This window comes from Ochotona princeps, chromosome 2 (assembly GCF_030435755.1).
Source record: "Ochotona princeps isolate mOchPri1 chromosome 2, mOchPri1.hap1, whole genome shotgun sequence".
NCBI classification, from domain to species: domain Eukaryota; kingdom Metazoa; phylum Chordata; class Mammalia; order Lagomorpha; family Ochotonidae; genus Ochotona; species Ochotona princeps.
This window is the reverse complement of record NC_080833.1, coordinates 162,387,385-162,631,177: the sequence shown is the minus strand read 5'-3', so window position 1 is coordinate 162,631,177 and position 243,793 is coordinate 162,387,385. Positions and strand designations below refer to the sequence as shown.

General features: G+C 41.7%; 1 protein-coding gene across 1 annotated transcript; it reads right to left on the bottom strand.

The window, feature by feature from the left end:
- Positions 1–7,260: 7,260 nt before the first annotated feature.
- PAPPA2 (pappalysin 2) lies at positions 7,261–237,848 on the bottom strand. The gene is made up of 22 exons (XM_058660702.1): positions 236,552–237,848; positions 208,038–209,109; positions 158,135–158,280; positions 143,296–143,589; positions 142,019–142,211; positions 138,550–138,671; positions 132,737–133,226; positions 129,524–129,652; positions 124,856–124,947; positions 121,341–121,534; positions 119,333–119,479; positions 103,199–103,334; positions 102,799–103,015; positions 83,101–83,272; positions 78,961–79,138; positions 77,027–77,240; positions 60,450–60,618; positions 58,856–58,991; positions 57,196–57,305; positions 47,240–47,311; positions 9,510–9,608; positions 7,261–7,372 (listed from the first exon to the last, which is right to left on the bottom strand). Exons 1-22 carry the CDS (start codon positions 237,429–237,431, stop codon positions 7,298–7,300), a joined length of 5,337 nt encoding a protein of 1,778 aa, XP_058516685.1. The 5' UTR covers positions 237,432–237,848; the 3' UTR covers positions 7,261–7,297.
- Between the last annotated feature and the right edge of the window lie 5,945 nt (positions 237,849–243,793).

Below are 243,793 nucleotides of genomic sequence, written 5' to 3'. Positions count from 1 at the left end.
ACAAAAGATCTCTCTCTCTCTCCTTCTCTTTGTAAATCTGCCTTTCCACTAAAAAAAAAAACACTGTTCGAAGCACATTTTAAAAAAAGATTTATTGTATTTTTATTGTAAAGTCAGACACACAGAGAAGAGGAGAGATAGTGAGGAAGATCCCCATCCAATGATTCACTCCCAAGTGGCCACAATGGCCAGTGCTGCACTGATCCAAAGCCAGGAGCCAGGAAATTCCTGCAGGTCTCCCACGTGGGTGCAGTGTCCCAAGGCTCTGAGCCATCCTCGACTGCTTTCCCAGGCCACAAGTAGGCAGCTGGATGGGAAGCGGGGCCACAGGGATTAGAACCGGCGCCCACATGGGATCATGGTGTGTTCAAGGAGGACTCTAGCAGCGCTGGGCCCTGTTTAAAGCACATTTTAACAGAAAGTAGAATGACTCCTGTGCCTAATATCTCAGAATAATGTTCTGCAATATGATAGCCACTAGCTACATGTGGCTATTTAACTTCGGAATTAAGTAACATTTTAAACTCAGTTCTTCAATTGCCTTTGTCACTCTCCCAAAGCTAGCTTACAACGTTTGTTTGTTTGTTTGTTTGTTTGTTGTTTGTTTTTGTGCAGCCACACTGGACTATGCAGATACAGATAAACTCTACCACCTTGGGCAGTGTTGTTCTGTAAACTCGAAGTTCAGTTTAAGGTAACCAGCACTTCACATAGCTATTCTGCCAGCTTGCCAATATTGTTTTCCAACTTCCCCCCTTAGCTTTTTTCCTTTTGCTCAGTGCTAGCTTTACCAACGTTGCGTTACAAATCCACTTTTCTTCTCTGTGAGTCAGTGGGCTAGAACACCTCTTGGCAACCAAATCACTTTGAGTCTCCGTCTGTTTTCACTGTCTGGAGAATGTAACTAGTGATGTTGCACATCTCAGGCAACGCTTCAGAAGTATGGGATTCGAGAGCTTGGTGGGCCTGTAGAAGACATATAAGGGTGATTCCATTCTCTTCTCCAGTATCAGACTTCTTGAGAGGATAGCCTCTACTCGTCGCCTTCATGCCTTAGCCCTAGTGTCACATTTCTTAGTGTCTGTGTTTTGCATAGGGAGAGATTTAGGAAATGGAGGGTAGAGAGGTCTGCTGTCTAGATGACTGACCTAGTCACTGTTGGGACAAACTCATATTTTTATTCTTGCCAATCATCTTGCTGCTGCCCATTGATTACAGGTGACCCACAGACACTGTAAATTGACCTGCATATTCATTGATGTCTCCAGCCTGCTGTAGGTAAAATGGATAAGACATGCAGCCTGCTGGGTTCAGAAGCACTGTTTTCCAGTGTAGAGACTGCTTTTTTTAAACTGGAGGAATTCTTTTACATGCCATTCTAGTAGTTATCAATTCACTACCAACAAAGTTATTAATTCTAAGTCCTTTGTGCACCAACATAAACTTGGCTAACTGTTATTCAGAAAGCATGTTGAATCACACATGTTCAACTGTGGTAGGGGAAAATTCTCTAATTTTAATAGTCTTTGTGAAATTTAAACATGATGTATAAAAGAATAATCTTTTTTTTTAAATTTCAAATAAACTACCTTCAGAGAATAGTGACCCAATGAAAAGAAAAGATAAATTGATTCAACATGACTGGAGATCATTAACTCAACACTCTCTTTTTATTTATTTACTTTTTTGCATAAAATAAATAGCTTTTAGGCTGACAAAGGCAAAGAAGAGGAAGCTTCTCCACATCAAATTATCCTTAGAAGAAAATTTGATTTGAAGAACATTAGCAAATTGCAGTTACTCTGAATTATCTTTCAGAGTTTACAAATGTTTTTATTATACTCATTTGGGATGTTAACTAGATTTGATTTGCAGATTTCTTTCAAGAATTTTCACTGCCATTGGCAAATCAATTCTTACCAATGATGAGCAGTGTAACCTTAACGTCTGGCTTCAGGATCAGGGAAACAACACAAAGGTTGTCGCAAGGAACTAAAGATAGGAAAGGATGTAGCCCCGAATATACGACCACCATACCAAAATCTGACCAAAAAATGCACGTACCAAGCTCAGGTAGGTTCACTTGATAGCAGGTTTGAGACTAACCAACTACTCTTCAATCAGTCTTCATCAGGCCATTATGGGACACACAATGTTCATCAGCCACCTCCCACGCTTGAGTCAGCTACTGAGGCTCCCCTTCCTCCCCTAGTCCACCCTGCCTGACCAACAAGTTAGTCTAGAATCAACAGTCTTCCCGGGGGTCATACAGGACAATATGCCCACAAGGGCCTGCTCCAGAGAGGCCTTGGAGCTAATGCTCAGCGCAAAGCATCATTATTACCTTTTCCACTTCATCCCAAATCCCTTATCTTCTGGATATCCTGAATCCAAGGGCTGGTGGTGACTCACCATGTCATTTAAGTTTGTCAGTCAATGGAAACCAGAGCTCCCAAGTCTCTGTCCAGGATTTTCCCTGGGGATGCTATTAGGCAGATGGTAATCTTGCCAGATGTTGCCGTCCAGCTGGCCTAACTGGCAAGTGCAAGGGCATCTGCTTATACTCAGAGCCTGGCATGAGAAGACAGCCCTACAAGGGTTTTCAGTTTTCCTGTTGTTTGCCATCACAGCAAGCAGACAAAGAAGTGGAACTGGCTACTAAGAAAGTCACAAGGAAATCGCCGAGCACCTTCAATCATCAACAGATAAAATGACCTTGAGCTTTCCCATTGCAACTGGTCCAGCCACACTTTGGGGCCCAACAGGCTGAATAGTGTGTAGTAGAAAACATGTTCTATTTGAGAAGGCCAACTTGCATTCCTATCCTAATCTGAACCTAAGCATGTGAACTTACACATTCTAATAAAGTTACTGACATTTGGTTTCTTCATTTGTAAAATAGAAAAGTCTAAAACAAAACTTTTCTTGCTCTGCCTAGCCCATATTTTGTTATATAGCATATTAGATCATTTCGTAAACCACAAAGAAAATGGCAGGCAATATTCTTATTATTTTCAAATACTCGTGTCTACTCTACAACCTCCTTTTGAAGCTCCAAGTTCACATTTCCAATTATCCTTCAGATCTTCCCAAAAGATTCACAAGGGTGCTAAGATACACACTGTGTCCTTTGAGCAGCTAGTTGGCTCCTCACATGGTCAGAGAATGTGGTAGGTTTGTTCCTGCTGCAGAAGCCTCCTCCAGGGTGCCAAACATTGCTTGATAATAAATGGCATTGCCAACTACTTATGTTTCTGGCCCTCATCATCTTTCGACATTGTGTTTCTAATGTGCTTGTCTCTTCTGTCAGCGATGACAGCATTTACATGTTGTGTAGGCTTAATGCAAAGACAGTGTCCTCAACATTTCTCTACATCTCCCCCATTCAATTGATTACCACTTTTCTTTTCCTTCTTGTATTTCAGAGTCCCATAGGACCTAGCTTTAGTCCTCGGACCTTAAGGGACCCTGTTTATCATATCAGTGCTTGGTACTTTCATCTGTGAACTGAAACTATATTGTGAACAGGTATGTTATAAGCATTGAATGAGACTGTTTCCCAAAGTCACATTTTGTGTTAGCTTAGTTCTACCTTCCAGCTAACCTAAACATCTCACCGGTGTCTAACAATGCCCATTTCTTCCCATTCCTACCGTCACATCTTCAACATCATTTTTCACTTTGCCTGGTGCTTGTCTTCCCACCCTCCCCCTTTATCTACCCATCAAATAATATGCCATCCTCACCAAGTGCTACCGACCTTCAGCATGTGAGAGTGTTGCCCATATCCTTTGAACTCTAAAGGCTTTGTTTCACAACTGACGATGTCTTAACATTAATACAAAAGACTCTACTTTTGTGTAAGGAATCTCGACTTTTGGACTTCTTATGTTTACCTTCCTTACACATTCTATGTCACCAAAAGAAATGCTAGCTAATCAATTAACCAATCGCCAGGGCCTGGACCTAGTACAAGGCAGTGAAAATTGATTAATCATGATGGGATCATTTAACAACAAAATAAGACACCAAAGACACTTCACATTTCATGTGCTGATTTTTTAATGAACATCTTATAATCTTACAAAATAATTGGCTGTAGCTGTTTTACGGTACAATACAGTAGATCAGCTCCCTTCACTATGATTTCAACCACACTGATGCACTCAATAGTGATCGCACAGAAGAGAGGAAGTGCCAAGTCCAACACCTTGCAATGGAGGAAAGGGAAGGAGGGAATGAGAGACTCAAGGAGACCTCTTCACTTTTTTCCTTGCTCATATCAGCCCATTTTCGTGTTTCATCTTGTCTCTCTGATTGAAGGCTATTATGCTATTTCCTAGGATAAGCAGCTTTGGATCACCTGGACACCAGAACCACCAGCTACTGTGAAAAAAGGAAACAGAAGTGACAGTAAAAGGGGGCAGACTGAAGCGTCTCTGTGAGAGGCCCTCGATGACTCTACGCATGATGAGCAGCACATCACAGATCACCGCGGGAAGTGAGCATGCGTGGATACTCTCAGATCTGTGACCATGGGATCTTGGTCCTGTGGAATTCCCAGTGGCCTGAATTATTTACCAGTCACGGGTTACACTAGATCCAAAGGACAAGGTCTGGGAGAACCTGCCAGAGCTGTGTCAGCCTCAGCACTTTTCTCACATCACCTTTTTTTTTTTTTTTTTGTCCAAGGGTGGTAGTGAATTGCAGATGCTTTCAACAGAAGACAAAGTATTTTTAAGGGCTAGGCAGCATGGCCTAGTGGCTAAGGTCCTCGCCTTGATCCCATATGGCCGCTGGTTCTAATCCCGGCAGCTCCACTTCCTCTCTAGCTCTCCTCCTCTCAGTATATCTGACTTTGTAATAAAAATAAAACAAATCTTTTAAAAAAAAACCAAAGTATTTTTAAACCAAGCATGCTATAGAAATGCTCTCACTGCTGCCCCCATGAGGAGACTGGCAGAGGCACACGGTAATGTAAAACCATGAGCCTGTGTTTTCAGTCTCTGAACTCAGTGATGGTGAGGCCTTGGGTAGTTAATTTGTCTCGGTCTCAGCAACGCAAGAATGTCCAAGGCAGGTTTTAGATCTTTGAAGATTTCAAAGAATCTGGACATGTTTTTCAAGAAAACAATTTTAAAATGTATGTTTTGAATCTTGTAAAATAGAGAATCTCAACATTTGCTCTGTGCTTACCATATTGAAGCCATCAAAACCCCAGAAATAGTATTTATTGCCCTCCTGGGATCAATAAATATGATTTCGGACAATGGATGATGTCTAGGGTGCAATTTCTCTGGAAATACAGAGAACAAGATTTATTTGCATGGGCAAAATCTGCTTTTTTCTTTTCCCAATGGCTTTGCTGCCATCATTCCATATACTTACAAAGACTCACATATTGCCTTATCTTCATTATTTACCATCCCACAATATTGTTCGTTCCTATATGATCGTAGAATTTTGGTGATAAATGAACATCATTTCCTCTTTCTGTTGGCAGAGCTGTTTTGAAGAGCAAAAAGACTGACCAAACAAGATGATATGAACAGGCTGTAGTTTTGCTCTAACTTTTGCCCATTCTTGGCTTCTGTGGGAGAAGAGACTGAGAAGAATACACACCAAGCCCTTACTAAGATGATAAGACTTGCCTGTTGAACAAAGACTGGATTCCCACTGCCTCTGCCCCATTCTAATCCATAACTGTTTTGAGAAAATGCAACTGCAAAACTGCAGTGAGCCTGGGATGTAAGGAAAGGCACGGTTAATGTAGCCATTCGCATGCAGTCTTCTTAATCCACTGAATAAGAAAGAAGAATAAAGAAAATGAAATGAACCCTACCTAGCTGAAATTCTTCTTTCTTCCCACAGAGTGTCACCCTTGCTCCATGTGTTTCTACACTTTGCTCAAATTGAAATCTGTGGGTCACAGATTTTATACACCATGCTTGAGTAGAATTTATCTCAGACTCTGTGTTGCTCAAAGAATCTACTAGGGCATTCTTTGTAGATCTGGAACAAGCAACGAGCCTCTTTGCTTCATTGCATTATCTTGCCATTGGCCCTGATTTAACTCTGACATCTCTTCACTTCATGTTTTCTTGATTCTGACATTCTAGCTTGCTCTCTTCTCACTTCTCATCTTACGCCTAACCACTTCCATGGTGATGTGGCTGTCATTGATGGTCAGGCCTGAACATTCTGACAAGAAAAGAGATCAGAGCCAAAGCAGGAGAAGTGGGTGAGTTCCAGTGATGCTGGTGATGACAGAATGAACCTTAACAAGCTTGCTGACTGACTGCTTAGCTGAAAGCCCCATGTGGAACAGGCACATATGAAAATGAACAAAAATCCTGGGTCATATGAATTCCATCCGAAAGTTCTGAGAATTGCAGAGTTAGTAAAACCATTTTGGACAGATATTCAAAAACTGTAATCTAAAGCTATACTCATAAACAGGTACTCACATCTAATCTTGCATGCCTGTTAGTGTTATCACCTCCATCCTCAAAACTTTTCAAATGGACAAGCTTCCAGTTCAAATAACATGGTTAGCTGACATGCTAGTATTCAGACTTTCTTTTTCTTTCTCCTCCCCTCTCTCTCCTTCTCCATTTCTCATTCATCTTGCCAACCCCCATCAGTGGAAAGCTGGTAGAAGAAATTGTCTTTCTGCCCCCCAAAGCCTCAGCATTCCTTTTGGACCTGAACTTCATAGCAGCATGTGTGGAACAATGGATACTTTTTAGCTTAGTAAACAGCATAAAATATAATATATAATATATTTATATAATTATGTTTAAATACGTATAAAGAATTAGTAACTAACCTCATTATGTAGGGGAGATTACACAAAAGAAAGGCGAAGAGCCAGTTTAGAGTAAGTGAGCCCTGAAAGATGACAATCCAGAAAGGGGGATTAGCACAGTGTCCCTGGCAACTGCTTTTCTAGCATTTGAGTTTTGGTTTACAAGTTGGAAGGAGATAAGTAGCTGGCAGTGTACAGAACGAGGAATAGAACGAGGGTTGAGGCTGAGGTGAGAATATACACGGCAGAGGAGGGTTCTTATCTGTCTAGCCTATTTCCTCCTTCTGCTTTAAATCAATTGCCTTTTTAAAGAAATATTTGCCTGTAACCTCTTCCCTGTTTGGACTCCTGGGTGGACTGGTTGGAACTCAGAAACACTCTGGCATTTTGTTTGTGAGATTCTTCTCACTGTCCCTCCTTGGTTTCATGACCTTTGTTTCCTGCTGTGGCAGCCTCCAGGGACGTGGAAGGAGGGGCTTCATGCCACAGTTACTGGTTTTCTTCTGCCTTGGGGTCTCGGCAGGTGCACTCATCCTGGTCACAGTCAGCAGCAAATGGAATGACCTAGGGGGACGAGAGAGAAGTGCGAAGGACATTACTTCTGTGCCAGTTTTCAATCACCTTTCGCTTTGGCTTCTTGGTCCCTCAGGAAGTGTAAGGCTAGATGTTAGTTATCCCTGCAATGAACACGCAGGTCTCTCACACACCACAGTGCTGTCGGTGAGGTCATCCTTCTTGACTTTACATTTTTCTTTATAAAGTGGTGAGGGCAACAGAAACCAGAGGGTGCTTGTGTGGTTTCAATCAGGCGGTTAAAAATCACGTATGTGTTGTCAGGCACCGTTGCTATTACTTCTAGCATTTACATCAATGTCTAAGACTATTGCTGCTCTCTGTTTTTGTTGCTGCTGCTCTCTTTATGAAATCTTTGTAAAATAGAGAGGTCAACGTTTGCATTGTCTCTTTACAGGCTAGGAAAGCTGAGGTATCTTAGCTCAGGGTAATGACTGCTGCAAGGAAAACCAATATTTACAAGTCTGCAAAGAGTGTATAGATTATGTGTATGAATGAAAAAAAAATCATGTGTGGATCTTAAAAACGTTTTTGTACCAAAATAAGCTTATCTTTTAATCCCACTGTCTGGAAATTTGTTTGAAGCACTCTCATATACACTAGTTGTGTAACCTCTACTCCTCAGGATTCTTGGGCAGTAAGATCAATGTTGACATGATAAACACAAGGTTTTGCCTTTCTTAAGCCAGGAAATACTCTGACTTGGTGAGACATTGCATCTTCCCGCCATTGTATGTGACTGTACTGCCTCACTTTTGTGAAATCATCCCTCTCCCATGCCAGAAAATGATCCAGCAATAAAAGGTGCTCTCTCTTCTGTGTGTACTTGTGCCAACACACAAGCATCACCATTTTGTGCCTGTAGCTATTGCTCTACCAGGGCAAAGAGTTTACCCTTTGGGCACTGATAGTCACATGAGATATAAATAAACAAGCCTGTCACGTACATCACCAGTTCAAGTGCACTGAAGCCATGGGCTTGGTTACTGTGCAAGCCGACTGGAGACCGGGTGGGGTTGTTCAGGAAAATTTTCAGAATACTTGCATGTTTGAAGTAAAACAGAATTCAGGAGTCCTTGAAGGGCTGACGCGATTGTTATGTATGTGGGCCACAGGCATAAAAATCCACTAAAGAAAAATCCTAGTTTTGTAGAAAATGAGATGCGGATCACGACAGCATGCTTTCTTCCTAACCGACCCTGCCTTCCTTTGTAGAGAAGGGATCTTTGGCTAGTGACTTTCACAAGCGAGAGAAGAAACTAGCTGGCTTGATTTCTGATCTGTTGTCCAAGCGCTTGATCTGTTTCTCTTAGTTCAGAATTTATTGGTTTCGGAGTGAAACAGGGCCAAGTGGAATAGCGATATGATAACCGCCTTATTGCTCTGCATTCACTAAGAGAATATTGCGAGGCACACAGGAAACAGTCACTAAATATTAGTCATTAAGAAGCAATATGTTTAAGTCTGCATATAGGCTATATGGATAGATGTATCTCTATGATAGAGATGCGAACAAAGAAGGAAATGATCCCTCATAATTCTAATTCATCAAATTGGCCAACAAGCTTCAAAAAGTGTTTGAGCACCTGAATTTTTACCCATGATATTGAAGAGTTTCAGCCTATTCAGTTTTGCAGGTTTAGGTTGATATCCGCTAACATTCCTGTTAGGAATGTTCATCCCCGAAGGGCCTCAGGAAAAGGATTACTACACAGGATCTGGTTCAGAGAGTGTGTCATGTGGGCTTGCGATATACGCCTGCATTTTTCTTATTAAACATTGTACATGCTTATTAATTGTGAAGATTAGTAATAATAAGGCTATGCTTCATTGGTAATCCAGCCTCCCAATGGCTAAAGACCATTATCTCTCTAGCTTTCAGAGAAACTTCCTGGACTACAATAAGCATACATGAATCATCCGGAAGCAAAGGACATACTTTTATGGCGGAATCATGGGTCTTAAGGTCAGAGGACTAGAGTTTTCTAAGTACCTATGCTAAAGATTGCTACCCTGAATTCTGTCACACTTTGGAATCTAACATTTACTCGTTTCAATTCCCTCTTGACTCTTAGCCAAAGAACTCACCTTGATTCTTCCCTATCCCTCTCCAGGTGCCCTCACTTACCTTCTTGGAAGAGAGAGTGGAAGAGCAGCAGTCTCCCCCGTCGTAGTGGCAGTAGGCCCGGTTGTTGATGGTATCACACCAACCATCTGCTTGAAAAGGCTGTAAGAAGGTTGCAGGTCAGTGTCTCAGTGTGATTCACCAAAGCTAACCCTACTCTCCCAGACACCACACACCCAACAGAACCCATAACACTGCAGACAGATTACAGAAAAATACTCCCAGAATAGGCTAAACATTGACCTAACATTGTCAAGTTGATCTGTCGGTAAGACCATGGAGCCAAGGGGTGGTCACATTTTGCTTTAAGCACCTGTGTGAGGGTTATTTTTGAGATTGGAATGAACCATTACTTTTCTTGACCCATTTTTTTTTGGGTCTTATAGTAGTAATAGGTCTTTGTATTATATAGTGTAGAAAATAAGTTTCCCACATTTTACTTATTTTGATCATATGAAAAACCTACACCAGGGAAGATGAGCCTTAAATTCTGACTTTATTAGAGAAGAACGGAAAGTTCATAGAGATGATGGGATACCTCCTCTACTCCACAGCCGGATCACACAACCATAATGAGGCAGAGATTGGCATTCGTGTTTTGGACCTTGACTTTTTGCTGCTTCTCATTTATTACAAACTATAATCTCTGCCCCCTGGCCTCAGGACAGGTACTTGGAAACTCAAATGATGTCTCCCCGGGGTGCGGGGGTCCTTGACGTGACAGCATGGGTTGTAGAACAAAAACAGTCCTATATGCATGGTCCCCTGAGGCACAGCAGTGAGGAATAGGATTAAAACAGAGAGAGGTAAATGGTCCCAATCCACTCCTGCTACTTCTTCAAGTTAAGAGGAACCAAAATGGGAATGGGGTCCATGCCAAACCAGAGTTAATGGAGTATTTCACCTCAAAAGGGAATGTGTGATAAGAACAGGAACAAGCGGTTAAAAAAGGGTTCAACTGACCAATGCATTATTTTTTCACAGAATTATCTCTGGAGAGAAACCCAGTACCCACAGCAAGCTGGCGAGCACTTGGGATAGTCCACCTACACAATGACATTGGTTACTTTCCATCCAGAGCTAATGCTCGACTGAAAGCCTCAAAAAACAGCCTGTGGTTGAACTCTGTGAGCCACGGAACTCTTGGATTTTAAGGTTACCTTCCAGTTTACATGATCGCATCATTTTCTCTTTCTCCACCCTCCAAAAATGTCAAATAGATCGCTCCCTCCTTTGATGCGATAAATCACTTAACTCAAAAATATCCATTAAATAATTTTCAGCAATTGAGCTATGTCAGGATGAGCTCATCCAAATTATTACTTCAATGTTTTGATTTATTCTATGGGGTCCTGAGGTCATTTGAACATCAATCCAGATCTATACCAGTTTGCCAACCCCTGAAAAGCTGCTACTTGTGGGGTGGAACTCAACAGCTGTTGCACAGCTGCGGGGCAATGTCAGTTGAAAGCAGGAAGTGAAAATGAATTCTGTTTTCAACACAAGCTTCACTGCGATTAAAGACAAAGATTCTGAGATGAGCATTTGTCTTTGATGCTTGAGTCAGTCACTTTGGCTGTAGAGACTTTGGAATAACAGTACAGTCAAGACATAGTATTACTGCAAACAGATAAGTATCCTACTGCAGTGAGTGCATTATTAACATCCCTGGACACCCTCGGGTCTTCCCAGGAAGACCCCATACCTCTACTGCCATTCCAAAGAGTTTTATTTTTCCCTTTTTCTAATGTTGGAATAGGTCTCACTCACCTAACACGACATCTGTTACTCTTGCCTCAGCCCTGACTGACTCATTGGCACAATGTAATCCGTTCCTTCTTTCTTCTCCATGGAATTGTCTATAAAAATCCAAAGAGCACCCAGAAATACTTTTCCGACGTATATTCTGTTTCCCTGGAGAAATGAAGGTAGATCTGGAGACACCTTCCCTTCCTTTCCATAAGAACAACCTACATACTTGAAGGATTCACTAAAGAATCCTAGAGAAGTTTTCTTTCCACAGTTTTCGCCAAGCATGGCTTCTTTGGAGAACAGTAGAGAAAGCCTGCTGAAAGCAAGCAGCAACTGCCCAGGTGACCTTCTTCAACTTTCACTGGACTTCACTGACATCTCACAACAGATTTCTAGAAACACTTTTTTTTTTAAAACTGTTCCTTAAAGGGTCATCTGGGAATTTAGTAAAAGGGGCAGAAATACAGAGAAAAGGTTGTAAATGTTCAAGTGTTTAATTTACTATACACCTATTAGAATTAATTGCTCCTCCCCCAACCTGCCAAAAACAACCACTCCACCCTCAACAAATAGAGTCTCCTATGGCAACATGTGCCTGGGAAGCTTGACAGTTTGAATCCAGAGTTACAATGGAAAAAAATAGGAGGGAGAAAATGACTAATTGATCCAAAGTTTAAAAGCTTGTGAAGACCGAATGCAGATGAGGTTGTTTTACTCCAAGTAAGGTGTCAGATCGGGACATCTCTCTGTCCTTCGTGGACACAGCTTTTCAGCACCTTTACATACACTTCCTTTATCCCATGATATCAGAAAATGGAGTGTTCCACACAAGACTATCTTGCAAATACTTCAAGTTTATCTCTTTGTCACTTTCATTTTCAAATTAATCATTTTGATAAAAGAAGAAAGTCCTTATAAAATGCCTGAATCCTTACCCCTTCTAATTAACAACATAAAGAACAAAATCATTAACATGAACATTTATTATTTTCACTGCACAGGAAGGCTATTCCTTTTGCTAAATGTGTCATCTCCAACACATACACACACAACATCAGGTCAAGCACTTCCGGTTATACCTGAAGTAAACACACAGTTTGTTCTCCTTATGGCAATGTTACCTGTGACGGGAATGCTTTTCCTACGGTTGTTACAGGAAGGTTTTTCTTGCCAGCTTTCTGATGTTTGCACTGCTCCAGGAAGATGAGGTGAACAAATAAATGTCCATACAGGAATGATTGAAAGCTAAGAGCAAATGCTGTCTATTTACCTTTTTATATTACCTTGGAAATGTCCCAAAAGTAAATGTGATTTCTTCTTTATGTTTCATAGTCCATGATATGTTCTGTTTTAAGACGGTTCTGGGAAATTGGCCATAGAGATGGTGGCCCTATCTGTTGTTTATGGGTGTAGTCATTCATTTAATCACCAGCATTCTTGACTCCATCCTTAGATGTGCCAGGTGTTGTTATGGAGACAAATCAAACATGGTTTCAGAGTTTCAGGGAATGGACTCTAAGTGAAAGCTCAACACCAGATCACAGAAGGACATTAGAAAGTGACCTGATCCAAATGCCAACAGTAGGCGGACCTGCCGGTGGGGGGGTCGGCTTTGCTCCCTGTAAACCCCTCTGGAACGGGCCTTTTCATTGGCTGATTCTGAGTGAAAGGGGGTTCTAAAAAAACTGAGCGGGAGAAGAGAACAAAACTTATGCAGGAGGGTGGCCCAGACTGCCTGTTGGAGAACTCGCCTGGGGAAGAGCGCCACCCACTCCGAGCGATGAACTAAAGACCCCTAATGAACCATATCGACAGCATTTTATCCTACAGTCTACAAGGGACCTCAAGCTCATACTAGTATTTCGGAAAGGTTAGCTTGAACTTCCTGCCAGCAGTTCTGTTGTGCTGTAGTGTGGGATTCCAAGCAAAAGGACTAGAACTCTCTAGACAGGCATGGGGAAGAGTCCCATTTTTTTTAAGGAGTGTTTTAGACGAGCAGAGACTCATAAAATCTTCACATGACACCAAATGCTTTTCTCTCTCCCATCATTTCTGAATAGCCTTTCCAGTTATGGGAATGCAGTCACACCTATCACCATGTCCTCGTATTGCTTAGATTACACCAACCTCCCAAGTGGCCCTGTCTCGGAACAGCTGTGATGCAGCATCTAGGCAGTTCTTGCAACAGAAGGAAACTGTGTGGATACACAAACAAGTGCACTGATCGCATCTCTTTTTTCTCTGACTTGTCAATGAATGGTGAACTCTGGCTTAGTAGTGACTCTATTTGATCCGTTATTTTGCTGACTGTGTTCATCCTACCTGGGCTTCACACTCAAAGACTGTGAAGAACATAAATTAGCATTTCAGGGCGGAATTAGGGAGGCCTTTGAGCGCCTTGAAGGGACCCCTAATGGGAAGAACACTAGGGGAAGTCTTTGGAAGGTTCATAGATAAGGGACAGTAGGAGAAAATCGTGCATCAATTTTGAGTCATTTGAACAAATATGAATTTACACTTTAATCATTTATTATAAATTTAAAAAATATTTCTGTATTGAAAGGCATATATACCTATATATGTGTATGCATACATATATACATAAATACATACATATACACACATACATATACACACATATAAAGAGCACATATGCAGATACATGTGTTTATATGTATATACGCACATACATGCATGTATATATGTATGTGCATGTGTGTGTACATATACAAACGAGAGGAGCATATGATGAAGCCAGGAGGTTCATATGTGTCTTCCACGTGGAAGGCAAGGACCTAAACACTTGGACATCTTTCACTGCTTCTCTCGGGCCATTGGCGGAGAGATGAATTGTAAGTGGAGTAGCCAAGACATGAGCCAAAGCCTACACTATGGAAGGTCCTCAAAAATTAACAGAAAAACAGCCAGGAGACCCAGAAATCCCAATATGATAAAGATAGATAGATAGATAAATAGATAGATAGATAGATAGATAGATAGATAGATAGATAGATGATAAAATAAAATCAGTTGGAAAGTTTTTAACTTTCTAAAGGAGCAGAGACACATGAAATTTTAAGGCTCCATTAAATCTTGAAGACTATTTAATAGGCTGTTTTGATGGTGAACTATTTTGTTTTCAAGGCTAGTGAGTGTTGATTCTGAAATAGAATCCAGAGCTTTCATGTCCCAGTCTGATATTATTTTTACTCTGCCATCATATCACTATCAGAATATTTCATTATCATTTGAAAATGTATTTGCTTATTTAATTCATTGGAAATGTGGACACATATACTCATACATGCACTTACACACCCAGAAATATCTCTCATGTTCACTCCCCCATTGCTTCCAGCAGCCACAGCTGGGCTAGAGCGGAGCCTGGAGTGGAACTCAAACTATTTATCCCATAAGGGTATCAGGAACTCAACTACTTGAGCCCTTATCGCTGCCTTCCAGGGAGGGAGGAGGGAGCTCCCATTGGGAGGCACTATGATAAGGGATGTGATTATTTCAAGTGGGATCTAAAATGCTATAACAAATACCAATGTCTCAATAATCTTCTAATCTATTGGGGATCCTTTGGCATCTTTACCAAAGAGGAAAAAGAAAAGCTTGTATATATAATTTCAATTGTTCTGAACTTCTATAAATGCACTTCCGTTTTCTCACTTGTAGGTCAAGTGTCATTCCAATTGAGTTATGTCGTACTAAAATTCCTTCAACAGCTTCTATTATATCAACTCATGCTCATGTCCCATATATTTGTTTCTGAGCCTCAGAATGATAATTCCAGGTATTTTGCTGTTCCCTGCAGTCAAGTGAGGAAAAGAGGCAAGAAGTGGTTGCCTCTTGCAGTCTTCAGCTCTTGGAATGGGTCAGTCCCAATAGTGCCACATTCATGAACTTGTTACAATCATCTTAAAACATGTAAAAATCAAGATATTAAAATGCATCGTGGCAGTATGCATCTCTACTTGCAAATCAAAGGTGAATTCCCAATGAAACTGTTGGATATGTCTTGACAATAGGATGCTGGACTCTGCCAGTGTCTGTACTTGCAATGTCAGAATACACTTAAATAGCAGAATGACAGACTTATGATTGCTTATGAGGGAATATACTGTAGTAATAATATGGGGAAAATCAGTTGGGGAAAGGGAATATGGAGGGGATAGTCCCAAAGCCTATGGAATTGCATCATAAAATTAAAAAAAAAAACTAGGAATGAATTCTGTAGGAACAATTTCCTAAGTACAACCTCTCCTGGACCAGAGTTCTCTTTTGCCTCTGAATGCACTAACGAAAGTTCAATATCTAACCACTGTGGTCCCAGTCAGTAGTTCAGTATTTTTTCTAACAAAACAATACACATGATTGCCCTAATAAAAAACTGAAAAGAATAGAAATGAAGAGTTGGGACATTAAAAACAAAGACTCAACAAAGATGAATAAAATCAGACGAGCTGGTAAGAGTAGAGGAAAGGCAGTTAAGGCCAATGATATTCCAAACAGTGCAGAAAGGAGTGAGGCAGTCTAGAAAAATTGTCTCCCAGCTCCAAATGACTGTCGTTCTGAAGTGGGGTTATAACTACCTGTCCTGAGTGTGTTTTATGACCAGATTCCTCCTTTCATTATTTTTCTACTGCAGAAAATTTTCTAGGCATGTTGCTTCATAAGAGTAATGTGGCTCAGACTCAGGTCCAACTTTAAGACACTTAGGTGCAGATACTATAGATGCTAAAGTTGAACTAGATCAGACATATATATGTATGTATAGATGTATGGATTTTATGTTTGTATACATATACATTCATATTCCTACACATCAGAGCTATAATAAAGAGACGTACAGATAAAACGGACAGGGATCTGGAACTTGTAAATCAGAAAGGCACATTTCTGGAATTAGGGCTTTCCCCCAAACCATGGTGGTGACCAGGCTGTGTAAGCGTCTGAAATGCTTGAAGCATCCAGGATTCATCTTCCCCAATTTACAGCACATGAAAACAGCACAGGGAAGAGACTGTCTGGCAGACCCTCCCACTAAGCTCAAAGAAAGACCACATGCTATATACGCTGCCCAGCTCACTTACAACCTGCTGCTCTACTAGGCCTCTCTTCAGCCCATCTAGAATGGCTTTTGCCCACCCGAGGTAGGATGGGAGTGAGGACGGATGGAGCCTTGTGTGGTGGAGATGAGCAGAGGAGTATCAGGGTCAGTTCTGCCTCAAAGTTGGAGTCAGATATGAGAGAATAGAGCAACTCTCCACAGGACTTCCCACAAAACAGCTCCTACAATTATTCCATCTGTCGCTCTGCTGAAAGCCAATGCCACCAGGGGTGTGTCTGGCCTCCTGATGGCCTAGAGGTCTCATTGAAACAGATAGAAGGTATTTGGCCTCCTTCCCCCTTGTCCTTCCCCTGCCCTGTCATCAGACTGCAGAAGTGTTCAGAACAGCACTTCCTGCCACCACCTTTATTCCCTCTTTAAATTTCCACAGGCATGCACAGGAACGCTCTTTGGTCCTTCAGCATGAACTCCCAACTCTATGCCCTAAAAAGGAACACAACAAAAGCACCCAAAGCCCATTTCTTCCTCCAACACCAATGGGCATTGCTGACCCCCTGTGGTCTGCGTTTCCTTGGAATCAGTGTCCTGTAAAGGCAGTTGGACTGGATTTCATGTACTTGCTCCCCAATCCCATGACCATGTCCTGCTCAGATCACACAGTGATGCTTCCCAAAGTGTCACCCAGTCGTGGAAACAGTCCTCCTGGTGACCTGAAGACTGGGCTACTGGAGCATGGCTGTTGCGACGCACAAAATCTGTGCTTGGGCTCCAGTAGAAGGAGGAACGACCCACAGCATCTCCGCTCTGATGTCCAAGGGCAACAGACCAATGGAGTCCCCGTGGTAAGGCTGGCACCCACACTAGTTCTGATGATTTTCTTTTTTTTTTATTTCTACAGTGAAAATAGTATAAATGGCCAACAAGGCTGTTGACACTGTCTCACTAAGGCTTTGGGGTTTCTTCTTTCAAGGATCGGACTAACAAAGTTTCCCTCACACCCCCTCCAACCGCAGGAACTTTTCTGTCTCCTCTCTACTGATCAGCAGCCAGCCTATTATATTTGAAGGTTAACGACAGAAATCTTGAACCCAGGAGATTCAAGCTGTGCGAGGACTGTGGAGCCAGGGACATTTGTATGTTGTTCCCATTTCTATTCCTTCCTTTTCCCATTTTAGCAATGGGTCCTATAACCAGCACATTACAGGAGTTGCTTCTTGACTGCTAAGTGAAAATAGCAGACCAACCCTCTTCAGACTCAATGCCGTGAAACTAAGCAGTCTGAACAGGACCTTAGCGAGTGGGGTAGAACTCTGTGCCTGCCTCCCATCACCTTTCTATGTGACTATTCTCTTAACCCTTGGTCTCCTGGTTTTTGACCAGCTGTGATGCCAGGGCTATATATGCCACATGAATAGCTCATTAAGTGAGATTTGCTTTGCTCAATAGCTGGTATAGCCGATGATGGAAACTAGGTATAAGAGGCAGAGAACCTTTCTCTAGCAGAAGGCAGATACTGGAAAAAGGTCCAGGGAAACTACTGGGTTCTATGTCAGCATAGAGCTTCTCTTCCCGGAAACAGCCCAGAACAGGCTATGGAAATTATCCCACTAGTATACACATGGCATGGATTGGGGTCAGACCAGGCTGAACCTGTTCACATCACCGGCTGGTGAGTCCGAGAGCCAGAACAGAGTGTGGGTCGAGCCAGGTTCGGTCGCGACACATACTAGTGCACAATAAGGAATGCCAAGGTGAGATGAGCTGTACCAGATGTGGTTGCAGCGCCCAAACAGCACATGTGATAATCAGGGGGAGCAGGCAAAGCTGACAGGGGAATGTGGGCTCCCCTGCTGGACAACTACTTCCATTGGAAAGCATGAGTTGGGATGGGGGCAGATCAGAATAGGCAGGGCTGTAACACCTGTGGGCCTCATGTGGGCTAGATAAGGGAAGGGCCACGGTGGGCTGACTATTTTGACTGGTGCAAGCAAAAACTAGAGTGGGTGAGGGTTGGTTGGGCTAGCCGCAGTACTAGCTGGCAGAGGCTGGCACTTGGAGCTAATTCTGTCAAGTCAAATGTCAGAACTACCTGGAGAGTGCATAATCTGGGAGTGAGTGTGGCCTAGAAGGGAAATAGTGGGCACCTCCTTCGGGGCTACCACTCTCATTGGACGGCATGAACACCAGGACAGGGGCAGGGGTGGCTGTACAGAAGGGCACCTGCCAGTAGGTGTGTGGGCTGGATAGTAGGTTGGTTGGGTTGAGCTGGGCTTCAATGCCCATCAACACGTGTGAGAGCTAAACAGGATGTGGGACAGACTTGACAAGCCTGCAGTGTGTACTGGCAAGCATGGGAACCAGGGTAGGGGGCAGAACTGGTGGGGGTTATGGGGAGTCTCCCCAACTAGGCTGCAGCTCCAACCGGTTTGCGTGAGGACCGAGTATGAAGCGGGCAGGATCGAACTGGACTACAACACCCGCTGGTTCACGAGCAAGACAGGGCTTGAAACAGAACGAACCCAGCAATCCCAACAACCAGCATGAGCATAAGCTGATTGGTGTGACGGATGGTGTCGGACTCTGTACTGGCAAACTCACACAAGAATCAGGCCTAGGATCATCTCAGATGAAGTTTCTTTGGAGATCCCTCCAACTGAACTGCTGATCTTAGAACTCCAACCATGAAGAGACTGTCAGCCAGTGGATTCTGAATAGGGTTCATTGCGATTGGAACTGAGACATTGGCAGCAGTCCAGAACGATGAACTATCAAAACTGTATGAGCAGGACCCTCAGAGCGCGCCTCCCGTTGGGGATCTGGGATGGGTGGGAGGTTGGGTGGGGCTTTTCCCTTTGTTTTTTTTTTTTCCCTGACCCCGGATACAGGGCAAAATGATATTGCTGTGGAAACAATGGTATTACCCACTTTCACCCTGTAGCCCTTGACACTTTGTTCCCTAATCAACTAAGTAAGATTATTAAAAATAATAATTAAAAAAAACACCAAAAAAAAAAAAAAAGAACTTCTCTTCCCCTCTATCTGTGTCTTCTGACTCCCTTGTGAGACTTTACTTCAAAGTGTAAAGAGGCAACTAGAATGTTTCTCCAGTGCTAGACACGCATGCTCACCCCTGTTCCCCACCCACCACATGCCAGGCAGCTTAGCATTTCTTGGCTCCCCAAACTGTCCATGGAAGATGACTGGGAATGCAGACTGTGGGAGGAAACGACAATATTCATTGTTCGGATTAAATATTTTTCTTGGCCTTCCTGCTGTTTGCTGAGAGTCTTTTTTTTTTCTTTTTCTCTCTCCTTCAACCTCCCCCCGCCCCACGCCTTTCTCCTGTTTAGCAGTCAAACACACTAAGAGAAAATTTGAAAGAAAAGTAAAAATTTCTAGGGTTGGAAGTGTTGTTTAAGGAAACTAACACAGTGAACAAAATATTTCCTTATTTTGATGACATATGAGCTCTTCATTGGACGAAAGTCTCACTTTGGGACAGAGCTAAGTCTTCACTGCCCTGAGATTTTGGAAGTATTTGTGAAGTATTACTAATGGCACTGGTTTTCTTCTTTCATATGTATAAGTGTGTGTGCCTAGGCTTTATATATATATATAAATATATATATATACACACATATACATATATATAGGAATGTATATGGCACAGAGACATACACATACAAGAATGCTCACATACATGGAATATATGTGCTGTACACGTTTATTCTCTCATATGCCATGCATGTATATAATATTATCTGATATTTGTAAGTATGTAGTATAAACATATTTCATTTTATACTCACACACACACACTTTTTCTGGAAGCTCCATATGGAAAAAATGGTCTCAAAGGAAAAGCTATTTTTATAAATTATAAATTATTATGTAAGACAAATTGGTGTTTTAGTTTTTGTACTACATGGTTTATCTTCAGGGTTTTGATAAATGCTTACACTAGTCCTGTGAAGCAGGGATCATTTTCTAGCCTTTTCTACTGATAGAAAGGCCATGGGGCAGGGCAGTGAGAGGCAGTGTCTACTGGTAAGGGGCAGTCAGATGGCCCGGCCTTTGCCATAAGCATCCTGACACATTCGTGCCTCCCCAAGGATTATCACCATATATTCATGGTATGCCTTGTTCCACTTCTCATACAACAACACCTGGACCAATCTCTCAGTGAAACATTAAGTAACCATCTTTTTGTAGGAGGAAAAGTAAATATTATTTGCATTGGTGAAAGATATATAGAATATCCAATTGCAAAATACCCATTATATGTCATGCATGGAAGGATAACACAAATCCTGTGCCATCTAATCAAATGTATCAGGATGCCTCCCATACACAAGGCATAAGTGCAGGCTGCAAGCAGGACAAAGCCCTTCCCTTACAGACACATATGGCATGAATACTGAATCAGACACGACCAGAACAACACTGGAGAAGATGGAAATCATAGCAAATGCAGGGACAATTCCCAGAGTGAGTAATAACTCCACTAACCAACTACACAAGTCCAAGGAGCAAAGGGGCCTGGGACACTTTAGAAAAGCTTTATTGGAGTACATAGGGTTACACTTAATCTCTGAAGAACAGATACACCTTGAGCAGAAGTATAGGGACAGTAATTGCAGCAGAAAGGTCAACTGTAAGACAAATATAAGATGGAAAAAGGAGAGATACATCTGTGCTTTTCTGCATTGGGTATTAATGTCCCATGATTTGAACTAGGTACATGTCTTTATCCACAGGAATTTAGTTTGCATCCTGAAGACAGTGGGGAGCAACTAAATATAACTTTAAACAAAAGAAAAATGTGAAGCAAGTTATGCTCCCAAGGTGGGCTCTGGGGAAAATGCAGAGAAAGATCAGGAGAGAACTAGGTCACAGATAAGGTAGAAGTTAATATCAAGTAATGAGCAAAGCTGGTTCATTGATCCCAGCACCAGCACAGAACAAAGCAGATGGAAGGAATATCGTGAAGGAAATTAGCAGGTCTTGCTAAATGGTTCTATTCAAGAGAGAGTGATAAGATGAAGGGCTTTCTACAAAGGCTTGACTACTCAAAGTGCGACATGTTTTTCTCAAGTCATTTGCTTGCTGAGCAAAAATCACAATCTAAGTACAGAATTATGGAAGCAATGATCCTGAACACTCAGCAAAACACATTCCACATCTCAGGTCTACTTTCTGCCCTCCTATTGTCTACCGGGTTTTCTCAATAACTCAGATATGACTAGATTGTCACCCTCCCTGAGATCCAGGTCCAATTGTGTTCAGCAATGGCAAGAAGGAAGTGTCATGTTTATTCTAAGATATTTTCCTACCAATAGACTTATTTCTTATAGCCCCAGCCTAACTTTAAGTTCTATGGACAGATTGGTTTGTCTAGCTGACTGCTGTGATTTGCCTCCACAACCAGTCACATCATCTTAAGTCAGAAGCCCAGCTATCCCATTGCCTGCTAATTCGTTGGTCCATGTTTTTACTTCTATGGAACATATTCTCTGTGCAAGTGTCTTGCTTACTTTCCCTTTATGCGATGCTGGTATATCTTATCTACTCTTCTATTGTCCTACTGCATTTATTTCTCAATGTGTTCACAAATCCCATTTCCTCAGTCTCCTTTCCTTGCTAAATACAGTTCCCTGAGACACCTTCTCTTTTCTTCCTTTCCTAGCTACCAGGCAGGTACCCTAACAGGTGGGTGGAAAATAGGTTCATGTATTAGTCACATTTTCAAAAAAGTTTCTTATTCATAAATCAGGCATGCTTTATTTGTTTCAAATCTTCCTATTTGTTTTACAACAATGACTCTAGAATCAGCTTGTCAGCTCATTGACTAAATCCACATGGGAGGCTAATTAAATCCTCAACCCCTAAGTTTCTTCAATAGTGACACAGACTTTATAATAACGGCAATAAGTGCTCACAGTGACAACTAGCATTGACACTCAGTAATGAGGTGCACCATGTGGCCATCAGCTTTCTTGTCTGTTTCCTGAGTGCAGTGAGCCTGGATTCTGTGGGCATTGATATCCCTGTATCATTTCTGCCCTGTTTTGAGTCTTCTCTTTAGTTATGGTTCTTATCATCTACCCTGTTCAACCATGAGGACAGAATGATAACACGACCTCTAGGCAGCAAAATGTGTGAACAAAGTTATCTGAAACACCTGATCACCTCTCTTCTGTTCTACTAGAGCAGAGTTGGGGGACCTGACCTCTCTTCCTCTTCCAATAATCCAGTAATATTCACCTGTGATGACTGGAAGTACCTCTGACAAATGCCATTTTTTTCTGTAGAGTCCTACATATCTTCCCACCATGAAAAGGGGTCCCAGAATAATATGTATCTGCAACCAAAAAAGGAAGATATTAAGGCAAAAATATGACTCTACTTGAGAGTGATTTTGGACTTCATGTGCCACTCTGAGAAGATAAGAATTGAAGTTGGGATTATGTGAAAATGTGGAGTATCCCCAACATGACCTACTGAACAAAACAGGCAAGTTAAGTTCTATGTATCAGGGGAGTTTCTATCAAGGTGAAGTGATTAAGAGAAAAATACATGGCTAGTTAACAAATTTATTAATTTATCTCTTTTATTCATTTATCAGCACAAAAAATTTCCCGAGAGCTTGCCTAAAAAGACAGCATCTATGAAGAAAGGACAAGATGGGAGCACAGGACCGAAGCAGGTATGTGAAACGGCACTAAGAAATAAAAATATCATAGAGTTCCATCAGTCAGTTGCCAGGCAACTTCAGACAGGCCTGGCACATGGGGTGGGAAGACAGGGCAGCAAAGCCAGCAACGGGGAGATTTGACCAATATGGTGTCTATGTGGCAGACACTTCTCTCAGATATGATGTCATCAGGGTCACCAGTGGCTCCAAAGCATGAGAGCGTTCCCGGAAGTCTAACAGCATTTCAGACACGCACCACCAAGTTTAATATTTCTCATGTTAGAAAAACCTGAGTTGAATCTAATCTCAATTTTAATTAGTTCTCACACTGCCTGGTGAGGCAGATGACTATGATGATTCATATTCCACTGATGGGGAAAATGAGACAAAGGGCCATGCCCCCCAGGTCACTTGGGGAAAGTGCAATACAGGTGAAAATTAAACATAAGCATTTCACGTGTCCAAACCAGCATGTGAAGGAGAGGTCATCAGGAGGGAGTTCTCATTTCCGGTTGTTCAGGGTCTTTTACATTTGCATAATATGTATGAAATTCATTCTTTAGTTTCTCTAATTTGAAAATAAAGGTAAAGTACTAAATTCCAGTTCTGAACCTCAGTATTTTGTGTTTCATGCACAAGGAGACTCACAACAAATACATGAGAAGAAAAGCCACCAACGAAAATAAAACAAACTTCACTTAGTCAAGTCTGATTATCTATTAGCTATGTGCAGGATATTTAGTAATGGGTTGGACTGTGTGTTCATGCATAGGAGCTGTGTGTAAACACAGAAGTATCAGCATAGGCTTTGCCCTCTAGAAGCAGTTACCCTGAAGTGGGCATTTGGCTTACCGGTTCACACACTGCCTAAGACACTCATGTCCCTCTTCAGAGTACCAGAGCTTGATATCTGTCCATCCCTGTTTCGCACAAAGGCAGACTTTGAGAGGCATATTGATGACCTAATTTGATTTCTGCCACCCATTTGGGAGACCTGGATGGGGTTCTTAGCTCTTGGGTTTGATCTGGCCTATCACAGCTGTCACAGGTATTTGGAGGAATGGACTGGAAAATGCGAGCTCTCACTCTGTTGGCTTGTCTCCCTTTGTCTGTCAAATAAAAATTTAAAAAGTAGAAAGAAAAGCAGGTCCCTCAACAATGACAACAAATATTTACTGGTAGTACACACCTCTGACTGACAGAGGAGGAGCCAGGACTTTTAGCTGCCTACAGAGAATGTTCAGGTATTGTGGACTGGTCAACTGCTGGTTGAGTTTATTGCAGGAGTAATAGAAACAACGGCATGTGAGGTAAGCCCACTTTCACTGCCACCAACCAAGCCTACCCTTCCAATCTGGGTCACTTTAAACTCTCACCACACCCCAGAATCAAATGCTCATCATTCTACTGCAGACACAATTTTCATTCAGCCTCTTTTCTTCCTTTCATTTTCACTCCTTCAGTTCAGCAAGGGGGAATGTCACGTTTGGAGAGGTGAGAGGTGGTAAAGTTATGGTTTCTATTCTTCCAATTTGCATAGTGACTTCTTCCAAATTTACAATTCTTATTACTTTGGTTTTTCTCACACACATGTCCAGGCTCCCCGAGTGTCCCTGATTCACTGATAGTGTACTTGAGACCACAGGACTGTGTTCTGGTAAGCGGGGAGCTCAACAGAAAGTGCGCCTTCATTTTGGTTCGAGGAGACTTTGAGAGAATGACACACGTCTCTCTGTATCTCACCTTTCTTTGGAGGCAGCCATGAAGACGTCATTTTGAGAGGCCGGAGTAACATAGAACAGCAGACAAGTACTGTACGAGGTTATAGCAGATTAAATCTGAGGAATAAATAAGATCTTTGCCACTTTACATCTCTGAAGAATCAAGGTTTAGCTTGCATCCATGGATCAGTCACGTGAATCCATATGCCTCCCTTTGAAAATTCTCATTGGATCAACAGTGGCTAGAGAAGATTGGAATTCCTCACTTCAGCATACAAGCCTTAATAATTTCTCGAATGTTAGATCATTCTGCACATCTTTGCAAACCTTAAGATAAACTTCAGTAAGTAGACCAGTCTTTTGAGTTACTTGTTCAGTGACATCATTGCATCAGTGCTTAACTAACACAGAGATTGTTATCGGAAGTGAGTGCCACAGCTGAAAGTTCTGAAATGGAGCAGCAAAAACAAAGGGGTTGGTGAAGGGGATAAGAAAAAACCAGTGCCCATTCATGGAGTAACAAAACAGATGAGAAAAATCTTCCTGTGGTTACTTGTGAAAGAAGTTATCTCATGAACTGCTGCAGCTTTCAAGTCAGAAAATACATTCATTTTCATTTAGCTTTGAGTAAAGGAACTCTGCAGAACATTGCCACCATTAGTTGGTGGTTATTAATTTTATCTGATAAAGTACAGCAAGAAGAGATGGGTTCAGAAAAGCACCAATAGTACTGACTAGGAATGGAAAACACTAGAAATTCTATAATATGCAGTACTGACAGATAAAGCTTTGTTCAGCTCTAGTTAGTAAAAGATAAAGCTTAGCACGGCTACCTCTCAGTATCTGAGAACTCATTGTAGGACCACTCCAAGGAAGTCAAAGTTCCCATGCTCAAGTTCTTCATAAAACGGCCTACCAGTTGCAAATGGCCTGTGTATATCCTCCAATATACTTGCTAACATCTCTAGATGATTTATCCAATACAATGCTAAAGTGAAGAAAAGATGTTTACACTGCATTGTTAAGAAATAAAGACAGAAATAAATCTTATGTGCTCAGTAAAGAAATAATTTTTGAAATGTTTTTCAATCATGATTGGTTGAAACTCCAGAGATGTCGCCCATGGGTATGGAAGATTTACTGCAACAGCTCATGTTTGAAAAGTCTTTAATGCTTAACATTTGTATACCAGTACTGTGGTGCTACAGAATAGACTACAGCCTGCAATGTTGACAACCCAACGGAGGAACACTTTGAATCCTGCCTGCTCCATTTGTTATCTAGTTTATTTCTAATGAATGTGGGAAAGTACTGTAAAATGTTCCAGCTACTTGGGACCCTGTCACCCTCACGGAACTCCTTGTTTTGGTGTGGCATTTATGACCATTTGGGAAATGATTTAGTGGCTGGAAGATAACTTCCTCTCTCTTTATCTTCCCTGCACTAACTCTTCCTTGCAAATTTAATCTCCTTCTATTTTTTTTAAAAAGAACTTAAGATTTAATCTTAGATAAAAAAGCAAATCTAGCTTGAATGATTACATCATTTGTTACGATGTTTAATTGAAATACAATGGCACCTAAAAGAAATACACAGGTAGCAAAATGTCTCCTGGAAAACAGATTAACAACTTTGTCTAAGACAAGCCTCCTAAGCTCAGAATTAAATTTACAAAGAGAGGCATGTCTCAGAAATATTTGTGATTATAGCTCATAAAATACCTTGAAGTACTCCTAACCATGGAAATCTGCATGCGCTCTGGGTACCCAAGGCAGGGACACACGGAATTCATTTGAATGTAACTCACAGACTTGAGCAGAGTCATGCTAGTCAAAGAGATGTAAAAGTGAGAAATAAATTGTGTTACAAAGACACTCACGTATTTGGATTATCTTTTAGGTGAAGTTATTACAGAAACTCTTAATGAGAACTTAATACGGTTTCCTTCCACATGTCTGCCCTTCTGTCTGCTCAAAGTTCACCCCAGAAATCCATGTCCAGTAAGCACCCCTCTATCTCTCCACAAAGTGAGTGGGATAGGTTGTTTACTTTATTCACTGTGTTCCCACATGACTTTATTCGTATCCTTGTATTGCTGCTCATTGCATAGTGATTTGACTTTTGACTTATCTTTATGGTATACACTGTTCTGAGAACACCTTACTCATTTTTGCAGTGTTATAGGTCTCCAGAAGTATTAGGCACCCAGAAAATATAATTTCAAGGGAAGAGCTAAAAAAATGGGCTCAAAAGAATGCGTGGTCATGGTTTTGTCACTAAGGTATAAATTGAGAAGCAGGACAAGACATCCCTTTAAGTCCTAGCCATTGAGGGGGGCAGCAAACTTTTAGGGTGAGAGAGGGTAAGAGGCTTATACAAAAGAGCTGGGCAGTGTGTTTTTCTCTTATGTTGAAATTTGGAAGCTTGGTTTCTCTAGTTAAACTTGGTGAGGTGGGAAGATGCTTCCCATGCATGCAGTATTGTACATTCCTGGGTTAGCACATGTTTTCATTGGGGGTTGTTGTGGTTTCTCATTTTCTATTTTTTTTCCAGCTTTGAAAGCATCTAAGGTTTGCTGTAACAATAACAACAACAAATTTATGAGAATGGGCCAATATGAATCAGGGGAGAAATGGAACATGCCATTTGTGAAGGGAGCGGGAATGGGGGAGGTGGTACGGGTCCCTGGAGGAAAGAAGAAAGGCAAAACACAGTTGCCAGGAGTTCGGCAGAGGAGAATGTTCTGCATGACACGTGGCTGGCACAGGGGCCAGCAGCATCTGTTCTCAATGAGGATCCCTGGTGTACAGTGCTCTGTGTGCATGTGATCTTGTCAGGGAACACCCAGGCTCTGGGCTTCAGGATGCTTGCTCTTGGCTCCAGTCTCCATCTTTGGAATTTCTGCCTCAGTGGCGGCCTCTCACCAGGGGTTAGATCTCCAGCCAGAAAACAGGCTGCAGAAACATGCCCAAGAAAAGCCACAAGGACTCCTTGATCCATTTGAATCGCCCACCTGCCAAATTCCCAATATTGATCTTAAACAGGAAGAAAATGATGTATCAGAAGAGGCTGTAACTCTCCTGTGGGAGGGAGAGATGTCATTGTATGAGGGGTATTGCAACAAGCTTAGGTTTTTCCAAATAGGTGCAGGGTATTTTGTGTTTGGTTTTGGTCTTAGTTTGGCAAAGCATAAACAGTAATTTTTCTCTCTTCCTGTTATACTATTCAACGACACAGGGAAAATCAGGAGGAGGATTTCAATCACCGATAGAATGTGGGTATGCTCTCTCTCGGTGAGAGTATCCCTAGACAGATCACCCTAAGATTCTGTGCTGGTTGGGGTGCTGTGAGGAAGCCTCAGACCTGAGCTGGCGGCTTCTCTAATCAGTACTTTTATATGCAATAGGGATGCCTTCCCTGGGAAAGGCAGAGCCAACGAGATGAAAGAACTGTTAAACACTATACACAAGGCAGCACTCTGTTGAAAGGAGATGAACAGAAACCGTTTCATTTGATCAGTTCTGGCTGCAAATTGACTTTCAAGCTTCCCAGTGGACAATGTGTTTCCTCAGTTGGGATTCAGCAGGAAACATGCAAGATGTGCCACCTGCAGAAGACCTTCCATACAGAGACAACAGTAACCAACAATGTGTGCAGTACTTCAGTGTTTTCAAATGCATTTACTCTTGTTGCTTCATTTGAGAACTAAAAGACTTGTCTAGGTGAACCAATTTTGTGATAAAAAGTAACTTTAGCTGAATTCACACAACCCAGCAGAAGGAATGGAATTTGTAGAGTCAAATCTTCTCTCCAGGGTGCAGTTTTCAGAGAGGAAAGCAGCTTGGGAGCCAGACCGCCACCAATCTGTAAAGCTCTATTACAGAAGATGCTAACCATAAACTTGAAAAAAAAACAGTAAAAAAGATTCTTAACAGAGTCATACAACTCAAGATCTGTTAGCTGACTTTTTTACTTTCCACAGGTTAACAGAATTTCCTAAGATATCAATTTACTGTCTAAGATACCTACAGCCCTGACAGTCCTCTCCTCAACCTGTGGATGTCCTTAACATTCTGCTTTCCTAAAAGATGGAAGTGCTGATCACGAGCCAGACATGACAGTGCTGTGCCCAGAATTTGAGACAAAATTAAGAACTTGTGATACAACCAAGAACAAAGTAGGCATTAGCCATAATAAAACGTCAATTATATGGATAATTAGGAAGCACTGGTTCTGTTTTTTTTTAAGTCTTCAAATTATATTTGAGGAGGAAATACAGACTGAAACACGGAGAGAGAGACACGCGCACAGAGCTAGTGGTTCCTTCCCCCAAATGTCTACAAAAGCCAGGACTAGGCCGGGGTAAGAGCCGTGAGCCAGGAACTCAGAGCTCATAATGGGCAACAGAAACTCAGTCAGTTGAACTATCCTTGCTACCGCCCAGGCTTTTCATTACAGGCAGCTGGAACTGGGAACAGAACTGAGACTTGAATCCAGGCAATCTACCTTGGGACACAGGTGCCTTAATCACTGGGGCAAATGCTTGTCCCAGAAACAACAGTTCTATTTACAAAACAGATACTGCAGAATGGGATTAGGGGTTCCATTTGTTGGGGATGGGCAAAGAATAAGGGAGTGGGGATAGTTGCAAGTTTAACCAAATCATCAGAGTGGGGACATTAGGAGAACTACATATGTCATGATTGGGACTTGAGTTTTTTCCTGTTTATGTATTGGGAAAATGGTGGGGAGTTTTAGCAGAAGGGCATTACAGCTTCGCATCCATTTTAACAGATCCTCTGACTACTATGCTAAGGAGAGACTGAGGAGGCAGCGGCAGCAAGGAGCCCAGTCAGGAGAACATAGTGATGGGAATGGCACCAGGTGGCAGCAGGTTAGATGTTGGAAGATGGTTAACTTAACAAAGGAACAAACCCAAATGGCAAACAAGCATATGAAAAAATGCTCAAGTTCCCTGGCAATAAGGGAAATCCAAATGAAGACAATCTTGAGGTACCACCTAACTCCAGTAAGGATGGCACACATACATAATACCACCAACACTTGTTGGCGAGGATGTGGGGAAAAGGGAACCCTTCTCCACTGCTGGTGGGACTGCAGACTGGTACAGCCTCTATGGGAATCAGTTTGGCGAATACTCAAACAACTGAAAATCAACATGCCATATGATCCAGCAATAGCACTCCTAGGGATATATCCAAAACATCTCCTACACAAGAAACCAACATGCACGCCTATGTTCATAGCAGCACAATCTACAATCGCAAAAACCTGGAAGCAGCCAAAATGCCCATCAATAGAAGACTGGATAAGGAAGCTATGGTTCATCTACTCTATGGAATACTACTCAGCTATTAAAAAAAATGAAATGCAGTTCTTTGTGGACAAATGGGCCCGACTGGAATCCATCATGCTAAGAGAAATGAACCAATTCCAAAAGGTTAAATACCACATGTTTGCCTTAATTTGAGATGAAAAGATGACAACCTGAAAGATAGTACCTGTATATTGTAATATTATTGCAATCTCTAACAACCTGTATCCAATACAATAAGATAATGCAATATAATCTATAAACCAACAATTAATGTCAGAATACTTAAGATCTACATCAAAAAACTGTAAAACCTACTATACCCTCAATACGCTATGTTAATCCGTAATGAGGGGGGGGGAGTGCAGGGAAGCCTTTCAGGACCATAAAAAGAGTGAGGAAAAAGTACAATATAGCCTATCAAGATCAAATCTGGTAATTCATAGACAACAGACTCAAAGCAGCACTAAACAATAGTAAAACTACTATACCAATGCATGAGGGGGGAATCGGGTGCGATCCTGACAACCTCTTAATAGGAGGTCATGTGCGTGGAGCAGGTGGGCACTCCAGGGTGGAGCAGGTGGCAAGGAGAAAGCCTGGATCCCAACCATGAAGACTCCCAGACCTTCACCACAAACTATTAATACGAGCAACAAGGACTATATCCCAACTGCCAAGGAGGCCATAGGGAATTGGATGCCCTCGGAGGCCGAGTACTCTGAGGTTACCCACCCCCAACTGGAGCTTCCACAGGGGATGGAAGAAGTCCAAACACTACCGGGCAGAAACCAACGTCATCGGAAAGACAACCAGAAGCCCTGAGCGGTCCGCAGAAACAGAAGAACAATAAACGTCCTTCGGGACCAGGGAGGAGAGCTTTCTCTGGTCCGAGCCTGGCTCCACCTCTGGACCCCCAACCTCCCTCGCGGTGACCATCGGGATCGCTCCGAAAACCCCTCATAGCAAACAAACAATCATACAAACTAAAAAAACCTAAAATAAATAGACAAACAACAAAAAGTAGAGCTTGGAATCTGACAGGAAAGAGCTGGCATGGATTTGGCTCATGCCTCGCTGGGTGGGACACGAAGATTAGTCACTCTTCACCGTGGTGTTGGGGACTTTCCTGCACACCTCCCCCCCCAAAAAAATGTTCTGCACCTTAATTGTTGACAAATGTCTTGTTAGAGTTACAAGCCAGTCTAGATTATCCTAAAATTTGCCAAGATCAGTAAAATTATACTTCAACACAACAAATGGCTAAATACTAAAATGAAATAGACACGAGACAGCTGAATGGTACCTTATAGCCATTTTAAGGTATATAGCAGCCGGTCCTGTATACAAACTAAAATTGAAATGTCAATGAGCAAATCATAGATTGTGGTTAAGAACTTGTTTTTTTGTTTTTTTTTTTTTTTTTTTTAACATACTGGTTACGCAAAACCATGTCAATTCCATAATGTTACAAATTGCTGTTAATGTTATATTGGGACTCTTAATTGACTGGGATGATATTCTACCAGCTCTAACTTTGGACCAGAAATGGTCTCCCCAAGAAACTGTTCAACCCATCTGGACAATAAGTAGCTGGACTCTATGTTTGGTATATGTTTGCAAGGAAAGAATCTTGATTGAATTTGAACTGTAATACTGCACCAAGGTGGAGGAATCCACCAGGGGGAGGGGCGTGGGGAGGGGTGGGGGGATTCCCAGAGCCTATGAAACTGTCACATAATGCATAATAATTAATAAAAAAAAAGTAAAAAAAAAAGATGGTTAACTTGACAGATTCAATGTAGAAAGTGAGGGAAAGAGACAATTAAGATGATATCAAAGATTTCATACTAAGCAAAAAGAAGAATGAAAGATTCAACAACAGAAATGAAAACGTAGACACTGAGAAATGAACAACTTATGAAATAAATTAAATTCTTGAATTCCATCTGCCATACTACAAATTCATCTTTGCAAAGGTTTATTTATTTTTGTTTGAAATGCAGACTTACAGAGAAGAGGAGCGACAGATACACACACACACACACACACACACACACGCAATGTCTTCCATTCACTGGTTCACTTCCCAACCACTGTTGTGATCACAACAGTTGGAGTTGAGCCAATCAGAAATCAAGAGCCAGGAGTTTTCTCTGGGTTCCCCACGTGGGGACAGGGTTCCAAGGACTTGGGCTGTCCTTCTCTGCTTTCCAGGCCACAAGCAGGAAGCTGAATCAAACGTGGAGCATTCAAGACACGAACTGGCACCGATATTAGATACTAGCACTGCAAGTGGAAGTTTAGCCCCACTACAGAATCTTTATCTTTAATCCTTGTTACTTCGTTTCTACCTGACTTACTCCCCAGTATTTGTAATGTTTTGTGTTCCCCATTTTGTTCTGGATCTCAGTGCTTGCAATCAGATTATTGCCTGCAGTCACTAAATGTGTTCCAGTTTAATTCTCTTCATGAACATTGATTCCCAATCAAGTTGTCAGGCATGTTACTCCTTGTCCTGGCCAACTTGTGAAAACAATATTTCATTTTCTGCATCCACTTTCTTACCTACTTACCAATTAATTTCTCTCCTTCTCTCCTCATTAAAACCAGCACTTATGGAATTTCATGGACACATAAATCTGATTATTGTCAATGATCAACCTGTTTTTCTGTTCTGTAACATATAGAAAACATCTTCACTCTCTGTTTTCCTTAAAGCCTCTCTTCTTTCATGATCTTTTCAGGAACACTCTCCTTTATTTCCTTCTTCTGGTCTAGTCAGTCTTTCTGTATCTCCTTGGCTACCTTTGCTTCTTACAATGCTTCTGTTCTCCCAGGCTTTCTCCTCTCCCTGTTCCCCATTCATCTTTTTTGTGCAATTAAGAGCATCAGGCATCTGTAAAAGCAGCCATGCAGATTACGGCTGAATTTGTATTTTGCAATGTGCACCTGTGTGAAGCTGCCAGAAAGCTCAAATCATGTTTTCTGTCTTAAGAAGGGAACTGACAAGCATTAAAAGTGTGTGTGCGTGTGTGTGTGTGTGTGTGTGTGTGTGTGTGTGTGTGTGTGTGATTTACAGAAGAAATAAAAGAAACAGAGAGAGACTCAAAGGAGAACCTTCATGAGAAAGACAGAGGCTCAAATCAAACAGCTGAGGGGTAGACCTTAAATGTATCCAACTAAGCCCAAGCAACATGTGCAACTTACGGAATTACAGTAAAGTTCAAAGACTACGGGTACGTAAGTGTGGCCTTGGGATTCAAACCTAATGCTCATAACTGAAAATACAGAGATAGATAAATAGGTATGCCTTATATACTTTAGAAATACTTTTTAAAATATGCTTTAAAAACATTGTGTATGTACTTTAAGCATACTTGAAAATAAAATGCTTTAAAATAAGGTGTAAGAAACTTCACAAATGATTAGTACTCTGTCATTGTAACGAAATGTAATGAATTTATGCCACTTAAAAATTACTCATTTTGACAGACAGATGTTCCATCTGCTAGTTCATTTCCCAGATGGATCACAGCAATTAGGAGAAAAGCCAGGATATTTATCCATGTTTCTCATGTGGGTGGTAGTGGCCCAAATACTTGGGTCGTCTGCCACCATTTTTTGAGGCCAATAGCAGGGAGCTGGTTTGGAAACAGACCAGCCAGGAATGAACCAGTGTCACAGGCAGCACCCTATCCTCTCTGCATCTTCTGCATACTATTGCTAGTTCCTAATTTTGATCAAGCTTTATTTCTTGTTGTTTGAGCCATGAAGCAATGCATTTTCACTGCCAAATAAGATATGATATAATATTAAAAAATTGAAAGTAAAACTACCCATTTTAGTGCATGAATTAGATATGAAAACTATCGAAATCTCTGAGTGTTTCCATATGACCGTTTAATAAATGTGCTGTGCTAATTACCATGTCAGAAATGGTGAAATATTTAATGCCATATAAAATTCACAAATAGTTTCTGTGAGTATTTTTGTCATAGTTAGACTACTTTTAAAACATGTTTTAGAAGCACATTTAGAATTTTTAGTGGAACATAGTTCCTATAGAAGGAGTATGTGAAAAAAACTGTTGCATAGTAGGTCAAGTCCTCACTAGGATCAATTGTGTGCATCCCATATCCAAATGCCTGGGTCAAATCTTGGCTATCAGCTTCCCATCCAGTTTCCAGCTCAGGTGCAGCAACTACACAACTGCCTCCCAGGGTCAACATTAGGAGGAAGGAAGCTGGAGTCGCCAGTGGAACTGAGAATTAAATAGAGGCACTCAGATATAGAATGAGGTCATCTTAAGGGTATCTTCTTAATCACCAGGTCCATTAAGCCAGGCCTCCACTACTAGTTCTTCTAGTGCAATCATTGAGAAGCAGCTGAAAGGTCTGGTATGTGTGGGAAACAAGAAGGTGGCAGATCTGTGGTGCAAATTTTGTAGGCAAGTGATACTTACATTATCTGCAAGCTTGGCCTAGAAATGCAAGAGCAGTGAGAAAGAAAAAAAAACAAAACCAAGAACACCAGCATGATGAAAAATAGAGAGTGAATCTGAAAAAGAATGGGAGGAAAGGGGAAAATGGGTGAGATAACGCTTGATAGAAGAGGATTGGCAGAGTGAGGGGGTGTTCCCATCAGTTGGCCTAAAGCACAAAAGAACACAAGTGCCCACTAGCTCTAGACGGAGGTCCCAGCTACCACCTGAGGAAGCTAGCATCCCTCTCTAACTGATTTTAAACATTTAAAAATGAATTAGTAGTGAGAAAAGATTTATTGCGACATTAAGTAAGGCTACACCACTCCCCCGCCCCACTCCCCCACCTCCCTTGTCAAACTTATTTGAAAAGGCGGAGGAGAATAGACAGATGTTGTGTCCACTAGTTCAATCCCCGATGGCAAGGCTCTACCCAAGCTCTAGATGAGTGAAAACTCTGATGAGTGTTATTAATCTAAATGAGGTTTTTCAATTTGTATGGTTGTGCTTCTAATGCTTTTCTTTTTTTTTTTGAAAAGCAGAGTGGGGAAAAAACAATGGTTTTAGCTTTCAAAGTGAAAAACTAGTTTTAATGAATGTTTGGAGTCTAATTTTCAGGGATTCCAGCTGGAGAATCCAAAGTAGAGCCGTGAACCAAATGGGACTTTGGACAAGCTCAAGACATGCCTGGGTTTTCAGGCTGGTACAGATATTACTCAAAACTGGCAGCGGCACTCGCAGACCAATCTCATGGAGATTGGAATTTGGCAGTCAGGGAGACTAGCACACAGCTCCAACTTAAGCTAATTTTCAGTTTTTCTCTGGGTTTTAACAAGTCTAACACATACTTAGGGTTAGATTTATAAGGTCCTACCCTACCCCTACCAGAATCTAGAAGCTGACCCCATTATCAGCTTTTAAGGCATTATTTGCATTTTTAGATCCCCTCCACTCCTGGATTTGGAAGAACTTGGCAAAAAGTAAAAAACCTGGCCAAAAGATCTGTTCCTTGAGAAGCAGCAAAGGAATGATTATATCTGGTTTGTAAACAGCTAAAACGTAGCAGAGTGAAGTTTAATTGGTGAATACTATTGAAATGAACGTATTTAAATAAAAAGAAATCAAGGAAAGTAAACATACTTTGCGGACACATAGAGTACAAGTGATAAAACTAGAATAAAACATTCGCTTTTTTATGCAGACATCATAAATACAATTTATTTTTGTCTTTTTCCGTAGGAATCCATAAAGATATTCAAGTGAGATTTTAACAGAAGATCAGTAGCAATTTCAAACTGGTAATCTCTCTCAGTCCATTTGGGGTTCTGGCAACAACACTGTCAGTATTTATCAAAAGCAATTGTGGCTGTTCAGGGAAGAAAAAAGTATGACAGAGGCATATAAAAGACACAAACCACACATAGAGCTGAGTGGAAGAAGAGTTAAATAGCTTTCACCAAGAAGCTGAGGAAGAGAGACTTGGGGTCAGAGGCAGGACTTTGGCATTCCTTTGCCCTTAAGTCCTTCCAGACGGCTGCGTCTGCTGCCTGACCCTGGGACAGCATGGCACCCCTGCAGGGTTTGAGAACTTGAAGTTTCCTGATTCGGAAGTCCAGATCAGGACCTGCAATCCTGCCTTTCTGACAAATTCACAGCTGAGCAATCCATACCATCGGTCCAAGTCCATCCCTACTCTGAGCCAGTCTAGCTCTTTGCAGGTCCAGGATTTAGCTACGTTGACTCAAGAGTCCTGAGTCTCTGTTCTAAGGATAAAATACAGAACTGCCCTGCTTATGCCTTGAACTACATAACCTCACGAGCATATCCACTCCTGCTTCCCAAACAGCTGGGTCTTAGCCCACTGCCACTTCCCTGGAGTCTCCTAAACTGCATATTCTATTTCACTTTTTTAGAACAAAAACCCTAGAGGTTATGACTGGACTGTTAGGGTGTGCCACACTTCCAAATAGGAACAACCAGAACATTCTCTTGAATTTTTATGTATGCGAACACTTGTACAGGACATTGTGTTCTAACAAACGAGAGGGGAAACTCAGCACAGGGATAAAGTCCTTCCTCTCTAAGGGCTCCTCCTGATGCAGACGCCAAGTACCAGAGAGCCCAGGGCCACCCTCTGCTGCCCTTTCTTAGAGCACCTTATCCTCAGATTTACAGGCAGGCATCCTGTACCTCAGAATAAAGCACATTCCTGAAACTGGGACTTGGCAGTCAGACTCTGGGCAAGAACAAAATCATGCAATAGAAGCTCAATTTCCAAGATATTATTTTCCACCTCATGAATTATTTATTGGCTTCTACCTCTTGTAGAACTGCAGCAGTAAGCCATGAGGTGTCTATATGTGCAATCAAGAAGCAGCAGACCCAGACACAAAGAACAGGGCTATCATCTGGAATATAAATAATGCAGGCAAGGCAGAGAGAGATCCAAGACAACAGAGAAGAAAGAATCCAAGGAATGGAGTGGCAGATGGACTGCATTAGCGATGGAAACCTTGTTGGTATCAGCTAGCCAATGTCTAGAACAATACAACATTCTACCTACACTTCAATGGGCATCTACTGTGATCAAATGAAATTGCCTTGGAGTCCTCCTCTGTCCACCCCACATTTCCTCCTATATAAATTCCCATGAGTGCTAATATCACATAATGACATTTCTCCTGGTTGTGTTAAGAAAACACAAATGTATTTACATGTAAATCCATAGAGCACACCATTTACAGGGAAAGAGAATCCCAAAACGCCTTCCTTGTTTGAAACCGAAGAAAATGCTAACTGTGTCAGAATGACAAGAATATGTATACGTATCTTTAAAACTCTCCAAAGACTGGTATGCTCTTTAAATATTTCCCTTTATAACATGGTATGATGTTGAGCACTTCTAGGATATTCTCACATAGATTTATCATAAGGAGTTCATTTAGTATTTCAAGCTGTGTTTTCCATTCTGTTTGTATGGAGGGATGACGATAACTCTTCTCTATGTAAAACATTTCATACATTAAAATAGTTACAGCATTGACATTTGTTGTTCTCATTTTTCATTAAAAACCCCATTTTTTGGTTCTTTTCCCCCCAGTGGTATTTTATATCATTTTTTGTTGCATTCAGTGTGTTTATGTTTCTAAGGACTAGGGAAGGTGAATTTAATGACAAAATGGGGTTAGATCCATGATGAGAAGCAAAACAATTGTATACTCTAATTTCCTGTTGCTGTCCACTGCCTGCATGTGCATGTAGTAGGTTTCAAGGACAGAGCCAACCAGTTGTTTATCCACAGAAGGCAGTGTTGCTTGAACATTTTAACTGAAGCTTTATAGCAACCCAGTCTTTGCTATCTTCTTTTTATTAATTAATTAATTAATTAATTAATTATTTTCCATATACAGTTCCATTGGCTCTGGGATTTCCCTTTACCCCTCCCCAAATACCTTACCCCAACACACTGATTTCCCCCATACCATCACAACAGAACACTCCTTCCTAAGCAGTCATAAGTCCATCGTTCTGCTATTTAAGTATATCCTGCCATTGTAGACATGGACAATGGCAGAGTCCAGCATCTTATTGTCAAGATAAGATTCAACAATTTCATTGGGAATCCATCTTTGACTTGTAAGCAGAGATGCACACTGCATTGTATCTTCACATCTGTATGTGATAGTCTCTACTACACAGTTACTATATATCCCCTTAAATGAAAAGCTGTAAATCAAACTCAAAAACAATAATTTGTTTTAATAAAACTGATCATTGATTCTTCTAAACTTGTTTCTACTTCAAATGATGTCTTCATTCATACAAGAACTATCTGAAGATGGATCCTTTTCTCTCAAGACGTGAACTGGATTCTATTGAATCATTTTCGGGAGAGTTAATTAATCTCTGCCCAGGGTTTTTCAAAGTGCAGCCCAGGACCACTTGTGTTAGAAGTACCTAGAGTACCTAGAGTATTGCGGTAGGGTAGGCAGCTAGTTCAGGGTCAGGAACTTGGAAGCCACCATCACCAAGGTGTCCCCTCCTGCCCATCTGGGATGCTCACCTATCATCACCTGAAAACTAAAAGCGGGGAATACTGCATTGTTGTGCAACCATTTCCCTCACAAGCCCCTACAAAGGCCCCAGGTAGAGAGAGGCTAGCTCTCTTAGTTGTATGTTTCCATTGCTCTGGCACTCCGACTCTTGGCCAGGAAAGACTCTGAGGACAGGTATCCCCTGAGCATGGCCCTGTATGTCTGTATTCCTCACCCTCTCTTCACTGCATGGTGGAACAATGAAGACATTAATGCTAAGATGCTTTCTATTTCTAATGTGTGTACTTTTGAGAGTTCCAGAAGAGGTGAGGCCTAGCAGTAATAAAACGTGGGCAGAGAAGCCAGAGAAAGCTGAATGTCTACAGCTTTGTAAGTGTGCCCAGGTTATTCACTGCATGTCTCTTAAGATGACTTACATTGTTGGGAAAGCTGGGACATAGGTCTTCAGCTTAACGGATGGGCTTCAGGGTAATGGTCATTTGTTTCTCTTAGGGTTTCGATTACTGGATTGCCATATGGAGTTTTGATTTGTTATTTCTAGTGGGCCCTGCTATCACCAATTTTGGTTAATAAAGACTCTTTAATAAACCTCAGACTTGTTTGACATAATCTTGCTCCCACCTTGCAACAGTATTTGCTGTGACAGCAAATTTTCATGCTTCATACCTCACCAGACACATAGAAAGCAGAAGAAAAGCCTAGAATCCAATGATTTAGATTTAAAAAACAAGCACCCCACTCCTGTCTTCTTAATATAGCAATTAAGATGGCAATTGCAACATCTGCAATACATATTCAGAAGGTATGGATCTGAGTCCCAGAACCAGCTCCCAGTCTGCTCTTGGCAAGCACCCAGGAAGCAAAGGCAATGGCTCAAGTGACTAGGAGACCTGGATTCAGTTCTTCATTAATTTTTTTAAAGAAAGTAAAAAGCTTCCAGCTGAATCCATTGCTACATGAAATGTTGTAAGATAAGCTCTGGCCAGAATAAGCCCTCAGCGTCCCACTAGATGAGTTTCCTGGTGCAACACAATGTGCAGGAATAATACAAGATGTAGCCAACTCTTAACTTGCCCCCTTAAATTAGGAGAACATCATTTGTACTGGAACAGCATATTTGATTTCTCCTTTATCATACCAACCAACCATTTGTCATAGAACATGACGTCAGTAAAGGATACTATGTTCCTTATAAATAAAGTACTTGGAATTAAAGAAATTTGTCATAGAGCTTTCTCTTAAGAAAAATAAAATGCACAGAAAGTAGCTTTTTACTATTTAGCCCTGTTTTCTTTTAATAATGTATATTTAATGATATATATAAACATCGGTTTCCTTATTCCTTCAAGAACTTCTTTTTTTTTTTAAAGATTTTATTATTATTGGAAAGCCGGATATACAGAGAGGAGGAGAGACAGAGAGGAAGATCTTCCGTCCGATGTTTCACTCCCCAAGTGAGCCACAACGGGCCGGTGCTGCGCCAATCCAATGCCGGGAACCTGGAATCTCTTCCAGGTCTCCCACACGGGTGCAGTGTCCCAAGGTTTTGGGCCGTCCTCAACTGCTTTCCCAGGCCACCAGCAGGGAGCTGGATGGGAAGTGGAGCTGCCGGGATTAGAACCGGCGCCCATATGGGATCCCGGGGCGTTCAAGGCGAGGACTTTAGCCGTTAGACCACGCCACTGGGCCCACATTCAAGAACTTCTAAAAGGATACATAAGGGATCCAAAAGTGTCTTATTAGACAATCTAACCAAATCAGCCTCCAGTCCAGGTTGGTCTCTTACTCTATTACTATACACACACACACACACACACACACACACACAATAGTGCATAAGCATACAGGCACACATTACCTGCCACTGTCTTATGAGAATTAATGGTGTCGAAAAATACAATTTTTGTTTGAATGTTAGTGTCATCCAAAATTACTGACAAGTTAAATTTGGCTATTCTTTCTCACTCCTCAATTAATGTTCATCAAACATTCACAAATAGGTATCTGTGTGTCTTTGACCATGTGTGACTCTTACAGCTATATGACCTCAGAAGTATTTTCTCTTTCAGGCCAGTGTCTGAACAGTAATAAATCCAAAACCAGGATTGGCCTTGGAGCCAGTATCAAAGAAGGATGGTTCCAACATACCCCCTTCAGTGAACAAGAAGCCAAGGTCAGCCAAGAGGAAAGTCACAGCTGTGGAAAGGAATCCCAGAGTGAAGAACCCACAGATGTAATGAAGATCATGCCCATGTAAAAGGCAAAGAATTCCCAGAAAGAAGGGCAGGTTTGCCATATAGCCAAAGAAATAACCTTGTCCCACAACGGACCTTTCTATAGGTCTCAATCTCCACTCCAGTGCATGTGTCTTCATAGGTTCCTGAGCCTGGATTTTAAAAACGATCTGAAGAATTGAATTGTATCTCTCCACGTTAGAAGCTAAGGAAACTAAAATTTAACTGAATTGCTCAGAAAAATAGCCAAAACGATGGGCCTTAGTGCAAGGCTTTTCCAAGTCCCAGAGAGCTTTCCTCTTCTGCTTGGAGCCACCTTTATTGCCATTCTGAGGACTTCTGATTCTACCCACAACAGGGCTCTTATTCTTTCTCTTTACTTCTGTGCTATTCCATGGAAGAGTCGCTCGATCTCTACCATTTTAAGAATTTCAAAGTCAGTGCTCTATCCTCAGCTCCCAACCCTACCCTTTAGAGGGTAGAAGCAGGTGTCACAGACCAACTAGGTCTGAGTCTTTTGAAAGGGTAGTAAACTTAACAAATCATAATTCATCAATTCATGCCACTTGGGAATTTGTAAGCCAGTAAATGGATAGACCTGATGAATAAAGTGATGGGTGGGATGCCAGACATTTAAAAGGCTACATACAAGAATTTATACAAGGGAGACTTATGTGAGGTTCAAAAATAAAGTCTATAAATTTTATTGATGGCCTCAAGGACCTCAATTAAACATGGCAGCTTACATTAGACAATAAACAGTCATAAAGACATTAGCTGAGGATATGTATGCCTTTTTTTGACTCAGCATATTGTGTGAGTGTCATCCTGTCCCCACACAGTTGGACACGTTAATCCTTCAGAGTATCATCACTAATGTTTCCCCATTTGGCAACTTAACGACCACTTTAATTTCAGTTTTACCACTCAGTTCCCATAGGAGTTTTGAGAGGAAGTCAGGTGGTTGGTAAACATATCTACCAGATGTAGAGTCAGAAACTTGAGTGATTTTTTGTATTTTTGAAGTCACTCTGTTGTCCTCTTCCTCCATGCTGTCATTTTGAAGAAGGAAGAATCAGCAAAGCATTAAAGATAGAAGATGAGGAATTCTGCATGGACACTATAGGATGAATTTCAGAGAGAGCCGATCCAAGAAGTGGATCAATGTTAGCCAACCCATAAGAAGGACACTAACTAATTCTATGTAAATGGAGTTTATGTGACAGTATGTGTTCTCAGCTGCACACCCACGAGGCCAAGAATTTATTGAAAACTGGAGTTGTGCAGAATTGATAAGCATGGCTTTACAAAAGAAAAAATAAGATTAAAAGAAAGGAAGAGTTAAAGAAAGATGATTACTTCAATGTAAAAGCACCTTTATTTTCTAATAATACCAATTCACAGGTAGGGTGAACATTCATTTCTATTATTGTTCCATAATATGAAGAGAACCATTCTCTATTTCTTTTTCTGTTTTCATCTCCCTCTCTTGCTTCATTCATACCCTACCCACTCCACTCTCCATCTTTCTCTCTTCTTGTTGGGCAGAGTACATTTTATTGGACAAGCATTTGGCATTTTTAATTTTATGAGCAATATACAAATTGAATTATATTGTTTCAATCGGTCAATGTTTCTTGAACCCCAACTAGTCTAGGTATTGTGTTTAGCAACTATGATACAATAATAGAAAAAAATGATGTTTCCAACTTGAAAATAGTTATAGCGTAGGGAGACTGACATACAGAAAACCAACAACTTCCCTAAGGTCATCAGTGATGAAATACAGACTAGAGTGAGACTACAGAACTCATCTCTGGGTAGGGGTGAGGGCTGACTTGGTGCCAGTCACACAATAGTCCAAGAGGAGAGGTCTGAAAACGTGTTGAAGAATCAATTGGGAATCATCTGACACTGAGTCGTTCAACAGCAGACTGGCATTTTGGAAATACTAATTCAGGTCTGTGGTGTTGTCTTGCGGTGTTGTGGTGTCTTGTGGTGTTGTGGTGTCTTGTGGTGTTGTGGTGTCTTGTGGTGTTGTGGTGTCTTGCGGTGTTGTGGTGTCTTGCGGTGTTGTGGTGTCTTGTGGTGTTGTGCATTGTAGGTTGTTAATTAGCATGCTTGGTCTCCACCATGAGATTTCAGTAGATCTTGCTATCTACCTAGTTGTGACAACCAAAAATGCCTTCAAATATTGTGCAATGTCTCCTAGTGAGAGGTGGAGTGTGCAAAATTATTCCCAGTTGATATTAATTGGCTGAAATAAACATGGGGCAGGTCAAAGATTCAAAAAGGGAGATAAGCATGTACAAAGACAGAGGACATGGAACTACATGAGGCAATGATGTGTCTATGAATGGTGGAAACAATATTAACTACATTATTCTTTCCTATATAACTATCACTGATGATACAGTGTATGGTGGCATATAACTTACTAAGTAATATGCACATTAAATTGCATTCTCTTTTAATTCATAAATGTTTCTCAAGCCTAATGTACAAACCTTATATGGAGTTCACTGCCTCTAATATCCATTTATAAGTGTGCCTTTATGAAGGAACATTGCCTAAAATGTTGTGAAGTAGGCATTACAAACCTATTCTGATAACCATATAAAAACTCTATCGAGGGCAGTGAAGTACGGAGTAAAAAGGAGCTTGCCCAGTGTCATGCAGCAAGTGGGACCAACGTTCAGTCTCATAGCAAGTGTGCCCACAGTTCAAAGCCCATGCACTTTTCAGAACACTGTATTACAAGAGTTCTTTTTTTTAATGTCTGGGAAAAGAGCGAACACAGAATTGTGAGAAGAGACTGAAAGACAAAGGCCCATTTACTACACACAAAGGAGTATGAATTAAATGTGATATAATTGGGAGTTTCTGAAATATATCTAGTAGAAGACAGGCACAACAGAAGGAATCATGCAGAGCAGGAGAGAGGATGAAGGCAGTTGATGGACACAGATGTGGCAAAGGGCAGAACAATGAGGAAAAGGAATATTGCAGCCCAGCTGAGAAATACCAAGACTCGCCTGTGGTGGTATCAGCAGGAATGAATAGAGCTTTTCGTGTATCATCTCAGGATCAGTTAACGTGGCTGGACATAAGGCTAACAGTCTCTGAGTGATTTGTGAATTGTTGACCTCAGGGATTCTGCACAGGAATGCTGTTTCAGTTTTCATTCCCTTTTTCCATCCTCAGAATCTGTACCTAATTATATCGAGGTCACCGCAGCGTCACTGACCCGACTCTGTTTCACTCATTGGGTAGGTGTTCCTAAGACAGCTAATAACACACTACAAAAGACACCATTTTCTAAGTTTCTCTCGTGGGCCCAGCATGACACTAAGTGCTGTACATGGCTTTTCACATTTCTCCTGTATATCAAATCCACAAAATAATTGTTGTCCCATTTCCCAGTACAGATTAACACACAGAATGACACTGCCTCTCAGATCCAAGATTTGAGTCTAGCTTTGTTTGACTTCAAATCCTTCCAGCAAAGCAAGTTGCCACCCCCATCCATTTATACCTTGCAAAAGACACAGAAAATCTAACAAGCATCCAAGTCAAGAAGGCAAACACAGGACACGATGGAATGGAACTTAGGAGCAAGAATAGATTGCAGATATACAGTACAGACAGACTCTTGCTGAGAAAAGGGAAAACTAAGTGTGAAGAACAAAAGGAAAGTTTTACACAGAATCTTACAGGAAACTTTAAAGGCTCTTTAAGGAATGAGAGGAACAGAATAGCAGAGAGCTGAAAGCAATACAGGATGTGACATGAACAGAGATCTGGACATGACAGGTTCAACAGAGGCTAGCTAACTGGAGTGATGGATTGATTGCCTGGGCTTACAGCAGAATTCATGGGTGAAGCCTTCTGTTCTTACAAAGCTGAATGTCTGAAAGGGGCATCCCAAAATCACATTTTGTATTAGAAAGCAAAAGAAATAGATCCTTATCTATTTCTTTTTTTTCTTTGAGTAACTGGGTGTGTGTGTGGGGGGGTTGAGTTAAGGTCTCTGGCTACATTTCTTATAACTTCTTGTACCAGTCCAGTGCTTTTGCTTTCTCTTGCTTCTGGGTCTGTTTTTTTTTCTGTTTTGATCTTCCACAATTTCAGTTCTCCTTAATATTTTCTTGACTTACACAGAAAGAAATATCTGCTCCAACTTGCCCCTAGCTCATGGCAGTCTCAATCCCTCTCCTCTCTCAATTCCACCTACATTTCCTGGAGGTCTAACCCCCATCCAGCTTCCCTTCACTTCCGTATGGTATTGCTTCTCCTTTTCCTTTCAGTCTTTTTTCTCACTAAATGGATTTTCTTCCTCTTGGCCTTTGCCAAGAGACTACACCCCTACATCTAGTTTTTCCAACTCTGTCCTACCTATAGGATCTCAGGAAATGGTGCAGAATAATCGGAATGTAAATCACACGAGCTAAAATTGTTCTTGGACAAAGAAAGCTTCCAAACACAGATGAAAAACCTAGGAACCCTGTTGTCTGTGCCACAGCAGTGAAGGGCAGTGATTTTCCAACTTGAGTGGTCATCAGAATTTCCTGGAAGGCCCCTCTCCCAGAGTATCTGATTCAGCATGTTTGTGGTGGTGCCTGAGCATGCACATGCCCAGCAAGGTCCCAGCTGATGTTGGCAGTGCTGGTCCAAGGCTCAAACTACGAGAACCACCAAGAAGGGGACACACAGTTACATGGGGCTTATAGCTCAGCTGTGAATACCAGCAGTGCAGCAACACACACACCCACTGAATGAGCTTTGCTCCTTGTCGCCTCAACAAAGGGACTGACAGCAGCCAAAGAAGGGTGATCGGGTTGTGGGGAGCAGGAGAGGACACAGTGGGAAGCTCTGTATTGTAACCTTCTGGGAAGTACCACTGCCAGCTCCAAACTCTGTCCTCCACCCTCCAACCCACCATCGTGCAAGGAAGTAGCAGAAGGGAATTCTCAGGATACCTCTGATCTTCTCCCAGCAGCCTGAGTGAGTCCTCTGTGTGTTTATCTCCTTCTTTCCCGGCCTCCTCGTCCCCCTTTCTACTCCCTGCCCAGTGAATGACTCACTCCCCTCTCCCGCCTCCCCACCCCACTGCCATCTGTTTTTCTAATGATGCAGAAGATGAGCTGTTTTGTTGGCCCACATCATAACAAAGCACACTTCAGGCTAACATTTTTCCTGAGGCACACAGAAGGCACAGTTTCATTGGTATTCTTCCCCCCACCCAGTTTTCTCTTTTCTCTCAAACCCCACCCGTTCACCTTCTCTGGCCTCATGTGGACCCTGCTTTCCCAGAATTAGACCAGGAGACACAGATAGGGAAGAATGGAGGGATTTACATGTGTGGGGGGCGGGTCTGCAAAGGAAAGGCTCTTTGAAAGCAATGGCAGTTAAACAGCTCCCTGCATAGAGCACAAGCAGAAGCCAGGCTTCCCCAGCAGCCTTGCTAGGTGACTTGAGTCAGAAGCTTGGATGACAAAGACTGTGCTGACCGAGCTGGGAGTATTTGCCTTTGCCCAGGACTGTTTCTAGGATAAGAGCCTTGCTGGTATGCACATACGTGTGTGTGTGTGAGAGAGAGAGTGTGTGTGGTGTGGCTCTTCCTACTACAATCAGGATGCCTGACTCATGGTCATTCAGCATGGCTTTTTCCCATTCTTGACCCTACATTGTTAACTCTAGCACTCAGAGCTCACACAGGAAATGGAATCCGTTGTGTGCAGAGGTAGAGAGCAGGTTTGGGTCGGTAAACGTAGGCTGTGTTAATGAGTGGCTAAGGTATTTCGGACAGCACAGCGTACTGATGGCCCTGGGTGCAGGTCAAGCGTGCTAATGGGAGAGAACAGGTTTCCTGGTTGCAGCTGCTCTTCACAGCCAGCTAACTGCTTCCATGCTTGCAGATACTCTTTTTCAAGAGAAATATCTTTGTACAAAAGCTTTTTATATTTATTATTATTGCAGGTGTGTGCATGAGCACATTAAAGTTATATATGTATAAAGAATTTCATGTAAAATACTCATTTTCAAAGCTGATAACACAAATAAAATTGTATCCAGACATGGTGCTGGTACAACAAACCTGTCTGTGAACCATTGGTCCGAAACCCCTTGAGCTCATTAAGGCCATGCGTCAGAATTCCAAAACTAAATGATTCTAACTTGCTTTTAGCATAGTTTTTATTAGAGTCCGGAAGATTTTGCTGAATAACATCTTAAAAGGTCAGAAATGCTAATTTCTGTGAATTTGAGGTTCTAAGGCCAATAGCATGTAAGAGATTGAACAAAGACGGAGAGTGGAGGGGTAGCCAAGGGGTCAAGCAGACCTGAGTGCAGGAGCCTGGGTCTGGGGAAGGGGCCAGCTTACCTCACAGGACTGGATACAGTGGATCAGAAGGGGGTCTGGATGCCATCGCTGCTGGCCGGTACACATGATGCTCTAGTAGGGAAGACAAGGAGGACAGAAATCAAGCGAAAATGACATTTGATGTCTGCAATATATATATATATATATAATCTTTAGGGGCAGATGATCGGCCCAGGAGTGTAAGTCTGACATCTCTTGTCCAAGTGACCAGGTCAACTACAGTTGACTATTCTACTTCCAATTCAGCTGGAAGGTAGCAATTGAGGGCTCAGTACTTAAGACCCTACCACGCTCGTGGAAGATCCAGTTAGAATTTCAGATCCTGCGCTGGGCTTGGTTCAGTCCTGGTTGCTACTGGCAACTGGGCAATGAACCAGTGGATATAGATCTCTCTGTCCACAACTTCCTTTGTCAGTAGGCTTTTCAAATACATAGAATATTAAAAAAAAAATCATCCCCATGCAGTTGACATCAGGACTCACAGCAAATAAGACAGCAGTGGACAAAAAGAAGAATCAGGGCCAAAGAACACTGTGCACCTCTTGTTAGCATTGTTTCGGCTTTTACGGTAAGAGATAAAAATTGTGTCTACCTTGTGGACTAATCAAGATAATGTGAGTCAGCCTCAAACTAGGCTGAAACAGCAACAATTGTCAGCCTTCAAAGAGCACATTTCTGTAATTGGAAAAGTAGCTAATCTCGCTTTTTAAAATAATGATAACTTTTTCACTGAACCTTTTTCATGTTGATTTTTTTTTATGTTTTAAGATTTCAGAGAGGATCCTGCAGGAAAAGAGCCAGACCATCGCTGAAGGTTTTCTATCTAATCCCCCGCCGCCTAGCCCTCTGCACACTTTTCTCACATTTTACATCAGGGCAACTGGAGTTCAATGCAATAAAATAAAACCTGCAAATGGTGAGATAATGAGTTTTACTCAACATAAGACCTTTCCTGATTAGAAATCAGACATTTTAGACTATTAAGACTGGGCAAAATTCATAGAGAATGCATTTGCATAGCTCATTGTGCAGGTATCTGTTAATACAGATACTGCGATCAAATATAAATGCAGCAAATCTGCAGTGGTTTTTTTTTGGAATCATATACCTAAAACTATCAGTTCTCCTTCTCAGCTTCCCTGATAGAAAAACAAAAAGTTCAAGTCGTTAGTGAATTTGATCATGAAAATTCGTTGGGCTAGCATCCCATTGGGAGTTGAATTGATTTTAGTTTTCACTGATTTTTTTCCTTGAATTTTTTTTAAAGATTTATTTTATTTTTATTGGAAAATCAGATATACAGAGAGGAGATACAGAGAGAAAGATCTTCCGTATGCTAATTCACTCCCCAATTGGCTGCAATGGCTGGAGCTGAGCCAATCTAAAGCCAGGAGCCAGAAGCCTTTTCTGGGTCTCCCGTGTGGGTGCAGGCAGCCAAGGCCTCATGTGCCCTACCAGGTTACAATCAGGGAGCTGGATGGAAAGTGGGGTCGCTGGGACACAAACCAGTGCCCATATGGGATCCCGACACATGCAAAGTGAGGACTCCAGCCACCAGGCCACCAGGCCAGACCTAGTTACCATTGCTTTTAAAAGGCAGAGATCACCAAACATAAGGCAAATCCAGTTCTGTACTTAAAGCCACTAAAGACGATCACTTGCATATAAACAATAGCTCTGCTAACTAGAAATGATTTCTGTTGAGCTTTTAAAAGCAAATACCACTAAAATTCTTCTGAGTGGTGGTTAAGGATTTCATTATTTATTTTATTTTTTAAAATGTGTTAATATGAGAAGTAGAGAGGGGCAGAAACAGAGAACCACATCATTTCTAGGCATTTATTCACTCCCCCGAATGCCTGCATGGCTGGAGGGGATGTGGTGTTGAGGAGGTGCAGGGCTGAGGCTGGGAACTGGCAGCTCAGTTGGGCTCAGTTATATCGAGAGCAGAGACCCGACCATTTAAACTACCACACACCACTTCCTCGGGTCCACTGAGCAGAAAGTTGGAGTTAGGAATTAAACCCAAATGCTTAGACAGGGGATGCAGACATCTGAAATGGTGTCTAGACACAGGCTGAACGCTCACAGTTTGTCTCTATTTTGTTTCCCAATGCTCCTTTTCCCTTTTCCTCTCATTACTCATCAGCTATTTTTCTATCCTGGTATTGATGTAGTGTAGTTTTTTATAAGACAATACATGAGCATGGTACAGGATGTAAAGGATCTACAAGGTGTACAGTTTCCCTTCCCAGCTCCTCAGCCTGTTCAATCCTATTTCAGTTTTTCATAATCTCATATATATATGAATGTATATATATGTATACACATGTATTTCCATATACGCATTTTAGAAGACAATAGCTTTAACATACAGCGGTTTGACGAATGATTATCTAAATTTTTAACTTTTTTTCTCTTTTTTTATTGGAAAGTCAGATATACAGAGAGAAGGAGAGACAGAAAGGAAGATCTTCCTTCTGATGATTCGCTCCCCAAGTGGCCACAATGGCCAGAGCTGAGCTGATCCTAAACCAGGAGCCCAGAGGCTCCTCTGGGTCTCCCATGCCGGTGCAGGGTCCCAAGGCTTTGGGCCATCCTCAACTGCTTTCCCAGGCTACAGGCAGGGAGTTGGATGGGAAGTGGGGCTGCCGGGATTAGAACTGTTGCCCATACGGCATGTGCAAGGCAAGGACCCTGGTCACCAGGGTACAGCACTGGGCCCCTCACTGATTTCTTTTTTTTAAATTTGTTATAATTCAGACCAAGAACGTTTACTATGATTTCTCTGGAAGTTGCAAGTTAGTGACCTCTGCTTGATATCCCTGGAGTTCCATATACATGAGAACAGGGACTGTCCACTTCACTTTTTTTTTAGTTACTTGCTCAGTGATTTGTACCTGTCAAGCACCTAATGACACATTTCATCCATAGGCTTTTCCATTATCTTCTGGCCTGAGGAAGTCCTCCATCATAGTAAGATGTCCTTGAACTATGAAGATACACATTTGTCCTTAACTGGACAACTGAATACTGAAGCTAATTGGAGGAAAACTTTAAGTGGTTTTCACGACTATATTTTACAGACCTATTTAAGTTACAAGAGGGAAATGAAACAGGAAAAAAAAGAGACCCTCGTGATAGCTGAATATAATTGTTTATTGTCTGGCATACTTTTGATAAACATGATCATAAACACAATATCTAAAAGTTATAGAGATATTATAATTATGGTTATTCAGTTATTAATGAGCAACTTTCAAATGAGGTGAATGTGAAAAGTTAATTGCCAAGGGCCTATTTTTGAACTTTCCAAAAAGAAAAGATTCACAAGAAGACAATTTTAAAAACTTGTCTCCTGGGTGAGTCAATTTGGAAATTTCTAAGAAACAAGAAACAGGAAAATAAAGGAAGAAAATAGCAGGAAAAAAAAAAGCAATGAGGTAAGGAAAGCAGGAGGAAGGTGTGGAGGGCTGTTACAGATAGTGAGGACTGTCATAGGACGCCACGAAGCTGGTGCCTTGTTAAACGTCTTATTAAACATCACAGGAATGATGGTTAGCCAATGCTAATGTCTAACAGAAAATTGCTCAATTATTTTTTTGTTAGAAATTGTTACTTGACAGAATGAGTTCTAATGATATCAGGCCACATAGTTCTGCCATTGCCTAGGTTTGAGACAATTTCTTTATGAATGCCTATGTATTTGCCCATAAATAAAACTTGGCATTGTTTAGCATGCTTGTTTGGAAAGTAATTTTCTTTTTGATTCCTCTTCTCCTTTCAGGCAAAGTCTTCTTGTTTACTATTCTGTAGTGAAGAGACTCTTACTACTTAGAGGAGGTGTTTCAGTTTAAAAAGACACAAGAGAAGCCATTAGGTACCATTGGGGTGTGTGTGTGTGTGTGTGTGTGTGTGTACACCAACTGGAAGCAGCTGTCTGAGCTGCTCCCCAGTTCAGAGCGAACAAAGCTGCTCTCTGGGCCTGCCGAACCAGAGGTGGGATCAGAAAATGTATTGGGAACTATGGTTTCTGATGGGTATCTTCTTCTTCTTTTTATTTAATTCTTCTTTTAAAGTATTACATGTCTATTTAAGTGATGGGAATACTTCAGAAGAAAATAAAGTTAGAAATTCGAAAGAGTGGAGGCAGGCCTTGGTGCTAACAGGCAAAGGGATCACTGGGGTTGCTGTGGTCTGTGTGATGTCAGTGCCTGGGCTGGAGATATGGCACTAAGGTCCTGATTCTGTGGTTATCATTCCTACAACCCACATGGGGCATCTGGGTGGTGTTTAGCCTTTCTGGCTTTGGCCTGGCCCTGCACCAGCTGACAGCAGTATTTGGGGAATGAACCAGTAAGACTCATGAGCTCTCTTATAAAAAAAATAAGTGAATGTGTAAGATTAGGAATCACTGAACAATTACGTTGCAGGGCTACGGAGCTGAGATTTCACATAGTGTTAAGACTCCTTGAAACCTGGCCTGTATAAAAGGCACAGGGAAAATCTCTCATTTGGATATCACTAATTCACACTTGTGAAAGCACTAAAGAAAAGAACTGCAGTGATCAATCTCTGACAAAGGAATTTCTGAGGGAAAAAATAGGTGGAATGAAATATGTTGATGGACGTTTGCGTACTTCAAAAAGAAATACTTTCAAATACTATTTAGAAAATCATTTACATGCAAGCAGGAGACATAATATATTACCACCAACAAATATATCTATCTCCATGAAATCAATTTGCTAAAACGTCATTACTTCACAAATTCAAACATTAATTTTCCTGAGGCCAATGTGATGGGATACTGCTTAAAACCACCACCTGTGACACCAGCATTCCATCTGGGCACCGGTTCGAATCCCAGCTGCCCTATTTCTGATCCATCTCTTTGCTAGTGGCTTGAGAATAGCAGTGGAAGACCCCGAAGGATCTCCTGGATTGTCGGCTCTGGCCGTTGCAGTCATTTGGGAAATGAACCAGCAGCTGGAAGGTCCTTCTTTGTCTCCGCTCTCTCTGTGATCTTTGCCTTTCAAGTAAAGAAATAAATCTTTGGGAAAAAACTCATTTTTTTCCTATTCTAAAGTAAGGGACATAATAAAATAGTGTCCTAACAACAGTGGTTAAGGACAATTATAAAAGAATTGAATGTTACATAGGCTTTTTGAAAAAAAAAATGTTTCTTTGTGGGATTCTTCCTCTGTTATGGGATTTTGGGAATCTCACAGCTTCTGATGCTGAAAACACAGGATGGTAGGCTGGCACAGTGGAGAGCCTGGGGACAAAACCAATGTCCTTCCCATCTTCGGGGGTCTAAGGAGAAGTAGGCAAATGGGATTAGCATGGCAGGAAGAAGTAAGAGAAAAAAAGTCAAAAGAAGTAAAACAGAGAAATCAAGAGTGTTCCCAGGAAATACCTGAGGGGAGATATTCCCTGGTTCAGAGGGCCCTTGTCCTGGGCACTTGGCTGCTCCAGACAGTGACGCCTGCAGTGTTCCACAGTGCAGTCCCCTTGGACCCTCCCCACACAATTCCCCTCACCCATCCCGTGATGAATCCTTGGATATAATATCCTTTTTTATTTTGTTTTGATTTCCCTGTGTCAGGATTTTCTTTTTTCTTTCTTTTTTTTTCCCACCACTGAAAGACCTAGGCTTCTTTCTATAGGAGTGGGGCGAGAAGGCACCATAGCAACCGAGGACCACATAGGCCCTCTGGGATATTCAGACTCATCCAGCTCGCTTCCCTGCAGCCGGATGGCCCTGCGAACAATGAGAAAGGACAGAGTTTCACCCCTCTTCCGTTCTCAGATTCAAAACAAAAGCTTTAGAAATTGCTTCTCCAGTCAGCCATGTGCCTATAGGAGACACTAAGCAACCACTGATTCTCTTCAGAGTATGGTTTTAAAAAGGGACACAAAAAAGGCCAGCCATCTATTCTTTTCTGCACACACACATGCCGACCATAGAATAACACTTCCATTTTTTTTTCCTCACAAACAGGAGAGATGGAGAATTTATATCCAGTGAGTTGAAATCTTAGTTTTGCTTAATTAAGAACTGTGTGCAGGAAACTGCAAAGACATTTCTCTTATGTTCCTTTTTTAGTTCTTACAACAACCCTGCCAAGTAGATAATATTATTCTCACCCTTGCTGATGAGGAGCCAGGCTGCAACAAGTAAGTCAAGCTGTATTGAAACCCAAGAGGGTCTCATTCTCCATTGTTCACCCAAGCTTCAGAGCATCTAAATATTTAGAAATCCCTTCTGTAATAAAAACCATCTTCTTCTGCTGGCATGAAAATTTATAGATTGCCCAAAGTTGGACTGGCACTGTGGCACAACAGGTTAAGCTGCTGTCTGCACTGTTGGTTTCCAATATACACACCAGTTTGAGTCCCAGATGCTCCAGTTCAAATCCTGATCCCTGTTAATATGCCTGGGAAAGCAGTAAAAGATGACATAATTTGAAATTCCTGCCTCTCACATAGGAGACCTGGAAGAAGCTGCTGACTTTGGCCTGACAAATCCGCAGTTGTTGCTGTCATTCTCTCTCTCTCCTCTCTTTCTCCTCTCTCTCTCTCCTCTCTCTCTCTCTCTCCTCCTCCTCCTTCTCCTCCTCTCTCTCTCTTTCTATATGAAATTCTGTTTTACAAATAAATAAGTAAATCCTTATAAAAAAGAATGCACAGATCAATGGGAGACAAACCTCGACTATTACAAAAATAAAAGCAAATATTTCACAGTAAGGCAAATATCTCATTTATCTACTCATTTATTTAGAGTTCATAGGAAAAGCAATATGAGTGTTACGAAAAATTCAGACTCCGGTAAGCAGAGAATGCTCCCCTGGATGCAGAGTCAGAAATACCGGTTGTGTTTCTCTATTTCTTGTCAGCTTGGAAAAATACACCCATAACATCCCATATGACTGGAAAACCAAGAGAACACTTTTTTCTTAGTTTATTAGTTTGTGATGAAATTCCAATGAAATTCTTTATATGTGAATACATACACATATATGTATTTGATTCTGAAAACAATATGCTATTTTCCAAATATATTTTATCATTTTTATTATAAAATCATTGGAAGCTGACTAAAGAAAATGAGGCAATTTAATGCATTGTTCTGCAGTCTTTCCAGATATGATGATATCTGAACTATGGTAGATGATAGGGATTGTCACAAAATAGGCATGGACTTTCAAAACAAAATAATCTTGCAATGAATAGGTGTGCTTATATTTAAAATATTGATGTTGTGAAATACGTGTATTCCCAGGCACTTGCTGGACTTCTGGAGGTTGGAACATGGCCCAAGTGATTTTGGAGAACATGGAGACCGAAGGTTGAGTGCAATACAAAACAATTCCCAAGACAAGTTGCTCCAAGCGGAGTTTTATTTAGCACAATTGCTCTGGTTTATGAGATGTTCCTTGCTACTTACGAGGACAAGGTTAGATGTCGTACCCTTCACAGGCTACAAGGCCTCGAATGGACAAACATCATGTGCTCATTTCAGAGAACCTGGGGATCATAAGGACAATCCTCCCACTGCCATTTCTGTTGCTTTCATCAAATTATTATTTTTTTTTCCTGTTACAATACAATTTCAACTTTCTAAGTGCAGGGTGCCCCTTGAAACTTCGTGTGAAAGCAATATTCCCTAGATAATCTCCAAAAAAGACCTCACAGGGCACGGGTAACAGCTTGTTTTGTTCCTTTGTCGTAATTAGTGTGAACTATTAGATTAACACTTGGTTTCCTCTTGGCATAAAAGATACTGATTTGTGGGCTTAGAAATACATAATCATGCATTTAACTACGTTTTCAAGTTCTGAATTTCTGACTATTTTTTTCCAGGAGCGAATTATTCTTCTATGTTTATTTTTATTGATGCAAAATAACTGTATAACTTATGAATACAGTGTAAAGAAAGAAAGAGACTCAATGTGCCCTATGTCACTGGAAGTTCTTGATTCAACTCTTTCACTTTGCTTTTACACAGAAATATGACTCATATGTCACACACTCCCCTAAAGCATCCCAGCTGCGAACTGTGACTAGCCACAGAATTTAGTCGTACCCCCACAACGCCCCCCCCCCAAACTCATATAGAAGAGGGCTGTGTCATTACAGATGATAAGAGGCAGGTATGATTGATGAGACTCAACCTGCATTGAATAAGAGTGGCAACAGAACAAGAGAGATTACCATGCACCAAGCAAATCGCAATATATACTGTTGTTTTGTGTCTGATCCTAACATACGCATTGTGAGGTAGACATTACCTCCACCACCTGCTGCTTTGATACATGCTATGAAAGAGACATGCTATGGCTATAAGGTTGGGAAATAGGGCCTGGGAAATAAGCACTGGAATCTTTTTTAATATTTTTCATTTCAAAGTCTACAATGTTTCTCTGATGTTACTGTCCTCAAATTTATGCTTGGACAATTCTTGTCTAAAGGAAATAACTTATTGAGCAGACAGTATAGATGTATTCAGGTAAGGAGAAGCACTTATTCTGTATTCTCCTTCTGAGGTGGAGGTGGAAGAGCTGCAATACATAAAGATACAGTCATTCATGGGAGCAAGAAGCAGCTAACATGCCTCCAGTTTGAAGAGTTGCCACTATAACTATACCTTTGCTCATTCGATTGTAATTTATGAGACAATTAGGCCTTTCATGCATTAAAAAAGATATTAGGAATAAAACATGCTATGCAACAGAAACTTTAAAAACAACAATTATTCCCCTAAGGGATATTTGAAAACAAACAAGCAAACAGAGGCTGTAATAAAATAAAGCAAGGGTTCCCAAGGATGGAAGTGAACAAGTCTCTTTCATTGGTGTTTATGCTGCCTTTTTGAGCACCAATGAGCTGATCTTCTTGAACGCACCATTTGCAAAGCATAAGCAGCAGAACCCCCATGTTGGCTGCTTATATATAGAGGGAAATCTTTCATTGTTGGAGTTGACTTACCAGGACCCAAAGCATGGGTCTAGATCACATGGCAAGCCACAAATCATGAGACACTTGACATGACTCTAATTCTAGCTACTGCCATCCAGCTAACATTTAGCAGTCAACTGTGAAGAGCCACGCTTAAAATTCTGGAAATTCTGAGAATGGGAAGATGGGCTGAGGCTTTTCTCTGGATTTCTCCTTCCTGCTCCAGATCTACCCTCATCCTGCCTTCATCCACAGTCATTGTCTCATCCAGGAGTTCTCATGAGGGTCACTTTCCTCAGAGGAGACATGCAGTGCCAGCAGGATCTCAGCAACCCACCTCTTCCTAAATTCATGTTTCTATTACCCATTACTCTTCCACCCTCACTGCCACATAAACCTTGGTTTTAGTCTTATAGAACTTCCTACCATTCCACATCCTCCATAATACTCCTCTTGATTCTGGTCTAAGATCTAGAGGAAGGACTTTTTGGTCTGCTGACCCTTCCCCCATACCACCAGGTTCCTAAACAGAAGGACCAGTTGTGTCCTTGCAGGGGACCCCTCAGTATTTCTGCCAGAATAAAATCATTACCCTTGTGTGTCATTATCAATGTCTCTTTTAAATACCCAGATCATGATTGCATTAAAAAGAGAGGCGGCTATCTGAGTCTACTTCTCACCATTACAGGGCTCATAAGCCTCAGTAACTGCTAAGTGAATGACTAGCTGGATTAATAGGTTGGTGCTAGTCCTGACCCTCGACCCTCACCATGCTGCCAGAAACTTCTGATCCTCCAGTGTTTAGACCAGGTCCTGTGGATTCTACTGGCCTCCTAGTGAAAGGGGCTGCATGGGCACAATCTGTGAATGAAACATGGCCTCTCCATATTGCCATCCTGTTTCATTTTTATAGTAGTGAGTTTCCTATTGCTCAGGTCTCAAGCCATCCTTTATCTCATCAGGTGCATGGTCTCCCACTGTGTTTCTTTCCTCACCTGGACTTTAACAGGCTCCATCCAGTGTTCCAGAGTGTCCACGGTGACGTTCTCGGGCAGCAGCACAGGGTCACTAGGGGGGATAACACATGAGGGGGAGCACACTGCACCTGAAGGAACAAGCATTTTTAGCAGAATGTGAAATTCTCAAGTCTCAAGCTTCTTTATTCTGAAATCAAAAGCTTTGATTTTCTAAGAGCTATCTACATGATGGGGTCATTCCATTTTAACAGTTACAGCCAGGCTGATATTTGAATACTCAGTACTTTTTGAAGAGACTTAGACAATAATTGGCAAAGAGCCACTTGCCCAATCTAGCGCCTCTTGCTCCAAGTGCTCTCTTAATTTGTTTTATCCTGTATAAACTCATCTCCATAATGCCCGAATCTCTGGATTCTCCAGCAATTGAAAGATCAGTTCCTGATCCAGCTAACTTTCAGGGTACATAGCTGTAGCAACTAAAATCTATCATGATTGATTGATGCTTTTGAAGTCTAACATACTTTTGCTTTATAAGATTCTAGAAGATTTCCATAAGTATTCTTTGGGAACTTGCCCAGAAATTACTCTGATGCATATCTTACTCTTTGCCACACGGAGTGAAGTTTATTATGTTGGCAAGCAAGAAACCTGTGTAACTCAAGGAAGAAGCAACGGAAAATAAAAAGCAGTGACTTTTGCCAAATGTTGGCTTCTTGAAAGGAAACTGTGGTGTATTTCCTTTGGACAGGTGGTTGACAGGATTCCGTTCAAAGGAAATATACTCTCAACACTATTTCCTCATGCACAGATGTGATCCGAGTTCTGCTCTTGTTCTGCTTCTGCGCTTTTCATTAATGTTGACAGTATTCACAACAACTACATAACTTGTAAGGACAATATGTCTATATCCACGTGAATGGGGCTCTGTTACATCTTACAGCAGAAAGTAAAGCCATGGAGGATGAAACTCCAGAGGCAGTTCCGAGCTCTGAAACTCTCCACTTGTGCATAAGGTATCACGGTACAAAGAGTCCCTTGAAGATGGCGCAGAACTAATTAAGAAGCAAGTAAGAGTTCTAATTAGCTCAGATTATACTCTTGGGCATTGCACAGGTTAGGATGTCCTATCAATGCAGGTCAGCATTTAGGAGATTGTGTGCTTAGAGTCAACCAGGCAAAAGTGAGCTAACCCCATCACAAATCAGTTCTGGCCTTGAACTTCTTTCATGTAGTAAGATGAATATGAAGTTGCTCTTGAGAGCCTAGTCCCCTACAGAGAAAGAACGAATGAAGAGTAACACACCAAGTAAAATTTCCAATAGTTCCGTTCAGGAACTCTCCGCTCCAGTAACAACCACAGGTGAGCTCATGTAGTATGTGGCCACACATGTGCCCCTTTCCTCTTGGGATTACAAATCGTGCCACAAATTCATCAACTCATAGCCACGCGACAGAGTGGGTAACATGACCAGACATGATGAAAGTGGCTTAGCAGCTGCACTGATGTTACACATACGTGGAAGAGCAAAGAGAACAATTTTACCACAGATTTTCATTCCACCAAAGCAGCTAAAAGTATTTCTGTCTGCTCCTCAGGGAGAACCGTGTGTCTGATTCAAGATGCAGTAAGGCCTAATAAAGAGATGACTTAGGAACAGACATCTCGTCCCATTCTTACCAATCCCATATCCCTGTTCACACTTGTACTCCACAAAGCTCAGCTCCGAAGGAGGTGGTGGGCATTCTCCTTGTAGGTTCTCACACAACTTAAACTCCTGGGTCCACAGCCCATCTTCAGTGCAGAGAATAGGACGCTAGAATTCCCAAGGGGGGAAAAAAAAACATACCCATATTATTATTTTGTTAGTTTATTGAATGAGGGGGGGGGTAATTGAAATCAAAGTGTTCCTGGCTTCTAGAACCTAGAGTACAAGACACAAATGAAACAATAAAATATGTTTTAATTGGCACACATATGCATGCACACTCTCTCTCTCTCTCTCTCTCACACACACACACACACACACACACACATATTAAGATAAATCTTCGCTGTCTCCATTATAAGGAATCGTGAATAATTTTACCATTGATGAAATTCATCTGCAATGTGTTCTCCTTTGGATATAAAGGGCATAATTTGCTGCTAACCACAACCCATGTATTTTGAGCTATTTGGGGAATTTTTTCCCAGATGGTGTTGTTTTTCACTGATTCATCTATACTATCACACAAGTGCTGCTTGTGGCAAATGTCAGAGTTTTTTTTTTTCAAGATGAGTTTCATCCACTGAAATTAAATCAAAATTTTCCTAAAGGTGTGTTTTTGGTTTTCTGCTTGAATGAACACATTATAGCTGCCTTTGATCTCAGCAAAGGCTTTTTCCTTCCTCCACATGTGTGCTCATTTGTGTAACTTTGGCTTCATACCTCGAAGAGATTCCAAAATATGCCCTGTCTGGAACAGAGAAATTGTCACTAACTAATAAAAGCCCAACAGAAAGATTTTAGAGAAGTAGATAATTCTCCCTTCATCTGGCCAACTCTTTGCTTCTTAGCCTGTTAGTGCCAACCGATGTGTTTGATTTCCTAGGGTTTCCATTTTATGGCATATTTCTCTTCACGAATGTTCTGCAGGATTTACCTTTGCTTGTTGGCATTAAGTTAAAGATAATGTGCCAAGGGAGTATTTGAGGTCATTGATCTTTGCCCAGGAGGTCTGCTTGACTTCCTGTCTCATGTACATGTGTGTTGCTTATAAAGATTCTAAAATAAAGTTGATTTTAGTCACACAACCACGATAAGACTGTGGTTTTCATTTGAGATTTCTTGAGCCAAAATTTTGGGAGGATAAAAGTCAAACAACACTTTAAGCTTTGCTGAGGAATTTGTGTTTCCGTTCAGGATTCTGTTCTACTATTGAAAAAATAAAACAATACTAGCATCCCTATCCGAGTTATGTTAATGTCCATCTATGAGAAGAGATCACATTGTCCAATCAGGAGTCCATATGTTTTAAGCACACATTTCGATACCCTACCAATTCAGCTCTTTTTATCCCAGTGGAAATCATGACTATGGGAGATAATATTCCAAAAACATCCCCTCTTCTAAATCCCCTCTCAAATAATATCAACACCTCTGATTGGAATCCAAACATAGCCATGTCTTGTTTGTTGTAATTCTTGCATCCCATTTCTGCTTACCATTCTTTAAGTGGTGAGTGATGAGAGGCAATTTGATTCCAAGCCAAGTGTGTGACGCTATACTTACCCTTTCACTTTCCTGGTTACAGTTGAGCACACACTGGCTGCCCAGCTTGAAGCCATTGGTGCATTCATACATGCCTTCAAAAACAGGAGCAGGAGGCTTGCACACCACTGGAACGCAGCTGCCTCGCTCCCAGACTCCATCTTCCAGGCACTGTATCTTCAGGAACTTGCTGATAAGACATAAACAAAATTGCTCATCAGATTCACATGGAGGTCATGGAAAAGACAGTATACTCAGCAAAACATGATGAGGATAAGAATAGGCTGAGGCACACGGTACTTCTTACATAATGTCTCACCGTCTCAAAGTTGCAATACTAAAAATAGCCATGATCAGAGACTGGCATGGTGGAGTCCTGGCTGGAGCCATGGCTTTTGACACAACCATTCTATTTTCTAGTGATGCTGTGACTTCCGGGCTGCTTTACTTTCGATTTAATTTCCTGCTAATGGAATTAGGAAGACAACAGAAAATGTCCCCAATTCTTAGGTGCCACTACCAATGTGGAAGGCTAGTAATGAAGTCCTGAATCCTGGCTAAGGCCAGTATCTGGCACAGCACACCCTGTTGTGAGCCTTGGTGAATGAACAGGTTGATAGATCACACTCTCTCTTTCCTGCTATCTCTCCGTCTCTCTCTCTCAATGTCACTCCACCCCTTTGCATTTTAAATACATGAATCATTTAAAAAGTGAGATATACTACTATTTGATGTATTACTGCAAGCAAGTATCCAGATCATTTATGATCAGGTTTTATTTGACATTTTCATGCTGAAGAAGTTTCACACCTAGGTCCACTGGGAAATTCCAGGAAGGATGGAGTACAGAAAAGGTTATCACACCCTCAGGGAATTGACCAGTTGTGATCTGAAGAGCAGCAGTATCGCTATGGTGATATATCTGATGAAACTGCTAATATTTATGGTTCTTTAGAACGGGAAGAAGGTGTAGCAATACACATCCTGGTTAAAACCAAGATTTACTCTAACCTTTAAAACAACTTTCTCTCCAAGATTACTGCAGTGTTTTTGTTTACAAGTCCATTTTTCCTTGGAAAGAGCTCCTACCTTTCCCCAGAGCCTCACAAGAAGACATGACTCAATGCTGCCTGGAAGAACGGCTCTTCCTCATACACAGACATGGTCCCCAGCCAGAGACTGCATTGGAAGTGGCTGGAAACCAACAGAATTCTTACTATTGTGAGTTTGCTCCACTCCCCATCTGACTCACTGCAATTTGAAGACTCCTTTTATATGGCTATTTTAATACAGCCCTTTCTGATTCAGAATACTTCCGGTTACACATAAACTCGTGATTCTAAAATATAAAACAACCATTTAGCTATTGACCCTTTCAATTACATGATGTACTTAATTAGCAATTTTTCAATGTCACAACTTTCATTTTAAATTTAAATACGTCTAGCATTCTATGAGTACCAATGTCAACTGTTGCACAATGCCCTATGTATTCCATTATTTTTAAGGTGACATTCACACATGCAGCTACTGTATTTGTCCTATGAAGAACATACATTTTACATGATCTTATAAACCTGCATGTGTCTGTCTTTCCTATTAAACTCAAATTTCTAGAAAGCAGAGTGTGCTACTCATTCTTGTTTTCAGTTCTCAGGAACCAAAACATACTTAGGAGTGGATAGCTGATACAGCAGTTAACAGCCCTCTTTGGACATCTGCATCCCCATTTGAACATCTGAGTTTGAGTCCTGACTTACTTTTCAATTTCAGTGTCCACTAATGCATACCGTGGGAGGCAGCAGGTAATGGCCCGAGGAGCCCCAGGCTTTGTCTCAGCTCACTCATAGCTGTGGTAGGCTTTAGCGTGGTGAAGCAGCAGATGAAATCTAGCATTCTCTCTCTCTCTCTCTCTCTCTCTCTCTCTCTCTCTCTCTGCCCTTTTCTCTGTCTTCTTTTCAAATAAATGAATGAAAAAGTAAGTTAAAATCAGCAAAATAATGCCTTAGTTACACTTGGTATTAAAGAAATAGTCGATGATTTATTCAACAAAGTGAAATTAACTGTGTGAGGACCATTGCAAGGTGAATCACATGGTGTAACAGATAAATCATTATTACCAAACAAATGAAGATTTCATTTCTGTTTTACAGATAAAGGAATACACAGAGAGATGTAATGTAACTTGCCTAAGCTCTTACATCAAGGAGTGTATTTATTTCCTAGTGCTTTTCATAAAAATGGTTTTGTACTTTAACTGTTTTATTAATATCAATCAAGAAACAACTAGGGTGTTTTTAATATTATCAAGCACAAAGTTAAATCATTTTTCATTTCAAGAAATGTTTCAGGATAGAAGTCTTATTTATGACTAAAATGCTTTGGTGTTATAGTCTGTGTGGACAGAGACCTAAGAGAAACCACAAACACCTCCTTGGATTCTACCTTTCAGGTGCTTGGTAAGATAGCTGCATACATTATATTAGTAAGTCTATCAAGCAACCCTTAGTGGCAACATTTCAGAGCATTAGTATGTGTTCCACAGTCATAGCTGCAGGAAGACGGCAGGTCTGGGTAGGCTAGCCACAAGAGTTGGTGGTCCTCCCCCTGGGTTCACTGTTTCTGTTTTCTCCATGGACCACTCTGACCACAAATAGTGTCTTTAGCCTTCTGAGCAACCAGCCATGTTTTCACTTGATGTTATATTTGCAAGTGTGGCAAGATAGAAAAACCATCAAAAATATTTGTCCTGAGTAACAAATTACATAGATAAAAGAACACAGATCTTGTTACTTGGGAAGTCTTTGCAAATGAACAGAGCTGGATGGTCAAGCCTGCAGCCAAGATCCAGAACATTCTGAGTCCCTCAGCAGAAGATCCCCATGTGTTCTTAGATATCCCCCCCACACACACACCCACATCCCCATCATTGGCCTGTTCTTCAACTTGATGCAAATAAAATCACACACTGTGTGTCTTCTGTTTTACAGGTTGTTTTTTTTTTTTTTTCTTGAGGAAGATGCCATTTAAAATGTCTTCCCAACCATATTTTCAATGGAAGACAAGCCATTTTTTTCCTTCTTTTCTGCAAGGTCCCCTTTGTCCCTCTCGAAGACTAGATATATTATTTTCTTTCAGACTACAGCCTAAATCTTCCCAGGCACTGTTCTCCTTCTACTACTTCCCATGGATGACATTTTCTTTCTATCTCTGCTACATCAAGTTCCCCTAGCAGGAGGTAGTAGGCAATGAAGCTGATAACAGGGCAATGAGGCTATAAAAACCCTACCTGTCAGCACGCTTACGGAGGAGAACTCATGCCTGGCCAGGGGCAGGATGTTTTGAGTTCATGTGCTGTTTTTCTCTGAATTGCTTGGAACACTTAAACCATGGAAATAGTCCTCTCATTCCCTGCCCAAAGTGAAGAATCATTCAAGAATGTCAATTTTACATTTCTTTGCCAATTTAATAACCTCAGGGGGTGAGGGTAGGCAAATCAAACTTGGATGGGAAATGGTGAATTTGGATGTTCGGGGTGGCACTCAAACACCATGACATGCTCTGTGTGTGAACCACCAGCCATCATTGGAGGAAGAGAGCCCAGACGGCAGGAGGAAAGCAGCATGGTTCACATGGTGGACCCAGGAGCAAGAGTCAGGAGAGGCTACCCTGTCCTGGATCCGTTTTCAACAAGGGTGCCTAGGCTGCTCTTCACCTCACAGACTCTCCTTCTTCCCCATCTCCCCCTTGTGTGTTAGACTGCTGTATAACGGAGCCTTTGTCTGCCTCTACATCAGTGCTGTCATTTAATTTCCATGTGCAGACTTCTTGCAAAGCATATGGTTAGACTTTTTTGTCCCAGTAGTAAGGGCTGTCTCACTCTGCTTGCTAGACATACCTGTAGATCCCCACTATGAGCATGAGTCTTCAGGCCCCACAGAACGGAGCTCGGCACTTGAGTGACCCGGGCTGATCATGGACATTCTGCTCTAAAGCAGACTGCGTGTGCTCAGGAAATGAGCACCCTGTTCTTAGTTCTAGCCAATGTGGTTTCACCATTCAGCCTCTGAGGGGCACTAAAGCCTAAATCGTATCACTCATCTTGCTGAAGTTTCATTTAATTTGTGTTACAGTCTTACTAGGCCCCTCTCCTTTCAGGCCACTTGGTAAAATCCTATCCTTAATGTTCTTGTAACGCAAGGTAGACCTATAGGAAGCGATTAACTCAAAGGCTTGGTGCCCAAGTGATGGGACATTTGAGCTTGCCTTCTCTGTACTCCATTCTGTCAAATGAGGACACAACAGAAAGATCATCTGAAAACCCCTATCTTGGGCTTTTCCACCTCCAAACACTGTGAGAAACCAACGTCTAGTTTTCAAGGTACCCATCTATTGTACTCTGTTTAGTGGCTTCAAAGATCTAAGACCCAAAATAGCGAGACTTAACTACTGGTGTGCCACAGTGGCCCCCACATTTCATCAGTGTTGCTAGGATTGAGGAGTGACCTTTGATTAAGATAATGAAGGAAAAAATGGTTTATTCACAGTGGTGCAATTTCTCCATATAATGTATACAAATCAAAAACCATAAGGTGTTTTATAGCCATGGGGTTAATAGTATTTCAAAGAATTATGACATTGGATACCAGAGTTATGCACACAGACAGGCCCTTATCAGGACATAGATTCCAAGTCTTGTTTAACAGTTCATGCCAAATACCTTTCATATAAAACATTCTACTTACATCTAGGAATTTCCTAAAATTTTCATCCAAATGGAGGGAGGGACAGAAATATCTCAGTTTACAGGCATGCAAGTGTGCATTTATAATCATAGATATATCTTGTTTGACATCCTAGAGAAAGCAATTTATTTGCAAAAGTGACAAAGACTTCAAAGCGTTCAAGTCATAGTTTCACAGATGATAATTAGATCAATATTCCAGCAGGTTACCCCATAAGAATTATGGAGAAGCCACCCTGAAAAACCAGATTTCCAAACTCACTGAACTAAACCTTCTGGGGTTAGCCTAGGACTCTGGGTTTTTCAAATTCATAATAGTTTGATGTGCAACTTGGTTGGCAATATACTAAAACCTCTGCTACTTTCTCATGGAAGCCAAGAAAACAGTCATGTCACCCTCTAACAACGCTGTAGCTTTCCTGTTTGGACTTTTCAAGCATCTAGCTTTTAGGCTAGTGTTGCTAGTCAGTCTCCAATTTCTCGCTCCGAATGGTATCATGGGTTAGGGGAAGATGTTGGTATTTATTTTCCCTCTAACTTATTCAGACAAATCACCATGATTTACAAGTTAGAAGGTGCTCTTTTCAAATTTCCAGATTTTGTGGTATCCACCTAGTGATGACAGTCCAGCTGCACACTTTCTGCTTCTGACATCATTGACAGAAACAAGGGTCTTGTCATCCAAGCTTGGCAGAAAGTCTGATTGATGCTGCTTGAGGAACACATGAGTCCACTCCATCCTTCTAGCACCACTGTAAGGTTTTTTAAAAAGTAAATAGAGGTATTTGCTGAGTCCAAGAGAATCATCACTTGTTTGACAGTCCAGGGCATGTAGTCTAGTGTTTCTTACGGGTAGTCTGGTCCTATTAAATTCCATGTATTTATAAAAACTTTTATTTACTTATTTTACTTGAAAGACATACCACACACACACACACACACACACACACAATGAGACCTCGCGATCTTCCATCTGTTGGTTCACTCCCCAAATGTCTTCAATAACCAGAGAAGCAGGACTGAGCCAAGATAGAGCCAGAAACTTGGAACTCAATCCAAATCTCCCTTATGGATGGCAGACTCAATGTTGAAGCCACTCCCAGCTTTCCTGCCAAAGGATACAATCCTGTCTGCTTGCAAAGATTTTTACTTGTTCTTCCTCTTGCTAGCTCCTTCTCGGTCTTCACATCTAAGAAACAGTTTCATAAGGACAGAGCATCCTTATGTTACTTTTTAAAAAAATAAAACATATTTGCTCTTTGAATAAATTGCATACACTGCAACTATTTTTTATTGGTTTTGATTGTTTATTGTATCTGCCCATTCTGGAATGTGAGCTTGTGGCTTTATTTACTATGATGTTTTCAGTCTGCAGCACAAGGCCTGGGATATACTAGGTGCCAGTAAATACTGGTACAATGAATGGACAAAAAAAACTATGAATAATAAATATCACATTCATGGAGTCCTCAAACTGCTCAAGTTACCATCATGCCTACCGCAAAATGTGGAACTGTTTGCATCCCTAGGACTAGAGTCATAAGCAAATTGCCTCTTTTCTCATTGCATTTGTTTAGCTTCCCTACCCTAAAAGGAGAGGTAAGAGAGAGGCTATTGTATTACAGTATTTTCATTTTGTAGGTTAGTAAACTGAAGTGGCTAAGCATTTTGTTTCTAACACACAGCCTTTATTTCAGAATGAGCAGCCTGCTAAACCATAAATCTGTATGGAGTGTTCTGCATCTTAATCCCAACACTCGTACAGACAATCCGGATTTCCACTATTACGTTTCATGACTCCAGATTACGAGGTGCGATATGCCTCTGAACATAGGTCTGGGCACCTAAACTCGAGCCTTGGGAACCCTGTCCATCTTTCACTGCCCCACTGTGTTGTCACACCACCCAGAACCTTTCATTTTTATCCAGCTCAACAGTCCCACAGTCATGAGATCTTAAACCTCTGCGATCCTTTCTCTACATTTATTGAGGAGGAGCTTTTTATTCCCCCAATATTAAGCTTGCTTTCCAACATAAAATCAACATAAAATTTCTTGAATGAGTGCAATGTAAACCCAAAATTGTACAACAACCATTAACAATAGTATGCAGCAGTATAACCTCAATTCCTATTACTAGGTATCTGTGGAACTAGAAATGACAGCAATACACAGAGTTGGATGGTATTTGAAAAGTTTTAATGGGGACTTCTTGCCTCTGTAATCTTTCATCAATTACTTGTCTATCTTATGTTCATACTAGAAACATTAACTGAGCAGAGAACATATTTCTATTTATTCATTAGGTCCTAAGGTCGTAGAAATAAACATAATTACTATAAGAAGACCAAAAACTACTGATTTGTGGGAGTCAAAGAAAGGTGTACCAACGTTGCAGATAGACATGAAAGGGAGCAGCAAAGGCAAACCTTGACATGATTTCAGAATGACCAGATCAAGCAGTATAATAGTGCCTGTAAGAACCATGGCAATGAATGAGACTTAAGTTTCAAGGATCTTGACCAAATGTGTGAATGGAGACAGTTATCCATAGCTTCATTCTCCCTCTCTCTTTTCATTCTCTCTGTTTTCCCACCCACCGTCTCCCACCCTGCCATCTGCCATGAGGAAGAGATGGGAAAAGCCTGTGGAATGTCTAGTGGAACAAAGTTCTGGCATCAGCAACATAACAAACTATGAAATTCAACTTCAGAGTGCTCTGTCAATTGTAAGAAGTTCTTTTAGCATCTTTAAAAGTTTCAGCACAAAGTTATCTGTACAATAATTACTCAAGGCATTGTTACCTCCTAATTTCTTGGTTATCCCAACTTATAGATGATCAAAAGTTCTCTTAGGAACATCTACATCCCCACATTTCCACCTTGGAATTACCAACCACCTTATGGCATAGTTATCTCCAAGCACGCAGTTCTTTGCTCAGTACATTGTCCCAAAGATACAGCAATAAGACACTGGTCCAGAAATGTATCAGAACCCTTGGAAAACTGTCACATGACTAGGCACTTGGGATGTACAGAGGGGAATCCTACATTTCTTCTACCATCACATCCATTGATGTGTGAAGTTTTTATTTCCAGTTATTGGAAATAAAAGCATGTTTGACATGTTCCCATGCTACTTTTCCATGATAGAAAAGGAAGAGCCAAAAGCCACCACAAACATCAGCAGGCTTTGAAAGCAAACACTTTGAAATCGGAAGACTGACACTTGGATGCCTGACTGGTACTTTACTAATCTCTGACTTCACACAGTTTACGTAAAGGCTCATGTGCTCAGTTTTCTGTCTGGAACAGGGTATACTCTTGCATCCTTCACAAGGCATATAGACTTTATGAGCTAGTGAATTTAAATCACATGGCTCAATGACAAGCACTGTCTACAACAACAGTAGAAATCATTAACCAGCACTAATCTCCAAGAACTTCTGCGGCTGCCCCTGGACATTGTACATAGTCACCCCAATTAGTCCTTCGATTTCTGCCCCACCCCAAATCCCTCAGGAAATAATTTTAGAAAAACATGTTGGAATGGCCTCATCCCATTACCAGAGAGTCAAGGCAAAGTCACAACCAACATATTTGCCTACTGGGTTAAAGAAATGGTTAGCAGGAGCCTGAAACACAAGATAGGGTCAGGAAAAAGAAGCTAAGCATGAGTCAGGAAGTAAAGGAACTGGCTAAAGAAGTCCTAAGGATTCATATGTAACTATGAAGTTATTCCTCTTCTTAGTGTTAAGAGCCTCTAGTCTAGACCTTCCCTGAAGGTCACAGGGAAACGTATGCTTTTAGTGTGTGATATGTTTGCAGTGAGGGTCTGTGTGTCCACAGGCAGGGCCCTGTGAAGCCTGCAGCAGTGAGCTGGTCTGCACCCAGGTGTGTATTTGAGTGGCCAAGTCTCTGAGCAGAGGTTTGATTTCACTGAAGACAAACTGACCTGTGATAAATTAGCTTAAAGCTCAAATTACCCTACAATGGCAAGAGAATTGAGGATTTCGAGGGTAAACTTTGAATATATTTACTACAAACACTAATTATAAAGCCAGACAAAGCCCTAATGGAAAGAAAACAAATTTCCATTTGTCACAGATGCAAGAGTGTACATAGAGATTAGAGCGTATTCCTTACCTGGCAAATATATTGTAGCACATGGAGATATACACACATATACATAGCATTTATTCACACACACAATGGTGTGGCACTAAGCTTAAAATTATAATATTTCATAATTTTAAAAAGTTCAGTTATTTATTTTAAAGGCAAAGCTACAGAGGAAAGGAAGGGAAGAGGGAGAAAACGGTATCTTTTATCTACTGGTTCACTTCCTATGTGCGCATAATGGCCAGGCACAAGCCAAGAGACAGGGATAGCATGCTGATTTCTGTGTGATTGAGCAAAGCCCAAGTACTCTGAACTGTCATCATTTGCTTCCTCTCTGGATGCGTCAGTAAGAACTCAGATTGGAAATGGAACAGCTGTTGTGCAACTGGCACTCTGACGTACTTATGCAAGTGTTATAAGCCATGGCTCAACACACTGTACAACAATGTCCACCTTCCTAACTCAATGTGTGTGTGTGTGTGTGTGTGTGTGTGTGTTTGGATAATGAGTTGTAGAAGGGGGTAGCAGATGAGAGACAGAGATCTTCTATCATTAATTCACTCTTCAAATCACCGTAATAGCTTGGTCTGGATCAGGACAATGCCAGAAGCTTGAAACTCTACTCATACCTCCCAAACGGTTGACAGTGGACTAGCATTGTGCCATCCTTTACTCTCTTCCTGGATGCATTAGCAGGGAGCTAAATGTCCAACTCCATATTTCTGTTTCATTTACCTTTCTTCCCTTTTCCCCTGTATTTCTGGGTTTTCTCTCCAGGGTCTATTTGAGACCACTGTAGAAGTGAAACTGACAATGAGATGATATAATTCTTGATGGGGTATGAAGTTTCTTAGTCTTCAGTTCAATGAAGCTTCAGTTTTGATGTCTGCTTCTTTTATCCTGTACTTTGCATGTTGAGTGCGGTTCCACTCTTCCTCATCTCTGTGCTGTTTTCTGGGAGTATATGAACCAGTCACAAAAGGGGGACAAAGGCCAGGGATAAAAACATTGCTGAGTGTATTCTTTGATAAATAACACTGGGGTTGTTATTGTTTATGGTGGTGGTGATTATGATAAAACAACAGCAGCCTCTGCTTAACTCAGGAATAATATAATCAAAAATTGCATTCCTTTTCTTTCCAGTTACTATTTTATACAATCTTTCCCCAAACCCTCATTGACTCCACTTTGCAAATATGAATAGTGATGTTCAGTATAGATCAACAGTTTGTTCCAGATCAAAGAGCTAAACAAACAACAGCACTGGGATTTAATTTAGATCTCTTGAAACTCAGAGCCTATATAATTAACCACTAAGATAGGAAATAAACCTCAGACTAAGGAAACCCCTCTCAGAAGTTTGGCCAAATTGTCATGAATTGCTTCATTTTAAACACAATTCTAAAAATCTTTAAAAATACACATTTTAACTCTCTATCTTCAAGGGAGATACAACCAGGAAAGCTGATTGTATATGGAGAATGAGAGACCAACATCCAACAAGAAAAAAATAATAAAGCTTTGTCCATTTACATCAAAAGGTCTACAGCTATTACCCTAACATCACCCTTTGTGTTACCAAGTTTATGCCTTTGTAGTATTTGTGCTGATAACAATCCTGGCTTTTTTTTAGTAGTACTAAATTATTATATGTCCCTTCTCTCAATGGTGTTATACCTGAATGTTGGCTCTCATCACTGACTCTGTTAAGCTAGAGAATAAAATACAGACTTTTAAAGCTAAGAAAAAAAAAAACTTAAGATTTTTCTTTATTTTACAAATGTGGAAAATAAAGCCCTGATCAATGGGATGATTTGCTCAAGGTCAGAAGCCTTGCTAGCCAAGAGCACAAACATTGATGTCAAAATGGTTTTAATCTTTAGCTTGCCACCTATTGGCTGGTTAGTCAATGGGAGTGCTCTGTAGGCATACTGTATCTCAGGTTTATTATAACACATTATAATACACCACAGTATTTGTTATACGCTTGTACTATACTGTTATTTTGTTAATACTGAAATACATTATTATGCGAGAACTAGATGGAGCAATGCATGCACAGTACTTGGCCTACATGGCAGATTGATTCATCACCATCATAATCATCATTACCCTAAAGGAACAGAATCCATGCTGCAGCTTCCTGAATCTCTGTCAAAGTGCAGAGTAAGGTCAAGTACACATACTGAGTCAGAGCCCCTCCCCAATCTCTCCCTCAAGTCGGATCCAGCAAGGCTCCACTAAAGGTGTTCACCCCATCAAACATTGGTCACACAGTCAATAGTCACAACGGGCAGTCTACTTCATGTGTGTTTGACCTACAGTTGTGTTTATAGAACTTAAATAGATTTGTGTTTTTTTGGAGAAGCTGATACCACAGTCAACTTTCAGAAACAATGGCTGTTTGTGATTACTTTCATGATCTTGCCAATCCAGCTCCTTGCAGATAGCATCTGGTTGAACGAATTATAGAAGGAGAGATTTTCTAAGCAAAGTTAGAGGGTTGAAATAACTTAGAAGTAAAATTAATTATGAGTCCTAATGAGGTTAACCTAACCTTCATACATAAAGATAATGTATAATGAGAAAATGCAGCTGTGAACGTGAAAGATAAGGGAGAATATAACCTGGGCTTTTTGATAAAATAGAAGTCAAATGCATTTATTTTGCTTCCTATAAAGTCAGGTTAATGAAACAATGGAGGTGTGATTAAAGATGATGTGCATAGCAGAGTAAATTGCACAGAAGAAGAAGAATGATGGTTCGAAGGAGAGCTAATGAATCTTACAAAATGTGAAGTGACAAGAGCTCCTGAAACCGCAAACAGCTCTGTTTGCACTTTCTTTATTACTTTGGAAAATAAATAAACAAACCTTAAAGAGGTCTGTGAAATCTGCAATGCCAAAGTGCTATTCCACTGATTTCAAACTGTGTCACTTTTCAAACTGTGTCACAAATACACATATGACATTTTTCTCACAAGAGTAAAAGTTCCACCCAATTTTCTTGACTTTGCTTGTGGCGAGGTGCTTGTAAACCTCTGGAAAATATTGATGCCCAAACCCTAACTAAGAAATTTCAACATACACATGCTCTCTGCTTGGTGTTGGAGGCTACGTCAAACTGAAGATACCCTAAGTTAAATAAGCATTTAGGAGTCAGTGGCCTAGGACATTAAGCAGCTCTTTGACACCGGCATCCCATATGAAGGTATTATCTCTGCTCCCAATCCAGCTGCAGGCTGATGATCCTCCTGTGAAGCTGGAAAAGCAAGCTACTCATATGGGAGACCCATAGTACCAGGCTCATGGTTTCAGACTGACCCAGCCTCAGCTGTTGAGGCCATTCAGGAACTGAACCCATATCTATATTTATACACACTTATTCCATCCATCCTACTGAATATCGCAGTCTAACAACAGCACACTAGAGAGTATCAGCTATTTATCCTCAGGATCTTGTATCTTCCACAAAACAATTTTACCAGTTAGCCTAGTTCCTGGTGCAGTAGCCTAGTGACTAAAGTCTTTGCCTCACATAGTGCCGGGATCCCATCTGGCCACTGGTTCATGCCCCGGCTGCTCCACTTCCCATCCAGTTCCCTGCATGTGGCCTAGGAAAGCAGTGGAGGATAGTCCAAAGCCTTGGGACCCTGCACCCATGTGGGAGACCCAGAAGAAGCTCCTGGTTGCTGCCTTCGGATCAGCTCAACTTCGGCCATTGAGGCCACCTGGGGAGTACACCAAGAGATGGGAGATCTTTCTCCCTGTGTCTCCTCTCTGCAAATCTGACTTTCCAACAAAAATAAATAAATCTTAAATAAAACAGCCTAGAAAAAGCTTTTTTATATAAATATTAAGTTCTTCTTCTACCAAATGCATACTGCTTTCTTATCACCATGTGTCAAACAATTTCAAATTCCATCATTGTATTAAGGTACAGTCTGTAGTTGGTTGGAGGCATGTGTTCGACATTAGAAACTCCAGAGGCTCCAGAGGCTCTAATGTATGGTCAAGCTGGAGGGGCTCCAAGTATTTGAATCTTTAAACTGTATGAAAGATACCAAGATGGAGTTTCTGCTTCTGGCTTCAGTATTGTTCAGCTCTGGTTCTTGCCATCATTTGGGGAGTGAACCAGCAGATGGGAATTCACTCCTCTTTCAATCTTTCTCTCTAGCCCAAGTTTTCAAATGCACAAATAAATTTTTTAAAACCTTCTTTTCCCTCTCAATATTTAGCACCAAACACCCTTTGTGAGTTTTCAAATAAGTGTGATGTTTTCATCCATTCAAAAACTATCTGTGGAGTATCTGGAGATGGCTGTAATCATTGCAGAACACGTAATTCGAAGCAGATTTGGCATAGGCTATTGGATATTGTGGAGGAATGGTCAGACTGTCAGTAATGGTAGAGGTGATAGCCTGCAAATGGTTCTGTGTACAGTGGGGGCAGTTGTGTGAGAGATCTGTCCTACAGTCTGGGGAGGTCTGGTAGGCTTCCTGCATAGCAAGATATCTATACTAAATGTACAAGAAGACTTAGCTGAGTAGAAGATCACTTTTGGGAGAGTTTCAGGTAAAAGGAGCAGCATGTTTCTAGGTCCAGAATGATGCATGCATAACTTCCATGCAGACCTAAAAGTTGAGGAGCATTAAAGCTGCTATGCTACAGAAGGTCTGTAACAGCTGGAGAGAAATGATCTCCAGAGAAGATGTTGAGACCAGCAACTACAGAAAGAGCAAAAATCAGACAAATCATGAAAGCCCTGACATTATTTGAAGTTTTTTTTTCCGTCCAGATGAAACAATAGAAAACAAGATCCTCCCACCTCTCCTTCACTATGCAAATCTTTCTGATAAAAAAATCTTAAATAAATATTATACTGCCCCCTATAGATATACACAATTACTATGCATGAATTAAAAATAAGAGCATATTTTAAAAGCAAAATCTCTTCAGCATCATACCCAAATGTCATGCTCAAAATAAAATGGCTGAGTGGAAATATTATTATGTGTATGGCAACATACACATAAAAACATTGAGTGAAATCCTTAGGATTGTTCCAATGTCAATTTTGAAATCTATCAATTGATTCAGTCACTCCCAGGAGTATCCAGTCTCTCTTGATTGGTCTTCCAGATTTCTTTCATTAATTTCTTCTCTTTGTGTCTGCTTGTCCTAGAAAGATTTGTCAAACCCCATTTGTACAACTCTGGGCCTTTTTCCACATGGGAAGAGCAAGGCTGACATAGTTCTCTCCGTAAACATAAGCAGCAAGTGACAGTGATTTACACACAGCTTGCAAACCTCTGATTACCAAGCCACGGCTATGTAAACAGGTGTAAACTAAGATTTAATCAGTTTACAAGGGTGGTAAATAATTTAATCTCCCCTCAGTACAGTGCTTGCGAATATAAATGTTTAAGCCAGCATGGATGCTGACATTGTGATGCAAGCGTTCAAACCCTCAGCCAGAAAACCTCTGCCCACAAATGGTCCTCGTGTGTGTCTGCCAGGGCCAGGGATGCAAGAATGGGGCAGAAAGTGGAAGACTCACTTCTTCCAACATCAAGCTCAACCACGGACCGGGAGTGCTGGTGAAGTATGTCTCTACCCCTAATTTCTCCTAGTCCCAAGACTTTTCTCTCTTCCTCCTTCATTCTTCACCAAACTGTTCTGCAAATGTCTGAAATGGTTTCTGCTGTGTAAAAGAAACATAAGAGAAAGAGAGAGAGAAAGCAAAACAAGGAAAAAAAGCTAAGGTTCAGGCCAGTGGGAATAGCATTCTTACTTGAAGACTACCTGAGTGAGCATCCACCATCTGTCCATGTGTAACTATGGTCGTTGCATTTGGATCCTCTGAAAATCATGTGGTATGTGCTGTTGGTTCTCTAAACTAGTTTTGAAAAAACACAGAATCTGAGTGCTGCCTACCATGAATACATCATTCATAACTTCAGGTTCTAGTGAGTTTGATTCTTCCCTTTGGCTAAGTCGGTAGGAAAGGAGCTTTCTTTGGGCCTTTTCTGGTGCGGAAAGCCTGGAAGCCTGCATAAGCAAAGATGGGAATACAGAGAAAGGATGGTAGTGAGCTGGAGAGGAGGCAGCCTCATTTTCTTCTGCCCTCTTAGACAACTGTAACTTACAAGCAAAGTTTCTATCTCCTGGCAACATTGGTAATCCCATGCCATTGTTAGTTTTAAAAAATCATAACAATTAAGATGGCCATTCTTTGAATAAGTCCTGAAAAACAAATGGATTTGATTTTCTCCCGTACTTACATAAGATACCATAGGAAAAGAGCAGCTACCATTTATCAAATTTGTGGAGATTTCTTCCCTAAATGTTTTTTGGTTGTTTTGCCTGTTCAGAAAGTTTATTTTTCTGAAACCGTTTTGTTGAGCGATTGGCACGCACCATGCCCACTCCTAGCTATGAGTCTAGGAGTTTCACACACATAGCGTGCAGGAAGGAGAAGACAAGACTATCATCTAACAGCAATGACTTACATGTGTTGATATATACTTTCAAAAATTAATATACAAAGTTTTATATTTTACATGCATTATTTCATTTAGTTTGCACATGAGCTCTACCAGATAGATGTTAATGTTATTGTCGTTTCTGGCATTGTGTGAATGTGTCCCCCCAAAAAAGACATGTTGGCAGTTATTCTCAATGTAATAGTGCTGGGATTTGGGGCTCAATAGGAGGTGTTTGGGCCATGAGGATTCCACTTTTGTGAATGAATGAATGAATGCCAACTAAAGATGCACAGAAGGCTATAAGTTCAATCTCCTGCTCTCTTCTCTACATCATGCTCTCTGCCAAGGTGTACATAACGCAGCACAAAAACCCTCACAAGTGCAGGGCAGACCCTCAATAGAGCCCTCCCAGCCCCAAAACCGTGAGCCCAAGGTCAGACCCTCAACAGGGCCCTCTCAGTCCCAGAACCGTGAGCCCAAGGCCAGACCCTCAACAGTGCCCTCCCAGCCCCAGAACCGTGAGCCCAAGGGCAGATCCTCAACAGGGCCCTCCCAGTCCCAGAACCGTGAGCCCAAGGGCAGATCCTCAACAGGGCCCTCCCAGCCCCAGAACCGTGAGCCCAAGGGCAGACCCTCAACAGGGCTCTTCCAGCCTCAGAACTGTGAGCCCAAGGCCAGACCCTCAACAGGGCCCTCCCAGCCTCAGAACTGCGAGCCCATAAGTTTCTATGGTGTTGTTTTACAGTAGCACAAAGCCATGTAAGCCAATTCCCATTTGACAAATGCGAAAACCATGCCAGAGAAAGTTCCCAATCTGACTAAACTACAAAGACATATCAATGGGGACCAGTTAGGTGGTTTCTCCCAGAGCCTGAGAGTAGGTTACTCATCCTGAAAGAGGATATGCCAGGACAGAGTGAGAGTCAGGTGACATGGGACACATGAGAGGTTTCAATCCTGACAATCACTGTAGAATTTAAAACAGCAAGAAACAAGCAACACCTACCTGACACCCTGGCCTCTCCCTTGGGAGAGAATACCTTTAGAAAACACTGCAAGTCATCCATCAATTGTAATAAACAGCAAGCGAAGACAGACACAGAACAACAAACATTCAAGCAATGGGCAGCCCAAAAGGTCTTCATAATCATCTCCAAAACAGGAATGTGGGATTTCTAAGAGGGAGGGAACAAGGACAAGATGTGAGAGGAGGAAGGACTTTGGAAGACAGGGGCACTGCAACTCACCTCCTGCTGTTACTCCCCACACTGGGTTCTACATAATAGCCTGGTTTGCATTCGTATTTGCAGATGGTGCCCACATCATGGTTGTGCTGGAGGCAGTGAGGCAGGAGCAAGTTGGCATTTGGAATGACCGGCAGAGTGTCACACTCCAGTTTGCAGTAGACTTCTGGGAGAGACCAGAGTCCGTCTCCGAGGCATGTCAGCCACGGGTTCCGTCCTGACTCCAGGAAAGAGAAGTATGGGATGTTGAGGACAGAGTCCAGACACGGAAGAAGTAGAAATCAGACAACTAACTGGCATTCTTTGAAACGCATGTTATTGTTGAGTAGGATCTCTGGACTCTTACTTCAAATGCTCATCTGACACCTTGTTACCTACGGAAGACTCTCGTGGTCCCCATTACAGAGTTAGAGTCAGATAACCATTTCTCAATATGAACAAAAGAATGGCTATTATCAAATCATTACATCGCTTCCTATCTATAAATAATAAAATATGAGAGCATCACAGAAGCACCAAGGTAATAACTGATAATACTTTAACAATGCATACCATTGCCAGGCACTATTCCAAGTCTTTTATGTGGGTTAACTCTTGTAAACTTCAAACCTTAAGGAAATCCAAAGAAATATATCCTGTTATTCCCCCTTACTGTGCAGATGGGAAAGTTGAAATTTTTATAATTTTCCTGAGGTTAGTAAGGTACAGAGTCAGGATTTGAGCTCAGTCTGATTGTGAAAATCGATACTTAAATATCATAACCCAGAGCCCTACATATGTCATTGCTTCTCTCAGCGGCACAGCATGGACTTCTCACAGCAGTGACATCAACCATCCCAGATCTGGCAAATCATAATCTCTTGGATAAGGTGCAGAAACTACATTTGGAACAAGTCTCCTGTGTACCTGTTGGGCACATGGATGTCTGGGAGGATTGCAAAGTCAAGAGCAACATGAGGGTTCAGGTAAAGCAAGTTCCACCTCATCTTCATGGCTAACCAACAGTATAGCTGGGTACAAATCTTATAAGCAGACTTCAAGAAATCCATTGAAAAGTGGAATTAAAAGGCATACTTATTTGGTGAAAAATATCTTAAAATCAATGTATGGATATTCATTTATATATATTCATTTATGTATATATACATTTATCGTTATATATGTATATTTATTCATTTATATATGTTTATATATATTCATATATGTGTGTGTATATATATATATATATATATATATATATATATATATATATATATATTAAGCATTTTCCATGACTTGAGAGAGATCTTCCACTTGCTGGTTCATTTACCCAGAATGTTTGCAATAGCCAGGGCTGTGCCACACCAAGGGCAGCATCTTGGAAATCAGGCCACAATCCCCCATGCATGTGGATGTTAGGGGTCTAGGCACATGAGTTGTCTCCTGCTGCCTTTCAGAAAGCATGAGTAGGAAGCTGGGATTAGGAAAAAGCTGGGACTCAAACCAGCACCCCATATGGGAACCAAGTATCACAAATGGTAATTCAACCCATTGCCCCACAATGCCCACTATTCCTCCATGAACTCCCTTTGCATAAATGTGTTCTCACTTTTAACACAGAAATAAATACATCTGACTCCTAGGTGATTGCAATATTACATTTCAAAATAGGCATGGTTAAGTATTTCCAGATTACAAATCATATCAGGACATGACATGTACTGGTTGGCTTGATGCGGGTGCACAAAGTCCACTAAAAACAGAACAAAGGCTTATTCAAGAGATCCTGAGCTGGTGCATCCTTTAAGTAGTCAGAAACAAAGAGTAGTGATGCTCTTTATTGCTGATATTACAGAGGAGGGTAACACAACAGAGCCAGTGGGAAGGTGTTTGCAAACGGACTTGTAGTGTCTCAGTGAAAGCGGTGCTGAAGAGAATTTAGATCATCTAGACAGTACCTTGAAGCTTGGCTGGTGGGACACAAGATATTGAGCAGCGTTTCAAATATCCGGTTCCCTCTGAGCAGGAGAAGGTGGCATAGTTCACCAAAGACGGGTCAGGAATGCCACAGTCCAGAGGCGTGCAACTCACAACCATGTCCCAGTAACCAGAAGCACATGTGAGCAGGATCTCCTTCTAGAAACAGAAATGTCAGCTTTGTCAAGTTCACACAAAAGGGTTTATCAGAACATTCGTAGTTTCCAGGCTTTGAAAGCAACCCAGAAAGTATTTGTCCACCTATTCAGTACAGACAAAATTATTGTGGTGTTCTTCTTTATTCCTCACGGTTTTCATACATCATCTGCCCATGCCCAATGAACCCTGTCTGCTACTCTAAGAGAGTCACTGACTGCCAGGGCTTCTATACACCAGCTTTGCTGCTTGCCCTGCCTTTGCTCTTCCAGATAGTCTCACTGTGCTCTCCTCACCCTCTTTGTCCCTAGGAGTGACTCTGACCTGTGCCTGTGTTCAGGATACTGAAGAGGAAGGGGGAGATGGATGCCAGGGGCTTGTTTTCCTTCTTCCAGAAGAGGTTGTTGCTTTTCCTGCATCATCCAGCAGTCCTCTTCCTGCAGTATCTGTCCTTTCTTCCTGCGGCTCTTCTACTCCCTATTTGTCAGGTTGACCCCTTCATCCTGGGGTACTGCACCACCTCCTGGTGCTTTCTCGAGATTCTCCCTATGCCTTTGTAAGGAGTCCTTTTGTTAAATTCTTTGAAAAACCTCCTGTATTTGAATGTGTCAAATGTTTCTTGCTGACACTCATAAGCAAGGTGACACTACTATTGAAAATATCATTGAGAATGGTTCAGGTATCTAAACACAGCTGAAAATTACTGCATCCAAAGCACTGTGCAGATCTTGCAGTGAATCTTGATAAATTCCAGCCCTTTGCTAGGGGCTATCATTTCAGTAGGGGAGTCCGGGAGCAAGGACCAAGACTTAAAATGAACAATGGCCCTCTGGAGCTAAGAATTCACCAAAACAGCAAATCACATGTTGAAACAGTGACTCAGGAGAAGTCAGAAGGAGGAGCACTGCATAAAAAGGGAAGAAAAGTATTCAGCAAAGAATGAAGCATATTGGTGGAGATCTACATTGATTCATTATAAGCCACCATTATGTTTAATGATAGGAAAGTATGCACTATAAAGAATGCAAAGATAGGGCCATGTGTGGTGGCCTAGCAGCTAAAGTTCTCGCTTTGCACATGCTGGGATCCCATATGGGCACCAGTTCTAATCCCATTGGCCCCACTTCCCACCAGCTCACTGCTTGTGGCTTGGGAAATAAATCGAGGACAGCCCAAAGCCTTGGGACCCTGCACCCACGAAGGAGACCAGGAAGAGGCTCTGGGCTCCTGGTTCTGGATCCACTGAGTTCCGGCCATTGTAGCTTCTTGGGGAGTGTTTCAGCAAATGGAAGATTTTCCTCTCTGTCTCTGCTCCTCCCTTTATATCTGACTTTCCAATAAAAAAATTAAAAGAAGAATGCAATGATAAAAGAAATAGAAAACTGAGAATAAATTAAAAAATAATATAAAAATTAAGCCATGTATACATCATACAAAGGGACTTCAAGAAGTTCCTGGAAAATTGAAGATAAAAGATGGGATTACTTTGATTAAAATAAACTTTCAAAAGATTGTTTACTTATCTAGGAAGCAGAGAGACAAGATATTCCTTTCTCTGACTCACTTCTAAAATGCCTAAAAATGCTGATACTGGACCAGGCCTAAGACTGAGATGAGAATTCAGGCCAGGCTGGCTACAATGGTCGCAGGGACACAACCAGATGTGTCATTACAGCTATATCCAATGTATGCATCAAGAGGAAGCTGAAATTAACAGGGAAGCCCATATTCAAACACAGCACCCTGATAAACAATGGTCACCTTTGTTCCAGTCCAAACTGAAGGTCCCTTTGTGCTCCTGTGTAGTGGCACAAAGGCACCATAAGGGCTGAAGTAGGGACTGCTCTCATTGAGCAGGGAGAAAGTAAATCTGGGGAAATCTTCAAGAATAATTACACAGGGAAGACATGATCTCTGAACATGATCAGGCCTTCTTAGCTGTAAATGAAGAAGACGGTGTGAGGATGTCCAGGGTGAGGCCAATGGAAAGACCAAGGGTCTAGAGACGTGTAGTCTCCTGGATTGCTTGGGGAAACTGTAGCAGCTACTTAAGAACCTGGGATGCCAAAGATCAAAAGCACAGAAGGAAGTCTCTGTGCCTGAGCCAGTCATCCCTCCAGGAGACAATGGCAACACCAACGCCATAGCTCTATGGTTGCCGACGGCACCTGTCACCCAACAGTGACTCCTGACCGGCTGCTTCTCGTTGCTGCCCCGTGTTTCCCTGCTGCCTGCCAGAGGGACCCAGTTCAAAAACACACACATTTTTCTTTTTAGTTTCAGTTCTTGTGTCAACAAAAGGCAAATATCCCTACTGTCTTGTGATCATGAGCTAGGGCTGTTTTTTTTTTTTTTTTTCATGGAACCAGCCATGGGTGACAGAAGTGTGGTGAGCCGGACAGCACTGTTGCTGATTCCAACATCTGGTTGGCAAATAAGTCCCAGCTTCCCTTTCAAACCCAGATTCTGCCCCTTACACACTTATCACAGCCTGGCCATCTGGCTCAAGCCACTAATTATTTAAAGAACATCTCTTAACCTAACTGTGTTGCCTGGTTTTTCTCCTGGCTTTGCTATGTATTATTTGTTTTGTTTTGAATTTGCTCCCAATTTCAACATATTGTAAGCCTTGTCTTTTTTTCTCTCCCTTCTGTACTTATCACAGAAGTATATATTCAGGTCCTACCTTTTTGTTTTCACTTTTTCATTCCTCTCCAACTTATTTCTAGTCACTTGGTCTCAGCCAAGAGTCTGAGAAATAATCTCATTCTAAAGTAGACAAAGCTTTGAGATGAGATAACAGTATCATGGACCAAGAAGTCAGTGCCTTGAGGCAAAATATAAGCCACCTGAAATACAATATCTTGTCTTTAAACTTGGACTATCCCAATGAAATGCTCTCACAAGTTCATAACCTGTTAAGCAATCAACTGGCACAAAATGGGGGAAAATTTAGCCTTTTAGACCATGATATCTGACTAACAATCATGTGGCCATGTGTCCTCCTGAACCCATATCTTCCCTTTTTGCTTTGTAAGCACCAGTGTCTTCTATCCAGTGCATCCTTTCTCTATTCCATACTAAAGTCTTATTTTCTAATGGCTGGTTTCATGCTTCAAGTTCATCTGCAAAGTATTCTACATTCTGAAGGAGAGCTTGAATGGAAAGTGCTTAGTTGCGAATGCATTATTGTGCTCAGAATGATGGCAGCCTATCTGTGTGCCTATTATTGTACCAGTAGGTTCATTTTTAATCTGTCCCCAGAGTAACTGAATGACTTCAGCATTTTTACCCTTCTTATTTTGCAAATGTGGAAACAAACTTCAAGAGATTAATTTCTTCTGTTTGCTTTGACCCAAAATTGCACACCTAATACATGGCAGAGTTAAAATTTCATGAAGATCTGCTTTCTGAGTTGCACTCTAAACACAAACATTCTACTACCTCTATATCCCCTTGACATCCTGAAAAAAAAGGTGTTGCCAGATTTTAAAGTTGAGTTGCAGAAATCTGGAAAATTCAGCCAGACTAGAATCATAGTAGAATCCGTTCCCTGAGAACATATGCAGTGTGAGCGCTGTTTATCCAGCTCTCATAGTGAGGGTTGAGGAGGACGAGCGGACAATTGATTGCATTGGTTGATTGTAACCCAGTTGGCCTTTTAATTAGGGCAGGTCTAAATTGTAGCTTTGTCATCCTGAAGGTAAAAGTGGGAAACATAATTTTTAACCAAAATGTTAAAAACATGGGAAAGAACAACATGTACTCACTGCCCACCTGGAGAGACAATTTATGCCCCCTAGTTAATCAGAACCGCACACACTCTTCTGTCATGCTTCCCTTTGCTGATTAGAGTTCTCATTGTTTCCTCTTTTGAGCCCTTCTCCAATCCAGCCATAGAGAAGAACTTGAAGAGCTTCTTTCCCCAGGGCCTGGGTCTCAATGGCCATGTGCTTCCAACTCACCTGAATGGGTCTGAGATACTTCCCACTGCTGGTTTGAAGAACAAACCCTCTTTGGCAGGTGATAGCACACTCCATGTGACCTGGGCCGTGAGAGGTACAGTTCACCATATCCGTGTGGTCAAGGAGCAGTGGTGCACAGCTGTCGTGGTCCCCACAGGGCTGGTGGACACAGCTGGGGATAACAAACAGAGGCATCTTAGGACTGGGTGCGAACCCAGGGGCAGCAACAATGACCTCGCAGCTCCCACTGTGAAAGGCCCCTGAAGAAGAGACGATGATTTTTTTTCCATAAACTTCATTCAAATCACCACCTTCTACATTACCTAGAATCGCCTGACATAATAAACAAAATCAGAAGGGGAAAAACAAACAAAACAAAACAAAACAGCTACCTGACTTTGGATAGCTCTGCTGGGAAACTAAAATGGTGATGGGATGAGGCAGGCAGCAATGCCAGGAGTTCTGTATGATGCTCAGTGAATGGATCATGGGGCACAATGACGTCCCCGGGAATAACAGGCACAGGACACAGCTGTGGAACAAATGCTACAGGTGTCTGGATGAAGAGTGAACAACAGAAGTGGTAGAAAAAAATTATCTCCTTACTGGCTGATATGGAAATCACTTCGACAACTGAGATAGTCATAGGAATACACACCACTGAATATCAGCACAGATGAATCAGCGCTAACTGAGCTCATTAAAGAAAACTCACCCCATTTCTGATTTTGAATGAGTGCTTCCAAACACGTCCTCTCAGCAGAGAACTGCTGCCCAGATCACTTGGGCCAAAATCAACCAGGAAAAGGAGGGAAAAATACAGACCCCATGGTTCAAGGAGGCCCAGCCAGGATCCCAACAGCAGCAAAGAGGCAGTGGTGCAAACAGAGCTACCCTCATGCAAAACCCTACAGGTGAAAACTACGACATTGGTCCCAGGCTATCTGGGTTAGAACTCTGGCCCCACCCTGTATCACCTGCAAGACTGAGAAATACTTTTTTCCCGTGTTTTGACTCCTTCTTCTGTAGACAGAGAATGGAAGGGTCCATGTCTCACGGATCTGTTTCTGTCTCCACGTTAGCTTCCTCTGCTGCTTGCTGCTTCAGGCCCAGGTGCGACACCCACTATTGTCATTATTCTACTTATCAGTTCTCACATGTACCTGTGGTCATTTGTGGGTATTTCTAGCAGGTCTTACTTTCCAAAAATTCCTGGAAATCTTTGTCCCAGTGGGATGTTAAAGATAACGCCCTCCTGACATTTCTCTCTGTCTTATAGTCATGTACGCATTTTCTTGTTCTGTAATTACCTATCCTTTTATCCACCACGCAATTAGTATCTGAGTGTCTCCTAAATGGTGAATCTCCTGACTAGATCTTGAGCTTCTTGGAGAAAAAAAAATTCATTTGATGTATTTTTTTAAAAAAAACTTCCTATTTTATTCTAGTTTCTTTGATTAAAACATGTGTCTTTCTTGAACTTTATAAGAACTTAAAATTTCCCTTTTACTATTCAGAATAAGTTTTTTAATCCATCAAATACCTTGCTATAACATGGCTAATAAAAATTTGCCAAATCAAATTTATTCATGGTATAAACAGCGAAGTAAGTGTAGGCCTCCAAAAACAACATCAGTTAAAGTTCATATTGTTCTGAAATATAAACATACCTTTATGAAACAATGATCCAAGTATCTTGCTCTATGCACTTATTATTAACAAGGGATTAATGAATATTATTATTTGCAATGCTTTGGTCTGAGTATTGGCAGTTTAATAAGGATCACACCCTAAAGGAGCCCACAGTCTAGGGGAAGGGGAGACTAAGAAAATGTTTTTGCTGCCCTACTCGGCATATCTTGATAAAGAAGTTGACTAGTGACCACCTTTTACGGGATGAGATTAGAATGCCTCCTCAATTATGTTAAAAACTCCAAACCTCATGGATGCTACATGCCATTGATATCCAAAACATAATACATTCTTTCACACACTGAAAAAGTTTCCTTTCTTCTGGTTGGTGTCAGTGTATTGCCAAGAGATCAGGGTGAAAGAGCCCACGCTGGTTCCTGGTGACTTCATCTAATCAGTCTATGGCATCTCTGAGGACAAATACATGCTGAGACACGACACAAAACAGATACTCCAAGGGAGCCCCTCCAAGGATGAAGCTTCAGGAGCCACTGCTGCTGTAGATGCCAACCGGAAGACCCATGCAGTTCCACCTACCAGGGAGGAGGAGCAGTGTGAAATAAAACCAAAAAGACTCCAAGGGAAGCACCAAGCCCAGACCTGTTTATGAAGTGAGAAATGGTTTTAAGCCAACTGCTGCAAATTCCTTCACTAGCTTATATTTCCATCTGCTTCCTTTTTAAAGAATTTGTTTTATGAGGATGGTGTTTGTCAGGTCGTTAGCTTCTGATGGCGTCTGGTAACAATTTTAGACCTCTCTCCCTTGCACCCCAATCTGAAAACCCCTATCCTGCTTCTCTTCAGGACAGCCATCATTTCTCTAAGTTGGGATTTCGTGATATCACCCTGTAGATCATTGTCCTGCCTATCTAACACTGTGTAAGCTTGGAGAACATGATGACAATGCTAATAGTAAAAGGTGCTTGTCTTGAAACTTCTCAAAGTTTTCTTTTCATGGACTTTGAACAAATGTTGATGAGAATGACGGAAGTGACATATAACAATGCCCCAGGTAGGTGGAAAGTTGAGTGTTTCTCTTGGTTTGACATATAGGGAAACTGAACTCTTGGAGACTGCCTGGGGCACCATAAAGAACCAGAGTAAAATGCTCAGATTGGACCTTGCTAGAGCCCTCCCAACTCAGTGCTGGCCTAGACCCTAAAGCCATAAGATTGCTTTCCTGTTGACTTTCTTCCACGTTCTGGAGCCAGCAGCTTAGGCTGGGCTGAAGCCAAGCAGGTTCTCAGTAGGGTATGTGAAGGAAAACCATATCATATTTAAAAGTTCCTCTGTGTTTTGAGCAACTTTCTCTTAAACAACAGCAGACCAAGCGGCAAGGTCTGTTCAGCCACTGCTGTATCCAAGATGCCCTGCTAAATGTGGTTCTTCCTTTAGCAACACCTCTTCACTCCTCCATTTATTTTTTTCCAAATCTTCTCCCATCACAGTATCTTCTCAGGTAAGGTCTGATGAATCAGTCAAACATGATTCACAGGCATTTCCGTTCCAACAACATACACTGTTTTAAGCCAAAAGGTCACATATTTCACGCTTGAGTCTTCGGTTGTGAGAAATCACACCGTGCACACGGCACCTGCCCACACCTTTAACTTTGCTTTTGTCCTTACACCTCTCTTACAAGCCTAATCTCTCATCGGATCCTCACTCCATAATTTACTGGTTTGAGTTTTAAAAGTTCTTCCCATTCAGCAAATCCGATTGAACTTGTGTTTTATTTCCAGGCTATCCTTCTCTTGCTGAGAGCCTAGGCTCAATCCCAGCAATGCCCTGCAAGAACCATATGTAATTTTCCCAGATTGGATGAGGAACAGAATAATGCTTACATTCTACAAGATCCTATGGAAGTAGCTCCATGAAACAAGGATCCTCCTATGCTAAAGGGCAGGCTTTCTCAGCCATAGGTGACCAATAGAGATGCTTCGGCAGCTTTGAAAAAACTCGCCCAGGCCTTATATCCAGGGAAAAGGAGTGGTGATTTTGTAGTTCTATGGAAGCATCTTAGCATCTGCAATGTTTTTTTGTTTGTTTGTTTTTGTTTTAGATTTCAAAGACTTTGATGCTCAACAAGATGGAGACCTAGCACCATGAATACTTAAATCTATATAAATTGAAAGATATATCTATAAATCATATGGGCCAAGACAGCAAACTAGTGAGGCTAGTTCCAGAAAAGAAACTTTTGTCCATAACCATCTTTTAATGGAGAAACCCAAACTGACATGTAGAAGCCATAGCATAGGGCAAAGTCATAAAACATTTCCTCTCTTGTGACAAATACTTGAGTTACAGCCAGAAAGAGAAAAATAATTAAATCCTGTACTCTGGATAATACATTTCTGGCTGCTTCAGGGAAAGTTTTATCATAGGATTGGATGTGACCTCAATGAAGAAAATGCGTTCTAAAAGCCAAAAGAGATGTCCTGCAAAGCTACCTCTGAGTCTTCACAGGCAGGGCACAGGGACAGGTAGTCATCCCAACTCTTATGTAAAACACCATGCATCTACTGCTGTGCACTGAATAAAAATCATTATGTGAGAACTGTTAAATTGTCTACAATCAATTTAAAGAACTGTCTATTGAGAAGACTCAACAGCTTTATCTGAAATAGATCTAGGAGGTAGATGTTCAAGTTTTCATGTGTCTTCTAGTTCTTACTGAGTTGCATCAGAAAATGGCATCTCTTGTCTGCCGTGAAAATAGCATGCTCACTAACAAACTTGCAATGAGCTGTTCCTCAGAGAATGCCCCACCAGGCACCTTTTTAAGTTTTCTGTTTCTTGGGATCTCTGCAGAGTTGCTCACATAGCTTCCAGCCTTTGTCTGTATTTGAGAAGCAGAATGGCTCCTGAGAAATGAGTGAGGTCATGGCTATTGTACCTGCAGCTAACCTGAGAATCTACCACCCTGAAGGAACCATAGGAGATGATGACAAGGAAAAGTCAATTACAATCAGGACTGAAAGTCTGACAGAAGGTTCTGAGACCAAGCACACACTTCCTCATTGTGATCACTGGCATTTTACAGATTTAAAAAGGAACCAGAGCCTGTTTAAGTAGAAATGGACCTTCAAGATAATTCTACCCCAAACTCTCATTTTGGAGACAAGAAAACAGCTCCTCAATGGATGCTTTTCTTTGAATAAACTTTCAATAAATTTCATAAAAGAATATTTGAAGAAAAAAATAAATGATGGGGCATCCCAAAACATCTATAATACTTAGACCACAAAATCAGTGACAAGGAAGTATTTAGTTGAGCTTTGCCCCACACTAAAAACGTGATGATACTAGTTCAGAAACTGCTCTGAGGTCAGTCTCCTAATCTCCTTCTGATAGCCCAGTCTGACCAAAACTTTGTTTTAGAATCCCAGCATTTGGAGAAACTGTAAGACATGTGCACCACACTTTCCAAGCAGTAGCATGGTAAGATGGATAATTCAGGAGACCAAAGCCATGGGACTTGTGTTCTTGGCTTTCCTCTATTGACACCCATGACTTTCAGCAAGTCTTGTAACCACTCTGGCCCTCTATCTACAAGTTTGTAAGATGACCGGCTTGAACCAGGTTCCATCAGAGGTTCCTTCCAGATCTGACATGTTATTTCATTTCATAGATGAGGTGATAGTGGTATTAGGGCAGGAATATAGAAAACCCATGAACAGCCAATATGGAGCAGGAAGCCCAAGACGTAATTTCTCACAATATTTCTTGAGCCTCATAGACTTTTTATGTAAGGTCTCATTTTTTTTTTTCATTTGTTTTGGACCAAACATCAATCCCTGTGGTTTAGAAATGGCCCTTTTCAGGTTACTAGCCAAAGAAAATCAGACTACTCACTGTTCCCCCCATGATGTTTTATCGATTCTTATTGAAATAAGAGGATGTAGACTCAGAAGAAATGCATGCTCTGGATGCGGCAGCAGAGAGGGCTAGGAGGTACAGAATGTGGAGTGGCAAAGGAAGATGTTGACTCTTCATTAATCCCCCCACCACCCACTGCAAAGTCAAATGTAACAGCAATAACAACATCACCCTTAGATATATCTGCTGTTTCTTCAGACCAATAAAAAAGAAACAAATAAAAACAACTCTCCTCTCTGGCCTCCCTACTTCCTCCTCCTCTACTTTGCAGGCTAGAAACCAACTGAAATATGCTTCTATAAGCCTTCCCGCAGCCAGATCAGTGTGGATACAGGGAGGTCTTTTACTGCACGACCATACCAATTGGGAAGGGAAAATTAATTCCCCTCTGGAGAACTAGATCAGAGGCATCTCATCGGGAATTCTGATTCTTCCCACACATGATAAGGAAGATAACTAATCAAGTAGGCATCAAATAGGTTTGTGCTTCGATTAATGAGCTCTGGAAAACAGAAGTTTCCATGCTCCTTTAGTTAAGTCTCAGTACCGAATCTGGCCCTTCAAAATCATCCCCTCAGACATGGTCATCACTTCCTAGAATGGAACCCATTTGTAAGTTCAGAACTGGACTTTTGCTGCATTCGTTTCTAATGCTGGACACGATTTTCACCATGTCTGACTGTCATACACTAGGAAGTCCCATTCAAGTGTTCTTTCTCTCTTTCTGATTTATTTATTTTTATTGCAAAGTCAGATTTACAGAGAGGAGGAGAGACAGAGAGGAAGATCTTTGTCCGATGATTCACTCCCTAAGTGACTGCAATGGTCACTGCTACGCCAAACCGAAGCCATGAGCCAGGAACTTCTTCTAGGTCTCCCACATGGGTGCAGGGTCCCGATGCTTTGGGCCGTCCTCAACTGCTTTCCCAGGCCACAAGCAGGGAGCTGGATGGGAAGTGGAACTGCCAGGATTAGAAGTGACACCCATATGGGATCCTGACGCGTTCAAGGTGAGGACTTTAGCTGCTAAGCCACTGTTCCAGGCCCTTTCCCTGTCTTTCTAAAGTGATTCACATCACACAGCCTTACAGAATCTCTCACCAAGTTTCAGAACCCATGATTTTCATGTGGATTATAAACCATGTGGAACACTACAGAGACAATCAAACAAAGTAGCTCATCCATTTGAAACAACAAAAGACACACACACACACACACACACACACGCATGCTTAGGTAGTCGCCATCCCTGTTAAGAACATTTCTAATAATGGGCAATCAATGCAGTCATCCTGATGACATGCCTCCTGCCTGAAAAGTGAGCTGGAGGGAGGGGGGACAGAAACATTCAGACCACAAAATATGCAAGACCTGAGACATCCTTTGGTTTGGCCCTGATCAGGCAAATGTTGGCAGTAGTCCAACTTTAACACATATAGCTGGTGAATTTTTACATTGCCTTTTTACGGCATGTGAGTGATGCTACAAATGTCTAAATGCTCCCTGACAGAAAAAGCAAGATTTCCCAACCCTGCCTGGGAATGACACGTCCCCAGCTTCATTCGCAAGCCACACTTGAGGAACTATGAAATCTGTAGATAGGCAGCTTCAGCGGTAGAGTTCCACAGGCACAAGCTTTTGACTGTATTAAGGAAGGAAGATGGGGTAGCTTATTCCAGAATTTTCCAGGCTTTGGATAACACCAGATTTGGAATCACGCTGCCTTCTGTTCTTTTGCTCTCCTGAGCACTCTGGAGCTTTCCAACACTAGTGGCTCATTTGCTTAGGAAAAAATGAAGGCTCAAAGAAAGGAGGGAGCTGTACCAAAATCTTGTAGTGAGCTTAGATGACTCATCGAAAAGGAAAGCAGGGTTCTGGACATTGGTGTTGCTGCCTCTCCAGTCCCCAGGCTCTTCTGCCTCCACAGAGAGCTGTACACATGGAAGGCAGGACCTCAGAGCCATCCCCACCTGTACACAGACCAGGCAGGACTTCAGAGCCATCCCCACCTGCACACAGAGCAGGCAGGACCTCAGAGCCATCCCCACCTGCACACAGAGTAGGCAGGACCTCAGAACCATCCCCACCACAGGCTCTTCTCTCTCCACAGAGCTGCACACTGACCAGGCGGGCCCTCAGAGTCATCCGTGCCAGAGGGTCACATTTGTGAACAGTCTGTCCACTGGGAAGCCTGGCACAATGACAGTGTTAGGAAATATGGTTTATTTTCTCTTCTTTGCTTTCTCTGTCAGCTACTGAGTACAGACTGTCCTGACATGGGCAGCTCTGAGCACTAATGGGATGTAGCTGATATTTTAATGCATCCCTCTCCTCAGAATCCTTTTTTTCTGTTTACATTCTTTACACTTCTGTTCCAGGAGCCTACACTAGGCTGCACTGCAGCAAGGCTTTGGTCTGTTTTGAATGATCAAGGTCTATATGAGAATACTTTCAGCATAATTAGTTGCTAAAGACTTAAGACATCTCTGCTTCTAGCATATAGTTATTTTAAATACAACCTGGAAAATCTTAGGAGTTGAGGAAAGTAACACAAGATCGTGGAACTTCAGACACTCTGCTGAAAGTCATTGCTTTGAAATCATCCTATTCCTTGCCTTAGGGTATACACCTGTGTCTCCGTGAGCTAGTGGTGCTTATTTTTAGATGTTGACCAGAAGCTGTGACCCAACTGGTTCTTAACATGTACCTTATGAAGAAGAATCTCAGAAATAGTAATGATTTAATAAGGGCTCTTCTAGAATAGTCTTATCCATATTGCAGTGAAATCCGACATGAGATCATGTCTATGGCCTTTTAATATTTCCTCATCACAAAGAAATCAAAACAAAAGAGTTGAAAAGACTCAACCAGTTCTCTATGCCTCCCAAGGCAGACCCGTCACCCACCAGGCCATCTGTCACCAGCCAACGTAAGCAGAACCGTCTATAGCAAATTCTCCTTCCCTCCTATTTTATGGACAAATCATTCTGGGAGAATGAAGTTGGACAAGAAACCGAAGGAACAATTGAGCAGTTATAATTCTTTTCTTGCTTCAAAGGAACTGGGTAGAAGCAAAAACAGATTCAAAGTTAATTTACTAAACTTCTTTGGCGAAGAAGGTAATCAAACACATAGAAATATGATACATTTCTGGTGCCTTTCCCAGAGTAAGAGAGAGCAGTTTCCATCACCTTGGAGCTTTAAGAGGGAATCTTCTGCTAAAAATAAAAGAGGAGCAAATGAGAAAAGAGAACCGCTTTAATGTGCAACTGCAAAGCAAAAGAAAAAATGGAGCCCTCTGTTTGGTGAGGCTGTCAGAAGAGGTAAGTGGAAGGTTCTAGCTCAGACTGAACATAGCAAGGAGGGTCTGGCAAGGCAGCAGGATTCAACAGGGAGAGGAGGAGGGAAGAGTTGGCATTTCCTAGCTGAGCTCTAAGTAAATGAAGCACAATAGGAACTGGTAAAGCAGCAGCAGCAGGGGTTCCAGGGAATAAGGAAGCATGAAGCAGAATGACAGTTAACAGAGATGAAATCATCCTATTACCAAGACCAGATTCAAACACTGGTTTCAGCAGGGATGGAGTGCCAGTGCCTGGCTCCCTGTCTCTGCACTGGAGCATGGTGACCCTACAAGCCTAGGTCCAGCCAAACAGAAACATTTTCCTTCCTGAGCTCCTATACCTCCTATGTGGAAAACACAGCTTCTCTTAGGAGAAAACTTTCTCCTAAGAATTCTTTGGGTATTATAAAAGTCATAGGCGTTCTGTGAAAAGTTTCTTTCCTTTATACCATATCACGATATTCCCCACCAAAATCTCATGTCTAAATAAATGAACAGAAGAGGGTGACTGGGAGGTTGCTGGTCCTAGAGACGCAGCTTCTGTCTTCTGCTGGCAGAATCAGCTTTTCAAGAACAGTTTTCTTTATTTTTTTAAAAGGTTTATTTATTCATTTTTATTTATTTATTTTAAAAATTTTATTGGAATGGTATCGAGAACAGTCTTCTAAGGCAGGCAGCACTGAAAGGAGTCTGAGGAACCCAGAGGACTAGGAGAGTTCTGGCCCTGTGGGTAGCAAAAGTTTAACAATTTGATAAGACAAAGTTGGGTTATTTAGCGGCAGCCAATCATCGGTTCTTCTCTCTGAATGGCTTATTTTTATAAACTCTGTGTCTGCTTGCATACGTGTACCTGAATTTTCAGGTCTTTGTGTATGCATAACAAAGTATTCTAAATAAAACACACACAGATTTTTGTTGATTGCTCATTTTCAAGAGTTATCTAATTTTTCTGCAGAAGCTTGGTTTGAAAGTATGCTACATATATAGCCTATGTGCATATTTATGATGAATGTACAAGAGTTCAAGGCTGAGCTTTATTATTGTTATATCCAGAATAATAAAGCAAAAATCAATATTTTAATGTAAAGCATTTAATATTTTTGCTTTCAACATAGGGCACAACAATAGTGAATGTGAAGGTTCATCATTTTTTGTTTTGTGTTTTTATTATTATTGTTCCTTTCATGTGTTTTGTGACTACTTTAAGTAGAAAGAAAAATACAGATTTATGATAAGAACATTTTTTTGGCTTAAAGTACTTTCTTGCAAAATTCAACAAAGGCTTAACTTTTTAAAAATCCAATAATTATATTCTATAGTATTTATCTAAGGTAGTTAACATATATATGCACACAAAACTCCATACAGAAATGTCTAACAGCTTTATCCATAATCGCTACAATTTGGAAGCAACCATGATGCCCTTCAATAGATGGATGGACAAAAACACTGCGGTATTTCTAGACAACGGAATAGCATTCAGCAAGAAGAAAGAAAGAAGTAAACTATCAAGCCATGAGAAGATAGGGAGAAACCCACATCCATATGACTAAGCAATAGAAGTCAATCTGAAAGACTATATGCCATTTATTCCAAGTGTATATATTCTGGAAGAGGCGAAAGTTTGGAGACAGTGAAAAGGTAAGTGGGGGGTGGGGTGGACTAAAGATTTGTTGCACAATGTGAATAGGTAGGGTTTGTAGGAATTGTTACTGGGTTTGTACAATATTGCAGTGGCTCGTCTATGTCATTAGGCATTTGTCCAAACCTGCCAAATAGACACCACCAAGAATGAACCCCAATGTAAGACAGAGACTTTGGGTGGTTTTGGTGTTTCAGTGCAGATTCAGCCTCTGTAACACACCTACCACCCTTACGGAGGACGTCTATGATGGGAAAACACATGAGAGGAATGAGTGTAGCTCAAAGTTAAAGCAAAAAGCTTTTAAAAATAACAATAATGCTCTTTGGAAGTGCAGAACCACTTACAAAGTCAGATTATTTATTTCAATTAGTTTTATAAGTCAATGTACATTGTTAAGCTTTTCAAGAAGATTCCTTTGCATAAAGCAAAAGCTAGACACACACAAAAATACGTATACATGTTTAACTATGTTTCAGGATACTAAAATGACTAACTCTTCACTGTTCATCATTATGAAAGATGTAAAGTACAGCTAATTTTTACAAGTCTGGCTAGTCCCTCTCAAAAATTTTGATTTTATTTATGAGAGCAAGAGAGACACAGATAGAGGAAGAGCACACTCCAGTTTGTTGGCTTCCACAAAAGGTTTTCCACATTCAGACAACAGTAGGCTAAGTTCAGGTGGGGGGGGGGGCGGGTGTCAGCTGTGCAATACAGACCTGCCACATCAGTGCCAGGAAGCTAATTCCTGGAACCGTCACTGCCTTCAAGGGTCTGTACTATAAGAAACAAGGGGACAAAAGGAGGGCCTCGGTATTTGACTTAAATACTCTAATGCAGAACATGAGCATCTTACGTGCTAGGCTAGCCACCTGTCTCAGAAGAAAGATAAACTGAAATAACAACCACAATTTTTTTTAATTTTCTAGGTACTAGAATGATGTCACTGAGCAAATTTCCTTTTGGTGAGCATTATATAGCAATTTCAGTTTAGCGAGTGAGGAGTTAACTCTAAAATAGTCTAAGGAGTAAGAAAAAATGAGCATTTGAATAAATACAGAAAAGCGTACTTCGAACAAAATGGCGGTGTTGCATCTTAAAGATATTGTTGAACAGAGACAGACTTCTCTGGAAAAGGGCTGCCTAGATTATCCACGGGAAGACAATGTTGCTTTTGTGCTTTCCCCTGAAGGTTACCTATTCTTCCTGTTGTCCCAGGTAAAACTGCAGGTGACCGACACAGACACTCGTAACCTATGCATACCCTGTGTAGCCCAGAACAACACGTGATGGTGGACATCACTCCTGGACTTGTGTTCAACATCTTCCTTAGCTCCTTCCATTTGAGTGAAAGTATACATGAAGTATGACTTGGTTTTACCCAACTGAATGCAACCAAGGTGAGAAGATGCTGTCTTAATTATTTCACTAATAATTATAAGGACTTCATGCTAAGACATTCTATGTTGTCACTTTTGAAGAAATACTTTGCTAGAGTTAGATGCCCAATGGGGAGGCAAATATGACAAGGAAGAGAGGGCAACTTTGGTGCAAGATCCATCAGCAAACTGAAGCCCTTCGTCTGGACTTTTGTAACAGCAACTGTGCTGTGCAACTGGGAAGTAAATCTGTCCCAGTCAAGTCTTCAAATGAGAACACACTCTTGGCTCTTGGCAGACACTTCACTGTAGCTTCACAATGGATCTAATCAAGTTGTGTCTAGATTCCTGACCTGCAGACTCTATGAACAGATGGATGACCATTGGTTGATTGTTATTTTCACTTTTAAACTTTGTTCTATTAATTGCAAAGAAAGCAAAACAGAGAGAGGGAGAAGTAAATGCGGATTCATTTCCCGAATGCTCACAATAGCAAGGATAGGCCAGAAGCTCCAACCAGCGTTTTCATGTATCTGGTATTTGAGCCATCACCTGCTACTTCCCAACAGAAGGAATCAGAAAATCAGGAGTGGAGGTAGAAGTTAAATCTTGGTATCCCTGAAACATGGAAAGTGGCCATTCTAATCAAATGCCTGTCCTACGCATTGACTTAAGCTACTGAGTTTTAGCAAAACTATCACACAGAAACTAGTTCACATATAATTTGGTGATTGTGGCACGTAAATACTTTTTGAAGAATGAGTCATCTCTGCACACAATTATGTACAGACATTTGCAAACATGCACACAAAGCACATCATACAGAATAATTAATTTAATAAGTCAATTCACACTGAACTGTTCGATGGTGAGGGTTTGGCATCACCGATAAGTTACTTGGGATGCTCCTATTCCATACAGAAATGCTCAAGTTTGAGTCCCTGCTTTGTCTGAGTTTGAGTCATGAGTCAGCTTCCTGTTAATACGCAACCTTGAAGGCAGGAGACAGTAGGCGGGGACCAGAGCAGGTGGGCCCATAATACCCACCAGGGCAATCAGGCCAGAGCTCCTGGTTTTGGTTTGGTTAGCCCCTGTGTGCTGTGGATATTTGGAAATGAACTTGCATATGAAAGATCTCACTTCATTTTTGTGCATTTTAGAAAACATGAATATATAAAAAAATTCAAGGTCATCAGAATACTTCTTTCACATGAAGTGAAATAAATCAATGTTCATATATACACATATCATTTGTATTTGACCTAAATTCTTGATAAATCCTGTCACAATTATCTATAGTGAAAAATGGACGAAGGGATGAAAGCATACACACACACACACACACACACACACAGGGTACTTCAAAAAGTTCTTGGGAAAATGGAACCAAAAGATAATTTTATTTAGGAAAAAGATTTTAAAATTGATCCATAGGTTTTTTTTCATAAAACGAATTCTGATGAATTTTCAGAAGTTAAATTGATAGATGGCATGGATGGGAGATCTCAGAAATCTACATGGATATTGAATTTAAAAGTTTATTATATCATTCAACTTTATATTAGAACACTTGGCCTAGATAAGCTATAGTTTAAGGCAAACCTCATAACCCACTACAGTTTTATATTTATGAGTATCTATGACTTGTTTTCCATCTCAATCAAAATGTGTATTTATACTGAATAAGCTTATGAGGTATTTATGCTTTGTGTTTGCCTTGGACTAAAAACAAGTTCAAAACATTAAAAGAAGAAAACATGCATTTCTAGTTAGCTCAATCTATTTGGAAGTTATATTGAAAAATGGTTTTAGTATTAATGCCAAAAACTTAAAAGAAATGGTATCTTGAATAAATGACAAAGAGAAAAGGATTTTCTTCTTGGTTATTTGACAAGACTTTCTCTGCCAGTTATTGAATGCTTGCTTTTCAGAAATCCACCCAACACCGCCTTACTTTATGATACTGTGCTGGATTCATGCAGCCATTTCTCCTTTTCTGTCTATCATGCCATTTTTAGTAGACACCACTGGAAAGACATTACAGCATTACAAGAGTTATCTTCCTCATTCCTGTGTGGTCTTCGCTCCTTGCCTGGCTATTTCTAAGTGTGTAGAATCAACAGTACACACCACCTAGCAAATTTCAGTTATACTCTGCACACCCCAGCAAATTCAATCAGCACATCAACTGGCTCCCCAGCAAGCTTCAATGGAACCCAGCGGATGTCTGCTCATAAACCTCCATCAAATGCCCCGTAGGTGTCCTCCCAGAAAGCCTCAGCAGTGTCAAAGGGCAGCTTTTCAGAAGGTCCTCATAGCATCCCAGCAGGCAGCTGCTTCTAAGCTTGTGTTAGGTGGCCCAGTGTGCAGATTTCTGCCTATGCCTTAGCTTGCAGAAGCTAAGCAAACTTCTCTGCACCCAGTGTGCCACAGCCCCCTTCCTTCAATGGGCTCTGAATCTTAGCTTTTAGGAGGGTGCCTTTCCCACATTTGCTCCTCTGGATATGTATCCACTATTGTACAAGTAATGGTTGCTCTTTCAATTAAGTATTTTACTATTTATCGTTCACTCTACATTTTAGTTGCCAATCCTCTGTTACCAGGTAAAAGCAGTTTATACTAAAATTCTTCTACTCTAGAGACTGTCCTAACAGAGCCTCAACTGATATGAAATGGTTCTAAGAATAGTATTTGGAGATATATTTGCAAGGATGGAAGTTTATGCATTGGTTTGGCTGTATCTTTGAATGTGAATACAGTACTGAATTCTTTGTCAGTAGGCACCAAGATGCTGGCAATTTATGGCATGTAATGGAATCAAGCCAATCAAGGCATCTCCCTTGTTTGCTCATGAGGAAGAGCCAATTACAACAAGTGCCTTGGGGGCACAAGTGTCTACTGCATTTGATTGCAGCTATCCTGCACACCAGTGGCCAAAATGACACAGAAAAAAGGACATCAAGCCCAGAAGAGAAGTCAATATCAGCAATAATTTCTTCCTCACTGTCAATGTGCAGGAATCAAAAGGAGATATGATCCTGGGAGCCAAAGCATATACGTTTTTGTTGTTGTTGTTGTTTTTGTGGGGGCGGATTACTGGGGGTGGGGCAGAAGCAATAGAGCCATGATAAAGGGGTCACGTCATCTGTCCTCTAGTCTTTTATTTTGTCCTCCTTTAAACGGGGGAATGGGATATTCCTTCCTCGTTCCCTGACCCCCGTCAGCTAGAAAACTGAGCAGTACTTCTCACACATCAGAGCTTTGTTCTCCACTCATTATAGCCATCACTAGCATCCTGCCTTTACTCATTCCTATACTTGGGTTAATTAGGACAAAGGTCTTGATGAGGTGGAGGAGAGGTAGGGTGTTGGAGAGGAGTTCTGTTGGGATGTGGAATCTCTGGCAACTTTGTATCCTGGGAGATCCATGTTCTAAAAGTGAAGATCCCACAGTCCTGAAGAATCCCACAGGCTTAAGAACCTTGAGATAAATCTTCAGAATAAAATCTTGGAGTGTTTCTACACAGTAAAATCTTACTGTCTCTGTAAACAGTGCAATGAAACAATGTGCTTTAGGCTCATTGGCAATGAGTATTGAGAAAGGTTGAAAAATAAAAGAAAGGCAAATATTTATCAAACAAATACAAGCAAAAGGAAAGCAGGGATGGAAATTTTAATTCCAAGCAAAGTAGAATAGAAAGCCAAATGCATTTAAAGGAGCAAAACATTGGCAAGAAGTATGATTCTATTAAAGATCAAGCAGTGACAAAAAGTTATACATATAATTATGTATTCTCACATGTGAATAAGAGAGAACACAAGAACTCAAACATAAGCCAAAATTTGAAGAAGTACAATTATTTATACAACATCATTTTCTTTTAACAGAGCAGGTAAAGAAATCTAAACAGGTCGGTCGGGAAGTGTAAATGCTATAAAATAATGTGTAATTAAAAGTTTAAGCCATTGTCGCCCGCTCATGTATGGGGAAAGGCAAACATGGACTTCATCTCCAAAGTCCATGTGCCATCAGGTGAGATCAAAGGAGCTAGAATCAATTCTTCCTTTATAGCTTAGTGGTTGGAAGTGTGAAACTCTCTGGTAGGAGAAACCACATATCCAACAAAAAATCCTGAATTATTGGTAAATTCCTCTGGTATTGACCATGTGAATTTCTAAAGTAGAAAACTAAGAACTCCAATTATTTGCAAGTCAATCTATCCACTTAGGCAAACTATCAAATTTGGGACTGGATTATATATCAAACACATTGCCAATCCCATCAAGCGAATTAAAAAAAAAAAAAAAAAAAAGGAAAAGTAGCTTTCATTTCCCAAAGCATCAACAAAATCCTGTCTGGTTAGACATCCCAAGATTGTGGCAAGTTGTACAGAACCTTTCCCTGAGTAGATGGAGCTGGGAACAGCTGGAGATTAAGAATGTACTGAGTTCATAGTGAGCACTGGTGGCCACCACCAGAAAGAAGAAACTTGGTTGGGTAAACTATGGGGCTCCTGATCAAGAGAGAAGGCCCAAAGAGCCCCAAGTTGGGTAGTCATCACAACAGAATGAGAAACAGAAGTGGGAGAAAGAAGAAAGCCAAAAAATATTAGTGAACAAAAAACAAGTGTCTCATTTCTCCTTTTTTTTTTAGTGCAACTCCCATTTCTTATTTGCTATTTTCAATAAAACAGAGTATACATGTAGGCTTTCAAATGGTGTTTCTCAGTTCAACTCCAACACATTTTGTGATCAGGAGGAAATCCACAGATTCACCAGGCCAGTCATGGTTTTGGTACCAGAAAAGTGTTGAAATTTATCTATTTAAGCAAGAAGGAGGGAGCTTAAATCTTTGTCTAAGGCAAAAATGATGAACATTACTGGGGAGCAAGGCTTAAGTGTATTGGCTTTCTGTTGACATTCTTAAATAAAGACATAATGTTGTAAAAGGGACACATCATTGATTTAATGGTTAAATATAAGAGATAGACTTTCTACTGCCAGGCATCTGTTAATTCTCTCCTGTAAGTATTAACAGAATCCAGGATGTAAGGAATAGGAGGAAGGCAGCCAGAAATCTCTTTCGTTATACCCAGAATTCAAGAATTACATATTATGCTGTTTCTGTACCTATATTTGTGAAAGATACAATGCCACAAATATTCTTCTAGTCTTTGAGAATGCACAGGGATTTGGATTGTAAGTATATCTACAATGAAAATATATTGGAACTATTATGTTCCCTGGGTATCGAAATTTACTATATTGCACTAATCTGCTGGCTGAGAAGGAAAAGCCAATTTGCATGGCTCCTGTCAGTCATATGTGGTTTGGAAATGCTGATGCATTCCAGATACTCTCTGTGTAAACTGGAGAATCAGATCCTGTTTCTACTGGTTTGCATGCATGCATATAAAACTTGTTTCTCCCACAATGCCACATGAAAATTAGTGAAGAACCAACAACTAATTGAGTGTTTTGTCAAAACTTGATGGCTAGCATGGTGGAGGGAATGCTTGCCCCTTGTGTCTCGGGAGGCTGTGACTCCTGCTTGCTTGCCTTTAACGTTCCTTTCTATTCCACAGAGTATTTAAAGCTAGTCGTGATCACGCAATGCGGACTTTCTGCTACACGTTATGTGCCAGGGCCTCTGCTAGGTACTGAGCGATACTGAGCAGAACTCCCATGACAGGGAGTTCAGAGTTTAAGGTAGAGCACAATAGTAAATAAACAGTTACCACCCAACGCAATAACTGCTTTTGGCTTATGTACTGTGTCCTATGGAAACAGAAGAGCTCTTGCCAAAACATCACAGGAGGTGAATCCTGATGGTGGAGTGTGCGTTGGAGTGAAGAGAGACTGGAAAGCATTCAAGAAAGTAGGAACATTATGTGCAAAGCTCATCAAGAACACATGTTGCAGGGACCGGAGGCCAGAAGTGGAGCCAATAGAGAAAACCATTTGACAATGCATGAGACAGAAAAGATAATTCCAATATTGTTGTTTTGTGAGTCTCCATTCTTGTGTTAATGCTTTAAGGTGAATACTCAGTAAGACCTTAAAGTTAGGCCTCTGAGAGATGCCAGCACCCCGTATCCGAGGCCCTGCTACTCTCCTCTGACCTACTTTACTTTCAGTGTGCCTGGAAGCCAGTGAGGATGGCCCTAATGTTTGGGTCCCTGTCACCCATGTCTGAAGTCCTGATACAGCTCTGAACTCCTGGCCCACTACAACCCCAACTGAGTAGTGAACCAGCAGGTGGAGTCTCTCTCTCTCTCTCTTTCTCTGGCATTCAGCCTTTCTTATAAATAATTTTCTTTAAATTTGCAATTGAACTACATAATATCATTATCCAGATTCTATTCCTTTTTATCCTTTCTAGACGAATAGTTGGTGCTCAGTTCACAGAAGCTATGATTATTGCATATGACAGATAATCTCCAAGATGGCTCCCTGTGAGTCACACCATCCCTCACAACTCCTTCCTATGATTCATCCTCTTAAGCAAAACCTTTTCCTTGAGTGTGGGTTGGACTTATTGACTCATTCCTAATGAATAAACTATGCCAGCAATAAAAGGCAGTCACTTTCAGGATTATGTTATAAAACCCGTGGCTTCCCTTTGGGTAGTCATGCAGTTGCTCTCTTTGACTATTTCTCTTTTGAATCATTAGCTGCGATGTCAACAGGGCTGCCCTGTGACAAGGTTTTGAGACTGCTTTAGGCTAGCATGCACACAGGCAGCACCTATGTGTCTGAGCTTGATGTAGCTCTTCTGAGACCTTCCAAAGGACATGTGAATGACTTTGGAAGTAATCTCTTCAATTCCAATAAGCTTTAATAACTACAGCCTTGTCCAACCTGAGGATTTCTTATGCTCCCCCCACCGAGACTGTGAGATAATGTTTATGTTAATCTAATAATTTTTGGTATAATTTGGTGCAATTCTTGTATTGTCTCCTCCACATCCTTGCCAGGAGTGGATTCTGACATACCTTCCATGGACATGCTGTTACCGGAACTCCTCCAGGTAACAGAACATGGAGTAGCACCTGAACCGCCACCTTCTGTGACCAGACCTCACTCCCTCAGGGAGTGTGCTCTGCTGTCTTTAGTTCCACTCTATTGGTTAAATTGATTCGAAGATTATTCCAGGCCAGTGCTGCATGCATTGCTGTATTTGGAGTGCTTCCATCACCACCGTAATTTACACTGCTGAGTGTCCAGCACATCCACACGTCCAGGTGATTGCAGTGATAACTGGCCACAGAAATGCACTTACAGCAAATGCTGTCCTTATGTCCATGCATAACCCTAAGTGAGTGTGTCACATGCCCCAGCCAACAATTGTTAAACTTGATACATACATTGTCCAGGTGGGAGCAAGTGGAAAAATATACATTGCTTAGGGAACATTGAGTTTTTGGCAGAGAATTTTTGGCAGTTTATATAACAATGCTGATTTGAAGTCAGTGGTTTTATATGTAAAAAAGATGTTGAGACCTTGTAAGGATGTTAAATATTTACATAAAAATTATGCTCAACTAAGGAAGGAAGAACAAAATATAAAATCCAAGTGTGTCTTCTACAAATTATTCTGTACTTGGCTTCCTATGTATTTTTAAAGTTTCCAAATTCATTTTTCAACTGGTGATTAAACAACCACCATACTCTAGTACCCAGTACTACACAGCTACCTGATACCAGTACAATCTAGTCACAAGCAAAAGCGAGAAAAGGAACGAGAAAGGGCATGCCTACCTCTGTCCCTGATGTTCCTGGCCATCCTTTGCTGAGATGCAGCTCGTGGGAGCTGAAAGACGCACGTGAGAAGATGTCCTCAGAGCCACCGCTGAGATACCCACCAGAGGGGAGGAAAACTTGAGCAGCACTGACACAGTGTTGTAGAAGAAGGAAGTTGTGGGATAGGTCACATTGATAACCAGTGGGTTTTGTCGGCATGACAATTCATAGATTCCTAAGGAGAAACAAGATTTGTATTATTGTATACCCTTCATTGAATACCCCATGCCCATATTCATAATTAACATCAGTTTGATGTAGGCAAGATTCCAAACAATATCAGAGGTGAGCATCAGTTGACTCCAGTTCTAATTAGGTTTTCCAGAAGCAACCTTGCAAAGAAAGTTGTCAGACTCACCAAGAGAGTGGTTGTTCCCACTGGTGTCAGTCAGGTAGACAGTCACTGTTGGCTTCTGATGTCCTCCAGGAGCCAGGCCATCAGATGCCAAGAAAATGAACACGGCTGTGGCCACTCCTGGTCTATTGAAACACACCTAGGCATAAGCACAGGTACACGTGAACCCTTACTTATACTAGGAGATCAAGAATAACCACTTTTATTCCACTAAGAGAGCTCATTATTCATAAAGAAATAGGGAAAACCTGCAGTATGCACAAAAAAGCGTCAAGATTGCACAAAGTCCAAGATGAGATGGAAATAAGATAATTTTAGGCTGAGCATGGCATCTTTTTCTGAGTTTTCTTACCTAATAGCTTGGTTATTTTCTTTTTTAATCTTACACCAGTTTCTCTTTACATTTCTTAAAAAAAAAACACCCAAAGACATAATTGTTACGGATGGTAAACCACAACATAATCAGCCAACACCTCTTTATTACCAAATGAAATGAGCAAGGTGGTCACCAAGCCAACACTGATCTGCTGTTAACAATCTAAGTTGTTCTAAACTGCCATATATTTTTTCATCTCTATGCATTTGTTATTCTTAGCTTGTCTCCCTAAGAATGTAAAGCTTGACACAGAACCAGGATGTAGAGAGTTTGTTGTTCTTGAGATCAGAACCTGCTGAACAGTCTATCCTTATGCATTTATCAGAACTGTTCTCTGTCACTAGCACTTGAGTGACAGGGAATGTGGGCAAATCCAGTTAACCATCAGGAATATTCTTAAGTGGTAAGACAGATTTTCACTGAAACAGATCTTCAAACTAAACTATGGGAAGTTCTGCACCCGGAACACCATCAATGGAAAAGAAATTAACTTAGCGGTTGGTACATGAAGAACAGTCCCTCTGCCTCAACAGCGCAGATTCTAGAGCGTATTTCCCATGACCACAACTTTTGCTTGGTACCCTGTGGCTGCATTCTCTCACCTTCTAAGTGAATAAACCTCAACTTTCTCTGCTGTTACACTGGTGTGATATGAGAACCAGTTGATTGAGTTTACAAAGTTCTGTGTGTATTCCTCAGGCTTTTTGTAAGGTTTGGAGAGTGATGAGGGCTCATGAAAACTGTTCCCAGTGGAAAAGCCTCCAAAAGTAGGGGGCAAGAGAGTGAAACACATTTTTCATTGTAACAAAATGCTTTCTTCTTCTCAGACTGACATTTAGAATGTCTTGGAATCCTGTGTGCAGAGTGTCAATTGGCACAACTGACGTAACTAGGGTGATTTTATGATTTATAGCAGCCAAAGCAGCACAGATCTCCCTTCTTACTCTCCTCATTTGAGGAAAAGGCCAACCTATGTTTCCTTTTTATGGTGCCTTTTCTTCCTTTTCATTTCCCCATTTTCAAGTAACTAATACTCCTCATAACTTAAGAAACTTTCAGACCCATAGGTTATGATTTCTAATATTAAACACTTTGTCCATGGCTGGGTGTGAAACACATCCTAAGGTAACCAAGAGTCTAACTCAACCAACTCAACTCCAGCAATAAATGACATCAAAGCCCCTGAGAAATTCCCACCACTTCTTCCTTCCCATACATACAAAAAAAACCTGAAAGTTGTAAGAAAGATTTGGGCCATTTCCTGAGACAGGAACAAAGTTCAAACAAGCACCTGGTGAGTTTATCCCAGGAAGAACAGAGTGGTTTTTACCAGGAACTAGATAGCTTGGTTTTCCCATCCGTGGTTGGATCACAAAATAGATACCACCCATCTGAAACTAAGTATTGGAGGTAGGCTCTGTAGTATAGATTTATCAGCCCACAGGGCTGTTCCTGAAACATTTTGCATCTCTAAGCAATACTGTCCCTTACTTGAAGCTCTCTGAAAACAAATCTCTTTGAATCCCAAAGCCTACCCCTGGTGGCTATGTCTGAGTACTATGTTTTGAGGGAAGGGGCTACTCTGGGATTTCCAGGACATGGTGTAAGCCAGAAAACCACAGGAGGAATTTACAAATGAGACATAGACAAGGGTTTGAGTTATGGCGTGCTGGGTGCTGGGTGTATCCTCTCACTGTGATGCGGGAGGGAGAGCCAAGCTCCACTCATTTGAATCCCATGTATGCCTCCTCACAGCACCAACTAAGAGTGCAAGAACATACCTACTCTCACACAATGCTGAAGCCTCAAACCTAAGTTGAGTAGCTACGCCTACTCAATCCAAACAAGCACAAAAAGAATCAAGTAAATTCACCATCCTGGAGACAGATTTGGCAAGGCAGAAGTCCTGGGTGTAAATTTCCACTCAATCTTTACCAGCCAGGTAAACATGAATAATGAATATTTCCTCTCTGAGCCTGCGGCTCCTCTTAACTGTAACTGAAAAATATAGATATTACCTACTGTTTATAAAAACAAAAGATAGGACAATGCTGATTGTAGAATCTGTATTCAATGTTCAGTAATTCTAATTTGTAAGATGAGAAAATTTTTTATCCTGTCTGCAAGGCAGGAAAAAGTTGGAAAGGATAACTTTTCCAAATTAAATATACAGCACAGAGAATTTTTAGGACAGTGAAAAATCTGCATGATATCCTAACAGTGTCTTTATGTCCAAACATAAAATGTATAACATCTAGCATGAATCTTCATGAAAACAGTGGACACTGGATGAAAATCATGTGTAAACACAGTTTCATCAATGGCAATAAATGCACCCCTTTGTGAGGAATACGAATACGTCAATGTTGCATGTGCCAAACATGTATTTCTTCACAATCTCTCAGCGAAACTTAAAATCCTCTAGAAAACAAAATCTAAGAAAAATCAGATATATGCCTCTCTAAAATAGAGGATTGTATATCTCTGAAAAATTACACAGGCTTCATAATTTCATATATTCTTTGAACTGATGCTCCTAAATATGCAGGTCACTACTCCAGGTTCCGTTTCCATAGAAACTGTCAATAGTTGAAACTCTTGGTATGGAATGCACCTTTGCTTTCTAGATAAAATCCATGAAAAATACATTGGATAACTAGTGTAACTCTTTTAATAGGCTTCTGAGAAAATCCAGTTCAACATGTGTTTGTTAAAAATGTGCCATTGCTGTACATACATAGGACTTCTAGAACAAAACACATAATTAGAAATCTAAAAATGAATTTCATATTCAAAGATATTTTTAAAAGTTGCTCTTTCCACAGCCAAGATGGAGCTATTTTAACATGTGTATAGTCCAGACTATTTTTTCTTTATATGATAATGAATAATGAATTTTATGTTCCTAACTATGAAAAACGAGTAGCTAAAACAGAAACTGGGGCAACGGGAAATTCTATCCTCGTGTCCGCTTTGAACTGCAAGCGTGAGCCTCCTCTGATAACCACACTGAAAGTGGGACTGTGATTGTCTCCTCCAAGCCAACGCTCACCTGCACAACTAAGGCTCACTCAGATCTAAGATGTGCCTTGGAGGAAAACTCAGAGTGTCACATGGACCAAAGGCGTATTAGCTTTAGTCTACAATGCTTCGTTATCTGTTTTAACAAAAAGATTGCATTCACATACTACACAGGCAATGTGAAAGTAATTTGAGCATTCCTCTCACAAGGAACAAAACTATAGCTAGATTTCAATGAACCTGCTAGGCCTCTGAGGAAAAAAAAATAACACTCAAGCTATAAGAATGGTCTCAAGACAGAAAAACTGCCAATGATTTATCACTGAGTCCATCACAAAATATGAAAATGGAGAGAGAGAGAGAGAGAGAGAGAGAAAGAGAGAGACTAACAGATGGGGAAGCCAGCCACACACACTTCTTCATCCAAAGGCGGCACAGTTAATATCTGACCTAACCACTAGTTGTTGATGACTGGTAAAGTTGAAAAAAATGCCTCTATCTTGCAGAAGTCTTGGGGCTTAAGAAACCCCATTGCCATGTTGGGCACTGACACACTCCATGTGCTCCCAAGCCAAGCTTTTCAACTTCCAGGTCATCCTTTGCAGTGGTCAGAGGAAAGCAGACCTTGAAATTGTACCACAAACTTGAAAAGAATCTTCCTTGAGGTTTGAGAATGCTTTTAGTTACTTACTGTGTGGTTGTTCTTTCTGGGCCTTTCCATATTCACTCATTTATGCCTCTTCCTGATTCCAGGGGAAAGGGAAGACCCTGAACCAGGACACACTGGCCAGACATTCCCTTGTGTTTGCATGATGTCTGTGTGTATTTTGCTCGAGCCCAAACAAAGCTCATTGGGTTATTATTTCTGCCTCTCAATACCCCCAGAATATGAAGATTATATTATTGAGGAGAAATGTGGATTCTGAAACTTAAATGACTTCTCATACGCAAATACTAGAGGGGAAAAACTGGGATTTCCCACTTTAAGTTCTGCACAATTCTGACCGTTATTTTTAATGTGAGATGTGCTTCAAACAATATATTCCATAGAAAATTTACTGACAGACAGCAATATTATGAGCTCAGCCATATGAAATTGATATTATTTGAAAAATCCTCACCTGTAAAAAAGGCATATTTTCCAGCTGATAGAGCAAGTATTCCATCAGGTTTCAGTTGATCCTTAATTGGACCACAAATAAACAGCTTTTGAAAATAGCTTTGAGTGGGCCCGGCGGCGTGGCCTAACGGCTAAAGTCCTCGCCTTGAGCGCCCGGGATCTCATATGGGTGCCGGCTCTAATCCCTGCAGCTCCACTTCCCATCCAGCTCCCTGCTTGTGGCCTGGGAAAGCAGTTGAGGATGGCCCAATGCATTGGGACACTGCACCCGCGTGGGAGACCCGGAAGAGGTTCCTGGTTCCCGGCTTCGGATTGGCGCGCACCGGCCCGTTGCGGCTCACTTGGGGAGTGAAACATCGGATGGAGGATTTTCCTCTCTGTCTCTCCTCCTCTGTATATTCAGTTTTCCAATAATAATAAAATCCTTCAAAAAAAAAAAAAAAGAAAGAGAACTCGCTTAAATTGTGATATTGGACATCAGTACTAAACTGTACAAAGATTATGTCAGAGAGCTTAGAGGAGTCAGAGAAGGGGCCAGAGATGATAGATGTAATATAAGATCCATAGTCCCTCTTCCATGGCTGAACCAGCTCACAGGAAAGCCCCTATCTGAAAACTGGCCTCAGTGGAAAAAAATCATTTTTGCCCAAAGTCCTACTCCTTTCCTGGGGATGCGTAGTTGTGTGGAAGCCCATATCCGGTGATCTTTTTGTGGCGGTGAGTGGTTCATAGAATGAGATCATCCTGAAAGGTCATTGCAACTCCTTGGGGGATGCGGACACCAGCCCTTCGCTGGTCCACACCCTGCTGTTCATTCTGTTCTCTCCAGGTGTTGATCGCGAAGAGAGTTCTCAGGAAACTATCTACAGAGACACTTCTGAGCAAGCCCCAGAGAAAGTGAGAACAATCGTCATTAATCACAGTTGCAGAAGGATTTCTTGGGAGAAAGTGTGCCTTCCAGAGGGGAGGAATGAGAGTGCTGTGTAGCTGGGCAAACTTCCATCCTGCATGATAAATGTTGCTTCCCAATTACACACAGAATTTAGCGGCTGTGAAGCTACAAAAGCTTTCATGGAAAATCAACAACGAGTAGCCATCAAACAGCAGAGGACACTGAGTGTGTTAACTTCTGGGAATAAGCCACATAGCCAGTGGGATGTAGAGCTCCTGTTTTATTTCACCAGGACATATTTTGACGGACATGAAAATCATGTACCCACAGACCCACAGTCACCTTGCCTCTTGTAGGATTCCCACTGTGCATCTGAATTATATTTATCTGGCAGCTCTGTTTTCATCTGCAACCAATGTAGGAAAGGTATAAGAATACACTTATAAAATTTGGTTGTGTGGTTATTTCACACTGTGTATATATATATATATATACATACATGTGCCATACTGGTCTCAGAGGTAGCAGTTTAACCCAGTGCATCCAAACACTGGCATCTGGACCATTTTAATTTGGATTGTCTCTAAAGGAAAAGAGGCCATTTAGCTTCTGATGATCATGAGGCAGAGTTTCCAGCTTATTCCAATGAATGATGTAACCAGTCCTCTGCATGGCGCAGAGCAATCTTCCAAAGCCACGTCTGTACATGATAGTACACACAGCTAAAGACACTCAGGACTATCTGTATGTCCATGTGTCAGCTTGAAGAAAATGCCAAAGCTGGATCCTCACCCAATTTAACTCCATGAGATTATGGGTACTGCTGTTGTAGAGGAGAAGATGTCATATAGTAAGGAAGACATTAATCTATGTGTGTGAGCAGAACTGAAGAAAATGGAAATTTCTGTAGGTTAAATGACAAAAAACGTAGAAGAAAATGCTTAGAAGTACATGAGCATTTTTCTTGTCCTGGCTCAATACCCTTGTAAGCAGGGTCCCAGCTCTTTCCCAGAAGTGGCTCAATCTATCCAGCCCTGCAACACATGTGCCATTAGGTCTAATAACACCATAACCACAAGATCTGGGGAGGAATTTGAGAAATTTCAAACCTAGGAACTCCTTCACTAATCAGGATCCCAGAAGAAGCGGGGAGGGAAAAGGGAAGGTCAGGTGATACCCACACCCCTACCTGTAGAAACCTAGACATTCTGGGTGTTCATTTCTCCCCAGAGACACTCACCTGACCTAGAAAGTAATTAAACTTAGCTAACAGGCTGACTGCTAAAAACAAAAATAAAGTTCAAAAGTTGATTTCAAATAGATAATAAACCCAAGATTTCATTCTATGAAGTTTCAGTATCTAAGATGGCATTTATCAATGTGAGTCAATATAATGATACACTGCAGAAAAATCAACTGCTCACACCAACTGATGCCACTCAAGGGCAATTCAAATGCATATTGCTTAGGACATACTTTGACAACAAATGTCCATAAACATCATGTACCTAGTTGAATATGGGAAAGTGACCTCTATTCTAAGAAATAAATCTACATATAAATATAGATATTATAAAACAAGGTTAATAAAAATGTGTACTGTTGATGTAAGAAATGTATGGCTCGGCTCAGTTCTGGCCATTGTGGCCACCTGGAGAGTGAATCAACAGACCACGATCTTCTCTGCGTCTCCTCCTCTCTGTATATCTGACTTTCTAACAAAAATAAATAAATCTGTGGAAAAACAACAACAACAAAAGAAATGTGTGTAGGAGAACAATGTGATTTAATATTTCCTTTAAAAACTAGATCTCCATTCTGCTCTGTATTTCTTTTTTAAAAAGATTTATTCTTTTTGTTGGAAATTCAGATATACAGAGAAAAGGAGAGATAGAGAGGAAGGTCTTCCATCTGCTGACTCACTCCCCAAGCAGCCGTAACAGCCAGAGATGAGCTGATCCAAAGCCAGGAACCAGGGGCTTCTTCCAGGTCTCCAGTGTGAGTACAGAGTCCCAAGGCTTTGGGCCGTCCTCAGCTGCTTTCCCAGGCCACAAGCAGGGAGCTGGATGGGAAGCAGGGCTGCCGGGATTAGAACCAGTGTCCATACGGGATCCCAGTGCATGCAAGGCAACGACCACCAGGCTATCGACTGAGCCCCATTTTACTCTTCCTTAAAAATTTAAATAAACTAATTGGTTGTTTTTATTGAATGTAAACTGACAATATATGCCTTTTATATGGAATTGTCAGTCAGCATGTTTTAATGTAATAAATTTTGCAGTTCAGTTCACTATCTTGATATTTTTCCCATGATCCTATGTACTGATTATTTCTTTATTATTTCTTTTTTTGCCGCCTTTTGGATCAATCATGCTATTTTCTTACTATGATTAACTTTTTACTTTTTACGTAGCTCTTTGGGACGTATGTTCATGCTTGTGTGAAAGAGCCTTCTCTGGAGGTTATAATATACACCTCTAACTTGTAGTATATATTCAGATAGTATTACTACCTTGTAAATAATGTGACAAACTTCCCTCACCAATACTTTTTCTTATAGACAGGTGAAGAAGATAACTTCCATATCTTTAGATTTAGAAATCTTTAGATTTCTGTATGGTTCACATGGGGTAGAATTTATTAAGAAGAGTTGAAAGTAGATATTGTCACTGGAAATAAGGCAAATGCTCATTAATATGGTTAATATTTATTGGAAACAGCACTCCATGGATTGACCCACACTGTCATTTTTTCTGTGAAACTGAGAGTTACTAACGCTTTTGCATTTTCCAGTGGCTGCAAGATACTGAAGAAAACACCCTAACAAGCAAATTATTTCTTGAACTTCGGCATCCATAAGCAAAATTTTATGAGCACAAGCCGTATGCTTTTATGTCAGTGTTGTTTGTGATTTCTGTGACACAAGCAGTAGGTGAAAGTGTGGAGATACAGGCTGTATGGCTGTAAAACCTCAAACTAGCTTTGGTCTAGGTCTTTGCAGAAAAGTGTCTCAGTATCTGCAGAGAAGCACCAAGGGCTCTGGAATCAACTGGATACGAACTTTAATCCCACCTGTATTATACTAACTGTTATCCAAAACGCTTAACACCTCTTAATCTTCAGATAATCATTTTTAGATTGAGGAAAATCATATCTCTGAAAGACAGTTGTCTGGGAATTAATAATAAAACATTTGGAACAGAATACATTTCATTAAATGTGTTTCTTTCTCCATGCCTGGTGTTAAGCATTCTCATCTTTGAAATCCAATCAATTAAACAAGCATTGTGTTTTCTGTTAGAATCACATTCGGTGTTTGGCCAGCTGAAACCAAACAAAGACAAGCAGGAAATGATGGTTAACAGGCTTTGGGCTTTCTGTAGCAAGGGTTTCCAGGCAGTGGTCTGTAATTTATAACTGATGGGGAGGTCCCTGGTATTTAAAACACTGGGAGCATGTGGTGTTTTCTGCTAGGATTGCCAACCAGTCCAGCCCGAGTGAGACTGTTCCAAATTGGAGACATTTTAGAATAGCCATGAAAATAAACATGAACATATGATTTTGCATATGTTGATGGGCTCCCCGTGAAACCAAACAAGTGTGGAGTGAGGATCTGCTTCTCAAATTGCTGTATTTGTTGTCTCCATAACTTAAGACCCAAGGCACTTTTGGAAGAAATGATCCCTTCTGGTTTTTTTCTTCCTATCCCCCAATGGCACCTAGAGCTTACACCAAGTACTTAACAAATTCTCTGAACTAAATTCACAGATATCGCCTTTTAAGAATTTAGAAAAAAAATCCAACAAAAGATGACAATAATTCTTCATTTCCAAATCCACATGTTCCAACTTGTTTTCTTGCTCGTGTCATATTCCCTGTCTATTTCCAGAGCTTAGCTCTGTGTCCAGCACTTTGCAGGTGCTTCATGAACACTGACTGGAAGAGGCGATATATTATAGAGAAATATGGGATTAGAGAGCAGTGGCACACATTTGAATTTCAGGTTTATCACTGATGATACAGAAAAAAACACTTTGAGTCTTTGTTTTTTATATTTCTCTCATCTGTGAAACAGGAAAACACCTGCATTGCCAAGCTCATGGGCTATGATAGCTATAAGAATGCATCTAAATGCATTTCACAAACCAGGAATGAGTTTCTCATACTTTAAAATGCTGATTATCATAAATAAAAAAGGTTTCATCAGTATAATTCTAAGAAAATAACCGTATTTCGCTCCATCCTTCTCTCCCTCCCTTTCACCCTCTCCTTAAAAGGTGCTTATCATGGTAAAAATAAAACCAATCCACAATTATTCTGTGTAAGAAAAGTCTTAGATTTTTTAGTCTATTGGCTCAATATCAGGAGAAAAATGAGAAAAATTAACAAAACGCCACCTCAGCAAACGGGGACTAAAATGACAGAAACTTTGTTGAGTAAAATCACATTTTAGTAAATGAAGGGTTTTGGAAAGACATTTTCAAGACTAATGTTTCCCACTACCATTGTTTCTTGCTTGTGCGACAAATTTGTCTCTAATCCACTGTATACAAATCATATTTGTGTATCACTTCAAAATTAAAAGAATAAAGAGTCTGAAATCCTGCTGCCCTCAAGAAACAAATAACCAAAACTCACCAAATTATTTTGGAAATCATTTTCTAATTTATTTGACTTTATTTATTTGACTAGATGTATATTTATATATTCTTTTTTTCAAGAAGATGTATGTATTTATTTGAAAGACAAAGTAGCAGAAAAAGAAGACGAGATGGAGAGGGAGAAATCTTCCTACACTCTTAAGGTGGCCACAGGAGCCAGGCTCCAAGAACGCCATCCTGGTGTCCCATGTGGGTGGTAGGGGTCTAACCCCCTGGACCATTTTCCATGGCCTCAGGTATCAATTTATTTCTTTTGATGGTTTAGTGATTTTCCCCCCAATCCCAGGGATATTACTCCTGAATCATCTGTAGCTAAAATAGGTACAAACCTAAAATATATTATGTAAGTAACTGGTACGTAACAAAAGGATTGTAATCAGAGATTTCTTTCCAGTCATATGGAGTATATCTACACACTTCTAACAACAACAAAAAAAAATGAATGATAAAGTAAGAATTAGAAAAAAAAAAGTTTAAATCCACCAATGCACTCAAGGCTTACTAACTCTAACATCCTTTGTCATTTTAGATTTGGGGGTGATTTTCACATCTTATATAATGCAGAAAATGAGTGTAATAAACCAAGAAGAAAGTAAAAGAAAAAAAATACTTGACAAGTTTTGCAGACTCACTGCTGAGTAATTAGAAACTATACTTCAGAGAGGGTCAAGATAGATCAACCAATCCAGGCTTCTGGTTGAGGTTCCACAAGGGCCCGCTCTTAGGAGAAACAAAAGCTGAAACTTTCAGCAGAGTGCAAACATAAGCAGACACAAGTCGTCTCAGTTGCTAATTGGATTAGGTGATCTGAAATTAAGGATAATAAACAATATCAAAGTTGTTCCATGTGTTTAAAAAATCATCTTAAAAGGGGCAGATCACCTCCATAATCTATTTCTTCTAACATTACAATAACTGAAATAAAGGTTTAAAAGTTACTTCATATTTGATTAAAGGGAGTAAAATTTTGAGTTTATGGAAACAGTGATGTTAGAATAATCAGACTACAGTAGGCAGCAAAAAGATAGTAAAAAAAGAAATAGAAGAAGTAAAAGAAATCAGTGCTGGAGAGGAGAAGAAGGTGAGCAGGAGGAAACCTGCGACTGACTCAGCCATCCCCTCTGGAGGATCCACCTAAAAGCAATGGAATTGCCCTCATGCTCATAACAGCTCAGTCCATAGTAGCTAAGATATTACATTTAGATGTCCATAAGTGATGAATGGATAAAGAAAATGTAGTGTATGTGCATGATAGACTACTACTCGGCCATAAAAATAACAAAACCAACTCTTCTGCAACAAAATAGATGCAATTAGAGACTATTATCTTCTGAAATATCAAAAAAGACAATTATCATGTTTTCTTTAATATATGGACGTTCATACAAAGAAAAAACAGATTATAAGAGTGAAACTGGTGTCTTGTCATTCGATTGATTGTGGCTCTTTTCTGTATACTTGTGGAGCTATTTTTTACTTCTTGGACATTATGGTGAGTGGTGAATTTACCATGTGATGAAGGAGGGAACTGAGGGTGTGTTGGCAAAACTGGAAAAAAGAAGACGAAGAATGCAGGGACAGAGTTTAGAGGGCAGAAGAAACATCTGACTTTCTCCTTGGAATTGTCTCTGTGAGGTACAGGGAGTCTATTCTCCTCACACTAATGATTCTCTTTGCAGAGGATACAGTAGAAAAAATATTATATATATATATATTTACCAAAGTACACTAAGGTATATATGTGTGTGTGATACCAGAAAACAGATATGAATAAAAGCAAGATAAACTTTCTTTCTCTGAAGCTAAGTAAACATAATATACAAAGTTTCAAGAAATTATAAACATTTACCTAAACATTCACAAAATAAGCCTAGAAACATCATAGAAACGCTGTTTAAGACAAATGACAGAATATGTTGAAGCAACAGGAAAAAAAAAGCATTGCCTTCAAAGAACTGCAAGTACACAGCAGATGTGAAGATACCTAAAGACAGCACAGAAGTAGAAATATAATGCAATGACATCTTTAGGATAATAAAAACAAATCAGTACCTAGAATTTCCAAAGAAAGATTTCCTTTGAATGGGAATTTCAAATTAGGATATTTTTGCCTGTAGAAAAGTTGAAAGAATTCTTTGTCAGCAGACCTACATTAAAAAACACGACAATAAATGCATTTCTTCAAGCTGCACAAACAGCGGAAGCACAGCAGTGCAGAAAATGCTGAAAAAACAGTGGGAAGGGTGAATATTGGATAAGTACAAAACCATACTTCTTCTAAAAGTGGTAAAATACTATCAAACAATTCTAAAGTGCTCTGACGGCTGTGATCCTAGGAGAGAAATAATTTGAAGCAGACTTAACAAGCGAGGAATGTGTCCTGCAACCTCAAGGGTAACCACTTGGAAAACAGAACTATCACTGACAAGCTAATAGAATGGGCAATCCAATAATAAAATATTTGTTTAATCTAACAAAGGGGGAAAAAAGAGAAAAATCAATAACATGTGGGATAAAAAATAATACACAGTAAGTTTAAAATAAAACGTTACACTAAATGTAATTGGACTAAAGATTTTAATTAGAAAACTAAGAATTTTATGTTGTATGTAGATGAGAAATGAAATTATGTCAATTGTAAATGAAGTTAAGTATAATTGCCAAGAAATATGTAATTAGATGGAATAAAACAAAATATGAAAAATAAACTAAAAGTTGGCCAGTATGGATATTGCTTTCCAATGAGATGCTCAAGTTTAAAATAAAGTAGGAATATGATTAGAGACAAAAAAGACATCACTGCTAAAAGTTAACTCACCAGAAACTATAAAGATTTTTAAAAATATATCCTGTCCATTCCTATAAGTTAGAGTTCATAAATGCGCAGACATTAGCTACAGCAACAAATTGCTGTTAGTCTCTCAACAACATGATTCAAATGTCACCTAGCACCATATCAGCTGCGACTTTATAAAATATAAATTTCCCTGATAGATTTTCACTCTAACAATTACCTTGTAAACAATAAATGTAATCATTTTTGGTGACCAACCGCATTGCTTGTTTTAAAGTCTGTCATGGATTAGTCACTCGGTGTTGGTTACCCCGTTTACAATGATAGATGTCTCCTCCTCTCCTCCACGGATAAACCTACATGCCATTTTACATAAATGGGTCATCAAAAGATGGAATTGTCCATCTGTTGCAACAAGGAATTAAAACTGAAAATGCTGAAAGTAAAATTTGAAACAAAAGTAAATAAATTCTTAGAACAAACAGCTGACTCAGACAATGCTGAGGCAGCTGTCATCAAAGAAACTCAATTAGTGACTGAAACCTTACTATAATGAAATATTTAACAAATGGGGAGAGTTGTCACAGTAGAAAGAGTGAAGATGTCGCAGAGGAAATGACTCAAAGGGGGGAAAGAGGAGTTATGTTATAGGAAATCTCTTTAATAGTACTAAAAGTACAAAGAGAAAACATTGGAGATTATCTAAATGTTGGAAACAACCTAAGCTGCAATATGAAAATTTACGAACGCAATGGAAAACTACTTGCTTGGTCAGGTAAATCACATAATGGGAAAACAGCACGGAATGTTCCAACTACTCTTGGTAAAATTCTTTTGCAAATAAAAGAAACAACGAGTTTTTCATGTGTCTAATGTTTCAAATTACAGTGAACTAAGTAAAAAAGTTGTTTAACTATTTTCAAATGTATATATAGTCCATATTTTTTCCTGAAAGAAAATTTCAAGGTTTCATAACTTCACTGGTGAAAGAGTCAACAATTAATATTAACCTTTCACAAAATTCTTCAGAGAACTGGGGTAGGGAGCAGGAAGAGGCAGAAGAAACTTAAGAGTGATACCTAGCCTTGAGCATACAACATCACAAGACAATAACATAAAGAAGAGAAGCAGCCAATCTCTGAAGAATACAGACAGGAAAATGCTTCGCAAAATATTTTCAAGTGTTCTAAATCCTTTCTATGTCATTATCTGCTTTCCAGGTGTTTAAGGTTGGTATAAGATTCGGAAGTTTATTAATATGTCAAGATATTAACAGAAGAAGGGAAATGAATATAACATCAATAGATACAGAACAATCACTCAATGAAACCCTACTGTTTTCCCAGAAAACTATCAAGTATTCATAAGAAAAACTGAGGAAAAAGAAAACTCTTCTCAATTTGACTTTATATTCAATGAGCTGCACCCATTTTGCTCAGATGTGATATGCTGACGACAATATTTATATAAAATAGAGCCAAAAAATGTGGACAAAAGTGAACAAAGACTTAGAACTACATTAGATTGGAAGACATTAAACATGCACAGCAATAAGATATACACTAATGTTAGAAAAGCTATATAAACTAATACACAAATAGAAAACCAATGAACAAAATCCCACATACATGTTGTCAGCTGAGGTACACCAAGGCGACAATGAGTTTGTTTTGTTGGTGTTGTTGTTTGTTTTGTTTCGTTTTATTTTTAATAAATGCAATTTTAGATTTGCTGACTGTACTCAGGGAAAATATCCTTATCTTTGATTAGGCAATGTGTGAAAATTTCAGCTGAACTGCAGCATTAAACAAAAAGTGCAAAATAATCCATTTGTAGGAAGTGATATGGGACAGCGTATCTTTGTAGCATTTAAGTTTTTCTTATCACAATATAGAAAAAACGCTAAGCATAAAGAGGCAAAGAGATAAATTGGACATGGACACTGGTCTGACTAAGGTTTTCACCTAAAGGTAACACCAGCAATGAAAGAAAGCTAGCCACTGAGCACTGGATAATATTAAAGAGATTCATAGCTAGGAAATGACAAAGAAATCACACAAATTGAGAAGACAACAACCCACAACACAATAGAAAATTGATCAAAGACTAGTGAATGCTTTTATTTAAAAAATTGCTACAAATCACCCCAAGAGATTCCAAGTCTCACGAGTCAACATGTGATCCAAGTCAAAGCTTGAGAGGATGCTACCATCACGCAACAACAGAGTGGTTTCAACTGAGTTAACAAGCCAAGTTTCGGTGAAATTGAAGCAGTTTAAACATGCATAAATGCCTGGGCAGTGTGTAAATTTGAAGAACCAATGTTGACCATTACTCAGGATTATTTAGCAAACTTGGTGTAGTTCCCATCTAAAAGCTCCAATTAGATAGATAGATAGATAGATAGATAGATAGATAGATAGATAGATAGATAGATAGATTCACCACAAGAAATGCAGAGAAATGCTTAGGACAGAATGATTTACAATAGCACACTAAAGAAAACCTGGAAATAACCCCAAATTGTCAAATATCTATAAACATGCTTGAGAATAGCAACATTCGAAGGTTTACATAGATGGCGAGTTCAAACCCTGGAATACCGTATTGTAGTGAAAAGGAACAAAACTACTAGTAAGTGAAATGGTAGCAATGGATCTCAGAACCAGAACGGTAAGAACAGGACAATCGGGCCCCAAAGGCACACACATACAGCTGTTCGCATGGAGTGGGAATGGGCAAAGCTCGTGTATGATGAAATTAAGCGGTAGCCTTTGCTGTTGTATGCAAACCTGGAAGATGCTTAAGATGCTTGTGGAGCAACGCCCATGCCTTAACTTTGGTCTTTGTGATGACCAAAGGGGACAATACGCGTTTATGATTCCCGTGTTGTTTACATCTCAGACTCAGACTGAACTTTGAAAACCAGCTGCTCATGGAGCAAAACGTTTAAAAACTCAAAAGAGGTGTAAATAAATTCAAAATGAAAAATTGAAAGAACAAAAGCAAATTTCCTGTTTAGTCATTTAAACGTGCCTCTTCAAATTTAAGAATCGCCAAAAAGCTCATGAAGATAGAATTAAGAAATATATTTAGTTCGATACAAAAAAATGAAATTATGAATTCATATAGCATAGCTTTTTTTCATAGTGTGCATTTTCATGAATTTTTTGAAGATCCCACACATGTGCTCTCTCTCACATACACACACATACACACACACTCAAACACCCTATCTCTAGTGTTCAAAACAAATTTATTCAGATCACTTACTTGGAGCCAAACCTCATCCTCTCTCTGCAGGTTGCCTTCTGGTTTCTCACGACCTTTATTCTGAGATTTGCTTCCATTGGTAACACAGGGAAACCAGGCAGTAAGGGGGCGTTGCTTGGGCAAATCTGGATGGTATGAGGTGCAAATCTGAAACGCAATTTTGACCAAAAATTAAGTTGGGAGTGTGAGAGATGAGTAAAGACAATGAACCTTTCCAGTTCAAACCTTTTTGAGCACCTAATGATCATACTATTGGCAAGCAGAAGTGTACAATGTAGAGCTGCACCAGGATTCTGTTCATCTCAAGGTAAATTTGGCAGGGAAGACAGTCACATAGGACAACTCTTCGTACTCTCTGATCCAACAGGCCCAGCACATTTCAGGTCATCCATCCAAGGCTTAGCTACGGAAGTATTCCAGGAGGACTACAGGTTTTCCACCAAGACACACAGGCTGGACTCCAAGGTGAAGAGGCTGATGACTTAGGGAACCACAAGCAAAGGAGCCAGAAAAGCAAAACGCCAGGAGATTTCTCCCGCTTCCTTTAGGGAAGACACAGGCTAGACTAACAGCCACTGCAGAGAGCTGTCACTAAGTCAGAGTCTCCCCTGCTCCCGCCATCGAGTGCCAGGCCATCCAAAGGTGCCTCATCTTTGTTGAGAGCTGTAGTAGAAGCAGCTCATTGCTGAATAATGTCCATTTCCTCTTGCTTTCTTAGGAACAAACTCCACAGCTTTGTTCAAGGTGAGAGTAGAGTCACATAAATATTCATTTCCACAGGGGTCTTGACAACTATGGGTGATAAAGAGTCCTAGATTTTGCCAATCACATGTGGGTGGAAATCCAATTATGGTGCTGAACTTGCAGAAGTGATGCCATTTTCACAATTAAAAAGGAAAGACTCAGCTGGTACATAACTATTTCCCTCTGGCCTACTCTCTTTGTCCTTCTTGAAATACTGACCTCCTGTCTCAAGGACAGCAGTCCTGCTGTGAGCAGGAGGAACAAAGTTGCAAGGCAATGAATGCAGAAGAGGAATGTGGGAAATACCAGGGCTCCTGACAACATCCCTGAACCCTTGCACCAGTCTTGGCTGGCTTCCCAATCTCCTTGGTGATGTCTCCTCTAGCATTCAAAGACTTTATCCTGGCCTCACCTACACCTAGAGAAACAGACGTCATTTCTGCATATTGCTATACCAAGTAGAAAAGTTTAGCCGCTGTGGTCCCCAGAGCTTTTAACTCTTGTCTCAATATTCAGTTAGAACTTATAGATGCCACTTGTGTAGTATCTTACAAGTTCTCAGAGACTCTTCCATATAAATGGGTCTTCAGAAGAAAATCTGTACATTCAATTTTTGGTAAAAATTCAAAAGATACTTCATGCCCATCCTACACACGAGAAAACTGAAATCCACAAAGGTTAAGTGACCTGTCCAATATAATTTAGCAATAATAGCAATACTATGTTAATAGTTTTACCAACAATGTAACTCAGCCTTAAGACCCTAAGACCCAGGCTCAGCAGCGTGGCCTAGTGGCTAAGGTCCTTGCCTTGGTCCCATATGGCCGCTGGTTCTAATCCCGGCAGCTCCACTTCCTCTCTATCTCTCCTCCTCTCAGTATATCTGACTTTGTAATGAAAATAAAATAAATCTTAAAAAAAAAACACCCTAAATGTTCCTTTTACTTCTGTGAAAAATACATCTTCCCAAACCAAGAGCCCAAGTCTAGTTTACATGTTAAACTTGAGAGTTGTACACATGGCTTGGAGTATTTGTACAGTCAAGTATTCCTGGATGACAACTAGTAATGGTCTGTGGGATAGGATTTCATCAGCAATTTAGAAGCTTTCATTTAACATTATCTTGTTCTAAGATCACCGAGCACAAAATCTAGCCAAAGTCTGTAGTTAAACGTAAGCTGCCTATAGATATGCAGGGAGATCACTTAACAAGTCACCAGACAACTATGCTTGGCCTAGATGCTGTTCATCTGGCTTAACTTACCATGGAATGAGGCTGGCCAGTGACCAAGGCAATGGGACATTTCTCCATGTCTTCATAAGGGGAGAGTGCCTGGGCAGCCCACTGATCCTGGTGTCCTTTGGGGGTATAGAGGCCGCAGTCAGTGATGCTGGACTTCTTCTCAAAAGACTCACAGACTCCATCTCCTTCATGCACATAGCAAAGGCTTGGCTCCCCTGCCAAGACACAACACGTGGCACTGAAGGAGTGTTTTTGTATCTCATGGGAAAATGAGGGCTCACAGTACTTCTTTTCCAGCCCGTAAGATTGAATCCTCTCATTGCCAGCCACACCCCAACACACAAAAGGTAAAACAGATCTGGAAAGGAATTGCATTGGGGTGGAAGGAAAGGAACCAAAGAGCTGCATCTGGGTGTAAGAAACTGGAAGTGTATGGGAAAGGCGGAGATATGAGAGAGGTAAGTGTAAAACAGAATGAAAGCAAACGGCTTACTGTATTTTATATTTGAATGTCTTCTGGCATCTGAAATGTTTGAGAAATTTATTTTCAATCATATTTTGCTGCTGAATTGTGTTTCAATAGTGTAATTTCTCTGAAACTGAACAATAGGGACTCCAAGTTTATAGTGGCTTATGTATGTATTATCTTGAGCACTTTCCATTCAAATTGAGATAACTAACATTTGTAGAATAATTCTAATTTCCATTTTGTACTTAAAGATAAGGCCATGAAAATAAAATCAAGATGTAAAATAAATTAAAATCCATGTACATATTCTGTAACTCATTGTTGAAGATCATTCTTACCATAACATTTGTTTTATTTTTTTGTTTTTCACAATAATAATGCAAGCATGTTTCAGGGATTTATCAGCTGTTCCTCAACATGCCATTACACATTATTTTCCTGAATAATTTCCTTAAATCTAAGACCCTTTATCATTTATTTCTCTTTTAGCAACAAATAAGCCACTGCTTGGTTTAAAACTATTGGCCTAAAAACAAAATATACACATTTGGAATAACTTTCCAATAACGATTTGCAGCACCTCGCTTCTACAGGCATTTATAAAAGCACATGTATGCGCACACACAAACACACACATGGGCACGCACATTCTGGCTTGGAAAAATAGAATTGAAATATAAATCTATATCGAGCCAAGAATGTTTTGGAGATTCTTGCAAGGTTTTTTTTTTCATATCATGCATTTTTTTCATTAAGTTTTGCAAGATCTGTCATATTTCTATATTTCAAAATTTGGGGCTTCAAATAAACTTACCTTTTAATCCAACTTCCTATAACCTGTTTGAAATTTACTTCTAAGAACACATGCATATGTGCATATATATATATATATACCATATCTAAGTGCATATACACGTAAAATATACATTTATATATAAATATATATATATATACACACACTCATCTTTTTGGCTGTGATTTTCTATCTCTCCAATGACTACAACTTTTTGTTCCTGTGTATCTTTTATTTTTACCGTGTATTTTAAAGTGTTGACTGTGATTTTTTTCAGCTGTATACGAAAATAATAGACTACAGAAAATACACGTCACAACAGTTCCTTCTATCCTAATATGTTGAGAAATAATAGTAGTACATGCTTAGCCTGTGTTGAACCTACTACTTATTGAAAAAGATACCTCATGGTGAAAAGTATCTTTTTCGCCTTTACCCTGTAAATAATTTCAATATAGTTTTAAACATAGTATTTACACATAGTTAAAATAATTTAGATATAATCTTATTGGGGTTGGAGACCAAGAAACTATAAGCTAAACCTTATGGGATGCAATATAATGGAAACAAAGCATGGACTGCATTAAAGTTGAGTGAGACTTGAGCTGCACTGGGGAAGACACATCATCTACAGAATGTATATTTATGTTCAGAAAGAGACCACTATGTGGCTACCAAAAAGAAATGATGAAAACAGAGGTGGCATTAGCAAATGCTTGTGTACAGAAGATGGAGTTAATCGGTTCAGTGTTTTCTGCACAGCCAGACCACATCTGCAGTATTGGATTCTTTCTGGGCATTGAGCACAGGAAACATGCCAGGTTGGGGTGAATAGGAAAGGGTCTGGAAACCTAATCACACGAGGGGGTGTTTGGATTGGAAAAGAGAATAATGGGGAGGCATTTCAAATATCTGAATGGTAGTCAAATAAAACAAGGAAAAAATGTGTATCCTCCTGTAGTTTCATAGCAAGGAAAATGCAGTTGATGAATCCTGAAGAAAGCTGAGTTTCTGGGCTGGCACTTCAGACACCTTGCTGTACACCTTTGGATTAGCAACTAAAATATCCTGACACCCAGTTTCATAAAAAAAAGTGTCAGGGGTACAAAAGGGAAAAACATTCTATAGCAGATGGGGCCATTTCTAAGTGAAATTGCCAATCTTGGTGTATTTTTGCACAGTTGGAACTGCACATCTCGGGAATTGCTAGACAGGGTTTCATAAGACAGTGAAACTGGGCTCTGATTCACTCTAAACCATATGCATGAAGGAACAAGGCCTCTATCAGACTTGCAACTGAATATGTGGTGACCCCGAATACAACATAGACAATGGACATTTGTCAAACGGATAAATGCATGGGTGGATGAAAGGCTGGAGGGATGGGTGATGCAGACACAGTTACCAAGATTCTAGGATTCTAGGATTCAGCTCTAGCTCTAGAAGGCAGGGCCATTTACATGCTCTTTGTAGTACCTTAACATTTTCTTTCGTTTTATGTAATTATGACCATTACCCTTTGTTATCTGAAGATTGGGAGACATAAAATATTTTCACATGCACTGTTCTTTAAAATAATGTCGGTGTGTGTTTATGTATCGTAAAGCCATTATAACATATGCAGATGTGACTGGAATTCAGCCTACATTAATGAACCCTATGGATGACTACACGAATCAGAGCGGAGAGTTCTGTGGACTGCCTCCCTTGACGGCAAGATTCTAGAGTCAAAGACACCTCGTTATCCTTTACTCCCAGTGATTCTTCATGGTATGGCTCTCTGATGTCCTTCATGATCTCATCTATTAAACACTGCCACCCAAAAGGATCCTGCATCCCCACCCCCTTACACGCTTCCTTCCTGTGTGCTAGAACCTGCACGTGCTGCCTACCTGAAGTTTTGGTGTTACACATGAGGCTCCAGGAGAAATCTTTACTAATTGTAAGTCAAGAAGCAGTATTACCCAAGGGCTTAGCATACAGGTTCTGGCGTTACACTCCCTGGGTTCAAATCCTGACTTTACCACTTCTATCTGTATAGCAAAGCGAGATGTGTGGGTTCTCTCTGCCTCAGTTTTCTTTCCTCATAGTTACTAAAGGAATTAAGTGAGATAACATATATGAAAAGAAATACGTTGAATACATCAAATGCTATGTGATAATTATTCTCATCTATAAATGACACATGACAAGATATTAATAACTTACAAAATCATGTTCTGAGACATGTGCAAAAAATAAAATAGAACTGCAGGCAAGAGCGCCTGAACTCACCCACACAGTAGAATCCTTCTTCTAGTTCACAGGCCCGTGAGCACCCATCACCGCTCAAGAGGTCTCCATCATCACACTCTTCTCCCAGGCTCCTAGCAGGTAAAAAATTGCACATATACATACATCATTGAAATGAGTTTTCATGTCCAAACTACCATCATTTATAAGTTTTTAATATACATCATGATTTAGTGAAGATGTGCAGGATGTTAAAGAGTAGGAGTTAACAGAATGCTTTTAGAGAAAAGAAAAAAATCAAGTACATAGAAGTTAAAAATGAAAACCATTTCAGTTTTGACTGTTGATTGGCACGTGCCATTGGCAGTGACAATTTCCAGAAGTCAAGTAGGTCATGGCTCAGAAGCATTCAGGAGATACGACATATCCACCACCGTGCTCCTCTGAGAAGAGCTTAGGGCCTAGAAGGAGCAGGGTCTTCAAAAGTGCGAGTTAGGACTGGATGTTTGTCACAGCAACAAAGCTGCCACTGGGGATGCTCATATCCCATGTCAGCCGGCCTAGTTTAAGTCTCCTAACTTCCTTTTCCAATCGCTTGCTCATGTGCACCTTGCAAGGCAGTAGATGATGGAGTAAATACTTCAATCTCTGCCACCTTGGTGAGAGGTTTACATTGAGATTCAAGCTCCTGGCTTTGACCTGACTCATCTCTCTCTCTCTCTTTCTCTCTCTCTCTCTCTCTCTCTCTCTCTCTCTCACACTTTCTGTATCTCCTCTCCTTTCAAATACAATTGAAACATGAAAGTTTGAAAATAGAGATAACCTGGGCCCGGCGGCATGGCCTAGCGGCTAAAGTCCTCGCCTTGAAAGCCCCGGGATCCCATATGGGCGCCGGTTCTAATCCCGGCAGCTCCACTTCCCATTCAGCTCCCTGCTTGTGGCCTGGGAAAGCAGTCGAGGACGGCCCAATGCATTGGGACACTGCACCCATGTGGGAGACCCGGAGGAGGTTCCTGGTTCCCGGCTTCGGATTGGCGCGCACCGGCCATTGCGGCTCACTTGGGGAGTGAATCATCGGATGGAAGATCTTCCTCTCTGTCTCTCCTCCTCTCTGTATATCTGACTTTGTAATAAAATAAGTAAATCCTAAAAAAAAAAGAAAATAGAGATAACCAATCTGCTGTGAAAGAAATCTTGCATGTGTGGTTTTGCATTCTCTGCAGCACTAGGTGCTATTTTTGTTTCCATTGTTTTTTTTTCTGTCTGGATGCAAACTAGGAGGCTGCCTTTCTGAGTCTCCTGTTTGTACACCAAGAAATTCAGCAGGCCTTACAGGTCCTCCACTGGGTCATTCTATGTAGGGCTCAATCCCTGTACTGCTCCCTACTGCTCCTAATGTTTTGATGGTGTGTATTGTAGGGGAGAAACAGCAGAAATGTGATGTTCTGAACTTCAAATGCTTACATAACTGACAACTGAATCGGGGTTGATTATAGTGATGAGGGCACAAAGCATTATGTGAAAACAAAGCAAAAAACGGGTTGAAGTCCCTATGATAGGACCAATAATAGGGTCTTGCAAAAACCGGTTTGCTTTGTTTATTCAACATGCATTTTCATTCTGCAGTTTCATAATGCTAGTGTGTTCTCCGACACAGAACTTCACCAATGTCACTAATCATTGTTTAAACTACCCCTCAACATAAGAATTGATTGAGGAAAGATTATATTTATTCCTTTTATTATATATCATTATTGTAAAATGTATTTGATATTAATAGATATCTGACAATAAATGCTAAATAGAGGAAAAAAACTATCCCTCAAACGAATGGATTAAATCATCAATTACGAGAATGCTTTAAAATGAATTAAAATAATGTAGTAACTGCAATGATATAATAACCACATGTTAAATACTGAGCTTGAAGTGAAGAAAAGATTAAAGAAGTATTTAAAACAGTGAAATTGCAGGAAATAAAGATGCTTTCAGTTCTTTCTCTGCATGAAGGCCACAGGGTGCTTTATCTGATGTGTGATATCCAAGCAGCCTGCAAACTGTTCCTGCCTTGATTTCATCGTCTTTGAAGAGAGAGTTAACACGTCAGTAGTTCTCCAACATCAGGTTCAGGATCTGATCTTTCAATCTGGCAACTTTGTATTTTCATTCTAAAGATAATCTGAATACTTTAAATATAACCATATGCAGAGATAACCAACAGAAATAGAATGAATCACATATATGATTTCTATTATTCTGTTAGTCATTCTAAAGTAACATAGGATATTAATTTAATAACAGATTTCAGTGAAAATATTCAAAGTACCATTCCAACCTAGAATCAGTATAAAGTTATTAACGAGGCATGTGACATTCTCACTTTTGCTTTTCAGATGAATGAAACCTAGTGTAGATTTTTTACTTACAACATATCTTTGTTCTGCATTTACGCTCAACTGCCCAGATTATTGCTGAATGGGCATTTGGCCTGGAAGTTAAGACACCACTCGTGCCGCTCACACCCCGTACCACAGTGCCTGAAGCTGAGCCCAGGTCCCACGTCCGATTCCAGCTTCCTGCTGCTGCACATCCCGGGAGGCAGGTGGGTTCCCACCACCCACACAGGAGTGCTGTATCCAGTTCCTGACTCTCACTTGGCTCTTGTGGAAGTGTGTGGACTGAGCTAGCAGATGGAGGAGCGCTTCTCTGTGACTCTTAAGTCAATAAAAAAAAATACAATTAAAGAAAAAGCTTAAAGCTATCAAAGTTGCTCAAAATATTCTCAAGGGTATTCCAATACCATAACTACATCTATTTTAGCTTTTAAACTAGATGGTTTGAAAGAAATGGAATTAAGCCTTCAGTTTCGTAGTTGCATGTGCTGCATTTCAAACCCTTAGGAACCACAAGTTTCTGTTGGATCCCGGGTTAGATGCCTAAGGTGCCACTGAGTAGATGACAACTGTCCACAGTTTCAGCACCATCTGTTATGTCTGTTTCAATGCTCTCAGTGATAAATGATACCCAAGAGAATGAACTAATTTGTGTCTCTTAGCTCTCTATATTATTGGATGCCCACAACTGACGAAGAACTTTGATTCAGAAGTAGCCCTGGCTGAATGGCAGTGCTAAGTTCTCCACCCTCAGAGAAAACACAGGATGAAGTTTTAAAGGATGTTTTGATAAGGAAATTTACCAGAGCACAGGAGCAACTGTACAAAACCCATTTAACAAGAGTGTCCATTTTCCCATCACCCAGGTGTGGCACCCTGAGGTTCAGGATGACCACCATCAGAGAATCATCTTAGGAGATTCTGGGATACAGGGAAGAGAAGTGTGTTCAATGACAGCTCTGCCAGAATCAAGGAGGAACTCTAGTCCCCCAAAACCTTAACTGGTAGGCTGCAGACTTAAAATGAAGCATCCAGAAGCAGCAGAGAAGCAGCAGTGACAATTACACTCATTCTGTGGATTTGTGATCCACACTCGGGAGAAATTTGTTTTGAGATGGGATGGAGGAAGCTGAGTGGGATGCTTAGATAGGCATGAGATGGCCACAAACTAGCAAGGTTTGTTTACTATTCACCTTACCACAGTTGTTTCCATATATTAGACAGGAATAGCTACTGTTCATACTGTTCTGTTTTATTTGAAAGACAATGTTGCAGACCGAGAGCCAGAGGTAGAAAGGACTTCTATCTAATGATTCAAAATAGCCACAAAGCCTAGAAAAGTTAGGATATCACCAGGAGCCTGGAACTCCAGCAGGCTATTCCACACGGTGGCAGAGTTGATTCACCTTCTGCTGTTTTCCCACACTCAAGAGCAGGGAGCTGGATTGGAAGCAGAGCAGCTGGACTCCAGCCAATGCTTATATGGGATGCCAGGGTCACAGATGGAAGCTTACAATCACAAGGCTGGGCCCCTGCTTTTCATGCTTACATGAAAACAAAGAGATTTGCACTAAATGATGGCATGAAATCCCAAGAAAGGCTGCACAGTGGATTTCATTAGGATTACAAAATATAATATATGTTCATTTGATCTGGGAAGTTTAAAATAGCCCATCTCAATAGGATATGAATCTCAGGCAAATCTTAGTGCTTGGTCTTCTAGCCTCTTGCTCTAGCAGCTTTATGCACATAATAAATTCAGTTGCAGGCACACTAATGGCAGGCTGACATAGTATGACAGATTTTCCTACCTTGAGATTTTTTTTCAGTTCCAATATTGGGAATATTATAGGCAAAATAGAGTGGATTCAGGAGAAGGAACATGGAATGTTAAGAAACCAGAGGAGTGATTCCATGTCTGCTTAGTGGTACTTACATGAACGGTTCAGAACAGTAAAGAGGGCCCCAGGAAAACCAGCCCCAGGACTTCTACATTCTGAGATGAATCCTAAACAAAATCTATCTTTCCATAATTGTGTGGAAACATCCATGACTGCGTAAGTGCTCGCGCAGTCACAAGCTGCAAGTTCAACACTAGAATCATGTATTGCTTTATACTCAACACTTCCAAAAGAAACCAACCTCAAATGGGAGGTTAGATCCCTGATCTGGGGAATTTAAATTAGGTCATTCTAATATCATGGAATATCAAAAACAAATCTAGCACTTGCTCTTCTAGCTTCCTGTTGGAACACAGTGTGTGAATACCAGGACGGAGAGTCCTTACTTGTGAGTCCCTCAAACTTCCATTACTCACTTCTCCACCTTTCCATCTCCGCAATAAGGAGCTCCATGGATGTGACTCAGGGGAGGCGAAGCTTCTCCAATTTCTGCTCCAGCTACAGCTTGGACTTGGTACCGATACATTTGTCCAGGCATGACTTCCCTGTGAAGACCAAGGGGCTTGTCACCACGGCATCAACACAGACACCCTGCATCCTTTGCCAATGCTTTGCAGGAGTTCAAGGTAACAACTCCAGAGAATGTAAACACTGAACTTTGTCCCCATCACAAAGATCACGGCACACAGTCTTAAACAGCAACATCATGTGGGAAACCAAATTCATTTCCATATTCCCCATACCAGATGTGCAATAAATATTGGTTGAACTAATATCACCTTTAACAATCCCAGAAAACAATCTAAGAGGATGGTATTTCAAGTGTGTTTTTTCCGAATTAAAACAAAGCTATTAAAAATTCAGTCTTTGGCATCTGTAATGAAAGAAGTCAGAGAGAAAGAAGAAAAAAGAAAAGAAAAAGAGTTTCAGAGTTGGAGCTAGCAAAGTCTCTCTTGGATCTTTGCATCTCAGTTTTCTCAGGATAATTTTGTCTTGAGGAGACTAAATCCTTCCGAATAAGAGCAACTGTGTTACACAGGATATGAAAACACCTTCTGTTTTCACTTCGCTGATGGTTTAACCAATTCGGGCATTGGAAAAGCATGCAACTACTTCCCAGGAATGGAGCTGCTGTTGCTGACACGCAGGAGCGAGGTAAGAGAACCCAGGAGTACTGGCCAGGTGGACACTGTGAGACGCAGGATGTGTAAAAGGGAGTAAACAATTTTCCCTGCATCCTTGCTTTGTCCAGTGCCTGCCCTAATTGGAAAAATACTGTCGAAGTCTAGCCACAATGGGAGTTACTCTACAGGACAAGAGCTGCATCAGCAGTCTCCATCCTTTGCCAAGACCTCCCTTCCGCAGCAGACTCTTGAGTCGGACCACAAAGCCTTCACTCCCTCACCTGAGACAGCCACCGACAAACAGGAAATGACTTGGGGTTTCTAAAACTTGCTTAAAGACCTCTATAGAGGCTTGTGGGAATTTTCATGGGAAAAACACTGAAAGACTTTGATGTTTCCAAGTTAATTTTCCCTTTCAAGGAAGCAATTCTTGGATGAGAATGACAGGTATGGCTAAAGCAAAAGCAGCTCTATCCTAACCAGTGCTGGCACTTTCTGTCACACTTCCTGTCCAGCCACCCATAAAGGGCTAATGCTACTTTGTGACCGGGGAAGGGGTTGGAGGCAAGGTCAGGATTTGCTGGCTACTCACAGGGCAATGCTCAGCAGCAGGTAGCTACATCATCAATGACCTGTGAAAGGCAGTGAGTCACTGAGGACAGAGGATAGAAATGATACTGAGGAGGAAATCTGGATATTACGATATTTTTTAAATGTATTAGAGATACACATATATGTATGTATATGTACATATATGTGTGTGGAAGAAGTCGGAGAAGAGAGGGAAGAAGGGAAGTAGAGAAGGAAGTTGAAAGGGAGGGAAAGACAGAGAAAAGTGGTGGGGGAAGAGGGAGAGAGATAGGGAGTTCTCGTCTACTGTTAAACACCCTGTTGCCTGAAATGACCAGGACTGAGCTGGGCCAAAGTCAGGAGCCTGGGGGGTGATCCATGCCTTCCACTAGGGTTACAGGAACAAAATCACTTGAGCTATCATTGCTTCCGCCAGAGGTCTGCATTGGCCTAAAACTGGAGTCAGAAGTTTAGGCACTCAGACATGGGGTATTACACACCTTAAGTTAACAATCCTATAAAATTGAACACAAATTATAATTCTTCCATTTACTAGCTATTCAACCAAACTGAAAATGGGATTTTATTGGCCCTGTTATTAAATATGTATCAAATTAGAAAATGAATGTCAAATTAACTATCTTATTAGAGAAGCTCAAAAGCGATGTTTTTCTTTTTTAAAATTCATCCAATAAATTATCCTCCTGTTTTCATTAACTTTTTGTTTTATATTACCACTTCTCTACTCTGGGTCTGTTGAAGAGAACAGACGTGGAGCAGCTATGTGAACCCCAGGTCTACCTTTGTTTATGACTCTGGCACACTATCAAGTGCCCAATGGCTCCCTCAGCAGTGGCACTCTTGGCAAAGTGACTCAGTCCAGGGTGAGTTTCACTACCCTGCACACCCTTGCATCTGGAATCAGCTTTGTGCTGTGCTGTGGCTAATGGAGTGTGCTCACAAGCAACATAAATCAGGTATTGAAAAAGTATGAGTGCTCTGAGGTTTGTCCTCTGTGGATCCTGGCATCACCATGAGAAGCGACCCAGCTCAGGTTTTGGGGAGCGTGTAGCAAAGAGGCCCTCACACAGCTGCCTGAGCCGAGGACTGTTATATGTGTATGAGGTTGTCTTGGGCCACTTAATTCTAGCCAAGTCAGTCCAGACAAGAACACCCAACCCACCCAAAGAATCATGAGAAATGTGGCCTTTTGTCTTAGCCCACTGCATTGTGAGATGGTTTCTAATTGCTGCAAAAAGATAACTGATGCTGGATCTCCAACAAAACATTAGTTTGACCATATGTGTGTCCTCAGAACAGTAGTTAGAGACAAGCATGACGTGGGGAAATGGCTCGAGACATTGAACTTTATCACAATGACCTTGTGTTTGTGTGTGCCTATTCGACACTGACTCACAGCGTGCCAAGAACATAACAGAAGTCACTACACACAGAAACGAAAAAGAGCAGTAAGAGAGAAAAAGATTTGGAAGAGCAGGGAAGAAGAAATGGAGGCTGGAGGAAAGAATGAAGCACACACCCTGTGCGAAAGAACAGAGTGACGTGTCTGCAGGCCCTCCTGTCCTCAGCCTCTTTGCTCAACTATGGGATTGTTGACAGCAGGAAATTAAAAATTCAGCTGTTATTACAACAGGAGACACTGATTCTGATCAACTTTTTGTAGCAGTTCATTCAGTCCAACACTAACCTCCATTCTTTCTCCAGTGACTGTGACGGTATGAGAAATCAGAGCACTCACTCGGCCCTTTCTGAGACATGCTTTCCCTTACTTTAAATATGCTGTTTTAGAACAAAATTCTGTTTCTCCAACTAAGGGCATATTAGAGCATTCCAACGTGGGAATGAAAGTCATCAATTCACCCGCAAAGCCCCAGGAAGTCCTGTGGTATAGAAAGGCCCCACTGCCCGACTCACGTGTCCGTGAACTTCCTGCAAGGATGTGTCACCATGACCGGCAAGCCGCTGGCAAAGGCCGGCTCCCGGAGGATCTGGTATCTCACGGGCCTGCAGCCAGAGCACAGAGGACTTTGGGGCTGAGAGGTGAGAAGGGCCGCGTCTATCTCCATCCGCTCATCGAACGTGTACACTTTCACGCCTGAGACCTTCCCTTCCACATGCAGCTTGATGGTGAGTGGAGTATCACAGAAAGTGTCCAAGGGGCCCAAGTGCACAGACTCCTGGTGTTCCAGCAGTATCTCTGTATCGAAGAGCGCTTGGGAGGGGTCCATTGACAGGTAAGTGACCCACAGGGTGAGGGTATCCGCGTGGACCGGGTGTTGGAAGTGCAGCTCCAGGCTACAGCCTTCTGCAGGACAGGGCACCGTCATGTTCATGTGGTAAAGGTGAAGCTCAGGGCTCCAGGCCTGCAAGCTGGGCTCACAGGGCTGATCCACATCGGGAGGTCCTGGGGAAGGTGAGCAGACACAGGGATCAGAAAATGACTAGTAGGTCAGTAGGTCAGCGCTTAAGTACAGCCAACTAACAAGGTGTGAATGTACAAAATAGCACGGTCTTTGTCACTCGAACACCTTTGTACGCTGCCTGTTATCAGGGACCTGGAATGGGGCTGCCCCAGGACTCAGATAAAAGCAGGAGGCTGATGCAGACAAGGGAGGTCATTCCCTTTAAAGATCTGAGGGCAGAGTTCGGTGCTGCGGTGGGGCAGGAGCTGCCGGTTGGGACATCTGATTCACACATCAGACCACATTCTGGCATGTCTGTTTCTGATCTAGCCTCCTGCGCATGCATCCTAGGACGTTCTGGCAGCTGGAATCCTGGGCTGCTGGGTTTGGAACTGCTTCAGACCTGAGTCTGGTGGATGTCTGGGGAATGAGCCGGCCGGAGGATGATCTCTCCCACCTGTTCACTCGCTTTGGACTCTGTCACTCTGTTTTGTGAGTAATGAAAAGAAACGCATAAACATTAAAAATAAAGATTGGGGCAGGGGAGTTACATGGACTTAGTATATTAATAATGTATGACAATTGGATGCGCCTGGAACTGTGGTTGATTGCAGACTTCACTATGCTCCTTACAGCACTTGTCAGGAAGCTTCTATCATACCGAAGATCTGATTTTAGTGGTCCTTTCTGTTGACTTTGGTCCTCTCTTAAAACCACACCTTGAAAGTACCCTGCCAGGCCCGGCGCAATAGCATAGTGGTTAAAGTCCTCGCCTTGCAAGCGCTGGGATCCCATATGGGCACCAGTTCTAATCCCAGTGGTCCCACTTCCCATCCAGTTCCCTGCCTGTGACCTGTGAAAGCAGTCGAGGATGGCCCAAAGCCTTGGGACCCTGCACCTGCGGGGAGAGACCCGGATGAAACTCCTGGCTCCTGGCTTTGGATTGGCTCAGCTCCAGCCGTTGTGGACGCTTGGGGAATGAACCATCGGATGAAAGATCTTCCTTTCTGTCTCTCCACCTCTCTGTGTATCTGCCTTTCCAATAAAAATAATTAAATCTTTTTTTTTTTTTTTTAAAAAGTTCCCTTCCAGTTCAGGTGCGTGTGAGTACGTAGACAACAGCTTGGGGGAAACTTCAGGCAGGAAATATGCACACATATCATTGAGAGGGGAGACAAATGGAGATTCCAGAGTCAAGTATAAATGTGCCATTAGGAAAAGAAATAATGGAGAAGGGAGGGTGAGAAACATGGGGAGCGGGGAGGGTAGGAAAGTAGGATCACTAAAATCTGTGCTGTGACATTTGTTCACTTTATATAAATAACAAAATCTTTTTTCTTCGTTTTCTTTTCTTTGTTATTTTTTCTTAAAGATTTATTTATTTTTATTGGAAAGTCAGATCCACAGATAGAAGGGGAAACAAAGAATCTCTGTGTGCTGGCCCATTCCCCAAGTGACCGCAACAGCTGAAACAGAGCCGATCTGATCCAAAACCAGGAGCCCGGAGCCTCCTCAGCCCTCCCACGCGGGTGCAGGGTCCCAAGGCTTTGGGCCTTCCCCAACTGCTTTCCCAGGCCACAAGCAGGGAGCTGGAAGGGAAGTGGAGCAGCCGGAACACAAACCAACACCCATATGGGATCCCAGTGCATTCAATGGGAGAATCTTAGTCACCAGGCTACCATGGCACACGCATAAATAACAAAATTATAAAAATTATAAAAATGTTAATAGCACACATACTCCAGGTAAGGTGGCATGAGAGGAACCGATGAAACAGTATTAAATTAGGGATCAGTGCAGTTAGGCTCTTGTCCATGCTGTGTCATTAACGCTCAGCTGGGTGAATATGGACTCTCTTTCAGTCTTTATGTTCTCTCTTTTAAAACAAATAATAATCCTAATGCACTTCTAAAATTTCATGGAAAGTGGAATCTAATGGTCAATTCATTTTGGTAGAAAAAAAATCAATATTCATGCATAGCTTTCTCATAATATGCATTTCCATGAGCTTCTGGAAGATCCTTCTGTCAAACCCCTATCTTACTTGTTTCTATAGAAGAGATAGACCAAATTGACCATTTGCATTTGAATTGGTAGAATTATTCAGTCCCACAAAATTTGGAAAATAAAGACTTTGGAGGAGACACGTTCAGTCATGCGGGGGGATGTACGTGTGCCCATGTGTAGATGCGATGTGTTCCACTTCATGCTGCATGTTCATTTCTGTGTATACTCCGAGGTCACTCATCAGTCCATTGATCAGCGCTATGTTATATCTCTCAGACGAAGTACTCAGTGTCAGCAGATTAGTGTTACATATGTAGCACCCAGTTTCAGAGGCAGAGTGAGTGAGAGATGAAGATTTTCCCCTTCATATCAGACAAGGGAAATGGATGCAAGGTACAGTTTCAAATAATGATGATATCTTTGAAGACAAATGAAGACATTTAAGGAAATAGAGAATTACAGGATGGGATAGGGAGCTATTTTATATTATGAAATTAGAGAAATTTCCTTCATGATATAGTCAAGAAGGGAATATACCTAGCTCTATTTTCTAGTTCTCACAGCACATAAAAAGTATCTGGTGGCCAACAATTATTCATTACATATCATTTAATGCATACATATATATTAAAGATATATTTTGTTTTTATTTTAAAAGAGTTATACAGATATATTAAATTAAATGTATTTTGATCACATTTGTATATCCATGTTTTTGTGACTGCTTCACTGGGGAGTCAATTTTTTTTTGAAAGTCAAATGTACAGAGAGAAGGAGAAACAGAGACAAAGATCTTCTTCCATGCACCAGTTCACTCCCCAAGTGACCACAAAGACAGGAGTTGAGCCAATCTGAAGCCAGGTGTCTCCTCCAGGTCTCCTATGCAGGTGTAGGGTTCCAAGGCTTCGGGCAGTCCTCTTCTGCTATCCCAGCCCACAAGCAGGGAGCTGGTAGGGAAGTGTAGCAGCTGGGATATGAAATGGTACCCATACATGACCCTGGTGGCATGCAAGGCGAGGACATTAGCCACTAGACTACCATGCTGGGTCCTCAATTATTTTTATAGTGTGTATTTTAAATATGATACTTGTACTGCACTCTTTCATTTTTTAAGATTTTATTTACTGAAAAATCTAAAGTTACAGAGAGAGGGAGATATATATATCTATCTATCTATCTATCTATATATATATATATATATATATATATAAAAAACAGCTGCATGCTGTAATTTGTCTTGTGTGGTACTGACATGCGGAAAGAGAGAGACAGAGAGAAAGTCTTCCACTCTACTGGTTCACTCCCCAAAATGGCATTGATGGCTGGATCTAGGCCAGGCCAGAGCCAGGTGCCCAGAGCCGGGAGCTTCTCCTGGATCTCTCAAATGGGTGTGGGGGGCCAAGCATCCTTTCCACCTGTTTCCCAGGCACATTAGCAGACAATTGGATCAGAAGTGGAGCAGCTAGGACTTGAACCAGTGTTTACATGGAATGCTACACTATACTGTTCGTCTGCTTTTAGCTTTTCAAAGGAAAAGGATACAAGCATTTCTTAATAGAATTTTCTGATGCCTACTCCCAGTACAAGTAAAGGCCCTTGGAAACCAACCCAATACCAGCACTGCTCATCAGATAGGGTTTTACCTATCTATCTATCTATCTATCTATCTATCATCTATCTATCTATCAAAATAAAACTGACAGAGACACACATTCACACACTCACTTGAGAAAGACAGATAGAAATAGAGAAAGAGTGAGAAGAAGAGAAGGAAAGAAAAAAGAGACAGAATTTTCTCTCCACTGGGTCACTACTTAAGTGCTCGCAGCAGTCAGGGTGGACCAGGCCCAAACGAGGAGTCATGAACTACACCCAGGTTTCCCATATCAGCAACACAAGTGCTTGGCCCACCTTTTGTATCCCAAAGGCATTAGCAGGGAGCTGTATTCCAACTACAGGACTTTAAATCAGGCACTCTGATAAAATATTTTTATGCTTAAAAGTTGGCTTGGTTTGCCTTAAGATACAACACCAGAATCAGGACCCAGAATTTCCAATTTCCTTCAACTCCATCAAAAAACTGTGAAATGTTCCAAGCATTAAAAATGAAAAAATGCACAATGTCAGGGAGTTAAGCAGGTGTCATACTACCAGCACAGCACGATCTGTCTGCCACAGTCAGGACCTCTTATGAAATGCCATTCTCTGAGTCCAATGTTGTAAATTTTATATTAGCTTCTCCTTTTTTCCTTGAAAACTGTTATTTAGAAAAAGCTGGGTACAATCAGTCAAATAAATTGTCTCCCTTTGGGTTCCTCCTTGGCATTGTGTCCCTCTAGTGCCTGGGAACCCAGTGACTGACTTCTCCAACCCTCCATCCACCTGCTGCAGGTGCCACAGCATCATACCATGGTCCCCCTGTTTCTTTTCATGGTCAAGGCCTTAAATCAACTCAGGAAGGTCTGGGTCCGATGCATCTTTTTTAGGATCTTAATAAATATAAGGAAAACGTTTTTAAAGGTGATGACTGAGTGCAGAGCGATGATGGAAAAAGTCAAGTCATTCATCACGAGGTGCAAAACATCGTGTCAACAGCATTTCTGGATCGGAACCAGGAAAAGCTACATGCTGTAATTTGTCTTGTGGGGTACAGATATGCATACGTGAGTGAGTATGTGGCTGTTTGAAGAGCTGAAGGAGAGACAGGAAAGGAGATAACCAAAAACATCTTTCCTGTCTGAGAGCCTAGCTTAAATCATAGCCAACACACAACGAGTACCAGTGATTAATAGACTCATAAAAGAGCGTAGATGAGAACAATCCGTGTGGAACACCTAGTTCACCCTGCTCCCAGCCAGCCTTGCTCAGCCAGTGTGTGAGTGCTCCCTGCAACGTGTTCTGTGTTGCTGCTTTGATGAGCTTGGGGCAAGGCTGCTCCAGGGCCGGCAGACACGTGTGACACTGCAGGCTCCAGGTATCTGACCATAAAGACACCACCAGAGTCAGGTGACATGTCTTTGACTCCCCTGTAAGCCCATCGTGGCCTCAACACAGTCTTGGGCTTGTACACTGAGAACACACAGAACACTCAGCACACAGAGGCTCTAGGCAGTGAGTCTTCCAAGGCAGTGGAAGGATCCAACTAAGCATATCTCTCTCTCTCTCTCTCTCTCTCTCTCTCTCTCTCTCTCTCTCTCTCTCTCTCACGCACACACACACACACATCACCTTTCTCCCATCATGACACTGCTTCATACTTTCCCTACTTCCCCAGTTGGTGGCTACTGGGACATAAGTTCCAAATCCATGATACTTTACCCACAGCCTCCTCTGGGGTCCAGTAACCTGAAGAGTCACACACCCGTCGAGAGGAAGCCATGTGCACATATTGACGGAAAGTCCCATCTTCAGCGCAGGAGCCACACACGCTGCCTGTTATCCTGGGAAGAGGAAAGGTTGGGGATGGGGAAAGGTCAGGAGAAGAGCAGAATCAGAAAATCAGGAAGGTCTTTGGGTGATGGTTAGTGAGGGCAACTTTGGAAGGATGGGGTGATGGTTAGTGAGGGCAACTTTGGGCACAGCTATTTCTGAATTTATTCTTTTAGGTGGACCTCATCTTTGCAAGACTCTTCATGATGTAAAAAGCTCAAGGTTATAAAGCAGAAACATCTAACAAGGCCAGAAAGGAGGCCTGCAGAGATGGAAGCGGTCAGTGTGCACTAGGGACAGGAAGCATCAAGTAATTGCAATCTGGATGCATAAACAGAAAACTGCTTCTATACTGACCATTGACCCTCAACAAATCATTCAAACATCCCTTGTGTTTCCCCTACTAGCCAGAGAAATTTTCAGAAGAGACGTACTGGGTTCTTATGACTGAAAATTCTTACTTTTATCACCTACACAATACTGGAGGTATGTGAAACATGAAGTCCCTTGGCCATCCAGATGTGAAGCTCCTTGGACTGTCCTCAGTGCCCTGCTATGATCCTAGCTTCTCCTTGTTCCAGCTCCCTCTTCACTCACTATGGGGTGCTTTATGAAATCTGTATTTGCAACACCACAAACATACCACTCTTTCACAAATGCACCATGTCTTAGGCACAGGGCTGTGCCTCATACCATTCTTTCTGCTGCCAAATCACCTCCCCAAGCTTTTCTCTTCAGCAAACTTCCTCCCACAAGAGCCGACCTTACGGAACCCTTGCAGTAGCACCTTAGCCTGTGTTCTCTGTAGGGACATCGCTCCCTGCTCTGTGCACCCAGTGGAGCTTCTGGCTCCTGCCTTGGAATACTAGCATGTGGTGTTGAGAATTTCCGCTTCCATTCTGTCCTCTCCCTGGTTTCTGAGTACATGCAGACCAATCTGTGCTTGCTCTCCACACTCAGCAGCCAGCACAAAGACTGGGCTCAGCAGGCCCTCCGTGAAGGCCTGTTGAAGGGATGGCCATGAATGGATTGATAGTCTGTGAGGAGCGCTACAGGCACTTCTTTGGGAGGAACAAGCAGAGAGAGGGATAACAGTTAAATAAGCAAGCAGAAAGCACTTTGCAAGGCTTGTTTTTGATGCCTAAATCTTTCTAGGACTGTAAGTGTAAAAATTAGGGGAAAAAAAAAAAACAGAAGAAAAAAGTAAAGGCTTCAAATCGGAGCCTCCCAAAAAGTAAAAGCAGAAGAGTAGTATAGTGGTCTAAAAACCCAGATTACTAAATAAGGGTCACAATTTCAATAGCAGCTCCCACTTTTTAAGCACTTCACACACATGGCACAGTGCCACATATGCTTTTCATGTTTTTAATCACTGTAATAAACCTGTGTTTACCAAAGAGGAAAGCTGGGCTCAACAACCCTAAGAAAATTACCTAAGGATATAAGTTCCTTCATTCTTTGGAACAAGTTCTCAAATACCATTTAGTATCTAGCACTTTGGGAACCCCGAGGTGAAGTTCAGATTCAACATCCCTGACTCCAGTCAGCACACACTTCTAGTGTGTACACGACTCCAAACCACATTTTCCTGATGCACTTGACCTTCCTGGGTTGCTGTGGAGTGCGTTGCTGGGGCTCCTCTCTGACATAAGGATTCCCAATACCTACTGGGGTGCAGTAAACATCACTCTAAGCATGACACAAATCGCTGGGTATCTGACGTGAGTCCCCAGACAGACGTGTTGGGAGGCCTCAAAACGGTGGCCCAGCTAGCTGAGCAGAGGGAGCAAACTGCACAGCCTTTTCTGCCGACAGGCTCTCAGCAGGCCAGGACTGATGTCTGCTTTATCGTAACGTTTGTACCGGAGAGAGAATTGAAAGATTAAATTGTTTACATGTGTTACGTAAACTGATGTAAAACTCTGGGCTGCACATACCCACAGAGGACTTACTGTTCAGCCAGTCCGACCAAAGCTGCATGGGGTCACACTCCCAGGAAGATGGTTCTTACACACATTACACAGATGTGTGTTGACTCCCAAATGAAGCTGGTGGAGCCTGGGAACTGACGACTGCAGGGACTACCCTGCAGCACTGCAGGGACTAAGTGATGTCACACGTGGAGTGAGTCCCAGAGACAGGACAGCGCCTGGACAGGGATTCACTGACTCTGTCCTCCACTTGACTCCTGTCCTCTCTCTCCAGGCTTTCAGCAAAGCTGGGGGACACAACGTCTACACCAGTGTTACCTAGTTCCTGAACCTGGGCCTGACCTGAACCATGAGAGTGACACAGAGAACAGGGACTATCTACAACTAAATTCAAATAAATCTTCTATTCTGTGTTCCTCATTTCAGATTCTCGACGGACTCTAATTGATCGGTATTCCATGATGGCATCTTGGAGCAGGCCCCCTGTGTTTCTGCATGCCTCAGATGTCTCCGTTTTCTAGCAGGAATTATCCTACTACATGGGCTGCACAAGACAAGTGCTGCCAAACATGCATAGAACAATTCTTTCCATAAAGTAGGGCCCACCGCTTAGGTGCGAGCTACTCTGTTGCCACGACATATGACAAGAGTCGTTGGCACAAGTCACACAAGGGGTTGGTCCTTCCAGTTAAACCAGACTTCTCCCCTTTTTGTCTGCCAACCGTCAGGTACCATGCTTTCACTGAGCTTTTTCTGCTTTTTACAAACATTGCCCTGATATCCATTTAGCCTAATATGAAAAAGAAGAATGACAGCTGATTACACTGATTTTTTTTAATAAGCCTGTATTAAGTGTCTTTTATAGCAGATCGGGAGGCAAAGATACAAAAAATAGGTGTATCCTCTTCCCAAGAAGCTGCCAATTGCGTGGGACCAATAGGAAAATGATTAAACCATCACAATATCGACAGAGGCCGAAAGAGGAAGCTGTATAGGGTTCAAAAGCATGCAGAGGAGGTCCAGGTTGTGTGCTTACATGTCAGGTACCCACCCTGATGCACAGTGTGTGAAGCCTGAGCACCCAGACACCCACCCCCAAGAACATGCCTCTTTCCACCCAACCCTCCAAGAACAATGTGCAAGTAGCCAGCCTCTGCTCCACCCACACACCACAAAGAATGGCCCAGAGAGCCAGGCTGCACAAATGCCCTCTTAGCTCACCAACTCCTTTATTCCATCAGATAGGCCAACCTTTTCAGGCTCCTTGCTAAGCAGAGAGCTTTGTCTCACAGGGTAGCCCCAGGTTCCTCAGCGGATCGGGGCAGACTTCCTGAGGCAGCCCCGAGCAGTGCCGCCTAAGAGTAGATCTCCCGTCCGAACCTGCCTCAATTCACATGGAATGAAACAGAGAAAATGCACCAGCTCACCTGTCATACACATCTCCGCTGATAGGAGGCAGCCAGTGGATGGTGAGGGACTTGCCAGTCTGCCCAATGACCACAGGCGGGATGGGAATAGGAGTGGGCTTTCGGCTTTGACTCCATTGCTGATACACAAGGTCCAGATAGCAGTGCATCCGGGCCACCTGGTTGGGGGTGAAGCTGTCGGTGCAGTCATCATCTGTTCAGACACAAAAAGGAACACAGGACAAGCAGAGCTGAACCTGTGAGATCTGTCCACACGGGGAAATCATGCAAAGTTCACAGCAGAGTGTCTAAAAGTTAGCCCAACACCTTGCATCCAATAGGCATACACTTTTTTTGGGGAAAAAAAAAAGGCGAGAGGAATTCACTCCTTTCCAGAAAGCCTATACATTGGAAGTGGGGAGATAAGGCAGGGACATTTGGCTGTCTCCAAAGAGGAACAGCTTTCTTTCTTCCTTTTTTCTTTTTATTTTGAATTTTTATTTTGCATTTTGAATTTAATGGTACAATTCCATAGACTAGGATTCAACCCGCCCACCCCTGCCAACTTCCCACCACCTGACTGATTTTCCCAATGTATACATATTGTTAGAATAATAGAGTCATTCATAAGGAGCTCTACTTCCATCGGTCAGGAGAGTTTTCTCAATGCTGGGCTGGCCTAGGGTGAGACTTGGGCCCTGGCCCACACTCACTGCTGCGTGCTTACTCAGCAAACCACAAGATGGCAGTGTTTCAACAGATGGCTTTTTCATTTGTGAACACGTGTGGAATTAATTGCAAACACCTGCTTTATTGCACAGGCTTGTCCGTCAAGGTTAATGATTATTCAGTGAAGACGCTCAAGGGGAAAGCAAACCAAAACATGGAGGAAGAAATAGGTCTGGGACAGACAATCCACCTTGCTGATCAAGTGTAAAAACTGTTCGAAGAGCCACCTTGATCCTGAACATCCCCTGCCCCATCACTGCTAGACTCCTTCAGAGTAAATGCCTAAGAACAAAGTTCTAGAACTTGGAGGCATCTCAGCTTTGACTTTGCTCCTTTTACCATCCAAAATAGAAACGTATTTTCTCCTTTAACCTAAGCTAGAAGAAAATCCAGTCAACAGACAACTGCATGCCTCAGTATGTCCTCAAGTACTTTACAGACATTACAAGGAATGTCACATAACAAACACACTCTCTGACACAAATGACTCCATGGAAATATTCGTAACCCCAGGAAAGACCCAGGTGGCTCTCAATATTAAAAAAAAAAAAATCAAGCAATTGTAATACCTGTGTAGCTCATGTAGTTGCGAAATGGAGCCCCTGGGAAGTAAGTGAAGCCACACGTATCATTGGCGGGCTCTGGATCCTGGCACAGCTTGCTCTTGGGCGTGGGAGCTGTGTCGGCGCACAGGTCTCCTGTTTCCATGGACGGCACCGTCTCCCTGCAGGGGTCGTCACAGGATTCCCTCTCACTGACTCCCTTGAACACGTGATAAAGTCCCAGGACATGTCCCACCTCATGAATCATGATGTTGGTGTGGCCAGGCATGCCATAATAGGCTGGATTGAGAACTACACCACCTGCAATGGAAGGTTTGGGAAAAAAAAAATCTCTGAGCATAGGAGGAATAGCAGCCCATCAATCTGTAAGGATTATTTCTGCTGAACATCACTTGTGACATCTGCTGGCATCCAATAATTGCCCTGCCCTCTTGTCACAAATACCTTTGGACTGATTGATAGCTATTCCTTCAATCTGTATCATGAGTAAATGCTGTGCAAGAGGCAAGGGAATAAGCTACGCACAAAACAGCATGACAGAGTCAAGATTCTCAGCCCATTCTGCATATTCAAATTGCCTGGGTGGGGTGAAGGTAGGGATGCTGCACTTTGGAACAATAGCATCACATGTCAGGGAAGTTAGAAAAGTCCCAAGTCCTTTGATCCTGATCCAGCTTCCTGATGGTGCCCTGGGACGCAGCAAGTGATGGCCAATGTAGCTGTGCCCATCACCCAATGGGAGACCATAGGGTCCAGATGCGTGGCTTTAGTGCATCCCCAGTCTTGCGAAGCTTTGGGGAGTAAACCATCAGAGGTTCTCTCTCCACGCACATTTTCCTCTGTCATTTTGTTTTTCCATGTTGGTTTTAAATCTCTAAATTATTTTTTAAACAAAATTGCCTTTAAAAGCAGAGGCCCAATCATGTATAAATTGAATCTACATATGTAAAGATAGAATTCATGCACCTTATTATTATTATAACTTCTCAGTAGGAGAACCCTGGGTGAAAGCAGCTAAGGTGTGCCATTACCTAACTCTGATTTTAACTCCTGACACATCCACATTATAACCCAGAGGACTTGAGCAACTCTTGCACCTGCTGAGTCTTGCTGTCTGTAAGGCAAAGACAGTAACACTACTGTTGGAGTGTTAAAAAATATTTTTCAACCCCTACACTCCATACAGTGAGACAAAAGATAAGCCCAACTGAACTACCACAAAGTTCAAAATGTCACGATCACATAGACTTAGGCCTCGCCCCACGGTTCCCAGACATCTTCAGGAGCTCTTGCGACGGAGCAGATCCCTAGGAGAACTGCCTTGTCAAGACCCTTCACCTTTCTATCCTTTTTACCCTTCCTTCTCCACCACAATTCCCTCCACATGTACTTCAAACCCTTCTTTTCTTCTCGTTGTCTTCACCACTTTCTAATTAAGCTTTTTTTTTTAAAGATTTATTTATTTTATTACAAAGTCAGATATACACAGAGGAGGAGAGACAGAGAGGAAGATCTTCCATCCAATGATTCACTCCCCAAGTGAGCCGCAATGGCCGGTGCGCGCCGATCCAATGCCAGGAACCAGGAACCTCCTCCGGGTCTCCCATGTGGGTGCAGGGTCCCAATGCATTGGGCCGTCCTCGACTGCTTTCCCAGGCCACAGGCAGGGAGCTGGATGGGAAGTGGAGCTGCCGGGATTAGAACCGGCGCCCATATGGGATCCCGGGGCATTTAAGGCGAGGACTTTAGCCGCTAGGCCACACCGCTGGGCCCCCTAATTAAGCTTTTAATTAACAAGCAAAGCTTGGCTTGGTTAAGCTGTCACTGCAATTCTGGCATCCCACATAAGCACTGGTTCAGCTTCCTGCTAAGGTGTCTGGGAAGGAAGGGAAAATGGTCCAAGTGTTTGGATCCCTGCTACCCATGTTGAAGACCCAAATGGAGTTTCAGAAACCTGGTTTTTGGCCTGGCCCAATCCTGGGCATTGTAGTCATTTGAGGAGTGAACCAGTAGATAGAACATCTCTTCCTTTCCCTGTGTGTGTGTGTGTGTGTGTGTGAATATGTGAAATTGTGTATGTGATACTCTTTCCATAACTTTGCGTGTCAAATAAACAAATACTTTTCTTTAAAGAAGCACAAAATTTTCAGAAACAGGTTTTTTTTTTTTTTTGAAAGGCTATAATTCACCTTTAAGATTTAAGTATCCATGTGGATCAATGTTTCCCAACTGGTATTAGTAAACTCTGATTCTATGTGATACTTTGAAAAAGGGAAAACAGTATCGGTGGTTAAACATGCTTGAGAGAAATGTAACTTGCCACTCCCTCCTCCTAAAATTCCTCAGGATGTGTGAGGATTATTAAACTAAAGAAAAGGCTCTGAAAGGTCTTAGAGTGATTTTGTTTAACCCTATGCTCACCAAATTCTTTGGAACCCAGAAACTATTTGGGGTGGAATTCATTTTGACATCTCTAAAATATTGGGTTTCTCACAGCACAGTGCAGAAAACACTGTCACCTGTACAATCAATTCCTACTCTGTGCACATCTCACTCTGAGCAAACGCCCACCCCACCCCTTTGCTGTGTGAGCTCAGGCCAAGCCCTGCTGTATTCCCCTCAAGTTGCAGAGAATGTAAGGGCAGCTGAGCAGTGCACTTCAGAGAGAAACGCTACTGAGAGTGGCCCTAGGGACAAGTGAGAGGACGGCCCTGCTGACCTTGTGACAGTAGCATTTGCATCAGTCTCTAGAGCTTATTTCTCAACTCCCTGAAAAATATTTTAAAAACGAAGTATGTTCTGCAATACATAGGCAACCAGGTGCATGGGTAAACAGAAGGCACATCAAAATATGAGCCCTCAGTATCATAGAAAATCCTCAATAAATCCAGGACAACTAATTGGGGTTCTACGATAGGACACTATTAATACATATTCCCCAAATCTGGAGAATACAGATTTAAACACATGGTGCTCAAATTTTCATTTAAAAATATAAATCCATTAAAATATGCATATGAGAGGAGGAGAGACAGAGAGGAAGATCTTCCCTCTGATGATTCATTCCCCAAGTAGCCCAACAGCCGGAGCTGAGCTGATCTGAAGTCAGGAGCCGGGAGCCTCTTCAGGGTCTCCCACGTGGGTGCAGGGTTCCAAGGCTTTGGACCATCTTTGACTGCTTTCGCGGGCCACAAGCAGGGAGCTGGATGGGAAGCAGGGCCGCCGCGATTAAAACCAGCACCTATATGGGATCCCGGGGAGCTTGCAAGGCGAGGACGTTAGCTGCTAGGCTATCACACCAGGCTACCTGCTGCTATTTTAAAAACTATTAGCTACTGAGCCCTGCTACAGGCCCAGAATTCCTCCTCATGTTTATTACCCACATTTTATTTATGCAGTAACTGAAGGTTCAGGTAGGCAACTTATTCCACTTTTCATTTGCTCACGTCCATTTGAAGCCATGGTCCAATCTATCATTCAAAACATGCTCCCCCGAGGGAGGATCACTCTCTCTGGACTCATCTGAAGATCCTTTACACATAGTCATGAGCCAGTTTCAGCTCAGCTTCCACGTCTTCAGGCTCCAGGCACACTGGGGCCAGCTGTCTGTGATCCTACTGGGTCCACTGCATGGCACTACAGACATTTTTACAACAAGGGCAGAGGTGCAGCCCAGAGCACTGTGACACACTGAGCCCCTGCCCTGTGTGAGGTGGGCAGACTCTGATGTGGCCAAATGCCCATGTACTTCCTTCGATTCACTGTGCTCCCTGCATTTGTGGGCCACCAGGGACTTTCCCAAAGCTCTTTCTGCTTCCCTTTCAAAAACACTTCTGCTGCCTTTGCTCCTGTGGAAGTCTGTTCTCAGCCACTTATTTTCAGCAACTTCAAAACACACCCCTCCATTTGCTTTCTGTTCCTGTACTCTACCATATCTGTATCGTCCATTCAATAACTCCCATCTATACACCTATTATTTTGTGCAAATGAAGTTCCTCAGCTCTTAGAGGTAAAAAGAAAAACAGCTTATGATTGGAAATAAATCCTCCCTCATTATAATATTAATGTTCATTTACAAAAAAAAAGAATCAATGTGAGTGGGTGCGATCACACTTATCTCATTAAGGAAAATATTTTCCATCTATATTTTCATTTACTAGATTAAATAACATCATAAAGCACTATTTAATAAATTACAGCTAAGTAATTTTAAATCACAACTGAAAATAACTATGATACTTTTCTGCTGATATCAGCATCAATGCTAGATGTTTGTCATATGCTGTTGTAATTTTAAAGGCTTGGTAAAATACAACAGTGAAACTATCTGGTTATTAATCCACTTGCATGTCCAAAATTGCGTAATAAAGAGATGGACATGTAAGTAGATTAATAACCAGATAGTAAATAAATAATGCTCTACCAACAAATAAATTCCAAAACCAAACGGTTTCCCCATTGTATTTTACCAAGCCTTTAAAATTATATAATGATAACTGTAGTAACAGTACATATACTATATAATAATACATAATATGTAATTATATAGCTTTATAATTATATATGACTATAAATATTATAAATATAAAAATCATGTACAATATATAATTATATATTTCATACATAATTATATTGTGTAATTATATGTAAATATATTGCATGCAATATGTAATAATAAAATACATAATATGATATAATTGAATATAAAAATTTAAAAACAACTAATTCAAATTCTTGTCAAACTTTTCAAGATGATTGAAAGGGAGAAAACCTACCAAATTATGAAGCTGGCAACACTTCAATTTCAAAACTAGATAAAGACACAATCTAGAAAGAGGACTACAGACCAATATGCCTGATGAATAGATATGTAAAAATAGTCAACAAATACTAACCTATCAAATCTGACAACACAGCAGAAAGAGCTTTCCTCCAGGCCACATAGGATTTATCCTTGTTTGCAGGGATAGATTCGATTTTCAAAGGTTGAACCATTTCTCTATATAGGGATGAAACCACTTGGTATGGATAAAAGATTTTTCTGATGTAGTCTTAACAAACTGAAGAATAAAACGCGTATAATTGCACAATATGCAGAGAAAGCATTTGATAAATTAGAGCATTTCATCATGACAAGAATATTAAGAAATTTCATGTGGAAGAATCTTGTATCAGCATGATCAAGATAATATATGCCAAACTCAGTTAGCATCATCCTGAGTGGGGAAATTTGAAATCACTTGCACTAAGGTCTGGAACCAGATAATGATGCCAATTTTCACCATTGCAACTCGATATAACTCTGGAGTTTTAACCAGAACAATTAGATAAGAAAAAGAAATCAAGCAACACATTTGCAAAAGAGGAAGTCAAATTATTCCTGCTTGTAGATGGCATGCTCTCCACATACACACACACATCAGAACACTCTACTAAGAGACTATCGGAATTCATAAGACAGTTTTGTATAGTTAATTATAAAATACACAGAGAGAGAGACTTTGTATACACTGCCAGTGCCATGGTTGAGAAAGAATGTATAAGATCAGTAAGATTCACAATGGTTACAAAATATTAAATGTAAATACCTGGACTAAATGAATGTAACTAAATATGTGAAAGATCTTTACAAGAAAAACTGTAAAACATTAAATAAAGAAAGAAAAATACATAAAATAGAAAAATTATATTCCTGAACTGTGAGAATCACTATTATCAAAATGTGCATACTACTCAAAGCAGTCAATGATACGTTGATCGAATAGGAATGACATTTCCCTCAGACCTAGAGAACAATACTAAATTCATATGAGAACACAAGGAATCCTGACTAGCTAAAGCAATATCAACCATTAATAATGTTGGAGATCACAAAATCAGATTTCAGAACATAGTACAAGGTAGTTGTGATCAAAACGAACGGGTACAAGCGCTAAAACAGACATGCAGAACAGCCCAGTAGAGCAAGAATCCAAGAAATCTACCCACCCATCTACAGCCAGGTAATCCTTGACAAACAAACCTTAAAATCAGTCCCTGGAGGAAGGACAGTCTCTTTAACAAAAGGTGCTGGAAAATTGAATCTACATGTGAAGAAGCATGAAATAAGATCTTTATCTTAAACCTTATAAGAAAATAAAGTATAAATGGGTAAAAGATCTAATTCTATCACCGGATACAATCAAATTGCAAAGCAGAAACACTGAGCAAATATGTTGGCACAGGCAAAGACTTTGAAGCACAGGTAACAAAAGGAAAATTGTCTAGTGGGATTGCATCAAGCTGAGAAGTTTCTGCACTGCAAAGAAAACACTCAGCAAAGGGAAGAGATCACCAGTGAAATGGGATACAGTATTTCTAAACGGTACAGCTGAGAAAGAATTAAAAAACCAAGATCTACACAGAGCTCCAAGAAACTCAGCAACAACAAAAGAATCCAGTTAAGAAATGAGAAAATGACTGTAACAGGCATTTCTAGGCGTTGTGGAAATGCAAGCAAAATCCACAGTGAGCTTTCACCTCACTGCGTTTAGAAAGTTTATTGTCCCAAAAACAAACAAAAATACTATTGAGTTTGCAGAGCAAAAGGTTTCATAATATACTGTTGGCCGGACTGCAAACTAGTACCGCTATTCTAGAAGACTGTATGAAGAGTCCTCAGAAACCTGGAAGTAGATCTAATATGTAATTCGACTTCCCACCCCCAGGAATTTACCCAAATGACAGGAAATCAGCAGATTAGTGATCTGTACCCCCAGTTTATTGCAGTTTAATCCAAAGTAGGTGACCCAAATGTACGTCAACTAATGACTGTATAAAACACACGATCTATGTTCGTGTGTATACACAAATATGCATAAATAGGCACACACGCATTAGGAAAAGTACTCAGCCATAAAAAAAAAAAACAATTCTTGTCTTTGCAGCAAAGACAATGCAATTGTTTGGTGAGATAATTCAGCCCCCAAAAGGCAAATATAATATGGTTGGTGCGTGAGAGTTAACACAGAAAATAACAATAGATAAGAAAAACACTAATGTCCTGTAACATGACTGAGGATTATTCAGTCCTTGCTCATACTCCTGTGGAACTGTCACCTTCCTATAATTACTAATAATTACTAATTATTGTCATCAGTGGTGACTGACGCCTTGATTATCGAGAGCATGAAAATGATATTTCTGCAAAAATTAAAGAAAGAGAAGATAAGAAGATGTGTTAAAGGCTGGTGAGAGGAAAAAAGAGAAATACAGTTACCGTAGAATTAAGCCTATGAAACACATGAAATCTGTTTTGTCTGTATAAATACAAATTTTAAAAGTAGTTGCCAAAATAAGTAATAAAAATGTTTTATTACTGAGGACACTTTTTTACAAATACATATGAGTGTAAAATTATCTCAAAATTGCAAACCTAATTGCAAAGTGTTTTTAGAATATAAACAGGTGACCAATTAATACTCTAAAAGAAATGCATGTATGCTGGGCCCCACGCGGTGGCCTAGTGGCTAAAGTCCTCGCCTTGAGTGCTCCGATATCCCATATGGGCACCGGTTTTGATCCCAGCAGATCTACTTTCCATCCAGCTCCCTGCTTGTGGCCTGAGAAAGCAGTCAAGGATGGGGCTTTGGGGCCCTGCAAACCATGTGGGAGAGCTGGGGGAGGTTCCTAGCTCCTGGCTTCAGATTGGCTCAACTCCATCGTTGCGGTCACTTAGGGAGTGAATCATCAGATGGAGGATCTTCCTTTCTGTTTCTCCTCCTCTCTGTATATCTGACTTTGCAATAAAAATAATTAAATCTTTTAAAAAAAGAAATACATGTATGCTTACATAAGTATAAAGTACTATACAAGTAGAATAGAAACACAAGTTCATAAGAAAAAAGAAAAATTAGAAAAGTTGAAATGCTGGGCCTGACGTGGTAGCCTGGCAGCCAAAGCTCTCTCTTTGCAGGCACCAGGATCCCATATGGATGCTGGTTTTAACCCTGCCTGAGAAAGCAGTCAAGGATGGCCCAAAGCCTTGGGACCCTGCCTCTGCTTGAGAGATCCTGAAGAGTCTCCTGGCCCCTGTCTTCAGATTGGCTCAGCTCCGGCTGCTATGGCTGCTTGGGGAGTGAATCACTGGAGGGAAGATCTTCCTCTCTGTCTCCTCTCCTCCTCTCTGTATATCTGACTTTCCAATAAAAACAAATAAATCTTTTTTTAAAGAACTGTTCTAATACATGCCCATGCATTTCTGAATGAATGATAATGGTTATCAATTTAGTATGGTCCTGAACGTTAATTTAGAAAAGCGAATTTAAGATGTGTTTGAAAACATTAAACTACAAGGGCTTGTGCAATACTAATTTAGAGAGTCTCTTTGATGACAGTTTTTCAGTTCAGATACCCTTTACTATCACTGAAATTATTCAAGCCCTGAATGTTAGAGCTCAAGGCATATGATTAATTCACCCAAAAATATGAAAAGTTCTTCCCTTCACTACTACATCATTAAAAATACACAATCATGCTACAAGTTAAAAACGGTGTTGATGACAGCACAGGACAAAAAAAATGTGCTGTCTTTCCACATGGTGATGTAAAGTTTTGGGTGCCATAAATTGGACTCAGTTTTCCAATTTTGGGGGCTTTTGCGTTGATCAAAATGCAGGGCTTTTGCGTGTTGACACAAACAGGTAATACTGCCTTAAGTCTTGAAAAGGCTGTTTACCAAATCCTAAATGTTTTCCTCTATTCTGGTCTGCCAGATGTCTCCATCATTCCCCATGTGATTCATGTCAATATGGTTTCTTTGTTCAGGCACAGTTAGGTTTGAACAATAAGAAATAAGTAGGAGCACAAGCTGTTACCTATTGAGTCAGAGCTGTTGAATAGTCTTTGCTTCTGAAAGTACACTAAGACCCAAGCTGTGGGGAAGGGAAGTTACTCCTCAAAGGTGTGAGAGTACATGCAAATACCTCGAGCTGTTTGTAGCTTCTCACTTATGTATTTATCTACTCATTCCATCATTGAGCACTTACAGATCATCTGTTGTATCTAAAGAATGCTATGCATACATAGACGCCACAGACCTCAGTCAGACTTTGCTCATTTCCACATGCACTTCTGTGTGTGCTCAGCACCAGCAGTCTGTGCAATCTGATCACATCTAAGTATTTGGGTATAATCACAGCGTTGGTCCTTCAGCACTGGACCCCTTGCCCCAGCTATCCTTCACGTCACATGCATGTCTGTACTTCCTACCCCTTGATCTTCCACCCTATCTCTAACCTTTGGCAAACACTAAGTAGGTTTATATATGTCCAATTTAATGCTTTTACATAGATCAATAACTGGGGGTTCCAATGTGTGGAACATATGGTAGGTTTGTATTTTCACTTAAAAAAATGTTGAAGGACTTTCCATGCCAATTCACATAGAAATTTCGCCAACCAAACAGGAGAGAACCAGTGTTTCCACATCCACACCAGTACTTAGTATTGTTTTTTTTTTTTTAATTTTGGTTTTACTGTTACCTTTATAAGATAACTAATCATGTTTTTTCCTCTACATGTCTCCAGTAGTATATGAAGCTGAACAATTTTTCATAAGCCTCTTTTCCTTTGATTGTTACTATTTTATTTGAAAGGGAGAAACAGAGACAGAGATATCTCCCATCACAGATTGACCCTTCAAATGCTTGCAATGACCAGGGCTGAGCCAGACCCACAGCAGGACCTGGCAACTCAATCTGGGTCTCTTTTTGATGGGAGGTCGGGATGCAGCTACTTGAGTGACCACTGGATGCCCTCTGAGGAGGCACGCAAGCAGGACACTGCATTCTGTAGTGAAGCCAGACTTGAAACTTGGCACTCCTTTGTGGGATGGCAGTGCCCCACGTAGGACCTTGACTTCCATGCCAAAAACCCATCCTCAAGTGACCGTTTTCCACCTGTAGATCCTCTCCGGTAAACTCTTCTTTCTGTCTGCCCATCTCCAACTGAAATGCTTATTACTTGGTTTTGAAATTTCTTTATGTAACCTAAATAAAAGTTCTATTACATAGCTGATTTTCAAATGTTTTCTCCAAGATTATCATTTCCTTCTTGGAAATGTTTTATTTATTTATTTATTTATTTTTTATTGCAAAGTCAGATATACAGAGAGGAAGAGAGACAAAGAGGAAGATCTTCCATTTGATGATTCACTCCCCAAGTGATCGCAATGGCTGCAGCGGCACCAATCCGAAGCCAGGAGCCAGGAACTTCCTCCAGGTCTCCCATGCAGGTGCAGGGTCCCAAGGCTTTGGACCATCCTTGACTGCTTTCCCAGGCCACAACCAGGGAGCTGGATGGAAAGCAGAGCTGCCCGGATTAGAACCAACTCTATTTGGGTTGCTGGTGTGTTCAAAGCAAGGACCTTAGCTGCTACTCCACCGTGCTGGGCCCCTAAACTATTGTTTGTTTGTTTGTTTGTTTTTATTGCAACTTGACATGTGATACTTGAGTGAAGTATTTCAACACATTAATACAGAGTATAAAAATAAAATCAGGACATTAGTATTTTCAAGTCTTAATCTTTGATGCAGTCCAACGTATCAATTCTTACATGTCACGCTTTTGGTGTCAGATCAGAACACTCCCTGCCTAAGCTTGTTCTAAACATTTTTTTTCATACAGTTTTTCTTTTTACTTTTAAATCTTTGATTCATATGACTAAATTCTGTATCAGTTATGAGGTTTAGGTTTATTTTCTTTTGCCCATGATGTAGACTTGCTGTGATAACATTCATTAAAAAAATGATGGCTACCTTTTGTTACACTGTATATGAAAATGCTAGCTCTTGTATTTCTCATAGAGGCAACATATTTCTTGTCTATCATAAATTTCCTCTCCAGTTCAGCCAAGAAAGGATTATCAATCCCTCCCTCCAAATCTCCATTAAAACCTTTTTATTCTGTTAACTTTTTTCCACAAAAATTGCTTTGTCTTTGTCCCTTTCTTCTATTTTATTACCTATTTCTGTCTTCATTCTTTGATTTCTATATACTCTCCAATCAGATTTCTTAAGATGAATAATTGGATCATAATATTTTTTGCTGAATATAATTTGCTTATGTATACCAGCAGTTGTGATATGCCATATTGTCAAAATATTTCCTTAATATTTTCCTATTTTTATTATGATTCACTCCTTGAGCTTTGGGTAACAGATTCCTTAATTTTCGAAAACTTGAGTATTATATCATGTTTTTTTAAGATTTATTTGTTTTTATTGGAAAGGCAGATTTGCAGAGAAAAGGAGACAGAAGGAAAGATTTCTATCCACTGGTCCACTCTCCAAATGGCTGCAACTGCCAGAACTGACCTGACCTGAAGCCAGGAGCCAGGAATGTCTTCCAGGTCTCACATGCAGGTGCAGCATCCAAGGACTTGGGCCATCTTCTACTGCTTTCAAAGGCTAAAAGCAGGGAGCTGGGTGGGAAGTGGAGCAGCCAAGACATGAACCAGTGCCCATATGGGATTCCAGGACTTGGAAGTTGAGGTTGAGGACTTAGCTGTTGAGACATCACACCAGGCCCATCATCTAGTCTTTTTTTTTTTTTTTTTTTCTTTTTTACCTTAATTCATTTCCTACCAGATGAACAAGCAAAATCTTTGTAATATCTCATCCTTTGAATTTCCATTTTGGTACAGAACTCTTTTGGCAAAATTGCATTGCACATGACAATGGGGGATAAATCAATTTATGGTAGATTCTTTATAGCTATCAATGTCCTTTTGCCTTTCAAATTAATAAATAAGGACCTGACGCAATAGCTTAGAGGCTAAATCTTCGCCGTGTATGCTCAGCAGCCCATTTGGGCGCCGGTTCATGTCCCAGCTGCTCTACCTCTCATCTAGCTCCCTGCTTGTGGCCTTGGAAAGCAGTAGAGGAAGGCCCCAAACCTTGGGACCCTGCACCCACACAGAAGCAAGGTTTCATTGTTTGTTTGTTTGTTTGTTTTGTTTCTCCTTCTCACTGTAAATCTGACTTTCCAATTAAAAGAAAATAAATCTTAATAAACAAATAAATGTATGTTTCAAAGCTGATCTGTTGTCTAAAGACTTATACATGTTATGTTGAAGACTTGACATGTCACCTTCATTGGTGCTATTTTTAAGCTAACCTATCTTTCTTCTTTAAGCTACTTTGAAATATCTTTTTTGTTGCTGATGTTGTTTTCAGCATCTTTGTTATAATTGTTTCAGATATGATTTCAGTTTACCTGTTGAGCTAAATTAAAAGCATCTTGACTCTATAGTTTGATATATCTTGTCACTTTGTGTGATTTTTAGTAATGATCTCCTTGAATATTACTCTGCCCCAAATTGCTACTTACTCTTACTGCAAACTCTGTTTTAATCCAGAAGTTTTTAATCAGGTCTCAAAGTGTACTATGTCACTTATTACCTTCTTCTATCACCTATTTACTCTGAACTTCAATTTCTAAATTTTGCATGATTTCCTAGCTCTTTAAATTGTTCTGCTAAAAAGCTCATTTATTATTTTTTTCTTCTCAGTTATTGGCATTTAAGCTCCCAAATCTTCATAACAATTGTGTGGGTTGTTTTTTATTTTTTACATTTCATGTAACTTAAGCATCTTGAACCCAGCATCATAAATTCTAATCTGTGTCTACTGCTTACTTCTTTTGCTTTATTTTGCATCACTTGATCTTGCTCCTGGGAAAGCTGGTCACTTTTTACTGATTACCAAGACACATTTACAGTCTGTTAATGATGTTGTCTTTCTCCAGAAAATATTTATTTTTCTCTTGTTAGGCAAAATATATGCAGACAAACTCACACCTAAACACAAAGCCTGAGGTGCAAGCTCGAATTCAGGCTGTGTGTAAGCAAGACTGTTCCCAAATGTGTTTGCAAGCAGTGTGTATCAAGATCTCAACTCCAATTTTCTTGGTAAATGTGTATGTATGTGTGTAGGTGTACATATGTATGCATGTATGTATTATGTGTACATATGCATGTGTGTATATATGTATGTATGTGTGTATGTGTTTACGTACATATGTATGTATGTATGTGAAAGACAGTGGGAGATAGAGATCTTTCATTTAGCGGCTCCTTCTTCCAATGGCGGCAACAACCAGGGCTAGGCCCTGCTGAGGTCAAGAGCAAGAACTACAGCCAGGGCTCCCAATTGGGTGATCCAAACATTTGAGACATCATCAGCTGCCTTCCCTGCTTTTCTGACACATTATCAGGGAACTCAATTGGATGCAAATAAGCTAGGATTCTAACCAGTGCTCCAATACAGGATACTAACGTTGTAGGTACTGGTTTAGATGTACTTCTCCAGATTACCTGTCAGTCTTGGAAGAGGGTGAGTGAGACCTCTGGACCTCCCCGTCAAACTTCCTGGAAATTTAGAGTTTTCTTTTTTTCATTGAAACTAGCTGCCACATAGTATATTCTGTGTTTTATGTCTCTTGACAGATCCAACAGAAATCTTCATCCCACCTAACAACCACTTTCCTCAGTGATCCATTTAAAATAATCAATGAGCAACCTGAATACATTCTTGTCTTGAAAGGGACCCCTAGAAATCCAAGGTCTTTATTTGGAAGTAACAACTCTATTGAGTTGACTGCCTCAGGTTACCATCAACATTACAAATGTCTGATTCCTCATGTATTAAGAACCATAAAGTTCATGGTGAAAAGATGGCAGGGCCTTAAAACCAGCGCAGATATGGTAGAGACAATGAAACACAACTCCACATGCTAGCAAAGCAAGTTGAATACTTCATTATTTTCTACACTGCCTGATATCTGTACCGATTCCAGACCTCAATCACATTTACTCCATGAGTTATTATGCTTTGGTTCTCATTTGTACACTGTTTTTCACCTTTTGCTGTTCTACCATGGGCCTCCTTTGTTCCCGGGTCCACCACACAAGCTATTTAGTTATTCTGAAAGTCAGCTGAAAATTGCTTGGGTGTTGAAGTTCTCTCTGGATCTCGAGTCCGCAGCATATTAGGCCAACTGCTTGTATTTTCTCTGTCAGTTCAATTTGGGTCCTAGCCTCCAATGCACAGTGATTTCATCAATCCCGGGATTTGACAGACTACAGCATTATGTAATGTTCCTTCATTTTTTCCTCCCTGCTTCATAATTTATTACTTAAATTACTTATGAAACTGCTTCTGTCCTCCATAATCATTTTGCCACCATGAAAGATTCCTCCCAATTATGATACTTCATTTTAAAAATAATTTTTGGTAGAATTACAAGACTCATTTAAAACCTTTATAAATTTGTATGGAATTATTATTCTGTCATTATGTTTATGAAACTAACTCATTAACCCTTGTTGGTTGGTTGGTCAGATCTGCTTATAGCAATAAGATATTGTAAAACAGGTGAGTTTCTCACAAATACCCAGTAGCTATACCAAGTGTTAAGAAGTTTGTCCTTTCTCTTGGTGGGAATGCAAGCTCTGCCCACCATGAGAGTCCACCAGCTTTCTGACAGAGTGATTGGCATAAATCAAGTGTATCTGTCTATCTGTCTTCTTGATGGCTTCCCCCCTTGGGCTTCTCCAGCATACCAATTATAAATTTAACCTGAATATCTGCCACTGATTGAATTCCACTTCTCTGCACTGAAACATTCTGACAGTCTTTTTCAAAAGCCATTCTTATCTGAAAGCATCTAATCATTAAAATAGCAGTATTTTTTTTCCTCTTACATTCATTTTTTTAATCAAATTTACATTCTCAAATCCCCATCAGATTTCCTTCTTGTTGTGGTTGTTATGGTTTTTTACCAAATTTGGTCTTTGTTTCACTTACCAAGGTGGCTGACAGCTTCCTTGTCCCAAGGCCAGGTAGCAGCACCGGCAAGGTCTTCCCGCACTGATGTGGCAAAATAGACGTTGAGGAAGTGAGTGCTGTTGAGCTGCAACGTCTCCTTCAGTTCCTTAACACTCATGTATGCCCTGGGAAGCACGCACAAGGAGAAAAATGTCACACCAAAGCACCGATACTTCCAGAGGACAGAACGAAACCGATCAGATTCTTAGGACATTCCAAAACATCACTGGCTTTTGCAGGGGCACATATTAGACTGCCAGGATTTTTAAAAAAGAGTATTAGGATCATACGGTATGTTGATTTTGAGTTGTTTGAATGTTCTCCATACTGATTTCCATAGAGGCTGTACCAGCCTGCAGCCCCCCCAGCAGTGGAGTAGGGTTCCCTTTTCCCCACAACCTCACCAACAAGTGTTGTTGGTGCTTTTATTCATGTGGGCCAGTCTTACTGGTGTTAGCACTCCTAGGAATATATCCAGAACACTTGTTTTATGAGAAACCAACATGCACTCCTATGTTCATAGCAGCACAATCAGTAATTGCAAAAACATGGAAGCAGCCAAAATGCCCATCAGCAGAGGACCTAAGAAGCCGTTGAACTTGACTGGACAATAAGATGCTGGACTCTATGTTTGGTATATGCTTGCAATGGGGGAATCTCAACTGAACTTGAACTGTGGTTATGCAACAAGGTGGAGGAATCCACCATGGTGGGAGGGTTGGGGAGGGGTGGGGAGAACCCAATTACCTATGAAACTGTGTCACATAATACAATGTAATTAATGAATTAAAAATTAAAAAAAGAGTATTAGGAAACTCAAATCATGACTTGCCAGGTAAAGTCACCAAGGAGATGGAGGTGTCTATCTCTCCAATATATAACACACATATATAAATATTATATATACATATATATGTAAAACTTTGGTATTCAAAATAAATATCAACATATATAAATCGTTTTTGAAGAGAAAATATATAAAGATTAAAGGGAAAATGTATATTAGCAAATATTTAAATGTTTTCATCCAAGAGTAGTAACAACCTTCACTTACAAATAGCGTATCTCTGAGTATTCAATGTTTGAGGTCTTTTTCAATCTGGCATTCTCTACACCCTGACTATTTCTTCAAGATAAATGCAACCATAGTATTCATTCTTTTGCCTTGAGAACTACCCCCAGGCTAGAGTGGGAAAAGTGTCTGGTTGTTTCCATGATACTGCATGACCCTTACTGTCACTCAGAGCATGGTGGAATCTGTCAGCCTATACTTACTACAGGCATTAGTGTGCAAACAGAAGAGGTCAGTAGCAGAGGGGACATCAGTTAGCAGAGGAGAAACTGAGATGACTTACAGGTAGGGGCAGACATCACAAAGCTACTCTAAAGAATGGTCATTGTATACATATTTCTCATTTCTGCCTCTTCGTATGTAAAGGTATTGCTATCTTCTGTGCTTAACCACGTAGCCTTCAAAGCACTAAGGCACTATTATGTTTGCACTCATGGGAAGAGTTAAAGGTCTATTGAAACACATGCCACATGGCCCATAAAACAGGAAACAAACATTTGGGTCTCTTTATAAGCTTTTACACTATCAAAGACCTTCAGCTCTTTGGCATCCATGAAACGTACAACTCTACCCTGAACAAACAGAGCTTTCCCATCCTCACTGAAGAGTGATTTTCACACAAAGAAACTGGGCTGGAGCTCTGTGACCCATGACTCCCTAGAGGCTTCCCACGGAGACCACAGTCTGCCATTCTGGAGAGGAGAGCATTTCGATCCCAGCTTCCAACAGATCATGCTTCACTGTTACTATTCCTAGCAGACAAGCGGAGATGCTTAAATCTCCTTAGACACTCATGTTAGGACAGCATGACCCTTCTCGTGCTTGCTCTGCTTCCCAACCAAGCTGTCGATGCCTTCTGTTTGATCTACATGTAGGATGTGCTGGCAAGGAGCCCCCCAAGAAAGAGAGATTCCAAACAAGATTGTTTTTGTGTTCTTTGGAATAGAACCAAACAGGGGGATAAAGCTAAAAAAAAAAAAAAATCTTGCTTTAAAACCAAAGATCTTTGAGAGGGAAAAAGTTCTTGAAAAATGTTATTTTTATTGACTTATAATATCTTGGAAAAATAGTTTTCAGCTGCAAGAAATCATGCAGGCTCCACGAGGTGACGTCAGCTGTGTTCAGAGAGATATTCCTTCTGCTGCTTTCTTGGAGATTGAATGTTTTGTGGCTGCCATGTACTTTTCCCTGGACAACAGTCAGATTCCCTTTCCCTTTCTCCTTCATTACAAATAATTATAATTCCCTTAATTGATGGTTTAAGGAGATGATGACATCAAATAACTTCAAGATGGAGACGTATCAGTATGTCAGAAGAGAGAGAAGTCAGAGGAAAGGAGAAGAAAGCAGAGGCGAAGGGAGCAGTAGAACGGGAGGAGAGGGAATAGAGAGGAGGAAAAAGAGAGACACTGAGCCCACACGTAACCTGAGGTATCATTGAAGAAAAGTTGAATACTTTCTCAGTGTCTGTACTAGGGTTCCAACTGAAATTTGGAAGCCAGTCATTTGAGTTTTCTCCCTTTTCTATTCACTTTTTTTCTCCAAACCCTTCCAATTCGTGGAATGGTTTATTTGGGATATCTGTGTGTTCCTGGATTCTCTGTCTGCAATTTACCAGTCTTGGCTGTTATCCATCTGTCCTCCCTCAACCCAGCAGCTCTGCTAATTTCCCTTGCGTGCCCTCCAAGAGGCCTCCTCCTCTGCCACCAACCTCATTAGCTGGTTCTACGCATCTCCCGTTTCTTCCTTGCTCAATTATCTCCCCAGTAATCAATTACCCTTCCACATGGTAGTATTTATGCCATGCTGGTGGCACATTTGGTGTGGTTGTTCAGACTCTTAACACAGAAACACAGAAGTCAGCAAGTGTAAGAGAAAGAATATATTTTAAAACATCAGAAACAGTTGGAGGTAATTGCTAATTGCAATGATTGAGGAAAGCCTTACCTTGCTGAAAACAAAGACTAGCGTCAAGATTATTCTCTACACCAAGAGGCCAGTGTGTCTGCTCTGCAGAATATGCTCCCTAGTATAAAGCATGCATGAGTCTCAAAGGTAATCAGAACTGATGGAGATAAATGTCTTCGTTCCTCCACTAATGGGACCAAGTTCCGAAGCGGATGGATATTGTTCTGCAACTCAAAACTTTAAACTTGTGCTTCAGAAATGATTTATTAAGATAGATTTGCCATCCAAACAAGTTTAATCTCCAAGGGGAGGTAAAATGACATATATAAATGTAATAAAATTCATAATGGTGATGAACTGACCCTACAATGTGTATTAAAAAGAGACGCACAGCATTAACCTGTTTAATTTCTGCCAGAATCTACCTTATGTTCCTCATGCTCTGGAGATACCCAACACCTCTCTGAAGAACTTGGATGAGCCAAACTAACAGCACATCTTGATTTATATAAAAATTGTCCAGGCCCAGTGCAATAGCATAGTGGTTAACCTTCTCGCCGTGAACACACCGGGATCCCATACGGTCAGCAATTCTAATCCTGGCGGCCCTGCTTCCCATCCAGCTCCCTGCTTGTGGCCTGGGAAAGCAGTGGAGAACGGCCCAAAGCCTTGGGACCCTGCACCCACTTGAGAGACCTAGAGGAGCTCCTGGCTCCTGGCTTCGGATTGGCTCAGCTCCAACTGTTGCGGTCACTTGGGGAGTGAGCCATCAGAGGAAGATCTTCCTCTCTGTCTCTCCTCCTCTCTGTATATCCGCCTTTTCAATAAAAATAAATCTTTTTTTAAAAAATTGTCAAAGAAGTAAGCTGTCCTTGAAGTTGAGGCCTGCCTTGCTGCCTGTTAACCCCACCCTCACTGAAACATCTAAGTGTGCGTGCAAGCAGCGACTCATACTTAATTTATAAGTAAAAGAGTAAAAGAGTAACTCCTTGAGCTCTACTCTATCAGTTCAACAGCTCCTCTAGAAATTGAATAGAATAGAACAGGTAACTTACAGATAACAGACTCGAATCAGCACTAGACATTAGCAAAACCATGAAGACATACAAGGGGAATTAAGAGTGATCCTGACAACTGCTTAACAGGAGGTCGAATGCACTGAGCAGGGGGGGACCACAGAGTGGAACAGGCGGACAGAAGGAGGCTTGTATCCCAACCCTGAAGAACCCCGGATCCTCACCAAGGACTATAGTATGGGCACCAAGGACTACATCCCAACTACCAAGGAGACCACGGGGAATTGGACTGCCATCGGAGACCAAGAACTCTGAGGTCATCCACTGCTTCTCAGATCTCCCACATGGGATGGAAGAGGAGGAGGAGGAGGAGGAGGAGGAGGAGGAGGAGAAGGAGGAGGAGGAGAAGGAGAAGAAGAAGAAGAAGAAGAAGAAGAAGAAGAAGAAGAAGAAGAAGAAGAAGAAGAAGAAGAAGAAGAAGAAGAAGAAGAAGAAGAAATAATTGATGGGCATAATTCAAGAAAAGTCCCAGGCACCTGTTCAGCAGCCATAACATCCATTAAGAGACTTGCATTCCATATCAATTTATCCTGGCTCAATTCATCCTTCTGGCTCCGACTCCAGCTTCCTGCTAATGCAAGCACTGCATGGCAGTGTTAATGGCACGAGTACTTGGGTCCCTGCCACTCATGTGGGAGACCTCCTACATTAGGATCCTAACTCCTGACTCTGGATCAGCCCAGCTCTGGATATTATAGGCATTTGAGGGCAGAGTGAGCAGAGAAAAGCTCACTCCTTTGTCTGTTTCTCTCTTCCCCTCTCAACTAAATAAACCAGGAATAAGTGAACAACTCTTAAGATGTCTGAAGGAAGTTGAACAGATAAAAAAAAATCATGTTGAAAATCAGCACATACATGATGAATGCACCCTGAAATGCACCTGCCAAAGTCAGAGCAAATCCCCTTTGGAGGAGGGTCCTGGCTGGCTCTATAGATGGGGAGGCAACTAGTTGCTCTCACAGAAGCAACTTTTGCCCAAACTAGCATAGTTGGCTTTCTGTATAACTGTGCCTTATTACTATCACAAAAAACTGTGGTTCTGCACCCCAAATGCACAGAAGCATTCCCTCTACCACCAACCTTCCCTGCTACTCTGAGCTTTCTCTTTCTAGTGAATATCACCTTTAATGTGCTCCCCTAGTCCTCTCACTTCGTGCATACTTTGGACCTTGTAGGTCCCCCCGCCCCCAAGCACCAATTGGCATTTCTCAAATGTCCAGTGCCACTTCAAACCCAAATATTTCTCTGGCCCTGTAAAAATGACACCTGCTCACGAGCATATTACAATAGACCTCTAAAGATTCTACTTCCTTTCATTTCCCCCCATCCTGGTTCTATAATAAAGACGTAAGGCATCAACACACAGTCCATAATCTTCTCCGTCACCAAGCTCCCAACAGGAAATGTCAACATTTATGTGAAACCTCAATGAAACTACTGTGTTATTCTTGAATTCTTTCCTCAGATGACCTCCACCTGTGCCCCTCTGGCCATCTATTATCATCAGAACTCTTAATCAGGCTGATTTTCTTTTCATTTCTGATTTCCTGTAGATCATTAATTCCCCTCATCTACACTTCTACTTTGTGCATGGCCCTAATACTCTCCAAGGACTACTTGGTATATTCGATATTTCTCATCCCCCTTAGCTCAATCTTATATTCCTTTGAGCATTAGTAGATGAACATGACTCTTTCTTTGATTCTAAAATTGAGGCCATTCGTTGTAAAACCAATTTACTTACTTACCTATTTTTACATTCTCTTTGCATTGGTGCACATGCTGCAGTTTTCTCAGCAAATCAAACAGAACAATCTCTGTTTTTCGTTACTCCTTTCTAATGCAAACTTATGAAAGGAAAATTGTCTTCATTGCCCATTCACTTTTTTTCCCAGGTACTCTTTCATTCCAATATAACATGTCTGTCAGCTGTGCTACTTTATCAAAATTCCTTTTATTAAAGTTGTCAGTGACCCCTCAATTTCACAATATAAAAAAGTCACATTTTTCTTGGAACCTTTCGTGGCATTTTATAATATTATTTACTTTGTCCTCCTGAAAGCTCTCTATTTCATTTGTGTTCACTGAGCATTCTGGTTTTTCTTTCTGCGTTTGACACCTCTGTTCAGACTCTGTGTTGCGAGGTGTTCTTCTCTCTGCTGATCCTCAAAGAATAGTTCCCAGGGTCTTAGTTGTGGCCCATCATAGTATCACATTCCACGTTCACCAGCAGGAACTCTCCTGTTCTTAAACTTTGAAATATCATCACCATTTATACCCCCTCGCAAATACATGCACCTATTAGGACCACATCTTGTCTAAGATTAAACTCTTATTTCCCTGTAGCAATTGGACATGTCAATGCAGTAGGCAGCTATACTGGAGCACAAAATAATTCAGTCACAATAATTTCATTGCATCTGAAACAGTGCGGCAGGTGATGAATGTGTGTGGTCATCCTCTTTTTCCAAGAGTGTATTGGCAAGAAGCATTGATCTTGGTTAAACTCAAAGGATGTTTGTACCTGTGTACATGAAAAGGACAAGGGAAAAAAACATGATGCTATTTTGAATCCTACCTAAATTTATGCTCCTGAAGAAAAAACTGAAATCATTCTTCGTAAGACAATTTGTGAATCCCAGGTACACAAGAAATTCTGGTTTAAGGGCCAATAGTAAGCATAACGCTGACTAACAATAAGGGCCACTATCTTAATTTCTGCCATAATAAAGATTTGAGGAACATCAATCCCATGTGTAACTTGAAAGCTTTGTAACCTTGAATTACATTAGAAACCTCATCTCTAAGTCAGCTACCTAGCTTTTCCTCAGAGACACTTAAAACAGAATGTCGTCTGTAAATGTTAAATATCAGAGGACCAGGCGAATGTCATTGCTGGTGTTCAATGACAAATAGAAAACAAACCACAGAAACTAGTGAGCTGAAATTTTAAGGCACGCCCTGTTGGAGGCTTCCAGAAACACAAAGGAAATGGAACCTTGTACAGCTATGCACTGAGTCAATACCACTTGATTGTTCATGTAGTGTCAATATTCAAACAGCAGAACTGGATGTGGAATGTGGTTTATCTCGATTATTAAATTACCAATCCTCCCCACACTCATTTATCCTACTGGATCTCTTGCTGAATTATGCCAGCTTCCACCATTCTTCTCCAATGACACTCCACTCCCTCAGTGTGGTCACCCATTTGCTATTGGCTCTGGGCAGGAAAGACACAGTGCTGAGCACTCCTTTCCCTCAGGAGGACGCACAATAGGCTGATCTCATCACCACCAGACATCTCCAAGCAGGAATATATTTATCTCTCACTATTGAAATATGGAGAACATGCCAAGACTTATCACAACCCAGATATTAACTCAGTTTTGCTATTCATGTGGGAATAAATGCTACTATAAGCTAAACAAAATGTTTCTCTAAAAACGTTTTAGTGTTGAAATAACTTGAGATTGAAATAAAGCAAGTAACTTTAGATTGGAAAGACACCAATGTTAACATCTTAATAGTATCTGTGTTAGACAGAATAATGTCCACAAAAATGTTCATGTCCTGATTCGTCGGACTTGGAAATATTTTACCTTACAGGGAAAACAGACTTTGAAAATTCGAATGAAAACCCAGATCTTAAAATTGGCTATTCCTGACTACTTAATTAAATCTAATTATTTGAGTTCCTAAAACCAAAGAAATTGAGGCTTGCCTTGCTGAGTATCAGGTAACTACACAGCTCTCTGCAATGCTGGCATCTCATGTGTGTAACAGTTCAAATCCCAGCTACTCCATTTCTTATCCAACTCCCCGCAAATGGCCCGAGAAAATATGGCCAAAATCCTTCAGCTTCTGCCGCCCATGTGGGAAGCTGAGAAGCCACGATGAAGCTCCTGGGTCCTGCTTTGATGAGGACCTGATTAAACTTTCTCATTGTCTAGGGAGTGGGAGCCGTGTCTGTCTGTCTGTCTCTCTCTCTCTCTCTCCTCTCCTTTAAAATAAGCTAAGATAACTTTTTTAAAGGAAAAATTTCTGCTTGTGATCCGAGATAGAGATATGTTGGTGGAAGCAGGTGAAAGGTGACTCAAGCCAAATAAATTGGATGATTTCTAGAAATTAAAGACAGCGACCAAATAGCTTCCCATGTAGACCTTCCAGAAAGATACACAGCCCTTCTGGAATCTGGATTGCCTGGTGTCAAGCTTGTGATCCACAAAACGAAAAAATAGTAAAACTGTGTTGTCTCAAGTCATTACCTTGTGGTAATGTGTTCCCACAGAAGTAGAAAACGAATACATCTCCTTTCATTTAAATATAATGTCTTTGGAAATAAGAACACAGAGGAAGGAACATTTGGCTACACAAGATAATTAAAGAAAGGATCTGTCTTAAAAGAACTTTCCTGTGATACCAGAACTCTGAACTCAGAGGAAGGACAAGAGTATATCGCAGCATTTTAGTAATTTAGCTACCATTTCGAGAGAGCCATACCAAGCCGATTGTCTAAATGGGAAAAGTTGAAAATAATTACCACACTCTAAGTGCAGCAGAAGAACAAGAATATGAGGCACAACCAAGAACAACGCAGTAGAAACAGTCCCCAGTAGATCCTCAACGAAAATGACCAAAGCCCTGGATGCACAGGATCTCAAGCCACAACTTTTTGGTCTCAATCCCATCTCTTTCATTTATGTGTCAAGTGGCCTTGGCAAGGTCCCTATCATCCTAACACCTTAGTCTTCTCATCTATAACATGAAAATAATGAAAATACCTCACAAAGTTACTGGGAGGAGAAACAGCAACACGTAATGTGATCCATCAGTACTAAACAAGTTACCTTGTGAACGGCAATACTTACAGCTTCAGATGTCTACAAGGCCACCTACAAACTTCAAAAAAATATAAGAAACCAAAGACTTGGTGTGAAGACTGAAAGATTTGGTGGGGAGGTAGTAGTAGATGAAGGCATCCCTTGCTTAAGGAAGCTTAACTCAATAAAGGGGAGGCGATGGCTCAGTTTAGAAAGGCAGGGAGTACACTCAGGATGGGAATGTTTTAATGAAAATAAAATACAGGTGAAACTTTTCTCAGCAAAAACTATGGCTGGGCTCTCTAAAGAGCAGTGTTTATCCTTCGCCAAGCAGGTTCCAAAGCTGACACCGAGCATGGATATCGTGATGTGTGAGGGCTTCCAAGTTGAAGGGCTGTGCCAGTATTGGGATTCTGCAAATAACAGTAGTGGCACTTCTCACAAACGCCTTTCTTGACTCTCACCAACTTCAGGAAATGAAAAAGACATATGATAGCTTGATTTCTACCCTACTGAATAAGACCTCGCTGGTTTCACAGTGAATGAGCTCCCTCAATGAAAGAAGTCAGGTGTTTTATTACATGCAACAACCAATGCAGCAACAAGTCAAGCTGTAGTCAACAGGATTCCCAAAAGGAGAAAGAGCTCTATGGCTTGGGACGTCAAAGCAAAACATGGTCCATATAATTGGAAAGATAGAAGGGTTAAAAATCACATTAATCCTAGATGACCCAAAACAGAGTAGAAAAGAGATACCTCAGAAGGAATTTTATAGTATAAAGGACTTGATGTTGAACTACCACATTAACAGACCTTGAAAATATTATGTAGACCTTGGAAAGGAGAAATACATAAAAATGCAAAAGGCAAAGGTGATAAAATGTGAAAGCAGTTTTAACATGAAAAAGATGCAAAATGTGATAAAGGAAGACAGTGTTACAGAAGACAAAATAAGAAAAAAACTGAACTCTTAAAAGTTTGCTTTGCTAACAGCACAGATAATCAGTCAAGTGGATCATTTATTTCCTCTAATGTATAAAAATTATCAAAATTAATTTAGCACCATTCTAACCAGATACTTTATCACTGTTTTATTATCTACACCCCAGTCTCATGAAGTTAGCACAGCTATTTTATTTAACAGATTCGAGACCAAGGTGTAAGTGGCACTGTGCTGCAGCTGGTGAAGCCACTGCTTGGGGTAGAGCTGGTTTTCAACCACAGCTGCCCTGCTTCCAATCCAGCTACTTGCTAATGTGCCAGGAAGTTAGTTGGTGATGTCTCAAATACTTTGCTGCCCTAGCTATTGTGGCCATATGGGAAGTGAATCAGTAAAGGAAGGGTGTTTTCTCTTGTCTCTGTTACTCTTTCAAACAAATACAGTAAATTTGTTTGTATACAGATGAAATGTTTTATCCAAAACTTCACAGTTTGTAAGTCCTAAAGGAACTACAGACTTGTGCCTCCTGCTCAAAAGCATGCATTCTTTGTTCAATTATGAATCGATCTTGGGCACAGTGCAATGGCTCAATGCCTAAATCCTTGTCTTGCTTGCATGCTCTGGAGTCCCAGATGGGCTCCAGTTCATGTTCTGGCTGCCCCCACTTTCCCTCTTCCACCCAGGAAAGCAGCAGAGGGTGGTCCCAAGCCTTGGGACCCTGTACCCACGTGGGAGACTCCGAAGAACCTCTTGGCTCCTGGCTTCATCTCAGATCCTGCCCTGAACAGTGTGGCCACTTCAAGAGTGAAAAAGCAGATGGAAGATCTTTCTCTGTGTCTCTCTTTCTCTCTGTCTCTCCTTCTCTCTGCAAATCTTCCTTTTCAATAAAAACAAATCTTTAATAATAAATAAATTGATTTCTCTATTATCTGTTAATCACAGTATTGAATCCTGACAACAAAAACATATGTACATTACGGCTCTTATTTTTAAGAAGTTTATCAAGTAGGACAATCATGTAAATAAAGTATTGAACATTCAAGTTCTAGACCTCTTTTCCTTTCTTGGCCACATTTATTACCAGATATTTGAATTTTTGATAGTGATTTTAAATGGGGTTGCCTATTAGATATCTGTTGATGTAGTTCATTTCAGGTATGTGTCAAAAAGGAAAGAAAAGGAATAGGTTGAAGAGCTCTCCTTACTCCCCTGTATTATTGTTGCACTATTCACAGCAGTGAAGATATAACATCAATCTAAGTGCCCACTGATGAATGAATGGACAAATAAAGTATATATACATACAGGTACATATATATGGATATTTATGAGACAAAACATCAGTTAAACATTCAAAAATAAAACATCTAACCATTAAAGCAACATGGATGGAACTAGAGACTATTGTTGTTCCCCATAAGTCAGTATGGGGAAACAAATACTGTATTTTCTCAATTATGTGCAGAAACTCAGACAGTTGAAATAAAAAGAATAATAGTGATTTCCAGAGTTTTAAGACTGGGTAGCTAAGAGAGAAGGGAATGCTCAGATGATGGTTAGAAAGCATTGGGATGCAGTTGAATAGAGCTTTAAGAGCTGATTACAGGGTCAGGATTGTGATGCAATGCATTAAGCCACTTTCTGCAAACTCAGCAGTGAATCCTAGCTGCCCCTCTTCCAATCCAGCTCCCTGCTAACTCACCTGGGAAGGCAGCAGAAGATGCTCCAAGTACTTGGGCAACTGTGACTCATGTGGAAGACTCACATGGAGTTCCAGGATCAAGGTTTCAACCTGGCCCAGCCACAAGTGTTACAATCATTTGAAGAGTGAACTAGTGGGTAGAAGATCTCTCTCCCTCTCTCTTCTCTCTCCTCTCTCTCTGTTCTCTCTTGTCCCCATTACGCTACCTTTCAAATAAACAAATAAATCTTTGTGAAAAAGAGTCGATTAGGCCATAGGGATTTTTCCCATGTAAATAAAATCAATGGCCTTGTAACAAAGGGTTCACACATTGTTCAGCTCTCTTATTCCGTCTTCTACCATTTGAGGTCACAGCATTTCTTTTCCACAGAGAATAAAGCAGCAAGGCACCATCTTGGAAGTGAAAATCAGACTTCATCAGGGAACCACATCTTCCAGCACCATAATCTTAGACTTCCTAGCCCCCAGTACTGTGCGAGAATAAATTTCCTATCATTATGAATTACCCAGTCACTGAAATTTTGCTATGGAAGAAGTAACAAACTGTGACTATTCACAACATGTTATTGATTTTAAAAAGTCATGCAGTAAAACAGTAAGTGTGATGTACTCCTATTTATTTAAAGTTATACATATGTCAATGCAGACATCTAGACTTCTAGGAGGTAAAGCAATTTGTTACTTAAAGGACTTTTCCACTTGCAATTCAGTTCCCTGCTAGTGGTCTGACAAACGCATTCAAAGATGGCCCAAGTGTTTGGGTCCCTACTACCCATGTGAAAGATCATGTGGAAGCTTCCAGTTCCTAGCTATAACTCTTTTAAAATAAACATTCAAAGTAAATAAATAAATGCATGTTTATGGAAAATAGTACGGATAAACTAAGCACAGATTTTCAAAATCTTTCCTTCAGCAAAATAAATGTAATTTAATCTTCAAAAATTATTTATATGTTTCAATAGAAAAATGACTAATAGGGAGAGACACAAAGAGCTTTGATCGACTGGTTTGCTCTCTAGATAACCACTATGACCAACATTGGCCACCTGAAGCTAGGAGCCACAAGTTCCGGCTGGGCCTTTCATGTAGTTGGCAGGGACCTAAGCACCTGGCCCACGATTGCAGGTGCCTCACCAGTGAGCTGTATCAGAAACAGAGCAACTGGGACTCCAACTGGCTCTCTGACGTGATGTTGGCCTCTCAGGCAATGCCTTCAAGTGCTATGCCATGCTAACAGCCCTTAATTTAACTTTCACAAACATTTTGGAAGCACCCTCAGATACATAAATTTAGGCCATTGTTTTCTCATTAGTTTGACAAGTTTCCCAGAAGTCAAGTATTATGCCATCTCAGTGTGGAGGCAGTGTAATATACCAGCTGGTATGTTCTCAAGTGCTTGTTCAATAGACACTATGTTCATTAGCAGTGAATTTATGTTAATGGAAAATAAGGCAGAGAATACTCCATTCTTCTTCTCCCACGTTCATCAATACTGCCTTGATATTAAATTGCCCTAAATCACAAGGTCCCATTACATCTGAAAGAGCTGAACTTGAACGAGCAGCACAAAGACCTTGCAGCAACAGGGGAGGAAAGTATATCTAACAGCCACTCACTTGATCTTAAACAACTCTTTGTACAGTGACTAAAGACATAGCAGGTTCTTGGCAAAAACATTGTGTAATGATAAACTATTGTGGCCTGAGCGGGAATGGGCAATGTGATTCCACAGGCATTACACTGGATTAAAAATAGGAAGCTTTTCCCAAGAGGAGTGGCCCTTGTGGGTAACTGGAGCGGATACAATCTGTTTCAGCTAATGGTAAAAATTTGTGAAGCCATTTGGTATTTTAGTCACTTCCCCTTTGTTTTCTCTTCTCCTAAAGCTCTTTGTCCATCATTTTAGAACATTTTAGGTTTTCTTCAAATCGTATTTTCTAGTATTCTTTCTCTGTGCATTACTCACACTCTCTCACACACACATCAACACCTTCCACAAGTCAGTTATTTTTGACAATAAACAAGCACCAGATCAAACTCACATTCTTATTTTACTCAAATGGGGAAAAAGAGTAGATTCTATAAAAATTTAGATGATTAGAAATCTTTCACCCTTTTACTTCGCAGGCAAGGGTGATACAGTAATAATTCAGAAATTACTAAGAACAACAACTGAATCTCGAGCCCTTTCTTCAGCACTCAGGATAATGTTGATTATTCCTGGACAGCATTATTATCCTTAAAAAGTGTGTGGTTCAATGTTGGGGGGTCGCAGAGAGGAGTGTTTAGAAGGTGCTCTGGTTGGTAGGAAAAAGCAACAGTGGGAGCACTCCAGGGGGTGAGCACTGATAGGAATTTGCTTGTTGTGGATGTCTTCTGAGAGCTGCCAGCCATACCAAGACCTAGAATACACACAGCCGTGCCCAGGACAGGTAGTGAAAGCATTGGCATGAAGTCCCAGTGGCCCGAGAAAGCAGGGAGCTGCATTCTCGAAGGAGAGTAGGAAGAATGATGTGAAAGATTGGCAGTGACCAGTTCATGGTACTTCTTGCAAACCATGGTAAGACATTTAGAATTCTTCAACACAGAAAAGTAGCTGGTGAGATTCATCTCTTAGATCAGTCTTCAGACAGTGTGACATTAGAATCGGAGGACTGCGAAAAGGGTGCTGATGAACTCAAGAGATATCTTAGATAGAATCAAGAGAAGCTGACAGTGAATGGAGTGAGGTGAAGCGAAAAGAAAAAGAGGTCGAAATGGCCCCTGAGTTTTAAAATTGAGTAACTGAGTAGCTCATTTCCCTGGAGATGGGAAATAGAAGGATCAGGTTTAGCTGATGGTTGAGGCTAATGGCAATCAAAGCAGACATACTTACTGGATGGTTAGACACACACACTATACATTTGAGGAGGGCATAGATTTAGAAAATATTAATATATTCATAGAAAAGCATTAGAGATAAATGAAGTCTTGTGTTGCTAACTTCCTAGCAAGTTCATTTAGCCCAACACATACTTAGGAAATCGGCAAAGAGAAAGAGAATGAGAGTTCATTTTCCAAATTATGTCCAGCATTATGAAACCTGAACATCTAGAAACAGATATTAGTTTTGCTCTGTTTTGAAGTAACTATTTACTTAGTAGAGATTTTCTGAGGGTTTCCAAGGCCTTGGTCTGGTCCAAGACAACAACGTATAAAGCCCAAGGGGCAGTGCATTTTAAGGAATGGAGTGAAGGAAAGAAAATTGCCAAGAAGCTGGAGAAGGAGCAGCGGAAGGTAGGAGGAAAGCCAGCAGAGTCGGCATCTCCAAAGCCAGGGAGACGCTCATCCATTCCAAATGCTCCTGGCACGTAGAGTAAAAGAAGAACAGAAAAGTGGCCGCCAGAAGCAGAAATAAGAGAAGGGTTGGTAACTGACAGAAGCAATCCGAACAGAAGAGACTGAAAGCAGGTTGCAGCAGCTTCAAGAGTGAGTGGGGGGAAAGAACAGGATGGGCATCAAGAGGAATCCCACCATGAAGGAGGAGAGGGAAGATGCAAGGGCAAAGTAAGTCAGGAAGGCGAAGAGAGTGAAATATTTTCTTGTTAGAGACAAAATGGACGCTAATCAGTTCAACAGGAAGGAGACAGAGGAAAGGCACAATGAAGAGTGACAGAAGCGAGCAGGAAATTGAGGAGGTGGATGTATAGAATTCAGCATGAGAGCTGCTGCAAGGGTGCACTGGCTCGCATTGGTACCCCAAGCTGCTCTGACTGCTGGCTGTTCATAAATCTTTGCTGGCCCCTGACTTTGGAAAATTCCCTTAGCACCGTCAGCATCCTTCCAGCACACCACCTGTTACGTTATGCATATGGTTGGTGGAATGATAAAACTCTTTCTCTCTCTAACCAAAATGCACTGTTGCCACTAATGAGAGTATTTTTTCAATATTGAAGTGCTGAGGGGAGACCATTTTGGTCGCAGTAGATATTTATTTGGGTGCCAGTTCTAGTCCCAGCTGCTCTATTTCTGATCCAGCCCCTTGATAATGTATCTGGGAAAGTAGCAGAGAATGGCCCAAGTTCTTGAGCCCCTAGACGATGTGGGAGAACCCAAAGAAACTCCTAACTGCAGACTCCAGTCCCTGCCTTTGCATAGTCATTTCTCAACTCTGATCTTCTTTCAAAAGAATACCAGACAACCTGAAAACATTCATTTTATTGTATTAGCAAGGGGAGAGAATCCTACCAGCATACACAGAGACACCCACCATACGCTCATTTTCCCACTCCCACCCACCACTTCGGTCCCTTGCCTCACTTTCCCTGACAGCTAGGGAACACAAAGCCAACCCTTTCAGGCTTAGTCTCCCTTCCTTTTTCAAGTTAGAAACATGTTTCCTCACTCTTTGTCCTCTCCCACTCCCACTGTCATGTTCTGAAGCCATCTGAGGATCATTTGTTGGCTGAGCGATCAGATTCAGACCAGGGCCTCGCAATGACGCACACTCTTGTGGTCTCGCCGTGTTTACCAGGGAGATTCGATTCCAGCTGGATTTCCCTTCCCCGGGAAGCCTAGAGCTAAGCAATTTCAACATTTTTCTCTGTCTACCCCAGCATTCCCCAACAATCTCTTCACCACTAACATTTCTAAAAGGTCGGTGTTTGTGTGTGTATTCGTGTGTGTGACTCTGGGCTAGGATTCTCCAAACTGTGGACTGCAGGCAAAATCCAGCATGTGACCAATTTTGTAGGACACATGAGCCAAAAATGGTTTTACAATTTTAGATATGGAAAAAAACTGGTAGAGAAACAAAAAGAAAATGCAACAGAGATCATATGTCATTCGTGGTCTACAAATTCACAAAGTCTGAAATATTCACTATCTGGACATTTACAGAAAAGATTTGTCAACCCCTGCTTATGCTAAAGCCTGTTTCTAAAGCATGGCTCTGAATTCAAATAGACATGGATCTATTATATGTACTATATGGTTCTGCCATCTGCCAATTATGTGGCCCAAACATATGTTTTAATTTCAACAATCTCACTTTTCTCATCATATGCAGATGAATGATTCACTTTCCCAATTGAGACAAGGAAGAAATAGAATGCTATACAAAATAACACTTAATGTACAGCCTACTTATACAAAAGGTAGAATAAATTGTAAATGTTTTAAATCACTTTGATTCAAGCAGATCTAATAAAACAATGCAATTTCAGACCAAAAAACGAATTTTCATAGATGGATCACTTCATTCTCGAAAATAAGAGGCCTGGAGGAAATGTATAGTCATGGCTGTGTTCAATTATAAAGGTATAGGATAAATTCTTCCATGTAAAATGTAGAATGATTTGGCAAAAGCCTTCAAAGCATAATTTCTTTATTTAAAATATGTATGTATACAGAGAGAGAAAGAAACAAAATGATTCTTTCCACAGACACTACTCAAATGCCCACAACAACTGTGGCTGGGATTGGCTGAATCGAGAAGTCAGGAACTCGATCCGCGCCTCCCACATGGGACGCAGCGACCCAAATACTGGATCTGTGGTCGTCTTTGTCTTCCAAGGTGCATGTTAGCAGAGAGCTTGGATTGGGAGAGAAGCTGGAACTTAACCTCAGTCTCTCAAAACTGGAAGCCAAGTGTCCCAGGAGACATCTTAGCTGTTATGACAGGTCCTGCCCCATTGCTGTTTTCACTTTTCTCCTAAGTGAAAATTCAGGAGGTGTCCTTTTGCCTCCCCTTAACATACCCTCAGTGCAGACTCTTATCTATGCTACTCACCATTTCCAACTCATCCCCTTTGCCTTTTCATCACTGCAATGAGCCCTCATGCTTTCCTACACAAATGATAGCAGCGGCATTCTGTAATTCTGTTCACAAGTTCACCTTTCCAAGTGAGTCCCTCTACAGCTGCTGCAGAAATCCACCTAAGCCACAAATCTGAGTCAACATCAGTTGGTTACTCTTGGACTCATGTTTTGGGGTGTCTGCAACAGAAACATCTCACAGACCTTCCCCCAAACTTAGTAATGCTGCCCAGTGCCTTTGTCATCCCACCTGTGCCATTCCTTCAACTTAACCCTTCTGAAACTGTGAAAATCGTATATTCCTGATACAATTTAGAATACAAGAAAATTATTTAGCAATAAATTCTAATCACTTAGAGTTTGTTACTAATGGTATTCCTATGTGTGTGTCTCCATTGCTTCCTGCACGTTTATCTACGCAATAACTTATATAACTGGCAGTACATTTTTCTTTGAATCTTCACCAACAGTTACTTTTTCAATTTTTTTAACCACATGAATTCATGTTGTTCCCGAAAATATGCCATCAAGTATCCTTTGCATTTATTGTGATTTAAATGAAAACCACAGGCAACTAACAATTATGCCTTCCTCAGTTGTTTAGTTTTCAGAACAAGTATTTTTTTTTTCATATTACTGAGAGGCAGTCCTATAGAAGGTAGTATATCTTGAACCCTGCCGAGCAAAGCAGAGAATGAAAGGGGAATTCGGAGAGCACAGGATCACTCTGCTTTGCGATTTTTATCTAAATTTGTTTACAGAGAAGAGCAGCAGTTTGGTTGAAGTCAAGTGGAGTAATGTGAAATCGTACACAATCACCTACATGGCTGTTCTCTGCGGCCCTACAAACCTGGGGGTGATCAGGAAAGCCTCCATCGCCAAGCCCTAACAGCAGCATAAAGATGAGGTCAACCCAGACCAGACTGAGTATCTTGGAAGACGAAAGCTTTTCAAGCTTTTCAAGACACTGCTCATAAAAACAAGAGCAGGAATGGACTGTCTTCCTCTTCTAAATGCAGAGTCTCAAAAGTTTTGTGACTTCCTGGCACTCTGTGAAATGGGGCACAGCTTGTATTGCTGAAAGGCGATGTGAGCAGAAGAATGTAACTTTGAATCCCATTTTCCTCTTGAGTGGTCTGGGGCATTATATTTTATATCTTAGAATATATTTGGTGATTAGAATTATTATATGATTAGAGCAAAAGAGGAACACAGAACTTACCCAAAAATGAGAACAGTGATAGTACCTCCTTGGTAAAACTGCTATACAGTTGAACTGAAATAATGTATGGAAAGTTAAAGACAAGCCACTAAGAACATAGAACACCGTGGGCTGTTTAACTCAGCACTCCTCAGCATATTCAAAACTGTCACAATTTGTTGTTCTTCAAGTAACATCTATTTAAAATCTGTGCAACAGATTTCACACATAGATCTGAACGCAAAAATAGACTTGCTTTCAAGAATCATGAATAGTTGAAAGAAAAAATGGTGGGATGAAACAAAAAACTTATTGCATTTTTATCTGAATATTCACAAAGAGTAAATTGTTTTAAAAGAAAAATTCAGTTTTTTTTTTTTGAGAACAAGGAAGGCAAATTAGACTTTATTCAGAGTATTCATCCTATACCACTGCAGCCTTTTCAGATGCTGTAATGAAGCAGCACCACAGTGGAAGGGCCAGGTCGCAGGGGCCAAGCAGCAGTCCTACCAATGAAGCCAGTGTTGTACTACTCCACTCAAGAGCCTCCCAGGCAGAATTTGGACTGCTTAGTCTCTATTCTTTCAACTTCATTCTACTTTTAGAAGCAAAAGAGAAGTCAAGCAATGAAGCTAATACAGAAAATACAAACACAAGGAATAAAGGACCAAGCGAGCCCATCCCAGCTTTCTTCATCTGGCATTTTTCCTAAACACACTCTCGACAAGCCAAACAGGAGGATTGATGAGCCGTCTGTCTAGCCTCATCCTTCAGATATTTTTTTCCTAAAGTCAGCATTTTCAACTCCAGGATCTATTAACCAAGTATGTTTGATATTCAGCATTCTCCATTAGCCTCTCCTACAGTCAACACGCACACACACAGTTTCTTAGAACTCAGGTTTATTTTTAGGCCAGACCAACTGAGTGTTCCAGATCAGGGCCCTGTACCCCTACCAGGCATTCTAAAAAGGCTCCATGCTCAGATATTAAAAAGCCACTGTATCATTTATTAGAGGAACTTTCAAAAAGCTCTGATTACTTTTAACTAGAGAGAGAGAGAGAGAAAATAACCAAGAACCCCATTTGTATCCAGTCCTGCACTTGGCACACACAATTTGTAGGAACTAAGGAGTGTCACTCTGCCCAGCTCTTTGAGCTGGTCTTGTGCAGCGTGCCATGAAAGAGTGTTCGCGTTCACTGGCATTCAGTCTTCCCTCTTCCTTGTGAATGTGCAATTCCATTTCCCTAAATAATGGGGAGTAAGGGCCAGACAAAACTCAAAACAATACATTTTCTTAATACCCCTAATGGTTCTGCTGAGGCTTGCCAATGAAAACGCTGGCTAGCGCTGCCAGCGCTAAGCAAAACCCGCCAGATCTCTACCCACCACTACCTCCTTCCTGCCACTCAATTTTTCTCTCTTTCCTTCTTGTTTTTTTTTTTTTTTAATTTTGTTTTGTTTTTCATTTTGGCTTTCCTAGGGGCAAGAATATGTAAGATACCCAAAGAATGTTCCCTTTCCAATATGTATTATGTTTGGGATACAGACTTATGTTTACTTTTGATGGTTCTGGTGAACATACTTTCAAACCAAAAATCAGAGCACGGATTCTTAGGCTAAGGACACTTCCTAAGACAATAGAATACAATCTTTGAAATCATGTCTGCCATGAAAGAAAAGGCTGCATTGTTTCAAGTTTTGTGTTAAGAACACATAAAGGCCTGATGTAGAATGCTGTACTTTCTTTCAAAAATATGTTTTTGAGAATTCACTGTTCCCTTTCCCTACAAAGGACAGGCAATGAGAAGACACTGAGGAACTCTAACTTGGGGAGACGCTGATATAATTCAAATGAAAAAGAAAAGTTCTCTACCCAAAGCAATAACTAACAAATGGTCACCACCCCTCTATTCCTCAACTGCTTTCCCAGGCCACAGGCAGGGAGCTGGATGGGAAGTGGAGCTTTCAGGATTAGAACCGGCGCCCATATGGGATCCAGGGGCTTTCAAGGCGAGGACTTTAGCCCCTAGGCCACCGTGTGGGGCCCACCACCCCTCTATTCCTAAGGAAAGGGGTCATGGTGACCCTTTTGGGCAGGCCTAAAGAAGAAGTTGTCTATCAAAAGAAAGAAAAGAAAAATAAGAAAGAATTAACTTAAAAGGTTGTGTTCAGAATGTAAAATAACAAGCCAAGAGTAGAGAAGGAGAGTAAGTAGAATGTTTATAACAAAGCTATCAATAATTTAATTCCAGAGCTCATGCTTTCCATATGCTCACTCTTGTTCACCTTTGTATGATGAAAAAAATCCAAATCAGTCACTTAATATCACATTCCATACCCTACCCTCTCACCCAAACTAGCAAAAAAAGTTAGAAAATTCATTCACATTCCTTAAAAACTACGTAATAATTATGATTTTAGCATTGTTTTGAGATTTTCTCATGTAATGCAATACGTGTTAAAATCACAAGAAGCCTTTCTCATGATTCCAGTTCCTGTGGCAAAGATCATTACAGCAACCCTTTCCATGGGTTCAGTGCCACTCTGATCACAGGTACTCAGACTCTGAGGGATTTGCCCTGTAAGTCAACGGCTCAAAAGGTAGGTAAGGAACTTGGAGAGATGTTGGCATGTTTAACTCTACAAATAAGAGACCTAAAGCAAGCATGGAGAAGCTTTGACCTAACCAACATAATGAGTCATCAAATTCAACTGCTCATATACCAGGTTTCTTCCGGTCCAGCCTGCCTCCTGCTACAGATCAGTCTCTCAAGCAAGAAGTGTCAATCATATGAGTGTGTTCAAAAATCAATAACTGCCCAATTGTCAATATTTTGTTCAAAATGCTCCGTTTCACAATAAAGATTATTTATGCCTTCGCTCTTCTGCTATTTCTTTCCCAACACTCTGCAAAGACTCTAATCCAGTTGGATAACATTGCTTTCTCTTTCATGATTACATTTAGAGAGCTTTTGCAAAATTTCAGATGCATTCTCCAACTGCCCGTAATTTACACCTCCACCTACCAACTTTCACTTGTATTTTTACCTCTTTCCTATGAATCGGCTAACTCCTACATTCCCATCCTGGTTCCACTGTTCTTACACTGATCCCTCAGACCTAACTTGAACATCCAATCTCAGTCTACATTTTCACATTTATACTTGCATGCATCCTCCGTATCAAAGCAAATTCATTTAGCATTTGTCTATTCTCTTGAAGACAATAGCTGTTCAAAGAATGCATCCATTAATTATCTCTTTAATCAATGCACAAGCCCATGGATTTATGTTTCAGATGGAGGGATTCCAAAGCTTTCTGAGCATCACAAAAGTATCTCTAAGATTTATTAAAACTGTATTTGAGTGAGTGTAAATGCTAGTTAATTCTGCTGATAATTGCAATGCACAATAAAATTTGTGAGGCATAATTCTACATGATTTTTAAAAAGAAAACTATCTGAGTCAGTTATCCTGAATATTCAGTTTAACTGCTGAAATCAGCATGTCAATTCTACCAACTTTCCCATCCATACATCAAATTAACAAAAAAAAATTTGCTTTTCCAATGTTCCTCTCTAAAGTTCTATTTGATTGGTTATTCTATTGGATCAACAGATAAAACCATCATTTCCAGGAAAGTATTAATTCAGAGAGATTTGCCAGCTATTTAAATGCAGACCTGCTCCAATTTCACTACTTAAATCTAGCCTTGGCTATCTAAATTACTGTGGAGTAACCTTAGTTTAAAGCATTCAAACTTTATAGCTTCAATTTCCCAGGTTAAAATACAGAAATAGAGAAAGGAAGGTAAAAATCAACATTTCCTAAAGTCTGCAATTGTTTCCACAAGGAGGTTCGTCACTAGTTTATGAGACTTGCACTTCACAACAGAAGTTCTTTCAAAGCCTGTATAATAGAATGCGTCAACATATTTAGTTAGCTTAATTCCTAGATATTTGCGATTCCTCTCTGCTACTTTAAAGGGCACTGCACTTACAGTTTCTTTCTCAGTCATGGAGAGAGGAACCCTAAATACCTAGGAATTAAGCTAACAAAATATGTGAAAGACCTCCATGATGAAAACTATAAAACATTTTAAAAGGAAATAGAAGAAGACATTGAAAAATGGAGAAACTTACCATGTTCCTGGATTGGCAGGATCAACATCATTAAAATGTTCGTATTACCAATATACAGATTCAACGCAATCCCAATCAAAATCCCAACAATATTCCTCGCAGAAATTAAAAAAAAATCAGCTCTAAATGGATCAAGGAACTAAATACACACCCTGAAACCATCAAACTATTAAAGCAAAACATAGGAAGCACACTCCAAGAAACAGAAATGGGCAAAGACTTCTTAGAAAAGACACCAAAAGCTCACTCAGTCAAAGACAAAATAAACAAATGGGACTACATCAAACTAAAAAACTTCTGTACAGCAAAGAAAACAATTAACATATAAGCAACCAACAGAATGACAGAAATTTTTTGCACAGTATACAAGAAATTGGGGACTAATATCCATGATTTACAAAGAGCTTTGGAAACCCAGGAACGGTAAAGAAAAAAAAAAACTGTAAAAATTGGGCAAAGAAAATGAACAGACATTTTTTTCAAATGAACAGATTCAAATGGCTAACAGTCATATGAAAAGATGCTCAGGCTCCCTAGCCATTAGGGAGATATAAATGAAAACCCCATTGAGGTACTACCTAACTCCAGTGAGATTGCCCTACATTTCATATCTCTAGTAACAAGACCTGCTGGTGTGGATGTGGGAAGAAAGGTACCCTCCTTCACTGCTGGTGGGAGTGCAGGCTAGTACAACCACTATGGAAATCAGTATGAAGGGTGCTTAGAGAATTGCAAATAAATCTGCCAAATGACCCAGCTATCCCGCTCCTGAGATTATACCCAAAGGAAATGAAAACTGCATATTAGAAGAGGATCTGTAATCCTATATTTACAGCAGCACAATCTATAATAGCAAAGATGTGGAAAAAATCCAGGTGGCCATTCAAAGAGGAGTGGTTACAGAAACTGTGGTACATCTACTCCATGCAATATTACTCAGCCATTAAAAAGAATAAAATTATACTATTTGCAACTAGGTGGTCCCAACTAGAGACCATTATACTCAGTGGAATGAGTCAATCCCAAAAGGACAAATACCATATGTTCTCACTGATATAAGGAAAACATCAGGCAAATTGTAAGTTCAATAACCCATTCCATACTGTTTGTTTTTGGCTGCATCCCATGTATTTTGATTTTTTTATTTCACTTTCATTTCTTCCAAATATTTGCTTTTCTCATGTCGAATTCTTGTATAGTCATGAAGTAATAGAGACTGCCATATCCAGATGTGGGGGTACGATGCAATATGCATCCCTGCTTCCAATTCTGAGATGGACTCCCAGTGAAAATATTGGAAATGTCTGGACAACAGGAAGCTCAGCTTTCTGACATTGTACCAGCAATGTCAGGGCAACTTAAATAGACTGATGGAATCACGACTCCTTATGAAGGACTATACTGTAGCAACGTGGGGAAAAGCAGTCAGACGTGGGACTTCGGGGGGAGGGCAGGGGGAATCCTAAGCTCTCCAAAATTGTACAATAAAATTCAAAAATTAAAAAAAGAATGTACCATCAAGATGCCATTTTATTTTGGGGGGACAAAACAGACAGTGGAAAGAGTATTGAAGATTAGGGAGTTCATGTTATTTATTTTTATTCTGTGCTTTCAGCATTGATGACCAATCTTACGTGGCATTCCAAGATCTGTGGGTTCTGGGTCTCCAGTATTCATTCCTGGTAATGTCAGGTTAACTCAGGGCATTTAACAGCATGGTACGAGGTGCTGTGAGTAACAACAATTTTGCAACCTCATTTGTCATATAATTAAATTATTATATAATGAAACTATGTACCACACAATAAACTGTCCATTCTCCTACTGCGTTGCATTTATACTTAAACACAAAACAGCCACAAGGGAAGATTTGAAATGACATGGAAAGGTCACCCTTAAAATTATTTTAATTCATTTAGAAAAAAAAAAATAAAACATAGAAAAACCCAGGAAGAATTAATTTTCAAACCAAAGGGACAAAGGAAAGCTAAATGGAAAACAGGAAATTAAGGGAGAGGAAAACAAACATCAAGTCAAGGAAATAGAAGGAAAATGGTCCTTAAATACAGAGCTTTGTCTCAGTTTCATAAATTAAGGGAGTCAGTCCTCTTTGCTATCAGCCTAAGATGATGGACCAGCCCGACAACTCACACTGCCACCATGTCATCCAACCAGCCTGGATGTTTGAGGGTAGCTCTGGAGGAATAGTTTCAAATACTGAATTACAACTCAGAACAAACTTGGACTAAATAAACATAGAGGATTGCTATTGCTAACATGCATTTTTATAAATAAAAAAATAGATGCTATTGTACATCATACCTTGCTAGCAAATAATGTCATCTCTTGTGCTTTGCTCATGCCCATACGTGTGTGCGTACATGCCTGCTGGCTTACAACGTGAGATGCATATCTAACTGCAGCTCATGGCTAAACAGCTTAGACTCATGAGGGTTAGGTCTTCTGCCACTTTTTTCTAACATTCATTGTTATTTTTATTTTCCATGAAACAGCTTTTTGGAATAGGGTTTCTTCCCTCACTCAACCCTTTTTCCTCCTTGATACCCCTTTTCACCATTTTTCCCTGTGTTATCACAGTCATATAGTCCTTTAATAACAGTTACATTTAACTTTCAACTATCTTAGTGCTTCGTGGCATTGGAGGTAGAAAATCTAGCATCATACTGCCAATGTGCATGCATGTATTTATATATTTTTTACACAAAAATAATTTATTTTATTATTCCATGACGCAGTTGGAATTTTCCATTTCATCCTCCCCAATCACCCTCCCCCAATGATCTTCCCCATATTGTTACAATAGTGTAGTCCTTCACAATCCTAAGTCCATCATTCTGCTATTTAGGTGATGTAGGTATGGACAATGACGGAGTCCGGCATCCTATTGTCAGTATACATTCAGCAGTCCCACCGGGAGCCCGTCTTTGATTTGTCAGTTGAGACATGAGCACACATCCATGTATATTTGTTTCATTGTGAGAGCTCCTTTCATTTGTGAGTAGAGATGTATATTGCAATGCATCTTCACTTCTCAGTATGCCAGTTTCCAATATATGGTTTGACTGTGAGAATATGTGTGTATATCCTTGATCACCTATATATCTATTTTATACTTTGCATGAAGAGTATCTTACATCAGAGAGCATACAAGGTGTAGATGTAGCCAGAAAGTCACAGAAGCACAGGAAGTCAAAGCCAGAAAAGACAAATAGGACTGCATCAAACTACAAAGCTTCTTACAGCAAAGAAAATGATCAACAAAGCAAAGAGGCAACCCACAGAATGGGAGAAAATATTTGCACACTACACAACAGATAGGGGAATGTTATCCAAGATCTACAAAGAGTTTCACAAACTCAACAACAGCAAAACAAATTTTCTGCTGCCTAAAACATCTGTCTTCTTCCATGGCCCTCTTTTGCCTCCATGCTGACATTGCTTGGAAATTCAGTCTTCAGTCCTTGGTTCTACCGTTTTCTGTATGCTAGTACAATGGGAGAGGAGCAGAGATGATGGATGATGGAATTAAAAGATAAGCTTTTGGGTGTTCCAATGTGTTACGAGAGGTTCAGCCACTGCTTGTAATGGTGCTTCTCCACATCAGAGCAGCAGTTCAGGTCCCGGCTGCTCCATTTCTGATCTAACTTCCTGTCCATGCACCCAGGGAAATCAACAGAGGATGACCCAAGTGCTTAAGTCCTGACACCAATGGGGACTGGTATAGTTCTTGGCTCTTGGTCCCTGACATTGGCCTAGTCAAGATTTAGCTGTCTGCCACTTGAAGAGCCAAATAATGGAGAGCATAAATAATCTTTTTCTCTGTCCCTCTCTCTCCTTCTATCTCTGTCTCTCAAATCAACCATTCAATAAGGTACACCAATTTAGTTCAAAAATTTTAAAATTCACACAAACAAATGATCTTCAAAATGTCCATGGCAGAGCTGTCATTGTGCCATGAGTTAAGCTTGAGCCTGTGATGGCAGCATCTTGTGTGGACACTGATTTGTGTCCTGATTGTTGCATGTTCAATCTTGCTCCCTGTTAATATGTCTGGATAGGTAGTACAACGTGGCCAGAGTGCTTGGTCCCTGCGACCATGTCGGGAACCTAGAAGAAACTCCGTGCTCCAGGTTTCAGCCACATCTAGTCCCCAACAGTTGTGGTCATTTAGGGTTCATGAAAATGCGTATTGTGAGTAAGCCACACACGTTTATATGAAATTCCTAATAAATTTTTCCTACGTATATCAACACTAAAGGGAATTGCATGAAACTTCAATATCTATAGAATTTTTTCTTTCCAGATTACAAATAAGTATCTACAGATACACCTTTGATAATGCTTCATTGCCACTCCCAATATCAATATATCTAAAAGCAAATTATTTGGATCTGATTCTTAATATAATCATTTTAGAAAAATTTTCTAATCTTCAAAAGCCTTGGTTTCTTCATCTGAAATTTGTGGATCTATGCGTCTGACTTCTGATATTAAATATAAAAATGTAGCCACCTCAGCAATGAAAATGTTAAGAAAATATTAAAATAAATTCACATAAAGTTGGTTATGCAATGATTAGAAACACATGCTATGCACATAGGAATATTTTATTTTTATATAGTCCAATGCCAGCAAGCTATATATTTCTTAGGAACATATGCATAAAATATTAAATTTTAAAGGAAAACAAATCATTATCAGGAAAATTAGAATAGTGGGTAATAGAGAGGTGAAATTAGGACAGAAGCACATGCAGAGGCCTCCCCTGAGGCACTAACATTTTTCTAAATCTCATGACTGGTTGTAGATGGTAATTCTACATTCATTCTTCAAGTAATACTTAGACATTTTATGTACATGACTCCATGGTTGACACATTTAATGATAAATAAATAAACATCAGTTTAAAGGTTCATTTATTTGAGAAACAGAGTTACACAGACAGAAGAAAGGACAAAGAGAGAAAAAGAGATAGAGAGGGAGAGAAGAAGAGAGAAGGTGAAATTTTCTATCTCCTAATGCACTCCTTAATTGGTCACAAAGACCAGGACTGTACCTGGAGCTTCTTCTAGAGCTATAGGAGCCCAGGTGCATGGGCTGTCTTCTGCTGCTCTCAGAGGTAGAAAGCTGGATGGGAAGTGGAACAGCTAAGACTCGAACCAGCCCCACGTGGGTTGCTGGAGTTGCAGGTATCAGCTTACCTGCCAAGCCACCATGCCCACCCCTACCAGCTCCATTTTGGAAATAAATCTGACTCATAGTCTTCAGTTTAGAAAAGAAGGAGACAATAAAAAGGGAAAGAAAATTACACTCAGACAATTCTGGATTACATACTAATGTTTTGCCTTAGGATTTCAATTCAACTGATCATGGATTACAGAAAACAGAAAAGAGAGTACACTTAAGAGAGGCTGAAGAAATGTGTGTATTTACTGATTCTTTGCTTCAATTAGCACTGATTGAAAGACCACTCTATGGCAGGCACTAGGTGTACAAAGGTGAAGAAGGCAGACACGCCTCTGGAACAGCACAAGAACTCATGAAGACCAGTACCTTTCTAATTTATTGTGGGAAAGTCCTTCTTCTGATTTCCCCCACTCCTCCCATCTCCTCCTGTTGTCTTTCACACTCTGATTCCCAAGCTATCATTTCAACAATCTCTAGAACCATCACTTGTTGGTATAGAATCTATTGTGCTGTCAGGCTCAGTGGTCAACAGAGAGGCATGAATCTTGGCCTTTTGATCCCCAGTGATGCTGACTCAGTGTGCTGTCGCCTCTGTTGTTAGCACTGGCCTTGAACTCCACCCGACTGCAGAGCTGCACACTGACCATGGTCCTACCTTGGTCATCCGGGAGACTCGAGGACCCTGAGCTACAACGCCCTTCCAGGCTGAGCATCCCTTTAATTCCCACTCATGTTGCCTGAGCTTCCTCCTTTCTGTCCACAGGGTCTGCTCTGCAATCTGGTTAAGTCACTCGGTTCCAGCTTCCTGAATTTCTTGTTGTTTTCTGCTTTCTCCTGAACAGCCCCATTAGGCTAGGATCCCAAACTTCTTAAAATCACAACAAGATAAGTGATGCAACAATAGAGGTGACTATAGACATGCAGGATCACATTGCAAGTACTTGAGAATAAGGATCAGAAGAGAGAAAGATAAGCTGGGACATCATACTCTCTTCACAGACATCGCTACTTGTAACAACGGTCGTGAGTAAAGCTGCAGTTTGGGCCATACACAACCCATGTCAGAATGCCTGGGATCAAGTCCCACCTCCATTTCAGATCCAGGTTCCTGCTGATCTGTGTTCTGGAAAGTTCTAGGGGATTGTTCAAGTACCTGGTCCCTGCTACTCACTTCGAAAGTCTGATGGAGTTCCAGCCTCCTGGTTTCACCTTGATCTAGCCCTGGCTGTTGCAGGCACTTGGAAAAGTGAACCAGTGGAAGTTTCTCTCTCTCATTCGCTCTCTCTCTCTCACACACACACACATACATACACACACCCCTCTATCTTTCAGTTATAAAAAAATAAAAACAAAAAAATTAAAAATAAAAAATAAAGAAAAACAAAAGCACATATTGAAGTCTGAAGTGTGTGAAAAACAATGGCAAACAGGACAAGAGAAACAGAAAAAAAAAAGGAAAAATAAATGAAGATCTCAAATATCTTGCTAACAAAAATGTACCGTAGGAGTAGATATTTCAGACATGCTAATGACAAAATGATAAAGTACGTGGCCTGAAATAAAGCAACATATGCTGTTGCTTGGGCATTGCTGAAGTTCATTCACTCTTGATTTTTATAAGGTTTAGTTTTCACAGAACTCTGAACCCTTTCAGTCCCACTTCATTATCTATACCATATCCTCTAGTAGGTGCTACAAGCAGATAGAGTGCTTACTTTGATTTAATTATTTTATTCATTCACATTCACAAGGTAAAGACAGGAACCTAGGAGATGCTGAGCGTCTTAGTTCACTTTCCATACAAAATACTCAAAGGTGGAAAATTAATAAAGAAAAGAGGTTTATTTAGGCTCATAGTTCCTGATGTGGGGAAGTCCAAAACTGGGCAGCCACACCATGGTGAACAGCAGAATGGTGAACGGGTGTGCGTGCCGAAAAGACGCTAAAGAAAACCAAGAAAGTTGAGCTAACTTTGGAATAACCTGCTCCTTTAGTGACTAATACAGCAATGTGAGAAATACAGAAATTGAACTGCCAGGCAGCCATCCACACGATGTAGACCCTTCCCAGTAGGCTCTAAACCCGTAACACTGCTGCATTGGAAACCAAACTTCAGCAGGAGTGCTTCTGGGGACACACCGCACTCAAATCTTTGCACTTGGTAAACAAAGACTTTAAATGGCATCAAGCAAACAAACAAGATGATGTTTTAGGAATCTCCCCAGTCTGTTGTAGATTCACCTCCATTGCTTCAGATGCCAGTTCAGCTTGCTCACTATCTCTCCTGTGCCCTGGAGGAAAGGCAGTTCCCTACTCTGGGAGACAGATCTTTAATAGAGATTATCCCAGGTGAAATGAGGACTGCTTGTTTTTTTGGCTGACCACAATGAATGTTGGATCTAATTCTTGCTGGCATTGCTAGAGTTTATACTGTTCATTTAAATGGCTTCCCAAATGCCAGGACCTCTTTACTGCCCAGAGAGCCACGTGGCCGCTGGTGAATCATCAGAGGCACACATGGACCTTGTCACCTCTGATTCAGAGGCACATTGACTCAAACATCCAGGAGCACAGTACTCAGAACAGAATAAGAATGGAGCAAATGAGGTCGGAAAGAGGGACAAATATGGAAGTCCTTGGAACAAATGTAGAATGAGTATAAAATTAACAAAGGGGATACTGACTGGTCTTGACTTGCCTTACCATTTGCTATGGTCTGAAATATCTTGTATTGAAATCTAGTCCCTGGTGTGATAGCATTGTGAGGAGGAGTTTGGGGAAGCAGTGAGATGCTGTGAGTCACCAACACAAATGGAATCAGCAGCCTCATGAATGGAGCTGAAGAGAGCTTCTTGTTTCTTCTACTACTTATGGATGCAAAATGAGCCAATCCAGACACCACAGCTGCCATTACTCTGGTCTTAAGCTTGTCAGCCTCTACAGCAGTTATCAATAAATGCCTACTGTTTGCAAATTGCAACAGCTTAAGTTATTGTATTATAGCAACACTACTCTACAAGGACATCATGTTTTTCTACTTCTATTTCTCTTGGACGTAAGTGAATACAACTAGAGTTCATGCAAGAGTCCTAATTTCGGAAATTCCACTATATTGTACCAAGTATACTATCGTGTTTACCAGCTCTGTATACCTCAGCTGTGCTCAAAATCAATACACCAACCTCAGAAGTAAACTGATTTTTGTGACTTACAGTTATGAAGTAAGTAATGGCATGTATTTCAAGACAGCTTGCCATTAAACATTAACTTTCATAACGCAGATCACCATAATGGATTATAGCACAAATCCTTGATGAAGGGCATGTGATCCCCACCTCTTGGTATTTTTATTCTTGTATCAGAGCCCTCAAAAATCCAAAGAAAATTCCAACAATGGGGAACATGACTATAGATTGATTTAAAACATTTTGCATCCAAATAAATTTATTATTTAATTCAATGTTTTCATTAAGTTTTCCAGATGTCCTCTTCCCTTGAACTGGGCTTCCTGACTCACTCCTAATGGAGACAACACAGCACAAGAGACAGGATAGGATTCTAAATGAATCCACCCCAAGGCAAAACATGGGGTGAAGCAGCCTTACAGAGAGGTGTGTGGGAGGAGAAGGCTGTGTCTTTTCCCAATAGATCCTTAGGGAATTACACACAGTCTCAGTCAAGTGTTGTGTAGACAGTAATGGTGTTCTGGTGTCATTTAACTCATAGGAAAGGTGTACAAACATATGTTTCCTAGTGTTTTGTTCTGAAAGCCTATTTTCCCCCTGCAACCACATCAAACTCACATGCTGAGGTTCTAATCACCAACATGACATCATCAGGAAGTGGGACCTTGGAGTAGGTCAGAGAAAAGGACTCTCACAAGTGGACTTAATGCTTTTATTTTTAAAAGTCCCAAAGGTGACCCTTCATCCCTTCTATCGTGAGAGGACACGGTGAGAAACGCCATGTGTGAATCACAAAGCTGACCCTCATAGATAACGAATCTGCTAGCAACCTGATCTTAAATCTTATAGCCTCCAGAACAGTAACAAATAAAATCATCCACTCAGTTCATAGGGCTTTATAAATAAGACTGAATGGATTAAAATGTCTGGCTGCCAACGTGGCGACATGCTCGGCATACCGTGTTGCCTGCCCTGTGCTGTCAGGAGTATGCTGTGTTTCTCCCTGCCGGCTGCTGTATATGCCTTCACTCCTGTTTCTGTAACAGCAGAGCAGCATTCACTGATGTGTTGACAAAGTCTTAGAAGGTTAGACATGGAATATGGACGAGCACTTGCTAGTTACTTGAATTTGATCACCACATATTGTATGCACGTATTGAATACCTACCTACCGAAATATGTACTGTAATACATAAGTATATGCAATTAAATACACAAGCTAAAACTTTCAAAATAAGTATAAAATTTTACCACAGAAAAGAAGTGATCACACAGAACAAGTAAATCACTGGTTTAAGACAACTTGAAACTTTTAAAGGACAGATTGAGCAAGGATTTCTGACTCTGGTTTAAACTTGCAGTAGGATCCAGTCTGAATTGAATTCCTTCCATGAACATTTCCCTGATCTGTGACAAATAGGAATATTATTATTTTCTCTATTTGGATGCTACTTATTTATAAACCTAGTGATCAATTAAAAAATTAAATTTTTAAAAAGACATCAACCAGCCAAAAGCATATTAAAAAGGAACAGGACAAATTACTGAACTGAGAGCAGTTATCCAATTTGATTTCATTTGTTTTCACTCTTCAAGATTTCATGATTGATAGTGGTAAGCTGGGACATGCAGACTTACTTTCCCAAATGGTAAGCTTTTGTAAAAATTTGCAACAGAACTCCACATCCTGTGTCTACAGTAGACATTATTAATCAAGCACCACATTGTCTACCAAAGGATTTAGATGCAATCTCTGGAACCTTCTCAATACCACACCTCAGGCATCCGTCATCGTTCTGTCAAAGTTGCACCTGACTTGAAACTCATGCAATTTCTCTGATATAAATACCAGTGCTTTGCCACGCTGGAGTCGGACACTGCAGTGAACATTTACTAAGTGGTCTTACTTTCTTTTAAATATTCGCTGGATCTTGAAGAACTGCAATAGTTCTATTTCTATCTATTTTAATCTAAAATATCACAAGGCAAAAGGGAGGATGGTGCAAAACTTTGGGGTAGTTGAGAAAATATTTTTATTCTGTTTTAAGTTTACAACAGGGTCCAGTGTAAAGAAAATTCCCTTCTTGAACCTCCCTGGTTTGTGATAATATGTCCCTGCTTACCTGAGCAGTTACAGTTTGTTTTTTATCATACCATTAAAATGGTGTCCGACGTATGTGAGGAAGGATATGCCCATCTGATTGATGATCCAATTTTAAAATAACCTCTGTTACAACCATTACAGTACTTAACAACTTTCATGTGACATATCACCTACTTTATATGACGGCTACTCTCAGCTATAGTGCAGCACCTGCCTGCAACAGGACCCGGGAAAACAGCGGAGGATGGTCCAAGTGCTTGGAACCCTGCCACCCATACAGCAGATCCAGAACAAGTTCCTGAATACTGGATTCAGCCTACCCCATTCCCAGTTGTGTTGGCTGTTTGTGGAATGAGCCAGTGAATGACCTGTGCCCCTGTCTCTGTCATTCTTCTTTTCAAATAAACAAGTAAATATTTATTTTTAGTTAAAATCTTTGATCCTAGAACACACTTGCAGGTCTGTATTGCAAATTGAGAATTGCATTATACAGTGCATAGTTACTAAAATATATATGTAGTGAATATAAATGCATATATTCTGCTGGATCCCATGTATGAAACAGAGAAAACTGTTGAATTAGTAATATTTGTGATGATAAGATCTCCAGCAATTGAAACTGTCCTTCATTCGTATCAGTTAACCTAAGGAGGTGTCCCACAAAAGGGTGTATTGTGTCTCCGATGGGATTCATGAAGGGGACCCACTGTCACATGGGCCTCAGCAATAGAATGTATAGATGCAATACATGTATATGCAATAAAATGTACAGAAAAACAATAACAAAAAATGTATAATGTTTTGGACATCATCTTATGCTTCATAAATGCTGTGTGAATACAGTCTAAGAGACCAAATGGATAAGTACCTATAGGCATAATAAAAAAAACTGCAGAGGTTGTCTTCAATAACAGAAGTTAACTACTTTCATCCAATTTGGCAGGTTAACGTGTATAATAACTGGAGCTCAATAGCCTTTAGACAAGGCTGACCTAACACCATATTTGAGCTGCTGAAGTGAACTTCCACATCTGTAAGGACATGGCTAATGCAGACCTTCAAAGTGACACTAGATGGGAATTTCTGATCCCCATTTGATCCTCAGTGGATCCTGAGAGTTAAGAAGTATGTTTACAATTGAAGGAAATAATAAGCACCGGGTGCATACTCTTCCTCCATCCAGAGGCTTTGGGACTTACCCTTTACCCTGGATCTGTGGCTTACACATTCCTCAAAACAAAATGCTGCTTGCTTTAGAAAGAACATGTAGCCCTCTCAGTCACTGATCAGTGGAATTTCCCCTTATTTTTCACCTTTTTCTGTGGTAATTGCAACAAAGCATGGACACATGGCTTTTTGTTGTAGTTGACTTGGGATTTGCATGCTGGCTCACCATGCCAGCTACTACACAGATATGCTATTTGGGAACCAAGCTATGGACAACAAGATCACCTCATTTCAGCTTGTTGGGAGACACATTATTCTTGCTAACATGCAGCTCTGGGTTTTCTTCTCACCCTAGACTTGTTTTTTATACTGCCCTCTGACCACTGCCCTTCGTTTTCTCTCTCTCTAACTTCATCCACTCTATTAATGGCTACACTATATACAACTAGTAGGCCAGATGGCCAAATCTAGGGAGCCTGGTGAGATGAATGATAACCAACTTCTCTGAGCCTCAAAAGATAATCTTGAGGTTGAATAGTGAAGCAGAGGCATGGAGTGAAGTGGAGAAGCTGTCTCCTGTCTAACACAGCAGGTAGTTAGGCAGTGGGGAAACAAAGAGTCTTATGGTTTCTTCTTCTTAAATTATCCAACCGACAAGCTCAGTGGCTGGAGACAAGCTTTCTTACCTGTGAAGTAAAATAAAACGGCTCTACTAGATGATCTTCAAGTGCAGGTATGAAGTTCTGTAATTGAGTAAGGGCATTGTGTCTTTCAGAATGTGCCTGAGTTGCTCCTAGCTAGAGGTTGGCGGCAGCATTTTTTTTTTCACAATAGCTTGTGAAAGGCATGGGTTGCAGTCATCAGTTTCATCATGTGAAGATGGCCTAGAGAAAGGTCACTGTGAAGCCTGTCCACCTCCTCCAGTCCCCTACTACCAGCATTGCTCGTCCGCTTCAGTGATAGCTGATCTCTCTTCATCACAGTCAGGCTCCCAGGCAAAACCTTTCTCCAGTCAGTGCTCACATGCCAGCAACTCATACCTCCGTGAACCACTTTATCTACAGTCTCAAAAACAGCGGCTTTTCTTCAGCTATGTTTGCTCCTAGTACCAGAGGTCCAAACCTCTTCCTCCACATCCACAGGACACTGTCTTTGATATTCTTTTTAAAAATGATTTAAGAATGGTAGGGGAAAAGGGACGGGAGGGAGGAGTTCCTATATCTATAAAACTGTATCTTGTAAATTAGTAACTATGAAAAGGGAAAATGTTCAAGAATAAAACTATTCCCAAAGATGGAAATTGAGGACATGCAGTTTTGCTTGTGTTTAGGCACAGATCCAAGACAGAGTCTCAGGGAACACTGGATTTTGGAATAAGGACGTAGCTTCCTTACAATGTGGTCCCCAGAAACAATTTCTGTATGACTTCTTACATCAGGGGCACTTTCTGTGCAGGTGTTCTCTTAATAAGTCCTCATTTTTACTCTGGTCCATACTAACTTTCTCTTCGTATTGAGTCTGAGTTCAGAGTTCAATCTATGGCTTAACTCTTGAACTTCAATAAATACACAATCAAATTCACACAATGAATTCACCACTGGTTTCCTCTTGTCTTATGTGGTTTTATTTCTCTTTGTTTCCTCCTTCTTGCCAATATGATTATTTTATATTGCTATATAAAATAAAATGCAAAATCAGTCTACACTAAGGTGTGGTATTACTAATAACTAAACAATGAACAAACTGTTATTCCAGAGTCCTTATCTAAAGATATGTATGAACAGGATGTGGTTAAGAACTTGCATTTTTTTAACATATTGGTTACTCAAAACCATGTCAATTCCATAATGTTGTAAATTGTTGTTGATGTTATGTTGGGACTCTTAATTGTTTGGGATCATATTCTGCCAGCTCTACCTTCAGACCAGAGATGGTCTCCCCAAGAAACTGTTCAATTTATCTGGACAATAAGATGCTGGACTCTGCTTGGTATATGTTTGAAAAGCAAGAATCTTGATTGTTTTGAACTGTAATACTGCAACAAGGTGGAAGAATCCACCATGGAGGAAGGGGATGGGGAGGGGTTGGGGGAATCCCTGAGCCTATGAAACTGTCACATAATGCAATGTAATTAATAAAAATAAAAAAAAACAAAAAAAGAAAATGCATGGCATTTCTGTAATCACAGAAATAGAGTGCAGAAGGGAGCTGCACAGTGCCATAGCAGGCTACACTCCTGAGTTAGCCTGCATCCCGCATTGGCACCAGCATCCTTTATGGGTGCAGGTTTGTGTTCCGGCTTCTGCTGCAGCTTCCAGCTCATGGACTGGGAAAGCAGTAAAGAATGGTTAATGATTGCCTCAGGTGTCGTGATGACGCCTCAAGAACCCTAAATTTAGGGCAGATCACTATAGCAAAAACTCTTCACTATGGATCCCTATCAAAACCATCTTATTGTGGACTAGGCTATTAAGGCAAGAGTACTGTGATTGTATGTATGTGTGACAAGTGGTTTATGATGATTCTGAAAGGCACCAGGATGACAAAATTATAGATAATGATATTTTCCATTACATTAAGTTCTATGGACAAAGAGCAGACAAAATTATTGGTTAGGATAACTTCATATCATTAAGAACAAATTGAACTGAAAATATCATGCTCCACACAAAGTCAGCCTGAATAACTGCACCTTTAATATTGGGCTATGAGTGCTTTTTCCTGCTCTTACATAATTAGGTCATTGAATAAATGACAGTTATTACTATGGTACTTATCCTCAATATTTTTTTATCAATTGCACCAGTATCAATTCTGTACTGATCCACTACCTCACTTAATCAACTCTCTTTACTGACGTTGACTGTATGTTTTTCAAAAATAGCCTCAAATACCATTCATTCCCAGGTTGAATCCTTCCAGTTGAGAAATGCTGACCATAAAAATGATCCTTAAAGTGATTTTCTGATGGCAGATTACAGCTATGTTTGAATTAGACTGAAGGAATACTGGAAGTAGAACTACAAGTTGACAGCTCCTGTAGAAATTCAAACTTGGAAGGCAAAGATAAAGCACTTGGCATGATTCTAGTCATTCTGGAAACCAAACACATCACACAACTGTGTCACACACCTGAAACTGCAGAGAAACAGCCGAAGCCCTAGTGCTACCTGCTTCATGTTCAGCAGTTTAGACATTCAACGCATGCTTCTTTTAATCCAAATAAAGTAATGAATGAGTGAGTGAAGGGTGAAAGAAGGGGAGGAGAAGATGTCATTGTTGCCCTTCTGTTACATCTCTTTGTACCTTCTACTCCATGAAGTACTACTCAGCATGATAAACTAATGGAATTCCACCATTTGCAACAAAATGGTCTCAAATAAGACCATCATGTACAGTGAAATGAGCCAACCCCCCCCCAAATGACAAATATTGTATGTTCTCTGACATAAGGCAGCCTTCATGCAAAATAAAGATTAATAGATACATAGTAAACGTGGATATACATGCATTCACCCAGAACAACTGGATAATAGACATTAGCGTACCGAGAAGTGAAGATACATTACAGTATACATCTCTACACCTGAATAAAACTGTTAAATATATCTTGACAATAGGATGCTGGACTGCCTACCATTGTCCATTTCTACAATGTTATGATGCACTGAAGTAGCAGAATGATGGACTTGTGACTGTTGCTGTAGGACTATACTATTGTAATAATATGGAAGGAAAACATTGTGGGCAGCATAGGGGAATAGAAGGGAAAACCTGTGTGTTTATGGGACCGTATCATGAAAACAAAACAGAAAAGCAAAGAAGAAGCTTTTGTAGCAGCGCCTCCACCAAGCAGGGAGAAGTAAAAACTCCACATTGGAGTGGAACAAAGCAATTTTATCATCTACAACACTAGCACTCTCCAACCTGGATGGCCTCCAGGCTAGTGATGTGCCTCATAAAACCTGCTACACAGAACTGGGCATGGACCACAGACGTTGGCGCAATACTTATTCTAGGAGGAACCCCTCTTCCAACAGCCTGGACACGTTGTCCTCTTTAACAGAGCCCAAGACCATTTGCAAAAGGTTAATGGCCACCTCACATTCCTGCTTTCTGTGAAGTTCATGGCCAGGCAGCATTCGTGGTTATTTTCACACAGCTGGGGCAGACACAGGTGTCCTCCAGAAAATATAAATTTTCTTGAACAAATCTTTCATTTAAAAATGTTAATTTTTATTACAAAAGCAAAGAGACAGACAGATATTACTGATGTCCTGGTTCATTCTCCAGATGTTTACAACAGGCAAGGTTGGGCCAGGCCAAAGCCAGGATACTAGTATTCAGTTCAGGGCTCCCACAGGAACTGCAAGGACCTGAGTACTTGGGTCCTCAACTGCTGCCTGACAGGACGTGCATTAACATGAAGCTAGATCCAGGATACAGGCATTCTATGCAGCATCTTTACAAATCCAGGGTTACAGAGACTGAGGGAGAGACGAGAGCTCTTCCATCTGCCAGTTCACGCCACAGGTAGCCACAGTGGCCAGACCAAAGTCAGGAGCTTCACAAATACTTGGGCCATCTTTCAGTGATATTCCAGGCAATCAGCATAAGAGCTCAAACAGGGTCTTAATGCCATTCATAAAAATAAAATCCCTGGTGTGTGCTTTCGAAGGGTATTGAGGTAAGTTTTTGTGGGAGTCCTGAATCAGCTTGGGAGAGAGTGCTTTCACGAAAAGAGTAAGGCCAGTTTCTTCTCTTTCCTCCCTGGCCTCATGGCTCTGGCCATCTGTACCCTCAGTCCCCTCACCTCCCATGACTGTTCTTGTACACATGTCTTATATTCTCACAAGAGATGACCTGATGCTGGCACCATACACTGGAACCTCCGGAATTGTTATCTAAGTAACTCTCTTTTCTTCATAAATTTATCCAACCTTAGATGTTTCTTACAGTAATGGAAAGCATACTAATCAAACAACATAAATCTCGAATACAGCAAATATATCAAACATATCATAGTGAAACTGCAGAAGATCAAATACAGAAGTCTCCAAAGCAGTGAAAGAGAAAGGAGAAAAGCCAATACAAAGACACCAATCGGATGTCTTATTTCTCAATAGACAATAAAATATGATGACGGGAGAAAATGACAGCCAGTGTAAAATTGTATTTTAGCAAAATTAGTTTTCACAAAGGTTGCTAAAATATGCAAAGGTATTTGTGTGTGTGTGTGTGTGTGTGTGTGTGTGTGTGTATAAGTGAAAACTGAGAAAGTACATAACTAGGCAATATTTAATGAAAAGAATTAAGAAAGATGTCTTCCAGGGATAAGAAAAAAATCCAAGACTCAAGAAAGACAATAGCTATTGAGGGATCCGTGCAACCATGAAGCTCCCAGGACCTGTATTTTCTCACTATCCAAATCTCTTGACCAAACAGCTCATGACTGTCCTCTTGATGCAATTTCCCAAGTTTGTTTCTTTCTAGCGCTTTTCTAGTGAATATGCCCTCTATTTAGGTTGTTCCTCTATGACTTCTGATTTGACATGTAAAGATAAATTGAACCAACTCCTATTGTCTTCATAATTTGAACCAAGATGTTGGAAAATGTTGAGGCAATTAACAATACTATGCAAATCTGAAGAAAAAGACACAAGGGGATAAACTAAGAGCCCAGAGAGCTGAAGCAGTATTTTACTTAATATTTTACTATATTTTAGAGGCAGAGTCAGAGACAAGGACAGAGAGAGCCCCCATCGTCTGGTTTACTACCTGAAAGTCTGGCAGCCTGAAGTCAGGAGTCTGAAACTCAGACAAGCTTCCCCACTGTACCTGCCAAAATAGGTGGCACAGAACTAGTTCCTTGAGCCATCACTGCTTCCTCCCAGGTCTGCATCTGCAGGAAGCCCAAGTCAAACGCAGGTATGGAACCCAAACTCTCTAACATGGAATGTGGTTCTTTTTACCACTTGGCTAAATGAGTGCCCCTGAAGTGGTATTCTAAAACTATACTGAAGCAGAAACTGTGAGTATTCAACATCTGCTAACAAAATGGTTCAGAACAATACCTGCAGGTGAGGATGTGGGGAGAAATGAATGCTACTCCACTACTCTTGGGGATGCAGGTTGGTGCAGCCACTGTGGAAGTCAGTATGGAGAATACTCAGGCACCTGAAAATTCACCTACCATGATACCCAGCAGTTGTACTCCTAGGAATATATCCAAAGGACCTAATACATGAGAAAGCAACCTGCACACCTGTATTCATTGCAGCACAATCAACATTGCAAAAACTTGGAAACAACCTAGATTCTCATTAACAGAAGACTAGATAAAGAAACTGGTTCATCTATTCTATGCAGTACTGCTCAGCTATTAAAAAGATTGAAATACAAACGTTTGCAACCAAATTGGCCAAATTGGAGACCATTACGCTAAGGGAAATGACCCAATCCCAAAAGGTCAGATACCACATGTTTGCTGTAATATAAGTTCCATTAAAAATCTCAATGCTAATATGACTAGGGGTTGTTTTGCTTATCTTCTTATGGAATGACTCTTTCTTGTTTCAATTTGCAGCTTTGTGGTGTCAAATCTAATTATTTTGCTGCAAATCTTCTCTTTTCTCACTTTCTAGTTATTTTTATCTCTCCCAATAAGTTCTTGTGATTCCTTAATTGATCATCCATAAGAGAGATGAATTGCTTGTAAACATTTGAGAGTGTAAATGTTGATTTCAACACTGTTTTGCTACATATCATGAGTAATGAAGGTCTAGTTTTTAGTTGTAATTCCTTCAGTGCCACAAGGATCACACACCAGCATCTATTGCTACAAGGTTTTCGATTTTCGTTTTCACCATTCTTGTGATGCAACTTTATTTTTGTAGTATATTTGTTAACTTCATGTTGATTAAAAATTATTTTCATCCTGTTGTGGACTGTGCTCACTGGTTCTGTATTTTAGGGGATATATAGTGGAAGTGTAACGGAACTGACAAGTTCAAATATGGAGACAAAGTGCTGTATGTCTCTATACACACAGACCAAAGATGGACTCCCAGTGAAAGAATTGAATACATCCTGACAGTAAGATGATGGACTCTCTGACAATGTCCACACCTATGTTGTCAGGAAACATTTAAATAACAGCATGATGGACTTGTGACTGTTCATGACGGACATCCATTGTAAAACTAGAAGGGGAAATCCAATTGCAGGGGGATAAACCTTGGAGAAGGGCATGAGCAACCTCAGAACCTGTGGAACTATATCATAAAACAAAATATTTTTAAATGTAAAAGAAAATTATAGAGAAACACTCAGATCTTAAGAGAAGGAGAGTTTCAAAACTTTCTCAGTCACTGGCAGCATCCTACTTCCACTTCCAGCCCAGTGGTAATCCTGCAACAAACCTGTTTTCTTTATTAACTTGAATGGATCCCCATTCTGTACAACCACAAAAGTACAACAACTATGTTGGTAAGAAGGCTGACTAAACTATGACATCTTTTTCAAACACACATTTTCTATCTGGAGTCCCCTCTATCCTCTCTGAAAATCTGGTCTTTGTCTCATTCACAGTCTCCCTGTGGAAAGAAGATTCATATTACTTTCTGACTGTAGCTGTAGATTGTTTTCTCTGCTCATCAAAACGTACTACATGTTTCATGTTTTCAGAGTTATCTTGGAGGGCAGCCACTCAACTAATGTGTTAATGAATAAATTGGCTTAAAGTCATCTCCGAGCATATTCAGACTTCCATGAATGTCTTCAGTTGTTTTACTTAGTGCTGCATGTGGCCAATTCCATCACAGTGATGAGGCAGCAGAGTGAGGATGCAGAAGCCCTTGTTTTTCAGTACAGAGTTGTATACTTTGCCTAGCAATATCTAGCCTTCCCAACCCCCTAGCCAACACTGCTATTATTGCCATGAACACTATCTTTCATGTCTATATATGCTAATTTGTGTTTAACATGCCAAGTGAGCACTTCCTCTGTTCCAAGAACAATGAACAAAGAACCTAAAGTCTTGTGCAACAGACAGGCACAATGGATAATTACAATATAGTGTGATAAATATGGACTAGGACAGGGGTTGGCAGACTACTTTTGTAAAGGCCAGATAGTAAATATTTTAGGAATTGTGGGATCTACAGTCTCTGTTGTAACTGCACAGCCACATGAAAGTAGCCAAAGACAACGCATAAACAAGTGGGTGTGACTGTGCTCCAATAAAATGTTATTTATGAAAACAGGTGGTGGGCCAAATTTGGTCTTTGCGCCATAGTTTGCCAACCACTGTACTAGAGTAAGAACACTCTTTTACACAACAATTGTTTGTCAAATACTTACTCTATTCCTTTCACTGTTCTAGGTGCTAGGGTTACAAGAGAAACCCAAACATGAAGAAATCCCTTTCCCTAGAGGCATTTTCATTCTGGTGGAGAAGACAGAGCTTAAGCAAAAGAAACAAAACACCATGTTAGTGGTAAATGCTAAAAAGAAAAATACGGCAGCAAAGAAACCATGAAGAGTTGAGGGAATGCATGAAATCTCAGACAAATGAAAGACTCACTTAGAACGTAAGTTTGAGAAATGACCAAAGGAAGTGGTAAAGTCAACCATGTAAAAATCTAAAGAACATTCCTGCAAAGTAAAAAGTCACTGAAATGATCACGTAGTAGGAATAGGTCTGGATGGCCAAGAGATGAGGAGAAGGCCATTGTGGCTGCAATTGATAAGGCACAGGACATGACAAGATGTTAGGTAACAAGGTGATCTGCAGTAGTTTAGGTGCTGTCCTGTAGATTAGAATGACACTGCCTTTGACTCTGAATGAGCCAGGAAGCTGTGGGAGAGTTTAGAGAACAGGCATGACTTGATATGAGTTATATTATAATAGGATTGCTCTGTTTGCTGCATGGAAAATATGCTAGGTGCAGGAGCACAAGAGCTGAAGCAGAACATGAGGGCTATCTCAATAATGTAGGTGGAGAGATGGCAGGGACTGGGGCAAGCTGAGGGCAGTAGAAGGATGAGAAGTTGTATACATAGGAAAGAAATTCATATTTGAGGACAACAAAATGTTCCTAGGAAAGAGGAAGTGACCTCCTTACAGAGACATGGAGGAAAGGCAGGGGCTAGTGATCCCGTGAATGGCTTTCAGAGTTAGATTCACAGCCACTCGTGGGAGCTCTGGGTGAGACTCAGAGAAACCTTGGAGTGTGAAGAGATCAGTAGCTTCCTCCGGGGCGTGCTGCTCTAATGGAAAAAAAACCATGGTGCTGACTGTACACTCTGCTAGCCTACCTCTTGGAAGTCCGTGGAATGAGGGCCTGTGCCAGTGAAAGACCTAGCAATAAGCTCTAAACTTGATTCACTAAAGTAACAAAGTTCCTAGAGAAAGTATCTGTAAGCATGCCACTGTCATTCGGATTCTCAGACTTAAGTTCTACTGAAATCAATGGAGAAAGACTGATATCAGGCCAGGGTGCCATGGCTTGACCCCAACTGCTAAGAAAGTGCCCAAGTTTCTTGAACAACTGCATGTGGTTATAGAGCATGGGCTCTTCTAAAAATTTCCTAAGAGGAAATATTTTTAACCCAGACAGACCACATGGCTCACTCAAAAATCTGTCCATCTGGCTTGAAATAACCACAAAAAAGGAGAAAAACAGTCTCTCCACACTCACCTGAGGATAAAAGTTCAACAAACCAGGTGAACAGGAAAAAAAAAAAAACGGATTTTGCTTTCTCATTAATACGGTTCTTATTGAAACCCTGGAGAAATTTGGCTGTTTGACAATATGCAGAGGCCATTTTTATTTTTCAGCAAACTCTCTGAACTTCTCTCTGCTGTCTCCTGATATTTCTTCCTTTCCGACTCTCCTTCCCTGGTGATCCAAGGGTTGAAAAAAAAATAAAATGAAGTGAGATTTCTCTCTTTGGACTCTGCATGTAAAACTTGAGAGGTTGTCTTGCTGTTCTGTTTTGAGGCTTCTCTTCCATTTCTTTTCTCCCTACCCTCTTCTACTCCTTACACTTATTTTCCCCATGCATGTTTTTTTTGGCTTCAGAAAACCTCGAATGTCGACTTCAAAAGAAACCTATAATGAAGGCTGGCTGATGTTGAACAGACCCGCCACTGCAGGGGCCCAGCCGGACCAGTCCTTTGGCTCAACAGCCAGAGTGTGGGTGAGCAAAGCACAGCTAATCCCAAACATCTAGTTCTGTGTAGCACAAATTTCACCACCTGCTGCCTTTTTTTTTTTTTTTGATGTCAAACACATCAGCTCTCCTGTCCCAAGACACCTCAGCAGACACCACTGGTGCTCAACTGCAGACTCTACTCTTCCAGGATACTGCACATCTTTTCCCAGCCTGTTCTCTTGAGGAGCTGTTCAGAGAGAAGCAGACCATGAGCTAGCATTGGTATACATAGCAGTCCCTTCCCCTTGAATTCTGCAGCAGCAAACTGAGAAAATCCAACAGAAAGGAGACAAGAAGCACTGACACTAAGAAGTGTTGACCAGCACAGGATTGCAAATCAAACAAGGAGTACCCCACTGTCTGACTTTTAGGCTGCTCTGACATGAAGGTGACTGATGTCTTATCCAAGCTGTGTGGCCACTGCTTTTTACTTGATGATTTCTCTCCACATCACAGCAATTCTCTAAGAACCAAGACACAGAAATGAGAGAAGGGTTGGATGGATTCTTACTTCAACCTTGTGAAATGAAAGAAAGCAAGAAGTGAAAAGCAGGTATAGCAACAAAAGTCCTGTCTCTGTGACATAATTTGAGGAGGAGGATAACAGAAATGATTCTGAACAAAAATCAAAACAAACCAAAACAAACAAACACAAAAGCAGAAGACAGTGAAGGTCAGGGCAGTCCAGAGGGCATAAAGATTCCCTTAACTCAGCTCCCCAAAATGGCTGACGTGGGTGGTCAACGACATTTGTGTGAGTTTACTGCAGTGGATACACAGCTCTCTTCCTTCCTGCTGCCTCTGTAAATCCTCCCTCAGGGAAGCAGCTTTGTAGAAGTAGACATCTGGCTTATGTAGCCTGTCTTACCCACTAGCCAATTTCTTTCTTTCGGTAATACTGCTCAACTGGCTGGGTAACATATCTATAATTCATATCTCCTCCTGCCCAGCCCAAGTCTGATAAATACTCTTCCTTTGATAGACCCATCTGGGTTACAGATGTTTGATACTGGATTCTTACGTTCCTCAGAACATTTGGAGGAGAACTTCTTTGTGCTAGTTCTTGGTTTCCTTTTGTAAAAGCAGGGAAGGTTGAGAAAGATTGAGGATGTGAGGAAAACTACTCATTTATCAGTCATTGCATTGGCGTGATACCTCTGTTGGTGTGCTTTGCACTTCCCACCACCAACCCTCATGAGACTGTGAGCTCCTGAGAAGGTGTTTTCTCCCACACCCTAACTTCTCAGTATATGTTTGCCAGGGCATTTGCTGTTGTTGGATCCCCTTCACAGTCATAGTACACTGGAACTCTGTGTGTGTGTGTGTATCTTAGTTCAGAGACAACCAATAACTTCATCAAATCACACAAATCACAGGTCCTCACAGAAACATGGAAATTATGGTCTGTTGAATCCAAAAATACATTGGAACAATCCAAGCCAAGGCAAGGGAAAGTCTTTCTCCCATGCTCTGCTTTTAGCCTGCATTTAAACCTGCAGTAATTGAATAAATACCATAAACTCCTTGACCAAGTTGTTACTCATTATATAGTCATTCTATTTGTCTTCTCCCTAACTTATGATGCCAGACAAATCATCGGAACTTGATAAATAATAGTTTCCCAGACTATCTTTCTTGCCAATAAAAGTTATTTTAAAAATCCAGTATCTTAATGATAAAAATGGACCACAAAGAATATAAGACAGAGTGTAGTGCAGGTGGGGAAGGGACTTCTTGGAAGATTTGGAAATAATTGTGAGATGAAAAGCAGAAAAGCTCTCCCTTTCACTATGTTTATACCTTCATATTTTGCCTTCTTAGAGCAAATCCCTTAATAATTATTCTTTTAAATTGTCCCAAGTACAGATTGAAACATGTGGTTCCCACCATAAGCAAATGCCAGACATTCGAGGAAGTCTATTAACATAAAATACAAAATCCTAATAAATAAGAAAGTTATAAGCAGATATACGGAAAGAACATTCCAAATGAATCAAAATAAAAATAAAGTAATACACAAGATTTAAAAATATGATTACTAAAATGTAAAAAGCCAACAGACAAATTTAAAGATAAATTCAAGGAGCTCCCAGAAAAAAAGAACAAATGACAGGCAGATAAAATATAGGAGAGAAACAAAAAAACTGAGAAGAATCAGGAGACTCATTCTTAGGAGCCTTAGGTGGGAAAGAGAATACAAATATCAAAATAATAATTTTAAGAAGTTCTATAGATCTAAGAGTTGTGAGTACCCAAATTAGAAGGAGCTGCTGAATGCTCAACAAAATGCTGACAAAAGACCAAGCATAAGCAAAAATCTCATAAATCCTTAAAGTAACAAGCTAAGGATAAAATCATGAAACTTTCTGGAAAGGAAAAGGAAAAATACATATCTGTAAAAGGCATGCAATTATCATAATACAGGCCAGAAGCTCAAAATCTGAGAGAAATATGATTCCCATCTCAAAATTTTATGCCAAAACAAATGACCAGTTTTGTGTAAAGGCAGAATAAAAACATTCTGAAAAGTGTTACCTCAGGAAAGGTTACCTAAAACATCATTCCTTAGCAAGTTAGCTAAAGATAGTTTCCCAGAAAATAAGGTAATCAATTATTAGGCACCCTTGTCACTTAGGACATGGTGGCACCAAATCCAAAGAAATGGCCAACAGAAATCACTAGAGGCAAGTGTGCAGCATGTCTAAAGATGAATGGTCAGGATTGGAAGAGAGAACTGAAGGAACTTGAGAAGAGATTTCCAGACAGATGTAACAACTGAAAATTAAAAAGACACTCTTTAAATTATCTGGTACAACAAATGACTTACACATATCAAGTGAAAGTAAAGGAAGGATGGGGGACATGATAGAGGGAAGAAATGGAAAATCCAGGAGTAGGATAAAGTAACATATTGTTTGGAAGGAATTCTCATCTGCTCTAACATGCACAGGTTTTTCTGTTATTATAACCCAAATCATGCAACAACTATTTACCCAGAACTCACATGGTACTGCAGGTGTTATAAGTAACACAGAAATGATTAGTCTGGAGGTAGAGGGTTTTTGCAAGTATTACACTGCATATAAGTAAAACACCCATGTTTAAAGAGGCTGAATTAAGTCATGTAAACATTTTTAGATACGTAGATAATGACTAGAAAATGACAAGTGAACGAATGACATGTAGTTACTACTTGCGGGGGAAACGGGTGAGTGAAAAAACAGCCACTTGTTCTTCCTTGTGCATTTTGATGCAATTTGATATTTTCCATAGTGAGCATTTAGTTCTTTGATTTAAGCCTCTATTACAAAGCGTAAGTATTGCATTTATTTTATATAAAACATGCTATGTATGTAGGAATGAGTTACTTATGAATACAGGTTCAAAACATTTCCCAGTCTGCAAATGAAGTGGAGTGAGTTCCCACCACAACTCTGAGCAGTGAGGAGTCCCAGATAAGGAAGAGACGTGGCAAGAGGCAGAGCAGCTCTGAGAACAGCAGCCTGGATTCCATGAAGGGCGGCACTGTAAGCCAGGCAGCAGCCACTGTGACATCCTTATAGACAAAGAGGAGGGAGCCTAGTTTCTGTATCCTGCCTGGGGGGTGGGGGGAGAGCAAGAGGTACCAACATCTCACAATAGCAAGTTCAGTTTCAGCCAAGAGTTATCAAAATTTAACAAAACAACACAGAATACCCCTATGCAAATATTTTCCCAAATTGATCAGTGCCCTGTGTGTTTTTAAGTAAGCATCTGTCAGCTGCAATATCGATAATGATGATTAACGTGCGTTTGTAATTATTTGTGGAGTTGAAAGCTTCAGAGTTACCACTGTTTGGACTGTATTCCATTTCACTCACACAGCAAACCTAGGATATAGACAGTGTAAAAATATCACTTCATTTACATATTTGTAAGAAAGTGAGTTGTGTAAGTTGCACATCTAGTTGGGTTTAAGATCTCTAAAATCCAGGGCCGCCTGCAAGTGTCCAGGCAAACTCATCAGTGTTGACAAACACAGAAAGCTCTTCCAATGGAATCGTTGTATCTGCAAAATAAAGACTGTCCCCCCCCCCGTAGCTAGAAGGGTGTTCATCATCAGCCCTCCCACAAAACAAAACCCTACATAGTTAGTTCATGTGAACCTTTCATAATTTATGCAAACATACATTAACAGTTTACCACCTGCCTCATTTTAACACTCCCAAGGCCCACATCACTCCAAAATGGCAATTCACTTCTTGGTCTCTACCTCAAAAATCAAAGACATATTAGAACCATTCATTCATCAAAACAAACCAGAGCCGGCTACTCTCTGTCAGTTCCTATTCTGGGCGCTGGGGACAGACGGGTTAACAGCACACACAAGGCCTCTGATGTCGTGGTGCTGGTATTCCAGACGGGAAATGCAGGGAAGCACAGAAACACACAAGAAAAACATCAGAAGTGATAAGTGTTACACAGGGAATTGTATTAATTGGTGTAATAGTGGCAGAGTAGCTGTTTTAAATTGTGGGATTAGGAAATCTCTCCCCAGGAGGTAACATTGAAGTCAATATTTGAGTGATGAGAGAGAAGGCACCAAGGGAAGACCTAGAAAAATACAATTCCAAGAAGACAGATGAGTCAATGCAAAGCCCTGGGCACAGAAGCATACTCGATGCATTCAATGGGTGGCGTTGAGCCAGGGAGTACGGGCCTCCTGGGTCGGGAGCATGGTGGGGAGGAGGAAGTCAGGCAGAAGCCCAATGGCAGCAGAGCGTGAGCCTCATGGGGAGTTCAGATTTACTTCTAAGCAGAGAAAAATGACAGTGGAGAAAAAAATGACAGGATAATTTGGTTGTTTCAAAAGATCCTTCTGAATGCTGCATGTGGAATGGAGCTGAACAAGGCAACAGTGGAGGACCCCAGGGAGACTTGCTGATGGATATAGGGTGTCTTGTGTACGTGAGAGGGCCAAAATGCTCACACCGCACCAGGGACGAGGCAGACAAGAAGTCTCTCTGAATCTGTACAGGAACAAGAGTTGGTAGAGTCGATGCTTGCCTTGTATCAGGGACTACATTGCTCTCGGAAGATCCCTTGGCCTCCTCTGGTACAGTAGGCTCTTCAACTTTCCTGTGCCTGCGTGTGTCTTCAGCTGTGTTCATACTTATCTGATCCACAGAGAGGGAGTTCTCTGAGGTTGCTGCTCATCTGGGTCATCTCTACATCCCTGATGACTTAACACTACACCTGCTACTTCATAAAACCTTCTTAACAACCTGTTTGGCAATCATACAAAACGTTGTTTGAGACAGCGGCCTGCAAGCAGGACACCCCGACATCCCATTCTTACCTATTGGGTGAATCCGGATCAAAGCAGGTCTTGTGCACGTCCGTCACGTCTGGGTCACAGCAGTCTCCATCATCGAAGTCGTTCAGTATGTTGTTGCACTCAGCATGGCAGAGCCCATCCCTGCGGTTCCAGGAGTAGCAACGGCCCTGCAGGCGGCAGTCGCCACCATCGTAGCCAGTGAGGGGGTGCTCACACTCGGGGTCGCAGTGGTCATTGCCGATTTTGCCCGGCTCACAGTTTACAAGCACAACCCGGTGGCGCAGAGTGGAATTGTGGACCCGGTGGACGCTCAGCTGCCAGCTGATGTTGTAGCGATTGAAAGCCGCATTCAGCTCCCGGTGCTGCCGCTGGATCTGCTCCTCGCTCACGGTGGGGTTCAGACCCCCATCATCACAGATGTTCACCACCTGGTAACGGATCACCTTCTCTCCCCGAAGGGGCCTGTGCCCATTGTACTGGGATATCACTTCCACGTTGTCACAGGCCGTCTGTCCACAAAGTGGAGGCTGTAAAGGGGAAAGGATGTCGGGCTCTGGTTCCGCACCCTGGAGAACTTCAAGCTGTGGGTACTTCCCATCTCTAAAGGGGACCCACTGTTCTTTCAGGGGATCAAAACTGGCTGTGAGGATCAGAGTGCTCAACTCTTCTATCCCACTCGGATGCTGAGGGCTGTGCTGAAGGTGGCTTTGCGGAAGGGCGGTCGACCAGAAGGTCAGTGTGCCCAGGTGTCCACGGAAATAATGCCTGTCCTCCGAGGTGTCCCCGCCCAGGAGCAAGGAGCGACAAGATGTCATGAAGGGGCTGTAGAGCGCACCGGTCTGGTCTGTACTGCTGGCCACCCTAGTGCCATCCACATATAGGGACATGCGCCGTCCATCGTAAGTGGCTGCCAAATGTGTCCATTTATCTGGCTGGTAGCGACTATGACCAGTCACAATGGTGGCTTTTTTCACCCGGTCGGTGCGGAGGGAAAAGAAGAAGCGAGCGTCTTGCCTCCCCTTGTCCTTGTCTGAGCGGATACCGAGGGCCCAGCCTTTATCAGTGCCAGTGTGGGAGCAGTTATCAAACACACCTGGGAAAGAAGGAAGAATCGAGGGGGAAAATACCAGATACAGAGGGAGGCAGAGAAAAGGAGAAGAAAACCCATGTAAATAACAAGAAAATAGTTTTTAATGAAAAAAACGTGGCGCCGATTCCCCATCTGGGATTCCCATCCATATCCCCACATTACACCAGTGTGGCAGTGTAAATCCCCAGAAGAAACCTGACGGCCTGTTCCATCGTAATTAATATAGAAGGGAAGTGGTGAAGCAGTTACAAATGAAAAGCATCCCCTAGAATGTTATCCCAGAGGTTCTTCACACAGCCAGGCTTGGAGTCCACGTCCTCCCTCATGGACCCCGACCCCTCTGTGCCCACGTCCTCCCTCATGGACCCCGACCCCTCTGTGCCCACGTCCTCCCTCATGGACCCCGACCCCTCTGTGCCCACGTCCTCCCTCATGGACCCCGACCCCTCTGTGCCCACGTCCTCCCTCATGGACCCCGACCCCTCTGTGCCCACGTCCTCCCTCATGGACCCCGACCCCTCTGTGCCCACGTCCTCCCTCATGGACCCCGACCCCTCTGTGCCCACGTCCTCCCTCATGGACCCCGACCCCTCTGTGCCCACGTCCTCCCTCATGGACCCCGACCCCTCTGTGCCCACGTCCTCCCTCATGGACCCCGACCCCTCTGTGCCCACGTCCTCCCTCATGGACCCCGACCCCTCTGTGCCCACGCCCTCCCTCATGGACCCCGACCCCTCTGTGCCCACGCCCTCCCTCATGGACCCCGACCCCTCTGTGCCCACGTCCTCCCTCATGGACCCCGACCCCTCTGTGCCCACGTCCTCCCTCATGGACCCCGACCCCTCTGTGCCCACGTCCTCCCTCATGGACCCCGACCCCTCTGTGCCCACGTCCTCCCTCATGGACCCCGACCCCTCTGTGCCCACGTCCTCCCTCATGGACCCCGACCCCTCTGTGCCCACGTCCTCCCTCATGGACCCCGACCCCTCTGTGCCCACGTCCTCCCTCATGGACCCCGACCCCTCTGTGCCCACGTCCTCCCTCATGGACCCCGACCCCTCTGTGCCCACGCCCTCCCTCATGGACCCCGACCCCTCTGTGCCCACGCCCTCCCTCATGGACCCCGACCCCTCTGTGCCCACGTCCTCCCTCATGGACCCCGACCCCTCTGTGCCCACGCCCTCCCTCATGGACCCTGGTCCCACTGTATTCCTCAGCTTTACTGAAGACAGTCAAAGACATTGTAAATGCCATTTGTCCCTTATCCTTCAAAACATTATGTTTCTATGTAATAAAAAAAAATGGTGATTTTATGGACACAACAGGAATCGGTGTATTCTCACAGAGAAGAATGTACCATCGCAAACACTGTTCCTCGCTCACTATTCCCACTGTCCTTCTCTGTGGGCAAGCATGCCTAGACACACAACACATGTGTGCATAATAGCATCATTCTGTGATCCCAGCACAGAAGCAGAGCTTTTTTCTGCTAAACCAAGGTTTTCCCAGGCTTTGTCTCAACAGTTTGCCCAGAGGAAGCCTAGGACTGTTACATTCAATGACTAAGTAAAGCAGGGGACTCCAGAGTAGGTACCAAGCAGGGACAGCTAGTGAGGTCAGTGCACAAAACCTCAGACAACACAAGAAATCCAGATGCTGCTTTGTAGTTGTTGAATATTCCCAGCAACACATCTTTGATTAACCCACTGATCTTCCCTGGTACAGCTCCTGCTGTATAGAGTCTCAGGGTAGGATTTCACTGAAAATCACACAAAGGTGATGCATTTGCACAAGAAATGCTTAATAACAACTGCTTGTGTTGATGCATTAATGATGCCAATACCTGCTAGCTTCAAGAACAGATACCTGGAGTTAACATCAAGAGTCATTCTTCCCTAGAAATTATTTATTTATTCTATGACCTTCTGTATAATCAAATCCAATGATCATTTTCTATGGATGGTTTAAATTTATAAACCACGAGGCCTCAAATTCTGGTAGCAGATAAATATTGTTATTGTGTGTGTTTGTGTTTATATTTAATATATGACATGGAAAGTGATCTCGTCTACTGATAAACTCCCCTAAATTCTGAAAAATATTAGGACCTGGATGAGATAGCGCCAGGAGCCAGGAATTCAATCCAGGTCAACCCAGGTCAACCCAAGCCCTACTGCCTTATCACAGCTGCCTTCCCAGGTTTGCATGGTTGGAAGCAGCAGTCAGGAGCCAATGCTAGGTATGCAATTCAAGAGTCATATCTTGCAGGATAAACACAAATTTCCAAAGCATAAATGATAAGCTATATGCTATTTCTAACATGAAGTAATAGCTTGTGATCTCAAAAATTAAGTTCTTGGATGGGCACTTAGCTTCCTGTTAATGTAGATCTTGGCAGGTCTCATTGATGCCTCAAGTAATTTTACAACTACCCGCCATGTGGGAGAGATGACTGGTTTCCCTGGCTCGTGGCTTCAGCTCAGCAGGTAAAGTGCTGTGTAGGATGCTCACATCCCATTTCAGAGTGCGGATTTGATACCCAGTTCTAGATCCTGACACAAGCTTCTGCTGATGCAAACCTTGAGAGACAGAGGTGGTGGATCAAATAACTGGATTCCTGCCCCCGCCCCCTCATGGCAAACCTGGGTGTCTCTAGCAACCAGTCTGAAGCTTCGGTGCTGCCCAGTCCACTGCTGCAAGCATTTGGGGAGCAAAGCAACACATGAGACCTTCAAGGTTGCTCTCCTCTCTCTCTCTCTCTCTCTCACTCTGCCTCTCTTTCCTTCTCTCTCTCCGTCTCTCTCTCTCTATGACATAAATGAATCATCAATTCATAAATATTGGCAATTTTAGTCACTACACTTTGCAGTGTAATTGTAATTACACTGTTGTTTGTAAATATTTTAAATGCTATGAGGACATTCCAGTTTCAGTTATTTTGGTTGCCTTCTTTTTATACTGACACCTACCTCTTAAAGAATCATCAAAACTTGATTTACGAATTCCTGTATTATATCAATTCTCAAGAAACAGGAGCGAGGTAAACCAAAGAGATCAAGATTATATCCCCTAATTTAAACTTTCTCTATGCTTCACTTATTTTAATTAGTATTATTGAGTCATAAATATGTTAATCTGCCAACCTAAGAATGAACCATGGAGCTACTAATTTGTCAGCTATCTTCTGCTTTATTTATGTTTCATCTTATTGATCTTAGTAGCAGGGTGAAAGAGAGGAGGGCTGAAGATAGTCTATTTGCTGATTCACTCTGCAAGTGACTGCAGCAAAATGGACCCACCTAGGTCTCCCATGTGGGCAGCAGGGCCCCAACCACTTGCGCCATGTTCTGTTTCTTTCCCAGGTGCATTGGGGAAATTGGATTGGAATCAGAGCAGCCAGGACTACTGGAAAAGCTATTTTATGTATCTTCCATACTCAAAGGTTCATGTGTGCTTTGCAATATAAATTATTAGACTTTATATATAAATTACCAGACAAAACCTTGATGCCTGCTAGATATCTCGTCAGGATTTTGAGTGCTTCATTTTACTTTTCTTTCAGTATCTATTATCAAAAAAAATCATTCTTTTCACCTATTTGTCTCATAAGAAGCTATAAAATTATTGATAGTGTATCTAAAATATTACTTCTAATTTCTTGAGATGTTACACAGAGAATATAATTTCTTACCACTCCAGTATATGTCTAAGCAATGACATTTAGTAATCATATCAAAAAGATGTATTGTCCAAGGGCACTGAAACAATCTCATTTATTTTATAGATGTAGCAAATATGTAAGAGGGTTTTTTTAAGTGATTACTGCTCTCCAATTTAATAGCATTTAAGCAACATGTAAGAAACATCACTACATCCTTGGACCTTTGCATTTCATAGTTCATGCTTTATCTATGGAAAGAGAAAGCCAATGATTGTTGAAATACTATGTTGTGCTCCTCCTAGAAAAAAGGGCAGCAAGTTTAGCAAATAGAATTTTATAATGCAACCTCATCAATCACAGCTGTGGATCCCAGTCTTGTGTGGGATTTCCACAGGCACAAATGTTTGTGAGACCATATTGAGAACTGCTGCTATCCTGTATTTCCAAAAAAAAAAAAAAAAAAAAAAAAAATTCAGGCTTCTGGCTGCTGCTGGAAACAAAGAAACGCAAACCATGGGAGGCAGGAATCTTCGTTTTTACTAGCCAAGGAGGGAGAAGAAAATTGTCGTCAGCACTAAGGGAAGGAAATCAGACCTGGGAGTGGAAATTTTGTCTTGAATTCTTGTAAACTACTTGTATAAAGCCAGATGATCAGGCGTCTTGGGATCTTCTGAGGTTTTCACATACTATGGAACAGACTAGTAGAATGAGGGTAGCTACAGGCAAGCAAAGCTTCCTATAAACAAGTACACAGACGAATCGCCTCATCATGCACCTGTTCAGTAGATACCCATAATGCATTGCTAGCTGCCAATCTCAGCTGTTGGTACTAAGGATTCTGTAATGATCAACTGAATATTCATCATCATGAGAGGCTCAGTATGGCACAGAACTCTGAAATAGATAACTGCCATAAGATATGCTCATTCTAGAAAGCAATGGGGACAGCAAAGGGCTTCCTTATTAAAACATGCATGCAGTATAGCCACAGTTCTCTATAGTTATAAAATATCAACTTCCTAAAACTAATGTCTTATTAATAATTAATTTCCCAAAGGCTAAAAACTCTGCTCTTTCAAATATACCCATGAAATTAACATGACCTTGATTCTTGCAGAGCAAAGCATTCCTAGAGGTCAGTTCAAACCTTGTCAGATGAGAAGTCCTGCCCTTCACTCAGGATTCCTTAGAATTTCCATTTTGTAAACAACCACTTCACTGGATTCCTCTAAGCTTTGCATTTTTTAACTGTCTTTTCCTTCCCTTCTTAGCATGTGAGCTTGTAGTTATGCCTCCCAAACATACAGTACTTGAGCTTTCTGAATCATTCTTGTATATATTATCACTGAAGGAGAAAAGCTGCTTGGTGAGTAAAGCAGTATTATTACTACCAGTCTCGTTTTGAGGATGGGGAAACTGAGGCTCTAAGAGACCAGGTGTAAATTGACATGATTTGTATGACACCCTTGCTGGGCAAGGCCATATTGCATAGTGGTTGCAAGCATAAATCAAAAGTGGCAGTGCCCAATGAGGTCTGTCACTTAAATGCTATGTGTCTCTACCTTTCTGGGCCCGTTTCCTCATCTGCAAGTTTTACCCACAAGATAAAATCCATGCATCCCAGGTCAGTTCTCAGCATCTCTCAACTGTAAACTAAGACTGAAGAACCACCTCTTAGGGTTCTATGATGATTAAATAAAAACACATGTAAAGAATGCTAATACAGTGCCTGATGCACATGAGATGATTACCAAATAGCTATGATGATAAGGCATTTCCTGTGCTCTCAAAGACAAGCAAATAGAAAACTAGTGGAATGCAGCTAAATATTAACAAAAAGTCCTCTGTAAGAAAAAAAAATGCACACTTTTAGATGCAATATTAGCCAATTTCTATGGTGGAAATTTCGTAATATCCAGTCTCAAGTCACCAATATGACGTTACTAAACATGTACTGGGAAGAGATGTATACATGGCTCTGGGGGGGCACAGGGAGCCAGCTGCAGGGCAGCAAAGGCTCGACAGGAGAGCAGATGGATGGTACTACCTGCCTCGCTTTCCCTCTGAGAAGTCAAGTACATATGGCTACTTTGCTGATGATCTGATGTGAAGGAGGAGAGTCTGTCTTTTTCTGGGTTTGGAAGGTGATCTATGCACCTGGGAGATAAAATCTGTCAATCCCAAGCTTTGCTCTTTAACATCCTTCAGCCATAAGCTGAGGTCATGCAGCAGCCAACCCACTTCCCCAGGTGTTCTCAGGATAAACATGCTGCTTCCATGACCTCGTGAAGCAGAAATAAAATTTGCTGCATTAAAAAAAAATAACTACAGTGACCAGCTTATGTCACAGGGTGTTAAGCCATGAAAGGCAACACTGACATCCCATGAGAGCATTGATTCAAGTTCTGGCTGTTCCACTCATGATCCAGAAACATTAGTACCTAGCAAAGCAGTTCAAGCCGGTCCAAGTGCTCATGGAGACCTGGATGAAGCCCCTCGCTCCTGGTTTTAGCCTGGCCCAGCCTCAGCTCTTGTGGTTATTTGGAGAAGTGAACCAGTAGACAGAAAAATCTCTTTCTCTGTGTTCCTCTCATTGTAACTCTAACATTCAAGTGAAATAAATCTAAAATGTAGTTACAGAATCATTAGGACACTTGTATTCCTTCTAACACAACAAAGGCTGACAATGCTAACACTCGCCTAAGCCAACACAATGTAATTTGTGAAACACTGAGCTTGTGTAACGTTAGGATTTTATAACTTTGGATGTACATGTGATAGAAGCAAACATAACTATTGTTGATCCATCAAAGTCACATTCTTGGGAAGAACAGAGGGACCAGGTCATGAATATGATTTATGAAATCACTCCACGCCAAAGTGAACTGTGATAACCCAAGAGCTAGAAAACTCAGCTCAAAGGATGCAACTCCTAAGTCGGGGATGGTACGGAAGCCAAATGTTTGGACCACATCACCTTAAAACTTGGAGAATTGTTGTTTCAGCTCCTGCTTACAACTAGCTTTTCTAATGTATCAATATGTTTGTTAACTTCATTTTTTCAGATATAGTTAAGCTGTGTTTTCAGAAAAAGCAGATTGAGGAAGCATGTTTTGCTCACTGCATTCCTAATCTTTATATCAAAAGTCACATTTTGAGACCATAAGTATCTTAGAACCATATATCCATATGTGTCTTAAAAATTCATTTTGCTGGGCCTGCATTCAATACGAGCACCATTCAAGTCCTGACTGCTCTACTTAGGATCCAACTCCCTGCCAATGGCCTGGGAAAAGCAGAGGCAGATGACCCACATAAGGAGGCTGGATAAAGCTCCTGACTTCGGCCAGGGCAAAGTAATTTACATCCAGTTCTCTACTGTTAGTGACTACCAGCATTTGGAATTAATCAAGTCAATTATACTCAAAGAGACAGCCCTTCTCTAAAACTGGAAAACAGCTTCCCAGGGTGATTGTGAAAATTCCAATAAAGTGATGAAGATGGTAGCTGGAGAGTCACAAACGATGCTTTAAGGAGGGATTTTTTTTTTAATGTTAGGCCCCTGTCTAGAAATAATCCTTTCTCTCCCCATTTTTGAGTTCTTCCTTTGTAGTCAGAGATTGGTTGTTTATGCCCAAAAGAAACAGACTTGAACTACCTGCTGCTGATTGCTTCTGATGTTCCAGAAGTTAACCATGTTCCAAACATATAGGACCTGACTTGTAATACCCATCTTTGCAGACCCCAAGACAGGAGAATCTGAGCAAGGCATTCACAGTCTCCCATCTAGCAGAGCCAGCGCTCATAGCCAAGTCTGCGCAACCAAAAAGCCCCAGTTCTTTCCACTAAACAATTTCAAAAAGTGAGTTATTGTTTTGGACCAAAAATGACATGGGCTTGTGATCATGGCATTAAAAAAATTTGCAGACCACTACTTGGATGTAACTTTCACAAAGCATGCAGCTATCCAGACGCACCTGCAAATAGTTTGGAGAGAACAGAGTGGTTACCACAGCCGTTTATAGCTTCCTCTTGGTCAGCGCCCAAATCGACAAACTATCCGGCTAAACAATTGGTAGTATGTGTGGGTGGCCCCATAGGGTTTGCTGTGGCATATAATATTCAACAATAAATTCAAGAGTGCCCTGAGGAAAATGGAAAGGGAACGGGAGAGAAGGGGCTCATTATCTTGAATCCAGGACTGTTGTCTAAGGTTGGAGCTAGTGGGAAAGAGGGTGCATGAAGAGCAAGCAGCTGAAAACTCCCCTCTGAGCCAGTGGCTTCAACAGCTGTTTTTTTCTACTTTCTTGGTTACCTTAGGAGGTGTGGAAATGGCACAGGAGAAGCTGCAGTTTTTGAAACTTTAATAAAAAAAATAAGCAATGAACGGATGGAGTTAGGAGCAACCACTGCTTTCAACGGCTCTGGTAGAACCACCTTCTTCTCTGCTAGCAAACTTCTCTCTTCCAGACTAGAATCTTCTGTCAGTGTGTTTTGACAAAATGGAGTCCCCTGATTACATGATAAGAGAAGGGAATGTATAGTTTAACATCTCTTATGAGATCTGTAGTGAGGAGAAAAATGGCTCAGCCCCAAGAGTTATAAAAACCAGTAAAACAAGGGGAAAAAATAAGAACTGTCAGCAATCTTTTTGTCCTAGGCATGCTTATGTCATGGTATTGTCAGAAGAAGAAAAAAAATCTTACGGTTTTTGACCCTTAAAGCAGAGAACATGTATGTTGGGAACATTCTCCCAAGTGTTACTACTGGACGAGCCAAAACTGCTCCATCTTCAAGGACCTGTACAGACTCAGTGCTGGAAAGCTCTCTGCCTTCCCTGTTAAAACCCTCCTCTGGGGCCAGTGATTTTCCTAACAGTGCCAGCTGCAGGTCTAATGCCGTATCTCTCTCTCTTTGAAGTACCTCCCATTTTTTGCCTATGCCCTTTAAGAAAACCTTTCAGTTTGTCTGCCTGAATGACCACCTTTGTCAATACAATTTTCTGTTGCAGCATGAGGACTCTCACCATTCTGCTGCTTCGGGAAACTCAGTCAAGGAACCTGACAGATCTTTGATTGACCAGAGTCTAGTTTAGACATCTGTGAATTTCACACAGAGGCAACAGGGAAAAAAATGGGCTTTAATCCATAAAGAGCACCCACTTTGCTGCTGAAGTCCAACTGAGTCAGGAGAGTCTTGATCCAGGGAAAGGATTTCCCACCCATTTTCTGATTGGGGAGGCTTAGGAACGATCCAACTGCACCTGACCTGGAGGAATGAACCAATAAGGCTTGTGTATTCTCCGTGTTGTTCAGCCACCGATGGCTGACTTTCCCTGTAACGTCAGATGTGCTTTCTCCCAGCCATCCCCTCTCAACCTGCTTCTTTCTGGATCCTACACAGTCAGCAATAAAACTTGCTCAGAGATTTACTTCGGTAAATCCCCACCCTACAGGGAACATCCATTCAAAGCCTCAACAAGGAAATCATTTCAAAACAAGTCAAGGTGGGAGAAGACCGAGACAAAGCCAAGAAGGAAGACTGCTCTTGCCACACCCACCACCTCGGACCTCACTTCCAGGAAATTCCCGCGGCAGCGTTCTGCCCGACTCTGGGAGTGAGATGCAAGAATAAGAGTACCGCTCCTCCAAGAAGCCCCTTTGGTTTCCAGGAAGGTGAGCTGTGCTCAACAAAACAGAGGAGTCATACACAGTGTCATTAACCCTGGTAACTAAAAAAACATGTTATGAGCTGCAAGTTTTTTAGAAGAAAAATGAGCAAAAAAAAAAAAAAAATAGGGCCAGGTTAGGTCATGACCATAAATCAATCCAATAGAAGGCAAAATCCTTTCTCGGGATTTCCCACCCTGGCCACTTCAGATATACATGTGACTGCGGCATTCAGCAGAGCTACTCATCCAACACGTCAGCTCCCAGACACACTGTGAAGGGACAAGAAGGAGCTAGGAGGAGTGTGGGAAAGCCACCCATCAAAGATCAGGTGAACCTGGCAGAGAGCAGGACTGTGTGAGCTGCAGCAGTGAGAGAAAGTGAAAAAATGAAGCCTACGGAGACATTTCAGCTGTTCTGGATAATTTTCCTTCAAGGATTCAGCTCAGCTGTTTTTGCTTTTGTTTTTAAATCTGTGAATCCAGGCTTTTATAAGTTAGGGTATACAGTTAGGCAAATCTCCTGAAAACCATTTGACAAATGTCTTTCTGGAAAAGTCAACCTGTCCTCCCAGCCCACTTTTCATTTTGGTTGTGTTGTCTTGTGCAAAAAAATGATGGAAACCAGGAGGGAAGACTCCCCTGGCTCTCCAGAGGCCACCCATGGGTAGGCTAAGAGGTTTCGGGGAGAGGAGAGATGAAAGAATGAAAGATAAACCTCGGGGAGTTTACAGCCTCAGAGTGGGTGGCTTGCACGTGACACCTGGAGAAAGTGGAGAGCAGAGCTCCCAGCACAGTGTCACGACACATTAGCTACCCTTGGAGCTACTATTGTTCTTGACTGAAATTATGGGGAGTACAGAGAACTAAATCAAAACAGCCCACCTGTATACTACCTAACAGCAGCAGCACACGCCGTGAGTTCAGGCTCAAGTTGCATACTGGCCTCCCGGAAGACTACCATAGACCACTCCATCTCTGATTTTACCTTGATAATTCACGAATCTAAATAAATGCAAATTCTGGTTCTGCAGGTCTCAGATGACTCCCGTAGATCTATCTAGAAGCCAGCTTGCAGGTGAGGCCAATGCCGCTGGCCTTCAAGGCTGCTGACCTTCAGACCCCACTCCAAATGGCAGGGCTCCAAATCATGGCTTACTAAGGTCTTTGAGGATGGGCCTCTATTGGCAGCCATAAGAGACTCATCTGGTATCATGTAGACAATGGACATGGTCTGCTCTACTCTTGCCTTCAGCTCATGGGTGAAAAACCGCCATGCACATTCATAAAGAGATATAGACACACACCACAGGCACGTTCACCCAATGGCCATCTGGGATGCTTCTCTCTGTTCACATAACACCTGCATGATGCTAACAGATAACAGATAATGAAACATGGCATTGTAAAAATAAGAATGACAGAATTCAAAAGAGAAGAAATAACAATTCAATCAGTATCTAGGTTTAACCAAATGCAAATAAAAATAGGACAAAAATATATGTCTCAAGTTGATAACATTGAATAAAATTTTCTCGATATTGTTTGACATTGTGGAAATAAAGGGCACATCCATACACTCTGGGGAAAAGGAAATTAGTAAACCATTTTGGAGAAACATCTGGAAACCATTTGCCAAAAGCACCCACACTTTCCTACCATGTAATATCACTTCTAGGAAATTAAGAAAACAAGTCGAAGAGGATGGCTCTAGCTGAACCAGAATATTCACGAGAACAGAAAACCTATGCAATTCACTCGTCCCTACAGAATTCTTCCCTAACATTAGAAATCACATTTTGAGCAACGTATGTCATGGTATGGTAAAGCCACCACCTGCAATTTCCACATCCCATATATGTTCCAGCTCCTGTCCCAGATACTCCATCCAGTTGCCAGCTAATGGCCTTGGAAAAAGCAGCAGGAGATGTCCAAAGGTTTGAGTCACTTTCACCCACATGAAGGACATAGATGAAGCTCCTGACAGATGTCTTTGCAGCCTTCTGGGGACTGAATAAGTGGATGAAAGATGCTTTTCTGTCTCTTTGTCTCTCTCTCTCGCTCTCTGAGTCTTTTCCTCTTTCTCTAATGATCAAAATAAATATATTTTTAAAATACATTCTATGAGTGTACTTAGGGACATAGTAAATATAAATTATTTATTCATTTCCAGTTATTATTTATCTCATATTTTTTAAAACACAAGGAAGTTCTAGAATTCATATACTCTAATCCAAACAGTATAAAGCAATAGTCCATTTATCTCATAACTGCAGATTTACAGGAGGAGGACATTCTAAAATGCTGCAATCAGTGGCCTCTCGGAACCTGCTGTCTTCTGAATTGGAACTGCTGACGGTCCTGCTTCACTGGAAGATTAACAGGACTCGTACAGGTAAGGCGCAGCTGTAGCAAACACTCAGAAAGGAAGGCAAGATTGTATTAATTGTGAGCATATTTCTGTTGTTTGTTGATGTTTCTCCAGCTCCTGGAATGAGGACTGCTACGTGTTAAACACTCATTAAATATTTGTTGAACAAAGTAATTAGTATCATGGCATATAGTTGGTATTAAAACCAGACTTGCTTATTGAAACCAATGAGAATGGATGTGGTGTGAAGGACATTAACTAAATGTGGACCAGCCTGCCATTACTCTCTAAGGACAAAGCAAGATCCATGCAAGGATAATAAGTGCAGAAAGATAGGGCATTTAGATTTTGTTAGAGAATTGGAATGATAATAATGTAGGGATAAAAATAGTTACTATGCAAATGGTAACTCGTACAATTCCAGTTCTCTATGGCCTGAAGGGTTAATGGAGGCCAGGGGTAATTTTGTACTGTCTGGAGAGTCTAGAAAAGAAGAGGGTGGGAGCTCGCTATGAAGCCCATTGCTGTGAAGTGGCAGACACAGCACGCTATTGCCTGGAAATGAATTGGAGGCAGCAGGAACCGCCTTCCTGAGGAAGCTTGCTTAAGCTCCCAGCAAGAAGCAATAAGACTTTGGCTTGGAGCATTTATCACCCAGGTTATCATTTTCTTGCTAAAATAAGTGACCCACAGAAAGACCAAAAGAGTCTTCCGGAACGTGGCCGTGACCTCAGGAACACTACAAATCTGTCTCAGGGCGACTCCCCATAGCTTGAAACAGACCCACCAATGATGGAAGGAAGGAAAACCAGCAGGCAACTGACAACAGAAAAGGGGCTGATGACATCAGCCAAAGCTGTGACATCAGCCAAACCCAATAGCCTTACAACCTGGAGCCACATTAATGAGTCTCCATGTCTCATTTCCCTAATCTATAAAGTGGAGATAATAATAGTACTTTATTTATGGGGTTTAGGAGAAAATCAAATTAATAAATATTTTTTAAAGCATTGCTCAGGCACATAGGCACTTCATGTTATTACTGCTGTCACTATGACTGTTTAAATGTATCTAAGTCTATCACTTCAACTCCTGTCCCATCTATTATAAACTCCTTGAGAGATGTCAGTTCTTCCTTATATTTCCCTGTACCTCCATCAGATCAAGACCAACTTCTTGGCCACAATAGAAATTTTCAAAAAGAACTGAATACATGCGCAGTAGTCGGCCAAGTTGACAAGAGCAGCCTCCAAGTTAATCATGTATCCCAGGACACTACAAACTCTGTGTCTTTCTGTACCAGTCACACGCATGGTAGAAGCAGCTGCTGAACATACCTGCCACAGCTCTGCCCACAATCCTACATTTAGAAGCACGATGGCTTCTCACCTCCTCCTTTGCTACCCACTCACTATAAGGAAAAATCAAGATCTGTTACTCCCACTCAACCTGGGCATCTGAGATACTTCACCCCAATATCCATTGACTCAGGACCTCTGAGAAACTTTGTACTATCTTTCCCTAAATTAATTAAAATTGATGTTTAATAAATACCATAATGTCCCTTACATCTAGTCACCCCCCTTAAAAAAAAGAGAGAGAGAAAGAACATTCCTGAATAATCTTGAACACATGTATTCTTTGGAGGGGGAAGAGTCATTTTAACCATTCTTAATAATCTTTCAGAAAAGCCATATGGAGTTTCTTGAGGATTCAGGACACACTGCTAGTCCTGTGACTATGGAATTCACAGAATCCAGTGATTTTTGTAAGGAACATACCTCTTGTGAGGAGGTACAGGTTGGGATCGATGATCCCGGGAGAGGTGAAAAGCACCTTGCTTGATCTACCAGGCTCATCCTCCACGTTAACAAAACTGCAAAATCATCTGGATATATCCAAGAGGTACAAGAGGAAGCACACAGACAAGGCAAATCATGCAAAAGCCAGGAGAGCAGTAGGAAGTCCCACACCTCAGAAAGCTTGGAGTATTTTGTAATCCTTAATCTTGATAACAAGTTTAGTCCCCGGCGCCTGGGAGCCCTAGAAGAGACACAGAGACGTAGTGGCAGCACAGCTGGACCTCCGCCCTCTCCAGCCTCACCCGTCTCTATCCAGGGCCTTCTGAGAACTCTTTTATAACTCCTGCTAAGCGGCACCAAAGCAATTTCCTGTTTTTTTCCTTTCCTCTGCCAAATAAGTAGTCTTGAGATCTCCTTCAAAAATTCGCTGTGGCATTTATTCTTACCAGGTAGAGTTTACAGAATTAATGTTATCCTTAAAGGAAGTTTTGAAAAAGTGCTAAATATGCACTCAATAACCCAGGGACATGGTAGGAGACTGACAGCAAACAGAGAGAGCTTCTGGCAACTAACATAACTCCTCAGTGTGTCTGTCAGCTCCGGGTAGACCTCTGCATATCAGATTGCCACTGATTTCCATAGTATTAGTATCTTTCCAGTGTGTCTTACACTTGATACACACATTCTGCACATGGCTCACTTAATAGTATCTGTACCTTTTACCGCTATCATGCATTCAGAAATAACCCAAGGACAATGACTGCTTTCCAGAAAGCGAAAGTCATCAATGGGGTAGGTGAACCAGGCACAACACAAAGCCAAGTGCTCTGCTGATTGGCACCTAAACGGTCAAGACCCTCTTCTCCGCCAGTGCAAACAAATGGGAGAAAGTTAGTGGCACAAACATGAGTGTTCTCAAATTGAACCCAGGTGAGTCTTTAGAGCCCGGTGTTCCAGAAGGACGCGTGAAGCTGACCTCTAAGTCAACTTCTGCCGTGACAGGACTTTTGCTGCTTGGGCCCTGAGTAAGACAGGGCAATCACAAGGAAAACAGATGATCAAATTAATTGAAATTTTCAAGTTACATGGGGGCTAAGGTCATCGCGGATTTTCCTTTGCTATTGAAACTTTTCTTCAAATGTTTTCATCTGCTTTCCAGTAAGAGATTTAAATTAACCAGAGGCAGCCTGGAAGAAGTGAAATAACATCAGATTTGAAGCCAGGAAAGTTGGATTGTGGTCACAGCTTGTCCCGGTGTGACATCAGCAAAGTGCCTGTTCCTCTACCTCCCATCTCTGATGCAGGGGCTGGCCAGAGACACCACCGGTCTGAGTTGCTCCCACAGTCTACACCTAGAATTGGTGTCTCTGGGCTCATTCTGAAGCATGTTAATGTCACCCTTCTAACAGCTTCTGATTAAGCCTCGTCTCTGTCACTATGCTCCCAGAGGGCAGACATGGCATGGCATTGAAGCTGCACATTCAAGGCAAGACAAGGAAACACCTTTCTCAGAAGGGAAGGAGAAGATGACAGGAGGATCAGGAGGATTTTGCAGAAAAGGAGCGTGATACTTCCCTGACTTAGGAATTCTTGTTCATGCTACTGTAAGGAGGCATGAAATTCTGTGTACGCCAGGAATTGGATCTATCCGTGCACCCAACCTGTGTTTCCCACTGTACTCCGTGCCCTGTTCTGGGCACAGTGGTGACCCACAATCTCAGAGCTCCAGAGAAAGCCCCTGGAAGCCCATGAGTTGTCTGAAGCGTTTGATTGCTCAGCAGGGTAGCCTCTATTTAACTCCAAGTGGGAACTACAGACAATGGTGGGATGTGGCTACACTGTGCCCTGGTGACAGAACCATGAAGAACAATGCAAAAGGAACAGCAAAGCAAACAGCTGCCTCCCTCTTTCCTGCCCAGAGACAGAAACATTATGAATACACCACCATATGATAAGTGAGTGCTAAGCTCCCAGAAACACTGTGAGCAGAGAGGCTGAGGGGTAGGACCACTGCGCAGTGTCTCTTCCTTGCTATGCCTGTTTCCTGGCTCGGTTTAGCCAATGATGCTCTTCAGTCTATCCAAGGACCCAGCAAGACCACCACACCTCCCAGAGGAACTCATGTCCAGGACCATCTCCATCCTCAGGATCCCTGCCACAAGCTATATGGTGTATTTTGCCTTGCAATTGCATCAAATTATTAATGTGCATCAAAACTAAGCACCGTCTAAGGTATGCCTCTGATGTGGTGTTTATCATGACTCTGTGTAAACCTGAGATTTATTTCAAAGTTACTGAAGACCTACTTAGTGCTCATTACACACATGTTGAACAAATGAACAGAAGGCAGACTGAGCACATTTGACATTAAAACATTTATAAAAATCTCTTGAATTTAAAATCACTACAGAAAGTGTCAAGGCTTGGCGGGCTCGGTACCAAGGCGGCCCTGGGCCCCTGGCTGGCATCTTCCTCAGGCAGACAAGATTTACCTGCCCCTCCCTCCCCTCCCACCTACGAAGTAATGTCAATATACATATTTACAAAAACTCCAAGACCTGATAAAGGAAATATGTGCAAACCATCTGAAGCAAGTAAACATAATAGATTATTTTCAAAAGTTTAGAAATAATCAGTGTTGAGTTGGAAATTGCATCTATTTTTCTAGCAGACTTGATCTGGGTCAATATTTACCAGTTAGAGATAAATTTTAAAAGCTGAGAAGGAGAAGTTGCAAAAGAAGAGAATGATACCTTCATCTTGTAGTTATTATTGAGAGAGTTTCAAGCTTCCTATCTTCCAGATCAAAAGAATTTAAGATTGCCAGTCATTCCCATGCATATTTCCACATAGGTTGATTCACATCACAATTTCTACAAGTGAATTTTGCCCTCCATTTATTCACATATCCATTTCTTGTCTTATTGGATATTTATTGGAAAAGTTCATTTGTTATTGGCACACAACACACTAAGTGTTACAGTCGTAGCAATGAGCCTGTACAGTTTTTGACCCCAAGTAGCTTGCTGTCTCTATTGGGTAAGCAGGCTAGGTCCATGTCTGTCTAGCTAACCTAACACCCAACACAGTTCTAGACACATAGTGGCTCAATGAACACATGCCATTATCATGGTATATCACTCTAAGAGTGTTGATAAGGTAGATTGCAGGCTTCCAGGAACACACACTGGGAAACAAATCTAAATCAGTCTTGAAGAAGCAAAGGAAAGGCTCCTGGAAGATAGGCTGTATTCACTACAACCAAATGCAATGAATAAGAGCAGGCCAGGTAAATGGCATCCGGGGAAATGGTTTCCTGTTGACAGAAAAAGTATCTAAGGCAGATATGAGGAGCTCAGTTGCTAGCAGTATGTAGCTGAGAAAGGGAAACAGAAGGTGTGTGTGTACATATGTAAACATGTATGTATGTGCGTACATATGTGCACATGTACCAATGACTGTGCATCAATGGCTTTCTTTCCTCTTTTCTCCAAATCCTGGCATGCATCTGTGGGAGAGTCTGCAGATGTGTTAGTGTGTGTAAGTGGAGTTACGTAGACACATAACCTATACAAAGAAAGCTGAGCTCTATTCTCAGAATGTGGAGGGGTCATCTAATGATTGTAAAGAAGACAGTGATTGTGAGCTGATTTGTCTTTGAGAACATGCCTGTTGGTTGTAGTTAAATACCTAGGGGTGAACTATTGAGCTCTAAAGGTGAACATAAATGGACCAAAAGATCTAGCACATGCAAACTGAACATGGGTTGGTAACTGATGACATAATTATGCATAATGTTGGGGTTAGGGACAGTTCAGTGGTGTGAGAAAGGAGTGCCTACAGTTCCAACTTGTATAGATAAGGTCCGTGACTGATAGCAAGGGAACTGGAGAACAATTGGGTTTGGTACAGGAGAGTTTATCACAGGTAACAGGGGCCCTTTCACTGCTTTTGTTTCTGGTATAAAATGTTAGAGCCAGCATTAGAAAATGAAAATAACATGTTGTCTGGGAACAAACACCCAGCTTCAAGTCTTGGTTCTGTGTGAATTAGCCACCTGGGCTAATTTGTCCATGAATTAGCCACGTGGCCTCAGCTATGTGTGACCTAGTCATGTGACCATGGTTATATGTGTCTTAGCTGCGTGACCGTGGTTGTATGTGGCATAGAGTGTGCCCCTGGTTGTATGTGGCCTAGCATGTGACCGTGGCTGTGCGTGGCCTAGCTGCATGACCGTGGTTGCTCATGGTCTAGCACGTGACCATGGTTGTGTGTTGCCCAGCCATGTGACTGTGGTTGTGTGTGGCCCAGCCGTGTGACCATGTTTGTGTGGCCTAGCCACATGACCATGATTGTACGTGGCCTAGCATGTGACTGTGGTTGCATGTGGCCTAGCATGTGACCGTGGGCAGTGTCCTGTTTCTCTCTAGGCACTCTATTTTCTTCTTCAAGTTGTTCTAAAGAGTACAAGTGTTAATATTTGTAAAGTGACCACAAGAGTGTCTGGCAGATACTAAGTTCTGCAAAAATATTTGTCAAAGAAAACTGTCCTCAATAATTTCTTGGAATGATGGAGCTTGCATCTGCATGCTTTATATTTCCATTCATTTATCTTCCATTACTTTCCTGTGGGCGTTTGCTGCCTCCCACTTTGGACTACTGGTTCTTCCACAGAATGTCATGATACCAGAGCTCTCTCATCCTAACACAGAATCTCTTTGAATCTATGTCGACTTCTCACACCTTCCTTCACAGCTGAATAAGGTAATTTGCACTTATACTCTTCACTTTCTCACTGTACATTTGTATCTCTACTCACTGTAATATTATGTGGATCCCTCCCCGATCCCAGAATCATGAAGTGAAACTTCCCTTCCTAAAGTCATCAGTGATTTCCTAGTTGCTAGAATCACTGCACCCACTTCAGTCCTAATGTGTCATGTGGGGCTCCTGCACCATCTGAGAGTTCAACAACACCTCTCCTCTTTTTCCAAACTTCTGTCAGCTTCACGTCCCCCTTCTGTCACTTTGGTTGTCTCCTTGGCTTTACCCCGCAGGTCTGGGATGTAACAATCCATTTCCGGATCAGTTCACACCAGACTGTGAACACTTTCTGGGAATAAGCCCGATCTGTCATACTTCCTCCCCCGGTGGGTGGGTACTTGCCTCATTCAGGAGAAGCTCGTGAAGTGTGTTATCGATGAATAAGTGAATGGATGAGTGAATGGATGGACAAATAAAACCAAATGAATGACTTTGGTAATGTGCCCAGAATGTGCAGCCATTATTTGCAGGAGAGTTAGCAAGCGCTGAGTCACTGCTTGAGTGATGACTCACTCACAGATTGGTTAACTCTCAAGCTCTGTGACTTTGCCTCTGATCAGATAACTGGACTTGCAATCCAGAAATGATCCATCATTACTGGTCTTGATAGCCCAACCCGTTGCCATGGCAATGCTTCTACTTCAAAATATTCTGAGACTTTGGGTTTCAGTTATTATATTGTATGTTTGGGCAAAACCACTGTTTTTCACCCCACTCATCTCTGACTCATTCCAAGAACTGGGATGTTTTTGTTTGCCCACTGAGTTTTATTTCCTCAATGTTCTCATTATATATATCGTGATATATAATGAAGAGGAGAGTTGTGCTAAGGCAAGTCGTCAACATTGGAAGGAAAGGCTGCTGTTAGTTTTTGGAGTCAACTTAGCACAGAATATGCCCGCTAGAAGGTGGTGAGTCAAGGGTGTTGGCATGAACAGAAACAGACTTGATGGGTCCCAGAGTAACCTGACTCCATGTGCTCCGAGGCAGATGCAAGGGATTTATGCACTTGTTTATGTCATCAGAAACCAAAGTGAACGGATGTCCAGGGTGTGCAGGCTCAAATCCAAACTAAGGTGTTGCTTTCCCCTTAATAAACACCAAATAAGGTGTTTATTTGGCCTTCTCAAGACATAAACTAGAACAGGAAAGAAAAGGAGCCAGACCTCCTGGCACACATTCTGAGTGAGTCAGATGGTCAGCCCCGGAGAGACAGGAAGGAAGCACAGAAAGGAACAAGTAAGAGGTGAGGAAGGGCAATGCACAGCTGGCCACAGGCAAGTGGTTGGAATTACATGAGCTGCCAAAGATGATTCCTACTTTCCAGCTGGGCCACCGTCACCCCTGAAAATGCCATCCTGACAAGCCCTACCTCGGAATAACACCCAACATGCTTCCATCTCAGCCCCAAGAACCAGGAGGGAACACACAGGGCAGAGAGAGAGTGGGGAACAGGCAGCTACTAGTTAAAGCCTCCCCAGCTGCCTGGTCTGCTTGAGATCAAAAGAATCAAGAAGAGAGGCTACGCCACAAAGAACAGGTGGGCAGACAGGAGGAAGGGTTATAGCTGGTGTCAGACAGCCCCCGTAAGCCACAACCTGCAATCTCTCTTTTCCCTGCCTGCATCCCAGACAACTGGAGGACTCCAAAGTCCCAGTGATGACCCTGTGAGTCAGGCGCAAACCCCTCAACACTTGTCCAAGTAGCCAAATGAGTTCCAGCTCAAGAGCCCAGGAGAAAGTTCAGGAGATTACGAGGGAGCACTGTGAGCTTTGCTCTACTGTCCTCTTCTCTGCAACTCTTTGAGGTTTTGTTTTGTTTTCTTCTGGAGGTGCTATGACTTCTGAGTTGATGTTTTATTCCTTCTAAGTGTTTCCCGGAAGCCTGTCATTTAGGGATCATCTGGTTGAAAAGTGATGGAAAAATGAAGTACTTCAGACCCAAGGTGAACCCCTGCCACGCAAAGCCCAGATCGCAGAAAGGAAGGTGCTTTGAAGGTACCTAGAGAAGGTAGAGGACAGAATCTAAGAAGACCCTCTCAACTCAACCAGTGAGGGTTTCCTGTCATTATATGGGTAACGAGGTCACATCTTAGGTGCAGGTGTCCAACCTCACTCGTGTGTGTGTGAGTGTGTGTGTGAGTGTGTGCATTTTTCCTGAGAGTAACTTTTTAAATTTTTATTTTATGATACAGTTCCATAGACTCTGGGATTTCCTCTCCAAGTTTCATAAATCTCTTTCCCTTTGTTGCAATAGTATAGTCCTTCAAAAACAGTCCTAAGTCCATCATTCAGCTGTTTTAAGTGTATCTGGCATTGCAGGTTTGGACAATGGCAGGGAGCCTAGTATCCTATTGTCAAGATATAATTAACAGTTTCATTGGGAATTCAATGGAAGTAGAGATACATATGCATTGTTTCTTCATATCTTGATATGATAGTCTATTATATAGTTCTATATAGTTCATATATGACTATGTGTACATGCATATTTATGTAGATATTTATGTATATGCATGTACATATGTGTGGTAAGATTACCTTGTATCAGACAGAACATATGATATTTGCCTTTTTGTCTGTTTTCACCGTATCTGTCCCTCAATACATTCACTGTATTGAGGTGGACTGGCAGTGGCTGAGTCCTGATCACCAAGATGTCCCAGCAGCCTGTTTCTTTTGAGGGCATCAGAAGTCAAGAAGCAAGCCCTCTTGCACTGGTCAGAGCTGTGATTAGCACAGCTACTCCTGAAACAATCCAGTCACTGTCCAGTCCAGCAGCTCGACTTCTAGAAATTTATTCCCTTCTCCCGAAATACTACGAACAGTGATCACAGGAAGACTATTCATAATAACCTAAAGCAGAAGCAACTATATGTCCTTAGACTAGGATTGGACAAATAAATACTACATATGCATGAAATTTTTCTCAGCCATAGAGGAAAAGGAAGCGGAGACACACATTGCAATGCCACAGATGCATCACAGTGAAGCAAGCTGGATGCAGGACAGCCCATCTACACAAGATGTCCAGAAGCAGCCAATCCACAGAGACAGTAAGAAACCCATGGTGCACACTGCTGGAGTGCAGAGGCAGATGGGGAAGTGTTCGTGGGTACAGTTTTCTTTGGGGTATGGTGAACAAGTCCCAAAATTCAGTTGTGATAACACTTATAGAACCCTGGAAATACATAAAAGACACTGATTGCATACTTGAAGCAAACGAGTCCTAAAGCGTAAAAGCTCTATCTCAGTACACCGTTAAAAAGCAAAGAGAAACAAAACGTACTTAAATTTCACCTAGCATGATCATGCCACAGAGAAATTATGAATGCTTCCTGTGGGAAATTACAGGTTTTGCTCTCAAAATAGAAGAATTTCCCTATCACTGATAATGCACCATCCTCTAAAGAGTGAGCAAGTGGGAAGAGAAGGTGATGAGAAATGTGGGGGAGATCATGGCTTCCAGAAGAACCCTCGACTCCAGGACTCAGCAAGGTACACGCCTTCTGATTCCCCACACCTCTCCGCTGAAGGGGGAGAAGGACCCGCCACCTGTCTTCGTCCAGGCGGCATCGCTGGGACACGTTCATTACTATGGGTTTACATACTGTCCCTGACTGCTTGAAAGTTCAGATGACAAAGTGCTTACAATGAAGACGGGGAGGCGGGCACACCTAGCGGCGCATGAGCGGGCACACCTAGCGGCGCATGAGCGGGCACAACCTAGCGGCGCATGAGCGGGCACAACCTGGCGGCGTATGAGCGGGCACATCTAGCGGCGCATGAGCGGGCACAACCTAGCGGCGCATGAGCGGGCACAACCTAGCGGCGTATGATCTCTTCTTTTGGCAGAGAACGTGTGCTCGCCTCTGCAGTACATGCATGAGCTTGCGCTCCCATCAGAGTCCACCCCGGAGCAGTGGTACCACATGGGGGTCCCGCCTGCTGCCCTGGACCGATCGAGCACCAAACTGCGCTTATGTGAGTACAAGAAAGAAATGCTGACATGGAATAAGCAACGGCTGCATTAGGAAAGGCAGCCCGAGAGAAAATGGAGAAGAGGCCTAAAAACTTTGGCGAGTTGCCAGTCCGTGGGGTAAGTCTAATCCTGAGAGACGCAGAGAGGGGAGGAAAATTGGGTACCACTTTCATAGACCACCCAGGATGGTCAGCAAGGCCTATGAGAACAGGGGAGCTAGAGTGAGGTGGCTTGCAGGAACTTGCCTGCCTTCATCCCTGCCACATCAGATCGCAGAACTGAAGTCCTTGGTCAGTGAGGCTCCTTGGCGTTGGCACAAGCCCTTCACACTCACAGCCCTGCGTGTGCCCACAGCAGCTGTGACATTGTAACGAGAGTCTCAGTTGACCTCCGTGCAGATCAACATCTGAAGAGCAACCCCTTTCTGCAGAAGGCCAGTAGTGCATATTTCAGCTATGCGATCTCTTGGCCACAAGTCAGTGACCGTGGATTACTGTTTCAAGAGGCAGACACGGCCATGGCCCAGCCTTTACGTGCTCGCTGTGACACCCTGACTCCGTTTCCTGTGAAGCCTCATATTCCACATGAAAGAAAGTCCTCACCCTGAGTACAGAGCACCCCTACAGAGAAAGGGGGATGTTGCACACAGCCCTGTGAAATCCCATCTCTCAGAGGTCATTCAAAGCATTGAGGATATCCACAGCCCAAAAACAGGCAGCACGGGCTGCCACTGCCAGAGTCCTCAACTGTGAGGAAGATCTAGGAAGCCCCAAACGTCACATCAATTATGTGAACAGGACATCCTCCTAGGTCGTGAGTGTAGTGCTTACCAGCTACTCAGCAGGGTTTAGGGTTCGCCCAAAACCCTTAGCACCATTGTTCAGTTCATCCAAAACAGCAACTCTTGAATTCAACAAGAGTTTAAAAAGTAAAAAAATCAGTGAATCTTCTCAGGCTTCTGGTTCTGTACTGCTTTGACGTATCTTAAAACCATGCTGTGAAAGCAATCCGTGGAACACTGTTCCTATTTCAGAGATCTGCAAATCGAATCCCCAAGAAATTAAACATCCCCCCCACCTCCTGGGCAAGAAAAAAATGGTGGGGTAGTGGGTTAGCACCAAAGGCAGATAACCCTGCTCTTACTAGAAGTGGACATTTCCTGCTCTTGGAAGCACCTGCCAAGTCAGTCACAAACTCTCCAAGCTCTGTGTAGGGCATGTGACACATCAGGTATTTTGACAGCGTCCACAGGAAAATGAAGTGAAAAGCTAAGTTTATTTTTGACAAGCTGTGGAGGCCACACTAGGGCTTTTTTTTTTATAATACGCATTTTCCACAAACTTCCTGAAGACTCCTCATATATGACTGATTTTAACAGCGTAACAACACAGTAAAACATCAGTTTATTTTTCTTCTGAAGTTGTAGAAACTTTATTTAAATAGGAGCTGACATTTAAATATATTCTTCTTTCCCTCATTTTGCCAATGCGAAGAAATCTCAGGGGACCGTTTAGGCTCACAGCCCCGATCAGTATCAGTTTGGGGGGTTTGACTCCATGTCTGCCTGCCTCCTGAGTCCTGCACCCGATCCATTCCCAGCAAGGCTCCTCAGGTCAGGGACAGTTTCTTAGACATCTTTGTATTCCCCATAGAGCTCTGCTGGGCTCTGCAGGGCAAGCCACTCAACAAATATTTGTTGGATGAGGGAACATGGGTTTGGGCTCCGACTCTGCTACGGCGCTAGTCTCATGCAACTTGGAGCTGCAGGTGGACAACTTCAGGGAACATTTGAAATCAACTATGTGTAAAAAGGAACCTATTAAAATTTGCTCTTCTGTGTACACTGGGGTTTCGGGAGAGGAAAGGAAGTTGATACAAGGGAAACGGAACAGGAAGGTTTCATGGTTGGGTGCTAGAGCTTAAAGGTTTCTCTCTCACCAGAGCGAGACAGAAGTTGGCTTATGTTCAATACTCATCTCCAATGTCCCAACCAAATGGGCTCCTGACCTCAGACTACTCTGAGGTGGCCACACTGCCCTGGGCATCCAGGTCTCTGGCCAAGAGTGCATGGCATCCTCAGTTGCTTCTGAGATGGAAAACAAGTATTTACCTTGGGGGACCTGATACCATCATTTCCTGTCCCACAGCCAGAGAAACCCTGAGCACATATGTCCAGGAGCCTTGTATTTTCCCCACCCTATAATAAAAGCTTCTTGGAGTCCAGATTCCTATTTTAGAAAACTGCAGGTGTGTGTTGGGGGGGCGGCGGGGAAAGTCATTTCAGTTGAGCAATTATGTTCTTTGCTAGTGGCTAGAAGGACAAGTTAGTCAAAACCCTCCAAATGTCATTTTAGTCCCTTCACCAATACCCCACAAAGAAAGCTGACCTCAAAAGCTGCCTACCAACACTCTGGGAGAGGTTCATCAAACCAGAACAGACACCAAGGTAAGGGCTTCCCTCTAAGAAATTCAGACTTGCTCACTACGGAAGAACCCACGTTTTAGTGCATGAGGCAACACCGCCACCTAGTGCCCTGTGTGGGAAGTATTCCCTAAGGCTCCACATGAGTAGTTTGGGATTCCATTACAATGGCGTGTCTACCAAACTTCACAGAAGGCCCCAAGTTTGGTAGATTGAGAACTTGAAAACTCAGTTTAGGTTAAGCAGGTAGAAGCTGAGGCTTGAAAGTTGCTGGAGAAAGGGGTTGGAGCCAAGTCTTGTGACACTCGGTGAGCCTGTGGAATTGTAATAGCTGCAGCAGAATTATAAGGGCAACCAGGGACCTAATTCAAATGTTATTAGTCTGCATGGATGAAGGATAGCCTTAGTAGGAATCAGTAGTGACCAGCTCAAGGGTAAGAATGGGACGATGAGCTAATAAGCAGATCAGTCTCAGCAATTAGGGCCAATTAAATGCTTTATCCTTGGCTTGGAGGGAGTTGGCAGACTCATGGTTTTCAGCCGGGGGTCTTTCCATGGCGTGTAAGCAGCTAAGCGCAATGTGTCGACAAAAATGCTTGTCTAAAATTCAAGACTGCTGCCTACCCCCCCGCCCTCCTTGGAGTTTTAGCCTAAATCTTCAGTGGGTGTTTTCTGACACACACAAATCTCAAGAAAGGTGTGGGTTGGAACTGGACGTGAGGGCCCTCTGGCTGTTCCTTCATAGAGGAGACCTACACGGGAATCTGATTTGAAGAGAAAAATACTTTATGAGCTAAAGCTGCCTGCAAAAGACTTCCTGTTCGATTTTACAAGCCTGCAGAGGGTTATGAGAGTCTTACAGAAGTAGCTATGCGTGTGCTGTGGCGGTAGGCTGGGTGGCAGCCTGGCTGTGCTGGACAGGTGGCAAATGGAGGAAGACAGACCAGGATGGCAGGTGTGGAAGGCTAGCATAGGAACCAATGTGTTGTTACCCTCCACAGTGCAGAGGGGAGCCAGAAGGTGCAGGAAGGCAGGAGCAGAGGGCAGGTGCCCACTCACTGGGGTCTGTTTCCTCAGGTTGGTGCTTTGCTAACTCAAGGCAGCAGTCCCTGAGAGCCTCCCAGCAGAACACCTGCTGGTTCCTCTGACTCTTCCCAGCCAGGGAATGGGTCCCAGGTTCCTAAGTTGCTACTGAAGGAGCAGGGGTTAGTAGAGCTGTGGGCCCCAGTCTAGACTGCAAGCTTCCCTGGCAGATGGGTCCTAGGAAGTGAGACCAGGCAACAAGATGTCATCATCTGAGAAACCCGCGAAGTTGCCCACTCTGCTCAATCATCTCCTCATTTCTTCCGTTTGCCCCCAGAATCAGGATACCCTCCTACTCTGTCTGCCTCCACCTCACTCGCAGCCTAGCCGCTTCTCTCTCCTCCTTCACCCCCAATCACACCCCAAGATAAAATAAAACAAAACCATAAGACTTGAGAGTGCTCAGTGTCTGGGAATCCCAGCTCCTACAGGAGAAACCCCAGCAAGCGAGGGGGAGGCAGTCCGGAAGGGATATTCCAGCAACACCCCACCGAGAGGCCCCCTCCTCCCAGATTTTTATCCCTAGACTGAAGCCTTCTTGCAGGAACCCAGCAGCCTGACAAGTTTTCAAACTGGGAAGTCATTCAGGAGGTCTGGGTTTCTGTTTCCAGTCCACCTCGGGCACATCTCTCACTGCCTCGGCTTCCCTGTCAAGGTACCAGGAGCAGCAAACACCGCAGAGCGGGTATGGCTGCTGCAAATGAATGAGACCAAAGGCTTTAACGATGTGCTTATGTTGCATGCTCACAGGGTGTCCACATTCAGGAGACACTAAATGATGAAAAAATAAAGTTTAAACCCCAGCTCTTTCCAGTAAGGCAAAGGGCACTGCTCCTAATCCCACTTTTTTCCTTGTCCTTATGGGTGACTTTCCATGAAAGTGAAGATCTGGGTGCAGTAGAAAATAAACATGGGTTATGTTCCCAGACAGGTGCCTCTGATTAAAACCATTGAGTCATGCAAGCTTTCATTTCTTGGTCCCTCTTACGACAACCAGGGATAAAAGCCAGGATCCTGACTAGTCAGCGCCCACCGTTCGCAGGAGTTCCTGGAACTCCTGCACAAGATACATGCCTGTTGGGACAAAGTGCAGGGGACCCCGGGCCCTGGCTTGACTAAGGCTGCTCCATCAGCCAAGACTAGCAAGCAGCGTACCTGGAAGCCCTGCTCCCTGCTGCCTGCACCAGCCCAGGCATGACTCATGCTCAGGTCCTTCAGCTCTCAACCACTTGCAGAGTGGCCTGGCTAACAGATTGGACAACGAGAAAGGGACAGACAATACTATCCACCCCCAACCCTTGCCCTTTGAGGAGGACCCAAGAGACCTTCCCTTTTAAAGCCAAAGTGGAGGGCTCCAAAGAGGGTCCCCTAAGTGCAAGCTGGGTGAATGGCTCTACATGAAATCAATTCATGGGCTACACATCTGGCTTAGCCTCGACACCTTCTCTCCGTTGATGTCTGCAGTGCTATTGCACTAGTGAATGAAGCCCCCCCACCCCACCCCTTCCCGGCCAGCCCTTCCTGGCTGTCCTACTCAGTCCGGGTCCCCTCCTCTGTATAACTAAGCCCATTAGGAATGGCGCCAGCCTCCCACCCAGGCCCTCCAGAAGCCAAGCCATGGGAGCGCTCTTACCTGTGATGATGGCTGGGTTGTTCTGTCCTCCCTCAGGCTTCACCCAGGCTTCCACTGTGAACGCCTCCCGGGGAATCTCAGCCAGCGCTTCCGGACGCAGCAGGAGCCGCTCCCTCCTCCCAGAAAAGTACACAACAGCCAGTCCTCCCGGGGGGCTAGTGGGCTCCGAGTCCCAGGCAGGGTCCTCGCCACCATTTTGGATGCTGATCCTGGGCTTCTGGGGAGGTTCAGGCCGGGGTCGGAGATGCAGAAGTGCTGGGTCGGGGTCTCCCTGCGCGTCTTCTGCCTGCCTCTTTGTCACTCCACGATGACGCCTAGACGTGGCCCAACCCTTGCTTTGTATCTCTGGTTTGGGCTCCGTGGGGCGTGGGAAGGCAGCGGTAATGGTGGCAGCCGGGGCTAAGCTTTCCCGAGACACAACCTCACCTAAAAACTTCTTGGATCCTCGGTTGCCAAGATAAGTGTCATCATCTCGCAGTGGCTCAGATTGCCCAATAGGACTGTCCCCTACCCACGGAGCAGCAGGCTGCTCCACCGCACTCCTCGCTCCAACTGCGTTTTCAGTCAGGTGTTGGTTCCCCTCAGAGTCTAGTTTCTTGTGCCCAGCATGCTGGGTCCCCTGCTCCCTCATAGGGAAGGGCCTCAGGTGGCTCCCAGGCCTGCTGGGGTAGAGCCCAAAGAGGCGAGTCTGGGGAGCTGCCCTGGGTCTTCGGACCTTGGCCCCCAGCCAACAGCGATTTCCTTCTAGCGGCACCTGGTTCAGGTGTCCCCACTGAGCCAAGGATCTCTTCCGTGTCCAGCCCAGTTCAGCGTTGGCAGCGCTGAGTGTGCACCCTGCCAGAACCACCAGGCTGAAGCTCAGGAGCTGTAAGCACACCATCCCTGCCCCAGCCCTTGGTACAAGACCAGAAGTCAACTCCCGGCTACCACACCAGAGAGATGGGAAGCAGAGGAGGCAGCTAGCAGTGGATTCTCAGTCTCCGGGGAAATGGTTTTGTTCACAGACCAAACTTTCTTAAGTTGCCCCCAAAGAGTGCCTCTCCTGGTTCCCTGTGCCCAACACTGCCAGCGTGGATCCTGTGCCTCACCCTCTGCCGCGTGCTGCCCTCCTGCCTCCCCCTTGACCTGGCTCTTCTTGCTTCTATTTTAGTCCTTGCAAAATGAAGCTAATTTCTCTGGGTTCCTTTGAGTTTCCTCCCAGAGAGCTCCAGTTTCTTTTCTTTTTTTTTTCCCCTTCTTCAGTAATCCCTCCCCTCACTGACACCAGAACAGAGAACCATGGACCTAAGCCAAATCCTGTCAAATCCACGCTCGTGGTCGCACACCCCTCTCTACCTGCAGCCGCTCAACATCATCTCATTTCCTCCTCGTCTTTTCGTGTTCTTCCACCTTCCCCTTTACCTCTAATCCCACAGTTTGTGCACCTTTGAGGAAATGGCTATACAGACACACAGTTTGATGATAATTATCTAAAAATGCGGACTAGAATCTGGGGACACAGAAATCCAAGCTGGTACTTAACCTTCACTCTTCAGATGCGCTCAGCGAGGTCTCCATCCAAGTGCCAGTCTGTTCTCGCAGGTCAGAGCGCTGGTTCCCTTAGTGGGGCGCGTGGGGCTGTTGGTTGCTGAAGGATTTTTATGCCTTTCCAACTTGTTGGTGTGGTGCAAATCTCCAGGAAGTTCTCTTTCAGCATGCCAGCCTGCTGTTGTAGTAACCCGATGAGCCCGAGAGCCTGTGACTTCACCTTCCTGGGGTCCTGGGGGTCCCTGGAAGATGGGAGAGAGCATGTGCTCAGGGGACCTGCTGGCTCCTTCTCTGCCTTCCTCTCTGCCTCTCATTATCTTCTTGTTTTTCATTTAAAGACAATGATGATGTCAAAGCTAATAAGTTCAGTGCATCACTCCACCTACTGCCAGTCCCCTCCTTCCTCCTGAACACCTCCCCACCTCCCCAGGCACGGGGCACAGGCACTACTCTGAGTTTCCCCAGTAAACATCTCTGGCTTTCTTTTTCAGCAGCAGCCTACACAATCAATAGCAAACGATCAATGCTGTTTGGAGCACTCTGTGATTCTTTCTCTCTCTCTCTCTCTCTCTCTCTCTCTCTCTCTCTCTCTCTCTCACACACACACACATACACACACACACATTGTACACAGACCTGCTCACTGCCTAACCCACATTAGCCCTGCAGAGACCACTTGCCTCTCTTTTCTTGTGCTACAAACACCTTGTATTTTTTATTGTTATCATGTGGAATTTAAAAAAACAATACCCTAAATTCACTTACTATTGCACCTAAGAAAGAGGAAAAATCAATTAGGCTGCTGTGAAAGCACTCAATGGAAATGCCATGAACTCAAACTACATACATCTTTTTCTCTCATAAGTTTCTCATTCTGAAGTTACCAAAAGTCACCATATGCTGAGTGAGCAAATAAACAAATGAGATGCTCAAAATAAGTAATTAACACAGCAAACAGCCAGATCCCAGTGACTGTTATCCAGTTGATTTGAAATGAATGGAAAGGACAAGAAAAGTGATGCAATGATGGTGATCTTGGTGAGGTTTGCTGTGATGACAAGACAGTCTCGCCCCAACCACATGCGCACACACACACACAAGCACACGTGTGCACAACACACAGAGCAGGGTTCCAAATTCTTACCACAAGTAAGGCTTTCTGAGCACAGGTGCTACAAAATAGCTAGACAAACAAACAGGCCCTTCACTCAGGTAATCAGAAAAATTGCTTTCAGAATCACTCCAGTGTTGTCTACATCCAAGCAACACACAGACTTCGGAATCAACTCACACTGCCTGCCTCTGCCCTGGGTGTCCTCAGCAACTCTTACATTCTTATGCACAACTAACGTCTTGGTTTCAGAAATGTTGTGCCCTAAACACCCTATCACTAGCGTGCCCTGCTTCTGAGAGTAGCACTGCCTGAGCTTCAAAGTAAGTCCCCCAAAACAGATACCGACGCAGGCACGTGGAGTCCAAGCAGACAGCCCTCAGCCCACACTGGCCCTCGGGCGCGGTCATTCCCCGCTGCCTTCACTTTTCTAACTCAGTTCTCTTTTTTCTCCTGAGGTGGCTTAAGCATAGAACTGAGAAAGGAGAGAGGAGAGGGGGCCGTGAGGAGAGAGGGGGGAGAGAGAGAAAGCAAAGCAAGGAAGGCAGTCTTAGCTTAAGGGCAGGGAGTACCCTCAGGGAAGAAAAGGCAAAGTCAACTTCCCCCTTCCCCATACCCCCCAAGACCCTCAGAAAAAGGTTTCCTACCATTCATTTCAGCAAGGGGGGAGAACAGCAAGAAGGAAGCTTTCCGCCTGTTTGCCTCCCCCTCCTAGTGTACCACGGCTTTTGCATCGCTATAGGGATCCCCTGGCTCTCAGCTGCTAGGAATCCATTCATAAGGTTTCAAGAAGCTACACAAAACTCAAGCTTCCACTTTAGCTTTTCTCTCTCTCCCCCCTTCATTCCTTTGCTCACCACTCTCCTTCAGCTCTTGGCAGTCCAAAGTTAAAAAAAAAATGTTGAACCATTTCTGTGTTTTCCTCCTGTTGTAACTTTGGCTGTGACATCATAACCCTGCCCTCAACACCCCACCTCTCTCCCTTCTCACCCCCCTCACCAGCCCCATACCCTTCAAACACTGCCCCCCTCTTTCTACAGAGAAGAAGGGCTCCTGTCAGCTCCAATGTGTGAAAAACACAAAGCTACTAGAGGGCACCCCCTCCCTCTTCTCGGTCCCCCTCCTCTCGTCCCCTCCCTGCCTTACCCACCGCTCAGCCTCGGCTCTCTCAAGGCTTTTAACAATGATCCCATCTGTTTGACATGTGCCGAAAGGTGGGCTGCATTCAAATAGTCTGTCAAGTGAATCAGATCAAAAACACAGCAACCCCCTCCTCAATGCCATCACAGACACACACACACACACATACACACACACACACACACACAGCAAGCAAAAGTGTGAGAGAAGTCAGACTTCCCCCACCCTCAATGCCAGGGAAAAAGGCAGCAAGCATGCCAAGGGAAGTTTATACATACAGAGATTCTGTTGCTTATTTGTTTATGACAAACACCCACACCCCAAGTCCTCTACCCCGCTTCCCCAAAGCCTTCCACTCCGCAAGTGCACAGATTTCAAAGCTGGTAGAATCTGTTTTGAAATCTCCATCGAGAGGGTTTTTCCCCCCTTTTTCACTCCAAAGCACTATGTGTGGCTGCCAGCAAGCGCAGGAGGCCCCTTCTAGGGTACAGGCTTTCAGACCAGAAGCTAGACGGAATGAATTTAAGGACACACAGCGGAGCTGGCTGCATTCATTTTATTTTGACGGGGGTAGTTGGGGGAGGAATATCATTTCTGAAATGCCCAAGAAATGGAAGGAGAGGCTATGGAGTTCTTGAACAGTTTTTCCAAGAGGAGCGATATCTTGTTCTGCAGGTAAACCTATAAGGCAAGAAATTGGAGCTTATATATAAACAAGGACCAGACGGAGAGGGAGAGAGAGGGAAAAGAGGAAAGAGGGGAGAGGAGGGGGAGGGATGGGGAGATGGGAGCATGCAGAGGGGAGTGAGTGGGGAAAGGGACAGAGGGGAAAGGCAAGCAGAGGAGAAGGGGAGGGAGCGGGAAGGGACGGGGAAGGAACGTAATGGGAGGGGAGGAAAGGAGAACCAGAGAGAGAGAAGAGTCTGGGAGGAGAGAGGCTGAAAAAGAGAAGTCAGGAAAGGGAGGAGGGCAGAGTGAGGCAGAGCAAGAGAGGGGAAGATCAGGACGGCAGGCAGACTACGGTGGGCACACGCAGAGACACCAGAGGCAGGTGGCACAGGAGACCCCATGAGAAAGGTGGAGTAGGCTGCAGACACAGCCAACAAAGGGCACACAGCAAAGGCACTGCTCCCAGGGAGCAGGGGCTGGGCACATTGGAGAAAATCAAATTTGCAAGGTTTCAACATTGTCTCCTTAAAGAAGCCCTGCTCCTTCCTTCTTCCTCCCCCTCCAACACCCACCTCCACATCCCCTCTTTGCTCTGCTTGGTTCTTACTCCTCACCTACTTTCCCCTGGAGAGTTTGTGAGTCGGACACACACACACACACACACACACACACTCCTAAAATCCACCCTGAACAGCCCCTGTCTTTGTTTCTACCCTCAGAGAGCCCTGGGTGCTCCTAGGAATGTAGAGGCTTGGCTGTTAGGGAGCATCTGTACTTCATTTCAACTCAAATTATATTGTTTCCTTGAAGCCCTGGACGTTGGGGGGGGGAGGTGTTTGTTTTTTTGCTTGTGTTTACTGCCACAGTGGAGCTGGTCAGTCTCCATTAGCACTGTCATTGTGGCTATTCAGAGTTTCTGAGCAAAGAAGACAGCCCGTCCACCCTGGTGTTCACCTGCAGCCAAGAGCGCTGGCAGGCAGCAAGAGGGAGAGGGAGGGAGGAGGAAGACCTCTGAGTATGGTCGCAGATCCTCTGTGACTTGGTGATTCCAAAACCTGATCCCTTGAGGGAAGCAGCTTAGCTGGGAGCCAGCCAGAGAGCATAGTAATGACAAACCTCTCTGAGCACAGCCAAATGCAGGATCTATATATAGGCGCGGATCTGTTTTAGCTACTTGCAGCCTAAAATGACACCCGGAAACAAACATTTCAGCAATATGTTTAATGGAATCTGATTCAGCTCATGTCGGAAACAGTGAGCTCCTCCGAAGGATTCCACTCAGTCTCGAGGTGGCTGCTTTCCGTACTCCCTGCTCTGTTGCTCGGGCCAGATCAGTGGCTCTGTCATTCCTGGGGTGACTCGAGAGCCCTGTGGGGTAACCTGCAGCAGCCTGCTTCTCCTGAGAGAGAACAAGGGAAAGTTGCATGGTCCACAGCAGGGCCAGTCACACTGCCAGCTCTCCCAGGATTCTCACCCTGTCTGACCACACCTCTGTCTGCTTCTTATGTCCCACGTCCTGGCACAAGGGCCCAGGAAATGTGTGTTGGTCATATGTGTGTGTGTAAGTCACAGTCACAGAACCCTCAGAAAGAAATGCAAATCTGACTTTGCTCTCCTCTCTCCATGTTTTGAGCCAAGAGGAGCCCTAGCTTCTTGTCGAGCTCTGTGGAGCTCCATATGTCAGATTGTCCTAGTTTTTCCACAACACGATTGCAATAGTAAGTGATTAGTAATGTTAGCGGCCATGCTTTGGGAATTGCCTTTCATCTGAATAGACCAACTCCTGTCGTGGACATGCTGGGTATCCCAACACCTCAAGGGAGTGTGACCCAGGCTCACGCCTGAGGGCTCCACGCCCTGATGACAGTCCTGGTGGGATAAGTAGCTCCTATATGGCTCTGTGCCTTGGGGTCTGCCTCAGGAGTCCTTCAGCTGGGGGCAACTTTCACAGCGATGCTGAATCCTACTCTGCTCATCAGACGAGCAAAGGCTCAGCAGTGCTATGCGTCAACTTGGCTATCTGAACCAAGAACCTCTTCAAAAGGCAACCTCATAGAAAGAACGCCAGGGAGGCTTACACACTTGCTTTTGCTCTTTCCTGATTCTGTGCTAATTCTCATTCTTCATTCTTAATCAGAACAGTGTGAATGAGAGACAAGTGTTACGCCCATCTTACAGATGAGGACACTGTCACTCAAAGCAGCTGAATAGAGCAGAACCAGAACCAATTTCACATGTAGTGTACTAAGGGAAATGAGCCAGACCTAAAGGCCATGTATTACATGATTTTATTTCTATGACATTCTGGAAATTGCAAAACAATGAGGACAGAAACTAGACCAGAGATTGGCAGAAGCTGGAGTTAGTTTAGGTGAAAATGCAAATGAAGTCAGAGAGACTGGAGAGCTATACTACTGTTCTCTAGCTTGATTGTGATGATGGTGCTTAACTGTGCACACTTGTCAAAACTCAGAGAACTGTATCTTGAAAAAAAATTACCATGTAGACTATGCTGCCATAAGTGGAAAGGGAAAGTTAAGGCCAGAACAACCAAGGACTCTGAATGTCAAATATACTTTTCTTTCTACACCATAGAAATGCCAGAAAAAAAAAAAAAAAGGAGCAGATGAGGTTACCTGGTCGTGATTGGAACCTCTGTATCTGTACTCTCCATGGATGATTTCATTTCGACTCCGAGGGCACCTGATGAAATACGATTGGATGGAGCATCAGGCTAACCTAGATTTCAGCTCCATCTGCACAGACGACCCTAACAAACCAAATAACCAATCACT

Coding starts and splice junctions, on each gene's coding strand:
- PAPPA2 (XM_058660702.1), bottom strand. CDS start 237,431: ATGGTGTGCTTACAGCTCCTGAGCTTCAGCCTGGTGGTTCTGGCAGGG. Junction 129,653..132,736: donor TGCAGGAAGTTCACGGACAC/GTGAGTCGGGCA, acceptor TGGTCTTCACAG/GGAAGTCATGCCTGGACAAA. Junction 124,948..129,523: donor GGAGATGGAAAGGTGGAGAA/GTGAGTAATGGA, acceptor TTTACCTGCTAG/GAGCCTGGGAGAAGAGTGTG.